The 252,913-nt window shown below is 41.1% G+C and overlaps 4 protein-coding genes and 1 long non-coding RNA gene across 9 annotated transcripts; 3 read left to right on the top strand and 2 right to left on the bottom strand.

The window, feature by feature from the left end:
- Positions 1–22,357: 22,357 nt before the first annotated feature.
- On the top strand, positions 22,358–39,956 carry SQLE (squalene epoxidase). Of its 2 annotated transcripts, none has more exons than XM_056332861.1 (12): positions 22,358–22,575; positions 23,035–23,444; positions 25,550–25,802; positions 26,080–26,260; positions 28,766–28,862; positions 32,089–32,202; positions 33,774–33,945; positions 34,229–34,324; positions 34,900–35,042; positions 36,115–36,211; positions 36,743–36,830; positions 38,120–39,956. In XM_056332861.1, exons 2-12 carry the CDS (start codon positions 23,157–23,159, stop codon positions 38,310–38,312), a joined length of 1,722 nt encoding a protein of 573 aa, XP_056188836.1. In that variant the 5' UTR covers positions 22,358–22,575; positions 23,035–23,156; the 3' UTR covers positions 38,313–39,956. The 2 variants fall into 2 exon arrangements, with proteins under 2 accessions (XP_056188836.1, XP_056188837.1); XM_056332862.1 differs by having other exon boundaries at positions 22,358–22,870.
- Positions 39,957–51,909: 11,953 nt separating this feature from the next.
- On the bottom strand, positions 51,910–80,603 carry WASHC5 (WASH complex subunit 5). Its single transcript, XM_056330408.1, has 29 exons — positions 80,462–80,603; positions 79,255–79,552; positions 76,898–77,043; positions 75,727–75,811; positions 75,362–75,462; positions 74,232–74,424; positions 72,126–72,278; positions 69,479–69,592; positions 68,184–68,355; positions 66,856–66,983; positions 65,856–65,985; positions 64,738–64,850; positions 63,921–64,087; positions 63,214–63,289; positions 62,434–62,544; positions 62,180–62,320; positions 60,740–60,820; positions 59,984–60,085; positions 58,947–59,126; positions 58,122–58,246; positions 57,494–57,656; positions 56,646–56,748; positions 56,455–56,534; positions 55,405–55,508; positions 54,804–54,933; positions 54,587–54,683; positions 54,009–54,162; positions 53,636–53,723; positions 51,910–52,337 (listed from the first exon to the last, which is right to left on the bottom strand). Exons 2-29 carry the CDS (start codon positions 79,438–79,440, stop codon positions 52,281–52,283), a joined length of 3,480 nt encoding a protein of 1,159 aa, XP_056186383.1. The 5' UTR covers positions 79,441–79,552; positions 80,462–80,603; the 3' UTR covers positions 51,910–52,280.
- Positions 80,604–80,605: 2 nt separating this feature from the next.
- NSMCE2 (NSE2 (MMS21) homolog, SMC5-SMC6 complex SUMO ligase) lies at positions 80,606–216,710 on the top strand. 4 transcript variants are annotated; one of them, XM_056330411.1, is made up of 9 exons: positions 80,643–80,741; positions 81,275–81,524; positions 83,736–83,883; positions 94,227–94,277; positions 110,949–111,055; positions 144,341–144,494; positions 212,569–212,669; positions 212,991–213,097; positions 216,327–216,710. In XM_056330411.1, the coding sequence occupies exons 3-9, from the start codon at positions 83,751–83,753 to the stop codon at positions 216,484–216,486; spliced, it is 813 nt and encodes a 270-aa protein (XP_056186386.1). In that variant the 5' UTR covers positions 80,643–80,741; positions 81,275–81,524; positions 83,736–83,750; the 3' UTR covers positions 216,487–216,710. The 4 variants fall into 4 exon arrangements, with proteins under 4 accessions (XP_056186384.1, XP_056186388.1, XP_056186386.1 ...); XM_056330409.1 differs by lacking the exon at positions 81,275–81,524 and having other exon boundaries at positions 80,606–80,741; XM_056330412.1 differs by lacking the exons at positions 80,643–80,741; positions 81,275–81,524 and adding an exon at positions 81,567–81,781.
- A 9,921-nt stretch (positions 216,711–226,631) lies between these two features.
- On the top strand, positions 226,632–232,394 carry TRIB1 (tribbles pseudokinase 1). The gene is made up of 3 exons (XM_056332841.1): positions 226,632–227,064; positions 227,822–228,114; positions 230,142–232,394. The coding sequence occupies exons 1-3, from the start codon at positions 226,762–226,764 to the stop codon at positions 230,608–230,610; spliced, it is 1,065 nt and encodes a 354-aa protein (XP_056188816.1). The 5' UTR covers positions 226,632–226,761; the 3' UTR covers positions 230,611–232,394.
- A 1,330-nt stretch (positions 232,395–233,724) lies between these two features.
- LOC130146329 (uncharacterized) lies at positions 233,725–236,434 on the bottom strand. Its single transcript, XR_008820864.1, has 2 exons — positions 235,135–236,434; positions 233,725–234,186 (listed from the first exon to the last, which is right to left on the bottom strand). It is a non-coding gene; the product is annotated as an uncharacterized LOC130146329 (long non-coding RNA).
- Positions 236,435–252,913: the final 16,479 nt, after the last annotated feature.

The raw sequence follows: 252,913 nt of genomic DNA, 5'->3' as shown, positions 1-252,913 counted from the left end.
GCATGGAGCTATCAGCCACTGCTGATGTTGCAAGGGAAAGGGAGGGGAGGAGGAGGAAAGCACCCCAGTGTCAGGGAAGAAATAGCCGCCTTCACCTTGGATCCAAACAGCAGGTTGCAGGAGAGACCTTCATCCTGCCTTCGAATTAAGTCTCTGATTTAGCCTACCCTACCTACTGAAGCCGCCCCCGTTTATGTTTCCTCTGCAGCAGTAATGCAGACTGGCCAGTCTGGCTGACCAATTGGCAAGCCTGCAGCTGAGAGGCTCATTGTAGCTCACGGTGATATGCTGTACTTTCATATCAAGAGGTGAAATAACAAACTCGGTTCATGCAGGGGGCAGAGCTTTGGACTCATCTCTGCTTGAGAGGCTTGGTTATTTATTAATTATATTTAAAGTTTTATAACAGCTTAAATGGAATGTGAGCCAGAGGCAACACTTCCAGTGAAGCCTCCCTTGTGCAATGCTTGTGTAATTCTCTTGGTTTACTGTTGGTTTGTGCAGCTATGAAAGGCTCCAGTCTGTTCCCTTCTCTAATGCTTCTGCTGGTCCTGGTGCTTTCTTCATCCCTTGATGTGGGAGTGTCCCAGCAGACAGACCCCCAAAAGCACTACTTTGTTGTGAAATCCCAGTGCACGGGAGTAAGACCGATGCAAAATCTTGCCCAATCACTTTCTAAGAAAAATCTGTGCGATTCCTGCCTTTTGATACCCACTCATCGAGGCTGGAGAAAATGCTTTGCAAGCCACTTCCCTTCTCCTTGAAATCACACTCACCGTAACAAGGGGAGTGTGGCTGGCTGACTGCAGGATCCAGGTTTCTGATTCAGAGCCTGCCAAGATTAGAGTATTCAAGGGTGGTGTAAGTGAATGAGTTCAGGTTAGCTAGGAATTTACGTACACCAGCTCGTTGAGTTGGGAATGGATTTCATAACCGCATGTATGATTTGCCACAGCCTTTCAGCTGGTACAAAGCAACCATTTACTTGGTAGCAGGCACTTCTGAAGCAGAAATTCCCTGGTGTGAGTGGATTGGATTTCAAAATGCTGCATGGAGTGGGAACAAGGGAAATTTGTTTTGCCTCAGCCTATCTGAGGCATGGATAATTAAGGACTGGACTCTGCCATAAGGCTGCTTGTAAAGATACCTTGTGTTCATCACCTCTGTGAGTCTACTCCAGGTTTCCTCTGGCAAGGTGGAAGGCATCCTGGCAGCCTGACAGTTCCGGGGCAGCTGCTGGCATCTATAGCCACCTCCTGGCTTGTTCCTGCATCCCAAAGGTTTCTGCACTAGCTCCTGCAAGGCACAATGAGAAGATTGGTTGTCAATCTTTTGTACCACCAATGCCTTTTTAAACAAACCTCACCTGTGTAATTTGAGAGCAACTTCTCTTTTTGACCAGATCTTTTGAGATCTTTGTTGCTTTTGTGTTCTTTTTATCTGCATTCCCTCCTTCTTTCATGTGAGCTGAGGGTTACTTCCAGTCACTTAGTGTATATTAGGTAATGAAAACATTGCAGTTTTGCAAAGCAGATTAGTATAATTATGCTCATTTCACAGCAGAGAGTACTGAGAAGTCAGATGAAGATTCAAGGTCTCTCAGCAGCATTATTGGTATGGGCTCTTGTCTGACCATTCTTGCCTACACAGTTTGATACTTGCTGGTGTTTCTTGAGATGCTGACCTGGAGGAAGTAGTGGCTGGGAGATAAGGTGTGCTGCACCCTGTTAGGAAGTGTATGAGGAGTCCCTAGAAATCATTTCACCCTCTGTCCTTCCCTACTGCTGAATTTAGCTTTGCCAGAGTACAAGCAGGGAAAGGCAGGCCTTTACCTGACATAAATTCAATGTATTGTATATGAGCTGTGGGTTGTACTTTGATTAAATGAATTTGCATCAACTGTATTAGCTATATCCTAATGTATTTTAAAAGATGTTAATCAATTAAGAAGTGCTTAGAAAATGATATGCAAACTAAATAAAATAAGGCATAGGAAAGCATGCTTAAGGGAGTGGTTCTTGAGAGGTTTCTTCAGCTTGCTGTCTGTGGATAAGATGCCATCCTGCTTCAGCAAGGCCTTATCAAGATAAGCCAGTAAGTTTCTGCTTTGATTTTAGCAATAAAAGATATTATCTGTGCTTCTTGATTTCTTTTAAATTAACATGCAGCTTTCTGTAGTAATGTTACAGGTTTCATAAACAAACCCAGCAAAGGTAACAAATGTTAATTGGGCCTACTAACCTCAATTTAATGATAATCAACATCTTTTGTTTTTTTCCTTCCTGTGTTGCTGACTGTGCTGTTTCTTCCCTATCCCCCTGCTCAGTGCATTAACCCTTCAGTTGCACCATGGATTTAATTTTTCTTAGGAAAAAATCATTTTCCTGTCCCATTACGCATCCCTTCATTCTCTGGCTTCTGATGCTATCCAAATGAATAATACTAGAACACCTTGTCCTAGAGGTCTCTTTAAGACTTACAGAAAAGAAGTGGATGAACACAACGGCTGTGGTGACAATAAGGAAATTTAAAAGATGGCTGTGATCTGAAGTCTCAGACCAGTTTCAGTCTCTTCCTTCCAGCTCTCCTCTGCAGTTACCCTGCTAGTAATATCACTGAAAGTCTACTTCCAAACCAAGATTCAAGCCTGCACATCATCCTCATACCCTCTGATATATCTGTTGCCCTTGACACTACTACTGAATGCTTGTCCTTTGATACCTTGTCACATTGGACATCGTAACTTTTCTTTGCTCTTTTTCTCTCAGTCTAGACTTTCTCTCAAGCATCTCTCCCCAGAGCTTTTCCTCCCACCTGAAAGTGTAGCCCCCTCAAAACTTCCTGGTGTCTTTTCCCCCCCACTCTCATTTCTCTGTCCTTGGGTGACCTCTTCTGCTGATGGGGCTGTAATTATTACCTCTATGCCAACTACCTTTAAAATACTTATCTACTGCTGATCTCTGCACATCAGTTTCATATCTCACTGCCTCCCTAGTGCTACATCCTGACAGACAGCTTGCTACCCTGCCCACTGAGATCCTAAAAAGGAATTCATTAAAAAAACCCAACAACACAGCTTTCCCTAGCTCTCTGGCCAGCAGCCAGTGTGTGTGTCAATTTTAATGTCTTTGATATTTAAATTTAGCTCTCTCTTACGGCTGATACCATTTGGCAGAAGATGTACCTACAATATTATTCCCAAAGCTATTCACCAGGCATCTCTTTGCTACACTCAAACCTTCCCAGGAATTCAGTTCTGTGAATTAAAAAATATAGGGATGAGCAAACTATCAGTGCTATCCTAATTGGCTAAAGGGATGATTTTCTTGGTTTTCACTCTCTTCTTTCTGCTCTTTATATGTTTGTATGCTGTATCAAATCTTTCCTTCTAGCCAAGGACTGTCTTCAATTGTTCATAATGTGTCTTTGTGATGTTCTTTCATAGAATCACAAGGAAGAAAAAAAGTATTTCAGTAACACAACAGTATGACTATACAGCTGCAATGCTGAAATGTGGTATCAGAGGCAGATGGATTATCTGCCTGAGGATGCTGTACTTCTAGGTCTCAGACTCGACGCTAGTTGTGCAAGGTAGTGCAGATTAGACTAAAGCTTTTCACATGTTGAATGTCTTCATTTAAGAAGAGAAAAAAACCTGTTACCTGACAGCTAGGCTCAGTAAGATTCTTTCAGTTGTTTTTGGGAGGCGGGGTGGGGTGTAGGAAACTTCAAGACTTCAGAGTTGCGCAAGTATTACCTTCATGTATTTCTTAGCTTATGAATTCTTCTTCATTGAGGTTCCTAATTTCTTTTTTGAGAAATTGAGGGTCTGAGAAATTATTACTCTTGGTTTATTAGGACTCAATTCTATAAATGTTTAAGCATTACAGAATGCTAAAGTTACACAACCAGGATTCAAGTGATTCTATGTAATTTTAGGTGGTTTTGACCAAAATATAGGTGCTATTCGTTGGAATAAATAAATGATATTTTAAAACAGAGAAAATTAGTGACAGTTACTTAGATGTTGCCAAAATTTGAAGATGTTTATCATGCCTTGTTAACAACATCTATGCCATTACAGCACCTAGATACTTTGAATTTAGACAGAAACCCCACTGAGTTTCAGGGGACACATTTTTTGCCCCTCCTATTTCACCTGCAGGATTTGATATAATGTATATGCTGACATGCAATACCATACGGTCATGGCTGAAAGAGTCTGCCTTTTTTCCGTAATATCTTAGAACTGAGGCATTCACCTAGACCTAGTTTTTATTCCAGGACACTGGAAGGGGCTGCATAAGGGCTATAATCACCCAGCTATTCAGGGAAAAATTCTAAACTCTGTTTTCCATAAAATGCTTAAATACTAATAAGAGTTGGGCACAACACTCACTTCTTGAATGCTCTAATGACCATATTGTCTTATCATACCCATTTGCTTTCCTTGTCCTGCTGAATATTCAGGTATGCCACACAAAGCAGAACTTGCACAGGGGACCAGAATATCCTGCAGCAGATGAGTATAGTGACAGCAAAGAGGAGGGAGCTCTGGATTTAAACCTTCTCCAGAATAATGGCACCTGGACTTTGATGTCCCACATCCTGGGTGCCTTACCCGGGCAGCTAGATAATTACCCTGAGCACTTAGGTAAATGGTCAGTTCCTGGTTATCCTTTGAAAGGGCTGATGACCTTCATTCTGTCTCGAAGGAGTTTTTCCCAAGAGGAGAATTTACACCTCAGTGTGTGCAGAATCAGAACCCCAAGTGCAAATGGTTAGAAAGCAGGAGGTAGAGTAAAGCTTTTATTGATAAAGTCTTGTAACTAGATAATTCATCTTTTACGAATGACTGTAAAAAAGGGCTCCCTTTTTTCTTGCTTCCTAGTCCTTTTTTGTTCATGAAAACCTTATTATTAAGCTGCAGAGAACACCTGCTCCTTTGAGCTCCTTAGAACTATCCAGCAAAAACTTTCACAGGGGATACTTAAAAACGCAAGTTACGTTAATTTTATGTAGTAAATTTGGCAGATATAAAAATTCATTGATTCCTCCAGCAACAGCTCAAGAATAGTATTTAGCTGTGAAGTTACCTATGACTTGTTCTGTCTTGCTTCTTCTTCTTACACAGTTTTTGTTCATAATATAATCCAAAGCCTGTTCAGTTTAGTGGGAACTGTGTTGTTGCTTCTGTTGCTCAACTGGAGAGTATTTCTCATGGTGCTTTAAAAGCTTTGCAGAAATACAAGCTGGAACGTTTCAGTCTGAGAGGACTGCTTGACATAAATTAATTATTGAACATATATTAATATTCATAAGGGACCCAATTATCTGGGAAAGTCATAGTGATCTTATTTGCTGATTAGCAAAGAAAACACTGACATGATATTTTTCCGGAGTTCACCTTGTTGACTAAAATTTGTGTCAATGAGCAAGTACAAGGTTAAGATGGAATAAGAGGATAATCACAGTGGTGAGATAATAACTGCTGAGGTAAAAGTGATACAAATGGAACGAAGTGATTTTTCAGCAGGTAAGAATCAGAGAGTCATATGATAATTTAGTTTGGAAGGACCTCTGGAGGTAGGTTGGTCCAACTCCCCCGTCAAAGCTGGACCAAACTCAAAGTTATATTCCTCAGGGCCTGCAGGGGGCACTGCAGTGTTAACAAACCATGAAACGGGAACTGCTTGAGCAAAGGAAGGTATAATTAGGTGTGAGGGGCATAGTTAAGGGTGGTTCTTTGGAGTTTCATCCAGGGAAAAATGTTTTTTGAAGTTATCAAAAACCTGTTTGGCCAGGAAGTGTTAAAAGTGGGCAAGATAAAAGGCTGAAACCTTATCTGAGTGCTTTAATCCTGATTGTAAGGGAAGGTCTCCCAGTTTTTGCTAAAATAAACCTCAGACTTCCTAGAAAACCAACAGTGATTCAGGACAGCCATGAATGTACTAAGTAGCAGCTGGGCCTTATCTAATAATTTAACTGAATACTCAGCATCCCCAAAAACTCTGCATCACCTACTGAAGGACCACTGCAGCAGTGGCTCGCAGGAGACACCTGCCTCAGGTCTCCAGTGATGAGAAGAGAGCTTCACAGCACAGATGTGTAGGGAGAGTGCCCGAGCTCTACCAGTGTCTTCCTGAGACCTGATGTGTGATGAGCAGCAGCCCTGCATGCACAAACATCACCGCTTAACGAAGTGCAGCACTTCCTGCTCACATGCACACCTCTTGGTGCGTACTTACGCTGCTCTCCATCGCGTATATTACAGTCAGAGATGTTAGTTTATTCCCACTCCTGGGAAGGGTCACCACCCTGAGGTTTTTATCAAGGATGCATTCAACCTTGTTATAGCTCTGCCCACCACTGCTGTTTATCTGACTCGCGTTGAGTGAGAATCAAAGGCAGGTGAGGTTTTTGTGGGAGCTGACCTTTTCCAGCAGAGCTCTGCCATCTTCAGACAATTTTCAAATTGCCTCTATACAGCAAGAAAAGGCTGACTGACTTGGTTGTTATGATGCAAAAAAGGTACTCTATATGTTCCAGGAACTTTAAAAGTTGGATTTTGATTTCTACTATTTCCACACTAATGCTGCCATTTTTGCAACTGAGACTAGGATCATTTGACAGCTGGAAAAAAAAAAAAAAAAGATAAGGATTTTTATGGAACAACTTGGATTTTTTCTTTGTATCGTCTACAATTTTTTGAAAGCCCCAAAATTAAAAGGTCATGAAACTTACTAACTTATTTGAGATTTTATGAATGCCTTAGATTTGCTTCTTATTTTTCTCCCCATTGTTTGGCCTCTGTTTTGAACTACCCATGCCAGCACAGTGTTACTGACTGTGCATGTTTCATTATTCAGGTCTGATGTATTGGTGATGAAATTTTTGGGATCTGCCAGATATTCTATTGTCTCATGAAGTGCCGTAATACTTGCTTCAATTTTGCAATGAAGGATTAAAAAGACTGCCAGTCAGAAAAGCATGTAAAATGCTTATTAAAAGGTTTTCTCTTCCCAGCGGTAGCTTTTGGATTTACTTAAGAAGCAGAAACTGATTTTTTTGTCCTTTCTGAAATGTTTACCAAAACATACAATGAGAATTTTTGTAATGTGACCTCATCAACACGAATTTTATTAAGACTACTGTGGGTACAAAGGGAAGATTCTGAATAATATTAATTTATGATTATAAAATTACAAAATTAATCTCAAATAGTGTCTTTTCCATGCTGTTTTGAATTTAAAGCATCAGCAGTTCCAGACTACCTTCCTGAGAAGATCAGCTTGAACAGCCCCCCAGTCCAGATCTGTTTTCAATTGAGCAGGAATGTGCATAGCCAGAGCTAAGGAAGATAAATTCAGAAAGGTTTTAGTGGCTGAAAAAAAAAGAAAAAAAAGTATGGGGTATGGCCTGTAAGCTATGAACATTAACAACAGAAAGCCAGAGGAAATATTTATGCGTGTACCTTGAGAGGAAGTCTTTCTGGATCCAAGTCCTGGAGTCACACACACATATTTCTATGGGCAATGAAACTTCCTACCAATGTTTGCTGCTTCTGCCTAAACAGAAACAGAATTTATGCACATTTTTTGCAAATAAACAAGATTATATTAAGAACATATCTAATTTGCATCAGCCATTTTTACTCAAGTAGGAAAAAAAATCCTTGCAAGGCCTTGCAGTTTGATGATCCATTTGAACAAAAAGTGCAACACTAGCCAACAACATCCCAAATGCAAAACTCTTCAGTAGACCTTTAAATGCTTTGGAGAATTGACTTTTACTTAGCATTTTGCTCTGTGACGGTCACAAAGCACACTAAAACACCAAATTACATTTCTGGTTTCTCTCAAATACTGAAGAACAATGTGTGTGATTATGCACAGTAATACAAGACTGAAAGGAGAATTGCTCAAACCGATCTTCAAAGCAGGCAAATCTGGACAAAGCAGACAGGCAAAGAAAATGAAAAGGTTTGGGAAAGAAATCAATAAGAATCAGCAGGAAGTCTGAAAATGGACTAGAACTCTCAGACACATTTGGTACTGCTACAGCAAAGGTAGGACTTTATGTAATGGGAACTTCTACAGAGCTAATTGGAAATGCAAAAGAAAATTTTAGGAAAACAAATTTCTGAATTCTTGACATTTACAAATACTTGACACTTGTGCAGCTGCTGATTCACCTTTAGGTCTCTAACACATACACAGTGACATATTAAATCTGGTTGGCTGTAATTTTTCTGTGTCTGGCTGTCTGCCAAACCTTTAAGGCAGAGCTAACGCCACAGTATTTTAAATCTAAAATCCAAAAGCAAACTAACCCTAAACACAACTTCCCTTACCACGGCAGCCTTAAAACCATGGTGGTTCAAAAGCTGCTTCACTTGCCATTTACTTATCCCACAGCAGGGTGAGGCACATATGTGGGGTGGGCTGAATCTGCCATCAATTTTAATCTGACATCACATTGTGTTCAAGCATTAAGTATAGTTCTATATATAGTATAATATATATAATATATATATATTAAGTATATAGCTGCCACAGAAGAGGAAACTTCAGCCAAGAAATGTCATTGGACAATACAAACTTGAAATGTTCAGTCTGATCTGTGAGGAAAAACATACTGAAAACATGAGCCAGAGAAGCAGCAGTTTGTGGGTGAGATCAGTTCCGTAAAAGGTATTGATTAATATTTAAATATTTAGCCCATCACCTTTATTTGGGAACAAGATGTAAAGGAGCTAAGAAATACCCTTATTAATGTAGCTGACACTTTCTTTATAGCACAGTGACTTGAATGTGGCCAAAACCATTTTGACCTCAGCTAATGACTTCTTTCACAGCAGAACTGCCCACTGATTCAGACACTCCCCGCACAGTCTGCTTGTCATGACAACCCCTTGCATGGTTTTTAATGTGAAATCAGGACTTCTCCAGGACCTTGTCTTTGGCTCTGGCTCCAAATAACAAGAATGCCTGCTGGTGTCCCACACAGGAGAAGTTAATGGGCAGACCTCACTTGACTTGACTCTAATGACCATGTTTTGTCTTTCCTACTCTCTCAGTAAAGTCCCAGCACTGTTTTCTCAGACCAGATCTCCCAAGAATATTTGCATTGCTACAGCCCATTAGGTAATTATAGACCAGGATTCCTCAAATGCCAGAACATGGTCTGTGTTCAGGCTGTGAGTAAATCAGCTTAGCAAAGCCTGGCAAGACTGAGCAACAACCAAGACCACAGGGAAAGCTTAGTCAGCAGCACAGTAGGGACTCTGCATAGGAAGATGGGCTGCTTGGGCGGCAGGGAGCATCCTGCATCCGTTTCCCCGAGGGGCATGCTCCATGATCCCTACTTCTCCACTCTTACTATCGCTGGGTCTCCTGTCAGAGCACCCTGAGCCCCTCTCTCAGTCCTTCGTGATGCCTGTGTTTGGCCCTTTGGTAAACAGCCAAGGATGAGGCTCATGTCACTGATACCTACTTTCAGTAGAAGCACTTCAGCTTTGGCACAGAAGCTGCTGTCCAGCAACACATCACTTGCTTTCACTCCTGAAACATTCCAGCCAACAAGACCAGAGGCGGTGTGGATAACAAAATACTGAAAAAAAGTAAATAATAAATCAGTTGGAAAGGACCTACAACGATCACCTAGTCCCAATGAGTCTGAGTATCAGCTTAACTTTGGCAGGCTTGAGCAGTGGGCCCATGCAAACCTCATGAAGTTCAGCAAGGCCAAGTGCAAGGTCCTGCACCCAGGCTGGGGCAACCCCCAACATCAACACAGACTGGAGGACGAAAGGATTGAGAGAAGCCCTGCAGAGAAGGACTTAGGGACACTGGTAGATTAAAATTTGAACGTGAGTTGGCAATGTGCACTTGTAGTCCAGAAAGCCAATCACATCCTGGACTGCATCAAAAAAAGCATGGCCAGCAGATTGAGGGAGGTGATTGTCTCCCTCTACTCCACCCTGGTGAGACCCCACCTGGAGTACTGCAACTAGCTCTGCAGTCATCAGCACAGCAAAGACATGGACCTGTTGAAGTGGGTCCAGAGGAGGGACACAAAAATGGTCGGAGGGATGGAACTCCTCTGCTATGAGGACAGGCTGAGAGAGTTAGGGTTGTTCAGCCTGGAGAAGGCTCTGGGAGGCCTTGCTGCAGTCTTGAAGTGGGCTTATAAGAAAGATGGAGAAAGGCTTTTTACTAGAGCTTTAGTGACAGGACAAGGGGCAATGGTTTTATACTAAGAGAGGGTAAATTTAGATTAGACATAAGGAAGACATTTTTTTATAATGAGGATGGTGAGACACTGGAACAGAGAAGTTGTGGATGCACCATCAAAGTCAGGATGGATGGGGCTTTGATCAACCTGATCCAGTGAAAGATGTCCCTGCCTATGGCAGGGATTTGGGTGGAAGGGACCTTTAAAGGTCATCTAGTCCAATGCCCCTGCCTATGGACTAGATCTTTAGAGGTCACTTCCAACCCAAATCATTCTATGACTCTATGATTCTTCACATCCAAGCCCAACCTGTAAGAACAGAGAGTAGATGGAAAAGGGATGTTAGTAAAAGGCAACTGCTGTAGACAATAATGAAAGAGGTCCCCTTTTTCTAGGCTCTTCTTTGTCCCTCCGATGCATTTGCTTCAGACTTGCCTTGGTTTTCCTCATCTTCCTGCAGTTACTGTACGTTTGGGAGCTCTCTTTACAGGCTCAGCTCAGCTACTTGCTCAGGGAGGAAGCAGTCCCTCCCTTTTCCCAGTCATTCCACTGGTAGAGTCATACTCAGATTCATTTTTTTATGTCATCTATCGAGAAGTAACAAACTCATTTTTCCTTCTGAGAGGCAAAGCTGCATTTTGCTTTAAGGTTGCCAGCTAGAATTTTCAAATACAGTGTTTTAACACTCACCTGCTACTCTGCTTGTACCATCAAATATGACAATTACAGATGTCTCTGCTACAGTCAAGTACTTAGGTTTTGTATTTTGGATTTTTCCTAATATTTCACTTAATTAGTAACCCTTAGTTATTTATAGTAACATCTATAAAATGTGAGCATTTTATAGATGCTCACAGGGTATCTCAGGAGCATGAGGAGAACCCATTCCTTCATTAACTCTACTTCCCTCTCATACTGGTAAACAGCCTGTTTTGAAACCATGAAAGAATACAAATTCATAGAATTAAGTTCCAGGAGGGGACATGGTCATTTAAACTGTCACACGTAATACAAACCATCTTGTGTCGACCACTTACCTCTGCATTTAACCCAATTACTTATGTTGAATAAAAGCACAGCTTGTGGTAGGCTAAAATATGTACAATGTGACACCTGATTTACAGACATAAAGTGATGGCTTTACCATCTCTCCTGAGAGTTGGTGCCAGGCATTAATCACACTCCGCATTGAACATTTGGGCCTTTATTCCTCATTTCAATGACTCTGGATCAGTTGGCAGCCACTGCTTTTGAGTCACTGCTGCTTGATTAATGAACCCATTGGCGCACGGGATATTTCTTACTCAAAGGTGTTTCTCTGCTATAACCCAGTTACTTCTCGCATGTGTACTTGACAAACTCAATACAATGAATTTCTTAAATATCCTAGTGAAATGCATTTTCTCCAGTCTAAAAAGTCAGGTGTGGTGCTCTTTTGCCATTTTTTTCAGTTTTTAAGGTTGATTTTTGCTCTTCGGAACACAAATTCCCCCAGGCCATTCTGGTGTTATTGTCAGCAATGCCATATACCACAGTAAAATCATCTCACTTTTCCTACTTATCCTGCTCATTTATACATCCAAAGATTATGACTTTAATACCTCTTGCTACAGCACTGCCATGGATATGCATGTTTAGTGATTTTCACAGTTGCTTCTTTCCATGACACAGTCCCTCATCAGATATTGACTGAAGTGTTAAGAATGCTCCAAAGACCCGTGGCTCTAAAAATACATAAAGCACATAAGTACTCATTAGTTTTTAAAAAAAAATCTGCACCAAGCAGTTAAAACTAAGAAGCAGGAAAAGCTAAAGACACAGAGAAGTCCCAATAAACAGAAACCAGTGATTAAATTGGAAATAAGTAAAATTTCTCTACTGAAATCACCTCCCGTCGAGCTTTGTCCCATTTATATTGCAAAGCAGCAGATAAAGGCAGCAGCGTGGCTGTGAATCGGACTCTTGGGAGACAAAATATGGGACTTGTGGCATGTGATTTAGCAGAAGTCCACAAGAGGGGGGTACTAGCCACCGGCAAAGCCTGCTCGGGGAATGTCAACGGGATCTAACTGGGCTGGGCTGCAGACGGTTCTGCAGCGAGGCTTAACTCGACCTGGCAGCGCTTCTGGGGGCTCTTTGGAGATGGAGACGGGAGATCCAGCCCCACTGTGGCTGCTGCTTAGACAGCCCTACCTCAGCTGTTTTTAGGATTCTAAAGTAGCTGAAAAATACTTGCTATATAAAAATAGTTGATAATTACAAGTATTGAAGTAAACGTGGATTGAAAATATCCTGTTGGTCACTTCAGCTTTTGAGACAATTGGAAACTAAATCTGACCCTAAAGAGAAATACAGCAGCACCTAACAGTCAAATTTGTTCCCATTGCCTTTATTAAGAAAGGAAAAAATAAGATATCCCATTTTTACAGGGAACATTACTGAGTCAAAACTACAGATCTCACTTAAGCCGGCACTGTTCATCTATGACTGCACCATACAGAGCGGTACTTAAATCCGTATTTAACCCCTTTTCTAACCTTTTAGCTTTAGATATTTTGTGGGTTTTTTTCCAAACCCAAGAGTTTGAAACAAGAAAGTCTAAAGCTTGAGTCTTGTGAAATCTATTTCACACGTTGATTTTCAGCGCAGACCCCTTCTCTTTTTCTCAATGCTGAACGCTTAGTAAAGAAGTACTTCTGTAATCAGGACACTGACAGCTGTGTATCTGCAGAATAAAAAGCTCAACCTTTGGGTCAACCTTGGGATCATTCTTGAACAATCCAGCGTGTACCAATTTCTCCAGCACTGATGAAAGATGAAAGCAACCGGTGTTCTTGAAAATCATACCAGTTTTAACTAGGAAAAACAAACTGGAGGTTGTACCTTTAGGGAAACATGTGCAATTTCAGGTGAATTCAGTGTGTTTGTTTCTTGATGTTTATATTTCCCCTGTGTACTCATTACAGAATCAGAATTATAGAATGGTTTGGGCTGGAAGGGACCTTAAAGATAACGTCGTTCCAAACCCCCAGCCACAAGCAGGGAACCTTCCACTAGACCAGGTTGCTCAGAGCCCCATCCAGCCTGGCCTTGAACACTGCCAGGGACGGGACATCCACAGCCTCTCTGGGCAACCTGGTCCAGTGCCTCGCCACCCTCACAGTAAAGAATTTCTTCCTAATATCCCATCTAAATCTACCCTCTTTCAGCTTAAAGCCATTCCCCCTTGTCCTATCGCTACACACCCTTGTGAAAAGTCCCTCCTCCAACTTTCCCCCCTTTAGGTCCTGGGAGGCTGCTACAAGGTGTCCCTGGTGCCTTCTGTCCTCCAGGCTGAATAACCCCAACTTTCTCAGCCTGTCTTCATAGGAGAGGTGCTCCAGCCCCCTGATCATCTTTGCAGCCCTCCTGTGGACTTGTTCCAACACGTCCATGGCCTTCTTATGTTGGGGACCCCACAGCTGGATGCAATACTGCAGGTGGGATCTCACGAGAGCGGAGCAGAGGGGCAGAATCACCTCCCTTGACCTGCTGGCCACGCTGGTTTTGCTGCAGCCCAGGCTATGGTTGGCTTTCTGGGCTGCAAGTGCGCATTGCTGGGCCATGCTGAGCTTCTCACTCACCAGCACCCGCAAGTCTTTCTCCGCAGGGCTGCTCTCAATCCCTTCTCCGCCCAACCTGTATTTGTGCTTGTGATTACCTTGATCCCCAAGCACTCCTTTCTCCTTTTGAGAGGTAGATAATTGTTGGTTACCTCTGTTGTTGTCCTGGAGAATAAGCCAACTGGCAGCTGTTGTAACTTGGACCTATTACAAGAGATTGCAGTGGGAAAGGCAGTAACTATAGCCTAAACCCCTGCTGAAGGATGGGCTCTTGTCCCAGTAGAGGTGACTATCAGCTCATTACATGCAAGAAGAGAGTCTTGTAGGCGGCCATAAATTCTGTTAAAGTGCTTCCCACAGGTTTTCATGCAGGAATATTCATCCACACTTTGACAGTGGGGCTCTAGAGCATCTAGAGAGTGACCACACTCTACCATGAGTAGAGCACCCTTGGAAACACTGCTTATCCCATGAGTCCTTGCTGCGTACCATGTTTTTCTCCTCACTCTCAGTGAATGAGTCAGGGAAGGGAGGTTACCCAACTAGACTGTGAGTCCTCTTGGCCTTCCACCAGTCCCCAGTACCTGTGTTTGTGGCTGGCTGTAGTGGGCAACTAGGATATGGACAGCAGCTCTACAAAGCCTGACCTCCTCAGTGGCTACATGGAGGATGTCCATCACCTGCCCCACATATCATTTCTGAGGGACCCAACATCTCTCTGGAGGAAGAAACAGGCCAGGAAGGAGTATCAGTGAGCCTGATTCTGCTCATCAGCCTTGACTAAGCTGAAAGAGTCTGGCGCTCTTGAAAACCAGCCTGGTCTTATATGTAGAACAAATGTGGGAGCCAGGGACCTGCCCTAAGCTAAGGGAGATAGAATCCATGGGACATGGACCTGGCATTGACAAAGACATGTGGAAGAAGCTAGAGGAGAGGTAGAGCTACAGCAGGACATTCAGCAGTCACCATTTAGAGATGGTGAGGCAGACCAAGAAGGGTGGAAATAGCCAGCAGTGTCAGCAGCAGTTTCAGCAGCTGTCCATTTATAATTGTAGCAGTGAAGCAGGCTTGAGGCATGGTTGTGGGTACCCGAATAGTCCCATCATAGAGGGACTACTTAGTGAGCTTCCTCTGAGGTACAGGTAACACCCTTCTTGTGGAGGAGCAGTAAGGTAGAAGGCAGTGCAACCTTTTGTCTAGGGGTTCCTACGTCTCTCATCCAAGACCAAGTTTGACGTAGCACAGCTGAGTGAATTTCAGTCACTTTTAGTGAGAAAATTGTTAAGATGTGAAAAAATACATGAACTAAAGCCTCACCAGACAAGAAAAATAAAAAAAAAACCAGAAGGGAAGCTGTTGAAATTGTAACAGTCAGCAGCATAAGGATTAGAGGAGAATTCTGATATGAAAGGTATAAAATTCTGGAAAACAAAACAGGACATCAGACAACAGCAACCCAGAAACACTGAGGATGTCTCTGCTCCACAAAGCAATGGAGGTCAGCCTCTTGCCACGTGACTGATGTTCTGAAAAGCAAAGAGCCACAGGGCATTTTACCTAGGGCAGTGATCATATGCTTAGCTCAGTAGCTCATTAGTTCTAGCTCTGGATTTGTTCCGTATTCTGGCCAGCAAATTTTTTCATTTTGCTCTTCAATTGTATTTATCCTGCCTGAAGAGCTTTTGCTTAGACAGTAAAAGATACCTGAACAAAGTGGCCTCTGATACCCTCATCTAGTCAGAGTGAATCACTATAAAGATTGGTATCCTCAAGGAAGTGAAATAAGAGATGAGAAGTGCCATTAAATTAAGCTTGGACTTCAGAGGAAAATATTCAGTTCTCTGATCCGAAACAGTATTTTTTCTAGGAGTACTTTTTCCAGCTTTTAAAGATTGGGAAGCAATGCCACTTCCTAATAAAAATTAGAGTAGATGCAGAAAAGACTGAAAAGAAACAGGAAAGATGGCAGGGAAAACATACAGAACTCAGTAGAAGAACTTGTCTGCACCTTGAGAAGTTGAATTTTCTGAAATTTTTATCACATGTTCTTACAGTCTGAAGAGGCAATCTTTGGGTTACAAAGCAAGCAAGTAACCAACCAAAAAACCTGCTAAATTGAATTTGCCAGCTATGTGGATTCTCTCCAAGTTTTGTAGGTCAGGCATCTTCCTGTAATGTGACCCTCCAGAGCCTGTAATCACAGGCTGTCTCCATTTTTACTGACATTTCCAACCCATAATTTTCAGTCATAAACTTTACCCATCCCTGACATTCATAGATGTCAAATTATTTATATGTAAAACACTTTTATTGGCAAACAATATTATTTGTTATGAAGTCATGTGGAATTTAATATGTGGCAATTAACCCTCTTGGGAAGCAAGTTTGTTCAGCAGCAGGAAAAGTTCATGCACAGCAAAGCAGATGTGAATTAATTCCTGTCTCGTAAGATTTTGTTGTTGTATTTGCTAAGCTCTCTCTGCTGTTCCCTCCTGGTTGTCTGGCTTGCCCTTTCTATCTCCCCTCGTGAGCTCACCTGTTCTGAAATGCTAGTGCATGGATGGATTATTGTTGATGTGCAATTTTGAACTCCACCTCACAGGAATGCACAAATATGAGCTGCTTTCCTGTTTATAGAGCTGGTGCACCTCTTGCTTCAGCATTGCTCCATACTGAACTTGAAGACTTGATCATCATCTGGGTGAATGTGCACTTCAGCTATGTAGAAACAAACCGTTCACTGAGCAAACAACGGAGGGAACTGGCCTCTGGGATCCATGACAGGTCTGCCATAAAGAGAAGGAACTGTTTGGGTTGCATGTGAAGATAGACACTACAGAGGCTGTATTTCTGTTCAATGAGACAATACAGAGGCTGCATTCCTGATCAATGCTGCGTAATTGCACAAAAGGAAAGACTTTTTTAATGCATGCCACTGCAACATTGATACACCTCTCTACCCTACCTCTGCCTTCTGATTCTTCAGTCTTTTCTTCCCTTCTCAGTATCTGTAGCCTGTCTGCAATCAGGACTGTGTATGCCTGTAGCGCTTTGTGAAAACATTTTGCTGTCTTCAGCAAGACATGACTAGGAAATGTCTACAGAACGGATCTTCAAAATCAGAGAAAAACACAAAACTCTGTCATTTCTGGTGTAAGGACTGTAACTTTTAAAATAAGTTAGCCTTTCCCTTTCCTTGCTTCCGTCTCAGTCAGCTGACTGGTGATTATGGATATCATTGACCAAACATTCACCCACTCTATATAGTAAAAAAAGAGGTAAACATATTGATAATACATTAAAAAATCACAATGTGCAATCTCAGAGAAAAATTATAGAAAAAAGCGCACAGTAATTCCAACCTTACAGGGAAAACAGAACCAAGAACGGGGCAAGTGCTTATAGATGAAGCTGTTGGGGCTGACACAGGGCACGTGGCCACTGGCTATACCACAGCCTGTATGTTGCCTGTATTCCTCAAGCCCAAATAACTTTAAATCACAGCCTGGACTCCCCAGGCATTAAAGCTTTACCCCCTAAAGAGGTGCCCTCTTAAACATTCTGTGCTATCAGACTGCAAATATCATAATAGCTGCTGGCTTTAATTCCCTAATTATGCATTAATAAGAGACAAATTATTTTACGGTCTTCCTGCTGGGATAGAGAGGAAATATTGCCAAACATCCCTTTGAACACGGTATAAATACAGTATGTCATCAGGATTAACTTTCAAGATGTGCTGTGTAATACTTTAGTGGAATTCCAATTCATGCATTACATATATATTTGATAATGTTTCTGCTGTTGCTCAGACATTAAGTTGTTTTTTTTTTGACATTTATTAAAAACATACTGAAAACGTGCAGAGTTCTTCATTGTGATCAGTTTTGAAAATATCCAACTGCACTGAACTACGTTGTTAGAAAAATTAATTAAACCACCCAACTTCTCAATACAATAATATTCCCATACAGAATCACAGAATCATTTAAGGTTGGAAAAGATCTTTAAGATCATCAAGTCCAACTGTTAACCCAGGACTGCCAAGTCCATCACTAAACCATGTCCCTAAGCACCACATCTATGCATTTTTTAAACACCTCCAGGAATGGTGATTCCACCACCTCCTTGGGCAGCCTGTTCCATTGCTTGACCACCCTTGCAGTGAAGAATTTTTTCCCAATATCCAGTCTAAACGTCCCCTGGTGCAACTTGAGGCCGTCTCCTCTTGTCCTGTCGCTTGTTCCCTGGGAGAAGAGACCGACCCCCACCTGCCTACAGCCCCCTGTCAGGGAGCTGCAGAGAGCGACAAGGTCCCCCCTCAGCCTCCTTTTCTCCAGGCTGAACACCCCCAGCTCCCTCAGCCGCTCCCCATCAGACTTGTGCCCCAGCCCCGTCCCCAGCCCCGTTGCCCGTCTCTGGACACGCTCCAGCCCCTCCGTGTCCCCCCTGCAGTGAGGGGCCCAACACTGAACACAGGGTTCAAGGTGCCGCCTCACCAGTGCCGAGTACAGGGGGACGGTCACTGGCCTGGTCCTGCTGGTCACGCTGTTTTGGATACGGGCCAGGATGCTGTTGGCCTTCTGGGCCACCTGGGCACACAGCTGGCTCATGTTCAGCCTCACCACCGCTCTTTGGGCTCGGCCATCCAGCCAGCTTTTTCCCCAGCACAGAGCACACCCGTCTGAGCCATGAGCAGCCAGTTTCTCCAGGAGAATGCTGTGGGAGACGGTGTCAAAGGCGTTACTAAGGTCCAGGCAGGCACCATCCACAGCTTTTCCCTCATCCACTAGGCAGGTCATTTTGTCGTAGGAGGAGATCAGGTTCATCCAGCAGGACCTGCCTTTCATACCTATGCTGGCTGGGCCTGATCCCCCGATTGTCTTGCATGTGCTGCATGAGTGTGCTCAGGATGCTCTGCTCCATAACCTTCCCTGGCACTGAGGTCAGGCTGACAGGCCTGTTGTTTTTCAGAAGGGAAGTAGTTCCACATGAAGGATATACATGCAGTTTCACATGGTAACAGCTTTGTATTCCTCCACACACCCACCGATACACACGCAACAATTACAGCTTTTTATGCAAGTGGCCTCTTGCTTCAAAGCTCTAACTCTTAATAATTGCAGTTTCATATAATCATCGTTCTCATTTTTTGAGGAGCCCTACCACCTTCCTCTTGTAAACATTTACCAGGCTCTGCTTCTTCTCATAATTATTGAAACATAAGGATAGATATTTTTCTTTCATATTTTTGTCCATACACCAGACTTTCTACATCCACTTACCAGTGCAGGTTGATGACCATTAATTGGATGTGCAGCGAGACCAGGCTCTACACCACGTGTAGCATGTCTGTGGACAGCAAGGGTCAGTCCATGCAGCACATGCTGGTCAATTATGTGACATATAAGCAATAGTTCTGATACTTCAGATATTGGTCCTGATGCGTGCGCTGCCAGGGTAGTTGTAACCAGAACTAGAGGCATGCCTTGCATTTTATTAGTCTGCATCTTAAGATGGCATACACATGATGACTGCTTCTGCACAACCAGCAAAGTCCTCATCAAGTGATTTATTTTTTATACCCTGGAGTTCAGCCAACCATTTCTGGTTATTCCACCATCACTCTGCTGCCCTGCTGACTGCTGGCTGTCCAAGTCCGAAAACAGCATTTCGCTAAGTGCTGCTGCTTCTGGAGAAGGGCTGAGAGAAAAGTCTGCTCAGCTCCAACCTCTTCTTGGATGCCTTTATCCTGGTTGTGAAGTTGTTATGGAATTTTAGAAATTCTTGTTTGAGCCTGTTCATATTTGCCACTGTGATATTTAAATTGTTAAAAGATGTTTCATAGTAATCATCTTGACAGTGCTTCACAAGTGAAGCAGGAAGTTTCTTAACGTAGAAACAAAATTCTTAACAAAATTCAAGAATGCACATAAATACAAACCCGAAAAAAATTGGTTATTTTGTGAAGTAGGACAATAAGGCCATAACAAAAAATCAGTAGCTCTACCAATCTTGAGAAATATCTTCTTATTTACAGTAATGTAAGCCACAAAATATAGCTCTTACAGTGAACAAAGAAATGCTAGTGTGTCAAACTCTTCACCATAGCCAGGACGTGAGAGTGAATGAGAGGCAGTGGGAAGCCACCCGCTATTGATCTCTTGGCTGCCAGTATGGAAATGTTTTGATAACATCTGAGCCTCAAACAGATGCATCTGTGAGTGTTGCATTCAGAACCAGAATTCTGCAATTCTCTAACCACTCCAAATTTAAGTATCAAGAAAAATGAGTCACGAATTACATAATCCTGAAATACATTTTACATGAGTGATTCATGAACATTGGATGATTTCTTCGGGTGGAAGAACAAGCCTGCAGTTTTGTTGGTCACCTCATAAAATCTAATTACAGCCTGTAGCCAAAGGGACACCCACACTCCTTCGTGTGACAGCTCTGTATTACTGCCCTCTCCTCTGGCTGAGGTGCAGGGGCTACGGGGTGACCTGGACAAGCAAGAAAGCTGATGTTCTGTGGTGGGTTACATTTACATATTGTCACCGAGTCTACACAAGTAACCTTACAGCTGCATAAAGAACAATCCACAGGGGATGAAGAGGGCTTTGGGCCAGTTTGCAGTAAAACGGAAGATAAAATTCTACTCTAATCTTAAAATCCTCATACTATTATCTTCATTAACATAAATCTCCTTCAGTCTGCTTTCTCAAACACCATTCTTCTGTTAGTCACTTCAGGTTGTTTTGGACCTTGACACAGTTCTGACTGTGCACTTGCATTACACTGGTATTATTTTCAGTAGCTGTTGGTTCACGTATGCCAACTGACGTTTCTTAGTCTTTAGAAGGTCTGTGTTGGTTCCAGTAACTTAAAGGCTATGGTTCTTCTTGTGTTTGGTCTCTAGCACAACTGCCCAGAAGAGTTACACATGCTTTAATTTGGTCTTACAATGCACTGAGTGATTCTGTGGAGATCAGTCCATAAAAAAGGGCATTTTTAGTAAACACAAGGAACATTAGTAAATGGAACATAGGAAATCAAGTGCAGATGTATTTAAGAGCTTCGCTGTCAGGTGGTTTAAATATAAAACTTGCTGACAGGTGTAATAACCCTCATTTAAACTGTGGAAAAGGAGCTCCTTCTTGTGAACACGTTTTTACAGGTAGATTCCTATGATTACGGATGCCTCTGCTGCACTCATTTCGTTGTTGAGGGGATAATCATTATTGTTGATGAGACCTGTGTCTTCACCATATAGAAAAACCTGTGCTTGATCTTTCAGCTCACAGGATCTTTCGTTTCTGCCTGAACTGATTGACCTGATGAATGAACCAAAGCCCCTTTTCTTACTAGTTCCTGTTTTTGCCTGTATTCGAGTCTACCAAATTGTTTGCAGTCTTTTTACTGCATGAGAAACTACTAAACATTTTCTCTCCTCTTCAAAAGGCGCTATTTTACCACTGCATGGATCTTGTCTCCTTTCACTCCATTTGCATGTGACAGGTTTTGCTCATTCTTTTACTAGGTTTTTTTACTGCCTGGAGTGGGGTCCTGACATGTTTCATGGCTTCACTATTTTTAAGGATTGTTATACTGCCATAGAGAGACATGTTCAATGTTGTGCTGTGCAAGTACGTAGCCCAGGAAAGGTCCCTCTCACAGAGAAAAGGGAGGACCACTGGTGTGTGCCCCTGAGAAGCTCAATGTGAAAGATAAAGCTTATTTTTGTTCTGTCCAGCCACACAAATAACCCCAGGAGCAAATCTCCAAATTCCCCTTCCCGCTCACAAAGCTGGGGCACAGGGGGTCTTTCTTATCTTTCACCTTACCCCCACTTCTCCCACGGATTTTGCATTTCTGGGCCCGGTTTGCGGCTGAGGGGCTGCCAGCCAGCCCCTGCCCCTCCGCAGCCGCACCCTGACACCTTTTCTCTTAGAAAACGTTTCAAAATCTCTTCAGGCTGCAGGACGGTGCGGTCCCTCAGGACTGAGCAGCGCGGGAACCAACGCTGCCGCCCCCGCGTCCTTTGAGCTGTTCCGCCCTTAGTTCCCCGTCCCCCGCTGCCGGCCAGGTGCCGAACCGAGCGCGGGAGACGGCGGTGCCCGCCGCTGCCACCCCGCCGGGTGCCGGCCGTCCCCCGCCCGCGCCTCGCCACGCGCATGCGTAGGCCCCGCTCGGCAGCCGCGCGGGAACGGGGGAGCGGCGGGGCCGGGTCCGCCGCGGCGGCAGCAGCAGCACAGCAGCGGCAGCGGCAGCACAGCAGCAGCCCCTCATCCCGTAACCATGGCAACCCCGGCGCTCCCGCCCCGCCCATCCACGCGTCGTCACATCGCCCTAGGAGCCCGGCGGACGCTAGCCCCTCCTACCTCCCGCTCGGATTGGTTGTCTGGCCATAGCGCCATCTCGGCATAGCACCGCCGATTGGCCAGAAGCCGCTGAGGCACGGGGCGCGCGGTACCTACAAGGAGGCGGAGGCAGTTTCTCATTAGCATAGTCCCGCCTGCCCGGCGGCCGGCCCGCCCGCCCGCCTCCGTGCGGTCGGGGTGTGCTCGCCGGGAGGCACCGGGCACGGGTATACCTGGCAGCCAGGCGGGAAACCGGGCTGAGGGGTTAGAGGGAGAAGAAGAGGAGGAGACAGCGGCGGCAGCAGCAGCATTAGCAGCAGCGTCGCGTCCTCCCTTCCTCCGTGAGGCGGCTGCGAGGGGCCCTGACACGACAGGTAGCGCATCAGCCGCACCCCCCCCGGGGCGTGAGCCTTGAGCCGCCCGCCCGGGTGCGTCACGGGCGGCTGGGGCGGCCCCCTCGCAGCGCCGCCGCCTCACTCCCCCGGCGTGGAGGCTCGGCCGCATCCATCCGTCCCGGCAGCCGAGACGGGGCTGGGCACGGCGGAGGAGTGAGCTCGGGAGGCGGTGGGGAAGGAGACTCCCGCCCGCGGCGGGGACGGGCGCCGGCTCCGCAGCCGTCGCGTGTGGTGGGAGTCGTCGCGCGTCTCCGTAAGGCGCTGTGCGGAGCTGGTGATTTTTAAGACGTTTTATATTGATTTTATTTTTTGGGGGGTGGTTTTGGAACTGCTCTCTGGGCTCCTGTGGCAGCCCAGCGAGGTGGGGCTCAGTCCTCTACGGGGTTCTGTGGAGCATCTTGTTTTTTCATCGGGATCTCCCTCCCTCCCATCGCACAGGAAGGCTTTGCATTCCTATACGGACATTTCTCACACCCCGCACAAAACCGCATTTTGGGCAGCGCTTGTCGACGGGACAGTTTTGGAGGAAGCAGCCGGGACCAGTGACCAGTCCCCTCACGATGTGGACCTTTCTGGGTATCGCCTCCTTCATCTACGTGTATAAAAAGTGCGGAGACCTGATGACTTACGCCAATAAGGAGGTGCTGCTCTCTGCGTTAGTGTTCTTCTCCCTCGGCTTGCTGCTGTCCTACAGGTACCACTTCAGGGGGCCCAAGCAGCAGCAGCAGCAGCGCAAAGCCCACCTGGGGATGCTCTCTGATGTTCTCTCAGCTTTACCGCTTGTTGGCTTCTTCTGGGCCAAACCCACCCCAGGATCTCAACAAGTTGAACAGCCGAAATCCAGAAAGGTAGGTTCAATTCAGACGTGGCACATAGGGTGCAGTGTCCTGCTGTGCCCTCAGGCCACTGACCCTCTGTCCAGCTTCGGGAAAGCAGCTAAGAAGGGGTTGGAGAGAATTTGTTTTTAGATGCTGGATGTCTGATTTGTCATTGTGTTAGTTTTGGATGGCAAAAGAAACAGTGAAACTTACTTAAGTGATAGATCAGGTGTTTTGTAGAGCCAAATCAAATATAAGTGAAGAAACATTTTCGGTGAAGGATTATTATACTAGCAGGAAAATACCTTCAGTTGCCAGCCTGTTGTAGAGGTGAAGGACTGGAGCATCTCTCCTATGAGGAAAGGCTGAGAGAGCTGTGACTGTTCAGCCTGGAGAGGAGAAGGCTCAGGAGGGTCTCATCAATGTATATAAATACCTGAAGGGAAGTGCAAAGAGGACGGATTCAGGTTCTCAGTAATGTCCAGTGACATGACAAGAGGCAGTGGGCACAGTCTGAAACACAGGAGGTTTGCTCTGAACATCAGGAAACATTTTTTTTTACTGAGGGTGGCTGAGCACTGAAATACGTTGCCCAGAGAGGTGGTAGGGCCTCCATCCTTGCAGGTATTCAAAACCCAGCTGGACATGGTCCAGGCCAATCTGCTGTGGCCCTGCTTGAACAGGGGGCTTTGGACCAGGTGACCTCCAAAGGTCCTTCCCAGCCTCTGCCGTTCTGTGGCTCTGTGATCAGCTTCCTAATACTTGTGGAGAAAACACATTTGTCTAGACAACGGCAGGTACAGTTATTTGGAAATTATTGCTAAACTATTGCTTGTACAATAGCTACAGGACCAGAGCTCAGATAGTCTGTTCTGCTGAGCTCAGTGTGAGACTTGCTGTGAGAGAGGAGAGCTGTAGTTCGTGGCTAGAGCTGAGCTGGCATCCTGCCATCTAAGACTACAAATAGAAATGCATATTCAGTACATCTGTGGGCTGGTACTGTCTGGCTACTTTCTTGTGTAGTTCTGAGCATTTTCAGCTGAGCGCTGACCCCTTGTGCAAAAGAACTTCAAACTTTTTGGCTGCAGGTCAAAGGCTCTGGATTTTTATTTTGTTTTTCCTGGTAAAGTCTGCCTTTACCCCCATTTCTTGTAATATCTGAATTCAGATAGTTTTGCACTCCCTTGCTGTGTTGTAGATACAAGCATGACACAATGCCACTAGAAATTCTGGTGCCAGTGTTGTTCTGGGCATTTGTTTCACTGATGTAATCGTGTTTTTACCCCCGTCAGCACTGAGGCATTTGTGAAAGAGTAAATTGGACTCTATTCTACCAGCTAGAGAAATGACTTCAAGGTTTGCACTGGAATTGGCCTTACAACGTTTTTTTCAGGTGTATGTGATTAGATGCTGTTGGGAAGGTACTGTAACACAACTAGTCTTCAGGTACCAGTTTATATGTTAACTGATACGTAATCTGATGTATGTCAATTCTTAACAGTTTTAAATGTAGGCGAATGGTAATTTTACCTATACTTTTGACTGTCTGATGAGTTTTAATTTCAGGACACTTCTTTAAAACGTTTCCCAGGTAGCAGCTTCTGTTGACACTTTTTCATGCTGAGTATTATCATAAGATGCTATTTTGGTAGGTAGGTTCCCTTACAGTAAAATTAAAGAGAAATACATTTTCCAGTGAATCTGATAACTTTTTCATTGCAAACTGCTAAAGCCTTCGGGTAGTAGTGGCTCACTGGCATGAAGGCATTGTTTTGTTACTTTCTAGACCAAGAATATGGGACAGCCTCGGCTTACTGCATTTTATAGGAACTTTACTTTCAGTCTCTCTGAGACTATGTTAGTGGTTTGTCTTTGATCAGCAGGGCAAAAAAAAGCAAGTATCTTGTTTTTATTTTGGGGGGATGTTGGTTTTTCTTTGTTCTTTGTGGTTTTCTTGCATTGTAGAGTACGACTGATTCAATTTTGGACAAAACTAAACGGGAAAACACTCTCCAGCTACTGATACGCGCTCAGTCCCCTGGGTCAAAGTAGAACTAGTCCAAAGTCAGTGCTCTGACAGGGTTATGGTACAGATACATCAGCACATGTAACTTTGTTTGCTTTGTTTTCTAAAGGGTAAAAGAGAAGTAAACTTCTCAGATGTATATCTGACAGAGACAACTCCAAATACAATATTATCACACCAATACGATCCAGAAATTATCATTGTGGGATCAGGTGTCCTTGGTTCTTCTTTGGCCACGGTGCTCTCAAGGGATGGAAGAAAGGTGACTGTAATAGAGAGGGATCTGAAAGAACCTGACAGGATAGTTGGAGAATTGTTGCAGCCTGGAGGTTTTAAAGCCCTTAGAGACTTGGGTCTTGAAGGTGAGTGCATTTCAAATTGTCAATAAATCTATAACACGACAGTTAGTACGCTCAGTTATGTTTTTATACAATGCATGCCTACAGGGAAAACGAAGAAAGACATTGTCTGCGCTTAATATTTGAACGAAAACTGCTTGTGTATGTCTAGTCTGCCATTTTGAAAATATCCTTCAACATGTGTGTTTTGATTAAGAAAACTGGACTCTGTGTAAAAGAATACTTAACTAAGCTTTCTTAAAGACTTTTAAAAACTCATCTATTGGCTTATATTTTGCAGATACAGTAGAAGGTATTGATTCACAAATAGTAAATGGTTACATAATTCATGACCTAGAGAGCAAGTCGGAGGTTGAAATTCCTTATCCAACATCTGAAGATGGCCACGTGGCCAGTGGAAGATCTTTTCATCATGGCCAGTTCATCATGGGTCTCCGAAGGGCAGCTATGGCAGAGCCCAAGTGAGTCACCTTGTGAGCAATGCAGCTGGGATCCAGAGGCTCAGAAGCACTGTTCCCAGCATCTGTGAGATCCCTTAACTATTTCACTCTTTCCCAACACAAGAGGGCTGCAATAAACAAGACTGAGAGAAAGTAACAGCTGTAGTTACACGTTCTGTTTTCTATTAATGACTTGCATGTACATCAAATGTTACCCTTTGGGAAAATTAATCTTTAAACTTTGGGAATATAGGCTTCAAATATTAGGCAAGGTACTGGTTCATCCATGTGAGAGAACAGTTCAGGGGTTAAGGGGTGATTCTCTTCTGCTGATTCTTGGGTTTTGTACTTTACCAGAAGAAGAGACCTCTTCTCAGTGAGCAATGTGTAGAACTTCTTTGGTCAAGAAACAAGTGACAGATCTGGTATCATTTCTTAGAATTGTAGAATGGTTTGGGTTGGAAGGGACCTTTAAAAGTCATCTAGTCAAAGCCTCCTGTGATGAGCAGGGATGTGTATTTCTTCCACTGATGTTATATGTGATGCCAGAAATCAGGCTGCTTTTACATTTGCATATTCTGCTTTTTCTGATGACAAGAAGTCAAGCCAAATAACTAGAAGGGAGCACTGAATGGAAGTACCTCTTTCCAGTTACTAACATCTGTTTTTCAGAATCTTGGAAGATGCCTTCTCTTCTGATGAAATAAATATTAGTGTTTCGTATTTTCTCTTTAACTGATTTCTTTCTTTTATACAAGATATGAGATAAAAACTTTTATTGAAACAAAATAGATTCTAGGTGCTGTTTTCTGTGAGGTGTTTTTTGTGTTGTCTTTTTTTCCCCCCCCTAAATAATGCTTACAAAGGAAACGTGATGCTATCATCTTTTTACCTTACGTGTCTTTATTCTGAAATTTCTTTCTCCTATCATATCTGTTATATCATATGAATTACTAAAAGTAGCACTGAAAGATAGCAGCTTTGTACTACAGTTAAAATTAATAGCCACTGTGTTTACTAGCTATAAAAGCTAAAGCAGTCTTGTTGAGGTTTCAAGCTCGGTGAAACTTGGGCACCTGTTTGCTCAACTTTCAGGGAAAACTCCAGCAGCTGTACACAGTCTTTGAAGCAGAAACTTACAAAAGCTAATGTTCATGTGACTTGAGTTCAGTTCTTTCCCTTTGTATCCACACAGTTTCATTTTGTGTGTGCTTGCTTTCCATTTTAATTTTAGCATTGAAAACATGTTAAATTAAGGTGCGGGAGAGGTCAAGAACTCTTTAACAGTACCATGAGGCTTTGTTTTTTATCTCAGAGCTCGTGAAAATATAGGGGATAATTACTACTGGTTAAGATATCCTCTTTATAACTACTAGGCAATATGAACTTATTTCAGAAAAGTAATTTTGCAGAGAAAACAGGTAGGGTATCACTAGTTAATTATTCTTACGGTGGGTGAAACCAGAAAAAGAAATGAGCACTTATGTAGCTGAAATGACAGCTATAAAAGAAGTTTAAAGCTCTGGATCCTATTCGAACTCTGGTTCACCTGCTGTTAACCTGACATGCTGCTGCACTCCCTTGCTGTTGAAGTTTCCGTCCATGTGTTCACACATAAAAACCATAGATACTTTGATACAGCCAACCTGCCTATTGCCTGGCAAATTAAGCCAGTCACAATCTGCTCTGAAATTTCTGTGCTCACTGACATGTAGAAAAGACATGAAATCGATTGCTCATGTTCCCTCTGAGAACCTAAAATACCAAGCTGTTGTACTCTCAAATGGACTCATTTCTCCCAAGCTGTGGAATTCCATCTGGATACAGAAGTATGTGTGAGGGAGAGAGAGTGTCCATTTCAAGCTGCTAAGTCTGAAATGCTGGGATGAGGTCTAACAGCTCAGATCCAATAAAGGATATAAGATTACAGGGATTTAATTTGTGAACCCCCAAAAAGAAAAAGTGTGTCCTGAGGTCAAAAGCTGAATATCTGTGTCCTAATCAGGTTAGATTATTTTGGACTATTCGGAGAGTTGGGTACCTCACTTTTATCTAGTGTACATGTTGAAGTGCTGCTTCAGATCTTGCTCCTGAGTTCTGCTTGGAGTTAGGTCTCAACTGCACTGTCAGCATTTGCCACCATTTAGCAGGGATGACTCGGTCAGCCGCTTATTTCTGACCATGTCAAACTGCTCTTTGCATCTCTCATGTGGCCGTGGAGCACCTGAAGCATAACTGGGGATTCTGCAAAGTGGTAGGGTGTTTAGGATAAGCACTACAGTTTTAGAATATTCTCAGGTATCACACCAAATGGCAGTGCTGAACTGAAATTCGTGATGAGCACTTTTTGATGTTTAATGTGGCTTCTGAAAGTGGTCCAGAGCACATCTTTGTAAAATCTAAACAAACAGTGTCAGCAGAGACAAAATTAGTGAAAATCTGGTTTTCCTTCTGTGTCAAGTGCCTTGAAATGTTGGTATCATTAATCATCTTCCATTCTGTTCTAACCCCTCAATTTTATTTCAGTGCAAAATTCATAGAGGGGACCGTGTTACAATTGCTTGAGGAAGATGACTGTGTTGTGGGTGTTCAGTACAAGGACAAAGAAACTGGAGACACTAAGGTAGGACAGTTTTCTGTTACAATCTTTGCTAACTATTGAGAAAATCAAGGGTTGGTTCATACATATATATATATATATACATATAAATAATCTTTTTAAATGTCTGTTCCAGTTCACTGGTACAGAAATAGTGCAGTTACCAAGAAAGTGAAAGCTTTAATGAAAGGAGACTGCATTCTAGTGGATACAGTCCTAGCATATGGGGATTCTTATTGTAACTTCTGGTTCAGCTTCTGCTTTCAGTGTTTCTGGAGAATGGAGTTCATTGCTTATTTTAATGTTCATATGTCTGGAGTGTAAAATCTTTTGAGAGTTACTGATGGAAAAAAACAATGTATTTTGTGCTTTGCCTGCATGTAATGGTCTACATTTCCACGTATACTTCCACCATTAACTGAGGTGTCTGAACATAAGAAAATAGGTGCCTATTTATAGAGGTAGCTCTGTCCAGTCATTTCTTGGATCACAGAAAGACAGTTCTGGCCTGTTCTAAATGTGTGACCGATTTGATTCGTGTTCCTGGCCTCAGCTAGTGACAAACTGCTGGCTAAATGCTATGGAACTGTGTGAACTTACAGTAAAAAGTTTGGGGAAGACCAGTCTCAGTAGAACCAATTTGCTGAAGTTCTGGATGTACTGCCTATTCTCTAGAAAAGCCAAATTTGTAATCTCCTTTGTTACTTTAAATTTTTTTTGCTGCCTAAAGTTATGTAGCCAGTGTGCTCAGATGTGCTCTGATGGGGAAGATGGGAATCTTCCGCCTATGCTCTGCTGCCTTCCATAAAAGACTGAGGAAGTTCCCAAGTGGTTAGAAGATCCTTTTCTGAGCATTACTAACAAAATCTCTCATCTTTAGGTCATTTAGAAATGGGAATGGCGGTATAAAACCATAAGTAAGAGAGCCTTTTAAAAAGTACGTGCCCAAGAAGTAGGAGAACTAGCTGGTTGTAGCTCTTCAGGCAAATGGCACTTCAGCCCACGTGATGGCAAAGTGCTGTTAAGTAGGAAGCTCTAGGAGAGCTGAGTGGAAACAACATCCTTGATCCTTCTTCAGGTAGCTGGAAGAAGAGGGAGTTCCAAGTCCTGTTTCTTGGTCTGCCTCATGTATCATGTAAAATGAATAAAACTATATCAGGAAATCCACTCTAGTAGAACAAGCCATTGAATCACACGTGGGTGATGGAAAGACAGGGAATTTGGAGAGGAGGAAGTCTGGGGGTGAGGGATGTGATCTGTGGTCTTTTTTTTTTCCCCCTGAATGTAATTTGCTTTACCGTCCAGCAATGTAGACGGCTGGTTGTTTTGTTTGGAGGGTGGAGGGGGATAGTACTTACTCTGCTTTGAGATTTGTTTTTAGGCTTTACACATTTATGGATGTTGTTGTTGTAATTTTAAGTGTGACTGACTTGACCAGCAGTAGTGTGACAAGTGTTTTAGCCTGCATCTTTCCTAAGAGCGTGGATGTTGTTCTTAAGGCTTTGAGTTTCCTATCTGTATAAAGGTGATAAACAACTTCATGTTTTGCTCTGAATGCTGAAGTTCTGTAGCTGGAAAGAGCTGTTTCATTTGCTAGCTTAGGTCTCCTTTGATTTTAGAAATCTAGCGTAAGAAATTTCCAGTAAAAATTTCTTCTGAACTGTGTTTTGCTATCTGTGACTTTTAGCTGCTGGGAAGCTACTTAGGGGGGAAAAAAACCCAAACCAAAACCAAAGCAAAGCCTGTTTACATTTCTTAGCCTGCTTTGATAAAGAAAGGAGGCTGATCAATGTTGTGTCTCTGTTTTTCTGTTCTCTCCATCCCTGTTGTCCACCACGTTACCGTTGAGATTTTTATTGTCTTAAATGAGGTTCAAATTACCCAGTATGCTAAAAGTCAATGTAGAAAATTTATCAAAACCAAGCAACTGAATAGAGTAACGGTCTTAGTATGTTGACTGTGGAAAAATTGTAGCATGAATGCTCGGATCATTAGACACAAGGGAACCCATATGGGCAGGTGGCTTTGCTCTAATTGCAGGAGTAATTAGAGTTTGCAATCATCTGAGACCATAATCTGTAGGAAAGAGTTTTCATGAGCTCACTTCCACAAGCTCAGACACCATGAACGTGTATTATGTTACTCAGCTCTACTGTCATCTGATTTTTCCTGATTTCCCATCACATGGCAAAGGATGTCAGGATTGTGTGAGACAAGTGACCGAGTCCATTCCTGTGCAGGAGAGAACTGCTCATGGAGGAACCCATTCACATACTGGCTCCCCAGACGCTTCCATCCAGTAGTATTACATTTTTCAGGAGTACTGATGAAACACAGCCTGCTTTTTTTGCCTTGTTAGTACATCCTGAAAGCTTAAAAGAAAAACTTTTTTTTTTTCGCTTGTGCCAAGTGTATGAGATTATTGGAAGGCCAAGGACTAATGCTCAATATAAATCTATAGTCATGTGCAGTGAAATCACTGAATGTTCTGAGATATATTGAGAAAGCTATAGGTAGAAGGTAACATCTCCCTCAAAATGCTTTTTAGTATAATAATGTTGTCATATTGCCATAACAGTGAAATGCTTAAAAGTATATTTTAGTAACTGGAGTAATTTGCTTATGTTAGAGAACAATATAAGTGTTAAAAATTAGAAATTTATGCATACATTCAGGCTGAACCTGATCAGTTTACTCAGATCTTGTTTTGTATTTTGTCTATATGCATTATGTGTTCTTATACTTCCTAAGTATACTAGGAGCTGCTCAGAGTTCACTGCTTGGTCTTTTAAAGCAGACCTTGTATGCTTACTGCATTTCAGTTTGTTAGACTTCAGTTTGGTTTTGTTTAGTTGCTTATGCATGTTTCTTTAATATAAAATTTCTTCTTTGCTTGCTTTTTTTTTTTTTTTCCCTGAAGAGCATTACAGGCTGAAGGGAGCAATTGCTTCACTTTTTTGGGGTTTTTTATATACAAGTTTCTACATGGTCCCTATAACTATGTTATCTGAATGCATGTCTGTAAAAGCTGGAGTATACTGTTAGATCAATTTTTAGAGGAAATGAAGTGTGAATGAGGAAGGCAAAAACCACTGTATATCTTATAAATATGGTCCGTGATCATCTTATATGTTTATTGTTTTGTGGAACATCTAATGTACAATTGAAAGTGAGAGCCTGGGAGAAGTTTTCCACTGTTCTGAAGCAAAATTGAAAATGTCATGTCTTTATTTTTTTCTTCACGCTGCAGGAACTTCATGCACCCCTAACTGTTGTGGCTGATGGACTTTTCTCCAAGTTTAGAAAAAACTTGGTCTCCAGCAAAGTTACAGTTTCATCCCATTTTGTTGGTTGCATTTTGAAGGTAACTTTTCTGTATAACGCTATGTAAGACAGTGTGCTGCTGCTTCTTAATGTGGGTCTGAATTTCACTGAATATGTTGTTCATTATCTTTCCAACAGTATCAATTAGGACTATGCTTTTAGATATTTATCCAGCCGTTCTGTCAGTTTCTGTGTCCCTTTGAGGAGTGTTTGGGTATTTTGGTCAGTGTTTTACTGATTCATACTCCATCCCAGCTCTAGGATAGCTGAACTTTCTACGTCAGACTTAACATACTCAGTACAGTTAACAGGTCAGGTTTTCAACTCTTAGAACACTTTTTAGTAACTGTGAGCCAGTTTGGGGTGGGTTTCTTTCCTCTTTTTTTTAAAGTGGATATTGTTAAAAGTTAAGATTTCTGGTTTTAAGAGTGGAGTATAGTGTTAATTTTAAGCACATAGTTCAACAAGGGAGGGTTTAAAAAAAATGGATTAGCATTCAACATAGCTAATTTAAACTGAGCACTGGACTCACCACACCAGTTCATAGAAAATACTTTTAAGAAAAAAAAGTTTCAGCATCTCATATAAGGTAGTGCTACGTGCGCTATTAGTGCTGTATCTTACATAGCTCTAATCTCTGCATTAAAAGTAGGCACCATTGTAAAGCTGGTATCCAATTTGTAAAATTACTACTGTGGGTATAGGTGCTTTGACTGGTTTGTGTTAAGATACTGGTAGCTAAGATGGTGACATGGATTTTTTCCACAATACTTACGGTGCAGGGAGTAGAAGTCTTGATTTTTAGATCATCCTAGCAGCTGTGCTGTGTTACATGCTCTGGAAGAATACTCAAACTGTGCTGCTGCCTGAAGGTGGGGTACCTTGTAACCAGGTACATGTATACCTTCAAGACCTATAAACTTCAAGAGAGAAGGTAGGAATCAAGGTTGGTAGCTGGGTGGTTGGAGAACCCATGTAGAAATCCTGGCTGGGTCTTGTCCCTTGTGGCTGCTGCGTTAACTATTGCATTAACAGCAAAAATAATTGAGGGAAAAGGAACCAAAACTAGAGAACTTTCCCTGGGCTGGGAACACTGACTTGGAGGAGCTTCAGCACTTTTTGTCTCTCTAACTCCTCCTGTTTCTGTGCTTTTGGAAACTTGTTTAACACCTAGTTAGATAGGACCCTATGATTCTTCCTCAGTTGGTGTCTCCATGTAGTTGTATACAGATTAGTGTATTTCTTTCCCTCCCACCACTTTCTTTATGATAAGAAAACAAAATTATCTTATCAAAAACTATTACATTGATTACATTACAGGTTTTCAATAGCATGTATTAAATATTTGTGAGTTATTCACATGAAATGTATTACTTATTCTACTAAATATAAAAATGTATTGCCAGAAGAATTGTAACTACACTGAAATTCAGAACTTGCTTTTTGAAAACACTTCTCTTGTTCATTTAAAGAGAAAAAGAATAGAAACTTAGTGTGATATGGGATTTTATTTCAAAGTATTTCAGAAAATTATTATTTTTTTTTAATCTGAACTTTAATATCCTTTCATTGATTAGTCTCAATCTTTCTCCCCCTTCTTTTCTTTTGAAGGATGCGTCACAGTTTAAAGCTAATTATGCTGAACTTGTTTTAGCTAAAACTAGCCCAGTGCTAATCTATCGGATTTCTTCAACTGAGACTCGGGTCCTTGTTGATATTCGAGGGGAAATGCCAAAAAATTTAAAAGAATATATGATTGAGACCATTCATCCACAACTACCTGGTAAGTCTAGAAAGATTTCCATCCGTAATCATCTCAATTAAATGTGCTAAAAAAGGCACATTTCATTGAATCCATTGAACTATGTGGGCTTTTTCCATGTGCACAGTTACTCTTTCAGTAATGATTCACCCTTCAGTTCTACATCACATAGCAGTTCGTTCAGCTCACATCTGTGAGGTTAGCAATTCAGAAGGATTACATCTCTAAGAAGAGGTTAAAATGGGTTGTATGCAAATTATTCTAGACTCCAAGTAGTGTAACTGAAATATTTTGGTTATTGCAGACCACTTAAAGGAACCATTCTTAATAGCGGTTCAGAATGATCGTTTAAGGACTATGCCAGCCAGCTTCTTGCCTCCTTCAGCTGTAAACAAAAAAGGTGTGTATTATGAAATTAAAAGGAGGGGAAAAGGCATTATAAACTTCTCCTAGGGCTTAGGCCTTTGTTGTTCAATACAACTGTCTCATAATTCTTCTATGAAAAATAATATTTTGAAAATGTGTACCTTGGGCATAGTTTAATGGGAATGTTTATATTAACACCACACTTGATATCAGTGCCTGCTTTTTTAAGTTTAAATCACTCGGTTGCTCAAGCTTATACAAGTGTGGTCTTTTTAAGGAAAACTTGATTTAAAAAAGGAAAGAAATTACCTTAAAAAGTGTTTGTATTTGTGTTCTTTGACACACACATGTTCATACCTATAGGGAAAAAATATTTTGACCTTGATCATCTTAAAGCCTTTTTAAGCTTGTTAATTTAAAAACACCCACACCCCCCACCACCCTTTTTCCTTTTTTTTTTTTTTTTTTTTTAAAAAATTTTGTAGTTGTTACTCATTTTCTGGTGGGAATGAATTCTTAGTAAGTTTTGTTTTTAAAAAATAGAGGGTTTGAATTCTAAGATTATGTAGTGGTCATGCAGTATCCCATTAATTTTTGTCTTCTACCTAGGTGTTCTTCTTTTAGGAGATGCATATAATATAAGACACCCTCTAACTGGTGGAGGAATGAGTGTCATTTTAAATGATGTTAAAATATGGAGAGGTTTACTCCAGGATATTCCAGACCTTTATGAAGATTCTGACATTCTCAAGGTAAAGCTTTATTTTGGGCTTATTTTAGGCAGCTTTTGCGGCAACGTAGTGACACGCTTTTCAGTTTTATGCAACCCAGAGACATGTAAGTTATTAGTGAGGCACAGGGGTTTTCAAAGCTTTGGGTAGATAAATCATGCATTAGGCATTCACCAGTAAGCGAGGCTGCCATGTGTGCTATAGCAAAAGGCATATTCAAAACTCTGCTTGCTGACCTGTTGTGTTTTGCTTGAGAAGACTGGAGTGCTGTGTCTAGACAGCCTGCTTTGCTAGCATAACCTGATAGTCCCATATTAGTGGTGTATTTGTAATGTAAATTGATCTTAAATGCGGTGGGGTTTGACCATTACACATGTGTGAGCGCTACTCAGAGAATAACAGCTGGCCTGTTGACTGCTGCGTTAACCTCACAGTAGTAAGTCAGAACATGTCCTTCTTTCCCAGGAATTGGCATCATCAGTGTTGATGCATTATTTTTTTCAGTGAGATTTAGATCCAAAATTTTGATGAGTAGATAATAAAATTTCTTACTTATTTGTTTACTTCTTTTAAGTGAGTTAGGCATGTTGTCTTGGATAAATTATAGCCAGAGTAATTATAGACTGTAAGTAGATGACTCAAAAAGTGTATTTGAAAATTGAGAAGCACTTAGAGGGACCCTGAATGTCAGGAGAATACAGGACATACCTGACCAAATGCAGATGCTTAGATCTCAGCTAGTCACCTCAGACTTTCAGTTATTTCCTACTTAGTCAACAGAGAGAACTAGGTGTTATCCTTCAAATTTCTGACCTACCCCAGCCACCTACTATAGGATGAGATGAAGCGCACCCTGGAACTACTTTTGTTGTTTGGGTTTTTTTCCTGTATTTATTGTAAGAGGAGGCTTGATAACTGGTTCAACAAGTTTCCAAAATTCCTTAATGACTTAGCTTGGAACTGATCTAGCATATCACTAAATTCGCTCTACATTTTCATGAGTATGACTCTTACCATCTCTTTGGGAATCTTGTGATTGTTCTTGTGTATTTACTTACAGGAGTACTTTTTTTTTTTTTTTCCCCTTTTTCAGGCAAAAAGAACGTTTTACTGGTCAAGAAAAAAATCTCACTCTTTTGTAGTGAATATTCTTGCCCAGGCACTTTATGAACTCTTTGCTGCCACAGATGGTAAATGTATTTTAAAGATAACTCTGACTAATTACAACTTAGTAAATAAATACGTCTGGGGGGGGGATGGGGACGGGGACAGACGTGTATGTGTATGAGCATATGTCCATGTGTTTGTGTGTGTGTGTATGTATATTGATATATATTAAAAATACAGCAATCAAAGGATTTTAATGAGTTAGCTTGCGTTCTCTGCCTAGTTGTTTAGTTCTAGTGTTATGTAAACTGAGCTTTAGTGATGTGAAGACAAGTCTGGAGTTTGTTTTAAAAAAAAAAACAAAACTATTGGGGAAAAAAAACAACACAAAGAACAAAACAGAAGACACTTGTTCTTGTGCCAGCTAATTCAAGAATATGTAGGTATTCTATAAGACTATGCTTTATTTAAATAAAACTAGCTCAGAATCCAGCTGAATTTAACAGAACGACAGCTACCAAAGTCCTGGAGTTAATATCACTGTTGTGTATTATTGGAAAAGTTTTTTATATGTGTTGAATATATTTGTTGAGTCATTTTAATTAATTTTGTAGATTCCTTGCATCAGCTAAAGAAAGCCTGTTTCCATTACTTCAGACTTGGTGGAGAATGTGTCTCGGGTCCTGTTGGATTGCTATCTGTGTAAGTTCACCATGCTGGTAATAGTTAATGTGAACGGGGTCGAGCACTGTGAGCCTCTGTCAAGATCTGCTTTGCTCCCAATCGGTCAGCTCTGCACAGGGAGAATGGTCCATATGAACCTATACTTTTAGGGTTATACTAAAATTCGGAGCTCTTTTAGAAGCTATGCCTTTAAATGCTGGCTTTTTTTTTTTTTTCCTTTTTTTTTTTTTTTTTCTTTCTTTGTAAAAAATGCCACTAAAATCTAGAGAGAAGTTAATGCAGGTGTCATGGCAGTTTGAATGAGGTAGAGGGGTCCAGACTAGCAGAGGAGCTGGTGGAGGCCTTTCATGCCTGACAAGCTGAGAGTGAGAGTAGCGAAGGATGAGGTCTCCCCAAAAAGAACACAAGGAACAGGGTTACTGGTAACTATCAGGGTGTTTTGAGTGACACCACAGAAACTAGTGAATGCACAATAAATCACACTACTTTGAACAGAGTCATAGCATCAGAGAATATCTTGAGTTGGAAGGGACCCGTAAGGATCATCAGGTCCAACTCCATTAAAGGCAAACAAACCTACCTTTTCTTAAACCTCAGTACTTTTTTCTAAAAACATTTGGTTTTGTCTTAGCTCAGATGTATGAATACTGACAGGGTACTGAGTACAGCTGCATGCCAAGCTAGGGTTGTATGTGCATCTTCTTAAAAAAAAAAAAAAAGAAAAAAGAGTATACTGAAGTTGCAGTTCCTACTCACCTTATGCAGACAAAGAAGGGTTAGATCGAACTAAATGTTGCTGAGTTTACTGATCGGAGTACAGCATTTTGTGGAATGCAAAACACAGTTGAAAAAATCTACCTGTATAGCTGATATTCTTGACAAAGAGGTAAAGAAGGAAAACTGGTATTTCCTACATAGTTAAGAGCCTGTGTGTGAACACCTGTGATCAATGCAGTACTGACATGTGAGAATGTGTGCATTTATATTTCTCCCGTTTTGGAGTAAGAGCTGAAACTGATAGAGCCTGTTGAGAATAATCCCCTGGGAGTTGATAAAGGCAGACACAGACTACTGGAAATTAAGAGAAAGCAGCCGTATATGCTGGCTGTGCTGTAGAAGGGAACGCAGACTGTATAGTAGCTTGAAGACACCAAAGTTTGTTTATTTAGTTGAGACAGCAAGACTAGAGCTGCCTAAATCAGAAGGGGGTGTGTGTAGTCTCGAGTGGGGATCTCTAATGATAAAATAAAAAATTGTTATTCTGATTCTGTTTATTTACGTGTTTTATCTATTTATTTTTAATACAGGTTATCTCCTAAACCAATGGTACTGATTGGCCACTTCTTTGCTGTGGCGTTATACGCTGTTTATTTTTGCTTTAAGTCAGAGTCCTGGATCACCATTCCTCGAGCATTTGTCAGTAGTGGGGTTATTCTTTACCGGAGTTGCTCTATAATATTTCCACTTATTTACTCTGAAATGAAGTATTTAGTCTATTAAAATCCAGGGGGAAGTGACTGGAGGAAGAAAACATGAAAATCACAATGCCTTCAAAATCTTTGGATATGTACTATTTAATATTGTATTATCTTTTCTTCTCTTCAAAATGTGTTTTCCTTGATAAGGATTTAACTTTGGTTTTGTGGTTATATACATATATATTATATGTAAATACTCTTTTCTTTGCAATTAAAGTTCAAAAAGGAGTTAGCTGTTTACAAGGACCATAAATAAGTGTTGACATGTGGTAGATAATTGCCAGTTTTGTCAGAATTTCATCCTTGCTTTATCCATTGCCGAGTGCACCACTAATATTAATAAACTGAAAAGTGAAAACTGTAAACCATAAGCTGCTATATCCTTCATGCTTTTTTCTGTTCGGTAGTTCCATAGACTGTTTCTTGATTACTGTGAAGTATTGTAACGTTCTTGATTTGGGTTGTTTCATTAGGATTTGCCTGTTCTTTTTCAGTTGCAGCTAAGACACTAGTTTACTGACACTTAAAAGGACACTGTAAAGGGTTTCCGATATTGAAGCGTCACTTTAGTCACTGTTGCAAGTGCCATGTTGCTCTTCTGAGATAACAAATAATAATCAAGCCATAGTTAAGTTGGCTACTGCATTGCACTTGGGTACTGAAAGCACATGGTTTTGAAATTTTCTTCCTATCTCACTTCCTTTTAAACCCTTAGGGTTTGTTTTTTTTTTCTTTTGCTTGGTGTGTGTGCAGCTGAAGTTTAACACTGCCACGAACTGAAGCACAGCAACAAAACGGAATCCACTGAAAAAAAATCAGTCCAGGCTATTTCCAGTAGACAGTAATCTTTGATATCACTGCTAAAAACTCATGAGAAGTACCGCAAGAGTGTCCTTTTAATACTTGGAGCATGGTTTGGTTTTGTTCCTATAGAAATTACTGCATGCTACTAAAGAGTTCACATCTCTTGCTGTTGGTCACTATTCCTTCTCGATATCTCTTTATCAGTATGCTTTCCTTTGTTCTTGTGTATTTTAATTTTTCTTTACCTTTCTTATGATTTCTTTATGTTGTCGCTGCATGGCTCTACTATTTTGGATTGCCTGAAAAGGAAATCCCGCATCAGTGCAACCAACAGTTCAGAGAGCAGTAAGAAATTATGTTTTTCTGTGCTGGTGAAACTTTGACTATATCTTGAAAATGACAGATTGCGTAAGTTGTATATAACCATACATTTTATGTTGGACTGTGGGGAAAAAAAAATCTGTGGAGAGGCTTTTTTAATATTTTGTTTGATGGATATTTCAAATGAGCTGTTCTTTTCCAGAAGCAAAAGTATGTATATTTTTCTAACCATTATCACTTTTGATACCCTCTTGAAATTACACGCATCATGAATATCTCTATGTTTAAACTTTAGGGTAGAGTACTAATATTTTCAAATATCATTATATATGGTGACTAAATGATGCCCCTTTAAGGGTACACAAAGTTTGCAGAATTTATACAAGTGTTTTCAAAATTTGTCACAATTTTGAAAATATTGATTAATTTTACATTTTCTATTTTTTTATATTATTTGCAGTCAGTCTCTTTAAAATCAAAGATAAAAAGTCCTGAGCCAAATACACATGTTCAGCTTAAATAAAAAGTTACCATATCTGTAGATATATTTTTTTTTTCTGTTGATGTGTATCTCTGGTTAGTGAGTTTTGTTAGGTCCTGATTTATCTGGAAATACCAGTGTGCTTAAATTTACATACATGTTTAAGCACTTCTTTTCTTTTCTTGAAGTCAGTGCCTGGTTAAGTGTCTTGATGATTGGGACAATGATCGCTTGTTTGAAATTACCGTGGGGGAGAGAAAAATGTTGCATGTATGTGTAAGGAAGAGTAGCCTGAACATGTGACTCGTGAAATGGTTACGTGCCTTGTCCTCAGGACACGATGAAGGACTTTGAAGTATCGAACAACCCGGGACCATCTGGACACAGGGCAGCACAGGGTGTGGGCTTCTAACTGAAGTTCCTGATGAGCTGGTCTCCGGTAGGGTTTGACAGCCTTGGCTGGGCTCCTGTCCCAGCCGGGCAGTGGCACGCAGCAGTGCTTTGCCCTCACGATGAAAAGTCCTGGGGCAGAATTTCAAGCCACGTCCTGTAGTCTCTGGCTGCAGTGGCTTTCTCGGGGACGCAGAGGGAGGCTGAAGGGTGGGAGAGAAGTCGTGAAAGAAGCAGTACTTGAGCCAAATGAGAGTAAGAAAGGTAAAGCTGGCAGTGAGCGGGCAATGTCCATAGGTAAAATGGCCAAAAATGGAATCCGGCTGTCTGAGCTAATGCTAGCCATCGTACGCAGCAGACAAGTCTTTAAGAATCCTGGGTTTCGTTTTCTACACCTATATGCAGCAAAGTGAAGTGATATGCCAGGAAAGATGCGTCACAGGTGTGACTCAGAATTGGAGAGGAACACAATGCACACGTATTTGTTGCAACTTGTGAGTTGTCTATGTGCAAACTGGAAAGAGGTTAGTTCTAAGGATTTGTAGGCTGCAAAATTTAATACCATCCCGTGCCCTTAGCAGGGCACCTAGGGAAGAGTGGGCACATGAGATGTGCGTTGTGCACGTGTGGTTATCCCTGTGTTCCAGGACTGGTGCAGCTGCAGCTAACGCAGCAGAAGGAGCAAGAGAAGCAGGTGTGTAGTGGTGAGGTTGTAGCTGGTGACATGGTTCAGGAGTATGAAAACTTGCTAGTGGTGAGAAGGAAAGAGGGAACAGTAGCTGCCTTCTGTGCTGGTAAGTGGTCTAGAGGCTTGTTCATAGGTGGGGAGTTAATTCATGCATGCAAATATCACATTTGAAGCTTGCTTGAGAAATTTGTGTCGTGTAGGCAAAGTGTTCTTGGTCTTCTGGTTTTGGGGGTTTGCCTTGTTTTGAACAAACCCTTTACTGGAAAATATATGGGGCAATGAGAAGGGTTTTTATTACAGCTTTAAAATGCCTGCTAGCGCAGGCATGCAATATTGGATTTTTGATGAGTGGTACCCATTCGGGCTGTGCCTGTGTCCTGTGCCTCTAGCTCCACTGCTCCACTACAAGCAAGTGAAAGGCAGAGTAGCAGCGGTAGTTTTCCTCCCACCTTCACTCTAATCACCTGGAACAAAGAGAAAGCACTTGAGCAGTCCTGGAATCAGCTGCCTGTATTTTGTAATGTATTATTTGATTGTGCTTCTGAGACAACAGCAGTAGTGTAGCGTGATGTTACAGATCTCCAGCATAATTACAGTGCTCCTCTGGGGAAGCGTCTGAATGGAGGCTTAAGTAGTCTGTTCTGCAGCTGAAGAGGAGCACATCCTTTTCCGCAGGTGTAAACGGTTAGTTGGTGATGTCTGAATAGCACTTGGAAGACTTTACGCTTAAAACCTCGCTGATGTCTGGAGTACGCTCAGGGAAAAACGACGACCGGTAACAAGGAAGATGTGCTATTCCTCATCTGTATTGCCCAAGCTTTGTTTCAGTTGAACAATGATTTGGTTCCGAAGAGCCACACGAGTTTGGTTGTAATCAAGCTGTTCCAAAGTACATGCAACAGCAGCGCTGTTACCAGGGTTTCCAAATGTCTGTGGAAATCTGAAAAAAGGGGATGATTAAAATATATTGCTCCCTCCTTCATAATGCCAGTTTCTGTGTTGTCTTTTTGCCTCGTGCCCGTGTTGTACGCCTGGTCTCTGCTTCCTCCCACTCGGTCTTCTGGTCCTTGCTCCATGTTTGCAGCCAGAAGTGTGCAGCAATCCAGGACGTGGTTGCTGCGCTGCAGAAAGGTTAGGTAAGGTAAGGCAGGTGGAGCATGTTGCCCATAGTGGTTTCCCATGTGGAAGCTGTGACCTGTGCTCCTTCAAAGGCCGGTCTCATCTCCAAAAACCTGCTTGTTGGTATTTACTGTCATGCCGTTGATACACGCCGGTGGTTTTGTGTCGGTAGGGCAGTAATTTATGGTGGGCTCATGGGGCTTTTGCGTATTGTTCTCTGGAACCAGCTAGTGTGTTCTGGACAAAAGCAAAATCCGTTCAATTCAGAATAAATAGAGGCAGCTGATAAATTATGCGTCCTGAAATTCTGGCTTGCTCAGCATGACAGTACTACATGGAAAATAGCGTCAGCAGTTCCTGAGCTCCTGGAGTCCCTGTGGAGCTCCAAAGAGCTGGGCAACCTCCTGTGCTGTGCATAGTGAACAGCAGCACGGCGGAGTTTGCTGAGATACAGTTATTTGGGGTACTGAAAATAAAAGTTGACAGGGAATTTTAAATAGTAACTGAAATCCAATGTTAATATAAGCAAAGCAGCATAAATAAGAAAAATCATTGTGATAGCAGAACCCAACGGTGAGTGTCCTGGAAGCACCGTGACTGGTCCTCTCCAAGCTTCCACGCAGTTTGCAGTCAAAGAGCATGTTGGGAATTGTCAGCGAAGGGCTACAGCAAGAAACCCGCCACAATTCTGCAGGAAACGAGCCTTTGCACCGGCTGAGGTGTGGCAGAGCAGGAGCTAGTCGTGCCTCGGGCGGAGGCGAGAGGAGCTGCGCGGTGGAGCGCTGAGCCTTTGCCAGTGGTGTTTTCTGAAGGCAGAGCTAGTGAGGAGCCATGGAAGAAGGGGCTTCTGGTGCCACAGCCAGGTTTTAGAGCTGGTCTTCAAGCAGGGGTTACCAGGCCAGCCAAACAGAAACAGCAGAACCGTAGGTCCAATACTGGAATACTGGCACAGGCAATAGGTACTTGTGTAGCGACCAGTTCTGGGGATGCACCCAGACAATTTAGTGGGGTGCGTTGCATTTCTCATACGGGATTTTAAGCGGTTCCACCTATGCTATTGCAGTGGCTATTTTTTTTTTCCATGGGAACATTTGGGGTTTCTTTAGCTCCGCACCCTGTTTACCCGTAGGTCACTCGTACACGATTACTTTGCAGGTTTCTGTGATGCAGCTAGCTTCCTTCGGAGGAGATGCACATTTTTCAGGCAACGGGCATCCTAACGCTGTCTTCCCAGGTATGGCTGTTTGACAGCCCTAACGTAGAGGCTGATATCTATATGGTCCTGAAAATTTGTATTGTCCAGTAAAAGTATACAGAAGTGTATGTACAGATATCAACTTCTCCTAACTGCTGTCTCCGTACTTACAGCAGTACCGTAGGTATGGGTTTGACGTTATGGGTTCTTCTAGGCTACAAGACTGGATTCTCTAATGGCAGGAGAGGAAGGGTGGGCTTGGAGAGGGGTGCAGGACCATGGTCCCAGCTGTGGGTTGTGGGCACGGAGGCTTCATCTCTACTGGGGGGCACAGCAGGACCACAGCTGGCTGTCCCTCTTCACTGATAACGCTCTGTCCATAATGCTCTTGGCACAGGCCACCTTGTGACCTCCCAGGCACCTCCTGGGTGTCATTTGGAGGGGAAGGGGATTAGCATGGAGTAGGGATCGTTGCCAGCCCTGTGTGGATCAGGTTGTCGTGTTTGAGGTGTGAGCCGTGCTTGTGCCAGGTGGTTCCTGCACCACAGGGTGGGTCCTGACATGTTTTATGAAGTTGTGGAGTGAATGCTGAGATCCTGGACCCAGGTATCTGCATGGGGCTTCCTGGGCACAGGGCTGAGCCCAGCAACAACTGCTTCGTATACTTTTTGTGTGGAAAGTACAGCATAAACGTGTCCCTCACCTATATTTCAGCATAAATAAAACCCTACTATTTAGGTTTTATGTTATGAAGCGTTACCACCTTCCCTACAACCAGATATATTTGCTGCCTCAGTTTTCCATCCTAGGACAGCGGTCATTTTATCAAGTGCTTTGTCCTTGTGTCTTCCGGAGGAAACTTGTGGAAGAGGACACTGGTAGCAAGGAATGGGTTGCTATTTTGAGAATGTGGTGGATGTGCTTTGACCTTGGCTAATTTTTGCTTTGCTTTTGGAAATGTGGGTTGAGATGGTGGATTGAAATGCATTTTGTTGACAATGATCACATTCTGACGCACATCCTGTTGCAGGCACATAAACCCCATAAGCATTTCAGATACACCATCAAGTGGAGGAAACCTTCTCAGGTGTCCCTGCCTTCATCTTCTCTTGAGTCCTTATTACCACCTGGAGTGGTCACAGGCGATTCTGTTAACCTTGAGCCTTATACTGCTTTTTCTAGGCGAGTTTCCTCTTCCAACTGAGAATCAACAGGAGGTGGGAGAAGCTTCTGCCACAGGCTGCCGTGGGACACCGGGGGTCACTTGTGCTCCCTGCAACCTTGCCCCATGCCAGAGAGCTTTGCTGACTAATGATTGCTGCCTACACTGCAGTTTTCTTCACAGTCTCTATCTCTCCTGCCATCACCAGGCAGGAATCAGATCGAGTACCCGTGTTTTCTACTCCAGTTGCCTTTATCTCTGCCAACTGTGAGTTGCACAGCAACACTGCTGTGGCTCGGGTTTCGCCATACAGTAACTTGGTAACCACAGGTAATTACATGGTGGTAGAAGCTGGATGCTGACTTACCATGGTTTCCTTTGTACCCAGAGTGCCCTTGCTAATTGCTATAGAGCATACGTGGAGCCGCTCTGTCTCTCAATAATGTATTTGGTGTCTGCATTTTTATCTTGCCAGAGCTAATTTCTCCTGCTGATGACATCTGGAAACAGATAGTGCATATAGATGTTATTGGGGCATTAAATGCTTGGGGGCATTTAAATCGGAGGTCTCTTGTTTTCATGTGCCTGATCGCATCACCATGACCCAGCGTCGTTCTGCTTGCTCCATATAGTGCCTACACAGGTACCTATCACATACCATCTTTATAATCAGATAAATTAAAGCGTGTAACAGTAAGGCCTTTCTCCTCTCAGATGTCTGCACTGCCAGTCATCCACTGCCCGATGCTGCCAAGATGATTCTTTTGATACTCTGGTACAATATTCTGGGGAGCTGCACACATTAAAAATATCCTTCAAACCTGCTTTTAAGGACCGACATGCCTGTAGAAAGGATCATCTTGATTTTATTTGGTTATATTTGGGCAAGTAAATGAAAGCGCTTATTTTCAAAATAAGGAGGAACACAGCATTCAAAGGTTTAAAAGACACAAGCATGCAGAAATGAGATTGTATCCGTGTTAGCCTGGTGTATAAGAGCAGTTTCAAAAGCCCTGTGTGATTCAGCCAGTAAGATGCTTGAGGCTTCACAATCTTGTCCTTGTACAGCCATTGCAGCGCTGGGGAGCATGGCCGGGAGGGAGTCCTGCACCAGGGCACGGTTCTTTTTTAATGCTAGAAAAGTCCTGATGGAAATTCTTGTCCTGGGTGGAGGTGCAAGTGATAGATGGCTCCACTCCCCGGGAAGGCGTTACAAATGCCCTCTTAAGGTGCAGGCTGAGTAAATGCGAGCACCCCCTGGGTGTATCTGGGTGCGAGTCTTGTAGTCAAGCTTGTCTCAAGCCAGCTAATGAGCTTTCCTGGGTCTGGTTAACCAATTACGCAATGGATAATGGTGCTGGGAGGCAGCACTGTCAGCAGCTGCCAAACTTGAGTAAGTGCAATAGATTGGGTCTTTTGTTTCGCACTAGAACGTGAAGCGAGAATTCTGTTTCCAATGTACTACTACTAACTTAATTCCCACTGATGCTAGTGGGAACCAAACAGGTTGCGGTGGAACTGGCTGCAGGGTGAGCTACAGCCGTGGCAGCTCTGGTTTGTGGGCAGTGGTGGGATGTGACCCCCTATCGGGAGGCAGAATCCCGCTGCTGCTGCCGGGTGGGAACAGGGTTCGCAGTGGCGATTGCAGCAGCTTCAGCGACACAACATGGCCAGCTTGTTCTCGAGCCCCAGCCTCAGCAAGGTTTCTTGCGAGACAAGGACTTAGCTTTTTAATTCATGTCTGATACTTAATTCTTGCACGACAAAAATTTTATAGCTGGAGGATTTTAAGATGGAGAGTGTTGTGTGATGTTACTTCATTTGTATATAACTGGATTTTCATTGCCTTATTTATTGTTACTTTTTAAAAAATACAAAATGTGAAAGCTGGAAGCCTTGCTTTCTGTGGATTTCTAGTTATTTTGGTTATGGAAGGATGAGAAAGTGTCATACCTCTATCATTATTCTGAATATAATTTTTTCCTGGTTTTACCTGAAGAGCCACAGGAGTTAAAGTTAAGCATCTTAATTAAAAATGGCATAAATTGCATTTTGACTCCTGTGGCATGCTACGTACTGGTTGGTTTGTTCCTGCTTGAAGTGAAAGGGAATGCCTGCACTGGTGGGCTCTACCCAAATAAAGCGTGAGAGGGTAATTTCCAGGGAGGAATGCTGGTTCACTCTGGCATCGTGGCTATATCCCAAAGCAGATTAGTTCAGAGTCAGGTTTTCATAAAGCATTATTGAGAATTTTAGTGTCGTATCATGTTTTAAAGAAGAAATGCAGGGATGCATTCCCTGCTGAGGAATACTGTGATGAAATAGAGCACAGGAAAGATGCCTGCCGATGTTCACAAGCTACTTCAACTGCAGAAACTAATTACAAATATTCCAGAGCTTTTTTCTAGTCTGCCTGGGAACCCTCATTTTCCTTAATAGTATCATTATTGATTTTTCTGCTTGCTGAGTCACAGCAGTAATTTACACTGCTATGGAACAGCCCCTCGTAATCTGCTTTCACAACAGGGCTCAGCGTGACTCAGAGGAGCTAAAATTTGAAGTGTAGTCATAAATAATTGCATTAATAACAAAAGCCCTAATGCATTAGCTTAATGTGTAAACTGTGTGGTTTAACTTATCGTAACCATTTTCAGGAAGCTGTACTTCTGTGGTGGGGACAGGATATTTGTATTTGCTTTGGGGAAAGTTTAAAGTTTTCTAAAGTAAAAGCTTAAAAATAAATTCAAATAGGGAAAAAATAGTTTGACACCCGTTTGTGTTCTTCCTCTGTTGCTCTTTGCTTTCCTACCTGTTAAAGTAAGAGTACGTGTTCCTAGCATGGGTGGGAGGTTAATACTGGGTGATGCCCGCTCCCCTCCTCCCCTGTTTCCCCCTACCTCTTTTTTTTTCCCTGCGATCTTACCATTGCGTTCCCCCTTCCTGCTGCTGTATATCTCCCTTTGCTTGTCTGGTCTCACAGGTGAATTATTAAGAGAAGTCCGTGTTACGGCGTTAACTAAAATAGTTTTATTAATGATGGGATGATGATCAAATGGTAATTAACTGATGACAGAATGAAAATCACATGTAATCAAGTGGTGATTATACGGTAATTGAATGGTAGTTAAAGAGTGATTTGACAATGGCTTAAACGATGATTTAGATGGTGGTTAGGCAGTAATCTCTTTACTATTGCCTACTATTTACTACACTTGTAATAAAAGCTGGCTGTATAAATGTTGCTAGTATACAATATACCTGTAGACCTAATGTAAAATGTCCTTACCTTGTTATAGATATCAGATACAGGGTAAGGGGTCCCTCAGCCTCGAGGAGTAACCTGGAGAGGGGTCCCCGCTCAAGGGGGAGATCATTGCTGTGCTTGGTGGGTTTGAGGCGGGGGGGCTACAGCTTTTTATAGCATAAAGTGATCAGCTCCAAGCCAAACTCTCTTTGCCATAGGTGCAGGAGTGCAGCTGTAGCAGTTTGCACTACATCTGGTCTCTGCTGGGGCTGATACCCTGAGCCCCTGGTAACGTGTGGCCTGGACTCCTTAGCTGCTGAGAAGATGGAGCCCAGCGCGGTTCTTGAGGTTTACACCATGGGGCTGACCTCAGCTAGGCCTTCTCCTCGGTGGTGCCCACCTGGAGGGCGATGTGGGGGCCGGACAGGCTGTGGCAGGGAAGCCCACCTGTGTCTTGGCCGGCAGGTGCAGGAGCGGTCTGGAAACTAGGACCACGCGTGGCAATCAGTTAGCTGAGGGGAATGTGCTCGAGCTTGTCTAGACAACAATTAACATGATGGGGCATGTTTACAGAGCACAGGGGAGTGGGGGACGGATGGCGCCAAGGTTGGCGCCAAGGAAAGGCAACACCTTGCGGTTAATTGCTGGTAGTTAACCACCAATCAGGGATTGCCTAGTATGCAATGCTTAGCTTCAAGAACCAATTAGTTTAAAACGTGCAGCTTCTGAAAGTGTATAAAAACGCGTGCTTCTGTACAATAAATTGGCATTTGCTTGCATCAAGCTGCGTCCCGTCTCTTCATTTGCCGCAGGCAGGGACATGCCAAAGCCCTTGCATGGGCAGGGAGGCGGGCGCTGGGCAAGCCTCTGCCTGCTGGGGAGGGAAGGGCTGCACTCCTGAACGGAGCTGGTTGCTGGCACGTTAAAACCCTTCCCCCTGCAAGCCAAGTTACTGGGACACAGGTTCTGCTTTCGCAAAGAGTGAACTGGGGTCAGGTGAAACACACCTGCAGCGGCGCTGAACCCCACAGATCGGTACTTGATCTTTTGGCAGAGGAGGACCAGGTTGGGGAACGTATTTAAACATTGTGGATATACAGAAGTCTGTGGGAGTTGGTGGGATGTACCCCTGGGTGCAAGGAGAGCTGGCAGGTGTCAGCGTGAGGCTGCTGTCAATGCCCTGTGAGCAGTGGTGGTGATCCTGGGGCCTGGATGGCAGCCAACCGCTCCTGTCTTCAGGAACAGCAAGGAGGAGCAGGGAAGCTGCAGGACGGCCAGCCTCACCGTGATCCCTGGTGAGGGGATGGAGCAAGTAGGCCTAGAAACCATTGCCAAACATACAAAGGGCAAGAAGGTGACTTGGAGCAGACAGCATTGATTTACAAAGGGAAAAACCAACTTAACCAGCTGGCTAAACGGCTGTGCTCAGCAGCACAGCGTCCGGCTGGAGGCCCGTCACTAGTGGTGCACCCCATGGGCAAGCACTGTTTAATGTCTTCATTAATGACCTGGGCAGTGGACCCTGAGCCTGTTTGCAGGTGATACAAAACCACGAGGAGTGGCTAGACGCAGCGGAGGGAGACTTGGACAGGCAGGAGAAAAGGGCTGACAGAAAGTTCATGAACAGCAAAGGGAAGCGTGAAGTCCAGCACCTGGGGAGGGATGACCCCAGGCACAGGGACAACTGCTAGAGAACAACCTGGCAGAAAAAGCCCTGGGCTCTTGGGGAACATCAGTCCACTCCTGCAGTGGTGGCCACCAGCCTCCTGGGCTGCACCAGGCAAGCGTTGCCAGCGGGCTGTGGGAGGTGATGCTGCCCTCTGCTCAGCCCCGGTGAGACATGTCTGGGTGCTGTGTCCGGTCCTGGGCTCCTCAGTACAAGAGAGACAGGGATGTACTGAAGGGCCATGATGAGGACTGAGAGTTCAGAGCATGTGCCAGGCAAGGAGAGGCTGAGACAGCTGGGACTGGTCAGCCTGGAGAAGGTTCAGGGGGGTCTTATTCATGTAGATAAATATGCAGTGGATGGAGGGAGTAATGAAGATGGAGCCCAGTGACAGGACAAGAGGCCACAGGCACAAACTGAGACACAGGAAACTCCATTTAACTCTAAGAAAAAACTTTTTTTCACTGTTCATGTGGTCAAACAACTGAGCAGGTCACCCAGAGAAGCTGTGGCATCTCCATCCTGGGGATACTGAAAACCCAACTGGCCGTGGCCCCCAGCACCAGCTGCCCCGCTCTGAGCAGGAGGGTGTGCTGGACAGTCCTGACAGTGAGCTTCTGAACTAATTACAAACCAGCGGAGACGAGAAGGGAGCAGCCCAGTGCTGTGAAGAGTAGGCAGGGATCAGGTGAACAGGAACCATCAGAGAGTTCAGTCCTCTTCCTTTTTCTAGCAGCTTTTCTCCCGAGGCTTTCAATCTCTCACCTTAAAGCGCTGAGAAATAGGAGGAGTGTTGGCTGTGCCAGTCTGCTCATATTATTCTAGAATTTAATTTACAAATTTGACCTGATCGATCAGCTGTGGCGTCATTGTGCTCCTCACTTCCCCAACACCCCGGGCAACACAAGCATCAGCACATCAAACTCACAGGTGTAAATCCAGGTATTTCTGGGTTAAGGGCTTCCATAAATCCTGGCCGCACACCTTGGTTTCCTGTGTATTGTCCAGCTGTCCACTTGCTACTAACCTGGGCAGTTAATGGATAACGTACCACCCGGCAGGCAGCGTGTAACTCGGGAGTGGTGGTGGGGGTCTCTTCTAATAGCAAGAGCATGGCTCTTAATTCCGCATACTGGCTTCTACCCCACCTTGCTGAGCAGGCTTCGCTCGGCAGGACCACAGGCAGCACCTGTCAGCCACCGCCTCGTCCCCTGACGTACTTTGCTGTGGGGAGGTGGCTGGGTACGTGTGTGTGGGTAGGGCAGGGGGTTGCAGCCTTCCTTCACCTTTTAGCCCAAAACTCTGATGTGCAAGGTCATCTCCAGAAACGAGGATGCCCAGCTCAAAAGGTTTGCAAGGCTGCCTAGGTCCCAGCACAGCCGCAGGGCAGGCAGTGTGCTGGGCTTGTGCGAAAGCTCTTTTTTCATCTTTCCCCATACAAACCGGTCCCTCTTTCTTGCTGTATTCAACCTTAAAAACCTGTGCTTAGTGTAGGGACAAACCGGCAGCAGTACCCCAGTAATCGTACACAGCATTGCACATGAACCTTGATTTTGGGGCTCAGCTGTATGAAGTTTTGTTTGTTTCCATAATCCTGCAGGCTCCTTGCCAGATGATGCCTAAAAACTGGACTTCATTTGCTTGATCCCAAAACTGTGGGTACCCTGTTAGTTGTAAGACTACAAAGTTTTCTTGATCCAAGTCACCTCCCCTCCCAAATTAATTAATATTCATCTATTTATTCTCGTAGTAATAGGCTCGATTTCTGTGAACTAGGGCTGCTTCTGTACCGGTAACCAGTGGGGCCCTGACCTGTTATTTATTATGCTGGCTCCAGGGTGGTACAAATGGAAGCCATGGACAGCCATCTCCCTGGCCAGACCCCTTCATCAGCTGTAGTGGAGTGGGACTGCACCTCCCCTGTTCTTGCTGCCAGGGAAAAAGGTTGGGGTCCTTAGGGGCGGGTGAAGAAGATGTATCTTCACTGCAGAGAGGGGTAACACAGATGGGACCAGCGTTCCTGAGGCTTTGCACTTCCCTTTGTCCCTCCTCCTTTGTTCTTCCTTTCTTAAACAAGGAGTCAATTTGCTGCCTAGCCCCTCCAGCCTGCCTTAGCTGCGCTATAAATGCCTCTTTCGGAGTAAACCTTCCTTCTGCTGCTGCATTTGCTTCCTCTTTTCCAGTCTGATAATCACCAAGCTGATTATACCACCAGTGACACAATAACATCCCCTACTGACTTTCCCACAGCAGCCCCTAGGAAGAAAATTATGCCAGGTGTAAAAGGTTCCGTACCAGGACTGAGAGTTGTACGAATAAACACCTTGCCCCCACCATTAATCATGTTACAGTTGCACTGGAAGAAATATTTTGCCTTTGAATACCATGACAGAACTTTTCAACTGTGGCTATTTAATTATTTTTCTGTCCTCTACAGAGGAAAATTAACTTTGTGTAGTACAGAGGCAGACATCAAACCTTCTTTCACCGTACATATATCCTCACAAAGTGTTCTTTTAACAGGAAAATTGACACTTTGGAATCATCAGTCCTGGCAAACTATCCAACACCTTTATTTCCAGTTTCTTCGTTCATCTGCGATACAAAAGTCAAACTTCCACAAATAGTTCTTCAGAACAAAAACCTACATGATTTATACATAAACAATTACATACAGCATTTATAATGTGCAGTACAAAATGTACAGTGTTCGGATGAGATACAGATTGCGTATCATGCCAAGATTTCAACAAGTGTTAATTATGTAGACTAGCGCTGATGGTTACGTTTCATAGCGGCAGTTGTAGGTACTGCCTTAAAGCACAGAAAAGATACAGTTCTGAAAAGCTGTACTCGTCTCATCCCCAGTCCCCCACTCCTCCTCTCAGGTTTGGGGGAAAGACTTGGTCCTTCTCCATATTCATAGAACAGTTCTGAATTCATCAAAAATGAAGCTAGGCACGTGTGCTTCAACAACCTGAAGTAAACAGGAAGGCGCGGTTAGGGATTTTCATTGTTCATTCGCATGCTCTATTCATCCATCAACAAGCACGTCTGACCTACGAATCAAGCACACGGCGCTGATGTCCTGAGCCACCCCGCCTTCAGGATGTGCTCCCGGACGTGCTCTCGCTTGGTGCGCCAAGCAAGGAAGGAACACCATGCCAGGCAGCTCAGGCAAGCCCGGGGCTGGGAGGAATCGCTGGGCCCACAGGTACTGTGTGAGACTGGAGGAACGCTGAGGCCCTCTCTGCTGTCTCTCCACACAGCGCCGGGCTGACCTGGAAGCTGGCACAGGGACCAGGTGTATCAGCTGCAAGACTGACACCTGGACTTGCTACTACATCGCACTGTGGGCCGCGAAAAAGAAACTAGAAGAATCTCGCTCTCTCTCTCTGTTGTGAGTATTAGCTGGGAAATGACTTATTCAAGAATTATTGAGGTACAGCCTATAGCAAGTGGGATTATGACTTATTAATAATACCACATATGAATAATATATCATCTTCAAATGCAGGTAGTGGCATTTAACCCTAAAATAAAGTCTCTCTCCATGCCCAGACTTTCAGAATTTCCCTTGCATAGGAAATAAAGCAGCTGCCTGGGAAGCCATGCTTTGGCAGAAAGGGAAGGATGTCAAGGACTGGAGATGGTGTTTCACTAAAATTTAGGCTTGCTAATCAACTTTTTGCCTTGCATTTAGAACACTGCTAAGTTTATTGTTACTTAATTCTGCAACATCTCAGAACTTCTATTTTATTTCTTCCCTTCCCAAAGCCCCCCAGCAACATAGACATTCTTTGAAGATTAAATGGAACAGATTCTTCTTGAATCTGCCCAAAGTTGAAATCCTTTCTGTATTTCATATTCCTCTCTGTATTTTCTGGAAAATATTTTTTTCCGTAAGGATATTATGACTAATATAGGAATAATTACACAAACTACACAAATAACACGATTTGTAGTTTGTACAGGGTAAAAATTCCTTATGACCTCTTAACAGTGTTCATTCATTCCTATCAGGTAACAGATTTTTCATCTGTATTTCTTTTTCGCAGTCTTCAACAGAACATCTGAAGAGGGTTAATACTGCTTTTTGGACAAGGTTAACGAGTCCATTATTTGGGATATTTGTTTACAGATGCTGCCATGTTCCAGAGCAGGTACGTGTGATCAGACTGCTAGTACATAACCACAGCATAAACCAAGATTTAGCTCATCTACACAGGACTCCTGCTCAGTACTACATACAGGAGACATGGAATTCTTTCTTACCTTTCTTGGTAACTTCGTGTAGCGAATGTAATCTTCCAGGAACATGAGGGCACCCACGACATCAGCAGGCATTTCTGGTATCTTTTGGCTAAAATTAAACCACCATGAAGATCATACTCTTACTAGCCCATCAGTTATTTAGATAAAATTACATGAAAACGCCTGCCTTCAAATGACACAGTTTCCACTAGATACCATGTGGTTCCATTAAAGAAAGAAACAGTATTTTAATTTTATATTCAGTCAAATATATTTTTGTTATTATTATGTCAAAATATACTCTACTAGAAACACATACTGAAACAGCAGTGATACTTCTACTGAAGCCCTCTTCACAGAGGTGGTACTCAGGGAAAAAGCAAAACGTGGATACCTGGTGCACTGTTCCATCATTGAACGAATAAACTGACCAATCAGAGCCAGAAACTGTTCTGTGTATCTTGAGTGAAACTGCTTCAACAGGGTAAGGAGTCCCAGAACTAACGGAAGCCAGTCAATTTGATCAGCTGGCCGCTTGCACACCACTCCTGCACAGCAAAAAACCCACAAAACAACACGTTTATAAAACAGAACATATTCTTCATAGCAGAGGCAAATTTATATAATATACTCTCATGAGTTTTTTTGTGGTGCCTCCCCTTCCGCTCGCCCACACATAAAAATTAAAAACTAGAAAAAGAACTGCCTTTCTTCCATAGCAAATGGTTTAATGATATTAACTAAGGCATAGGATAGAACAAGAAAGTCAGGAGTTCGGATTCTCTTTCCTACCGTGTTGTATTTGGCTTCAGTAGTACAACGAACCTGCCGGGCCATGATGGACTAAAGTCAGAAACTGAGTATCTTCTATGCAAATCATTAGACTGTTTTCTCTACAGATAATTTCACATAGGTTTTAATTAGATTTACACACTAATATATATAGATATATAACAACAACTTATACAATACCTAAATTTCTGTTGTACTGAAGTTTCGGAAACTGGGAAATGAGAAATAGGAAGTTGACAGTGGGAAAATATGGCAGGCGTTTTGTCGTTATGTAGATCTGTGTGAAAAAAAGAAAAAAAGGAACACAGTTCTTCCACATACTGATTTTTTTTTCTCAGTTAATAATCGATACGTTAGAAAAAGCAAACTGTACCAGGCACTGGAATGTAAACCTGACCTTATTTAATGGATTGTGAATGCCAGCTGCTTCCAGATAAGCTGTGATTTCATATAAAAGTGTGTTGTCTTCTTTGGGATAAGGTAGTGATGGGTTCTGATAATGTGCTTCAATGTCAGCTAGTATTGCTCTAAAAGGAAAATAAATTGATTATATTAAATAAATATTTAAATCATCCCCAAGTAAACCTTACACGATACTACATGTCACATTACAGGTTTTGTTTCTTTGGATTTTTTACATTAAATAGTTACAAGCAAGAGTAAACCACCTTTTTTTGAATATCTTTTTACAAACAACATGTCTGCTTCAAAATCAGCACCACACATTTTCACTGTTCTTTCTTCTCATCCAAATATAAGCTCAAATCCAAGTATACCCACATGCAATTAGAAGCTGCGCTGTCCACTAGGATGTTCATACAAATTACTTGCCAAGTTATTTATATTTAAGGTTTTTGTTTGGATTCAAATACTCATCAATAAAAACCTGAATACAATCAGACTCCATATTTTACCGTAATTTAGATTTTAAGGATTGATGAGTCAATAACAATTACATCAGTGATACATGCAGCTCTTCAGCACATTTTGCTTCTTACTTATTGAGATTTTCCAAAGCAGCAGCCAAATGCTTGGAGTCAAACCTGCAGGAAAAATTTAATTCATTGGTCATCTGTCGTCTTAAAATCTGCATCTGACCAACCTGTTGAAACAAACGGACAAAAAAATGGACGGGGTGTTATACTGAATGCAAAGAAGGAAAAGTCAAACTAAGGAAAAGCTTCATGAGTATCAGTTTACAGTGAAATAGATTGCACAAAGTCCTCACTTCACCTAACAGCCTTTGTAGGGCTGCTCAAAGCAGGGACGTACATAGTGGTTTGGAGCTACTTCCTCATTTTGGTTAGGAGGGCACTGATTCAGACTGCCTGCAGCCAGAACTGACGGACTCAAACTGTGCAGTGCAGTCAAAAGAGAGGAGTAGTTTCTGGTAGCAAATACAGGCAGTGTGAAAAGGGCACTGAATAGGTAACAGGTATAAAATCCCAGTTGCTTGCTTGTTTTTCACCGGTAAGTGGAAATGCTTCTAACTCTTTTGCCCACCTCTCCCTAGACCTTAGGGTCAGCAATGCTGGGCATAAAAACCATCAGAGGGGGCTTGTTGCAGCCACCCTCCTCCTTCCTTCCCCGACCTTTCCTCTTCACAGCACTCTGAAAACCACTGGTCACAAATTACCATTACAGAGACAAGATAAAGAGACATGTTAATGGGACAGCCTGTTTAAGCTTTCAGCACGGCTACTGCTCCGGCCTTCAGCCTTAGGTACACTACGTTCCCAAGGCGCTGTGGGGAGTCTCAGAGCTCCTGATACTGAGCAACAACTCGGTCTTCCCAGATCAGATCTCCAGTGCCAGATTCCATTTTTGGCAAACTATTACATATGAATCTTGGTGCTAAGTACTTTGTGGAGTGTGAGCTGTCCATACAGACAAAGCTCTGGAGCTCTTGCAAATCCATGCCTGCTTCACTTGTGACGTTACAGAATTCCAGGTCAACATAATACAACATCGTAAAATAAGCAGATTCAAGTACATAACCAAAGAGCCTAGGAGTGAATTCTGTGTATCGCTAAGTCACATAAACCTACCTTCATTATGGAGTCTAAATATGCTGTCCAGATCTTCTGAGTTTTTGCAATTGCTGCAGAATAAACCTTATTTGAATTTGCTGAGAAAACAAAAAGGGTGAGGCATTAAAACCCAGAAAAAGTAAGAAGAGAAATAAATGCAAGTGTACAAAGACAACGGCTTTCTTCCATCTTAACCAGTAAGCACTTACTTATAATTCCTTTGAGAGGACTGACAGCATTCATAAGTGCTTTTAAAGTATCCTGTACCGTCCTGTCACGCAATATATTTTTCTGAAACATACTGAGGAAATTCTAAATAAAAGAAAGAAATAAGTAAGTAAAATCCTCATATATGTAGTCCGTGCTTAATCTTGGTGGTAACAAGAGCCACATTTTTTAACAGCAGTGAAAGAATATTTCTACAGATGAAGAGTTGAAGGATCCTCTAAATTAGACTTCGTGCTTTTCTGAGTTATGTTAATCAGCGTAAGGACAATTAGCAGATTCCCCTCATCAATATGTAATACCCACTGTAGACAACTATTAGTTTGATTTTTGAGGAAGAACTGTCTTCATCAATACTTATTTTCCTTAAATCTTTAACCAGGCTAGGACTGGATTCTTCTCAGAAAACAAAAAAATGTGGTTTCACTTGGAGGTATTAGGGAAAAAGTAATTTCATAGAACTGATACCTTATTTATATCGTGGTAGACCCAAACAATCTAATTTGTTCATGTCTAGACAGAAAAATAGAAGTTGACCTGGGATCAACTTTTAAGCATACACAATGCTTACCTTCAAGAGGCATTCTTTGCAAACCACTGTTTAATCTAACACATAATTTGGTGTTACACAGCACCATTTATTCAAGAGTACCAACTTTCATAATTATATCCATAACTGAAATTCTTACTTTTGGGTTTGAACACACATTTTTCAAATGCTTTTGATTTCAATTTACCATTTCAAACATTAACAGTTTTTTTTTTAATTTCTCTAGAAGTTATTAAACAATAAAAGCATTATGATCTCGGGAAACTGAAATTCAAAAATTACCTGCAGCTCCTTCACAATCATGAAACACAGCAGCCTGTCTAAACCATTGAGACCAAAGGTACCTAAAGTATCTTGGATCTCTGAGAAGAGACGACTATTGGTTACTTCCTGATGAGTTTTGACATCATACCAGGTGTTCATTTGGTCAATGTAACATGTGATTCTGAGGAAAAATTAAATAAACAACCACTTCAGAATAAGCTGCAGACAGTTCCTGTGATAACGTGAGCAATGAGTTACCTTAATGATGCAGAAATTAGAAAGACTCTCTGAGTATCTCAGGTGTTTAGTCACTTCTCTCTCCTCAAGGGTTCTGTCACCCTTCGCTTTTATCTCTCTTCTATGTGTGTAACATACAGTGTTCCTTCTTAGACTAAACCCACAGCTTTTCTAGACTAACATTAAATTGTACAGGATGGACTGGGTAAATCTGGTTTTAAAGAGGGTGACATGACAGCGGAGGGAAAACTATTTGTTGTATATGTTGGGAACTGGAACAATCCAATGCATGGTGCTGTAATACAAGCTTGTTTTATTACATACAACAGTATGTAATACCACATTTTACATGTATATATGTAATACATGTACAGTACAGTACTTACTTACAGTAACTTACTATACTTACTTTGGGTCTGTGATCCTCAGGATTTCTCTACAAAGCCGACCGATAAATGTTACAGATTCATCCACAGGTGTGAATTTTGGTATAGGAATATGAGTAGATTGGTATATGCTTTGCCAGTCTTGAACCTGAAAAATAAGTTTTAGAGTAATCTGCAGTGTTACAACTGCATGTTTTTAATTCACTATAGAAATTTTATTCCTTTTGTTTAAGGTAAAACTAGTACACTGTAAAACAATATTGTAAATACACACAGCAGAACACTATAGAAAAACAAAATAAAGCAAAGGGAAGAATGAATCTTAAAACAAATACAAGCAGAATGTAAGTGTGGAGGTTGAGAGAACTACCAGTACTCCTGGTGAGAAATCCATCTACTCCTTTCTGCAGTAAGACTAGCCACCATTTTGTTAACTAAACTTCAGATCTTTTCACTCCACCACTTCTGAAATATCAACAAACTCTAAGTACTGCAGTCTTGCTAAGCCTGCATTCTCGTGGCTAACAACAGATACAGAGAGGACTCCTGTGATTCAGTAATTATTTTCTGTTTTCTTTGAGAAAGAGAAAGGATATTCTTCACTGGCAAGAGATACTAAAATACTGTTTTGGGGGTATTTTGCTCTTATGTACAACTAATACAGTGGTGATACTGAAATAATTCAGAAAAAGTTGGGGGCAGTTGTTTTATACAGTAGTTGTCGCATTTAGTTGAAGTCACAACAGTATGGACTGTGTGCAACAGGGTTCACATGCTACATCAGTCACAAGCTTTAACATCCAATAATCAAGACTTTTATCAACTTTTTACTTGCTTTTGACTAGCACCTTTGTTCTTAAGAAGTTATTGCACTCCTGTTCCACATTGTAGTTAATAATACGAGACACTTCCTCTTGCCAAATTTTTAAACCATATATGTTGACATAATCCTGGATATATTCGAAGGATCGATGGAACCCATCCATTGTAGCTGCCATTTCTTTCAGTTTGGGCATCAGCTCGCTTGGCTACAGATGAGAAAAAAAAAAAAAAAAAAAAGATAAACCCAAAACTTTGAACATGTCGAATACAAAAAAACAAATGTAAAGGGCTTCTAAATGCCTTTACACAGCAACCTCTAGAGCAAGGGTCCTCAAACTTTTTAACCAGGGGGCCGGTGCGCAGATGCAGGGGCAGGCAGTCATCTGCAGCTGCTTGGTTTCCCCCCCAGCCCCCAGCGGGGGTGTGCGTGCGTGGGGGTCTGTAAATACCGGGGGCTGGATTGAGGACCTTGGGGGGCCATATCCGGCCCACGGGCCGTAGTTTGAGGACCCCTGTTCTAGAGGATTTCACTATGCTCCAGGTAGAACTGAAAAGCGACGAGAAAGTTACCAAAGGTTGTATGCTATCTGAAATAATTACCACTAAATATTTTTTCCTCCTGCTTTTAAAGTTTCTTTTAGGCTTCATTGGTACTATTGATTGATCTGGGAGATTCAAGAATTTGGGCAGGATCAAAACAATAAGTCATACTCCTTAGTCTATCATTGCTTTTCTGTGTTTACCCGGCTTATACGTATCATGTGTGTGCTGTCATCAATCTTCACAGACAAAGAACTGTGAACTCAGAATTGACAGGACACTTGGCAATAGAATAAAAATATGGTTTTGAATTCTATATACTCTTAGCAGTTTATAAACTCATTTTAACATCAAATAAGGCATTCCAAATAACCTTTAAGAAGCTCAAAAAGTGTAGTGTTTTACAAGAAGGAAATCTGCACAGAAAAGTATGAACTATTTTCTGGAAGGTAATATAATAAAAAGAGGTCCCAGCAAATCCAAAATACATAAAAAATTAAAATAAAATCAAGTTGTTACACACCTTGGCTCTAGGATTAAAGATGAGCCCCCTGTGAAGAGCTAGGGCAACCCGTTTTACCAGCTCCTTCCTTATTCCATCCTCTAGTAGCTGTTTTGGGTCCACCTAAGTAGAAGAAAGATTGTGTTTTTTTCAAGTCAGAAAGGTAGAAAAAAAAATATGAAAGATTTATTTTGTACCAAGACAGATATCAAGTACTTATGATAAACTGGAAACCACTGCTAACAGATGTACTTTCTCAAAAGTGCTTGTCCAAAGAACAAATACCGAAATATTTCTACTAGATAATACGTTATTTAAGATGAATGGCAAAGGTTTGTAGTTCCCATATTCAACATTTGTTCATGATCCATTAAGAATGTTGTACAATTATAAGCAGCCAGTAGGCATTAAGAAGTGTGTATTTCTTCAATACTTGCTCCTGGCGCTGAAAGAGGTATTTTAATGTAGAAATAGCAGTCTTTGCCAATGGAAGAAACAACTCTTCAGAAAAGCTTATCAGCAGTGAAGAGCCCCAAAGATCATTAATTAAGGTTGATTAATCTATTTACAATGAGAACTGTGGGTTCTTCACAACCTTAAATAATTCAGTTCTTACCTGGATGCCAAGTTAGGAACCACTGTTTGAAAATTATATGTAAACTTATTTTTTGTTGTCTTTATCTTTCCTCAAGGTCTTGCTTAATGTGCTGAAATATCTGTGCTAAAGTGCAAATTGCTACCAATTTAGTTTTTCCTACTGAAAAAATAGAACATTACCTTGATGATACCAACTAAAGTAGTTTTCATCATGAGGATACCTTCAGTGAAGATTGAAATTGCGTGAGTTAGCTTGGCAACCTTTAATAGAAAGAGAAAATACAATTTATTGAAGTGATTCAACAGATTCAAATAATTAGTCTAAAAAGATATACATATTTCCCAATGGTAGCTTCCTATTTTAGATTCATTTGCACTGATATACTTCCAATTTTACAGCTTGTTCTAGGCTTACTTATAGTAAAATAATTGTCTTTTTTTAAATTAGATAAATATGGGTGTGTTACCAGGAGGAAAGAACAGGTACGTGTCAGAGCCTTCACAGAGATTATGGGAGGAAAGACCTAGCCAGCTGTATCATGCGTGTACAAAACATCACGGACAAAACTAAGCTGATACCTTTGAGCAGGCTAGGAACATAGCCTGAAGTAGTTATTCCATAATAAAGCCTGTTGTCAACGAGTCCACTTCAGTATTTCCACTGGTTTAATACACTAGCACATTCTCTTAAGTTTTAAATTATTAGTTGAGTATCCTTATGCTCAGAATTCAGACAAGCCAGTCTTTTGCCTTCAAGACATTTATGATACACATTTGAGACAACAGTTTAGACTTACAATTGTACGCAAATCAAACATGAAAAACTTTTGTGTAAGATGTTTCCCTTTTACCTCCCCCAAATAAAAGGAATATTACTGAATGCTGCCTCCGTATCTGTTTCTTACTCCACACAAAATAAACTGACTCCATCAAGTTTAATGGGGGAGTCTAAACCTGCTGGAAAAAGCTGGCATCTTAACTGATGATTGGAGATATGCTGTCTGAGGGAAAGAGTGACTGGTCTGGTTACGTTTTTGTTCCTCATCTTCCTCTACTAAAAATAAAACCAAGTAAGTTTAATGTTTGCTCACTCTTCCAGATTGATAACAGTGCAGGAAAAAAACCCTAGAAAGAAAGCCAATGAGCAATAGCAGCTTCATCTAATCAAATCAGTGTCTCTCCATCCTGTCTTCACATTCGAGGGCAGCAAAAAGCTTACCCTGATGGCTTATTCAGTCTTCAAATTTCTCTTGGAACAAACATTTCAAATGTGGAGGGCTTCATTTCAGACTTGGGTTTTTAGGGTTCCCCCGCCTCAAAAAAAAAAACCCCAAAATCTTTATGTTCATTTATAAACATATTTAGTTTTTCTCTCTCCCTTTTTTTTTTTTTTTAATGAGATCAAAAGTTTACACTTTTACAAATAGGAGAGTGAAAGTTATTCATCTGTCCTCAGGAAAGCTAAGGTATACTCACAATAACACTAGTCAATTTCAATTCTTACTCAATTCTTACTTCACTGTTAAAGTATAACTCCATGGAACTGTACCGATTTAAACTCAGGTTGAAGTTGGCCACCTATAAGGTATGGGTTTTCAGAATACCCTGTTTTAACTGCACCTCGTATCGTGGTCCAAGCTGAGCATAATCCCGTAGCTTGTCCTTATCAAGGCGAGTAGGCACTTCAATAATATCATGAGTCTGAAGCTTTATAATTTTTAAGAGAGATGTAAACATGCTTTCTGGAATTATCTGTAGAACCTTTGTAAATGAGAGAATAAAGAAATGCAGTCAGCATATTCTCATTAAAATGAAATAATTCTTCAGAAAAAATCGTAAGAGAACAAGACAATTACGCCTCTTCAAATGCCTACCTTTCTTACATAGGAAACCAACTCGCCAGAATAATACTGTGATACACTGAGAAGATCAGGACTGTTTGCTTGATTGATGCGGAGAAGTGGCAAGTCAAGAGCAGAAGCAAGCTGGAAATAAAATTAATATTTTAACTTCAGATGTCTGTTTTTCTATTACAAATTACGTGCTTGAATTCTCTTGCTCAGACTCTTGACATACAACTCAAAGCACTAGATTCTTCCCTGAAGACCAGTATTAGAACATCAGATTTGCCAATAGAAAAAAAAAATTGTTAAAAGACAAAAAAGTCCAACAGTCTATAAGGCTACATTCCCCTTACTAATTTTTTTTTAAATCTTAACAGTTGCATGAGATATTTTTCCGTTGTAATTCTACATTCTCCCTCATACTATTTCCTGTTCTTACTTCTATGGAAAGTATTTTCATCTGATGCCAGATCTTCATCGTGACACACAAAGGGCATAGCCAACATAACTTTTGTAATTCCTTCAGTCTCCTCTGATACACGTGCAGAGGACCCCATCTATGCACCAATGTCTTCAGCAAATAACTGTAATGAGTAGAGGCTGGGTTATGAGACTTACTTGCCTAACAGCAGCAATATAACTGGTTGCATTAAAAAAACATGCATAATTTGGTTTTATATTCTTTAAAGCTAAAATTTTGGTAAAGTTTTGACTCTGGTGACTTCACAGCCTTTGACCTGTTAAGCCTATTTAACAAACGCTTTGGTTGACCTGCAGTGTTCAAGTACATCCACTGTTGTTTATACTTACCTTTAAGAAAGTGGCTCTGAGTTTTGTTACCATAGATGGACTGACTCTTATGCTTTCCTGCATAATAGATGTAAAGCTGGGGTAGGAGACAAACAAAAAAAATTAGCTTCTTCCCCTGAAACTCTTTACTTTCAACTGTTAAATCATATGTCATCAGCACCAGTGTAATCTAGAAATGACACAGGAGATCACTAGAGAACTTCACTGAAGGAGGATTCTGGTCTGAATGCATATTGATTAGAAAAAATCTGTATGATAAAGGGGTAGGCAAGGCAAAAGAGGGCATCGGGGAGCATTAACAGCCAAAGTAGTGAAGTAGCAGCTCAGAAAAAACACTCATCAGAAGAGGAGTTCTCTAACGTTTGTCTTTCCTTGTTTGTTTTTGGCTGAAATAGGAACTCCAGTACTTTGAAGAACACTTAACTAGACTAAAGGCTTGACATAAAAGCTTAAAATTGTTACAGGTAGAACAGGATAGACAGTAAAAAGTTACAGTATCACTTAACCTGCAGCTACCAACATGACAAGGATGGCTGTTAATTCTTATTCAAGTTGATGAGAGTTAAATACAGTCAACAACTTACAGAACAAGGCCTCAAAACTCTTTTTAAATTGGAAAGTTTATAGCATTAATAATATTTATGCATGCTATTTCCCACAAGTTTTGAAAATAACAACTGACTTGGAAGAAGTTCCTGCTAAGATACCTGTCAATTAATTGCCAAGCATAAGAAAGATCACCAACTATCTGCATGGAGATCAAGACCTCTTCTTTGATGTTGATAGTTCGGATCATCTGATGGAGGAATTTGCGGGTGTCAGCCAAAAACTGGCAAACTTGCAGGTTAGTTTCCAGCTGGTGAAACTCTTGGACCTGTATTTAAGAAACAAAAAAACCAAACCAACCCCATGAAACAACACCCCCATTTTTTTTTTTTTTCTGTTCATCTTTAAGGACAGCAATACAAATAGAATCAGTAAACTGACACATTTCTTCAGGATGCTACTACAGTAAGACAGTTAACAAATCCTGGCCTATTTCAGAGTGTGTTAAATAATAAATTTCACAAAGTTACTTGAGGAGGTGTACTGTGAAACACCACACCACACTGAATTCTCTTTCATACCCTGGGAGTAGAAGAAATACGTACAAAACAAACATGGTTATTTTTATTTTACCTTTCAAATTGCTCTCTCCAGCTTCAAATGAATTTATTTTCAGAATGTCTAATAAAATGAGTGATTTACCAACTAATGTTTAATACTGAATTAATTTCTTTGAAACATCCTACTAACCCTCAGCTTCAGGTGGCATGGTTTTTCATGCTCTATCCCTTATTTCACAATCATGATGTCTATAAGCAAGTCATGCTTATATGTAAAACTGCAAAGATCTAAAGACTTACAACAAGTGTTAAAATGCAGATCTGCTTTGTAACTCATCTATTGGAAGTCAGTGCATGTGTATTAAATGATATATTTCAAAAGGATGAGCTCATTTATCTCAAAATTTCTTTGCCATACCTCCTCCAATGCCTGTATTAGCTGCACAGTTTTTCTGCCAGCTGCAGTGGAATCATCGTAGTTTAGAGACATTATTTGCTTGGAGATTTCTCTGAACCAAGCCTGAAGATTTTCTGTGTAAGAACATGAAAAATTTAGTCAAATCTTTGCATGTATCATAAGCAACAAAAACACAGGGAACTTGCTAGTCAAAACAAACAAACAAGCTATACACATAGGAGATGATTTAAAAAATTTTCATTTTTCTCTTACATTTCTAGTCTTCCAACATGTAGACCTGAGAAGTGGCAAATGCTCAGGTAAGTTTCACATACAATATTAAAAAACCCCAACTAACAGCACAAATGGGCATTATAAAATCTATACTAAGATGATAAAGCCCTTCAAATCATAAATTTGTGTTTTATGAACTGGTTTATGATGTGAATTGCCTTCTCAGTTGCAATTTCTATGTTTTAGCTACAAGTTTGTTGACATCTAAAAGATAAAAGGAAATACTTCAGTAAGGTAATTCCGCTTTTAAATGGAAGCGAGCGAGAAAATTTCCTGTATTCTAAATTTTGTTGCTTTGGATTGATCACAAACACTGCCCTTACATTGACAGTTTTTGCAGTATTCCTGAGAGTGATTTACAACTCTTATTCTTACACCAGTTCAAGGGGGAGAATACCCCTCAGTGCAGACAAGTAGTAAAAGAAGTTTTGAAAAAATGCTGATACAACAGAAATCCAGACTACAACTTGGGAAAGAATGAGGGGAGGTTAAACCATCCCCATATTTAATGGGCATGATCTTTGCACTCCTGTGTACATAAAACACAGTGATGTGAACTGCGTTGTACATAGAAAAGCGAATGGACATTTCATAGTCTTAGCTGGCATATCTAAATAAAGTGATAAAAAATATTTTTTAAAATATGGTTGTCTAAATATGGCTTACATATGGAATATATGCAACATTTGTAAACAGGACAGCATGTAAGAGACCTCTGTGGCAGCTGAGGGACATGAAAATTTTTATTATTACCAGTATTAGCCTAATGTATTTTCTTTTGGTATTAGCTTAGAAATAAAAAGCAAAATTACTTTTTTCCCCCCAGATCAGTTTTTAATAATTACCATTTTTCTCCACTCTAGTAAGAGGTTTAACTCCTGAGAAGACATCAGCAAGCTCAGTCATCCTTTCAGATCCTTCTTTTTTATAGTTTTCCCATTTTGTTTGTTTTTCTGACAGCATCTGCTTGAACATCTATTGAAAAACGAAGCATTTGGTTTACAAAACTGGCAAGAAGACATAATACAATGGATTAAATAAAATACTGAAAGCAGATGGAACTGACTTACAGCGATTGCTATATAACTTCAAGATCTTGCCAAAATATTAAATACAAAATTAAAAACATTAAGAAATACAGCGCCAGTGTGATAGACATACAGTGATAGAAATTAACTGAATTTAAAAAAAAAACAGTATGATGCAGATACTGTTGATTTTTAGTCACTTATAAAAATATCCAGTAACTTTTTTAGCTTATAGTTGCTAGAAGACCCTGGGCTAATGTTGACTTATACTTCACACAGTCATCTCAGCCTATACAAAGAAACCCAATTTAAAAAAAGCATGTACGTGAAGTTAAGCATAATTAGAAATATTCTACTAGGTTAGTACCAGAGCTTTAATGGGCAATCTTTTAGAAACGGCAGAACGCACATAGGTATAAGAGTTTTCTTAGGAGCTTATACTCAAGATACATAGGCTTTTGTCTCTGTTTAAAAGAAAGCCTGAAAAAGAGAAGTATGGCAGGCTAAAAAGTTACACAGCTTCCTCAACAGATTTTATTATGCTTGTTACCAGGATGTTCATGCAAAATTCTGAGTAAATATAAACACATTGTGTTAAGAATTAAATTAAATTTTAAAAGGCCAATTATCGAGAAGGCTGCAAAAGTCACCTCCAAGCAACAGTATTTTGTAATCTTTGACAGAAAACTCATAAATAACAAATCAAAATAATCATTCTTTATGTAAGTGGACTGTGTGGTAAACATACTACTACTAAAGTCTTCAGCTCTGTTCTGCCATTCAGGGGAAAACACTGAAGAAAGCAGCAGCATATTACCTCTTTCAAAATGAATTCAAATTGAGCTGTATCCAGAAGGAGCTGGAAAAGGATCCTGGGTTTGTACCTTGAGTCTGCTAGAATTTGATCCTTTATCTGGCGGAGACGTTTGTTATTTGGATCACAAGCTGAAAACGGAAAGACAACATTTCTCCACTGTTACAGAATTTGACCAAGCTTTTCAATCCTTTTAAATAGACTTTTTCTTTTTTTTAATAGCTTGAAAGCAAAAACATTTTGCTCTGATAAGTCCCCCCTTGCTCTCCATTTATATGGGTCTCCAAACCCTTCTAAAACCCTTCCTCGCAATATAAAAATTAAGGTTTCTGTGGTGCTTCAGCCTTCTTCAAACTCTTTTGTGAGCTTCTGCAAACTAAATGTGAATTTAGTCCACCTGACTGAGAAGCCCAAAGACTGAAGTTTGTAAAACCGTTACAGAAAATGCATGGAGGTGTAACAGAAGCTTTCTCACTATCAAGAAGCCTCAAAGGCAGAACAAGCATTCAACCTAAGAGAATGTCTAAATAGGTAAATTTACAGACCCAAACTCATGTCAGAGACATCATTCAACAGTGCTGGTTAAATTTCAGTTCAAGAGAACAAAACACTTGGGCTTAAATTGTTGATTACTAAGATATTAAGAAGTTGGCTACTGCTTTCCTTTTGGCACTAGGTAAAATGTAGAGGAATGAAGCTGGGTTAATTAACATTGATAACACAGCTGTGGGCTGGCTTCAGGGGCGGTGGGTTGGCGGGTTGGCTCATGTAGACAAGGTGCAGGTGTGGCTGGTTCTGTTAAGTGGCTGGGCAGCTGAGGAAGAGAGAGGAGGAAGAAGCAGAGAGAGAGAGAGAGAGAGCAAGCAAGTGAGCTTGCGCTCTGGATGAGGAGAGACAAGGAGAAGGCAGCAGAGGGATTGGCATGAAGAGTATATTGGTATGTGATGGTAAAAGACCTTGTTGCAGCTGATAGTTTGGAGAGTGCAGCAACAGTAAAACTTTCAGAATGATACTTTAAGTGCTAAGGCAGAAAAATGTAAAGTACCCAGACTTTTTCTGCAGAGCATTATTCAACAGGATCATGACTTCTCCTACTATTTTTTATACCTGTGTCTAGCTTGTGAAAGTTAAGGAAAAGCACATGTGCTGTTTCAGCCAAAGACTTCAGGAGACTGTTAGCAAAGTGACAGCTCAACAATCTATTGAAAACAGGAGATGAAACTCTGCTGACTTCAACAGCAGCCCACAGTGAACTTCCCTTGGGTCCTAACATGAAGCACCAGTACAGCAGGATTGACACTCTGTAAAAGAAATCTAGCATGAAATCTTACCTGTGTCAGCAGTATGAAGCATCAGCCAGCGGATTGCTACATTGCAGTCTCGTAGGCAATTCAGCAGCTTGGGAATATTGTCCAGCACCAACTCCTCCCTTAGACAGCCCTCTTTGAGAAACTGCTGCACCTGAGTGTGCACTCGCTCAGTGACTGCAGCATACCTGCTTGCCTTAGAATATACAAAGCTCGCATCAATATAATCCTTGCCTCAAATGGAATACATCATTACAATGTGACTGTGGCTTCCTGAGAACTTAAAGGGCACACAGATCAAAGAAGTGCTATAAAAATTATCATTATTATTATTAGGCAATATCATACACTACAACTGCATGACAAAGGATGAAGGCTAAATTTTAAAATGTTTTTAAATTTTAAAACAATTTCAAAAATGCAGACTTGTAAACTTCCTATATTCACCTATGTACTCTCTAGAAATTATTCTTTAAAATGGTACTAATATGTTATTGCCTAATGAGAGAGAACAACAGAAATCTATTCCAGAATGGAAATACTTCTTATGAATCAGATGTCAGTTCTACCTAGCAAACTTCTTCCCTAAAGACTAAGGAAAAGATTTCTGCTCATATTCCCCAAGTTTACTAGACAATACATAGTACAGGTCTCCTAATCAGACCCTTCTGTGTGTCCTTTCCTGAGCACAAGGGTCAGATTCTAAGGAGGCATTCAGAGATCATCAGTCAACGGATTTGTTGATTGGGCAAACAATCAACAACCTGATATTACTCACTGTTTTTCAGGCATGGAAAAAAATTATTTCACATAAAATGAACTAACTGCATTGCCTCATACAACATTCTGGTATCAGTCTTTTAAATCAGATACTGTTTCCAGATTATTGTTTATATAATTTGGGAGGCTTCATTTAAAACTGAGTGCCACACTGTCGGCATAAACGCGTAACTTCTAAAATTGTTATCTATGAAAGACAAACACTACAGTCAGCCTAAGACATGCCAGTACCGCACAACATGATGAAGAGTGCTAGCATTTACCCAGTAAAGTCACAACTCTGAAACCTTTAGGGGAAACAAACACCACAAAAGGAAGTGAAACAAGCAGTGCTGCGAAAACCAGATTCTGAAACTTGGAAGTATCATTAACTCAAAGTTGTGTACAAAGTTATGTACTCAAAAGTATTGTACTTGAATAGAATGCAAATAATTGTATGCAGGAGAAAACAGACCCTTGTATTACTCATGTCATAGAATACACTTGAGATGCCCACACAGCTGAATCTTGCTAAAAATACTTAACTCTGGCTTATGTACCTGCTCTTTGACATTTGAAAGATCCAGTGTGTAGTTCAGGGCAGTTTTAGCAGCTTTGTAGGGTTCCCATGCTTCTGCTAGATTTACAGTGATACCCATGTAAATGCTAATAACCTAGGATTGGAAACAGAAAACAAGAAGTTGCATTTATATTTCTCTTAAGAAAAAGACATACTTAGCAATAGGAGTACAAAGTGATATGCTTTCTATGTAGATGAGATATATAGGGTATAAATATGAGGTAACAAAACTTTTTTGGTAGCTGTACTTCTTACTCCACCATCTTTGGAAATCAAGGTGTAAGACGACTTTGAAATAAAAGCCACACAGTTAATCAGAGGCTTAGTTCTGAAAACCAGCTGACAGTTCTTTCAGTCACTATGTCCTTGGCCTCTATTTTTTTTCCTCATGAATGCAAGACTTCTTTTTCATTTCCATGATGCTATGCAGAACATGGACAAAAAAGCAACTTGGGAAATGACTGGGGGAGGCGGGGCGGGGGAAGGAGGAAATTATTTTAATAAATCCTACTCCCAAGAATGCCCAAAGGACCAAACTAAAATGTCATCCATCTTCTGTGGTGAACACAGAAGAAAATTATGATTCCAAGCTGCGATTTTTAAGGACCAAAGAGAAACTGACTTCAGACTCTTAGCCAAGTTTACGTGTGATTAAAAATACAGAATTGCGGTTGACTTACTGGTGTTTTTAAGACACTTTATTAAAAATGGAAGCCTTGGGTTACTGACAGTTGAAGGATATACAGAGCTGTGGTATTATGAGCTTCATCACTATTAACCCAATATTCCTCCATCAAGGAGTGATCACATCTAAAAGAACACTGTCAGCCTTTGAGCTCTTCTGTCAGTCTCAAAAAGGAAGCCAGTAAAGGCGAATGGGACACCGGTCTGCTGATATTAGGATCCCCCTCATATTGTTGAAGTGAAGCTCATTATGTCAGTTCCTCAAAGGCTATGCTTCAACTGCTAACAATCATTTGAAACCAGCCTAAGGGTCAAGTATTCTGTATAATGCAGCTAACTCATCCATACCTGATCACAAGAAGACAGGTATTGTCTTAAAATATCAGTTTGTATTACAAAGTCAAATGAATAAAAATGCTAGCATAAATAATAAAAAAAAAATCACAATGCCAAGTTCTCATTTCTAAAATAAGCTTGCAGTTTTTCAGAAACTGAAGGGTTCTAGTATCTATTAAAATAGCCAGCTGTTACAGTCTCTTCCCTCCCTTCTTCACTGTTCCACTTATGGTACAGAAGAATACAATTTGAAACCAAGAGAGATACATGAATTAATTTATAGTTTCTTTGTTAAGTTTGTTTCCCTTTGGTATAGCCTAGCTGGGAACTGTATTGTTACATGACAGCCTATTTCTGTAGCATTTTTTTTGAATACTACGACTTCTGGAAGGAAATCCTAAATCTCAATACTGAGACATGTAGTAATTCCATTTTGATCACTGCATCTGAAAAGGTCTGTAGAATTGCACAGTGATAGGTTTTGCTTCTAAGTTACTTGGACAATGGCATAGAATGAATCCTTAAACAAGTTTCCAAACAACGGGGGGGGATTTGCTGGAGAGCAAGACTGTCATCCAGAGCATTCCCGACCAGCTGTTAGAATTCACCAGCAGAAATCACATGAAGTTCAAGAATGATAAATACAAGTCCTTTATGCGGAACAAAACCAAACCCTTGGAATAGCACAATCTCACTGCCTGTGTAACAATTCTCCAGAAAGGGACCTAAGTGTCCCAGTGGACAAACTGAACAGGAACCAGACATGCAGCCTTATAACAACAAAGAGTAACCATCCAGTGGGCTACGCCAGCCAGATTGTCACCAGCAGACTGAGGAAAGTGATTACTTCCATCTAGTCAGCCCTCATGAGGTCTTATGAGTAATGTGTCCAGATTTAGGCTTCTCAGTAGGAGACAGACACAGACAAACTGGAATGAATCTAATAGTCACTAAGACACTTATGGGGACTCACTATGGAAGCAGAGGCTCTGACAGCTGGGTTTACTTAAGCTGGAAGAAAGATGACTAAGGGATCTGACTGTGGTCTTCTGCTACCTAAAAGGAAGTTATGAATAAGACAGAGCCAACCCATCTCAGAGGTGCACAGGGAAAAGACAAGAGGCAACAGTCACAAGCTACAAGGAAAATTCTGGTTGTATAGAAGAAAGAAATTCTTCACCATCAGAATGATTAAGCACAGACACCGGTGTCCACAGAGACTGTAGATTCTTCATTTTAAATACTTTAAAAAGTAACTGGACAAGGCCTGAGCAGCCTGATTGAACTTTGAAGTTGGCCCTGCTTTGAGGAGAAGGCTGGACTAGAAGATGCCTGTAATACCTTCCAGCCTACATTCTCCTATGAGTCACTTTACCATGACGGTATTAGAGTGTAGTTGATTTAAACATTTAAGATGATAATTGATACTTTCAAAGGATAGTCTTCCATGCTTATCCAGAAGGTTTGCTTCACTCTGAACAAATAAAAATTTCCACAGAGAAGAATCTATTCTAGTTTTAAGACATAATGCATACTGTAAAAATAAGCTAAATTGTTCCTGTAACATTAAATCCAGGGAACAGTTTTAAAACAGAATTAATTTTTACCCAATTGTCTGGAAAGTATTTATCCACTATCTCTCTCATTTTTGCTTGCTGAGTGTGAAGAATAGAAGGGTCAAAATACAGTATCACATAGAGCATAGCAGCCTGAGTAGCCAGGGCAGTGCTGCGGTGTTCTGGTAATGGATATGCTGAAACCTAGAAAAAGGGAAAAACCAAAACTGAACATAATATAATGCAACATAACCCACCTGAAAATATTACAGAAAGTACAGAATATAGAAACCAGGAGGCAAGGAGTATATTTAGATAAGCTGGACATGCTTACACATGCAGCATATTTACCAGACACACTTCCTGGAATATAAAGTTGACCATGTAGATGTCTGCTAAAACTTTAACAGGCTATAGTAAGATTTCACTCTGCTGTAAATAGTCAAAGGAAGAATGAACCAAAGAGCTTCAGATGAGCTCAAAGGAGAAGAGCTAAATAAGTATTTTATAAGGACTAGGTATATTTAGTTCATCTCCGATAGAAACAAGGATTAATTTAATCAAAGTAAAAGGGAATTAGGATGCAGATAATTATTCACCAATTCCATGTACCAGAAAGATCAAAAAAATTTAAATTATCAACTGAATTTTCATTTTAAAAATACATGATAATGTATTAAAAGACCTCCATACTAACAAAAACACTGGCATCAAAATCATACATTGGTATCATACAATCTCAACATTGCTAAAGGAAAACAGTTCTCTGTTTTTATTTAGTAACATCCTATTTTTCTTTAATTTTGATTGGTTATTTTATTAGGTTAAATTTTCAGACTAGTATGAAAATTCAGGTTTCTGCCCGCTACCATGACGAATAAGCTGCAATTATCAAAGGAGATAACACCTCAGATATGACATGATTTAGTAAAACAAGCTGTATTCAGTTTGGGTTGAGCTAAAAATTTCTACCCTACTTTTCGTACTACATTTGGAGAAAGTACATTGGTTACAATCATGCTTTGTATAGAAACATTAATGCTTTTCATTATCAAATGATTACTACAAAATAGAGACTAAATTTGCAATATTATTTTAATGCAAAGGCAATAAACCAATGTATAAAAGAGGACAAGTAATTTTGATACAAAGTATCAGCTGATTTTAGTAAGATTTCTAGATTAAGTATTTCACAAGAGCAGTCTCACAAACACTTCCATTTCCTATGAGAGACAAATTATGTCATAAAATGGGTTCCCTTCATAACTTACTAAGTTATCTTTTGTCAGTGTCTAGAATTTTACACAGCTTAAAAAAATTCCTACAGTAAAGTACCTGAGAAGGCTTATTTTCCCTCTTGAAAGTCATTATGTCTGTCCATAATATGAAAGTGTTTTTTGTAAGGTCCCTAGTCTTTAAAGTACTACTCCTGCCTAAAGAATTTAAGCCTTTATTTCATATTATCATTCATTAAATGTGGAATTCTGGTTTCCTGCATCTATAAATTGTTTCAGTTAGCCAGGACTTACTGAAAGAGCGCCAGTAATTACAGAAATGATTGCTTGTCCATGCTAAAGATGGAAACCTGCTCAAAAGCAAATGCTTTGTTAAAGATCTCTCAAAGCAGTCATATTAGAAGAGACTGTAAATATAGTAGCCATAACTCATACTTTGCTTCCATTTTTCTTTTCCTTTATTAACACAATTCTCATAGTTAATAGCTGTGATATTAGTGTTCCTTTTCAAACACATTGTCTACCAAGCGATGATAAAACTCTTCGCTGTAACTAAAAGAATGGGAAACTCCGAAGAAATTAAGTTATTACAAGTGGCCAATCATTAATGATTTAAAGACATCAAACAATTTTTTTTTTTTAATGCAAGGTTGGCCAAACACTGGAGCAGGTTGCCCAGAGAGGTTCTGCAGTCTGCACCTCTGGAGATACTCAAAACTCAGCTGGACTCAGTCCTGGGCAATCTGCTCCAGCTGCCTCTGCCTGAGCCAGAGGGTTGGGCTGTGGGTAGGTGTCTCAAGAAGTCCTTTCCAACCTCTGATTTTGTGATTTATTTTTTTCTGGACTGCATGGTTGAATAACTAAGCTGTGAAACCATTTCACATTCACATTTAGGTCCCCCTTTTATCTCACAGTAACTTACCTGGTTATAAATGTCATCAGACCGTAAACGGCCAATAACCATGCTAATGAATGTTTCACTTATGGGTACCCTGCTGAAGTAACTCTCAGGGTAGTTTGGAGGTCTTTTAGCTCCAGGTTGGCTCGAGTATCCAGTGCTTCGAAGCAATTTACAGATATCATCTAAATTGGAATCAGCAGAGGACCGGGCTGCACTGTTTTACAAAAGACAGGAAAACACACCATTGAACTGTATGACCTAACCATTTCCTCTTCTCCTTGCCCTTGTAACCATGCCTTTCTTCCAGGAAAATGATCAGATACTAATGTCTGGAAGATTTTTTTGTTGTTTACTCCATGAATATAATGTTCACCATATTACAGGAGGACATGGATAAGTGTCCATACTGGAATCCCAGATAAGCACACAAAGCACAAACAGAAAAATGAACTTCACTCAGGAAGAGAAACAGAAAAAAATGACTATATTCAGAGCGGGAGTTTTGTTCTGGGTTGTTGGTTTTTTTCCTCTCCATTCTGAATTCCTTTTGTTGATCCACTTCTGCATTCCAGAGTTAAGGAATCCTCTCTCGTTATACACTGAGAGGCATAAACATAGCCAAAGCAGCACAGGAACCAGATACCCTCCTTTTTTATATGTGTGAAAGGATTTGCACTGATACCCTTTAAGACTCCAACTGTCATACAATGATGCTGTTAACCTACCCTGGAAAACTCACTATTGATTTGACTAATCAAGCAGTGTAACTACTAGAGGTCTAACTTGCAACGTATTTGCCATCTAGATACTCAGGACCTTGCTTGCACATTGGGAAACCTGTGACAGTCTCATAGCTGGCTTTGCACGATTAAAGCTTTAGCTGAAAGCTTGCCAGCGGACTTCAAATTTCTGTTGTGACAGCATGAGAAATCTATTGCTTCAGTTTTTCAGCTAGACCTGCAAACACAGCTAAAGCAAGGAGTTCTACTGATATTGAGAGCTCTGCTGAAATGCGTCTATCCGTATATAGTCAGTTGATCAAAAAGGTGTCAATATTGTCTTTTACCTTAATTCAATAACCTAGTTAACTGAATAAACTGCCTGTTACATCCTTTCAGCCTTGAGTGCTTCTGCATATCAATATACATTACCTATATCTGTAGTAGGAAACCAACATTCTTTCTCTGACTTCTCCTTCAATCTTTTGGTCAATGACCAATAGCATGACTCCATATAAATAGAGTGCTTCACACTGTTTGGAAAGAAAGAATGAAGGAAGGAAATGACATAAACACAACTTTGTAGTAACATTTAAAGACAAATGTGTTGGCAAACTAATCCAATATCAACTGTATAGTCAATACAATATGAAACGTGCCAGGCTGTAGAATCCTGGTCTTTGTCCTCCTGCAAGCGAGTCATAGCATTTCCATGCATTTGGTAAACTTAAATCTTTGTCTAGTTTGGCACTAAACTAGTTGGTTCATTTTCTGTTACAAAACTTTTCAATACTTACTAGAAGCTGTTTTCCATCTTCATTAAGGAGGACCGTTTCTAACGTTTGCTGAATGTAAATTCCTTCATTGAGGTCATCTAAGTATCTAGGAATCATAACAAAGAGTTGGTCACTGACTATTTTGCTCTCTAATCATCTGTCCTCAGAACTCAATTCGTCAATTTTCTCTGAAAGTCAACAGAAACATTAGAACACTTCCCTAGTACAAGTAGCATGGAGCTTTTCAGACAAAGAAGAGATGCTCTACTATGAAACCCGAGGCTGGAAATCCTAGCTAAAGCCAACCAGCTGGCAAAAGCCTTCTTCCATATCTTGATGGCCTTTGCAAAAGCAACTAGAAGATACTTTGTAACTTACAGCTAACACGCTCTTAATCTTCTTATGGATGGATAACAGCCTGAGAGTACCGAGAAGGCTTCCACTCCAGAATTTAGTAAAACTGTCATATTTTCAAATTACCTCAAAAACATCTACTGGAAGTACCATAAATTGATGTCTACTGCAATTTGGAAGGCAGAGCTAGAAACAGTGTTTATCTTGATTAACAGACAATTTCTTCCTATTAAAGTATTTTCCGGTAACACTGCTTCTTAATAAGTAATGTTAAACGTATTTTTTTTCATTAATCTGTTCATATAAGATCAATAACAAAACCAATTCTTATGCTCAAGATTCTCTGGAACTTTTTCTTAAGAGTATTTTATGAACCTTTTAATTGTTTTTTACAGGTAAGAGTAGCAAACTTGAGAATATGGCAACTCCACTGAAAAATCAAGTTCAGGAAAACAATGCCCATCAAAGTTAAAGAAAAAAAACCCTACCTGATATTCTGTTTTGCAAGACCACAAAAAACTTTGTTTAATAACATGGAGCCTCCTTTTATTAAAAAAAAATAATCTTTGAGACAATCTCCAAGATGAAGAAGGAAAACTGGCTCTAGCTTGCAATTGAGGAAATGAAATTGAGAGGTTAAATGTTTTCAAGTCACATACTAAGCTGGTAAGCAACAGTAGGCGTAAAAGTGTTCACTCCAGCAATCCAAGTTTCCAAGTGCACATGAATATGCTTCAATAGCAAGTGTATTGGGCCTCTAAGAAAAAAGCTTCTCATTGTTAAGACTAAACAGTAACCCACTCTTTAAGAAAATCCACATGTATTTAAGATACCATACCTGTTTAAATCTACAATATATTTGTGTACACTCTGAAAAGCTAGATAAAATCTCGTCAAAATTTCAATGTTGTTTTCACGAAATTCTTCATCTAAATCCAGTAACTCAGGTTTGGCTTCCAGTTTGCCTTCACATGTCTCAGGCCCCTAAGAAAAGAATTTCATCTTTAGAGACAGTATTTGACTTTGATGTCTAGGACATCAGTAGGACACAGAACATGTACAACCCCCACCATGCGCACAACACCAGAATTAACATTTCTTACTAAAACAAGGATCTGTAGTTTTCCAGTCTACTTTATGATGAACACTCATTACCTAAAGATGAGTTTTAGACTTTGTTAGAATCTGCAATGATTTTAAATATGATTTATCCTATGTAACCAATGGAAAATATTAGTTAATGCTTTCAGTAAAGCCCCAATGCACCTGAAGCCACTGTGTGCTTTTTGTAGTGCTGTCTCCCTGCTGGAATTTTTTCCTTTACACATTTGATCTGATTGATTTCTGAGACAGAAATCATAACATTAAGGCCTCAGAAAGCTTAGTACTATCTCATACATTTAAACTACTTGAAAGTATTAGACCTGGTTTTGTTTAGACTCTGGATCTAGCTCAGCACTAGTCCCCCAAATTAATGCAGAAACTATGTCATTTCCCTCAACCATAAGGGAAAAAAGGTTGGGATGAAGAGCTCAAATTCCTTTAAAGCAAAGTTAAACATTTCTAACCATTTTCCACTGTCAACATTTCTCATAACTCATAATTTAGTCTTACCATCACCATCTAAATGAAAAAGCCGTTAATGTTTAATTGAAAACACTGTTAGCGTCATTCCACAGATCACTTATGACAGCATGAGATCATGGCTTAAATAGATTTAGTTAAGATAAAAATAGCTTAAAGTTAAAATAAAATATTAAGCTAGTTTTGTGTGGTTTTGAAAATGCTCTTCTGCTTCTCTTTGTACAAAATACCTACATAAAACAAAGGATGAAAGCAGGCTGCTTCATCCATCACCAAAGTGCCTGTGAAGTTTAAATGCATAAAGAGCCTGAATTTTCAAAAGCTCAAATCTCTTCTCATTCAGTAAGAATCATAAATACAGAAATGCTGCATTCGCAGTGAAAATAACTGTAAATTCACTAATCTCTGCTTTATAAGTATGTCTTTTATGGGTTTTGGGGTGATTACTCTGGAAAGCAGCAACACTGTGATGCTTAACATTCCAAAATCTTACAGTTTTAAGGATAATTGTATTTCTCACCAATTATACCTATTTGCTTGCTTTTAAATTTTAAGTTTTCAAGTAATCTGTGTAGAAAAGGACTTCTAACAAGCACTTAGATCTCAATGTATCTGGGAAATCATTTGTGCTTAGGGTTTTCAGTGTCCAAGGCTCACAGCTGCTGCTTGAAATTTACAACTCTTACTACACCCCCCACTCCCCGTCCCCTGCTTTACTATTAACACTTCTTGTATTGTACAATCCAGATAAAGTCAGATTAGGTAGTCTCTGTAGTTCCTTCTTAATCATGCTAAAGAATGAGAGAGGGAAATAGGTACTGCAAGAAGCTTAATTTTGTAAGGGAAATAAGGGCACTATTCTTTAATTGTTTATTCAGCACATGACAAGCCCAGTGAATGAACAATGACAGTACTGTCAAACAGGAAAGCAGAAAGCAGTTTTCATGGCTGCAAAGAATAAGCTACAGATAACCAAAGGAAGATGGGCATACTGCCCACAGTACTGCTCCAATGGAAAACAACCAGCTGCACAGGCTCAGAACTTGCTGGTGAAAGTATAATTTAATGTTCCTGCAGGAAATTATAGTAGTAGTAATAATAATAAACAACGGCCCACAGAATCCAATACTCAAGTTTTATATAATCAGTATCCATCAAAGTTCACAGGCCAGATGACTCATCAAACATTTTGAAAGATGTAGCCCAGATCGCTCTTGAACGCACTTAGAACTGCCACCCCCTTCTTGCCCTGATACCCTCAGCGCAGGTACTGTTTATACTTCTGCCTAGGGGTTGAAGCACAGGATGTTCCCTACACTGTTTCTGCTCAGGCTCACTGAAATGAGTAAGGTGAGGCTGAGTATGATCATCAGTAGCATATAAAACACGAGACAGCCCAGAAGCAGAACGTTAGCATGCAAGTGTATCTCAATTGCTAGCTTAGTTTGGTGAATTTCTGGTAAACACTAAACAAGTAAGAAGTCATGGAAGTCAATTCTGATGAATGGTAGTAATAAGCACAATACTCAGGAATAGCTGTTTCATAACCTGAAGCATCCTCATGCAGCACAGCAAGCCTTTAAGGAGAAGTTTAACAACAGAACTATTTACCTTAAAATAACTGAAATCAAATATAATATCCCCGTACTTCTGTTGATCAGCCTTGTCCTTTAGCCTGAAAACACCAGGAATAAATTCAGAAAGTCTCAAAAGTTCTGCAATGATGGCATTTCCACAGGACACAATCCGAAGAATTGCCTGACCACAGAGATTGTTTTCAGCTAGAAAATCCACCATTGTGGAGCTGGATGTGACAGAGCAGCAGACCTGCCGTCAGATTCTGATCATCAGTCTTTAGGTTATTTGAAGAAGAAACTCTGATGAGAAAACTAGCTGTGCCATTAATAACCTGTAAAAACAAAACCACACACATTGAGTGCTACATATTCACATTTTTGATAGTGTAACCTATGTGTGTCTTTAAGCACGTTCTCACATGTTTCAGTTTATGAAATCTAAATTATGTACAGCTTTGTAAAATTAAAAAATGCACTGAATTAATCTCCAGCACATACACTGGGTTTAACTCGGTCACCTGTGTGACCAGGCAAGGAAAGCATGACCTTTTGCACCAGAAAAATTCAGAACTACTGAAGAATGGAATTATCACAAATACGGAAGCAATTGAACCCATACAAAGACATGGCAGCAAAGAAAGCAAAAACATGTTACAAGATGTGTTTATAATAGCGTCTTTAAAAATACAAAGTGATTGTAACAGGTTTTAGCTACAAGGAAAATCTTTGTGGCAAGGGGAAATGATAGAGCTCTGTTCCTTTCTTTATTGCTGAAGGGTTTGCTTTTGTGCTGTGGCTTGTGGCTGCATTTCCTGGTCATAGTTGCATTTATGGACGCGTTTCCTGCAAGGTTCGGAGGGCAGCACCGCGAAAAATAAGCTCTGACGTTTAGAAACCACTTATGGAAAGTTATGAGCTGGCTCGACTTTTCACCAAATCCCCTTCCAAACCACTGAGGTAAATTCAGGAGGAAAGCTGCCCCCTGACGGGGCCGGGAGCCCGGCCCGGCCGCCAGGCGAGGTGCGGGGCGACAGGCTGTCCCCCGCAGGGCCCAGCGGGCACCCGCAGCGGGCTCTGAACCGCGTCCCACCCCCGCCAGCCACCGGGCCGTGCGGACGCTGCCGCCCCACTCCCCGCCAGCGCCCGCCCTCCCTCCCGCTTCCAGCGCCGCCTCGGGGCGCCCGCCGCCCCGCTCCCCCCGGCCAGCGGCCTCTCCGCCACCCCCGCTCGGCCGCGCTCACCTCTGCCCCGCCACGGAGCGCGGTGGGGGCGGCGAGGGGGTGGTCGGCTCCCGCCAAGCGCCGGCGGGCGGGGCGGGCGGCCGCAGCGAGCCGCGGCGGCAGGCGAGGCGCAGGCGGCGGGAGGCCGGGAGGGAGGCCGAGCCCTCCCGTCACGTGACAGCGGCGTCACGTGGCGCGGCGCCGGCTGATGAGGCCGTTCCGCCCGCCCCGCGCCCAGCCCGCTCCTGCTGCCGAGGCCGCCGGCGTGGGGCCGCCTCCGGGCCGCGGTGGCTGGCACTAGGTGAGCGGTTGTCCCCTTCCCTGCCGGCGGGGTGAGGGCAGCGCTCTCCCGGCCGAGGGAGCGGAGGGAGGGGTGCGAGGCCGTTGCCCTCCGTGCGTGGCTGAGCGGGGGCGCGGTGGGGGGTAAGGTGGGGGGCTGGGAGAGCGGCACTTTGCAGCGTGGGGGGCTCTGCCCCCAAGCTTTGGAGCAGGGAAGGGGCATCTCCCCGTCATAGGTGGTCACCGAGTGTATCTAGAGGGTGGGCACTAATCCTGGCACTCAGTGGGCGCTTGTCACCTGTGGGTCTTGTGTTACAAGTTACAAAGGACCTGAAAAAAGTTACTTGTCTCATAGTTTGGGGTGTTGAAGCATAGAGAAATCGCGTCAGTTGCTCAAATCTTTAAAACGAGCGGCAGAATACAAACTGATTTGCATTTGCTGGTTAGCAAACCTGCCTGGACTACTCGATCACTTGGATTGTAAGAAAAACCCCTGTCTTGGCAGTCACGCTTGCTCTTCTTTTCAACTCTGATTTTGCTGGTTGTATTTTCCAGACGTGAGGGGGGTGGGAGTTGCAAAAATGTGAAGTCCTTCATTGATGCACCCATTGGAGACCTTCCTCACAAGAAATCGCACCTTAAAACCACTGCTGTAAAACCAGTTCCAGTGAGGAACGTTGCTTTTCCTCTTAAGGCAGAATGGACAGCTGCTAGATGAAGTTGAAGAATTCAGTTGGAAAATACAAGAGTGAAATCTTTGCTTGGGATCATAAACAGTTTCTAAAGAAAAAATAATCTTTTGGTGGTTTTGTTTTTTTTTTTAAATATTTATCCCAAAGTACTTAAATTACTTTTCAAAAGACAGATTGAGATTAAACTACCAACATGATAGTATGATTTACTATTGTAAACAGTAACTTCTGTTCCTGTATAGTTTGCTCACTGCTTCCATAAACGTCAAGAGAACGAAGAAGCCTTTTTAACTTTTCTCTATTTTTTTCAGATTCCTGCCTTTCACAGTGTGTATCTGTGAAATTTCCAAAAGAACAGCAGGCTTTCTCAGTGAGTGAGATTTGCCGTGTTCAAGAAGGGAATTAGGTTCTCCGTGTAAACTCTGATACATTAAATGGGCCCAGAAAGATAGAGCTGCTAAAATAATTTTATGTGGATATTTAATAGGGTACATCTGGATCAAAGAGGTTCTATACAAACAGTCTTGCTAAGATGGCAAACAGGTGCTTTAAAAAAAAAAGTTAAATAGTGTAACAGGTGACAGCATTTGTTACTAAATCTTCAAGAGCATCCTTTTCCTTTCAGGGAGTTTTGTAAGGAGCTTTTTCCTTGTCTTCTGTTGTCAGTCTGACAGCCTCTAAAGATCTTTCAAGATAGAAACACTTCTTTTGGCAGGGAGAGCACGAGCTGACATAACTGGACTGTTTTTGAAGGCCACTGCCGCCTCTGTGGCAAGACACACCTTTAGAAGGGGATAGAGAGGAAGGCAGTTTGTATGTAATTCAGAAGTTCAAATTGCAGTGAACTTGAGCTGTTGTTAAAATGTTGGAATGGTGTCATAAAAGTTGGTCTTGAGAGGCCAAGCACATTTTTTGGATGGAAAAAAAAAAAAGATAACAAAATAAAACATTAGAACAGAAGAGAGTGTGACAGCAGACATTCAGGTCTTATAGCCTGCACAATATTCATGAGGAATGTGGCAATGATCAGGTTTGGGTGCACACAAGATGTAGTTCTGGAATCCCAGGAAAAGTAGTAGAGGAAGATACAGCCTTAGGTATGCAAAGCTTTATCCTTTCTATTTAGATATTTTCCAAACTTCTGTGGGATTATAGCTTGTCAGAGGCTGTTGTTGATAGAAGTCATCTCCTTGTTATTTTCTGTATGATTCAGATAAAACTGGTATACCCCACATTTGGTTGGGGATTCCATTCTCTACCTCCCCCAAAATGATCTCGGTATAGTCCTTGAATATACCAGTTATTCTTTACATGGACTAATGCACTATTTCTGTTTATCCAAGACTGTTGTTAGGATTTTTTGTGTGTGAACAACTGTGTATCTAAAGCAGAGTGGAATTCTTCTTATCTTCTGCAACTTGAAGTTAAAAATTCTGCATGAAGTTCGTGTTTGTTATAATAGCTACACGTTGTCCGAGTGAATTGTGGTAAAGCATGAAGAAGGAAGAGCAGAAGTTTGAATTTCTGAGAAGGAACCAGCTGATGTGAACAGTGTGGATAGGCACAGCATAAGCAAACTCACTTGAAGGTTGTATTAATGACAAAGGAGAAGCAGTTAATCCCTGCAAGGCTGTAGGTTGTGGGTCTGTAGCGGAAAGGAAGATGGTGGTAAAGAACAATGTGATGCCTGTGCCACTCTTGTTCTACTAATGGAGCATTGGTACTAAAAGTCTGTAGCATCTTTGGGGGAAGTAGGCAGCATTTGTAAGGTGGGCTTTTGTTTAAAAGTGGTTCTAGATGTTATACTGTTAAGGACATTCGTAGAAGAGTGGCCCTTTGTTAGATTAGATTATTTTTTTTCCCAAGGGCCCGCTGTTGAGACAGGGTTGTTGCTGGTGAGGCTGAATTGGATGCGAGAAGTCACATTTCTTTCTAGCCTAATTGGTAATACGCCTAGAAAACACAGACAAGTTTTTGCGCATGTGGACTTCTTTAGATCTCAAATAGAGCAGTAATTTTCAAGCGAACATAATCATTGAATTTGAACCTCATTGTGGTTTAGCAATAAGAATAAGCAGATGAAAGCTGCAAGTTGCTTTTTGTGCTGCAGTTTTGCTTAATATTGAGTAAGAGGTGAATTGAAAACCTCTGGTGAATTGCAGTTCAACTGAAATGACTGACATCCTGGGAGCTAAGATTTCATCTTTGCTTTCTGGTGTTTCAGTGGTTCTGTTGACTAGTGGTTAGCTAGCTATACTTCTGTTTTCTCTCCCAAATTCTTTGTGTGTAAACTGCATTCAGAATGTTCTGTCTGTTACTTCTAGAGCAACGATTTCAAGATGCCAGGTGGTGCAAGAATCTCATTGAACTTTATGGATTCCTCTCTTTCATCTTTGAAAAACTGCCAGTCTTACATAAATACTGGAATGGACATTGCTACTCATGTTGCCCTTGACCTTGTGGAAAATTTCAGTAAGTATATTCTCTCTTCTATTACATCTTGAATTTGACAGATGAGTCCTAGGCCTACCTATTTTGACTTAGTTACTGGCAATATCTATCTTCATTGTAGGAACTGTAGCTCTTCTGGCTAGACCAAGGTGTTTTTACTCCAGTCACTTCATTGTCTTAAATGATAAATTCAGTGAAAATGTGAATACCAGGTGAACATTGTCCTGGCTTTTGTAACACTCAAGACTAATTGCATTCCAGTGGTTGTTACCCTACAGCTTTGTGAAAACTTTTAAGGTTGCTGAGTGAGATGGAGAAGGCCTCTTAAGTGGGTGAATAAAATGATTTTTCATTCTAATACTGCTTCTTTGTGTGTGCTTTATTTGATGGTTAGGGCAAGATATATTGAAATAATGCTAATGATTTTGAGTACAAAGCTTGAGCTGCCTGTTAGGGGATGCAGTTTTTTTAAATGCTGCCTCTTCTCTGCTGAAAATCAGGCCCTTCTGCGGTCCTTCAGTTTGGACGTTTGCAAAACGGTTTACCTTAAATCTGTAATTGCTTCTAACAGTTTTGTCATTGTTATTTCACAAACAGGTGCACTGCAAAGCTGCTTTTCAAAGACAAACATGAGGCATCCCATTTCTGTGATCTTAGATCTGTGATAATTTTTTCACTAGGAAAAAAGAAAAACTTCAAAGCTCCAAAACCCTGGTAGTTTTCATGAGTGGAGAATGAGAATCCTCTGAAACAAGTTTTACTGTTCATTATAAATATTGTACTCAACTAAGCCAAGGGCTTATGTACAATCAAGATTAATGCTTTTCTCTGTCTATTGTGATGATTTTCTGTCCTTTGACCCTTTTTCCATACTGCCATCAGACACAATTGACATGTCATTTCTAGCAGGGCAGAGGAAATGGAAAGCTTGTCTGAACGGTCAACTGGGGATTCTGTTTGAGGTAAAGTGGTATAACCAGTTCTGTTTCCTCTGCTTTTGCACTCATCATCTCTCCTACTTTGCTATAAGTAATACATGGAAATACACTGAATGTACTGAATTCTTTCAGTCCCAAGATTGCAGAATGATCCACAGAAATTAGTTATTTGTACAATAGTTGAAAGCTTTGATTAATTTCACCTTTCAGTAGAAGCCCCTGCTGCATTCCCATTTGGAGAGGTGAAAGGCAACTTAAGCTCCACTGTGCAGGTCTGCATCTGGGAGTCTGTGCAACTCCTAGTAAATGTTGTTATCCTACTTGCTTACCTGCTTCTGACACATTAATCTTTAATTGCAACCTTGAAGTTTTTTTGTCCATTCCCTTCAGTAACCGAAGGACCATATTTAGCATTCTGTTCTGAGAGGAGGAGGGTATTCTTCATGGGATACCCATGGTCGTTGTTACAGTCAAGTTATGTCATGTGGCTGGGAAAGAGCTCCTAGACCATAACACTCATTTTAGTTTAGCAGGGGCAGCTTTCCTGTAGAGTCGTAGAATTATCAAGGACAGCCTTTTAACATAGTCCATCTCATTGCTCTATGGAAAAGGTATTCCAGACTTGTATTTGTAGTTTATACCTTTTGCATCTGATACTACAGTGTTACCTTTTTACTTATAATAGTTGTCGTCTTTGCTCCTACATTTTTCCTTGCAGAGGTATGTACATCTGTACATGGAACAAACAAATGAGTGAAGTTCCTCACTTTTACAGGGTTTTGTTTTCACTCCCCTGACTACTACACTTCAGGTTCTAATGTTCCTTACACAATGCCATTGGGAAAGATACAGGGTTTCTGTGGCATGACATACTTCTGGTAAACAAATACTTTTGGTGTTTTAGAATTAGCATTATCTGATCTGCCATACTTGATTGTTCAGCTCTTGCCTCCAATTCATACGCGGCAATTTCTATTTCTAGAATTGTTACTCATCTGTCCTACTTTGCCTTCATGTTCCGAAGCAAAATATCAATTTAATTTTGAGCCACTGTTAGATAATGTGTTTCTGCATTCTTGTTCCTGTCCCATTTGCAATTTGTTTAAATTTCCTTTACAAAACTTAACTGTCCAGCTTCTGGTAGGTTTCATTGCCAGGCTTCGTAGAAGAAAGAATTCTATTGTGGCTGTTATTTTACAAGCACTCTTTCTGTGAAGGTGTTTGTTCCTTTGGGCTTTCTTTTTGGACAGTGCTGGTTTTGGGAAGTAGTACCAAAAATTTTCATAGTAAGTGCACAAGAAAAGTTACGTTTACATCTGAAGATAAGTAACGGAAATCACAGGCAAAGTTAGGGCAGTAAGCAATGTCTGTTTCTTCTCTTAATTGCTGTTCTCCACAAGCCCAATCCTGAAAACATTTACTGATAATCATGTTTATCAAATAGTACAGAGCAGTGGTTGCTGGACTGGGTACTGTTTAATGCAGTATCATGGAGGGACTTCCTGTAAACATATCTGATAGTAAGTTAGACCAAAAGATCTATTGGGATCACTTTTCCCTACTTTCTTAGGCATGCCAGTGTGTTTTTGTTGGTGGTTTTTGTGTTTGGTTGTTTGGTTTTTTTTAACAATTAAACAGCGATTTGTGAAAGAACTTGTGTGTGATTTTTATCACTTCAGAGCTCTAGTAAAGCAGAGAAATACGAATTCATACATTTAAGGTTTTTTTGACACGTGTAAAGGGTTGTTACGGTAAGCCAATTGTGTGGGTGTTTCTTGGTTCAGTGAAAATCACTGCCTGCATAATTAGTCCTTTAGGGCTAGAACACGCTTTTCGCTTTCAGATGTGGAGAACGATATGAGGAACGCTTCTAAAGGATGTAAAAAGAAAACGGTTTGGTGTTTTCAGCGCTTTTTGTATTCACGTCAGTTACGGAACAGCCGCAGGATTGTTCGGGTGAAGTGAAAATCAAAGCTCACTAGGGGGCAGAAGAAGATAGGAAGCAAGCAGGGCTGCCACTTCAGTTACAAAAAGCATTGACGTTCTGGAAACTGGCCTCTTTACCTGTCGATCTGGCCATGATCCCTGAGTAGCCTAAAGTCCTCCCCAGGTACACCATACGGAGAACAAAGAACTCTTACGCCGGTTATATAGAAGCTATAAGATCCTGTCAGAATGATTTTGAATTTAAGCTTTGTAAACAGATGGTGGTAGTGGTATGTGGAAGAGGGAATAAAATTACTTGGCTGGTTGTGAAACCAGAGGGCTGCCGATAGGAAGATGTGCCAGACTTGTGGGCAGGTATTGGCTCAGGATATTCCATGATCTACAGGAACCTCATAACCTATAGTTACTTTTCTTCAGGTATCTCAGATGCTTTGCAAACACTGGCTAAGCCCCTCAACTCTCTGGGAGGTAAATAATAGTTACAGGGATTACGTACTTCACTACCACTGGAATGAAACTCTTTTAAGTAATAATAGTTGCCATATAGAAGTATGGTAACTGCTCATAATCCAAAACAGAAAAATAAAATTTCTTCCAACTGACTGAAACAACTGAGAAAACTTCATTAGAGAAGATGGATAGAGGTTTTTGAGTTCAATGGCAGGAACAACAGATTAAATTGCTTACTCATGAATAAATACAACAATAGATCTTTCATGCCTTTATTTTGATATTATGCTTGAAAGTTTCAGACTAAGTCAAACACTGGGTTTATATTTCAACTGTAATTTCATATGGAGAATGCCGCCTATTGAATGGAGACTATCCTTTCTCTCCACAGCTTAACTCCTTTTAGGAAGCTACCATCTACCTACTGGCTTGCTTCAGTCCTGCCTAAGTAGAATTTATCTGTTTCTGGGTAAAGGCAGCATGGCTGCAAGCCAGTGCACATACTGATTCTATCATTGATTACTGTGCCTACTGTTCATTGCTGTACTGCTGTAGTTAAATTTATTCTGTTTTAAGAGCCCTGTGTGCATCTATTCATTATATTCGGGAAAATGAACACTTGTTTTTCATAGTTAACTTACATGAGGCCATTGCTTTCTGGCAATAATGGCAGAGCCTTTTAGTTTGAATACTGTTGTCAGGTTTGGGGGATGGTTTTTTTTTTTCTCCTACACATTAATTGTGCTCAGAACTTCCCATTAACTTGGTATTTTTCCCTATAGCTTTTGACTTTCTATTCTGGAAAGATAAAGTAATCTCACTGGACACAGCTATTCTGAGGAGTATAAACAACTGTTAGAGAAATTGACAGGGAAAGAAGGGTTCAATTAAATAATTAAACATTGTAGGTCTGCAATAAATAGTGTTCAGAGAAATCTAGAAAAGTGGGGGAATGAGTTTTGGGAATATAAATTGCGATTCAGATGACTTTGAAGATCTAAAGATTTATAGCTTCTCATCACATGGTCCTGCATTGTGAAATGTAGGACAGAATGTACCAGTTAATTTAATTCCCCATGACCTTGAATGAGTTCATTTTACTACTTTCTGCAAAATAATAATACTAATAAAAACAATGCTTCCCTATTTCAAATGAATAATGAAAAGAGTTAATACCCAATATTTCTAGGCAGACTCCCATTCATCTTTACTTACGCATACAGTTCTCATGATATCTGTTTGCAGTCCTCAACAGTAAATTTAAAATTATTCCTGTCCATTTAAGCTTTATTTAATGCTGTGAGATATTTTGGGAATCCTAGTGAGAGATAATATGGAGGTATAGATTTTTTTATATGAAATTGTAAATAACAACAGACCTCACATGAAGAAGTCAAAAGGAAAATATTTCACAGTAGAATTATAACATTCTGAAATGTCTGTGAGGCCTTTAATGATATAAAGACTCAGAATCTGTTGCCAGCTTTGTACTACCTCCCCTTTCTTTTGTGCTTTCTAGCATCTTGTTCACTGCTGCTGCACTCTGGAGATAAATCTTAAGTTAGCTCTAACCACAGTGATTCCCAAGTCTCTTTCCTCTAAGGAATCCACTGTTCACAGTGTGCCGTGAGGATGAGATACTGTAAGGTTCATTGCAAAAATTGCACTTAACCGAGTCTTAATTTCAACAGTGATTCTATTGCTTAGTCTACTAATACATTTATGTCCATTTTGTTCTAGTCCTGTATAGATTTATGAAAATAAATTACTAGTGTTAAATACTCAGGTCAGGCAATGCTCAGATATGACTTCTAGCAAAATAAGGCAGTTTCTGTTAACAACTGTTAATTTAGGTGAAGAATAATTTTAATGCATCTGATCCTGAAAAGCTTTTATTTTTCAGGTAACTTTGTTGATGTCCATGAAATTAAATTGTCATTTAAGACCTCCCTGTCTATTGACAATCTACAGATTTACAGCACTGAGCATCTTTATGGCGTTGTGTTGTGAGCATGTGCTGGCAAAGAGCCAAAATTTTAAAAGATCCTGTAAGGGATTAAGAATCAGTATCTAATGGCAAAAACTAGTTTCAACACACTGAATGTCAAAGGGAAATGGCCAATTTAAAAGCTCATTTTACTTAATGAGTTAAAAAGAAAGGTAAGTTTTATGTCCAGCTCAGTTTTTCTGCTGATTATCTTTAGATACTGACATTGTCTAGAGGTCGTACTTTTTTGTTCTTTCAAGAATACTACTGTGGTATAGAAACATCTTAAAATGTTACTATATAAAAAACACGTAAGCAGAAAAACAGGCTGCGCACAGTTGGTTTCAGTATTCCTCCCTGTGCTCAAAACAGTCTTGGATGTTCTGTGGCCCAGCCTAGCACAACACTGAGGGAAATGACACATTGAAATTCTTGAGCCATCCACCAACTTTCAGAGTGGTCTGTATTTTTTAAAGCTTAAGGACATGCTTCTATCCTTTGCTGAATTTGAGTCCTAATTGATAGGTGAATTTGATGGTGACGCTGTTTGCAATCAGTTATAAAGCAAGTAAATCGTCTAAATTCTACTATAATTTGCATCTTACTGAATTTAGCCTCAATCTGTTTTTAAGCTTTAGTAGTGTGATTGAAAAAAGAATTCACTAAGTCAGTACTTGTTTGTCAATGTCTCTCAGTTGCGATGCTCTTTGTATTGAACTTTAAGCCCCATATTGCCACCTCTGCACACTAAGAAACGGCTGTTCGCACTACTAATTTAACTTCCCTTAGTTGCTGAGCTGTTTTTACTTAAACTACTTAAAGTAGTTCTGTATTCTTAAAGTGTTCTGCTGGACATCCATGTGAAATACTTGAAGGGTATTCCGGTTTGGAATTAGTGTAACCTGCTATGTGTGTTGACTGATGTGCTGATAATGATATGCTGGCCCAGTATAGGTTTGCCATATCCAAGACAGGCATCCTTTGCCCCAGCTCTGCTCAGAGTTTTCAGATGTGACTTCTCTCTGCTTGCTAAGAATGGCAGTTTTATCTGACTGCTCAGGAAAAAGCAGCAGAACTTTTTCAAGAACATGCGACTGTGAAGTATGGAGAGCTGTAGATACCAGAAAGAAGAATTAACTCATGGTCATCTCCAGGCTTCCAGCCCAGCAGATTGCTTTTTAGAGGGGTCATTGCTTTTGTTTGGGCTAGACCCAAAGCTAGGTGGGACTGGGGGGAATATCCAGTACAAATGGGAAATAATTGGAAGGGCTGGAAAGTATGCTAACTACAGACAAGATGATAAGAATTTCTTAGCATAAAACTTCTGAAAAAAATTTTAAAGCATTAGGAGATAGGGTATTGTCTAATTAGCTGCACAGGTTTTCTAGTAGAGAGCAAGATGCTTTCTGGATGTCTGGGGCTTTTTTCAAACCACACATCACATTCCCACTGTGAAATGTAGATGCCCTGGCATGTAGAATAGCTGGGTGGGAAGCAGTTACTGCACCTGAACTCTATAATCTTATTTAGGGGGGAAAAATGAGCTGCTTTTCTTTTTCTTGAAAAACTAGCCCTAAAATGTCATGGTCAGCTGTTAGCCATGGCTGCTTGTCATCTGTATTACATAGCAGTGATCTTCCCATAGCAGTATCAGGGTCTGTGTGAGAGTTCCTCCTCTATCTCTCCACGCTTTGAAGGATTTTTTTGCTTACCAGTAGGTACAGGGCAGGCCATGGGTCCTACAGAATGTTAGTGATACAATTCCTTGGCATGTGCCCCAGGTTTACTTAGCCCTTTACAGCTCTGGCTTTTCCTGCTTGTCTGCTCGTTTCCCATTGCATAACCTGCTCTCTCTGCCAGCAGAGCTTACCTCAATTCCGGCTGCTTATCCCATTTGTCTGTTCCCCTTGCCCCAGAGCTGTGTCTGCACTTCCCTTCATGTGTGCTGCACTGCATCTCACACGTGCAGTGTCTTCCCTTTACTGACCGTTTTCTGTTCTCCAGATTGCTTGGGATTCACTTGCATCATGATGCCTGTTAAATGCTAGCTAAACAGTAGTTAGTAAGGTAGGATTTTTTTTCAATGTGTATTTAGCTCTTTGAGATTACCTACATCACTTTGATTTCCCTCACTGCTCTCTTAAGGTAGTGTTAAACAGGAATCACTCTAAATGTTGCTGACCCTTGTTGACATAGGAAGGAGCATAACGAGTATAGACATGTCAGTTAGCTTAGTTTTAAGAAGTTATTGGCAGCTTTTTAATAGACAGTTGGTTCATGAGTTTCTGTGGAATATCCACTATTCCTACATGGAGTGGCATTCTAAATGCATCACAGCAACCTATGACCAACAGTCAGACTTGAACATCTGAAGTCTGTTCATCACTGAGAGCAGGGGACCTTTCCATGGAAGTTTCTCTGTCATTGACCTAAAACTTCTCCTAGTTGGAATGGTGCAAACTCCAGTATAGGGATGGACTCTCTAGCTGTGTTTGAATATGAAATGGTTTGGTTAATTTTTTTCCTTTGTAAGTTTTTTTTCTTGTTACTTTTTATTGAAAATTCAAAATGGCAGTACCATAATGTAACACGAATCTTAACATTGGCAAAGTTCTTGTGCATGAAATGACCATGATGTGACTGTTTTGGGATCCAGAGGTAAACCTGCTGACATCTGTGCTTCTAAAATTCTCAAGCTCTGTTCAAAGTTTCCATAGTGTTTGAAATTATTGTGCTTCATAAAATTAACCAAGATGTAAGGTATTTGACCTGAGAACAGGAGATAATATATAGGCTAGAACGGCACTTCACAACCTGCTTGAGTAAGAGGTAGCGTGAAGGTCTGCTGACTGAGGAAATGAGCAGGACTAAGGTTTGACTTGCTATCCTGTTCTTGTCCAGGGAAGATAAACTGTGTCAAGATGTTTTCTTGCACGTCCTACCTTCCTCCACAATCCAATTGTGGTTTTGTTAGGTCGCTCTCTACCTCATAGTGGCCTCATAAAGAACAAAGCTGTGATCTGTGTTGTAGGGACCCTGCATGAGGAATTAAGACTTTGTTTTCCTGTTGCAAGCCCACAAATCTGTGAAGGTGCTCATGGGAAGCAAACAGTGAACAGTTTTATATAGCAGGAATAGCATTAGAATTGTGCAATCCATTACTTCTTCATGGACACGAGGGAACAATCTTACCTGGATTTGAAAATCCCTAAGAGTGTGCCTTAGTCCCTCAGAATTTACCTAGTCTTTAGGTTAGAGTAAATTCCAAGCAGGGGCTGCAGGATTACTTTTCTTTTTTCTTGTTGAAGAGTATGTGTAGAATGTCAAAGTCCATCTTGGAGATAAACGGCTTTTCACTGACACTTGGTGTACAAAAATATTTTCTAGCTATGAGAGAAGTTACTTTAGAAAATGAAGAGAGACCAGTGATCCGTGAAGTTCAGTAACCCTTCTGTGTTAGCCTCTACCAGATGCTTCCTGTGAAGCTGCAAGAATTCCCTGATGATACCAAGCTGTCACAAAGGAAGTTTCTTTCTAACCCCAGGCATTTATCTGCTAGAAGCTGTTTGTTAACTGGTCTGCTTTGTTGCTACACCAGTGTCTGTGGTACTAATTGGTGCCATGCACAAACTCAGTGAAGGCACCAAAATTACATCTTTCTTCTTGGGAAGATTCTTTTCCTGTTGTTTAAAGTAAATGTATGTTTTGGGGTATGTGAGAGAAAATGTTTCAGATTTTTCTTTCTCAAAAGTACTGATTTTGCTTTCCTTCAAATCCCTTGCATACAATTCATCCTTTTAGGAAAGATGTTCTTTTTTTATCTGAACTTACGCTTGTCCTCTATTACATTGGATTACTTTATAGGTATTTAACCTTTCAACTAACAGTGAGGAGGATATGTATGGTTTTTTGAAGTAGGTAGGTAAGTAAATGGTGTCACACTTCAAGTATTTCTTCTTCAAGTAGTTTTATTTTTTGAAACAAAAAGGACCAGTTGAGTTCTTGTGGAATGCTTTTCTGAAGACAAAAAAACTACATTTTGTGCATTATGCTCTTCAGTCAACACCCAAATTTTGAGAAGAGGGCTGGATTGATTTTTTGTCCTACCTCTGTGCTTCAGTAATTACAGTGTAAAAATTACTTGTAACATTTAGAGTTAGCACTGATGACCCCATTGCTGGAATACGCTGGTTGGTTCTGAAGGCTGTTCTTCAAAGAAGCTGTCTGGAAAAGGAGAATTTGGAAATGTGCCTTGTTTCAAAATCTGGAAAAAATATGACTTGTAATGAAGGATTTGTGTTCTTTTATATTTATCCAAAACCCACCCTGGCCATAGTCTGTAATCTCACAAAGTGGGAAGAAACAAATATGTGGGGTGGTTATTATTTCCTAGCTGGAATTTTGTGCAGCAAGGGGAAGGGAGCTATATTAAGCAGCATGCTTTTGTTCTGCTGGCTTTTTTTTTCCTTGTGGGTACTCAGCAAGCTAAGTGCATTGAAGTGTCTTTGTTCTCAGCTGTCGCAGTTCTCGAAGGGAAGAGAAACCCATGGGCTGGCAGCACAGGCTTTCCTGCAGTGTGTGCCCGCGCTGCCGGGGCACTACAGCAACTCACTCCTAGAACAGCTTTAGAGGTGTTGGTGCGGATTCACCATACTCTTGCATTTAGTAACACTAAAGTATAAATGGAGGATAAGAATAATAGTGGAGAAAGAGAATGCGTGTTATCAGATCACAGATTTTCAAGGCTGTTTGGGACCAGCATGATCTGCTAGTTCGACTTCCTGCATAATACAGATCATTGCATTTCATACAGTTATTTTTGTGTGAAGCTGGTATGTTGTGGTTGATCTAGAGAGTATCATTCAGAGTGAAATCCAGTCTTGATTTCAAGCTAGCTTGCTGAATAACTGTCTTTAGTGCATTCTCATGGAAATGTACGGACAGCTTGCAGCTGAACAGAAGGTCATACTCCGGACTGTCTTGGTTTTTGTCAGAACTCTTGTGAGTACTCAGATGAAAACTGCACAATTTTTATTTCTCAGGTTTCGGTATGTGGTATTCATGTGATGTCTTAATTTCAAAGACATACATAGGTACGTGTGCATATTTATACTGTTTTCTTATGTATTTTCCTAAGCAGCAGGTAATTTTCTCCCCCAAAGGTCATTATGAGTTAGGGAGGCTTACAGTCACCTGGTGGGTTACCTCATGTACCCATAGTCACTATAAATTTCTCTGTGCCCTAGACCTCATAAATTCTCAGCAGTCTTCAAAATAGATCATAAGTGCGATTTAAATGCTATGTAGACCTTTTTGCAGACCCTCTGCACACTAGTGATGTTAACCTTGAGAGAATGAGTGAGCTTACAGCTGTAAGTTATAAGCTTGAAATTGCTGGGTGAGGTTCTTTGGCCTCTACCATGCATGAGATCAGAATAGATGATCCTAATGGTCTGTTCCAGCTTCAAAATACTATGAAGTACTGCAGAGGTCTTGTGTGGGCTCTTTAGCACAAAGATAAATCAACCTCTTTGAACAAAAGCCAGAGAGGAATATTTTATCTGAGTAATTTACTGTATGAAAATATTCTCTGTAGTATATTAATCTGTCATTTTCTTATCGTCGTATTTCTGCCACAGAAATCTGGCAATATAAGAAAATACTGCTAACTCCTGTTTAAACGTAGAGGCATACAATATATATAGAAAGTAGTGTGGGCTTTGAAGAACCCACTGTGAAGGCTTTAATTTTTATCAAATTAAGTAGATCAGTATTTAGCTTTCAGTGATCTAATTGTGTGCCTGAATAACTAGGGAGGGAGGAGGAACCCACAAAAGTAAAAAAAATTGGCAGCATTCAGAAAGATTAAGAATATAAAGCAATTGTATTTCTTTTCTTAATTCTTTCTGTTAGGGGAAGATTTATCTCGGTTAAAAGTAAGCATTGTGCTGACATGTTCTCAGTGTTTGGTCAAAACATGAAAGAAGCCTTTATGCAGACATTATCATTCTGAAAACTTCATCCTGATCCCCTACCAATAGATGCAGGGCACTCATATATTTTTTTCTTTTTTCCTGTCTTTTTCTATCTCTTCTTTGTTCTTCTCTTCAAGAATTCAAGAACTTGCAACTGTGTTTTTATTTCTCTTTTTTTTTTTTGATACTCAATTAACTTCCTGTCAGTGCACATAGAATGAATTCTAAGAGGTTTTTAGTACTTTCAGATAAAAATAATTTAAAGAAGAAAATTTACAATGCATCTGACCCAAATCCAGGTTTTATATGTTTCCATTTACACCAGTATTATATAGCACACTGACGCTCTAGTGAAGAATGAAGATTTTAATATGCACTGATTAAATTCCAAGAATTTAAGTAGGAATATTTGCTTTATCGGTCAGAATCACATGTAAGACTTCTGTGTTCCTTATGATTACTGACACCTATGAAAAATGTCATCCTTTGGAGTACAGGCAGAGGTTGGGTGTCGGAATTGTACATCTAGACTATTTTTTATTATAATTTTAATAGATTTTTTTTTCCCTTCTCATTTTCTTTCCCATTTTCTCTCAAAAAGAACAAGGAACTCATAATAGCATTATATGAAAGAGAGAAAAGAACTGAGATGCTCCAAGTCTGATTTTGCTGAGGCCTTAAGGCTAGGAATAACTGTGCTTTCAAACTGGCATTGCACCATGTGGCCTTGGGCAAGTCGTTGAAGTTCACTAGACATCAGTTTCCCTTCTATAAAAAGAGATGTCAGGAACATCTAAAGATCTCAAAACTCCTGTGCGGATACTCAACTTCTGTTGTTCCTTGCATCTTCTATGCTTGTGGAAATTACATTGCAAGAGTTTAGAAATAATGTGAGTTGTCCGTAGTGGCAGTAAGTGACTGGAAAAGGTAGGAGATAGGTAGTCAGGAGAAATATGTGTGCAGGGGAAATAAAAGGCAGCAGAAAAAAACAGCCTAGCAAAGATATCATCTTTATCTTTTGTGAATTAACAAATAAGAAATATCTCATCTCTAAGAACTATTATAGGTGGTATGAAATGATTCAAACTACTAAAATATATACAAGGCACTAAGTGAAGATTTGCACTTAAATGAAATTTATGAGTGGATCCTGCAGCCACGTCTACAGGAGGGTGGTCTGATGTTTAGTAATGGGTCAATATATAATACTATGTGAAGAGAGAAAATATTACACTGATTCAAAAAATGTGCTTCTAAAACTGTTTAGGGAAAGAAAATTTACAGTGAAACTCACAGTCCAGTGAAAGGTCAACTGAAGTGACAGAGAATCTATCCCATCTCTGAATAAAAAGTTCAACCTTGTGTTTTCTTTATTCCAGTTTTCAGACACTGGGTCTTATGTTTCTGTCTGATAATCAAAGAGCCCAATATGTTCAGAAATCTTCAGGATGGTAGTGGTAGATCATGAGGAAGTGACCTTTAGCATCTCCTACTTAAACTTTGCAAGTTGAGTTGCTTTAGCGAGTCTTGATGTAAGTTACACTTTCCAGGCATTGAGTGATTTATGTTGCTTTTTCTTTGAAATACTGAAAGATCTTACTGAAAGAAAATGCAGTTAGCAAGATTTAGTCTCATGCTTGTTGGTCTAGAAAGAGCTTTTGCTCAAATTATGCACTATGGGCCATATAAAGATAGAGATACATCTGAAAAATTGTCAGCATACAATCAGCCTCTTTTTTTAATAAAAAAACCCAAACAATCCCTGTACCCCTCTCTGAACACGGAGCAAGAGTCTGGCATTCATCACGAGCATTATACAGCACAACCTTCTGTGTAGGACGTACATGTACTAGCCAGATAACCTGCCATCGCTCGTATTGCTGCCTCAGTCACCCTTTCAGGCATTGTTCGCAATTAGGTTAGTTACCAAATGGTGCACTACATAGCAGTTACTATTAATGACTGGTGAGTTTATGTATTTTTTGTTATTGTTGCTTCAGTGTGGGGTTTTTTTTTGTGTGTGTGTTAATGGACCTTTATGCCAATAAAAGAAAGTCAACAGCCATGAGTCTGTTAGAGCTGCAATTATATAAAAGGATGGGAGAAAGTTAAGAGACTGTGATCACTGGGAAAATATCACTTGCTTATAGAGAAAGAATCAAAAAGCAGGTTAGCAAGTGCTCAGAAAAAAAGAGCAGGAATGGGGGAACTGGTTGAGGAGGAAGAGAAGGGGAGAGAAGCAAGTGGTAAAGAATCATATGTAATGAAGGAGGAGAGGTAAGAAATACGAAAGCCACAGCAAAAAGATTAAGCAGGACAGTACACTGATTATGCTCTGGATCACAAAAGATATTTAAATGCCTTCCTAATGATGTTTCCCATGTAAGCAACTTCCATAGTTTCCATAAAGGTGTTAGCTTTTGCAAATGGGAAGAGTAGTCTGGCATATAAATCAAAGGAGGACTGGTTCATGTGGCTGAAAGTGAGAAGAGAGATGAGGTCTTTCTGATTAGTCTTACACTAGAATTACTCAGGATGTATGTGTGTGTGAACCTGCTTTTTTGACATTATCAACAAATGCTATAGAGTGCTCTGAAATAAGCATGTGCATTAGCACTCGATAGAAGGTGACAATCTCAAACAGCTTTATAATGAACATATAATGAACTTTCTTATTAAAAAAGACTTAACAAAAGGAGCCAGCTGGCTTAAGGAGAAGGTGGCAGATGAAAAGAGCACAATTCCAAGAAGTGTTCACACATTAAGGAAGTATTTTAACAGGCTTTCCCCAGACTGCAAGTGGGAATGGAATTATACATTGCATGTAAATGTCAAGTGACAATAATATCTTCTGAGTTAAATCAACCTTGCAAACTCTTTCCTATTTTTCTTAAGCAGATGAATAAAGTTTAACTTGTGATTTCCTTACTAATCATCTTAGTAAGCAGTGGGTGAGTAGACTTTTTACTGTACGGACAGATTAATGTGACATTTTCACAAGACTTTTTTTTTTTTTTTAAAGTTTATTACTTGTGGGTGTGGATCTAATTCACAGATGTTTTTTGAGTAAATTAGGTATGCCATAACTCATTCAAATTCTGTATTTCTTCAGTATTTTTAGATTAATCTTTTAACCATGCCTTGTTGGAGGTGTGTAGTCTGTCCTGGTATGTCAAGGTAATCTCAAGGTAATCAAGAGTTCTCCTCCACTGAACATACTTTAGTGCACAGATTTGGCCCAGTCACTTTTATAGAAAACCAGATTTTAGATGGAACAAAATTCAAAGGCATATCATTATAAAGGGTAGAAAATTCTCTCAACTAATATATCTCAACTACACAAATCTCAAGCATAGTCATATGGTTCTGAATTTATTTTAATAAAACAATGTCCAAGAGCTATGTGATCGTTTACCAGTTCTGTTTAAGTACTGAACAGAGGGAGCCTTCTACTTCTTCCTATCTAGTTACAGAACATTTCCACACTAGGTTTCAATTGACATTCCTGTTTTCTCAAAACTGCCCCTTTAAATGCCACGAGGCCCCCACAAAGCTACTTCTTTTCTACTGTGGACAAAGATAACAGTGTTATCTAAAAAACAGTCTGAGAGACCATCATCTGTGGTGTACTGTAAGCCATCAAACAAATTCCTGTTTCCCCTCAAAATCATAAATATTTGTGCACATGTGAGAGATCCAGGCTATACAGAATTGCATTGCCCTTTTTTGCACAGCAATGTGCATTTTCCACATGGCAACAAAGTAGCAGCTCCTCATAGTAGGAGTAATTTTTGTATGAAGTTTGCGGGAAATGAAATTCCAGCAATGGAAAGATTTAGCTCCGTCACTTACCAGTATGCAAGCAACAGAATGAATGCCACATACCAGCAATTCATGCCAAAAAGGGGAGATCTGCCAATTCACAGAAGAGGTTTTATGCAAAGGAGGCCTGCTGGAGGCAGAATGAATTGCTGGTTTTCATTATGCTTGCAGTTTGTGTGCAGTCTTTGCCTTTGCCTTGTCTGTGTAAGAAGATTAGGTTGTGGGTTGGTTTTTTTGGGTTAGTTGGGGTTTTTTGTTTTGGGTTTTTTTTGTCATATTGAGAAATTATGGGCTCTGAAAGTCCTAGCTTTAGTATTGCTGCATGGTTAGCACTTCAAGTACTATATCAATACGTGATTCATGCTGAATTGGATGCTTTGTGTGGGGAACATCACTTGACCTTTGCTTGCATGGGAGATTGGTTTTCTAGACTCCTGTAGTTTAACCTTGCTTGTGTTCTGTCTGTTAGCTCTCTTCAACAGAAACTGGAAAATTTCCAAAGCATATGGAAATATCTTCATTTTTAACAATTAACTTTCAAGGTGATACTCATATCTATTCTACTAACATTCCCATTTCTGATAATCTAACAAATCAGTGTTTCTGATTTTAAACCCCCAAACTTTCCATTGTTAGCTGTGTATTACGAATCTGATTTATCTTTTGTTTATTCCTTTATGCATGTGTACCAGTGTCAGCTCTGTTGTAAGACATGTCACTGCTCTGTTCACAGTGGTGTAGAATTGGGAGTTGCCTGCCAGCCAGATTTGTCTAAAAGGCTGAATATACAACTGGATTGTTTTCCCACCCTGAGATGCTTGCTGCTTCAGTTGCAGTACAGCCAGTGCCCCGGCTAGTTAGCTGAAGTCTAGCCTTGCTCTGTCTGGGACTACTGATCAGCTTCTCTAAATTCTGAACTCAGTAGTGCCAAAGGTTGTAGAAGGAGAAATATAAAAACTTGAAATGGGAGACTGTGGGTTAAAAAAAAAAAAACAACCCAACAAAAAACCAACGAAGTTATGTTTGGAAGTTTCTAATCAAAATATTTGACGATTAAAACCCAGAATTTTTTGGCATATTTCCTCCCCCAGCTGTTTAATTTTAGGTCAATAATGTTAAAATTTGTGATCTGGAAGAGTATTCATTTGTGTCTTCACGAATCTGTTGGTGTTGGTTGTGGAAACTTAGTTTAGATTCTGTGCGGTTTTTTTGTGTGGGAACACTGAACAGAGCTGAAATAAGTTGTGTTGGACTGTCTTGAAGTGAAGGATTATCTTGGTTTTACCTTCCTGTTTGATACTTGTTCTACTGCTTTAACTTGTATTAGAGCTCATAGAATCATTTAGGTTGGAAAAGATCTTTAAGATCATCAAGTCCAGCCATTAACTCAGGACTGCCAAGTCCACCACTAAACCATGTCCCTAAGCGCCACATCTACATGTTTTTTAAACACCTCCAGGGATGGTGACTCCATGGGCAGCCTGTTCCAATGCTTGACCACCCTTGCAGTGAAGAATTTTTTCCCAATATCCAGTCTAAACGTCCCCTGGTGCAACTTGAGGCCGTTTCCTCTTGTCCTGTCGCTTGTTCCCTGGGAGAAGAGACCGACCCCCACCTGGCTACAGCCCCCTGTCAGGGAGCTGCAGAGAGCGACAAGGTCCCCCCTCAGCCTCCTTTTCTCCAGGCTGAACACCCCCAGCTCCCTCAGCCGCTCCCCATCAGACCTGTGCCCCAGCCCCTTCCCCAGCCCCGTTGCCCGTCTCTGGACACGCTCCAGCCCCTCCGTGTCCCCCCTGCAGTGAGGGGCCCAGAACCGAACACAGGGTTCGAGGTGCCGCCTCACCAGTGCCGAGTACAGGGGGATGAGTACAGGGGGACGGTCACTGGCCTGGTCCTGCTGGTCACAGTTTTGGATACAAGCTGGGATGCTATTGGCCGCCTTGGCCACCTGGGCACACAGCTGGCTCATGCCCAGCCGGCTGTCAACCAGCACCCCCAGGTCCTTTTCCCCCAGGCAGCTTCCCAGCTGCTCTGCCCCAGCCTGTAGCACTGCCTGGGGTTTGGTGTGACCCAAGTGTGGGACCCAGCACTGAGCCTTGTTGAGCCTCATGCAATTGGCCTTGGCCCATCGATCCATCCTGTCCAGATCCCTCTGCAGAGCCTTCCTGCACTCAAGCAGATCAACACTCCCATCCAACTTGGTGTCGACTTGCAAACTTTCTGAGGGTGTACTCAGTCCCCTTGCCCAGATCATCGATACAGATGTTGAACCGAACTGGCCCTGTTGTGTGCCTCACACTGCAGTCTGCCAATGGGGCTTTGTTTGCATTAAGAAGAACAGCTTGCTCAAGTTTTAGTTGGACCAGTTTGTTGAGCAGCTCAGGCAGAAGCACTAATACTGACACCTGTGAAGTACGAAGGGAGTCTGCAGTGAGGGAGAGAGTGAGACTGTCTCCATACTGAAACTGCACACTCATTCACTTAGCGAGGCGATTCTCCCATGCTTCTGTCCTGCCTCATGGCCCTGTTTTCTGTGGCCCAGGCCACTGATGATGCACCCACCATGTGCCTCCTATTTCTTGTGGTGCCACATGCAGCATCTCTAGTCTGCGCAATTAGGTTTTGAGTTGGATATATCTGCACCAGACTCGGGTATTATGGTAGCTTGAGCCCAGAACCAAGATAGTTGCATTTACTAAAACATTATAGCTGATTAAGTAAGCTCTGATGACAGCTTGTTAGCCAGGTGTCTGTGTTAGGCTGTCTCCAGTTCTGGACAGCGAAGTAATGTTTCTGAGAATTTTGATGGTCTTGTGCAAAAAGAGTTTATTTGCCTATCTTTACCATTGGGTTTTGTTGGGTTTTTTTTCAATGAAATGTCTTCCCAATCCATTTTCTGCTTCCCTCAAACAGGAAAATCTAAGTAACCACTGCATTTAGTTCAATGAAGGGGCACTTTGAATGAGCTTCTCTGAGATGAGAAATATAATAGGTTCATTAACACAAGCAAAGGGTTTTTTTGGGCAAACCTCATGGTATTGTTTACTGCTGGATAATAACAATCATGCCTTTTATTAGAGAAAGAATTGAACTTCACACTAAAATATTTATTTCCCACCTGTCAATGCAATTTAAAATAAGATAAGAATTAGTTATTGACAAGAGAAAGCATTAACATAGTTGACTTGTAAACAAAAAAGGGGTGGATTATCTCTGTAGAATTCATAATATGCAAGTAGAGATCTTGTGTAATAGAGCAGAAATTGTGCTGCTTTAGAAAAAATCTGACAAGTTGGAAATGAACTTGTTGGATTCATAAAAAAATCATAAAAATATGATTTTGATGGGATTCCTTTCCAGTGGAAATCATAGATAAAGCAGCCTATGAACCTTTTATGGAAATTGTAAATGCTAATTAACAGTCTTGAAATAAAATACTTCATGTGAAACAGCAGTTTTAGAAAGTGTTCTGAGGGATAAAAGAGTAGCAATTACAAGACCTTAACAAATATTTCACTGTTCCTTGTGAGGGAAAATATGTCAGGAAAATTTTTGCCTGAGTTCTAATGTTATCATATCAAGTTCTGAGAGGAGAAAATAGGTAGGAGGACAGCAGCAGACCCCTTGCTTTTAAATATTCCCAGACCTCCCATCTCTTGTTCTGAGGAAGGCAAGGTCAGCAGCAGCTTGGGGCTCTGAACCATGCTCTATTGTGTGGTGTAGACATGCCCACGCCTCCACAGGCAAGAAACTTGTTAGTCATAGGAAAATCCTTTCCCATTAAAATTATTCGTGAATGTTGTTTTCAGCCTTAATTTCACCGTATGTTGAAATCCACTGAGAAAAGAGGGAGATATATATATATATATATATAATATATATATATATTATATATATATATATGCATGCTTTTAGGAGAATAGAGGTGGGGGTTTTTTTGCAAGAGATTGGTCAGATTTCTCTGTGAAGATAGCATATGCCTTGTACTTAGAAAACAGGTGTGGTTCCTCTAACTTTTTCTTGGCAAACAAGCTGGCTGAGGTAGTTATTTCCCCCCAACTCCACCCTGCTACAGTTTGCCACCCCCTCAATTGTACTGGTACAACTGTGTGTATATCTGTACTTCAGATTCAATTGCTGGAATACCATGGTTTTGGGGTTGTTTGGTTTGGTTTTGGAGGATGGAATGCTATTTTTAGCTTGGATTGTTTCAAATTTATAATATGACCCTGTGAAAAGTCGTATTATCCTAGCTGAGGGGCAGCAGAGAGTCTGGGGAAATGACCTGTGAAACTCCTTTTGCTACCAAAGAAAAGGTACACGAACCTCAGCCTTGGTGTTTTCTTGCTGCTTGTCTGTCAACATAACTTGTGGTTTTGTTCTTCTTGGGCTCGTGGATATAGATAGTGTTAAGGAATGCTGTTTTACTCATTTGCTGAACAGAGCATGGTAGTTCTACATCGATACTACCGTAATGCCAGGAAACTGATACAGAATTATGACAGAGGAGAGCTTGAGCTGCTTCTTAAAACTGTTGCATCTTGTAAATGCTTTATCCATCTTTCATGCTTCTGCTTACTAGTTACAGTGTCTTTGTTAACTTTAAATTGGTCTTTCTGCAAAATTAAGTAGGTGTTAATTGGTGAAATAAAGATTAACCTCACTGCAACCTTGGAATTTAGTAAGGAGAAAAAAGGTGCTGGTCATGTGCTGGTCTCTCATCTGAAAGGAGGGAAGCAGCCCGCAAATTGTACAGGCCTTAATATTTAGTCAAGCAAACATCCATTTTTATTTGGGGAACTGCGTACATACTACCTGTCTTCATGTCTTGGTGTTGTATATGTGGCATCAAATACAGAGGTTACAGTAGCAAAAAATATGTAGATATGATATAAAAAAAAATTTCCCTTTGTGTTCCATAAGCAAACTCTCTTTACTTGTATAAGAGATTAGTTGATGTCTTTTTATTGTGTGCCTCAGCCTAAATTAAAAAATCTCTATTAGTGTTGAATAATATTTTACTTTGGATTTTGTACAGCAAAGCACGTCAGCACATGTTGGAGTGTTTTGCTAAATCAAACTGTCTGTGAGAACCCTGTTTATTTCATTAGGTGTTACTACAGTGTCAATAGGTGTTTGGAGGTATTATCCTCCTTTAGTTTGCGGTCTATGGATACTGTGGCAGAAATATCTGGTAAGATAGATCTTTGTTACTCCTCTCAAGTCTAAGCTGGGATCGTTATGACTTTTTAGCCTTCCCCTGGTGGTCTTGAAGGAAAAAAAAAAAAAAAAAACCAACTGTAAGGAAGTTGCTTTTAGAAGCGCTGTTGGCCTAGTTCTGCTGGCAAGGGAGTTTAAGGGAGTTTCAGGTTGAGCAAAAGTTTCATGATTATTATAGAATAATATAGTAAGTTATTTTCAAAAGTGGTTAGTAATACTGGGTGCTTCAGCTTCTCTGTGCCCACTCTGAGATGACTGTTTTCAGAAAGTGCGCAACACCCACTCACTGGAAATGCTGGCCCCTTGAGATGTTTCAAACTGGGCATTCAGCAACTGAGATGTTTCAAACTGGGCATTCAGACCCTGCACGGTCTGTTTCTGTTGAAATTCTGATTCTTTCTACAATATCATGCACTTGCATTTCACTTTCGTGGGCTTGGCAGGAGCTTCCCAGGTCACTGAGTCTTATCTCTTCCCATTTCAGACTGTCATAGCCTACAGGGAAATGGCTGGTAACACAAGATGAGGGGTTTTTTTGCCAGGAGTAGTCTGTAATCTAACAGACACTCTTGGCTCACCCTACTTAAAAAAAAAAAAATGAAGCAGGGAGAAATGGAGATTTTTTTTTTCAGTTACTTGCTGAATAAAACAAATGTTTAAATCCAGACTGAAAAGCACTGCCCTTTCCAAAATAAAACCTCAGAAGACTTCACTCAGGTACAGCAAAATGCTTGACCTGAATCCAAGTGTTGTAGTTTGATTTGCAATTTCTTAACAGAAGCTGAATAGAAAATAAGGTGAAACTTCAGAAATCATTCACAAGCAATAGTTCTCGTGCAACTGAGGGCACAGCTTATGGTGTTCTTCTGTGCTGGTCTTTGCTTTATGAGTTTTATTAGTCCTGTCTCCAACACTCCTCTCACTTTTATTCCTTCTGTTTAGATTTTTTTCTTTGGTAGAATATAGGAAACTCAGCTTCAGCTTCCTTCATCGCTTGAGAGGACTTGAACATTAATTTACTTTCAACCATCTTCCAGAAGAATGGTTTAGAGAAGAGGTTGTTGGATATTGAGGAGTATCAGAATCACAGAATGATTGAGATTGGAAGGGATCTCTGGAGGTCAACTTGTCCAACCCCCCTGCTCAGGCAGGGTCACCGAGAGTAGATTTCTGTTTCTCTCATGGATATAATGTCATTTGGTAAGATATACCCACTTTTCACTGGAGTGCTAGCATCTAGGTGAAGGTGTTGGCCTGTAAAGTCACTCATGCTCAGTCTCTAACTGTGTATATGAAAACTTTCTATGCAAGCAGAATGGCTTTGTTACAGGACAGTGAGGGTAATCCAGCTTGAAATGGCTGGAAACAGCCCAGTTAAGGCATTTCCTGAGAAGCTGGACGTTTCTTTAGGACTAGCCTCAGCAGTAAGTAGCTTCTGACTATTGCATGGAGGGAAATTTTGCAATTACTGCCCTGAGTTCCCCTTTACTCCACCAATTGCCATTCCCAGCATGGTTGATGGCCCTCTAATGAGCTATAGTTTTTCTTCTCTTATGAGTTGCAAAGGTTAGTTCCCCATCCAAAGGGCTCGATGGAGATTTTGGGGTATTTTACTTTTAACCATTTTTCTGGTTTTAATATGAGGACACCTGCATTCAGGAGATGAAACTGGTTTTCTCCATTCTTCTGCTGGTCCTTTGTATTGCTACTAATTTCTTTTAGTTCAGAATTTTCTGTACTGGCTTTCTGCTTTTTTTGCAGCCTAATAGATAAAATATGCTACAGGTCAGCGAGATGATATTTTGAAAGAATTCTCCTTCGGTGAGAGTTTTCTGAGGAGCTGTCCACGTACCTGCTGGAGAAAAAGTGAAGATGAACCCTCAGTGCTGCAGAGGCAGCCAGTCTCCTGTTTTAGTTCCTCTTGGTCTGTATAGTCTGGGGTATCATGGCAGGGTCCAGCTATATCTAGACAGAGGAGGAAAATAAGACAGTGTCTCCTAAATATGTCTGTATCCTCTCACAACTGAACATCTAGACAGTAGAGGGACGTCTTGTTACTGTCTTCTCCAAGTGTTTTGTGAATCTATTCTTTAAAAGTGTGTGTCAATTGATAGTTTTTTTCAAGATTTATTGTCCAACTTGAAATACCAACAGTTTTGAGTAGACCAGAACTGGGGGCACAGAGGAGTGTGTCTTAGCTAGCACTTTTGGTTTTGTAAATTAAGTACTTGCTAAAAACAACAACAAAAATGCTTAGCTGTATCCTGAATTGAGAATGTATGTTCTTCTCCACAAGATGGAACTAAATCAAGGAGTCGGGGAGCCTGTGTTCCTCTGCTGTCAGCAGTAACTTGAAACCTGCTGGCAAAGTGTGTATTTTATCTGCTGCTGGTGCATATGAAGACAACTGCCTACTACTGCTGTTGCTATTGGCTCAAGTGACAGATGTTTGTGTTACGTGTGTTTTAAAAGTCTGAAATCTACTGTCAAAATTTGTGGGCAATGGTATACCATTCCTCTTCTGCCTTAAATGATGGAAGAGCCTGATAGAAGCAACAGTGCATAGCCTTGAAATTCAAAGCAACTCAACATATACTGCAAGAGGTAGAACTGACAATTCCTCTTCTGCCTTAAATGATGGAAGAGCCTGATAGAAGCAACAGTGCATAGCCTTGAAATTCAAAGCAACTCAACATATACTGCAAGAGGTAGAACTGACAATATCCCGTTTTCTTTAAATTGAAAGTTTGACTTCTGTTAGCCAATATTATAAAGATATAAAAGTATATATATCTCTATGTTAATACGTGTTGTCTGTGCTTAAGCATTCATTTTAAGTACTGTTATATTTGTAGGCTTAGAGCCTTCCTGTGATTTCATGGGATTCCAGAATGTTCTGTGTTTGAGACAGTCCTCAGTGGAAGTGAATGCTTTTTTTTAATTGCTGCATATTGGCTGCAGAACAGCCTAAATAAGCAAGTACTGATGTTGTAACTTTTGCACAGAAAAAGAGGTAGTTGTGTAAAATCTTTAGATATTTTGCTAACTTGTGGATGTATACGGGGAACTAAAGTAGATGTGAACTCAGATGTTAGAAGGAAATGCAAGTTTTAGATAAGTGGGTGGCATTTTAGATGAGTGTTAATATAGGAAGTATTAAACCAGTGCTGACTTTATCCTGTTATTGCAACTTCTGTTTTAATGCTGTGGGGTTTGTGATACGTAACCCAGTCCCGATTGATTACAGTTTGAATCAGCAGTAAGGACCACGTGCATGATCAGTTTGGTTTCTTAATAGAAATGAGAAATTGAACTCCTGCTAGTGTCTTTATGTGACTTTGTTCTGTAAATATTTAGGGAGACTTCAGAATAGTATCCACATTTCCATTACAAAAAGAGATCATAAAGTCACGCAAGCTGGAATTCACAGTCATGAAGTATGCATATTCAGCCAGCTAATTTTAACGATGCACATGGGGCTTTGAAAATGAAAATTATGGCCTTGAACTGGGCTTTCTGTGAGTAAAAGATGTAATATTGCAAAATGTATAATCTCTGGGTGGTGAGGGTAAGGACTTGTGGAGAAATGCTTACTAAACTCAACATATTTAGTTTAGATAACAAGGAGACTTAACTACAGTATGCAACTTCAATGGTATTTTGTGGCAATAGCTAAAAGCATATGCAGAGAGTTTGGAATGCATTCCTTAGATATGAATTAGGAACAAGATTAGGATAATTTTTGATTAGATAACAGAAAGGCACTGATCCAGCACTTGCAAAGCGTTTGATTTTGGTGTTGAGCTAGGTTGTTAGCCTGCAGAGTGCAAGGTTTGAGTACTTTGGAGAGTTAGCTGGCTTTGTAGCAGGAGTCTGGCTGGAGGGTGTTCAGCAGATAATGTGGTCACAGCCTGCTGGAAGAGAGAAAGTGCCCTGAGTCTCTTTACCATGAATCCCCACTGCCTTCCTCGCAACTGAAATAAGAGTAGCAGCAGGGCTTGCAGAGTGGATAATGGACAGTGCCTTTTGCATCTTTCAAAAGTTGGATATGATTATTAAATTTTGGTTCTTTGTGATATAATGCTGTTAAATTAATGGGTTGGTGGGATTTGGGAGAGTGAGTTGTGGGATGGTGGTGAGGAGAGAAAAGTCTTTTCTAATTTCTTGTTCCCTAGTAAGATGAGGTCAACTGGTGTGTTCTGATTAGTCTGTGGCGGAGTCTGGTGTAAGGAAACATTGAAGGTGCTGGGATCCCTGCCTTGGTGAGCTGTAAAACTTTACATCCCCATATAGTCACCCACAGCTTCTCATCATGTGCACCAAAGCTCTGCTCTGCATCTGCCCCTTACCAGGGAAGGGCAGAAGTGTTCTCCGCTCATCAGGGGAAGGGAGAGGTTTTTTTGTGGGATGGCAAGATGGCAAATCAAATAGCCTGTAATGTAAGTTTTCTTATAAATCTTGTGTAAGAGATGGGGAGATGAATGGCTGGGAACAACATGGGAGATTTCCTCTTAGCTTTCAGTACCTTGGACTATGGATGGAATTGCAGATAGAAGATGGACTCTAGTATCTGTCAAACAGCAGAAATGGGGGATGGACAACAACTGACCTGCATATAGTCCTTCAGATCTGTCTTTATGTCCATAGTGCCTTCAGGGGCAAGCTAAAATCATGTGTTAGTGACGCATTCAGCAGATTCCCAGTATATATAACATACTTCATGTACATGAAAAAACAGCAACAAGGAAAATGGTGAACATCACTGAGATTTAAGACATGCTGGTGGATGGGTGGAACGGTCAATACGTGAAGAATGTACGGCAGGATGTAGTTACAGATACATGTCCCTCTTGCCTGAGCTGTGTTCTACCTCTTTGATCTTCTGATCTTCTATTTTAGTATTTTAGTGCATCTCTCAAGTTGCAACATTATTATTCTTTACCTAAAGCTTTTTAACTTTTACGAAAGATGGTGTTAATAGAGCTGTCTTGGTGTTTAACAATGCACTTCTTTTCCCCTAAAAAAAAAAAAAAAAAAAAAAAAAAGATTTAGGCCACTGTAGTTTCTTTATGTCATGGATATGATTCATTTTGGCCAGGGGAGGAGAATGACAGTTACTTGCTACACAAACCTTTCCTGTGATTCATGGAGTGCCATTTGTGTCAGCCTTGAAGGAGACACTTCATATGCTTCCTAGCAGGAAGGAAAAAGAGCATGATCATAGTTACCAGATAGGATATGGAAATAGGGTGGGAGGGAAGGGAAAGGGGAGAGGGAAATGCTGATTATTCAGAAGAAAGTTGCAGGAATGCCAAGATTCTGTCTGCATTATCCATTCATCTACTTAATGAAAAATGGATACATACCAAGCCTGTATATAATTAAGGGAAACATCATGACTGTAATTGCCATGTTCACAAAATAGTATGGCTTATTATGTAACTTTTTTGTGTAAATATATCTTAGTGCTTTTCCCTCTGTCTCCTGGATCTGTCACTGTTTCATATGGTATGAAGCTCCTATCTCAGAGTGATGTGTTTCAGCAGCAGTTTCAGATTCTGCTCTCAAGCTAAGATGGCCATATAAAATGCTTTATGTTAGTTTTCTGCCGAGAAAGATTTTTTGTGCTCTTAACGTACTAGTACAGTTAGCAATTTAGGAAGGGCACTAGCTTGCCAGATCAGAAGACATTTTCCTTTCTTCAAAATAAAAGTAATTTCAAAAGCTGTACCACAATTTTCTTCCTAAAAATAACAGCACCAGCACAGATTAGCTACTTAAACTGCTTGTAAAGAATACTCCATCAAATAACAACCCCTAATGCTGCACAGCAGACGGGGCTCTTCCACCGCTTCCAGCTGTTTTCTTTATACTGGGAAAGTGCAGGGTAGGAAAAAATGGGAGTAGGAAAAGTGGAAACTTATGTTTCCTAATTTATTAATTTCCTAAATGGGTTAGGAGCTGGTAGCTGGCTGTCCTCCCACAGCTGGCAGTATTTGGTATGGTATATGCACCTGTGTCAGGAGATGCAGCCATGGCTGTTATGCCTGTAGCATCTACAAAGGGTCCTTCTCCAGCTAAGCAGATGCATGACAACGTTAGGACAGGAAAACAGCAGTGTAGTAAGAGATGAAAGGAGTGAAATTAGGGGGAATGCAGAAGAGAGTAAAAAGGGGTGTGAATTTCCAAGCACATGTCCTGTATCCATTGATTTTCACTGGTAATTGAAGTTTTACTGCTTGTTTCACTAATGCTATTCGGTTTTCCATTATTTCCTGGGTTATAAAATGCTAGCTCTGTTTTCATTTTTTGGTAGCTATGTTTATTGGGGTTAAGGGGTCTAATTATAGCTGTGAACCATTTGTACTGAGAGGGCATTTAAGTTTTTTCTGACTATTTCTGAGGCAATGTGATGAGTCATGAAATACAACTTTTGCAGAAAATACCCTGATTGTCTAATGACTAGGTGTTGGTAGACGAAATTACACACACTCTCCCGTTCACATGAAACAAGGGAAGTGTCTTCCTGAGTAAGCTGTTTGTTCAAGTTACCCAAGAAATGTCAAGGTTTACAGTTGCAAAATTGGAAAAAAGTCTTCTATTTGAGGAACTTGAAAACACCTGCTGTGCCTTACAGAGGCTTTAGATATTCTAACATTAATACTTGTCTTTATACTTGTAAAGAAGAAATGCAAACTGAAAATAATACAACTGATCACCTGTGTACAAAAATATTTTGTTTTTCAGATGATGCAGAGGATGTTAAGAGCATTGAAAATGTCATGTTAGAGTATGCTGCAATGGACAGAGAACTTAATCATTATGTGGAAGCAATTGAAGAAACAGTAAATCAGGTAAACAGCCACTTCTATTGAAGTTATGAAAACATATCCTTATTTAAAGATTACCTTTTAATAGATACAAATGTTATATTAAAACAGTACATAGTTGGAAAGATAGGCCTTTGATGGGTATAAAATACTGCAGTTGCCAGTACAACTATTGTTTTTCTTTCCTGGCTGGCATGCAGCGTCTTACTCCAATTCCTCCCCACTAAACCCTTGTGCCGGTTGGAATATGGGATGAATACTGCTTTGGGAATGACTGAGGACTGTGTGGTTAAGATACCGTAGTCCCAGATGATACCTGCTTGGCGTTTTGCGGAAGATGGAAGACGCATAATGAATGAGGCAGGAATAAACGAATGGTTGTGGCAGCGGGGAACTGATGGAGCGGGGTTCCCAGTGCCTTCCTGCCACATGAATTTGCTCGTGCTTCATAAGGGGCGAGCTTGTTAATTGTTTGGCCCATTAAGTGGGGTCTCGTTCGTTGCCTGACCGCGCATCTTTGCGAGAGGCCGGGGCGGGGGTCCCAGCTGGGCGCCGGCTGCCGCTGCGGTAGCACGGGCAGGTGTCGGGCTGTCGGGGTGAACCGCCCACAGCACGGGCTGCGTAAGCCCCTTTGCGCTAGCCAGCCGGGCGCGGCGGCTGAGCGCCAGCTTGCAGAGGGCTTCTCCCTCTCTGCTTGTCGCCGGCCTGCGACACAATCCCTTGTCGGTCCCTGCGGCCCCCCGAGGCGGGGCGGGGGGGGAACGGCCGGCACCGGGCGGGGCCGGGCGCGGCGGCGGCGCTGGCCGCCAGGGGGCGCCGCGGTTGCGTTCCCCGCCGCCCGCCCGCGCCTGCCCGGGCCGCTCCGCCATTATCTCGTATTTCCTCACGGTTATCGGCCCGTCAGCCCGCTGTGATTCTCTGTCCCTGGCTCTTGGACTCTGCGTAATCCCCTCAGCTCGGTGACCTCGTTACCCCGATTCCAGCGCTGCGGGCTGTCCCTGGCCGCTCTCAGGACAGGTCCCTCGTCCTGTCTGACCATCCCAAGCCAGGTGTTGGGAGCGGGGGCTCCACGGCTGAGGCGGGCACTGAAACAGCCCATTTCGGGGCACCCTGTACCCGACCACTTCATTTTTGGGCCACATCATGCTTGCAGAACTCAGCTTCTGAAGTAACCTATTTTAGTGTCTGCAAATAGACTTTTTGGTGTCAGTTTTGTACAGATTTCTCTAGAAGAGGCAAGAGCACATCCCTGATTTCCCTTCAAGTTGTGAAATCTGTGTTTCAAAGCATGAAGGTAGTGGAGCTTTTCCTTTAAACATGTCTAGCTGTTATCTTGCTGTTGTTTTTTGCTATTTTTAAAACAAAAGCAGGAGAGCAAAGCGATGCATTTTCCACCAATTCTATTTGGAGAAACGCCCGCATGGTTTTTATTTTGTAGAAATGTTTTCCTTTAATGAATTTTTAAAGTCATCTTGAGTGAGATGCTTAACTGAAAAAATCTTCGTTCAAATAATTAAATATTACATGTTTAAAATGAGTTTAAAACTATGTCTACGTCAGCAAATGTTGGACAGCATTAAATACAGTCACTGTTCCCCGTGCGGTCTTTAAATATACATTTCAACTCAGATGTCACCATAATTGCAGACCTTCTAGTTTATATTTGTCAGAAACTGGAAGGATCAGAAGTTTTTCCTTTATTTGGAATAGTCATGATTTTTAAAGCTTTCCTAGTAAAACATAACATAGCCCTCACAGGCATCTCTCCTCATTAGAGATTAATGATGTATATCCAGACTTGAGTGAAACATAGTAGGTTTATATTTTGATGGTAAGCTATTAACTGATTGATCTGTTATTGTTATAATAGCAATTTCAAGTAATTTTCAACAATGTAATTTCTTTCGTTATTCCTGTGTATCAGCAAAACGCTTTCTTCATCCTTAGGAATATAAAGAGTAAGCCTACGCCTTTACCAGCAAAGCACTCAAATCCTGTTTACTTCAGATGCATTCACTCCTGATCTTTGAAGCTCAGGATTCAATGCTTGGCTGAAGTGAAAATATTTTGTGGGTTTAGGTAGGGCGATGATAAATTCATGATTTTTAGGATTGGATTCAGCAACATCTGTTGTGTGCATATCTATGCTTATGTGCAAAAAATAGAAAGTCCTGGAAGGGTTGGTTTTCATTTTTTCCCCTTTTTTTCCTCTAGTGTAGCTCTTTTATGTTGTGTCAGAAACTCCTTCTTGCTTTGCTAAAACAAGCTCCTTCCCTGTTTCATTCCTAAGATTTTAAAAACGCAGCTCCAAGACATTTAACACATTAAGAGTCTACATGGATTATGAAGTCAGTAATGGCTGATCTGTTAGCCTCTAGCCACACTTCTATCTCTGTTTCCTACCTCGCTCTAGGGAATTTTCTGTACTTTGCACTGCCAGCATCCTGAGCAAACCTTTCTGAGAAAGAAACGTATATAAGCCTCTGCAGTGGATCAGAGATACCGTCTGTTCTCTAAAAAATTACAGCTAATGCTTTGTTTTGGAGGATAGCTACGTGCCATGCTTCTAGAATTGCACAGCATATCTCCAGTTACCTGTCAGAGACAGCTTAAACTCAGCTTCTGGGAAACAGATACTGTTACTGGATTTAGGACTGCATCTGGAGGTAGCTATTAGAAAGGCTCAGGTTTAAAATATCCTCCACTGGCTTGCTCCCCGGTTCCATCTGAATTCCTTACCTAAGGGCTTTCTCTGGGGAATTGCACCAGGTCATTTGTTTTCACAAGCAAACTGTTTTTCATACACAGTGTTAAAAGTATTTGTCTCAAGCTGCAAAACACATTTTAGCTGATTATTTTGTGAGTTTGTATGTTGTCATCTTCTGGGCTGTGGTTTCTTCATACAGCAGTGAATCTGAATGTGTTATATTCTGTTTCACCTTCTAACCACCTGCATGTAGTGAAATGTCCAACTGGAAGTTAGCAAGATAAGGAGACAGCAGCAGTTAAAATTCCTGATTAATTATTTCATTATGTGTACCTTTAAATGACATTGACAAAAAGTTGATATTGTACAATAAAAGTATGTGATGTAAATAATAAGGAACTAGCATGAGATATAGTCACATGTTTTTAAAAGCCATGTTTTTTGTTGATTTAAGCTGCAGTAGGTGGAATGCAGAAGGTGAAACATAACCAGCATCCTCTTCTGCTTGAATCAGCAGCCTGTTGAGCAAGAAATGAGCAATTCAATCACAGTGTTTCCAACAATAGGCTGTGGGAAATCCTTTGTCTGTGGAAACTCCCTGTGCTGCTGGATTTTCTTGTACCTGTGTAATGACTGGACTCCTGCTGCTGCTTCTTTTTTCATTTTTAATGGGTATTCTTAAAATAAATTAGCCAATATTCGGGTTCTTTCCATGCAAAGTCTGGACAGCACTCTTATTTTAAGTATAACAAAAAACTAACAGAGCTGAAGTACCTCTTCCAGACTTCTTTATACTCTTGAAGTGGATCCAAGTGATTGGGACCCAGGCTGAGTTAGCCAGTTCAGCTATCCCTACTCTAGGAGGGCTCTCAAGTGGCCAGAGTACCACCATATTGTGCCTGCTCTCACTCCCACTCTGCTCTCTAGATTAGCAGGGGTGTTGGTGGTGGACTCTGCTATCTCAGCTTTTCAAGCATGTGGCTTGTTTGGGACGGTAAAAGCTGGGGTAAATTTTCTGAAGTCCCCACACTTCTTTAAATAAAATGAATCACAATGTATTGCAGATCGATCTAGAGAACAAGAAAGACATAACTGACTTCCTAACGCTGCATTATTCCCACTTCTCTTTTCTTCTCCTGCAGGGAAAGAGAACCTGGGCTGTTTTGTTTCTTTTGCAGATGAGGGCGAATGTGGTAGTGGCATCTCTGACAAAGATTGCTTAGTACTTCCTCTTATAAGTTACTGCTCTGCCAAACATCAATTTATCTTGCTTGAATTGTGCCTACCTTTTGCTAAGCCTGAGCACTGTGAAGGAGGATAAAATCTGAACCTGAGTGAGGTGGAAAAAAACCATAGGAGATGTGTTTCGGAAAAAATTTAAGAACCATGTTAAGGAAGGACACTGAGAGTGGGAAGAGACAGACAGAAAGGTAAAGGACATGGGCCTGGGAAGTCATGAGGTCATATAGACAGGTAGGGAAGAGACTGTTTGAACGAGTGCTAGGAAGGAGATGGTGTTGAGCTGGAAGAAAAATATAGAAATATTGGAAGTTGCGTTTGTGCTTGGATTTTATCCCAGCTTCTGCTCCAGCTTCCCCATGTTGCTCTGGGTGAGTCATTTCTATTATCATGTCAGTGGCTGCTGACATCTTTGTTTTCTTATTGTTCTGCATGGAAACTGATTTGAGCAATTATAACTGTAAATCAGATCAAAGATAATTACAGTTTGAACACAGGAAGTGAAATTAAACATGTTCTTTTTTTTGTTTTTATCTCTAAAACTACATACAACTGATGTAGGTGTGTGTCTTGATAGGCTTGAAGTCTGGATATGTCGGTCATTCATGCCTATGTGGCTTCACACCTTGTCAAGTGTTCATTCTTCCTTTGGCAAAGGTGAGGAGTGCACCATGTTCCTTATACAAGGGCTGTTTTGTCTCTACAGAATGTACAGGAACTATCGTTACTTTTGTTTTGTATTTTCGATAATAGTTCGCCTTAGACTAGTAAGTTCATTGGGCATGGGATAGGAGGAGGTGTTTGTTCACTTTGTCATTAATTTAGAGCAGCTTACTTAGTATTGGGATCTGTTATCTTCATGGCCAAATGTGTAGGTTTTAATCCCACAGAGGAGTAATTCCCTTCAGTGATGTAGGTCATAGTCATTCCAAGTGCGCAGCCTGTGAGTGATCTAAGGAGGGTCTGTGGAAAAGGGAAGAATCCTAGTTAAAACAAGAACGTCCATGGGCTAGGTTTGACTTGCAAACTATTTAGAAGAATTCTGGTTTCTTCACTTAAAACTCATAATATAGTGCTGTAGTGTCATGGACAGTCTTCCTTGGCCTCAGAAAATGAAAAGGACTTAAAGATAACATCTTTGTTACCTGGGCTTGGCCAGCATAGGTGTGTTGGCCACGGTTCCTATTGGAGAAGGTTCTGCCAATATATCCAAGTCATTTTTGACAAAGCAAACCGAACCAGAAAAACATTTTCTGTAGTGGTAGCTCCACCTGTAGTGTGGGTTTTGGAGGACTAGCAAGGTCAACCAGGGGGTGTGGTTCCATCCAGTTCCCATCCTCCTTGGCACAGCTGTGGCAACAGAACTAACGTGATGCCCAAGTCCACTCTGTGCGGCAGGCACTGACAGTGTCATCGATGACCGCTGCTGCCTCTTAAGAGACAGGGCTGTGCTTCAAAATCAGATTGTCACTTGGTTTTCTGTTGAGCTGATAACAGCAAGACTATGAATCCTATGGGACTCATGTGTTTTAGTTGATTCAGAACTCACTGCCAGTGACTGGCACTGTGATAGCCATTACAGTGTTGTCAGTGAAATAATTTTTGACATGGAAATTGCTAGTTTCATGGAACAAAAAGCCTTGTTTAGTGCTGATGCTTTCCTAATGAGCACTTTGCTCTTTTTCTTCTTGCAGCACTGTCATGACAGCATGTTTTGGGGCAAAATCCACTGATGATATCCATATCTGCAACTGTGACCTTTACTGTTCCAGCTGAGTTCAGAGCATTTTCTCTGATACGTGCAGTGCATCAGTGTTTCTTGGTTCTGAAATCCTGTATGTTAGCCCTGAAAATTCTGATACCTTCTTTTCATCAAAAAAAGTCCTCTGCTATACAGAAATGGCTCAGGAAGATGTTTATGAAGTCTGCTACCATGAAAATGGGTTTAGTGAAATTATATGTATTTTCTTGGGCTGGTGGGAAACATAAAAGAGCTCTTTCAGTCTTTCACTGCATTTATTCTGACTCTATAGTTGTAGAAGCTAGTTAATCTATCTTGAAGTTCACTTACAGTTTACTGAAGTGAACCAGCAGCAGCAAGTCAGTCCCCTGGTGAAAGACATTGTACCTGTGCAGTGTCTTCCCTCCCATCAAATAGTAAATAGGTTTCTGGAGAGCTTGCTTCACCTTGAAAGTTTTTGTTAACAATGGATGTCTCCTTGGGCATTATTTTGGTATCTTCACTGCCAACTTTATTTCTTGTTTACTTGCTATATATTAATGAAGACACTTCAGACTAGTAATTCATCTTACAGAATAAGCAAAATACGGACATTGGATGAAATCTTTATCCTGACTTGGGCAGGATTAGTAGAGGAAAATAATATGTGACCCTGTAGTTATGCCTCTGTGTGTATGTAATGCCAAAGGGCTTATTAGAACTTTTACAGGCAAAGTTAAGTCTGGCATTTACTAGCTATGGAGTTCTTTAACATATTACAGTTTCTTCAGTGCAATTTCTTTGATATAATTCATAATCAATAGTGTAATGCTTGTTCTGTCCTGCCATCTCCAAACAGTAATTCAAACAATATTGCACTGGGGTAGACATGTACTCAGTTTCCTGCAGAAACTGGGACAAGGATACATTTCTAATACTTACTTTATAATGTTTACTTTACTTTTTTGTGTCTGTCTCTGTATATGTTGGGCTAAGCATTTGATGGAAACTGCTTTTTTACTTTCCCAGAATTAGTAAGCTATGTGTATAGTTCACTACAATAATATGTTAGAGTCCACATTTGATGAGCTGCATTAAAAATATTTTTTTAGTGAGCAGTATATAAAGAAGTAGGAGTAGTGTTTTATTTTATGTGGGTTATATAGCACATCCTCAGTAATCTGTCTGTGTGTCTTCTAGCAAGCATAAAAATGTGTTGTGCTTTTTGAAGACTAAACCCTGGAAACCTTTGCACACGAACATAGGTTTATTTGACTTCACTGTGGTTACTTACATTTGTCAAGCTAAACATTTTCCTAAATATTTGCAGTGTAAACACTGGAGTTGCTGAAATGGCCATTGGCTTGTGTGGGTAGGAGTGGGGCAGCAGGGGCCACAGCTGGTTAGCAGAGCTTTGGGTGAAAAGAAATGTTCTGGACCTAGGACCATCACATGGAACTGGGAGCTCTGTAGACAGGGTGACAGCAGGGATAGTATTTAGAACAAATATGCCAAAGAAATCCTCAGAACCCCATTGTAATTTCAAAACTGTGTTTGTTATGTTGGACAGCAGTGCTGCCCAGTAGGTAGCAAACTAGCCTGGGATTAAGGAGGACTGGATACTGTTTTCGGGTCTACTGGCAGCCAGCGTGGTTGACCTTGACAAATTGTTTCACTCTGTGCCTTGGGCTGTGGTCCCGTGTTCATTAATACCACTTCTGTGCAGTACCAAATCACCTGGTAGCACATTCTCGTCAAATAAGCCAGATCACATGATACCATGTTGATGCTGGCTGTATGCCGGTTGCAGAAGGACAGACGCTACCTGATGGAGCATAACTGTGCAAAATTAGAATTGGCAGAGTGGTTTGCACTTAATCAGTGCGTCATGCAGCTGTGGTGGTTTTGATGTCGTACTAGACATACTGAAACTGAATTTACTATCTAGTTCAACCACGATCTCAGTCATGTGGGTAGCATCCCGTATCTCTGTCCATAAAGAGATTTTTTCCTACCTGAAGATTTCAAAGCAATTTTAATTCAGTTGTGTAGTGATTTTATTTTGATATTAAGGATTGTAATAGGCAGTCTTAACTGTTTCTGCAATTCCAGAAGGTCACAACAGAGAGTAACTGAAAGTCTCTGTGGTTTGGATCCCTGCTTTTCTAGGTAGCGTCTCCATTTTAGAGTCAGCATGAATTAACTCTGTCTGGCTTAGCCTAGCCTAGAGAAGGAAGATAAAATTATGAAATGTAAGGAAATTAGTAGGTGTTGAGGTAGATAGCCAGTGCAAATTAAAAGGCCATCTTAATCTCAAATCATGGTGGTTGTTATTTTTGGTGTTTGGTGGGTTTTGGTTTTTTTTTTGTTTTTGTTTTGTTTTTTTTTAATGAAACTTATTACTGGAAACACTGGAGTTGTAGTTTCAGTTGATCAGTAGTGAAAATAGTCTTTCAAATTAACCATCTCATCAGCTCCTGCTGACAGTCCGAGGATTTAAATGAGGGGGCTGTGGTAGGGGGTGAATGCTGAAAGCTGAATGATTCTCAGCAGCAGGGGTTTTTGACTTGAAATTAATTTATCCTGTTAATTGAACACACCCAAGTTGATCAGTGTCTTCGGGGAGGCAGTTTTGGAATGCCTTCCATAAAATGTCTCTCTCCAAATGTTCAGTGTTGTTTTAATTACTGTAATTGTTCCAAGAAATTGTGTGTGTATGTTGGCTATTTTAATAGTCTTCCCTCAAAACTTTAAATGTTAGGTCACTCGTTTACTCTTTCTGCTAGTATGTTTTTTAACTGACCTTATCAATAAAAACATTCAGCTACACAGATTTTCCCTCTGCAGAATTCTTAGCAGCTTTATAATGAATCGCATATAAAATGTTGCTTACAGCATTAATTAGATTACATTTTTTTGTGGCTGCTACTACCATGAATTTGTGTTTTTTAAAGCATTTTAGTTAAGAAGGAGTTGGTAGAAGTCAATACTCTCATTCCTAGCTTCCTCATAAATTGCATTATTTTGGACTTTTTTTCATTGAGCTGTCCAATACTGGGCGTAAGCAGGAGTGTGCTTGCCACATGTTCCATGTAGTTTAGAGTGTACCAAATCCTTGCAACTTCATAGTATGAATTGTTTTGAATATTTTAACTTTTACAGGACTGCATGTTTAGGGCCTTTGTTAAAATGGAAAGAACGGAAGGTTTGTGGAGCATATCTTTTTTTCATTTCTTGATATTTGGAGTTAAATGCAGCTTTTTGACCTTTATTTCGTTAAATAATATAATGGTTTTCTCATGTTTTCTTAACACATGCACTCAACCTGTTCTGCAAATGTTGAATTGTCTGTCTTTCTCACCTTTCACATTGTTCCTGTTGATAGGAGGTAGTGCTTTGATTTAAAAGAAGCAGCATGACTTCTTTGTGTTCGTGATTTGCGGCAGTATATAGCTATGCCTGTTTTTTAATGCCTACTAAAATAATAATAAAAAAATCTGCTTAATAGTATGTATACATTTTATTATCTTTCCAACTTGAGGTAAAGGTTTCAAAAAATACCTAAATCCTGCCAGAAATCAATACCAGATGTCACGGTATCTCCCAAATGTGGCCCCATTGTTGATAACCTACTGTGAGTAACAAACACTGTGCTTGATAATAAGGGTTAGCAAGTTGGGCTAATTTCTGGGCTCTCATCTTATTTAACTGAGCTAAGTGCATAGCCTGAGTAAGCTGATTTAACCAGCTCAGGTATTTTTTTTTATCCTTAGACTTGTGTGTTGACACTGACAGTGCATGAAAAGTATTTTAAAATACTGAAGAAAACCCTGTGTACACCAGATAAACTCAAAACTTCCTTGTTAAATGTAAAGTTCCCATGTTAAAATATACTCACACATACTACACCTGATAAATTCCACAAAACCAGAGAAATTAAAAGCTCAGTAATGTTGCTGATGATAACTCTTCTGACTCTTGAAGTGTTGGTGCCTTACTGCATTGCCACTGCTCCTGTGTAACAATTCACAGTGTTTATTCAACTAGGTACTCATCCTCTGTTCCAAGCTGTTGTTATGCTACTTTTTCCCCAGCAGTCTGTTGTGTGGGGACAGGATAGGATAGTAAGGGCTTGGGTGCAATGTTGAGTTTAAAAGGCTTGCTGAGAAGATGACAACTCTAGTAGGCAAAACTTAGGGACTGTGGTTTTGTAGTGTTTGATAACTGTAATGATGAAGTGTGGGCTGTAGATGAAATGTTTCTCCATGGATTTTTTTTTTTCTTAGTTGGAGGCTATCAAGGGATAGAGGTAAAGGCTGGACTGCACTTAAAGCAGTTTGGTCTAGTTCAGTAGAACAGTCTATTGAAACAGGGAGTTTCTGGGCTTGCCTGTTAACAACCCCTTACTCCACAGAGTGCAGAATAGCCCCACCTCATCCCGCTGTTCTCTGTTAAATTCCACTAACTACTGGAGCCCTGACCCTCATTAGCACCTCTTCTCCCCAGAGTCAGGTTGATTATGTTCAGTTTGGTGGGTAGCTCCTCTGCCTCCTCCCTTGCTTCCCCTATTGCAACCTACGTAGGCTTCAGAGTCCCTTTCTTGTATTTTTTTGACCAAAACCAGAGTTGGCTGTAGTTAGTTGGTGGCATGCACTGGGAAACGACTTACAGAAGCATTGACTTTTCTCCCACCCACAGCAGTGCATTGTATCGCTTGGCAGACAAAATCTGAACAGAACAGTGAAGATCCTGTTGAACAATGGCTTAAGAGAATCTGGCCCATTAGTCAGATTTGCACAGAGCTGCCCTATCAGTTATAATGACCTATGTCTGTACTAATGCTCCATGAGCTAATTAGACCTTAGTATAGCTAGTCATCCTCCCTAATCTACCAGTTAGGTTTGCATATGCCTGGCCTCCTCCATCAGTCAGGCTTACAAACATGTATCAGACAAATCCCTTCAAGCAGGTTTATATGCAAAGCATAGATAACTATAGCTGTAACATGTATTACAGCTCAAAGTGAGTTTACACTCAGCCATTTCAAAACCCCACAAAACTCAACCCCAAACTCCTTATATTAGTCCCCCCTTTGCAGTACTTATTTGTCTGTTAAATTTTTAATAGGACAGTGTTTTATGGTAAGGAGAAAATCCAGCTAAACCGAAAAGCACCCACAGAGGATCACAGATGTGGCTTTACTTCTGGTCAAGGAGAAACTGTCAGATAATTCAGATAAGAGGTGACTATAATAGCAGTGTGTACAAGCATGGAGGGAACAGAAGTGCTTGTTCACAATGTGTCACATAAAAACAAAGAGCCATTTAATGGAATTGTCCAGCAGCAGGTTTTAAACCAACAAAAGGAGGTAACTTTTTATACAGTGAATAATTACATTGTGGAATTAATTGCCACAGGATGTTATGGAGACCAGAAGCATTAACGAGTTCAAGAGGCTACTAGACAAATTCATGGAAGAAAAACTCATTGACAGCTATTAGATGTAAAGATTCAAATACAATCACTGTCTTGGGAAATCTCTAAACTGCAAGTTGCTAGAAGTAGGGAAAGTATATGGTAGGAAACAGGGGAAGGTCTTTCTATTCAGCTCCTTTGTTATACTACTGATCCAGCTTTTTGCGTCTGCCACTGTCAGGGACAAGAGAGTGCACTGGATGGATCAGTTGGTCTGATACAGTACTCACATCTTTAGCAGAAAACAAACTACATAGAAAATACAGAGTCTACAACCAGTACTGCATCCTGAAATTTATGTTGACTGGCTATGTAGCTTTAGATGAATAACATTTATACTGTGATTCAAACCTATTTTGGAACATAGTTCTATCTAAAATTACCTTTCGCCTCCATAATTTTAATATTTGGAAAGTCTTCAGGGTATCTAATAATTTATCTTTGTATTCTTACTCATATATTTGATGATTTAAAAAAAATAAGTAAATGAACAGCTCCTGCTCTGGGCATTATTACATAATTGAAAAATTCTTAATCTCAAAGCTAACTTCAAATCTATATAATATAAAACCACACAAACCATTTAATAATTAGGTACTAGCCGATAAAATCCAGCTTGAAGTTAGCACAGCTACACCCACTTGGACCAAAGGGAGGAATCTTCAGCTAGATCCTTGTCTTGTAGCCAGTTTTCACCCTTAATACCCAAGAAAAACTTAATTACTTGTTCTAAACAACACGTCTTGCTTGTAATATTGACGGAAGGAGGTAGACTATAGCTCTGGGTGAGTATCTGCTGGGACCCCTTATAAATTTGATGAAATTCCATCTTAAGTACCTGCTCTGATTTCAGCCACATCAAATGGGATGAAATGTTTTCCTGCATTGTTAGGTACCATATGATCTAGGTTTTTTATTTATTTTAATAGATCAGAATCTGAAAGTTTTAATATCAGTCCTTGTGATTCCTGGGTGGGTGAACACAAAAATGCCTTTTCTATCCCCGTCAGCAGGGTTATAAACTAGAAGGGTGGTACAACTGGGATCATACATATGGTCAACTAAGTTGTGACTATAGGTTTCTTATTACAGGAGATACTGAATAAGAGACAACAAAGCATGTCTTATTTTTTAAAAAAGAACACATTAAGTTGATAGCACTGTCAGAAAATAATTGTGATTTTATATGCACTTTCATTACTTGAGGAAAGCTTGGCTCCACCATTTTTGTAACTCTTCAAGTAGTTTTTGCCTCTCTTAGCCTCCTGTGTATCAGATTAAAAAAACCCCAGCTGCTTCAACTTCTATCAGTTGTGAGCCCATGGCCCCTCCCCAGACTCCAGTTTCTCCACATACCTCTTGAACTGGGGGGTATGAGACTGGATGCAATTTTTAATCTATTGCCTAATGAATACTTCATAAGAGGGGAAAGTTAATTCCTTTGTCCTGGTGGCCACGCTGCCCCTAATGTAGCCTTATTAGCAGTGAGAATGTTTCCTCACATTTCACTTGGTGTTGTCTGTCCTTTTCAGCAGAGCTGCTGCAAAGCCAGGCGGTTCCTAGCATGCACTGATGTGTGAGGTTACCCTGCCCCTAGAAAAGCTGCAGAACTTTTGTTGTTGAACTTAGCATTTCCAGTCCTGAATTTCCTCAAGGTCCTTCTTGATTAAAGCTCTACTGCTTGATGTGTCAAAAGCCACTAGGTTAGTATGGTCTAGAAGATTGCTGAGGGTGCATTTGGTTTCATCATCCAGGTTGTTGGTGAGGTTCTTGAACATTTTCAGCCCTACTGTTCACCACTATAATACTCTGCTTGGTACTTGCTACCAATTGGATATCAAACTAATGTTTACTGTGAGTGCTACCCTTGGAGCCCAGCTGTTCTGGTAATTTTCAAACTACCTTCCAGACCATTTAATTACATCCACCACTCTCCCCACATCTGCTTTTCAGGTCAGTTCATCACATAAGGCAATCAGTTGGATCAAGCATGGACTGCCCTTTGTAAGTCCACGTTGATTGTTGCTGATTACCTTTTTGTTCTCTGCATGTTTGGAGGTGGATTCCAAAAGGATGTGGTTTGCAATCTTTCCAGGGGCTGAGGTGAGGCTAACCAGCCTGTAGTTGCCCGAGTTCTTTCTCTCGTGCCCTTTTTAAAGACAGGCATAGTGCTAGCCTTTTTCCAGTTTTCAGGGGCCTCCCACAATGATCATGCTTTTTTTGGAGATGACAGGCAGGACTCTTGGAGTCACATCAGCCAACTCTTTCAGCACTTTCAGATTAATCTTGTCTGTCCTCATAGATTTGATGAGGAGCATGATGATGAGCAGCATGGAGCTGCTCTCACTCATTCCTGACTTGTCGTCCCTGACCTGTTCCTTCCCAAACCATCCTGGTACACCTGGAAATCTAGGAGTAATCTTTGCCTGTGAGGACTGAGGCACAAATGTATTGAGTACTTCAGCCTTTTCCATTTGCACAGCCGCTACTAGGTTGTCTCCCTCATTCAGTAACATCCCCACATTTCCTCTGAACTTACACAATTCTCTCTCGTCGTTCTTTCTATCCCTTACTTGTTTCAATTCTAACTGTGGTTTGGGTTTCCCAATTTTGTTCCTAACTAGTGCTAAAGCCAAAGCCAAAGTAGTGCTTTTGTGCTCATTTTTTTCTTGCTATTTCTTGTTTGTTGTATGCTGTCTTTTTGCATTACAGTTCACTAAGAAGCTCCTTGCTTAGTCAAAGTGACTCCTACTGAAATTTCCAGTCTTCTTGTACAACAGGATTATTTGTTCCCGAGCTCTCAGTAAGTTTTCTACAAAAAATTTACTAGCTATCCTAGGCACCTTTCGTGTCAGCTTCCCAGGCGATTCTGCTGAGCCATATCCTGAATAACCCGAAGTCCACCTGCATAAAATCATGAGTCCTAATTCTTCTGCTTATCTTCCCAATCTTCTTCTGCATCCTGAATGCAATCACCTTGTGGTCACTGCTCCCAAGCTATTATCTGACCACATTTGCCACTACTCCTTCCTTGTTCATGCACAGAGGTCACACAGAGTATTACCTTTGTTTGGTCTCTCTAGCATTTACATTAGAAAGTTATCACCAACGCAGTCTAGAAATATCCTCGATTGCTTGTGCAATGCCATGTTGCCCACGTGGTGGAAATCTCTAATAAAGACGAAGGCTGGTAGTCATGTTGCTTTAAGTAGTTGTTTGTAGACAGTCTTATCCACTTCATCCCCTTGGGCAGGTGGTATGTAACAGGCTCCCACTGCTCTATGGCCAATGTTGCTTTTGCCTTTGCTTTTCACTAGAAGATTCCTGTCAGTTACATCTCTGGATTCACACTGGACCTCTGCATAGACAAGGAGGTGCTTTGTAATGAAGTGCAACTGCCCTTCTTGTTGTTTGTTCATTGCTTGTTCTCCTTGAAGAGCCTCCATGACACTGTTCCCGTCATGGATGCTATCACATTTAATCTTCGTGATCCTGATCACATCAGAACTCTCTGACTGTGCGTAGACTTCCCGTTCTTCTTGTTTGTTGGCCAAGCTCTGTGCATTAGTATCCAGACGCCTGAGGTAAGCCTCTGCATGCCCTCCCTCCAAGTCGAAATGTGTAACTTGTGGCCTTTTCTCACACATACTTTCTCCTCCCTTCCCTTCTCTTACCACTGGGCCAAGTACCCATTCCTCAGTGAATGTGGTTTAAAGCCATCCTCACCAGAACAGTGAGTCTCTTCACAGAGATGTTTTTGGCAGGTGGCTTCCGTGTCTTCGTAGCTGCCCATCTTTATTGAATGTGGCATTGCAATCAAAGAGACCAAAGTCTTGCTGGTGACAGCAGCTGTACAGCCAGGCATCAGTCTGCTGGTTACATCTGCTAGCCAGGCCACTCCATTGACTGGAAGGACTAGAAAAGAGCATTGCTGGCATTTCTGTCTTCTCATGTTTGCTCCGAGTTCTCTGTTCCATTTGAGCTACTCGGGGTTTCACTTGACTGTGTTACTTCTGTCCCACAAAGGTTAGGGGCAAGAGGTAGAATTTGGAAGGCTGGGTGAGTGCTGGCAATTTCTCTGTAACATCAGTGAGCTGGTTCTGGGCAAGCAACAGACTCACCTGGATAATAGGGGTGGATTATTCTGTTTCAAACAGGGGAGCATCATCAGGGACTAATACCGATGTTTTCTTTAGTACTGGTGCTAATCCAAAGACTTGAGATATGCACTCAGAATTTTCTCAAACACCCACTACTGTTCCTGAAAATCGTAGCTTGGCACAGCTGGAGGAGGAAAAAGAGTTTTATTCTTGTTACCTGAAGTCACAAGCTAGCAGCTTCTACCCTCTGCAAGTTTGTACCCTCTTGCTGGTCTTTTGGTTGTAGCTGTTCTTCTTAGAATTATAGAATATGGAAAAGACCTTTAAGATCATTGGGTCCAACTGTAAACCTTACCTTGCTAAGCCCACCACTAAGCCATGTCCCTAGGTGCCACATCTACATGTCTTTTAAATACCTCCAGGGATGATGACTCAACCACTTCCCTGGGCAGCCTATTCCAATGCTTGACCATACTTTTGGTAAATAGATTTTTCCTACTATCTAACCTAAACCTTCCCTGGAGCAACTTGAGGCCATTTCTTCTTGTCCTATTACTTGCTACTTGGGAACCACCTTGCTACAACCTCCTTTCAGGTAGTTGTAGAGAGCAATAAGGTTCCTCAGCCTCCTTTCTCCAGGCTAAACAAACCCAGTTCCTTCAGCTGTGTCTCATGAGGCTGGTTCGCTAGACCCTTCTCTGAACATGCTCTACTTCCCTCATGAAGTGAGGGGCCCAAACCCAAAGATAGTATTGGAGGTGTGGCCTCACCAGTGCCAAGTACAGGGGGATGATTGCTGCCCTTGTCCTGCTGGCCACACTGATTCTAATACAAGCCAGGATGCTGTTGTCCCCCTTGCCCACCGGGGCACACAGCTGGCTCATGCCCAGCCGGCTGTCGACCAACACCCCCAGGTCCTTTTCCCCCAGGCAGCTTCCCAGCCGCTCTGCCCCAGCCTGTAGCGCTGTGTGGGGCTGGTGTGACCCAAGTGTGGGACCTGGCACTTCTCCTTGTTGAACTTCACACAATTGGCCTTGGCTCATTGATCCAGCCTGTCCAGGTCCCTCTGTTGGAGCCTTCCTGTCCTCCAGCTGATCAACACTCCCCCCGGGCTTGGTGTCATCTGCAAACTTTCTGAGGGTGCACTCAGTTCCCTTGCCCAGATTGTTGATAAAGATACTAAAGAGGACTGGCCCTAGTACTGAGCCCCAGGGAACGTCACTTGTGACCAGCTGCCAGCTGGATGTAACTCCATTCACTACCGCTCTTTGGGCTTCAGCATAGAGCATACCCGTCCAAACTATGAGTTTCTCCAGGAGAATGCTGTGGGAGATGGTGTCAAAGGCTTTACTAAGGTCCAGGTAGACAAAATCCACAGCCTTTCCTTCACTCACTAGGCGGGTCATCTTATCATAGGAGGAGATCAGGTTCGTCAAGCAGGACTTGCCTTTCATAACCCCATGCTGGCTGGGCCTGATCATACCTGCACATACCGTGTGATGGTGCTCAAGATGCTCTGCTCGATAACCTTCCCTGGCACCGAGGTCAGGCTGACAGGCCTGTAGTTCCCTGCGTCCTCCTTCCTGCCCTTCTTGCAGATGGACATCACATTGGCTGACCTCCAGTCAACTGGGACCTCCCATTGGAAGTGGTTTGGCGTGCACCTCTGCCAGCTCCCTTAGTACCCGTGGGTGGATCCTATATGGCCTCATGGTTTTGTGTGTGTCTTAAGTGGTGTGGCAGGTCACTAACCATTTCCCTTGAATTATGGGTCTTCATTCTGCTCCTTGTCCCTGTCATCCAGCTCAGGGGACTGAGTACTCTGAAGGTAACTGGTCTTGCTATTAAAGACTGAGGCAAAGACGGGATTAAGTACCTCAGCCTTTTCCTCATCCTTTGTAGCTGTATTTCCCCCCGCATCCAAAAAAGGGTGGAGATTCTCCTTAGCTCTCCTTTTGTTTCTAATATAGTTATAGAAATGGTTTTTATTGTCTTTTATGGCAAAACCAATTGGAGTTCTAGGTGGGCTTTGGCCACCTAGTTTTCACCCTGCATAACCTCGTGAGATCCTTGTAGTCCTCCTGAGTTGCCTGCCCCTTCTTCCAAAGGCCGTAAACGCTCTCTCTTTCCCTGAGTTCTGGCCAAAGTTCTCTCTTTAGCCAGGCCAATCTTCTTCCCTACTGACTCATCTTTCAGCACATGGGGATGACCTGCTCCTGTGTCTTTAAAGTTTCCTTCTTTAAGAATGTCCAGCCCTGCTGGACTCCTTGGCCCTTCAGGACTGTGTCCCCAGGGACTCTGTCAACCGGTCTCTTAAATAGGCCAAAGCCTGCCGTCTGGAAGTCCAAGGTGGCAGTTCTGCTGACACCCCCACCCCCCCCACCCCACTTCTCCAAGAATCAAAAACTCTTTATCATTTTGAGATCACTGTGCCCAAGACTGCCTGTAGCCATCACATCACCCACAAATCCTTCTCTGTTCACAAACAACAGGTCCAATGGGAGCCTTCCCCAGCTGGCTCCATCAGCAGCTGTGTCAGGAAGGTAGCTTCCATGCACTCTAGGATCCTGCTGGACTATTTCCTCTCTGTTGTATTGTATTTCCAGCAGACATCTGGTAATTCTTACCCCCATGGGGCTCAAGATTTTGTCTTGGAGAAATTTCTTCAAAGATCTTACTGATCTCCTGTGCAGAACCCCTGATGTGGTGAAGCTTGCTGACCTCTCTTAGCAGCTCCTCACTGAGCATAGCAGTGACTTGATCAGAATGCACGTCCCCAGCTCCATGCCCCAGCACTGGGCATCTAAGTATCCAAGCCCTGGATGGCAGAATGTATCCTCAGCACTTCCATGGAGGCTGAGAATGCCAAAGTACCAGGAAGGCTGCACTGGTGACCTGTGCTGCGTTATCTCCATTTGGGAGCAGCTTCTGTTGGATTTCTTTACGCTCCCTGCAATCCAGCTGCCGTATTAACCGCCTTGCTTCTGGTTGTGTGTCCTGATGGCAGGGCTTCATGTTGCTGGTGTTCCCTGAGGAACACCATCTCATCTCTAGATGAGTAGGAAGCTGATGCAAGTTAACTCCACCCCTAGTGAGACTCCCACCTGGCAGGGAGGTCCTCATGCTGCCAGTTAGTTGGTTCTCTGCCCAGTTTGCTTGCCTTGTGATCACATCACGCATTGCTTCCCCTTGCACTGCTGTTCAAAACAAGGGCTGGAAAGTGGATGTGAGTTAGACATGCTGCTTTAGGATAAGGAATAGCAGTCCTAGTTTCAGGATAGGCAAATTAGAGTGATTTATACAGGATTTGGTTTTATGTGCTTTCCACGACAACCATTCAGTAAAGTAAATATATGTTGTTATTTTTTTCTGTGAAGTATTTTTAGTAAGTCTTCAGTGCCTGTTTTATTGAATGACTAATGCATTTTGGTACATCTGAATTACATCTATACTGAGTCATTTCATTTTGTAATGACATATTTAAATGTTTAAATCTCTACAGAAATTAAACCTTGTAAAAGACTTTAACCTTTTGTTCTGGTGGTTGGTTTGTGCCTCTGTTATATCACCACAAGCCTCTGCTATGGGGAAAAACTCCTGTAAGCTGAAGACTCAAAGAATGCTGCATCGCAAAGACATTTCTGGAAACCACAAATGAGCCAGTGTGTTTATGCACAGCCAAAATTTTGGTTTTTCAAATCAGATCTTCTGCTTGCTGTGTAATGTTGTTGCATTTAACATTTCACAATACTGTTGTTGGACTCCTAATTTTTCCTAAGCCACTGTTCACCAACATTTCTAAATTTTCCCCCCATCTCTTCTCAGACTATAGTTACTTCACATTTTGAAACTAAGGCTTTGTTTATGGGGAAGGTTTTGCTAGTGACAGAACTAAAATAGTTATATTGGTGTTACTTACATTCTTACTTGTGGTTTTTTTTTGGTGGGGCTTTCTTTTATTTTGTTTTATTTTGTTAAACTCATGTAGGATACGTAAGATGAAATGAAATAAAAGCATCTGCAAGTTTTATACCAGGATAACTGTAAAATAAGTGTAAACATTTATTGCTTGTTTAGACCAGTCCAACAGCCTTCCTTAAATTACTTTGTCATGTGTACTACTTCTTGAACTATTTTTTCCCTAGTCTGCTACCTACCTTTTATCAGCTCACGATACCCTTATAGACCTCGAACAAATGCCTGTTGTACCAGGCTGTCCTTATTTTGAAATACCTTGCAAGCTTTCACTTGTGCTTCATTATCCTGGATTTGTAATCTGTGTTTCTCCCAATGTGTGGTTTATATTGCGTCTTTGCTTGTGTGCCAGGTTCGTCATTTACTTTGTGAGCTTTTTAGTGCAGAGAGCTGTTCATCACATCATGTGCTTTCTGAAGCCCATACCATATTTTTAGAATCCAAAGAATGATCATCAGTCATCGTGAAAGACCAATATCCCTTTACTCTGCTATCTATGAATACTGTTGGAGGCTTCTCGTGCCTTCTTCAAGCAAGGAATCTAAACTAGGAACCACAAAAAAATCTTGGGTTAGTACTTGCACAAATGGGTTGTATTGTGACAAAGGGTTTGAAAAAGACACACGCACACCCCCAACAAACAAACAAACAAACAAACAAACACCTAGCTTTCACCATTGAGCGATAGAGCTCATACTATATATGAGAAGAACGGGAGATATTTGTAGTGGTAATTCTGAAATGAATGTGCCTTTCTGTTCTGTGAATATTTGTATGTTAAATACAGGGAAGGGGATTTTCAAAAGCACCTACATGATGTAAGAACCTTGCAGAAACAAAATGAAAGACAATCCATAGCTGAATGGTTAGGCAATAACCTGGGATGTGGGAGAGTCAAGTTCAAGTACTTGCTCCAATTATCTTTTAATTAGTTATACAAAGTGGAACAACTTCAAACGGGAGAGATCGAGATGCCTTACCCCTGAATACCCAATAGCCTATGGGCTAGGGCAACTAATATGGGATGAGCAGAGATCTGAGAACAGGTCACTCACCTTACTGATGACTATTTTAACCGCTGAGATATTAAATCTGATAGTATGTGGATTTCTCTCATCATTGCTTATGAGGAAGGATTTGCCTGGCTTAAGCAACTGACTCAAGGAAAGGGTTTGTGGTGGAGGCACCCATTGCCATTAGAGGAACAGTGCTCCCTGTCTGTTAGACAATCCTTGCTTAGATAGCTGGTTTTTCTGATTCCTGTTTTTTGATATTGGGTTTCTCCATCCATTTTATAAAAAGCCTTGACTGGCTAATTCAGTCAGGGGATTGCATTAGGTAATAGGATCTTTGAAGTGCTACAGTTTGCATCTTTGCTACAACTTGGTAGTCTTCTTGTGCATCCAGTTCTTTGCTACAAAGTAGGGACTTACAGTGGTGCTGACAGACAAAACAGAAGGTGCAAAGGACTTTTAACAAGGCTGTCACATTGAATAGCAGATATAAAGACATTACCTATTGTTAAAATACATTTACTGTTACAGGAGGAAACCATGCTAATATACTAATTACATCATCTTGAGAGACTCAGAATTATCTCTACAGGATTTCATGAATCCATGTCCATTTGATTTGTCCTAATTCAGAGCCTTGTCATCCTCATCTGCAATCTCTTGCCCAGATGGAGCATGGAAATTGACACAAGCATTCCTAATATGCAAACCAAGATCTGCAGTTCCACTTCAAAGCAACAGCTTCTGAAGTGGGAATTTTAATTATTCCATTTTGAATTAGTGACTCTGCAAAAGAGGTTTTTTCTTCTGCCAGTGATTTGGGTGTTCTTTTTTTTTCAGTTCTGTTACCCAGCTTTGCAGTAGGCATGTCTCATTCTGTCATGCGAACAGTGAAATGGCTGACCAGCTATCGATCCATGTGTTTACTGATTGTAATCCATAACGTCTTTAGAAAGTTTTTTGTCCTGTTCTTGGGTTCTTTTCTGTCTAGTATTTTATATAACAAGATGAGATTCCTCATCACTCAGAATAGGAGTCTGTCATGAACTTGAGAAACAAGGACAGATATCAACTGTCCTATATTTTGTAGACATGAGCTGTGTCTGCTGTCAAAACTTAAGTCCCTTGGACAAGAGAATATGCTGGTGAAGGCTGGTGGAGAAGAGAAACTCAGGAAGCAAGAAATATTATCATGTGAATATATATTGCATGGCAGAAGACAAAAACAAAGGGGAACAATCATGATAGGGATTGATAACAGTCAATCTACAGAACTGGCCAAAGTAGCAAGTGATTGGCTGAGAAACAGCTGAAATTTCATCTGATTTTGAATAACTACAGAGTAGTGTCAAGTCAAATTTAAATACTTTGCTGTGACGTACTCAGAAGATCCGTGCTGAAGCGTGAGATGCAGTTACGAGGTTTAGTTACTTACGGTGAGTTTCAGTGTTCCACTTTGGAAGGTGTATTTTCACTTTATAATGAGGTGACTTAAGGAGGTCAGCGACAGTAGAGGAAGGTGTGCCGCAGCAGCACTCTCAGGACAAAATATTCCTAGGTACCAGTGGGTGCACTTCTGAAAGCATGTACTACCATAACCCATAAGAGGTCAGCATAACTTGCTGTTCCTCAGTCTGCTGACCCGTGCGTGGAGGGTCGGCAGTCACTCCCTCTGTCTGCTCCCTCCATCCTTTCCAAGTGACTCAGGAGCTGGTGTTTGGTGAGACTGTAATATATAAAGGAATAATGGAGGCATCCCATAATTAGGGCTAGTAATAAGAGAGGAATCAGTCTAGCACATGATATACAGTGAATGAGTCAGAGAAATGATGGAAAAGCGAGTTTGATAGAGTTATAAGAAGGAATGTGCAGTACTGAAAAATTGCGATGAATGATGAGATGAGCTTCGAAAGAAGCTAAAAAAGGGAAAGCAAAGTAATATGAGAAAGAGGAAGGACAAGTTCAAAACCAGTACTAAATATAAGAGCTAGGTCTGTGAATTCAGAAAGATGTAGGGAGAAGTTTAAGTGGCAGGGGAGGTGTGATCAAGAGAGTTGGCTGGCATAGGGTTTATGCTAGAAGCCTGAAAGAATTTGGGGAGACAGATTTCATAGCATTGCGGAAACTGAGGAACAAGAAAAAAAAAAAGTATCTATTGAGTCTGAAAATAACAGAAAGGAGATACTTGCATGCATAGAGTTATAAGTTTAGAAGATGATGAATTCTTTTTTGTGCTTTTAAATCTTAGTGGTAAGTGACAGTTTGTAGTCATGGATGACATCAAATTTCTGGGATTGTCAGCCTGCATAATGGGAATGGTTTTTATAGTCAAAAAAGTACTGAGGTTTTTTTCAGCAACCTTAAAGTGGCCAAACTCATACTGGTTTGCCTTCCTGGGTGAGTAAGTTCTTATGGAGAAAAACAAAATTTCTACTCCATAACCGTTTTTTGTCAGCTGAGGCAATATTAAGAAAAGTGTATTTAAATTTGAGGCTAAGCTTTTTATTTTGCTTTTACAAATGGTATTTCAGCAGTATATGTGAAGAGTATTCTATTTAGGAATCCTGTTTCGTGCTCCTTTTTTTCATGTCTGCCATGCAGACAAACTCTCAGGTAGGACCATCTCCTTCAGTGTTATAAATGCAGTTGAAGACTCAGTTTTTCCTGTTTCTTCTCACCCTGCTGTCACATTTTGCAGGCATGAGCAAACTAATACTGCTGTCGCACACTAGTCTCGGTTACAGAAATTGTTATTTTAACTGTGAACTATTTAAAAACCTTTTTAAATTAAAGTTTGATTTTAATTACTTCCAACAGCATGTAAAAATCAAGGGCTTATGTATAATGGGGGAGTCTATATGGGCTGGAGAGTTGGAATATGATTTCATTTTTAGTCATAATTTTAAACCTGGATTGGTAATTTACATTCAGATTTTATAAAAAGGCTTTACATATAAATTGCAAGAGAGTTGCAAAACAAATGTCTCTGAATTTTTAAAAACTCTTCTTGTGTGCTTTCTATTATACAGTCATCTATCAGATTGCATCCGGTATCCACCTTACAGTTAGGTATCACTATTACTAGTATTGTGTTTAATTACAGCTTATTATATTGTTCACAGTTTTCCGGGTTTCCTTTAATGTGGAAAGTATGAAGCAAGCTGGTTTTGAGTTAAGATGTGGAAGTTAATGTAATGACCCATAATAAGAAAGCTGTTCAGGTTCCATCAAATTTCTCGGGACCCAGTTTTGCGAGGCTCTGTATAAAAAGGGATGCTCTGGAATCAGGAGGCTGGGCTCAGTCACACAGGACAGACAACTGTCATAGCCAGAAACAGTCAGTTGTGAAGAGGTTTGTGGGCATCGTAATAAAGAAAGATAGCTTTAAACGAGCATTTTGAAGAAGGATTTAAAGATATATTCACAAATGTTTATGAGTTTTCCCACAGCAGGAGGACCAAGAGACAGACAGTGCAAATGCCATTTGTTTCGAAAATCAAACAGGTAGAGTGGCAGGAACTGGCATCGTCGGTTACCTGCTGGCAAGAACCAGCTTCTTGATGCTGTGATAGGTAACAGAAAAGGTGTGGATAGACTCCAAGGATTTTGGAAAGTTGGTGGAAAGGATGTGTTGGGTGGTAATGTAGACAGGATTAATCTAGCCTGTTACACATGGAGTCTTTGTAAAAACTGGTGGCTATAGAGGAACATATAAGTAGCTAATCTAGCATACTAGGAGCAAAGGCCTTTTGAATGCTTTTTTTGTGATACAGTTCTGTTTCTGAGGCTTTGCTGAAACTGCATTAATAACAAAGATGGGACCTATAGGCAAAGAAGAGGAAAAGAATCGCAGTTGAAAATATCCTTCTCTGTCAGACAATATACTGCCTGCAGGGAGCCTATAAAATCTAGGGAATTGAGATACCCTGGTACACCTATACAGCAAAAAGGGTATGTTAGCATTCCAGAGTGTCCCATGCAGCAGGAAAGAATTACTTGTGCAAGTACTAGGAAAGCACGTAGTGTTTGCCAAGACAAGGGAAGAGGTGCAAGCTGTCAGCCAGAACTGGTAAATCAAGAAGGATAAGAATGGAAGGAAGGAAGACCTGGCATTTAGTGGCTAATAACTCTATTGAGGGCTGTCCCAATAGGAAGCTGGATAAGAAAACATCACTAATAGTGATTGAAGACTGTGATACGTGGAGAGGCTCAAGGGAGAGACTTGTCTCTAAGGCATTTGCAGGAAAGTGCAAAATAAAAGGCAGTTCTGCCACAGGACGCAGACTGGGACTGCCATACAGGTGAGGTCTTTGGTACCTACTGCGGTGTAAGGAAGGCAGGTGCTCCCAGTTTATAAGAAAATTCTGGGCCCACACTGCAGTTGCACTTTTTTTTTTTTTTTTTTTTTTTCTGCTTGGTGTAGCTTGGCACCATCACTGAATTCACTGTTCTGTGTTAAAGGTGGAGCTGACCCTGATGGAAGTATTTCCATCTTGATCCATATATTAATACAGATATATTAACTTGATGAGCCTAGGCTCAAAGTGTCAGCCAGAATATATGTTTTTCAACTAATGTCAATTCAAATAAAGCATGAGTCTATACTTAAGGAATCTTATTGCTCTTTCTCAAAAGTGTAAAGGTTGCCTTTAGTCTTAATGAAAAATGACGATATGACTCACATTGCTGTTTTGGAGAATATGAAGAAGAAATGCTGTCAGTGCTGAAGAACTTTTTAAGGACAAGAATTTCATCAGATGAATAAAAAAAAAAACCACAGAGGAGTAAAAATTGAAGAAGTCTGCTTAATTTTTGCTGGAGGGTATATCCAAGGAATATGGAAAACATCCCTCTGGAAAAACAGCTGATTTTAACAATACATGCTGTATGCAGGTCTTGAAAGAATAAGTCACACTTTGTGTTTAAACTGGGATCAGCTTCACAGCTGGCATAAGTCAACAGCGTTTTGTAGGAGCTGCTGGAGATAACACTGAATTGTACTTGTTTTAGGATTTAGCCCTTTATTTTCCACACTATGGAAAACATGAGATTTAGCGATCTCAGTCAACCAAGCAGAGCCATACAAGAGTAAACAGGTTGTTAATCTGAAATCACCTTAGGGCCTTCTGCTCCCACTGAAATCAATGTATAAATTTCCATCAGTTTGAGTGGAATATTAAAGAAAAAAAAAAAAGCAAGCTCTAATATCCATGTTAATGTATTTTCTAAATATGTGAATTAATCAGCAGCTTGGTAAACTGGTTCAACAGCCTGATGCATTTGCTGAATCAACCTTGCTAAAACAGATGCACCATCTGCCTCACAGTTTCTAACATGCTGTTAAAACAAAGCAACATTTTTATAAGAATAGTTATTTTTGCTCTTATAAGCCTTAATCTGTGCTCAGGCAAAACTACTCAGAACAAAATGCAGTATATCTCTAGTGTACCAAAATTAGCTTGCATAAAATCTGTTTGTGGCAGAACTTTAAAATACATAAAGAAAGGATTAGTAAATTTATGTACTTGCTCCTCTACTGTGTCTTAAACCGTATTTTTTAGGTGTTTTCATAAATGTCTCCCAAATACTGTATGATTTTTTGCTTTGTTGTATTCATACTTCATATATTGAAAAACTACAGAGAAACAAGATGAAGAGACTTCTGTTTTGTTGAGATCATTAAGAAAATGCAGTCCAGCCCTCATGGCAAACCACAGGCAGTTGGGCTTTCAGAAATGCTGAAGGGATTAAGGTGCTAAATATCCATTAACTGTCTTCACTTTGGTTTGTTGGGAAAACATCATCTCTAATGCTCATATTTATTGCTGTCTGTATGAGCCAGTTTTACACTATTGGAAGCAAGTAGTTTCAATACTGGTATTTCAATAAGATCTTCCTTCATTGCTTCTTTTTACCCCTTTGCACTTTGCAAGGCAGTGTGCAAAGGGTCTTGGAGAGAAACAAGAAGATTTTCACACTCTTGTCTCTACCATAGTGGGCAACTGGGGAAAATACAAAAATTTATTTTTTTTTCTGTTAAAACACGTGCAGAGTAAAGCATTTTGCTTAAGGTGGCACTTCTAACAGATAGAAACACCAAGAAATGCTTTCAAGCTGTAAACTTTGCATTTGCACCCAGGTGATTTGTTTCCTCACCTGGTGCTAATTTACTTTAATCTCACTCTGTATATACAGTTCCTTTCTAAACAGGAGAAAGAAAGCAAACAGGGTGGGCCAAACTCAAATTTCTAGCCTTACCAAACTGACTCACACATGCTGTGACTTGCCGGGGAGGGGGAGGTTGTTTGGATATACCCCCAGGATACATGGAAGCAGTGTGTGCCCCTCTGTGCTTACTTTCTTGATAAAGGTAAAACATCTTCAGCTGTGTTGGAAGTAGGGAAAAGAAACTGGAAGGTGGTAGCAATTTCATTATGGGGGACGCCTTAGCTACAGCCACCGTATTGACGTGCTGCTTTTGAACCATGGCAACCCTGCCTCACCTTTAGACTGTTACTCTGGCAAGGTTTTGCGATATTTTAAAACGTGCTGACAGTCATTTTCTGTTGTGCTGGCCGGGTTTAATAGGCAGTATGTGTCATAAGTATGGGTCAGCCCTTATAAATATGCCTCTCTTGGCATTTCACAATTGTCTGCGAAGGTGTTGCTCAACCAGAGTCCCAGCCCTGCAGCCATGATGTATAGAGGTGTTGAATCTCCTGAATCAGACATGGGCCCTTAGGCAGTTCTGACTGCAGCAGAACTGTGTTCAAACTAGCGCAGCTCCTACTGCCGAATGATGATATCCTTTTTGACTGCCCTTGCAGATGTTTCCAAGAGCTGGGTTTTATTTGTGCATCAACAAATGATCTGATATTTGCTAAGGTTTTGAATCCAGCCATTGAAGAATAATAAATGACTGTTTAGGTTGAGTTGAAATTTTGCAGCCTGATTCAGTTACAGTGGTGACTCACTTAGAGTTGGTTCTCACATGATTCACAAAGCGTATTGGGTGACTCAACCCACAAATTTACTTAGCTCCCATGTTATTTTCCCTCTCAGTGAAAAAAATTAGTTATAATAAATAATCACAGCAAACTTTGACTTACCCTGAGGTAAAATAAATGTGTGTGTTGAAAGGCTGCGTATTTGTAATAATAAATTATTTAGTGAGGTAAGGATGAAATAATAGGACGTAGGAATTGTTAAAGAAAGGTGACATGCATTTTTGGCTGATGTTGCTGCATAGCAGATGTAAATAAAGGAAGAAAAGTTATTTTTATCTGATGGACATGCTCAGAGAGGCTGTTTTGACGGTGTCTGTACTTACTGTTATAGCCAGCCAATTCTTGGTATTTGTTCTCTGAAACAGGTAGTTTTAGATATGTCTGTTGTCTGGGTCAGATATTTTAAAGTCAAGCCAATTCAGAAAGCATGAGATACCTAGGTTCTGAAAACTGGGTCTTTGTAGGATGTCTTAGGCTAGTCACCCCAAGTCCTGAAGTAACTGAAGTTGTCTGAAAAATCTTGACTGAGTTCCTTTACAACATCAAATTCACAGAGGTGAGAAATTGTCCCAACAGGAGCTATAACATACTAAGTTTTTCTTCAAAAGATGCAGCTGCTCTCAGTGTTCCATAAGCATACACACAGGCACATGGCTGTAGTGTAAATGCAATCTAAAACTCGTGAGTTTGGAGTTAGCTGGAGACATCAGTGTATCCTTTTTCAGAGTGTCCCAAAATGATAGAAGTATCTAGGTAACTACATACCTCTGAGCTTCTCAGCACTAAGTGACTAATCACTCTCCCTTTCATAAATGAAACAACAAAGAATCTGGAAAATGAAGAAGTTCTGCCACGTCAGCTGACTTGGTCATTAAAAAGGTCATTAGCAAGCAGGAATGTTTCTTTACCTCACAAATACCAAATGTCAATAATATCTGTAAATTAAACTTTGTAAGTCTGTATTTTGTAGAGATTAAATTACAGGGAACAGATAGTGTGTGGTTTGAAAGATTAAGGTGAGAATTCTGAATTCGTCGGAAAGATCATTCTTTTGCAGATTGCATCATTGGTTTGAGGAAACCTCAGCATAGTTCAGGTATGGCAAGAAATTTCTGAGAAATAAAATGGATGGTACTGGCAAAGTCCCAAAAACCAAGGGGCATAAACAATAGCTGAAAAAAGGTACCTAGGAACAGTGACAGGATTAAAAATATGCAGCTAAAGGAATTCTGTACTAGAGAGTGAAGAAAGAAAAGGCTGAAAGATTAACTGTGGAGTGTCACATGCTGAACCACTGCAATGCAAAGTCCAGTGGAGCATTTTTGCAGTGTGCAGAATGCCACGCTTCTATCACAGTTTGCCAAGCAGCCACAAGATGTTTCGGGCCTCCTTGTAGAGAGTGAACGAAATGCTCATGTTACTTTGAACTTTCCCTCAGCTAAAGAAGGTAAAAGGATGGCTTTGTGCTCAAAGCACAGAACCAGGATTTAGTTATTCTTGGTTCTGCCACAGTCTCCTTGTGCAGCCTTAGGGCAAGTTATTCATCTCTTCATGCCACAGTCTCCCCGTTTGTAAAATACAGTTGGTGGTACATATGTCACAGTGGTTGGTTGAGGCTAAATTCTTTAATGTTTGTAAAGTGTTTTGGGACATAATACTGGGAAGGACAAATCACTAAATGCTGCAATGTTCCATGCAGAATTATGCTAATTGGTGGGGTTTTGGACACTGGTCCCTTACTGTATGTAACTAATGCTGCAAGCTGGTCCAATTTTACTCTATTGTACTTTTAACCTCACTGGTTCTGGGACCGGTCTGGAACAGAATAATTCATTTCTCATTGGGTGGTTATGGTAATTGATGAAATAAAAATTCCCCAGACTGCTCCTTGGAATACCTTGTGTTTACCGTTGTCTGAAGCTGTGCAAGCTAGCCTTTCAAAAAGTCTGATATTCGGAGGCATAGTCTAACACCTTATGCATGGAATAGACACACTACCAGTGAAAGAATCTGAAAAAGCAAGGCTCATCCTTACAGGTAGATATTGGCAGAAGTCAAAGACCTGGCTCACTTCATAAGCATTTCCCATCAAACGCAGTAACCTCTTTGTACATACTAGCTGTGACCAGGTGGTATGGTGTGTTGCCATGAGCAAATGAATCTTTGGATAGGTAAACCACAGCTATGTTTTTCTAAACAATTACTTTTTCAGTGTTTCTAAATGTGTTTTCCTATCAGCACTGCTGGTAGATCATGTATGGAGTATCATTAATTATCATGTATAACATGTCTGTTCTCCCTCTTACTGCTGAGCCCCATGCAAATACCCATGTGGTTCTTTGCTGCTATGGGACTGTCACAGCAGCTGTTTTTTCTGTTGCTGTAAACAAGCTGTTGTGACTGATACTTCTTTTCACCATATGTCCTGAACACTCCCAGTTCATGGTTACATGTCATTTCCAGGATGCTTTGCAGGGTGTGTATGCCTCCACCCCATTTCAAAATCATTGTAACTCTCAATGGATTGACTAATGACTGCAAGGTGTTACTTAGCATGCTGGTTTTGGCTGACAGTGCTACTAAATGAACAGTTGTTTGCTTAAGGTGTCTGTCATGGTTCCCACCTGAAGTAACTTTCACAGAGAAATTGAACATGCCGATGGCTTCAGTTTTGCTGGTAAGCATTTATCTGACATGCTGCTGAGACCAACAAGGTGTATGACCCCAACTTGTCCTGAATATTGATAATTTTGCCCTGTTCCTTAGCCATGCCCTATGTATGTATTGTCCTTATACATTTTGTTACGCTGATCTCATCATCATTACTTCCATCATGAATGTGTAGAATAGGAGTGGGTGGTGAGAACTAAAGAAAACTCTAATGTACCTGTAAGGGTGTTGTGCTGATGCAGTGTATAAGATGTTGCAATTCTGTCCCACTGTGAGGAACTGGGACTGATGTCACAGTTTCTTTCATTTGTTTTCATTTATGTTGTTGAGTTTATGTTCTCAACTCTTTTCTTGGGATAGGATATGCAGCACCAAAGAGAAATTGCTTGAGCACAGCAAACGTATTTATTTGTTATTATAGTGGGTGGACAGGCCTTATTATTCACCTGTGATGCGTTGACCTTCCAGAAGGTCTACCTGGCATTTCAGTAATAGCGTACGTGATGGTACAGTATTGAGTGTGGTCAGGAATGATGTGTCTACTCATCATTTTAATGCAATCGTCTGGAGGTAAACAGAAACTGAATTCAAATTATAAAGATGTTAAAGTACAGGAAAGAGCATTCTTTGAGCAACTCTGTCATCTGACTCTTTAAGTTTCCATTGTAGATGATTGTGTGAGCCTATGTCATATGTGCTGCATTGCTGGACTATCCTCACAACGTAATGTATTGCTACTGGAAATACAGCTGGCGTGAAAGCCTTTTTTTTTTATTGATAACTGGTGGAATTGTTCATGTTGCCTTTAGCAAATAGCATGCTATCTCTTACTTTGTTGGATATATGGCAGCAAGCTGTGGGATTATAGTTACGTAGCCAAGGAGGGGTTTGTGTAATTGTTCTCTTGAGGTTAGTACAGATGTCTACATGCAAATTTTAGTAGCTCCACAGTAGCAGGGACAAAACTTATTCATGTGCATATAATGCAGCTTCTCAAACATCTGCCTTTTTGCTAACATAACAGTGTAGGTTACAGTTCCTGCTCTTTTTCTGCTCATATGGGTAAAGTCCTTTAATTCTGGAAGTTGGGGCTGAGAGAATGACTGTTTGAACTAACACTGACTGTGCCCTTCTCTTCACCTCTCGCACTGAGGGTGAATTTCTGTGCTCAAATCTTCCATGAGTCAAGAGAAAGCTTAAAAAGAGCCTGATGTAACTATATCAGTGTTGAACATAGTCCTTGTGGAGAGGAAAAGATTATTGACATTGTTTTTGCTGCAGATGGATGTCTGTGATGAACATCCACATCATTTATTTTACTCTTTGTGTGAGTATCAGCAAGTTAGAAGCACTTTGGTGGTTTTTTTAGTATACACGACTGGATCTATTCTGTGGTATCTATCCTTAGTGCTCTTGTTCATGATGAAGGCAGGTCTTAGTGACAGGTTGTTATTTGGACTATGCTTGTGAGTGTGGTCCTGTATTTGTACATTTGTTTCTGTTAACAAGAGAATGTCTGTAAAAACAGCCTGAGTTTTTGCAGAAAGGAGTATGTTTGCACTACATGTTGTCTAAATCAAATAATTATTTTATAATATGTTGTGTTTTAGATGTATTTTGATTTAGTAATTGCTTTCTTGTGCTTGCATGCACTTGATGGCCGAGTTCCTTCTTCAGCTGAATGGTGAAGAACGGTTGTTTTGGTTGTGATAGGCCTTCTTTTGCAGCAGTTTGCTGTGATGCTGACACAGGCAAATCATTTTAGTGCTATGATTGCCCTCCATTGCCCTGGGAGCAGAATGTTCTGTTTTACTTTGCTCCTTTTGATAAGTTTCATATGATATGGACTGCACTCTGCTGCTTGGGTTTATGCAGCAGCCTGTGCATCTGTGGTGACATGCTGTTGGTCTTTCATAGTCACGGTGCGCCTTTGGTTCCAAGGTATTCCTGAGTCTTTCCCGTCCACAGTTAGATGTTGTAGTAGGTGATCTTTTATCTCCAGGTGCCTTTAAAAACTGCATGCTATCGCCTGGCAGTGCCTGTTTTTTTCTTATTTTTCTTTTTGCCACAACTTGCATCTGCCGAAAGTAAGTGTGCCAAACTGGCTTTACTTTTGGAAGAAATAATAGTTCTATGGATTGCTTTGCTTTGATTAAAAACAAAGTGAAGTTTTCTTGGCTATGTAGCATTTTATATACCTGCAAAGCTCATTTTTATGTGAACATTTATTATTTTTTTGGCTCCTGAAATAAAACATATTCCATAGGATTTCCAGGGTCTCTGTAAACTCTGGAACCTGTAAACAATTTGATGAAGTGATTTTTTTTTCTCAGTAGGCTCTTTTCCTGTCTTTCCCAATGAATAGTACTGTGGTCTGGTGAGGGGCGGAATTTAATGTGTCTGGTAGGGGGAGAGCAGCTCAGCAGAAATGGTGCTTACCTCTTTTTTTTTTTTTTTTCAGACTGGCATGTTTTGCCATATGTTTGAGATAGAAATAGCCTTTGTCTGGTTCAGAAAATGCTTAGCATTAAGGATTTGACAGATGTCCACCTTCTTTCAGAGTTTGTGCTGTTGCTCATCATAGCACAGTTCCCACCACCTGTAAACTAGTTCTTATGAAGATCTGTCAAAGGTACAGTTCCCTAGAATTTAATGTTGGCTAGAGAAGCAGAAGGGAAAACTCTATAAATTATTGGGTTATGGGGGTTCCCAAAGTGCTTTTTGCATTCTTGGAATATCTTAATATGCCTATGTGATGACTTCCCTTTTGTTTCTAGTCATTTATTCTTCAGATCATTCCAGATGAAGTTACTGTAAGCAAGTGCTTTTGAAGAAACTGTTTTTGCCTGTCTATATGGCATAATGCTGCTTGTCCAGACAGCACAAATAAATTGGTTTCCTTTTACATTAGCTGTCTGTACTGCTTTTGCTGGTATTATCACACTAATCACGCATGTAGATTATAAGCTTCTGTAAAGCTCATTCAAAGATGGTGAGAGAGTGGAACATAACTTTAAAAAGTTATTTCTGTTTTTCAGTCATCTTCCCACTTTTTGGACAGAGTCGTATTCTTTGGTTTCATTCACATTCAGTGTTATACTGGTTCTTGTTAACATGTTGACCTTTATGACTCATGGAAGTAAATTTGATCAGTTTTCCCTGTTACTGTGAGAAATACACAGTATACAGCAACTGAGTTAAATGGTACTAAGAAGTTAATCTCTGCATTTCATAGTTACTGTTGTTGAAATAAATAGTTGCGTGGAGGTTATGGTTTCAGAGCAGGAAACCTAACTATAGTCAAAAGAAACTCGAGATTACGTTCATGAATTTCTGCTTGACATATTTGCTTTGTATTAAAATGTGTCATAATAAATAACATTCTATTTCTTGTTCCTTACAGATAAAACGAGAAAAACCGGAAAATATGCCAGATTTAAAATATTTAGTAAAAGAAAAATTTACTGCACTGGAAAGCAAGAACAGTGACTCAGATTTGCAAAGGAATGAAAAATATTTGTATTTTCAGGATCAACTTAAAGAGATGAGAAAACAATGTAAGTATTATTTTTTAAAAAATAGATTCTTTGAATGCCAAGTGTTAAGATGTGACTAACTGCTCTAAGATATAGAACTGCCAGCTATGGCTCAAACTGAGGTGAGTGTTTTTGTTCAAATTGATATCTGTATAGAAAAAAGCTAATGTAATTACCTTGGTAATTTTATTTAGACTCCCACAGTTCCTGCTGTGTTTGAATACAAATACCATGAAACTCGCTTCACATCTTTTTTTCCTAAGGTGGGCTTTTTCATTTGGAGATTTTTTTCTTTTTTTTTACTTAATTGATAGGATCTTCTAAAAGGATTAGGTAAGCTGTTTTCGTTTGTCACTTAAACAAATTGCTCCTGTTTCACAACTTAGGATATGTTGCAACTCTAAGAAGACCTTTGCTTTAATCGTAGAACTATATTGTTGGAAAACGCTTACTCTGTCTGTTCTCAGGTTTACAGCTTCTATGCACGCACCATGTAACACTGCAACTTATTAAAATCTGTTTTTCTTAATTCACGTGATTTATCAAGTGTTAGAAGTTTATTTGTGCTTAAATTACCAGAAAACTTAGAGAGTGAACAGTTCTAGTATTTATGCAACAGAACAAAATTGTATGCTTTTATTGCCCTGCACCTATAGCAGCCATTAAAATCACTCTGATTACTGTTGCTGGGAAAGTTCGTGGGCTCTAACACTATTTGTGGTGTTCTTCCTCAGTCTTGATTACGTTTTGAAATGATATTATTCTGCTTGCTGTCCCTTGACCCCTGTACCTATTTCCTCCCACCCTACATTTTGATTTCAACATAAACTGGTATCTCAGGAACTTCAGGAGTCATAGATTAATGATTTATACCCTCTGAAAATGATATTCTGGATGTTATCCTGTAGATTTCCTTGAGTTTTGTTTTTATGGAGCTCTGTCCAAAACCCACGGAAACTAGCAGAAAGAATTTTCCCGCTGACTTCACTGGACTTTGGATTACTTCCCTATAGAGATTTATGAAGTGTGAGGACATGCTTGACAAGGCAAATTTCAGATCTGATATCTCAAGGCTCCCTAGGATTAGAGCTTGAGGGCTTAATATATGTTTCCCATCTTTATGGTTTTTAAGATTTTGGATTTGAGTATTAACACTGATCTCTGAGTTTAATAGAGGTCTTGGCACTATTTTAAGAATGAACATACCAGGCTGCAGACCACAAAACTGTAATTTTCACTCCCTACATAACCATAAAATTATTACTGCCCCACCATTATGTTGTAATTCCTAATTTCCAGGTGTTAGTAACTGAGAAGATAAAATCTTGATAACTGACTTTGGATTTACTTTCCACCCTGTAATTGCCTGAGGAAGGGGTGTATGCCCTAGTAATATATTCAGCTCAGGCTATGGGATTGAGTTCTAGATGGCAGACCTGCTGAAAAAAAAAAACAAAACCAAGTAAAATAAGCACAGTTATAGTTTTTCTTTAAAAAAAAAATAAAAAAAACCTAGGACATCATTCTGCCACTACTGCCTGAAATCCAGATTTGTCTTTTTAGCCACTTGGACTTCTCTTTTGGTTGCACACAGTGGTCAGATTGTGCCCAAACCAAAATACATGATGATGTTGTATGAACTGCTATGTTCAGTACAGGGACTATTGATCAGCTGGCTCAGCTTGGATTTTGTAGAATTAATCCTGTTTTTGATGAGGTAAATCCATCACGTTTTTCCCTATTGAAGCATTTAATGCAGTTTAAAAGGTTGAATGGAAAATTGTTTGTTAGCTTTCACAAACAGTCTTGGATGAAATATAATGAACGTGTATTCAAATACACAGTCTGGTGCTGCGCACCTTCTTTTGAAATGGATAACTAAATGCCACCTCAAGCTACAGCTAGAAAACTGAAAGTTTTCAAAGCAAGCACAATTCTGCTGCCTTAAACTTGCATCAGTGTTGTGTTTTCTGCCTGAATAATCTGTTGTTCCAGCAGAAAGTCACTTTCCAACTTTACTTTCCTCTTTAAAAGGCTCTTTTACCAGGAAGGCTCACAGAAATTCTTAATAATAGGTGAATGAAGATCAGTGGAGTCCGTTTATGTTCACATATGTAAATTTGCTTCTGTATGATACAGTGACCTGGAACTAGTAAGACTGTCCAGTTTCTCTATTTATTGTAGTTATATGATCTTCTTGCCATTACCCTTATCCTCCCTCTATCCTTTTGTGTGTTTTTGTCACTCATACCTAGCCTTAAAAAAGACCCATGGAATTGATTATCATCAATTTATCCACAAGCTTAAAAATGACAGACACACACATTCTTATAGGATCAGGGCCTCTGGTCGTAACATCTTTGTGAGAGGCTAAACTGACAGTGTACTCCATCTGGTATGAAAAGCCTCTTCTCATTGTTGGGTTCTACGTAGTAAATTACAGTGCTGAGATGTATAATTGAGCACTGTCAATATTATCTGAAACACCACATATGCCATATAGAAAGTAGTGTTGCTGTAGAGAAAGAGTGGGCTCAAAGGCAGGAATTTCTGGGTTGCATTACCACCTGAGCTGAAGATTCATAAAATCTGAAAAAGACATCTACTTGTTTTGATAAACAAGGATGATTTACCCTATAGCACACCATATGTATATTTTTTTTTCTTTTGTAAGAAGAACATTAGGGTCACCCTGTTAAATATTCAATAGCCATGCTTAAGGCAAGACATCTCTGTGTTCTTAAGCTTCTCCTGTATGAGTTGTGAAGCATGAGTCCTACGATACTGCCCCCAGAACACAGCAGATTATATAACATTGCAATTTTGGGACACAGTTTAAAACTACTTGATGTCAGTTACATGTATCAATAACTTCATCAACCGTTACCTAGTTAGTTTTTTGGTTTGAACTATTAGTCTTGCCAGGTTTGGGCACAACCTGGTGCATAACTCCTGACCGGTTTCAAGCACACATATACAGTGAGTTCCAATTTTTAGCTCTTTCCTGGGATTTGGTTTTATTCCTAAATCAGATAAAATATAAAAATTCCAGCCAAGTTTTCTCAGAGGGGCTTTCCTGGAGTTCTCTTTTGTGCCAGCCTTTTCTATCTCAAAGGAGCAGATGAGATACGTGCTACAATTATTTGCCTTCCATGATGAGTTACCATTATTACATATCTTTTATGCAGAGTTTGACATTTGTGTTCTAGAAAAGCTGAAAAAGAAAATGTTATATTCTCACATTGTCTTGCTACTTAGAAATTCACTAGGATTTGAAGGAGAAAAACTTTCTCGACACACTTTTTAGGAGTGGTGCAGAGTGTGAAGTAGTTAAATATAACCTTATTTTAACAGAAAATTAAGAAAGCTAATACATTTTCTCTCTTGATATTTGCTGCCACAGTGATGAAAGGGAGCTGCATGGTTGTTCCCTGACACCTAATAGGTGACATGCAATACAGCAGGTATCTCTAATACTCAGGGTGGAGAATGGTGCTGTATCACCTTCAGATTGTCCTCTTCTCTAGGCAATTCCGCAGGAAGGAGACCTCCATAGCTTTGAACTTTAGCAGTAGGTAAGGTGCAGAAATGAAACTGGGAAAGTGCATCTCTGTGGCAGTAAGGATGATATCATACCTTAGAGCAGTTTCTGTTCTCATTTTTCAGACAGTTTGCAGGCATTTTCCCTCAATCTGTGAGCCTTTATTATGCAGATACTTTAGCTGGAATTTGTGCAAAATGATGCAAAATCTCCACCTCTGATGATATGTGTCAAAACACTGTCAGACAGGTTTTATGTGAACAGCAAGTGATTTTTCTGAAGTCTGTTTTCAGAACTATCTTACATTCCTGAATTCCCACTTCTTATTTTTAATGAAAAATGTTTTCATTTTTCTACTTAAACCTGCTTAGAATGTAAGCATGTCATGGTTTAACCCCAGCTGGCAACTAAGCCCCACACAGGTGTTCACTCACTCCCCTCACAGTGGGATGGGGGAGAGAATCAGAAAGGTAAAAGTGAGAAAACTCATGGGTTGAGATAAAGACAGTTTAATAGGTAAAGCAAAAAGCCATGTGCACAAGCAAAGCAAAGCAAAGCAAGGAATTAATTCACCACTTCCCACAGGCAGGCAGGTGTTCAGCCATCCCCAGGGAAGCAGGGCTCCATCATGCATAATGGTTACTTGGGAAGACAAAAGCCATCACTCTGAATGCCCTCCCTGCCTCCTTCTTCCCCCATCTTTATATGCTGAGCTTGATGGTCTGTGGTATAGAATATCCTTTTGGTCAGTTGGGGTCAGCTGTCCTGGCTGTGTCCCCTCCCAGCTTCTTGTGCCCCCCCAGCTACCCACTGGTAGGGTGGGGTGGGGTGAGAAGCAGAAAGGCCCTTGGCGCTGTGTAAGCGCTGCTCAGCAATAACCAGAACATCCCTGTGTTATCATCAATACTGTTTCCAGCACAGATCTGGCACATAAAAAATTTCCAGCACATAGTAGCCCTGTACTAGCTACTATGGAGAACATCACCTCTATCCCAGCCAAACCCAGCACATTTTCACCCCTTATTCCATACCATTTATATCATGCTCAGGTCCCACAATATGCAATATGTCATTAACCACCCCCCCATTCCCATCCTTTGGTATAATGAGCAAATATTGTTCCCTTAGCCTATGGACCACCCGTATGAAATGTCTTTAAAATTTCCAGAAATTACCACAAAATGTCCACTGAGTTCATTTAGTCCATGACTTTGGGCTCCATCTGTTGTGGTGGTTGCTCAGGACAAGGAGAGGTGGTGTGTGGCATGGAATTATTGGGCACCAAAGCCAGCTCAAGGTCAGGTTACTGCTGCACTTGTGTTACTTCTTGTGTGGCTTGCCCTACACTGATTCAGGTGGTTCCTGCTATAGGAATTCCTATGACATGCAAATCAAGGTTGTGGGTTACAACAATTTAAAGGTATTTCCATTACAGTCTCCACTTCTGGTCCCTTTGGACCACATCGTATGGTTTAACACTGCAATTAATTCCTACCTTTGCCCCTGCTCTGGCTTGAATTTACCCACAGACTGCAGTTCATAGGGGTTGTACGTGCTCCGAGTGGAGACTTATCTATGAGCCACAGTCTCTCCAGGGCTGCACCTGCTGCGGCATCAACTTACCCACAGCCACAGTCACTTCGAGGTGCACCTGTTCCAACGTGGCCTTATCCACGGGCCACAATGCCTTCAGAGATAGACCTGCTCCAGCGTGGCCTTACCCACAGCAACATCCTGTCAGAAGTACACCTGCTCCAAAACGGCCTTACTTGTGGCTGCAGACCCTTCCGGGGTGTACCTGCTCTTTCATGGGTTTATCCATGGCCACATGTTTTGAGGTTACCTAGCATGACCTCATGCACAGCCACTGATGCTTCAAGGTGTACCTGCTGCAGTACCTTCTCCAGTGTGGACTTACCCTTTGGCCACAGTCCCTTCAGAGGCATAACTGCTGCGGCACAGACATAACCACGGCTACAGAAGCTTTAAGACTGCTTTGGTGTGGACTTATCCATGGCCACAGATGCTTCAGGGTGTCTTGCTCCTACAAGGACTCAGCCACAGTCACAGTCCCTTTGACTCGAGTTCACACTGGAGTTCCAGCCTGTCCAGTACAGCAGCACTGCAGCAGCAGCAGCGATGCCCCGGCCGTCTGCCAGCCCCAGTGTGTTGCCATTGCTGTTATCAGAATGTTCCCAGGCACGGCACAATGAGATGATAGGCAGGACAGCAGTACAGCAAGCAACAAAAGCAAAAAGCAGCCACTAACGAGCACTAGACTGTACTATACAGTAAGGCAAGCAAGCCCCATGGCAAGCACAGGAGCCTGTCAATTACTAGCTAAACAGCAATAGCTATAAATTTGATCTAGCACATTCCAGTAATATCTGTTGTTATCCTGAACCCTTCAAGCCCCGCGTTGGGCACCATAAAAGACTGTCATGGTTTAACCCCAGCCAGCAACTAAGCACTACACAGCCACTTGCTCACTTCCCCTGTGGTGGGACTGGGGTGAGAATCAGAAGGGTAAAAGTGAGGAAACTCATGGGTTGAGATAAACCAGCACAAAGCACTATATAAGAAGTGTTGATTAATTTTTTTTAATTATTATTATTTTTTAACCTGAAATCTAACCCAGATTTTTATTCTTGTAATTCTTGTAACCCAAAATGGCTACATTATCTTTTCTAAGTAATTGAGCACTTGGAGGGATATTCACTAAATCTGGTAATACCAGATTTAGTGAATGAAATAATGGAAATAATAGAATAGGAAGTTCTAAACAATTGCATGTGTGGATTGTAAGGAAAATTTTTTGTGACCGTAACCCTACATGACTGATGCTGTCCTTATGCATAAGGGTCCTGAATCTTCAGAGTGCTTAGTGATCTCCTTTTCATTAAGTGAAATGCTTAAACAAGTTGCTTAAATTAAATTGCATGAGTAGATCCTTTGAAATGAGTGAGATTGCTGTCATGTTTAACTTCCTTGTTGGAGTGTAATCACAGTACAGAACCTTGCAGGACTGAGCCCATAGGAACTAAGTCATGATTACTGCAGGAATTGTAATTTTGCATTTTGTATCTTGTGTAAATTTAAAATTCCACCTTATGTTTAAAGTTGTATTACCAAGTCTTTTTATTTTATGCCAGTGTGTATATATATATATATCAAAGGCATCTTTGGCACGGAGTATGAGAATTTTGCCTTCACAAAATGAAAGTAAGATCTGTCTTTAATCTCTATGTATCAGTTTAAATTTCTGATACTCTGTGAAAAAGAGCTAATCAGAAAGTGTAATCTCAACTCCTGTGACCCTAACTGCCGCTGCTCTATTTGCTGAAAGTTATTTAGTTTCACATTCAGTGCACAAAGGATGACAGGTTTCATAGCCCTTTTATAGCAGCTGATAACATGCACTTTGGAATTCTTGATAACTGCAGTCTGTACGAACACCCAACAGATGCACACTTTGGTAGTCATTTTATAGAAAGTGCTGAGATTTGAGTGAATGACAATATTGCTGGTTATGCCAAAAAATTTAAGAGGTAAATCTAGCGGATGTAGGAAAGATAGGGTTTTTTTGATGGTGAACAAATAATTTGGAGATGCAATACTAGTTTAGGCAACTTTTCGTCATAGGAAACCAGTCATTGTAATGTATTTTGGAAAGTAGCAGCAGCAGTGCAGTTGTAAAGCTCTTCTTTGCCCTCTCTCCACTGAAGAAAAAAAATCTCCAAGGTTTTGAAAGGATAAAAGTATGTATCATGATTTAATATTTTGCTGGGACACATTTATAGTCATTATAAATAAGCAAATGTTTTGAAAGGAGAAGATTTTAAATTTAATATTTAATATTCAAGTACATGCCATTATACCCTTTTGATACATGTATTTTAAGCCATGCATATGCTGAGAAATAATGATGCAAAAAGCTATTATTTTAGATGCAGTATGGGGTAGAGAAAAATGACACTGTGAAAGGAATTATCTTTAAATTCATAAAACAGTCTATCTGGAGATTCTAGGAAAGACTGAAGTCTTTGCTTTTAGTAGGATAAGAAAACAGGCTGCAACAAGACACTGTGTAGTAAAATGCTTGATAAGTTTCATCCAATTAGTCCTCACAACATCACACTGAAGTAGGCAAGTTAATTTTATTCCTCACCATATAACAGAGGTGAAACTTGAGTAAGAGGCTGAAGTTAACCTCTGTGGAGTCACATAACTGATTTGCAGATCTGGATTTCTCTTCAGTTGTACCCAACTTCTTAGCTGATCTGTTTTCATCTTTATACTTACCTGTGTTGGCAGAGGATCAGCTGAAAAATTACATTAATGTGATTTTCATTGTATTTTTAATTTAGAATACTAATTTTAAGTCCCGTTACCAACTAATTAGGGGGAAACAAATTCAGCACAAAAATTGAAAATTTGTAACTGGAAGTGGGATTGGTGTTATGATAGTTCAGTGGTGTGTGTGGGATATGCACTTTTCGTTTATGTGAATTTCCTTATAGACAGCTCTTTGACTAGTAAAGAAATGAAAGATGATAATAGCATTTAGGAAAGTCACTTGAAGTGGAGGAGACCGAGACCTCGGTTTAGTTCTTTGCTTTGTTACAGCCTTCTTGTATTAGATCAAGTCATTTAGGTTCAAAACAGATCACTGGGAGTTAGGTGCCTAAAATCTTTGTGGGTCTATGTTTGTGGACTGTGCAAGGAGACACTAATGAAAGTGGATAGGCTCACATCCGTGCTGCTCTGGGCTGGTACCCTATGGAGCAAAGTAGCTGTGTCCAGTTTGGAGTGCAAAACACTCAATTGCCTTGCTTCTCTTGTGGCATTAAAACATCATTACTATTTTTTTGTGATGTTTTCAGTTCAAAGAGCTGGAAATAATAACATAACTGTGTTTTAGTCTGCCAGAGTAATGTTTTCATGGCATAATGCTGAGGGAGCAAATTGCAGCCCCTGAGGAGTGACATAAATATGTTTAAAGGCATTTGTATGAATGAGATCTGACTTTTGGGTAGGGTTAAACAACTGCCCTGAGAGAGAAACTTGGCATGGTTTTGTACTTTTGGGACTGTCCTGACTGTATATTTTCTGGAAGGAACTGGTTGGCTTGCTCAGCAGTGAGCTAGTCCACTTGTAGTTTGAAGGATTAGGAGTTCAGGGCCTGGGAATGAAAAAGAATGAGTTAAAGTGATGGTGATTGTGCCTGACGTACAAACCCTCTGTTTCACAGAATTATTGGAAAGAGAAACAAGGTAGAGAAACAAACTAGAAAAGGGGATACTCAAATATGATGGCAATGGGAGCTATACAGTAGTGCAAAATTGCCATCACAACTAGTGTCCTTGCTAGTTTGCAAAGAAGGACTGACTTTAGAATGAATGAAAACATCAGAATTTTTCTTTTGTAATCTGGGACAATTTTTCTGGGTCAAAAATTAGCTATGTTGATAGGATAGCAGGCAGAGGCTTGCATTAACAATAGCAGCCAAAGGATCTTGTGAGGGTTTCTTTGAGGAAATGATTGCCTTTCTAATATGATTGATCAAAATACAAAGTTTCTTGCTTTGTCATTTAGAACTCTGACACGGAATTCGTAGTTAAACTGAAAGAGTAATCAACCCACCCCCTCAAACAGCCCTTCTCCACTGTGAGTAACCTGCAGTATAGGTGACTGGGGTTTCGGTCTCAGCGATTTAAAATCAGAACTTGACATATTCTTGGCCTATTAGGGGATTAACCTGTAGCTCTGGAATCAGTCTCCCTCACTCTGTGCAGTGTGTATTGAACTATACACAAAAATGAAAAACACCTGCGGAAGGAAATACTGAGAGACACTGACCCTTTAGCCCTATGGTGAAGGCACTCAGCTGAGGGAGTTATCTAAATCAGAAAGAGCATCAGATGTAGGTCTCTCCTGTTATAAATATCTGCCCTTCCAATCAGTGAATACTTGAGGGTAAACTCGTCTTATCTCTTTCTGTGTCTGTCATCTGATGTATAAATATATTTTTAAAAGATCTACATTTTATTCCTGTGCAGAAGTCTTTGCAACCTATAATTCTTGCTTTTATATCAGCCTGGCTTTCAGATCAGCACTGAGTAGATCAAATCTAGAAAGGAAATGGGGTGTTGCATAGAAATAATTTTTTATTATTATTATACACTTAGGGGTAATACTCTGGGTAATTTATTTTTACTGTCATGGGATAATTCTCTCTTAAGTGAGCACACTGATGGCTACCAGCATGGCATTTTTACTGTTTGTAAGAACATATAGGTCAGGAAGCGAGCTTCTGGATGCTGATTCCATTCCCTTGATGTTGCTTTCAATCACGTTATCTAATAAAATGCCATCTTAAAATATATTCATTTCCCCCCCTTTGCTTCTGTTGAAAGAGTGATGAAAAACCTTAGAACCTTGCTCAGACAGTGAGAAATTTTCAGGCAAACCCGGTCTGTGACCAAGTTTTTGCTCATTTGGTTTTGTGCCAGCAATACACCCTATCTTTTCTAGATATTCTCCCTCAATGGCATTTAGTTCAATTCAGTCAGTTCCTGTATTTCTTGACTCTACGCTAATCCTGTTGTGCAATGTGGAAACTTATAAAATCTCGTGTCTTGTGACCATATTTGAGCTCATCAGGAATGTTTTATATGTTTCAGATGAGTGAGAAGCATAGAGAGAGATGCTAAATCTTGCCTGTATCTGAAATTCTGAAAACCTAAACAGACGGACTATACCCTATGGAAAATTTGGGGTTTTTTGGTATTAAAACATAAGCAATTTCACTAAGAGTTTTCCCTCACTTCTTTGATGTTGTAATAAAGCATACTATTTTGCTTGTAAAAATCTGAGCAGTAAAAATGCAAGGACTGCCTCTGCGAGCTCAGTACAATCTTAATTGCCATTATGTCTTTTGCATGCTATTCAGACAAATTCAAAAGGTAGAGGGTGGAGGAATTGCATTCTTGTGCCATGAGCTTACAGCTTAAACTTCAAGTGCGATCACAGGGAAACAGGTGAAGAACAGTCCAAGGAGAAGGTGGCAAATAAAGAGGAAAGGGAGAGCATCTCAGTGTTTTTTAATTGAGATGTTTTCATTTTGAAGTTAGGATGTTAAGGAGGAAAATAAAGCTCAGTGGAGCTTTAAACTTAGGGAGCTTTGTTTTATTGACTCATTTTCTGTTACTTGAGTATCTTACTTATGGAGGGACAGTAGTTTTTTTTACCCTTCCTATATTTTTACTTTCATCATTTATATGTGGGACTTTGTGCCACCAGTATGCACAGGGATCAAAGGAAATACTACTTCAAGTAGAGCTGTACTGCAAGTAGTGCATTTGGACTGACTGCCAGCAAGAAAGCATTTGAAGAAGAACAGGGAAGTAGATCTGAGATAATGCTGACTAAATAATAATCCATTATTGCTTATCATACTTCGTGGTAACTTCAGAGTACTCCAGTTCAGAGAAAGGAAAACACTTGGTGTTTTCATGGTGCCTGAAACTATCTGTCATATAGCTCTTTGGTGTGTCCTTCAGTAGAGCTGCAGGCTGAGCTAGGTCTTGCTTTGGTAAGCGTCAATGTAGCTTCTGAAATCAATGTAATTTCCCTAATCTATACTTGCAACATACAGTAATGTGCAAAGTAATAATGTACAGCAAGATTAATAAACATCCTCTAATTCCTTATCAGAAGTTCACGTGCATTGGCTGCTTACTGAAATTTTTTAAATCCATATTGTTTCATTTCCCTCTTGAAAGCCGCAGGCAGCAGTGACCTCACAGTAAAGCATGATTTCTTTCCAACTTGAATTTTATGCCATTAAATGTACTGGAGATCTTCTTTACACTACCCCAAACCTGTTAAATAAGTTGGGCTGAAATGGAGGAAGAAAGCTGGAGAAGCACTGAAGGACTGAAACACCCATCTTTTAGGTTTGTGGACCTCAGACCTGATGCCAGAAGCCAGAGTTAAGTGCTTTGGCTCCCACAAGGAAGGTTATGGCACATCTGCATGAACAACTTTGTTCAGTGGCAAGTCTGTTCTGTCAGTATAGTGTGCTTTACATTGGTACGTCAATCACAGTATTGCGTAAGATGACTAAAAGTGTGCCAACTAGAAAGTAACGTGAAGGGAATGAATCGGGTCTTTTACTGTGAGGCTGAGCAGGCATGCTGCTATTATGTAGCTGGAGAGGAAATGGACCATGGCTCTGATCTGTGGATTTGGGAATTTTAGGCACTCAGACAATTACTGATGTTATCAGGGAGCTGAAGTGGTAATTGTGTGTACTGTCTCTCAGGGGTAACCTAAGATATGTTGCTTTTGGTCACCGTTAATACAAGGTCAAAGAAGTCAAACACCTTTATTGGCATTTACACTTACTCTAAAACAGGCTTGGAGCATTCAGATGTTCTGCCAGAACTGAGGAGTAGTTTTAAGTTGTCATCTTTCAGCTGTTACTAGCTCTCATTTGAGAGACAGCATCTGACTTTACAGGTAGGGATAGGTTTATCACGTCTTATCATCTGAAATATGGATGTAGATTTGTTGTGTTACCAGACTTGCACTGAATGATTTCAGGATTAAAGGCTGGTTGCTTAAGAGGTGTTCCAGCAGGCACCAGAAGTACTTCATGAGGGAGAGAAGCAGTTAGTGGAGTGATGGTGAGAGTGCTTATGTTTTACATCATAGCATTCTCTCTACAGCAGTTGCCCAGGAAGTGATGCAAATAAACTCATAAATAAGCACCTATGAAAAATTCATTATGGGGGAGATGCCACTTCTGGCTCCTCGCTGGATCCTCCAGATGCACCTGACCAGATTACTAGAGGCTGGACAAGAATACCAGGAAAACATCTGCTTTCCCTGCCTCGTGCCCTCTGTAGGTATTTGCTATTATTCATCATCAGAGTGAGACTGCTGGATGGGATGGACCTTACCTCTGACATTGTACAGTTGGTCGTAGGTTTTTAAACAGCGCCTCAGCTGTAGGCTAGTCCGTAGAGGGCACTCTTCAGCCCTTCAGTTGGAGCAGAATCTGCGGGCTAGGAAGGATGTGGAGAGGGTGCATGACTGTGTACTCCAGTAGTTAACTCACTCAGCAAGGAATGGGAAACTGGGTTCTCTACATCTCCATCACCACCTTCTCTTCTTCCACTTGGATGGAGCTGTGCCTACTTTCAAGAGCCAAAGAGGTCACAGGACAAACATATTCCTTGTTACTCAGGCTGGGGCAACTCTGGGCAAGCATAGAAGTCAGAAGGTCAGATCCTTGGAGAACCTGGGAGGGACTTACCAGAGTTAGATGCCTTAGGGGTTAGGAGGCCACTGAACAGGATTTTTTGTTATTTTGACTTTAGTGTCTCTAGTTTGTTTCAGTTCTTTGGATATGGCCCAGACGTAAGTATTGTCCCTCACTCCCTGTTTGAAAGTTTATGGGTCAATCCAAGACTTAATGAAATCAAAAGAAGTCTTTCCAGGAAGGCAGCTCATCAGGATCTATCTATAAACTTCCAGTATAAACTAAGTGGCTAGTTTGTAATCAGATAGGAAAAAGACTGAAGGAAGACTGAAGGAAAAGCTGAAGAGTTTTCTTTGAGGGGAAAAAATGTAAAAGCTTCCTGATTGCTTTATCAGCCTCTAGAGTAAAAATAGTAATTACCACAATTTAACACTAATGAATAAATTGCTGTATTAAAATGTGAACAAAAAAGTTTAACAGGCAATCATATGTAGTCATTTGGCAGCTCTGTTATTAGAGTGGGCAAAGCAAGCCATTCACCTAACTTTTGCTGCAGCAGCCATTGCTTTGGGCTTTTTGGTGTTTTTCTTTTTTCCCTACAACCCAGATTAAATTCTCCCTTCCTGTTCTCCAACAGTTTTGTTATGCCATGTCAGGTGTCTACGTTAATTGGGCTCATATTCCACAATTCCACAAATAACTGCTCACCTAAGAAAACACGGCTGTGTAGATAGCTCCATTGCAATTGCACGTGCTATGGATTTTGTCACATCAGAGTTATGTCATGGAAAGATATTTTCCAGTTCTGTCGCGTTGTCTTTACTACTTCTCTCATTTTACCCAACTGCTCCCCAGCCTGAATCAGCATCCTTCCTTTTCTGCAGCTGCTTTCCCTTTTCACATGATGCCACAACCCCCTTCCTCCCTTCAGTGCTCCTTTTTGGCTTTCCTCCCTGCCAGCTCCTCCTCAGAAATGTCACAGAACATTTACCCATGACCAATGTACTCCATTTCACTAGCGGGGCCTTCATGTCAGTCTTGTTTTGTCCTGGAAAAAATACGCGTAACTTCATTATCATGATAAACTGTTTGGTTCATTTACGCTTGCTGTTGACTGCAGTTACTGATACGTCAGCGTGCTTCCAGCTCAGTTGTGTACACAGCACAAGCCATAATTTAGAGGAAAGTGGTGGCTATTGACCTCTAACAGTACAGTTGGTGGTGTGCTAGCTATGGCTTTACATTTTTGTTAGAGTTGGAAAAACTAGTAGCTGAGTGAGTCATGAAACCCAATGTAGCAAAATTCAGTTGTAAATGAAAGAGGAACATTTCCATATTCTTAATTTGCCTTAATTCCTGTGCCTAATGGCTGTGTATATACCATAAACATTGTGAAGGAGCAACCATGGAAACACTTGTTTTCTTGCATTGCTAAATTTACTCTGGGTTGAATATTAACACAGTGCCTGGCATTACTTTAAAAGCAAAAATAGCTAAAGCGTGACTCACTATGAGTCATTTACTGCTAGTCCTGCTATACTGCCTAGAGCTTGACATTGAACAAGTTGGCAGCCTGCATTGCTACATTTTTTTCTAGGAACTTTGAACACATTTCATTCTTGTGAATTCTCTTGTGCAACAATATTAAACACAGCAATGTGTTTATTTTGCTTCCAAAGTCGAATGAATCAGAAAATGGTGAAACAAAGAGTATTTTTCTTGGAGATTCTGGAAGAGCTGGATTCTGAGAATTATTTTTTAGTTGCAATAACAAAATGATTGCATGGATGTTAAAAGTTAATTACATTTTAGCCAGATTATGTAAGATATATTTTAAACATTGTAAAACTTTTTTAATTTATTTATTTGCATTTTCGGCAAAGGCATACATAGAATCAGACAGCTAAGCCTGTAGGTTGGGAATGTTTTCCCTTTGGTTGGCAAAGGTTTCGTGATGGGAAGGCAGTCAGCTCTTGAGGGGCAGACAAAACGAGACAAGTGTAGTGCTATTGGCCTCAGTATTTAAAAGGCACACCCTAAATATGGTGCTTGGTATCTGACAGCGAGGAGCTTGTTGGCTGACTGTGGGAATGCCTATAAAAGATCAGCTGATTTCAGTCAGATGGGAAGGGGTAATGAGAGAGGGCTGAAACCAAAAGCAACTTGCTGAGGTAACCATGTGATGATACCCTGAAATACATTGTTGGGGCCCAATGGCGCTCCTCGGTATGCTAAAATTTTGGTTCCACCGAAATGTCATTTCTAACTAAAAGCTACTTCTTAGAATAATAGATAACAAAATTCTTTAATGTTTTCCACAATTTTTTCTACTTAAAAAAAAATCATGATAATTGAAGAAAGATCTTAAGCTATTAGCATACAACCTTCTGCATGTGTTTAAAGGAGGTATCATAAATCAAGTTAAATTACTAACAGTGTAAGTTCAAAACATCTGCATAAGTGAGATCCCACATACCTGGTTTAAAAGCTCACTGTATATCTCTTCCTTTAGCTACAGATGATGGACTATGTTCATCTGTACATTTAGTAATATGTGCTGTTGCAGGATCTTTGTAAGCTAAAGCATTTTCTCTATGTAATCTGTTAGAACACCAGCTTAAAAAAATTCTCTTGAAGTGGTTTGACTATAAAAAAACTCATTATGATGACTCAAGAGAAAAATAAGAATGATTAATTAAGCTTAACAGTGGCATCCTATGCATTGCCCTGATGTGCACTATTCTACCTTATTTCAACATGGATATGTGAATAAAACTACAGATATAACTGCACTGAAGAGACTTCTGTTTAAAACTTGAAATTGTTCAGTAAACATAACTCAAATAAGGTTAGTTTTGTTTTCCTGACTAACAATCATACTAATGATAAAATGTTATTTTCCTAAACCTAGAATAAAAAAGTGATTGTGTTGTATCAAATAGTGTAAAGTGGGACAGGGTTTTGTGTTGTCTCTTTGACAGTGACCCCCAAATCACTGTTATTAAAATGGTTTCAGTAGTTACTCATGGTATATGCTCTTTAGCAATGTCTTCATAGCTACTGAATAGGCTGTACCTCAGCCACACCTCCAGACATGTTATGCAGAATATAGACATGAGAATTTATGTTAGGAGTAAGACTGCACCTTTTAAAAGACAGCTCTGTGTAGGAGGTTTTTCTGCTCTGAGGATCATCAGAAAGATCGGAGCTGCCTAAGGCATGATATCTCTTGGGCATCTCTATACATGTCGTGTAAGTAATGCCTCTGTTAAGCTAGAGCAAATTATTCCCCTCACATATGCGTGTGTTTCTGTGTACACATTCACACGTATTGACACTGAGAGTATGGGTAGGGCAGGGATGTGGAGTCTTTCTCTTTAGGGCGTATCAGAAGACCATGTGCAGAGCTCTAGATTAAGCACACAGGAGCATGACGGTCTAGCACTGTACAAAGTATTAACTGTTTTCCATAAATACATAAGAAATACTCTGCTGAACCGAAACCAACATCCTGTTACATGTGCATCCTAAAATGACATGATGGAAACTCTCAGTTCTCAAATAACTTTCTGTTCCAGTTATGAATCCAAGATGATTTTTTTTTTAATATTTTCATCTGATAGAACAAACAGAACACATGCACAGTGCTGAAAGAATTCATGTCCGCTTAACCACTACAGGCTGTGAGGATATCCATCTTGTTGCATTCCTCTCATGGGTCTTGAAGTGTGTTTGAGGTACAGTATAGGAACCAGTATGTCTCTGAGTTTTCAATAGAAAAGTGATAGGAATTTTGGACTAATCATGTTCTATGGATATATTCAGCATCAGCAATTGCTTTCAGCTGCAGAATGGTGCTTTTTTTCCCCTCCCTTCAAACTGATTTTATCAGGTACATCTATCCTGAGGAACTCTTTTGCATATATAATGGATGGAATGCTTGGGATGTAATTCCTTATTCCCCATGAGTCATGAATAATATAATTATTACTAAGCAAATTTGCCATTAAATGTAGTAGTTGCATAGCATGAACTACAGATGGGCAGAAGAAGCTGTTCTTTGTCTGTTGCACTATTTTTTTATCTGGCTGTGCCCTTATAGAACCAACCTTACTAAGTTTGTCCTGTGAGCTTTTAATCTTAAAAATAGCCCTTTTTGCTGCAGTTTGTCTGAGATTGATTCATAAAGATAGTCATAAAAGATCCAGTAGCATCACTGAACTGACTGTTAATCACTGTCACCTATTGAGAAGAAGAGACTGAATCTTAAATTGCTTATTTTTAAACAGCTGCCAAATTATTTTTTTTATTATTATTTTTATTTTTTCCAAAAACCATTAGTCTAGCAGATTTTATTGCTTCTGTTTTTTGGTTTTTCCACACTTAAAATCTACGGCAAGCCTTTTAGACTTATGGTGGCAGGTGTATTTGTGAAATATTAGTAGATGAATTTGCCCCAAAATTAACTACAGACCAAAAACTGCAAACAAATGTTTGCAATTGGAAAGATCTTCCAAATCATGAGAATCCTTAGTCTTGGGGAAGTCAAGTCACCAAAGACAACGGGAGTGAAGAGACATGCTTTTCACTAAGCAAGTTAGAAACTCCTACTTTAAAGGCATGACTAGCATGTGTATTTCAGATCAGCTGTGCCAGCTGAGAAACTTAAGATACAGAAAGTTAACTTTTTGCATCAACACTGCACGTTACAAAGTTAATTTCTTAAATCCACATTTGGGAATCTAAATCTGGAGCCATATTTTTAGTTTGTATATAAACTTGGAGGATCTCTTTAGCTCCCTGATTGAGAACTTTGATTATTGTCTGTATTATGTTGCCCTCTGTATATCGGGGAAAGTCTGCAGCTCAGGGTGAGTCTCTACAGACATGTGCAGACATATTGAGTTCCTCTGCCTGCGTTGTCTTTACATCTAGCCAGTTCAGCGCCATGCAAATGTGGCTATACAGATTCTGAATCAGCACTAGTCTCCATCAGTTCACCCAAGGGAATGGGCAAAGGAGATCTGTTTACACCTACCTATGTAGATGTGCCTTCAGATTCTCCAAAATTCCGGGGAAAGAAGATTGTAATTAGAACAATGTGCTCATACTTCTGCTTTTACAGATGTCTCTACATGTGGGTTAATTTGCTTTTACTGCTTGTTCCTCCTGAGCAGAGGTCAAGCCTCTGCTTGAGACATCAGCATGATTATATTACACTGGATATCTAGCACAGCATCATTATTGTATTTTTTTAAGCAGGCAAAAATAGGTAGCAAGAACTGAGAAGTGAACCTATTGACATACCTTCTCTTTAAAGAGAAACAAAAAAAAAAGAAAACATTCTATGTGTAGGATCTATGAAGCTTATTCCAAAATTGCTTGAATAGAATTGTTTAAAGAAAAAGATAGTGCTTGCAGTTCAGGTATTGTTTTAGGCCTTAGTAAAATACTACAGAATGTGAATCAGTTGATGGTTATCTGTGACGGGCAGGTAAACAGAAGATTTATTTCCCAATGGGTTTTTCATATGATAGTGACAAACTCCATTGCACAACAATGGTCACATTCCAAAGCTGCAACCAGGTTCTGGAGGGCTTAATTTCACAACTGCTTACTGTGTCCTATTGCATTACAGTGACCTTTCAATGAAGAAGGGAGATTGCTGGTTTGTTTTTTTGGTTTGTTTTTTTTTTTTTAACTTAAAAATTGAATGAGGATATAGTGCAGTGCCCTACTTCTACACAGCAAGTTTTGTCCTTGACATTTATAAACTATGTCCTCTAGTAAAATATTCAGAAGCTTTTGTGTTTTCTAGCTTTTTATTAATCTTACAATGTGTACATCAACTTAAGGTTTGCATTTATGTTGGCAATGTGGTTAACTGTAAAAAAATATTTCTGATATTGAGAGAGTGACATTGAAAGTATGTTTTCCTGGTGTATATATAGCTTATATATCATCCTTCTGTCATATCAACACCACAAAATTATTTATTGTTTAGTTTATATGTGGGGTTTTTTTTAAGGTGAACTCATGAAGCCCTGATTTCTAAAAATTATTTGGATGAAAAAATAGCTACAAAGCAAAACCAAAATCATGTTAACATGATATAAGAAGGATATAAAAAGTCATCTAAATATTATTTAGTTCTTGGCTGCTACAATTTATTTTGTGCTTATGATATTCCCTACATAGTGACTTATTTTGGAGTTTGAACTTTAAAAATATGAAGCATTCTGCTACAAGTACGCTCTTACTTCACAGTGTGAGTTATGTAATTTTCAAAATAACTTCAGAGAAAAATTACTCTGAAGCTGAAAAATGAAGACAGTATCCAACAACCTAAGAGAGCAAGCTGAAAAGGCCAGACCTGCAATGAAAAATATTTTACTGTTGGTCTTGGGGACAAAAAGTAGAGAGAAGCCCAGCAGGCACTAGGCATAACCAGGAAAGAGCAGCTGGTGAGATAGTTTTTTACAACAGCTGTGTCTTAGATTATCCATGTCTGTGGTGTGTGAACATCAGATTTAGACCTGAGCAGGCATTAAGGGTATAGCATATAAATTCTGAAATTTGAGTAAATGGCTATTCAAGATAAGTGAATAGGAACTATTAAGCTTATTCTCAGCTATAGACTTGCCCATCATCCCCATTGCATATGTTGGGTGTGTGCTTGGGTGCAGACTGAGGTCTGACTCTGGGAGATGCTCTCAGTGAGGAAAGCTTGAGGCTGCCAGCCTGACCCCAAGCTGTCAATCATGTGGTCTGATCTGATCAGGTGCAAGTAGATTTGAGCACTTGACAACCACAACTCACCAGCAGATCATATAACCTCTGCTGTTTGTAATCGTAATTTGGATGCTTTGAGCCTGAGCTGTAGCTGTGCTGGCAGCATGGTACCAGCTGTGACACCTAGAATACTTTCAAACAGCTGTTGACATTACAGTGTAGACAGAAATTCAGTGAGAATTGAATTAAATGTATAACGCTAGCTTCAAAATGGTCTGTTGTGTTAGTATCAATAGATGTCTTCAGAAGAGTCTGTGGCTTTAATGAGGTTCCTAACAGAGAGAAAAGGTCACTTCCATAGCAAAAGTCTCCTGCCAATTCTTACACCAGAAGGAAGCTTTCTGTGGTGCCAGTGAGTCTGAAAGCAATGTAAGCAATTAGCAAGAAGAGTCTGAAAATTCCATCGAAAGAAGCAGGACTGCTCGGGAGTGGAGACGCTTGGGGTTTTTCAGCCTGATTAGCTCCGCTGACATAGAGGTGATGTATGCTAATTACAGCTCCTTAACCTCCTTAGAAGCAGTTGCATAAAAGCACAGAACATGTCCATGTTGTAATGTAAGGCACTGCAGCATTCCCTGGCTTCTCTACATTGGTATTCTCAGACCATCTGTACAATCCATTGACCTGCCTGGATGATGCATAGAAAGGTGTGTCTGTGAGCCAGACTCTCAGTGGTTGCGGGTACAGGAATGGGAAAGTTTCTCATTAGGATGTGTGGCTGAGTAATATAACCCCTGATACTATCTCTTTGGATCAGTCAACCTTGGAGAATGGATCATGAAAACTGCGGTGCATTATTTATCCAGTACTCTGTAGTGCAGGTCTGATCTAAGTCTGAGAATAGAAAAGAGGTTTTTTATGTACAATGTCATTTCAGTTTTACCAAGTGGTATTTTCTACTCCGGTGTGGTTTTTATATTGTCTTCATTATAACAAGAAATAATGGCATTTGATCTATAATAGGCAACAATGAATTCTGATTGTTCAGTATTGCTTGAAGGGGGAAGGAGAGATCAACATGAGGTCTAAATTAACTCTTTGTAAATACAAAATTCTCTTCATAGATAATGACTGTCACAGTTTTTCCAGGAATTATAATGAAAGGATGTTTTTCAGCTATTTTTCAACACATTTTTTCCAGGTGGTTCATGGAACAGATTGTTTCAGACTTAAAATAGAAAAGCAGTCTTTAGGCAAAAAAATTATTTTAAGATACTTTCTTTAAAATAAGCAACCAAAGACTTGAACAAAAGATCTACCTTGAAATAATGCTTTTGATTCTGTCCTTTTTCTAGGCAGTTCTCTTTAAGTTGATGTAGTGTTGTAACACCAATGTGTAATTCCCTTGTAGAAATTAATTTATAAACAATAATTAAATAATAAGGGATGTTTCATATATGAAGCACTAGAGTTTAATCTGGAAAAATTTGCATATTGCATGGACTAAGGCTTAGGAGACACTACAGGAAATACGTGCCACAGCAAGCACTTCACACCATCATAAAATTTGCCTAGATTTTATACAGGTCATCTGCATTGAGACAAATGTCATCCCTACTCTACGGTGAACTTTTCCCAAAAGTTCCATACACATTTGGTTTAATGTTTGGTTTCAACATTATTTCAGGTGAAAATTAATATCTAAGTGACATCTGCTGACTGAAAGCATGGCAAAGAGAAGTTAGGGCACTTTTTTTTTACCTTTTTTTTTTTTTTTTATTGAGAAATTGCATCTTCGAACTGGTCAGGCGTTGCACGCAGGGATCCTTTTGCAACCATTGACAATGTCGTTTCCCCAGATCCTGTTGTAACCATTGACATTGACAGTCTTTTTGCTTCTCAGTTAGCTTTTCTTCAAGGGCTGAACTCAAAAGCTATTTGACTGCTCTTTGTCCAAAATCTAGCAAAAGGACAGTATTCTGCTGAGGTTTGAGAGTAAATATACAAATGGCTGGCTGTTCCTGGGTGAGAAGTATGAATTTTATGTTCAGAAATAAGTATTTTAAGAACACAACAAAGGAAATATTGACGTACTTGAAGCACTGTTGGAAATGCGTGTAATAAGGTTGAACATACTAGCAACTAATTTAAAGTCTGTGCAGAAACACTGAAGAGAATGTATGAACTAAGCCTGTACCCTTGGTCACTGCGGGACTTGACCCAGCACCATTATTCTTAAAACTTGTGTTTAATGGTCTATTATAGTTATCAGCGTGATTAATTTAAACAGGAATTTTCCCCTTTTACTAATGTTTTTAAGATACCGTGTATATGTTCCATGCAGTGTGTACATTTTCTTCTATAACTGTGCCTGCTACCTACTGCTGTTGAGCATGGTGCCAGCCGTGGGGGTTCCACTGGTTTGAGCCCTATCACACTCCTTCCTTGCAGTGCCTGTATCTCAGATCTCTGCTTTACAACCCTGTGGCCTTTCCTTTCCTGTTCAGTGGCTGATGGATGTGTTTGTCAGTTTTGCTCTCACAGTGACAGTACCATCTAGCCAGATCTGAACTTGAGCAGATCTTCCTAGAAGGTCCTTTCCATGAGAAACCAGAGCCCTCTCTAGATGTTCAATCTGGTTTGTCCTCACTGAGGATCTAGATGTCTACTGCCCTCGTGGTGTGTCACAGGGTACGTGGAGGGTCATACGGATCAGCGTTGAGTTACGTTGAGAGATCTCTAAAGACAGGTCCCATAACCTTGCTCTTAAACCCCATCAGCTGTTGAAGAAAGAATAACAGGAGGTGCGCTCCGGGTGATTTCTGCTAATTCAGCTGATAATCCAGCAAGAGTTTTTAACTCTTCTGTATGAAGCCTACAGTAAAAGCTGTTTATTATGCAGTCTAGCTTGTGTAGTAGTAAATAAATCAAACTGCTTTGACAATGTATTGTGACTGCACCAGTTTGGGAAAAAAACCCACTTTAAAAGTTAGGAAAATAAAACAGAGAGGAAAAAAAAAGGCTTTGCTGCTATTTTTATTAACCTTGTGGTCTTGATTTTCTTCTGTGAACTAATTTTCCTGGAAATAGATTTTGTATTAAATTTCTTGCTCACCACCACTTCTGATTTTTTTTTTAACTTGTTTAGATTAAGCCATATTGTGATGAGTATTAGCTGTTCAGAGATTGGTTAGGCTGCCCAGCATGAGGCATACGTACTAGCATAGTTCCTTTTATTTCTCAAGGCCTTAGATGTCCTTGCCTGTGCTTCGCTGCAACTTAAGTTTTCCTTAATTTCCATTATTTTCAAGAGTAGTCTTATTTTTGTACTTTCAGTTTTACTCAGTTATTTTTCATCCTTGATCAGTACTTTTGTTTAGGGATGCTACAAACACAGATGAACAGCTGTGACAGCTGTGAATTTCCCCCAGGTTTTGTTTTAAATACAGCAAATCTGCTGCTGTCAGTACCTATTGGAAAGCTGTGGTTATCTGTTTCTTGCTACAGGGTAATGGTTGCAGTCGTATTTTCAGCCACTGAGGGTATCCACCCATAACGTGAGCAAGTAGTCTGACTTTCTTTTTAGGAACTGGCTTATCCGTACAGAATTTTGCAATACTGAGGCCTCAAGTTCAGTGAGCTGTTTTTCCTGTCCTAGTAGAAACTGAAAATTACTTACATTTCCAGAAAGAAGGGATCATGTAATTGTGTGAAAGACTGTATTTACAGAAAATGTCATGAAACATAGAAGGTATTATTTTTGCATCTTTATAGTCAGTAGATATGTTGCAATGCTATAATAACTGTTTTTGCCAAACCTGAATTTCATGACTATTATTTTGTCCCTGTTCACATAATGGAGTCATTTATCAGAATGAATTGAAAATGAAATCCTACGTTCTTCAGAACTGAAGGGCATAAATCTAGATACATGGAGTAAGTTCTGCATCTACAGATTTATAAGGTTTGAAGGTGAATTGTGCATGACCGTGTTGCATCTACAGATTTATAAGGTTTGAAGGTGTATTGTGTATGACCATGTTATTTCAACTGTTTGAAACGGCAATTGCTAGAGTAGGTGAAAGCAGCAGTTCTTGAAAGCAAGTCATGTATTCTGGTTTCCAGTCCTGAGAGAGATAGACATACTGCTTTGGAAGAAAGGACAGAAACCCAAGCAGGGATCATCATGTCTAAGGAAAAAAAAAAAATTTTTTACTTCCTCATTTAGAGACGTTCATGTATAACCCTGAAGAAATAAGTTTTCAGTTCTTTTAAATCACTCTCTTGGTGTTCTCACTTCCAATAAAGATGTCTTCATTTCTCTGCAAATAATCTCAGTCCATTCTAAGAAGTCCAAAGCAACCGTTCAACACCAACAAGTTGAGGTTATAACCTTTCAACTAAGATAGTGTAACTGGAAATAGCAGTTTCCAGTCCATTGTAAATGAGAAGTAAAACCAGTTAGCTTAAACCACCATGAAGGTGACTTCTAAAGAATGTTCTGACTGTGTGAGCAAAATTGAAATGAACAGAATATACCTTTCTGACCATTTAGCCCTTTCTGTCTGTTATCTTGCTACGTCCTTGACACCTGCCTTTGTTGCTGGTCTCAGTCTTCCACTTCTCCTTGAGCATCTGTATCATTTCTCTCATGACACTTTACTAAGCATAGAAGAAGCTCCAAGACAAAGCCCTGTCCTCCTCCAAGTGTCTCTTCAAAACTGTGTAAAGAGAACTTTAATTATGGGTGGGCAGATGGCGTGTTGTGATTGTTCTTCCTCATTGGCTGCAAATCCTGCGCATCCTATTATTTGCTACTCTGTCTTTGCTACCACCCCCAGACCAACCCACTTGTTTGTCTCCTCCACCTGGTTTGTCTTGCCTTCTAGGCTGCATGCTTTGGAGCAGAGATTCTCATTTTACCTAGTATAATGCTGCTCTACCAGACTGGCATTGAGGTGTTACTGCAGTATAGATATTATATAATTGTAATACTTCTGCAGAGGTGGAACAAGTGTTTTATATAAAAAAAGCCTCTATCTCTTCCAAGATGCACCAAATGCAAATACTTTGTGGGCTTAACTATGAGCAAAAGCTTATGTCATATACATTTAAATAGAGCTACTTTGGCAGACTCCCTGTGACAACAGCCAGCATTCTATGAATGTAATTTAATCAATGAACTGTATTTAAACCACTGAAATTTATTCAGTCTAAACAAATCCAGACTCTTTCATGGCAAACGTTTAATCCTTCAAGATTGCATAACTGGGGGATTTAGGGATTAGTTAGCTTTGAAAATAGGTCAGGGAAAACATCTACATTTGGTTAAAAGCTAATCAGGCAAGGAAATAAGTAAAATAGTATAAAAGCTTTAGAAAAAGCTTTTTTCAAAATGAGTTTTATGTAGTGATAGAAAAAAATGTTGTTTTTTTTTTTTTTATAACAGATGCAGAACCTTGTCCCTCTCTTCATTTACACTGCTAGAATTCAAGGGAAACTCCACTATACAAGTGATGCAAGTGTGTGCAGTTAGGAGTTGTGTATTTTCTTTCTCTTGTGTCCAATGCTTTGGAATAACTTAATGCATTTTTATAAAACCTTCAAAATTACTATTAGGCAAAGTGATTCACAAGCATGGACACTACAGAAAGTTGCAGTGAAAATAGGGTTGTCATCCTAGAAGTGAGGTTATAAAAGAAATGCTTAGGAGTCACTGCAGTGGGGCTGTTGACCTAAATGTAGTAATCTCCCCAACCACTGAAGTCTGAATTCCTTCTTTCAACTACTATTCAACTTTTCTTCCTCAGTTCACCTCTTTTGCTCTCTGAAACAGGCTGTCTGCTTTCTAGGGCTGTTTGGCATCATGGATTGACTTGTATTCTCAGAGATATACAGTCTTATCATTTGGTTTCATAAGGGGTTTGTTCTGTGAAGTTGTTGGAGAAATAAGTTCCAAAATGCAGTATAAGCTGGTGATCACAGTTTAATCAAGGTCTTTGTGATGTACAGAGAAAGAGGTGCTGTCTCTGAGATGTGCTGTGTAAGTCTGTGTAACTTTGTGCTTTTGAGTGTTGTAAGAAGCAAAAAGCACAGAAATATCTTCAAAATTACAGCACAGCTCACAATGCAAAATGCGCTTCCATGAACAAGGGATTGCAAACTAAATTTTTTCACCTTGTGAAATTTCTGTGTAAGACACTGAATATTTTGCAGTTTAATTTCAGCAAATCAAAAATCCGTAACACAAGCACAAGATCTGCACAGTCTTCTAGTCAAATGAACATTTGAAGAATACTTTTTTTAAAAAAAAAAATTTTTGGGGTTACAATAAGTATCTCCATCTCCAGCATACCTTGACTTACCAATATGAATGTTCTCAACCACTATATAGAATTGCTGTAAAATTAGCTGATACTGTAATTCCTATGAATATAAATATTGCAACTTTATCCTTTCTCTAATAAAACATACAGTTTACCTGAGTAAGAACTGTGGGAATTTAGGCTACTGACAGGGTGTATTTCTGTTTATTTGTTCAAGGCTTTTTAACTTTCTAAAATTTCATCATTTTAAGGTGACATGAATGTAACTAACCAGTATGTCTCTTTCTTTAAACAGTTATCCTTGGAAAAGATGTAGCATTTTATTTTCTACCTGAAAAAGCCTTTTAGTAAGTGACAGTTTATGTTGCAGGCATGTGATACTGAGATGGCACCTTCGTTACAGAAACATTTAAAAGCATGCTAAAGTTTAGTTTAAATTGAGCATTCAAACTTAGGTAAATTAATAATGAAGCTTATTACTGAGCTAGGAAAATGAGAAAGGAGGAAAAAAATACTTAGCAATGCATGAATCGTTGGCTTGTGATCCAAAACGCAGCATTGGAGTCCCTTGCAGCGTTATGAAAATCTCTGCTGTAGTTCTGTAGAACTGATTTCCTCTTTGTTCTTTGCTGTTTTCAAATCTTATTTTGTAAGCTATTATTTTCTATGCTGTGCCTTCTTGAATACCTGATTCCTCTCTTAACCATCAGATCAGATGCTTTATTATGCATCTGTTTTCTTGTTTAACACAATGCATTAGATTGTGATTCAGCTGAGAAGCAGGAAGATAAATGGCACAGGGGTTTGATTCCCAGTTCTAGGCTCAGGTCTAAATTGCCCCTATGCCGTGAGGCTGTTGGGGGGGCATAGGAACAGCAAAAATCACTGGACTGCATAGATGGCCCATGCCACATGAGTCTCCTCTGTGAGCCATGGAAGTGCCTCAGAGAGGAATGGTGGTGTTTTGAGCTTTAATAGCTGAGCAGCAAAGTTTAAAAAACATTTTGGAGACTGCACGGATCTAAGCTTGATAGAAACCTGTGCAACTTTTTTTCTTTAGAGCTTGTTTTAGAACTGGCATTTCTTTGGGTGATAAATTCCATCTAATTTCTCTTGTCTTTGTGCTTGACAGATACATTGAAAATAGCTGAAAATAGGATTTTTATTTCCTGAACTCATTAAAACAGAAAATTTCCTATGTATTGAAAAGTGTGAAAATGCTTTCTGGGGAAAAATGCACAAGTTGTTGCTCTGAAATGATATGGAATATCCCAGTGTTGACTTCAACTGTGGTGTTCTTGTTTGTGTAACTGGCAGGAATGGCACTTCCAGATTCAGGAACGCTAAGAGTGCTCTAACACAACCTCTCCTTGCAAGACCTGCCTCCTGCTTCTCTGGCCTGCCATGTTCCAAGTCTTGAGCACCTACAATCCGTTGTTGGGACAGTCAGAGAACTATGAGGGCAGTAGAGCCTCTCCTGTACCACATGGCTTTGAATCAGGTTTTTGGGCTTCCTTGCCTCTTACTACTGCAAATTCTGGCAAGAGTAGGATCTTGTGGGCTTTGCAATGGCCTTTTTTTCTGGAGTCTGTGGCAGGAAATTTTGGACATCTAATACAATGGGACTGGTTTGTGTTTGGACATGCTCCTTTTCCCTCAGGAACTCATCAGAAAATCCAAAACAGGAAAAAAGGTGTATAAATCCACAATGTTTTCTTGGAACATGTGAATTTGGTCGTTTTTGTGTTTTTCATTGTAGAATTTGTGGCTGGCTTTAGTTGATAATCAGTTGCTCATGAATTTTAAGACAGAAGCATATTTGGAGCCACATCTGGTTTGTGGAACGTTCTGCAGCATCCTGTGTAAGCTGGCAGGAGTTCCATGAAATTGCAGGGTATCAGAGAAGCAGAGAACTGTCATTGAATACAAATGTCTAGAAGACATTTCATTTCTGCTGCTGGGGATTTCATTTCAACATCTGTACTCAAATGCTGAATTTAGAAAATTCCACTGAGAGGCTGAGATAGCCTATTCTTCAGTATCCATCTTTGTCTTTATTTTCTGGAGTTCACCAGTTAAAACCAGTATTTTCTCAAGACCTTTCAAATTTAGATTCATTCCAAGCATTGGATTTAGTCCTGAGTCCCCTGGTATAATGATATACATAAAAATGTAGATAATGTAAAATATTTAATTGTTTAGGAAATTTTTTGTAGAAGCCAGCTGTTGAGTCTATGACACGATACAGACTAGTCTTCCTTACAGGGGCATTCAATCAGAGCAGCAGGTTTTGTTTCATTATGTGGTGGTATATGCTTTTGATGTTGACTTTCATATTCCATAGTTTATAACCCGAATTTTGGTTTTAGCTTTCAGTTACAATTTTGGTTTTAGCTTTCAGTTACTGTAGGGTTCACTGCATCATCTCATGGGAACTAACATAAAAGAATAATATACTAAGGGAAGAAAAAGTGAAGACAGGCAGGCCTTCTTGATACTTTACAGCCTAAAGACAAATAAATTAACACAAATGTGTTTGATTGATACACAAAAGAAAATGTTTTATGCTAAAATCAACAACCTGAACTGCAGTCCCCAAGCCAAGGTATGGCTATAACTGTTTCTCTGTTAACTTGAGCTGATACTTGTCTTTTATTATCCTCTGACAAACATGGGAACACAGGCACAATGACAGATCAGTCATAACTAAATGCTGTTCAAAACATAACAGTCATTTTACAGTCAACTTTTTATATTTGTTGCGTCACAAAGATTTATTGAAGAGATAAAAGTGGTTATGGAAAACACTGTCCAGTAACTATGGCAACAGTTATTTGATCTCACAATAATTAGCTTAGCATTTGGTTGCACAATACTTTCACAATACCTCCTTGGTTAGTTCATTAAACAAAATTAGCTTTTGTTTGAACTTTCATCATTTGTTGTTTTAAGATTAGTCTAAGTTCAAAAGGATTGAAAAATGTATTTTCAAGCTGCTATTGTACCTGAATAATTGATGCTATAAGTGAATGTATTAATATTGTTATGCAGTAACACTAACGTATTACTTCTAGATGTACTTTATTGGTTTAACTGAAAATTAATATATAGATATGGGTGTACACGCAGCATCAGCGTGGAAGATTTTTGAGTGCCTTCATGAACATCAATATGTACACATACATATCATGTGGAATTAAAGGGAAATTATGAAGGTTGCAAAGGCAACCTTACAAACTTATGTGCCTGAATTAAAATTATTATTTTATCCCCTCCTCCTTCCCCCACACATAAGCAGTCGGATGGCCTTTAAGTTACACAGTCACAGTTTACTTTTTCCTCTCAATTCTGATTTAGTATTTTTTATTTTCTACCGTGCTGGCTATATGGTCAGTGCCTTTTTCTTACTGCTGTTCCAGCTATTGCTTAAAGACCATGAGTTATTAAATAGCAAGACTTGATTCTGTTAAGGTGTAAACATAGAGAACAAAAGGGCCATTCATTGTTTACTGCAGACTAATGAAACCCTGTTCTTAATGCAGAGTTAGTATTTCTGCTGTGCTTTTTTTTATGATACTCATTACTACGGTATCTGCAAGCAATAATGAATTTGTTTTTACATTACCCATATGAGAGGATTATTATTATTCCCATTTGACAGATGGGAAACTGAAATTCAGAGAGATTAACATAAATGTTTTTGGTAGCTTTTGAGAAGCCTAAGGCTTAGTTTATCAGAGTTGTTACATGGCACACAGTTCCCACTGACTTCAGCATTTTTGCAAAGCCAACTGCAGCTTTACATCAGATTTCATAGGTCATCTCAAATCACTCCTTTGCTAAAATTGGAAAGTCCCTTCCTAGCTTCCCTTTACCTTTCCCTACCAATCTTCTATTTGTTCTGTACCACACACACACACACTGCTCCTCCGACACACCCCCAATTGTCCTCTTAACTCCCCAAGACTTGTGTCTTACCCTGTTTTGATCAGAAAGCCACTTCCCCCAGTTAGTCCCCTTACTTTAGGCATGGGAATGATCATCTTCCTTTCTTCTTTCTGGTTCGTGCCCAGTCTAGATGAAATCTCAAGATTTCTGAGCCCAGAAGCTCAGAAGACGATGTGCAGATTTCAACTTCTCAGAAAGTGAGTGTGGGGCAAAATGGTGAGATTCTTATAGGAAAAGGCAAAAACAAAATTTCCAACACAGACATGAGCTTAACTTCAGGTCTCTGCTTCACGACAAAGGGACTTTGGAGCTGTCCAAAGAACAAATTGTCGGAATCACGGAGGTAAAACTGCATAATTTTACTTAGCTTTGTGATTTTGGTGCTCTGGGTGCACTTTTTTGACTGAAATTCAGTCAGGTTTAGTCTAAGTGGGTACTGTTTAGCAAAATTACAAGCCCTATATTGCTGTATTACTAACACTACTCTTTCTAATAAAACTGCTGAACGTGATGTGTTTGTTTTAAGTTTGAGAACAAAGTATCATTGATTTCACTTATTCGATACTAGCTTGGTCAGATGGCTTTACATTGGGATATGAAAGAACAGTGTAGCTCTCTCTTTTTCTTTAGTAATTAATCTTCGATTAAATTGCTGCTATGTTATTGCACTATATACCTCAGAGTGTTCTAGCTTCTTCTTCACACATGCAACAGAAAAGTGGCAGAAAAATCTGAGTATCCACAGGAAAGCCAAAGTCTTGGGGCTGATACAGAATATGGTTATCATCTGTGATGGTGTGTTGTAGGGTTGGTCCCCTTGTAGCACTTGCAAGAGTCTAGCAGCAAATTTTGGAAAGATTACAGGTCAGAGTTTATCTGTATTGTAATAGTAAAGAATGTTATATTTAGTCCCATCTCAATTTGCTCATCTGTGCAATTATTCCATCCAGATATTAGCACTGACAATATTGGCAGGTCAGCAGAAATACTGGGGGATTCTGTGTGATGCCCTCATATCTTAACAGAATATATTCTAAGTGGCAGAAATTACGTTCTTCTTGGGCATCAGGTCTGGCGAGACCAGAAAGAAAGCAAATTTCATCTGTAACAAATGGCTTGTTGATCTGACAGTACTGTAAACAGGCTTACTGTGTAGCAATTCATAGCTTCTGATTTTGTGGGCTGAATTGCTATCACGGGTTTTGTTTGTGCTGGATGAAAAAGATAATGAGATTAACAAAATTTACTAGAAAAGTGGTTGTCCACTTTTCTAACCAAAGCCAAAATGAAAAGACAGCACACATAGGTTTAAGGCAAATTCAGAGTGATGACTGATAGCTGTAAGAACAGAGATCTTTTCCCATTTTTGGAAGCAGAACAAGAGAAGGTAGTCAAATTTTTTGACAAGCAGAAGTCTAGACCCATCCCCAAAGACAACGTGATGACTTGGCAAATCCAGTAGATTGTATGGACTAAATAATGAAGAAAGTATTAGGGGAAATCCAGGACACTTGGAATCTCATAAGCAGTTTCCTGTTAGTGGGAGGGCTGGTCTATAGATCCTGGTCCTACTTATTTCAGTGTGATTTGTCTCTTGCTAATGCAGTAGTTCCCAATTTCAAATGCTGACTTCACACAATGAAAGTGTTGGTTCTTAGAAGACAAGCCTAAGTCCTATGAAGATTAATTTGCTTCTCTTAAACCCTACAGTCTCACAGACTACAGACAGAAAACTGTTGACCTAAAGCTCATTAATGACTGGAGCCTTACCTTGCAAATCCTTCAAGGCAGAAGTGGTAATTTTTCAAATATTTTTAAATTGCATGGATGCACAAAGTACCTCAATAGTTAGTGGCTTTTCAGGACCTGTATTATAAATGGTACTAAACCACAGAGGGAACATTCAGAATTTTAAAATTCACAAGTGCTTTACACAGCATAACCAGAGAAATAGAAAAAAAAAAAGACCATTATATTTAAGATTAAATATCCAAATTAGTAGTTTGAGATTTTTAAAGGAAAGTTACATTCCGTACTTACTAATTGCCTGAGGTCTGGTTGTCAGCTTCCCAGCGTACAGACACCTATTGTTCAAAATATTTGCTTTTGCAATAGCTTTAGCGACACTCTAGCTTAACACTCAAATTGAGCTCATTCTTAAAAAATGCCTTTGCTCATGATAGTATTGTCCCAAAACCTTTTGGATAAAGGTTTCATAACTATATATATGCATAGGAATTAAGGGTATTTAGGTCTCTTGGGGAGTGTTTGGGTTTGAATCTTAAATGCTGCAATTCTGGCAAACAAATGGTATGAGGGGAGAGATGACTGCTGGAATTGCTTGAGAAGGAATGGATTGGAAAGTGTAAAGGGAGTGTGGTTAAAGCTGCAGAAGTGGGAACACTTTCTTTGCATAAATTAGAACAGTCTGATTTGCTGTAACTATGTCCATACAGAGACTTACATTTACATGAGAGTCTAATTTCATAAGAGAAGCAAACATGGATTTACCTATACATCAGTGAACTCTGCATTTGGTACATGCTGATTTATCCTCTTAGCAATCTCAGAAGAAAATATCTGGGGGAAGCACATTGTAGTTTGATCATTTTGGTTGGGTTTTCTACTCTGGATATGGAAGTAACTAATGTGAAACCTATTGAACAACAGATTTTGGTTCAAAAACTTATACGCAAGGTCAGATTTTTTGAAACGTGTGCCCTGTCTGGTTCCTCTTTTTTTTTTTTTTTGAAGTGCATTTCAGAAATATTTTCCTTTTGGATTGGCTCCTTCAGAGTTGCAGAATGAAAGAGTCAGTGTGGTCAGCAGTACGGGAGGGACAATAAAGGCATAAAAGATTTTGTTGATGTTTTAATGACTGTTATATTTGTTCTCAACGATCATTTTTCAAGTTGGTATAAATCTGGGCATCTGGAAGATTTGAACTTCCTCTTCCTAACTTTTAAGGAAGTTTGCACTTACGTTGTCTTCTCTTTCTAAGGAAAAAAATATATAGCCCAAAGTTCACCAGAATGTGGACTTCCAGTAATTATTGTTTCTGTAGTCCCCAACCAAGTATTTGATTTAATGAAGTCTTTTTATCTAAGAGATGTTTTACCCCTTAATGACTGTGGAAATTGTGAATGTAAGATACAGCTCAGGATGTGTTCTGAACATGTGATTCTCAGAGTTTCTTCCAGGTATTATGCAGGTAGTCTAGCTGGAGGAAGCTGGAGTTTTTTGGTGTTCATACCTGTTTAAAAATTAAACCCAAGCACCAAAACCTACTGACTTATCATTTACATTAATGTATGTCATGAACAAATAAAACCCCTAATAATCAAAATAAACCTCAGGTAATCAGCAGTTATATAAATGGGATTTTGCTTTCGTTTCCTTAGCCTCCAATTTCATTGGAACTTTGAAAATAATTAAAAATCTTAAGTGTGGTCTCTAATGTACATAGTTCTTATGGACTAATTAACAGTGACAGGTCTATGCTCCAAGCATCTTACAGTAGAAATACTTTATGGAATGTGATTGCAAGTGAAAATGCACATTGTTTGTTAATTCTGGAATATTCTTTTTGGTGCATTTATATAGGATTAGCTATGGATTCGGTATCCACAGTGTTGTGTGCATTTTCAGTCTTTTCTTACAGCACTGTGAATAAGCCCCTTCTTTGCAGCAAAACTGCTTAATTGCATTTTCTATTTTCTGTAAGCTGAATCTTTCTTCTATTGAGTTTCCTTTGGGAGAATGGAAGGAAAAATTTCAGGGAAAACACCTTGCACAGTTTGGGTGCTACCTGAATAAAATTAAACCTGGAAAGTAACAAATAATAAACTTGCTTGTTGTCATCCAGCTACACAGAGTGATCAGAAAATATTTCAGCGCATAAAACATACTTGTGAGAAATGTTACCGGTCTGTAATTCAACTTGATCTTAGTGTAGACGGTGGTTGGCAGGATAATAGACAGTTCAACATCAAATAGTCTGTGTTCTCTACATTTACTAGGCTTGTGAGTCTGGTAGTTGTTAACACAACAGAAATCAGAGTGTAAGCATATTCCTGATGTAAGCAGCAAAACTGAATGTCCATCTGTGGTGTAATCAAGGAAATATTTTTATTGCACTATAAAACATGGAGTTTGATAGGTGATACGTGGCACTAAACCTACATAGCTCACTGTGCCACTTGCACACTTGTTGATACCCTTATGTAATTCCCTGCCTTGATCTGTTCAGTCTCCTTTTGCCTTTGTGCTTGGTGCCCCATGAAAGGGAGTGCAGACTTGTAGGGCTAAACTGAAGTGAGATACGCGTTGAGTTCTGGAAGAATGTGCTGAACATCAAAGAACAGTTCAGCAGCAGCACATGTTGCTTACTCTTGATTTCATCATTGCTTTTTCCTAAGCCTGCTTTTTTCAGTGGTGGAATCATGTTTATTCAAGCTATTGCCAGCTGAAAATGGCTTCACATGATGCCAAGTGCATCTGTGAAATATCCTTTTGACAACTGACCTGTCTGTTCCTAGAATCACATCTCTTAAGCAGAAAGTGGTAGAACACTCAAACGGTCCAAAGCGGCTTCTCCCTTACTAACAGCTGCAGAAGAGGAAATGTGAAGGGCTCAGACTGCAAAAAGGCCATTCTGATAGGCGAAGTAGAAGGATTATTATTCTGTTATTAAAAATGTAGATATGCAGCAACATGGAAACTGCTGCAATCTTTATCTACCAAGAGAAAAACTACACAGAGATGCTGGGATCCTACTACACAGTTGATGAATGCTTCAGGTATTACCCAAGAGGAAAAAAGCTCAAAAGCCTGACAGTTAATTTCCTGCAGATGAATTACCAGCACTGTTAAACTGAAAGTTTTGCTTTTGACTTCAGTAACACCAAGGTTTCATCCATTTGGAAAAAAAGCATAGCGAACAGTTTGCATTTGCCTGTCAGTGGCATTTGGAAAGGTTCTGGACCCAGTTTGGCTTTCCACTGTGTTTTGTACTAGGTGTGTTGGTTGTGCGTTAATTTCTTCACTCAGACCTAGACTGCCTCAGCATCACATTTTTGCTGAATGTCTAAGAGAATGTTTGATTGTGGTTTTATTGCTTTGGTGAATGAGGGACATTGCTGATACGTTGGAGGCTATTCTTCTTGCTGTTCACTGCACTTCTGAGAAAGGGCTTAACAGGTACTGGCAGACAACTGTATGTCATCATCAACTCTTTTGAAATGCAGCAGCCCTTAAGGCCATATTCTGCCTCCCAGGTAGTTTAATACGATGTCTTGTAGAGCACCACTTCAGAATTTAGCAAGGAGACTCATCAGTATGCTGGTGAAATACAGATGTGTCTCTCTCTACTCAGAAGAACTTGAAAGTTCAGCATCTCTCGTGAAGTAATGCTTGGATGATATTGCCAGCTGGCTGTGTTAAAGCCTGAAAAAACTCAAGTGCTGCTGCTGAGTAAAGGTCATTGATATAAGGAGGTTTATTCTACCTTTGTCTCCCTGTTTATCCAGGCTATGTGTTCACAAGTAACAAAGCCAAGCTAAAGATCTCACAAGTCTCTTAGGACCATGCCCTTTTCACAGAAAATCTTCTGTGTTGCATTGTTAGGATGTATTTTTTCTCAATACCCAGTTTGTGCTTTCTGTGGTTTATTTTGCTTGTATTTGTTATCAGAATAGCAGCATATACTGTATGCATCATGCTCACAGATGGGCTTTTCTGTTGATTCACCAACACAGCTGCTCACCAGTTTGCATGCACCTTTACATGTATGACTTGTTATTGGATTCTCTATACTAACTGTTACCAGAGTAACAGATTAATTGCAAAGTTGTACCGTTTCTTTTTAACGAAGCAGGTTCTGGCAGATTATTTGTTTCTTTTGAGCTCTTTGTACTGGTATCTGTTACCCTCACGTTAGTTTATCTAATACATGAAACCTTCGTTAGCTTCATCTGTGGAGGCAGTCTGTTGTGGTGCCTTCTTAAATCATCAGCTTGATCACAACTTTGGTGTATTGAGACAGTTATCATGAAATAAATTCAATTGACAATTTAATCATGAAATGTGAAGCGTTAAGTCCTGAAAAGCGCTAAAATAAGGGACTTTGGCACTGACACAATCTTGCTGTATTAATGTGTTTCTTTGAAAAATTACTTGGGTGCTCTTTAATTTACAGTCCTGCAGCCACACACACACACACACACATTTTATTTTCTAGCAGGACATACAATTTCCAAACTCTCCAAACTCCAAAGTATGGTTTTTCAAAACCTTTTGCTGTGATTGAACTCAAGACCCATTCTACACTGTTTATTATAATAGATCGTAAATAAGTTGAGCAAATGACAATTGCTCTTACCAATGTGAGAGAGAATACTGACAAAACTTTTCATACCTAATGAAATAACTCGATGTAGCAAAAATATATCTCTTAGCTTCACATCTGTGTGACATGCTAGAATGCAACTGCACTGTAGATTCATAGTGAGGCAATATGAAATAGGTGCTAAAAATAAGCAAAATGTGACTCAATTTAATTATACCTTGAACCTCAGATCCTATGGTGAAGTGTTACCCAACTGGATTTGATCAGTATTTTCCAAATAATTGTCATGTGTAGGACTTTATTTTTCTCTTAAAGTATCTATCAGTAATTATTTACTATAAATAGACACTGCAAGCAAGCTGTTGGAACACTTAATGTGATTTTGATTACATGCCTGCTGGAAAGGAGAGTTTAAATAGGAACAGCAGGAAATGGCAATAAATCAAATGCGTGAAACTTAATGACAACAATATTTTGGCAGATAATCTTTGATTCTGTTTCAAATGTAGAAATGTTTCCTCTTTCTATTAATTTTTGAAAGGAAGGGTAGGTTGCTATACCCATGCTGATTTATCTTTCTTTTCCCCATACTAGTAGAGCCACTGAAGTTTTTGCTTTTCTGGAATCTTCCTAGTGTAGCAACTTCTGTCAGAGAAACTGTGACTCTGAGACACTGGGACTGTTTGTTTGAAAGATGAGTACAGCTTTGGGACTGAGATGTATTTTTTTATGTCTCTCTTTCTCCTGTCTATTTCTGCAATATCCCACACAGCCAGTACTGTCTCTAAATCCATCTATACTGTGGATACTTATGGGGACTATATAAGCTGTTTTCGGAATTACTGCTGTTTTGCAGTAATACCTATTTTGTGAATGGATACTGGAGACCCAGAAAAACAAGACTGACTTCCACAAAAATATTTTTGGGGTTTTAACTCTCTGAGGTTTCAGTGGAAGTTAGGTGTGTCGTTCTCTTTGTGGGTCTGGGTTGAAGTGATTTGTACAGCAGCTTTCAGAAAGTATATCAGAACAGAGTATTGAATCCACTTCTGTCACAGACTGATACTTTTTCTTCCAGATCTTCCTTTCTCAACCATATCTTTCCTATTTTCCCTGTCAGTCTCTCTCTGTTACACACCTTAAAGCAGAACATATACCTGGAGAGTACTTGCTGCATGGTATCTTGAGCCACAGGGAGCCCTAGCAAAATGCCTGCTTGTGAAAAGTAAAGCTGTGCAAATTAAACTTATCCCTAAGACATAATTTTCAGAATTAGAATGCCAGTACCCATAAAGCTTTCAGAAAGCCTTTAAAGTATTTCTGTTCAGGTGGTGAACAAGTTAACATTGTTGAATTTTCTAAGCATGAGGATAATTTCAATAGAGTACTATTGAACTATGGTATTAGTCTGGTCTCCTGACCCATGGCACAAAATCTGAAATTGTTGTGGATAATAAAGTCTTTATCAGATTTGGAAAAATTAAGTCCCTTTCTATGGCATACGAGAAGCCTTTTATTTCAAAAAGCAATTAAATATGGACCAGCAGAGGATAAAATAAAAGAACAGGAATAAGTAGCACATTTTGTCATGAAGGAGAGTCAATCTGAGGTGCATTAGGGGTCCATTCAGAAAAAAAATATTGTAATACAATAACTTACGTTATTGAGTAAATTTAAAATAAAAAATTAACTTAGACCAGACCAGAAAAACTGTGTGAACTGTAGTAAGCATTACCTTGGATTAATTCAAGCTAGCACAGATAAGTTTAGGGACAGTGCCTAAGAAAAAGAGAACTTCAAGTCTGCATGTGTGTGATTAGATTCACAACCTTCTGTCTGCCCGAAGGACAGCTGGGAAGTGTCAGCCCGGGTCCCACGGCTTGGCACAAGCACAAGGAGTGGAATGAGGTGTTTCTGCTTGACAGCCAGCAATCTTCTCTTCCAAAGGACCTGATACAGAAAAGCAAGGCATTTCAGAAGGAGAAATTAAGTACTTTTCTGTAAGAGATTTTCTTATTTAAGTCAGTATAAAATACACTTCAAAACACAAACTCAGCTCATGAGGTCAAGTAGATGTTACAGTCAGATGACTTTGTTGTTCTGTACTTGTGTATTCTAAAATAATTTTGTGGAGGAGAGCTTTGACTTTCCCAAGAACTAATGCCAGCACACACTATTTTCCTTGTATAAAGCCTTCTTGATCACAGGCTTTTCCTCCCAAGCTCTTTAAAAGCAGAAGTAATTTCATCTTAAACCTCTCCAGCTAGATGCTGTCTTGTTTTGTTACTAACAAATCAACAAGAAGGGCCCAAAACAATGTGTGCTTTCTTTGCTGAGTGCCCAAAACCAGCCCATCACAGTACAGCAAGAGGAAAAGGATCATATTAAAAATGAACAGAGAAAGCTGAGAGATTGTATACAAATTATGTATCCTCACCGTGAATGCTGTATTCATCTGCAGGGATCTTATCTTCAAAGAGAAGGCAGTTAAGGTAAAGTTCAGAGAGAGGCAGGAAAAACTATTAGAGGCACAAAAAAAAACTTTCTTGTATGAAGAAATCTAGACTGGAAATGAAATGACAGAAGAGAGGCCCAAAAAGTGATGATTCATGCCAAGAAAACAAATTAGAGAGTACAATTTACTCCTTATTTCAGATAGAGATACGCTTTACGCTATTCAAGTAGGTTCTGTTTAAACCTGCAGAGCGAAGCACTCTTCATTTTAAATGCAGAAGCTTAGAGTAATTAAATCTTTTTTTAAAAATAATTAAAGTATGTATTTTGAATACCTCCTCAAATAAAACCAAAAAAACCCTTTGTAAGCAGCTTCCAGAAGCTGGTGTAGTTACATTAGGAAGCAAATGATATTCTGAAAATCCAGAAGCCAAACCTTTACAGAAATTCAAAGACCAGTTAGAGAGAAGTCATGTGAGAAGGGTTTTTTTTTAAGGGCGTAATGATTTTAGTCCTAAGTCTATGATGCTAAATAGCCAGCTATTCAGACTGAAAGACTTAATCATAAATATGTGAAAAGGAGCGTCTTACAAATATTTCTAGTAAATACTTAAAAATGAACACATAAATGATTCTGGGTTGAGTTTGAAAAATAGCTACATTTTTATCAGTAGATCTCATTCAGAAAGAATTACCGGAGGACAGCGATGCAAGGGAATTACTCAAAACTAGTTAACATCAGAACTACTGAGATAAATAAAAGTATTCTTCTGTAATGGATAGAGAAAAGAGTATTTTCATCTGCACATCAATAAAGATGACCAATAGTCCTGGCACAGTTAGCAAGGTGTGTGTGCACGCATTCGTGTATGCAGGGCTGAAGTTAGTATCAGGGTAATGATCACCCCAAGTTCAGTGATGACTTCTGCATTGCTCACAGAAAGGGAGGTAGCAAGTGTGTGGCTGGAGCGTGGTTGCAAAAGTGTTCGATGTCCTCTCAGTACACAGAGTAACAGGCTCCGATGTCATGCTGAGTCACAAGTTTTACAGGAAATCAGCAAGGAAATAAGTGAACCTTTTAACTGACATTTGTAGGTGTTTGCTGCAATAAGAGCCGTTGGAGGGTTACAAAGAGAAAAAACCAGCACTGTACTTTTGAAAAACTGGATGTAACAAATTAAACCCAAGGGAAAATAATTCAATATCTTGATTTCTACTGTGAAATCTGCAAATAGTGCATACATTTGTGCTGTAGAAGTACTGCGAGCAATGTCAGTAGCACTGTGTACTGCACTTCACGTGCGTATTTGTATTTCCACTTTGTGGAAGCTAAGGCCACCTACCTGTGTTTTGCAGTCTGCATAGCTATTAGGCAAATCTTGAGTATTGTTTAGAGGATTTTCTCAAGTGATTGCTTTCTTGTTCCTATTGCGTCTATTTTCAAGTTCCTCCCCACCCACCAATCTGTTCCCAGAGCTGTACTGTTCATATTTATGTATGCACACACAATTTTCACAGGAATAAATTCTATTCATCTCAATTAAGATGTGGATCCCATCAGACTGGGTGCTGCACATACGCATAATAAGAAATAATCCCTCCTCTGAAGAGATTATAGTCTAGATGCACGAGAGACAGTGAGAAATTCAGTACTATTCCTCATTTCTGAAAAGCAAAATCCCAGAGATTAAATGTGATAATGTGTAGATCAGAGTTCTGAGCTATTGCTTTGCAATAAGACTGACTCCTGCTTTGGGATGTTTCTTGAGAGAATTATTGACGGCCTCTACTAATATTTTTTTTGTTTGTTTTGGTATTGGGGTTTTTTTTTTTCCTTCATTATTATTACTTTGTAATGATTGGTGGAGAAGAGGGCAATGAAAAGGGGATTTGTTTGGTTTTGTAAGTAGTTAGTATTACACACTTTGAGTCCTATTTGGAAGTAATATTCTGAAAACAAGGTAGACAAAGGTGAATGGAAGGTCCAAATCTAAATTAACTAAGCAAAAGTACCCTGTAAGAAACTGTAAGGCAGAACACTACGGGTCACAGTTTATATTAAAATAGAGAAGCAAAGCATAATCATGCTATTTACTCATTTTCAGCAGAAGTTTCATTAAGCGTACTTTATTTCGTAAGTACTTGGAAGTAAGGTTTCACAGCCTGAGTCTTTTGTAATATAAACTCTCTTTGATATGCATAAGTATCCAGCGGTCCCTTTTTCTAGCAGCAGTTTTGTCATTTACAGTACAGAAAGTATTAGCATTACAGAACATATTTTAATGCAAAAAGATCATTTTTTATAGGTGTGTAATGGATGGCATCTGTAAAATCTTTCCTGGGTGGCAACAGGGCAAGTTACTGCTCTTCTATTCTGTCTTGCACCTTTATCCATCACTATTGCCTCTATGAGATTCCATGCACTGATGGGCTTTTCAGGAGAACTAGCAATAAACCCCATTACTTGGTTATTTTCTTTCACTGCTACTGTTAGTGGGTTTTTTTCTTTTCATTGTACATACAACTTCATTAAGTATATTTGATTACATTTGGGAGTTACTTTAAAAGGCGGGAAACTGGACGAAAATGAGCAAAATTATTTCCTTGGCAGCAGATGCACTGAGAGCACATAACAGATGATGAGTGACCCTGCAGAAGTCCATTGCTTTTAGTATCCTCCTTTACCTGATGTTGAATTTCCTCACTCTAATCTAGTCTTCGTCAGCATCTATACTGCAAATAGCTTCTTTGATATTCATGTATTAACAATAACAATAGTCATTATCATGGCTACCATTTTGTCAAGACTGGTGGGTGTGCTGATGACTTTACAGGCCCGTGCACTGCAAGTCCAAGATAATGGCCTTTTACTTAATTACTACTGCACATATACCTTGTTTTTAATCACTAGTCTTGATGTGTTTTACCAACAAAAGCATCTCAAATGAGGAAATTCAGACACTGAAAGGGAAAGTGGTTTTCTGAAGGTCACCCTTCAGAAATCAGTGCAGCGTCAGGAATACAGGGGAATGGTGTGGAAAAGCCTAGGAAGAAATGGATCTTTCTATATTTCTGGTTTTGATGCCTCTAGTGAATGAGACATTGAACCACACACTGAGTCACGATGATAGAATGAAATGTTAAAGACTGATCTATTTATTGCTCTGCAGCTATCTTGTGCTGTCAATAACACAGACCTCATGTATTTGGGTTTTTTTAAGTATGAAACTATATAATTAAAGGACTGTTTTGTAATGCATGTGACAGCTTATCTTCAGGGAAGAGTGGTGTTTTTGAAATACTTTAAAAAAATGGATGTGTAACTCTTGATGTGCTCCACTGTGATCCTTCAGAAGATGCAAGTAAACCAATTCAAAATTTGTAGAACAAATATTAAAAAATCATTTAGCTTCAAGTTCAAAGGTCAAATGCACTTAATTTTTAAAAGCAAAACCATAAATTATGTCTATTAGAGATTCTTTAGCTTTCTTTTTATAACTTCTTGGAGAATTTGTGGAGGAGTACTAGTCTCCCAAATTTAGATTCGGCAAATAAATAAATGAGTTTCTTTTTTTTATCATGTTGAAATAGTCTAATGTTGTGCTTTATTTTTACAAAAAAACTCACTGCAGGAAAGAGAAAAAATATGCACTACAGGAAGAACAACCCAAATAGTTTTTTTCTGAAAATATAAATAAGAAATGTAAAATAAGGTTAAAATAAGTGGAATAAGCTAAAATAAGGCAGAAAATGAGGCTAAAAGTTAAATTACTGACTTACTAAGAAAAAATACAAGCTTACATAGAAGCTTTTAATATGAAAAAGCCAAACCAAAACAAAACCTGGGAGGATAGTTGTGAAACAACTGATGCATGAAGTTATGTCTAAGGCATTTAGGACATCAAAACTATTAAAGAGATCTTAAGCTATTCTGGTAGGAGATGATAGCTTTGTCAAAGTTAGATAGCTCTTCCCATTCATGTATTCAAAATGATTGTGAAATATTTGGACGGTAATGGGAACAGAGGACTGGAGGACTCTCATGTAGTGAATACAGTGCAGCTATTATTAAGATGTATTTGATGAGTTACATCACTGAATTTTAGATGAGTAGTCATTAAAAGTACAGGAAGAAAAAGTTAATTGAGTTTATAGTTCTCTTTGTAGCATCAGAATAGATTTCTCTTGCTGCCTGAGAGTTTTATGATATGTAGAAACCCTGTTAACAAAGAAATGAGGTACTTTAGACAGTTATCCTGTTGACAGATGTTCTTGCTATGATATCTCCTACTTTCTTCCTTGGATTCCAAGACTTACAAAAATGTAACACAATGTAAAGATAGGCAGTATAATGAATCATAATGTTGCAAGACATATATACAGAAAGGAGTTTATGTTGGCTGCTTGGGGTGGATAATGTCTTTCTACGTGAACATAAGAGGCACTTAGGACTCGAAGAAGTTGTATATGAATAATTCTTTAATTGCAATTTAAAGTGAAGGACAAGACACAAGTGGCGTCAAGGAGTATTCTAGCAAGATGTTTCAGAAGAATATTGCACAATGCCAGCACTTCAGTATGGAAGTATTTAATCACACTTGCTGTTATGAAATATTTTATTGTTCAAGTCAAAACTATAGATATGAAGAAATATGAATGGAATTATATTTGGATGTGGCTAATCATCTTAGGAGATTTTTAGTTTGATAATATGTTGAATAAAGACATTTATTTACTTAGACATCAAGTCAAAAGGGTAAATTCTAAATACATAGAGAAACCACAAATATATTTACATAGCTCAACATTTTTAATTTCTATGCCTTTTTGATTTTGCTTTCAGTGAAATTCTCAGCTATATGTTATAGAAAAAGTGTTATTTTCCGTTTAGGAATATTTTTTATTAAAGAGTACATGAGCAGCTCATAGAACTAGATTTGTCACAGTTTTCATCTTTTTTTCTGATGAGAAAAGAAGCGATCAATTCTGTAATTATATGTCTGGTAGTTTGTATTTTATATTTACTAGTGTTCCTCCTCTTTTTCAATACCCATTATTTTTCATACCAATGCTAAATATACCTGTCTGTATAAGGTGGCTGTAGTGAGTTTATTGCCTCCTGACACCAGTTGCATGTGCAGAGTGCAACCTGTTGAGGTCTTGTCTTTGTGGTTCATATGGTCATCAGAAACCAAAACAAAAACATATCCTTATGTCATAACGTTATACCTTGTAATGGGTATATCTTGTGCAATTCCTTCAGCGGGGATTTCCCTTTCTTTCCTGTAAACTGAAATCTTTCATGTAAGCAGTGTTTAGACATACTTTTCTGTAAAACTGATCTTATCAGAATTATACAGAGCTTCCCACTTTTTACGGGGGTTAAGGAGTGCTTACCACAAATGGTACTAGTATTTCAACTGGAAAAAGGAGATACTTCCAAAAAGAGTTGTTTGAATTTTGGTTTGGTTTTTGGTTTGGTTCTTTTTTTTTTTTTAATCTTAATATTTGAATTTTTTTAAATGAAACAAAAGCTATTGTGTTTCCATGAAGACACTATACTGAGTAGCATATGTGGAGTTAGACAACTCCCTCTTAGGGATGTAAGGAATCCCTTGTTAGTTTATTATCCATTATTGCAACAGCTTATAAACAGGCTTGAGTATTTTGTAAGTTTTATTGATGCTGGAAAATGATTCATTGAAATGTCACAGAAATAGCCTTATAAAACTTCAGAAATATGTCTCATTGTTATGCCTTACTCTTCCCTTCTTTTCCACCTACCAACCTTCTGCTAGCCCACTACCCCACTTCATATGTATTGTCATGCCAGAAAATGACAAAACTCTTACAAGACTTGCAAGATGAAAATTTTAGCACTTAAACTTAGGAAATACAAGAGCTAGCCTTGTTTTTCAATTGGGTCTTTTTTTGCTTTTATTGTTTGGGGGTTTTGGTTGGGGTTTTTTGTGTGTGTGTTGGTTTTAATCTCATGTCAGATATATTAACATTAGAATTGATTGAGCAAAAAACTCCGAATTTTATTCTGACTCAGAATGAAAACGAGCAAATTTGATTTATTTTCACGGGGGTGGGGGGATGAACTGAAATGCCAGAAATGTTTGAATAATTGTATTCCATTATAAGCAATAATGTAGAATGGTGCAGATGGCACCCAAACCTGCTGGGGAGGGGATCAAGAACTGTCAAAGAAATGCCCTTTCACTGTGTTACTACAGGCCATTTAGTTCACATGGAACCATACAGAAAAGATGAAAAGATAAAATTGTATTGAGCTGCATGTTATCAGCTGATTTGGAACATTGGGGTGGGTATGTGGTATCCCCTGCCACTAAGGCAAAGGAATACCAGCAGGAGCAGCAGCTTATAGTTCTGTTTTCTGACCAGCCACTAGTAAGAGATTTTCCCAGTGCTGAGGTTATGGAATTTCAAGTTTACTTTCAGACTCAAGGGAAAAACGTTGTATTTGTAGAAACCCTTACTGCAGCCTTGGATAATGTCTCCCTGCTGCCCTTTCCAGATTTTCCTGATATTCTTCAGCCCATCCCCTGCTTGTGCCTGTCACTCCCTCCTCTTCTTCTGCAACGCAGCTGCTACTATATTTTTCATCTTACCATCCTAATTCTTGCCCAATTCATCCGCATTGTGCATTCCTGCCACTTACCTTACTTGTTACCCAAATCTGCCTCCCTTCCCCTTCCTTCTTCTGTTCCTAGTTATCTGTTTTCATTAGTAGTCTGCAGACTCAGATTCAGCTACAGAAGAGTTTCAGAATTTTTAGTCTCTCCATGTAAAGCAGTTTGTCGCTCTCCTTAATCATTCTGGTTACCCCTTTCCATACCTTTTGTAACTCCACTCTGCCCTTGAGTTGCAAAAAGCCAGAACTGCACATAGTACTCTAAACATGTGTGCACCAGTGTTTCGTGTACCGGCAGGAGGGCACTCCATGCCATGTTCTTAATGCCATTCCTGGTGATGCCCAGCAGCTTCTTGGCGTCCTTGACTTGTCCTGCACATTGAGCTGCTTTGGGATTGGCAGCGGCAACTCCAAGATCTCTTCCATGATTTGTAACTACAAGGTTTGGGTTCAACACTGTGCAGATATGGTTTAGTTTATTTTCCCTAGATTAATCAATCACCTTACGTTTGACGACATTTAAGATTTTCTGTCACCTTTTTGACCACTTCTGTAAAGTCTTAGTGTAGTTCCTCATTATCAAAGCAGCACTTGACAACCTGAAAGAGTTTAATAGCATCCTCACACTTGGAGATTTTACCACCTTCTCATTTATCTGGGTCATTAGCAAAAACGTTGAATAAAATTCATTCCAGCAGGGATCCCTAGAAGGGATCACTGATCCTACTGCTGACTCTTCTCCAACTTTCAGTATGTAAAAGCATCTTCCTTTAGTCCTGCAGAAACAGAATTTCTTTAATGATCTCTGAAGTGGAACCTTCTACACCTTAGCTCCAGCATGTGAGGAAATCCTTGAAAACTTCAACTTCCAAAGTAATAATATAGTAAGATATGCTCATTATTTTTTTTGCCTCAAGCTTTTAACATCCCAGTTTTGTGGGGATGTCAAGCGTCCAATCCATGGCATGATGGTGTGTCTTTCATTGATAAATATCTGATACTGGAGATTCTTGGAAGTCATCATTTACAACACAGTTTTGCTAATCTTCGCAATTCTTCCTGTGTGTCTTGGTCTAATTTAATCTCAGAACACACTTGTTTGCTGGATTTGGTATCAAAACATACTTCTCAGCCAGAGTCGGGCAGCTGGCTTGGAAAATTTCTGTTTGAACCCTTACAGTGTAACAGGATTATATCTGCTGAAAATTGCCATAATTCTGCCCATAATTTCTGTTAGTAAATTCACATTATGAGTCTGCTGGGAAGTGATGTGAAGGATTAAAGGTATGAAATTTTGAAAACATAAATTAGGAAGAAAGGTAGCTGATTTACAGTGATCACGTGAGGTTTAATTAATTCAGATGAAGCATCATTCATGAAAGTTATTGTGGTCTAAGGGAGGTCCAGGAATCCTTAAAAAATCATATATTACTTGAATAGTTTTAGAAGGGCAGAGAGTTTAGATGGGCAGAGAGTTTTAGAGGGTCTTTGTATTTGCTGGAATGATAGAAAAGTGGCCTTTCACAATCTAAGCAGGACAAATTAACTCACTTTTATTCCTGCACTTAAAATCTTTCTTTATGTATCTACCAGGTAAAATACATAGTGAATCTTCCCTCCTCCCATTCTCTCACATTGTCCACCCCAGAGCATAATTCTCTCATATAATTTATGGTGGTAACTGGGCAAAGGAGCCGATCGGGATGCTGTATGGAAACTGAGACTGTCTTTAACTCCTGTTTGGCTTTTTCTGGCCTCCACACATGGCAAAGAAAGATTGTTCTATGGCCTTGCAGAGCTCCACTGGCAACGATTGGCAGGATGCAGAGAGCAGATCCTCTGAGAAAAGTTCATTTTTGTGTTGTGAACAAAAATATTTAAAAGCTAGGAAGAAGTTCAAACATTTTTAACTGTGCTTTTGGAAATATGCCAGGAATACTTAACTTTGCCGTTTTCCCTTTAACTTTAGGAATGACTTTAAGCCCTCTGAGATCAGTAGTTTCTGTTAATGTGCTCTTGCCCTGCAAAAATACTTAGGTAACTGTAACTGTTTGCTTTTAAAGATTTTGTTTTATTCTCAGTAACAGAAGCCTGCAGAAGGGAGCTGTGCAAATAATTGCATTCATATGTGGATAAAGAATTACTTTTGTTGGAAATTTTCTGTAAAGACAGGAAAGTAATGTATGGGTAGATAGTTCTGAGCTTGTACATAACTAGTGTTCTAATCTGAAGGCCAGTTTTAACATAAGGTTTAATTCAGTGCAAAAGTAACTAGCAAAACCATTTCTTAGAATAGATGTCGATTCACTGTTGTGGCATTTACTGGCATAAACTGACCCAGTGTTTAGACAAGTGAATAGGTGTCCTGATTTCTTGGAAACACTGAGGTCCAAGTGAAAGAAATTATACATAATGAGCACCTCAAGAATCAGGAAATTTTTGTTCAGGTGCCTAAAAATCAGTTTGCAAATAATGTGTTAGACAAATTTCAAGGTGTTGGTCTTTCTTCCATAGGTTTTCTATTTATACAGATGCTTTTCTTTTTCTTACAGATTTTCTATTTATATGCTTTTCTTTATCTTCTGACTTTAATGAGTTTATGTTCTATAATTGCTTGTTGAATAGTATCTCTCATCTTTGATTTCCCTTTTCCTATTAGTTTTGTCATCAGCTGAGAGAAAAAGTTGAAAAAGGCAGATGCTGGCTTTTTGGGAGCAAGTATGTGTATGCTGTGATCACAAAAGGGGCAGAAGCAGGTTGTTAAACTGGGTAGTGCAAATACTGGTAACAGAATTTTTAGCCCAGCTCAGGCTAATATGCCCATGGAAAAACAGCTGTCAAAGTCAACACTAATGTAGATGTGACTAGGGGCAAGTAGTGGAAGAAGTACAGGGATCTGAGAGGAAAATGTGAGGGATGATCTCTCTCTCTAGTGGTGTAAAACCAGTATTCACACACTAGACTCCCAGTTCTAAGGAGTGTAACATTTGCATCTGTGACTTTCTTAGAAGTAAGGGGCCATCACTGGAAAGGCACCCCTGTCTTCTTGTCATCACCAGGCTCCAGAATAACCCCTTGGTATCACTGTCACTGTGGCCCTCTTCAAGATGAGACAGACAAGGTGGTTTCTGTAATTTGCGTTTGCTGTTGAACTCCCAAGAACCTAGATATTTTTTACTTTCTTATTCCTTATTTCATAGGCTATTGTGCACATCTGTCTGAACAGTAGATTCTGGCCTAAAAATTGTATTTCAGCCCTTTCTATGTTGACCTCACAGTTCAGTGATCTCTGATCAGACAGAGGTATGTGAAAGGGAAAGAATCGTGGAATGGTTTAGGTTGGAATGAACCTTAAAAATCATCCCATTCCAACCCCCCTGCCATGGGCAGGGACACCTTCCACCAGACCAGGTTGCTCAGAGCCCCATCCAGCCTGGCCTTGAACACTGCCAGGGTTGGGGCATCCACAACTTCTCTGGGCAACCTCTACCAGTGTCTCCCCACCCTCACAGTAAAGGCTTTCTTCCTAACATTTAATCTAAATCTATCCTTTCAGCTTAAAGCCATTCCCTCTTGTCCTGTCATTACATGCCCTTGTAAAAAGTCCCTCTCCAGCTTGCTTGTAAGCCTTCTTTAGGTCCTAGGAGGCTGCTATAAGGTGTCCCTGGAGCCTTCTGTCCTCCAGGCTGAATAACCCCAGCTCTCTCAGCATGTCCTCATAGGAGAGGTGCTCCAGCCCCCTGAAGATCTTTGCAGCCCTCCTCTGGACTTGTTCCAATAGATCCATGGCCTTCTTATGTTGGGGACCCCATAGCTGGTCGCAGTGCTCCAGGTGGGGTCTCACCAGACCGGAGCAGAGGGGCAGAATCACCTCCCTTGACCTGCTGGCCACACTGGTTTTGCTGCAGCCCAGGCTATGGTTGGCTTTCTGGGCTGCAAGTGCGCATTGCTTGGCCATGCTGAGCTTCTCATTCACCAACACCCACAAGTCTTTCTCTTCAGGTTTACTGTCAATCCGTTGTCTGCCCAGCTCCTATGGGTTGAAATACCAAATACAGGACCAAAAGAAAAAAGGGAGGTTAGAAAAGACAGATGTATGAACTGCAGATAGTAGCTGAAGCTATGTGAGTGGTTGAGGTCATTCACTAATAAAAGTGTAGTGACAAAATAAAGGATGTGAATTGTGTCTATGACACAGAAATGTTAAATTAGCAGAATTCTGTAAATACAGTGTATGAAAGGTTTAGGGTTTTTTTTTCAGGCTACCTCTAAAGGGTCTATCATTTGTGCATACTAGTGAAGCAGCCTAAAAGGAGACAGTGATTAAAGTTTTACATTAAATGGCTTATATATTTTGAATATATGGAAAACAGATAACCTGGAAAAGGGTAACATCTTCTTTAATAAGTATGTTCCAGTATTTGTTGTTGCAGAAGGGAAAAAAACTAATTGAATGAATTGGTCAACACAGTAAAAAATGTTCACTATAGCTCAGCTGTTGGGCATTTCCCACAACTACTTTCTAAGCAAGTATAGTTTTGAATGGGAAGGGGGTTTTTGTTATTATTTTCCCCCTCATTCTGTTTTTTCATTGTAATGAGCACTGGAAATCTGCACTTCAAATGAGATTGCTATAGAATACACAATTCTCTGCTAAAAGAGAGATATGAGGTAGACTCCATGAAGTCAATTAAGGATTTAGATCCTGAAAGAGTCAGACTAAAAAGAAAAAGTAGTTGGGGAGACACTTGTATATTTAAATACATGTTTCTTAACAGCATCAGAAGACCAAGTCATGTAGCAGAATGCCTAATGCTGAGTTAGGTGCCTACATGTTCTGTACGAGGAAACAGATCTTTAAGGACATGATTTACAACACTTAATAAGTTTCAGCAGCAGAATACTTACTTAGAACACCTAGGTGATCTGGACATGGCGATGAAGCAGTGTCTGTCCTTTAGACACAGGTACCTTGTTCAGGGATGCAGCTAGGATGTTGTGCTGTGTACTCTTCCCATGAGAGACACTTCCACGTCTCCAGTGAGCAATCCAAAAGCCTGAACTGAGACGCTGCATATCTTTATTTGGGTGTAGACCCCTGTCTTCCTCTTCTCTTCAAGGAGAGCAGGGGTGGCAGGAGGAGACCAAACAAAAAGTAGAGGTTTTCCTTTTTAGTGGTTGGGGCATACATCTAGGTGTTGGCACTGGTACTGCTCTCAAAATACTGAGGACTGCATTTTACATCAGGCAGCATGTGCGCAGATACTAGAAATAACCCATGGAACTAAGGGAGAAGCTCAAAACTTTCTCCCTCCCAGCTGAATGCCCTAAGGCTCCTGGAGCTGCAAAATCACGCTCTGGATTCTTGGCTCTTGTTTTCAACCTGTTGCTCCACCTGCATAGGGGTCCAGCTTCAGCAGAAGATGTCAGAGTGGGCCCCTACTTTTTCCTTAGTAGGGCTGCAAGCTACCCAAGAATAACTGAACTTTTTCCTATTGTCTTAGTTATTGAAAGAAAGGTAAAGAATGGTGCTATTTCTTTCTCTCCTTGACATTTTGAAAGAAACAATATTGTCTCCTGTTGTTTTGAAAGAAAGAACTTGGAAATCCAGAAAATCCTTAGAACACTTAAGTCTCTGGTGGTAGACGGCTTTTGCAGAATAAAGCACCAGACTCCCACATATGAGAGGTCTGAAGTGCTGTCATCAGCACATGCTGTGTGACATCTTTAGCAGTTTCAAGGTCAGTGGTAGTTGCAGATCCCTTTGCTAGTTATCTGACTTCCCTGAAGTGCTATGTAAGACTCTTCAGCACTTAACTTGGTGCCAACACAGTGGAGGAATCACTCGTAAAAGAATCACTTGTAATTTTACATAGTAGGTACCCAAGCAAGGCATTATTAGAAAGTTATATAAAACATCAAGACTGACAAAGATGAGCCATAATCTGGGTTGGTTTGTGTGTCCCGGTAGTAACAGCATCTGAGGCAGAGCTAACTTTGGCCACAGGATTTAAGTAGTTATCTCAGTCTATACTGATGATTACTATACATCTTCAGTTAGCGATTTGGCCTATTGTAACATGGAACCTTCCTGAACGTCCTATACCAAAATGTCTTTACCAGCTCCCCCAGCCCATGTGTGCCTGCTGAAGAAGGGACCCACATTGTCATCTATGTCCCCCAGATAAATTGACACCCTCAGAAAACTAGCAAAACCTTGTAAACTGTGCTGCATGGCAGACTGGTGTGCCATCGCCACAGATAGTAATTATAGGCATGCTTGAAGCAAGACTTTCATAAAACTGAATGAAAAGTATGATTCATTTCACGGAAAGACCCACCCACCCATTCAGCCATTGACATGTCTGTCGTCTTCTTTTGGTTCTTCTTTTTTTAAGTTTCAAAGGGAAATAAAATGTCTGCAATAGAAGAGCTGCCTAAACATATTCCTCTTGTGTATTTAAATAAATTTGTAAAGTAATCTTTTGCTTATAAGGCTTCCTAATTTCACAAATGTTAATAACTCTCCACATTTCCACCCATCTATTTGTGTACTGATCACAAGTATTGCTCAACAGATTAAATGTGATGTTGGCCTCTGATAAGGAAGTTTTCATCATTTCATATCATATTTGAGTGTAAGCTGCTAATACTAAGTTCTTAATCTCAAAAAAAATTTACATATAGCATTAGAGCTGTGCAATATCTCAATTTCTTTTGGAAAGAAATGTGTGATGTTGTACTGCTAACCAAGATTTCAGTTAGAAACTTGTTTTTACAGTATTATAATGCTCAACCCACTTCAAATGTTCAAGCACCCAATAACTAGATCTTTACGATGTTGTATATTAGAAAAGATGCCTGAGGCTACCTGTGCCAGACAAGTTTGCAGAATTAAAGCAAGAGTGTAGTGGGGTGGTGTTAACACTTCTGGTTTATACCAGTTTTAGTATGTTAGCACTGCCTGTTTTCTGTACCTTTTTCAGGGTGTTAGATCATTGTGAGCAGGATTCTAATTACGTTCTGCCAAAGAAAATTTGCCCTGCATCTTCAAAAGCATTTTTGTATTATTTGATATTTGTAATTGTATTTGATTTTTCATGCATGGATATGCTTTGTCAAATTGTTACTTAAATTCTAAATTTTCTGTGATCAACAGACTAGACAAAATTCTTCTCAGGATGTTAGCCATCACAGCAGCATATGTAAAGGGGGATTTCCATCCATCAGGGAGTTTAAGAACGACAAGATGACTGTTATACACAATTAACAAGACTGCTGGTACTGCCTTTGTGGAGCGTATTTCATGGTCAGGATCATAATATAGAGTCAAATTCTCTAGTTAAAAAAACAAACCAAAACAAACCCACTGTATTTGTGGGGTTTTTTTTATTGGAAGAGAAGAAGGTATTTTGTAAAGTCCTTAGATATTCACTCTTGTCAAAAATGAAAAGAGATGGAGTATAATGTACATTGTAAGATCTGTTGCTGGGTCAGTCTGCAGACAGCAGAATGCATAACTTCCATGGCAGCATATAATTCTGTATATTGTCAATCCTGATATCTCAAATGCAGCCTCAGTTTACCAAATCCAGCTGATCAAAACACCCAGTTAGTCAAAGACGTATTCTTGTCTCTGGAGTGAACTTTAGTCTTGTGGAGACCTGATTAATGTGCTTTGGAGACCTGTAATGAGGGAGAGCTTAATTATTCAGATTCATCAGCTTGCAAAGGTTTTGGATGATCCTGCATAAGCCTGCTCAATCAGCATTCCAGAACATGTGCAACCTGCGTGTTTAGCAGTGGTCGAGGTTTGTTTTAAGCATACACTTTAAAATTAACCCCAAGTTTTTCAGTAATGTATTTCATTAACTGAAGAGATCCCCTCTTCTAAGAAGACAACTGATTTTTAATGCTTGCCTGAGAAGTTTCACTTTGTATACTGAACAAATTATTTTTAATTATGTGTATAGTGCCATAAAAGCACTCCCCCTTTACTATATAAAGAAGCATTCCCTTGTGATCCAAGATCTGTGAGACAAGACAGTGAGAAAGCCATACAAGAAAAGGAGGGTGTGGAGTGAAACAAGAGACAGATAAGATGGAAAAAAAGAACCAGACAGATAGGTCTCTTGCAGGAGCAGGCTCCGTGAATGCTTTACCCATGCAGACCTTCAGACTCCTGCCACACCTGGATGTGAACTGTGTGACTTGGAGGCACCCGCTGCCCCTCTGCTTCAGCAGTGCTGCTGACCTTGATTGTCACCTTCGATTATTTTCCCCTCAGCATCCCTTTGCTTTCTCTTGTGCCAGCCCTTACACAAGAAACACTCTCCAGAAGGAAAGGAGCCCTTTAAAATAAATTCGCCTTCCCTCAAACACCCCCCACCCCTTTTAATGACTTCCATTGTAGAAACACTAGTAAACTCTGAACAAGTGCTAAACTAAAGCTAATGATATCTTTTTACTTATTAAAAGAAACTGAAAACGCTCTGTAAGCAGAAACTGTATGCCCAGCTAATCTGCAGAAACAAATGCGCTGTTGTACTCCATCTCTCTCGCTCCACCATCTGTTTGCTTCACATACCTGTTGTTTTGTCTTTAGTGAAGCAGTTCTTGGCTTTTTTAGAGAAAGTTGTATTTAAACTTATGCAGCTTTGCAGCTGGACACATAGACTCGTAGCAGTGAAAATGATGAAGGAGAAAAGTGGAAGGTGCTTTTGACAGAAAAGTGAGATACTGTTCTGAGCCCGAGAGAAACATACCCCAAAGTAGGCAGCAGATTTGGAAATAACACTAAAGACATACAAGCAGACTGAAAGTTGGAAAGAGTAAAGAAAGCAATTTTTCTACTTTTGACAGAAATCTGGGAATAACGAAGCCAGCAGCTTCTCTTTTATGAAATCTCCAGCCGTCGGCATGAGCCAGAATTTCCATTTCTATCCACCAAGTGGCTTTCTGTCTGAGAAACACTGGGCAAAATTCTCATCGGCTTTTATCAGTGAGATTCCCAGTGTACAACAAAGTGAATTCAGAAGTCACCTGTGATCACAGACAGTGTGTCAGGGTCAGAGAGCTGAGGAAATGACCTGCTCCTCCTTTTGAAGAGCTCTTCCGATATATCAACCTGCATAGTCTTTTACAAGAAGGTAGGCTAAAGCTTTTGATGGCAAAAATATGAATAGAAATACTAACCCATTGTTCTGTCTTTGACAAAATAATGCCACATTTAGGATTTAGCAAAGTGTGTTGGACTAAAAGAAGCTGCTACAGACACCTACTCTAGCTTTGGCTTGTTTTGCACCTTCGTTATAATTTTCTCTATGCTGTTCTTGAGACGGCTGCAGTAGTTCTCCAGCAAAGACTTGTCAGGGAAGATTCTTAGAGACCTATGGATGCTGCCAAAGCCAGGGAAGATATGAGAAACTAGATGTTACAGAAAGAACTTGTGGACTACTGAAAACAGTGCATCTTAGGTGTTCCACAGGAACAGCAAGAGAGGTACTGAAGCAACCACATATACATGCAAAGTAAATAGTTTGCTCTGCTACTGCATTAGCAAGGAAACCACTTCAAACAACTCTCTCTACCTAGGGAAAAATGTAGTAATAATAAGCAATAGCATAAGTCTCCACTCCTTGCCCCAGAGGTTGTCTACTAATCCTCAGGAGCCTTTGCGCTCTGCAGGCTTCCTTTTTCTATCCTCATTTGTCACTGGAAAAATATTTGTATGGGTCAGAGGCATAGTGCAAGTCAAAAAACAAAACTATTTGAGAAAAAATGAACAGTTCTCCAATGAATCCCTTTATATATGAGAAGTAAACAGCAAACGATTTGTGTTCTCCAAGGAAAACAGAAGCTTGTTAAGGAAGCTAGAGATCTCTACTGCTTGTGAGTCGCTGGTAGCCCATTGTGCTGATGCTTCTGAAAGGAACTGAAAGCACTTGCGAGGGTTTTCTTTCATTTCAAAAGCATTCTCTGGTTTGAGATCTCCCCATAGCTAATTAAAACAGAACACAGAATGACATTAGTTATGCACCAGAGTGGGAGTCAGAAGATGTAAGTTCAGTTCCCAGCCCTGCCACCAACTTCCTGGGTGACCTTGGGTAAGCCTCTTGATGTAGATTTTCAAAAGACCTCTGGGCCAAATTTTCATATTGAAGTTTGATTTTCAAAGGAGCTCAATATCTAGTGATTCCCATGATGTTGATTACGGCCAGAATTTCAAGCGAGCTTAGCAATACATATGCTGAGCTCATTTGAAAATCAGGCTCTTAATCTTTTTCTGCCTCAGTTTCCTAACTCTGACAGTGCTGGTAAGATATGTTCCTTGTCTGTCCTGATTGTTAGACTGTAGCTCTGCAGTGCCAGAAATTGTCTTTTCATGAATGTGTATAGTGTCTTGTACAATCTTGTTTGATCTCTATTACAGTTTTTAGGCATTACTGTAATGGTTGTTACACCAGTGATGTGTTTTAGAAAAAAAGAAACTGTAATCAGAAGAAAGCTGAATTAGTGTGTTGTTTCTCAGATTTGGGTGAAGATCTATACTAATTTCTTTAGTTTTCTTGGGAGAATGTCATCTGCAGAACATCAAAAGCTGTATTTAAAATCAACATATATGTGTTAACTATATTCTGCCATCCAGTATGGACAGTTAATCTATCAGAGAAGCAGGTTAGATCGGTTTGGCATGATTTGGTCTGGCAAGAAACATATTGACTGCCTCTTACTACCTTGTTATCCTTTAGCTGCTTACAGTCAAATTGTTTAATAATTCACTGGATGATATTTTCAGATGCTGAGTGGTCTGGAGTTCCATACACCTTCCTGCCCCCCGTGGTAAATAATGTGGTGCCATTTGTAGTTCCTACAGCACCAGCTCTGTTTGCACTTTTCCCACACTGCTTGCATGCTCTTGCAACATCTCGGAGCAACATAACATTCTCTGTTGGCAAAGGTATAGAGTGCTTCTTTGCTTCATAAATGCTGTTTGCTTCCCGGGACCCACTACAACCCATTCCTGAAATTCCAGATCAGCATTGTCAGTGATAATCGAGCTCCTGGTTTCAAGCTCTGGGCTGTACAAGCCAGAGGCTAAATGTAGTAACCCAGGAATGCATGATTGCAAAGACTGTCACTTCCCAAGGAACTCTGCTTACTGCTAAATGACTGCCCTTTCCACATACCTGTGGGTGTCACTAACACGGTGATTCTTCCCTGTTAGGTTTGTCATATATGGGTGGACAGCACCTCAAGCAGCTGAAAGTTTTGAAGCGATCATTTCCTATGTTTACAAAATAGACAAACAACTTGCTGCTGTTTTCCAGATTCCCCTGTATTCACTTGGACAGAATTATCTGTTGTTATTTATTATTATTATGCCCTCTGAAAGGTCCTTTTGATATTTTATACATTTTCCTTTATATGAAATGGAATGCTGTACCATGATCAGCTTTGCAATGAAAAAAACTAACAGGACACCTGTAGGAAGTGTATGGTTGCAGTAGTTTTTCAGCTAAGGCTGAGCGTGTTTTGTCATGGGGAGAGCTTAACTGTGTCATTTGCTGTGATTAGCATTTTCTATTCCATTTTTTTAAGGATAGAGTCCCTTTATGGTCTTCACTAAAAGTGCTTTTCACCTTCTTGATCTAAAAATTTCCTAAACTGTGTTACATCTTCTAGTGTTAGTGTGCATGCCATATCAAGGTAGTAGTTGGTCCCTAAGAGCTGCAACTGCCAGTGCTGGTATCTGCAAATAAAAGCTTGGAATCAGGGAAATATTATAGAATGGTTTGAGTTCAAGGGAGCCTTAGAAATCATCTCATCCAACCCCCCTGCCATGGGCAGGGACATCTGCACTAGACCAGGTTGCTCAAAGCCCCGACCAGCCTGGCCTTGAACACTGTCAGGGGTGGAGCATCCTCAACTTCACTGTTGCAGTGTCTCACCACCCTCATAGTAAAGAATGTCTTCCTCACACCCAATCTAAATCTACCTTCTTTCAGTTTAAAACCATCCCCCCCTTGTCCTATCACTGCAGACGCTGGTAAAAAGTCTCTCTCTGTCTTTCTTATGATCCCACCTTATATATTGATTCTGTCCCTAAAGGTTTTCTACTCCTTCCAGTCACTGAACCCAATTTTCACATCTTTTTACTAACTATAGCCAAATGTGTAGAAAAGAAGGACTCTTAATTACCTGTACAAACCGGAGAGTCTCAGTGACACTGACCTAAATTCTGGATTGCAGGGCTGTGCTTGATTTCAACAAAAACAAGCTGTACCTTACCTTCATTGTTTTGAAATGGTGATTCCTTGGTGTAGCTCTGTTATAGTTAGTTTTCTTTTCCTTCCTTAATTAGTGCAGTTCGATTGCTTCACTTTTATTAAGCTATTTATTTTGAGATATAAAATCTTGATCTTTCTCAGCATACATGTAGGAATTGTATGTGTTTCTGCAAGCGCTGACGTGCCAGCCAAAGAGTGCAAAGGAAGTTAATAGTGCTTTAAGAGGACAACTATGTTACTCCATTCTGGTAATGATTATATGATTGAAATAGCGAGCATAACGTTAACTGCTTTGCTAGAAAGGTGAAGACTGTGTACAATGTCATGTGATTTAGCTATGTGCTCGTTACCCTTATTATGAAGCGCAAGTGACACTGCAACTGCTGTCCCATCAATGCAACATTACCTTCCCTTGTTCTGCTTGTCCTGCTTAGCTGTTCTTGTTCCTGCTGCTGTGTGCACCTGTGCTGAGGGTGTTCAAGTCCTTTCTCTGGCCCACTTCACTACCCGATTAAACCTGATCTGGAGAGGAAAGTGTAGACATAGAGAGACCTTGAGGGTTTAAAAGACTTTGCCTCATGCTTGGCCTTCGTTAAGCTCCTCACAGTCTTGCCAGCACATTTGCCATAAAGCACAGTCATTTCCAGATTGTCTATTATCTGCACCGTGTAAAAATGTCAAGGTGAAGTCTGAAATGTGTGTATTGCCATATAAATGACACCTATAGAATGGTAATGGTTTTCTGATGCATGCAGCATTAATGAAGATGCACTCTGCCAGCTACACTCCTGGTGAATGAGAATCTGCAGAAAGAGATTTAAAATAAATACCGAACATATTTAAAATTAACTACTAATTACCATCAGAAGTACTAGGCTGCTGCAGTTATAATCTATGAGTATTTATAGCTCAGGGCTTTAGCGATAGATTTTTTCTATTGACTGCTATTCAAGAAGCCTAATCTTACATCACAGGACAGGTTGAGAAAAATAACTCTTCAGCTGTTCCTAACTGATGATAGTGTTATGTTTAGCTGCATAAGCCCACTGTGACATTGTTTTGGAGGATGCTGTATAAATTGGGATTAGCAACATTTTTTATTTCATGTAGGGAGCAGTTTACCAAGGATTATTACGGTGAAGATCTGTTCAGTGGGCACAGCGTAGTTTATGCAGATTGTCTTAGTATACGTACATGCAGTATGTCGCTCTGCCTTAACCTAAATGAAAACCTTGCAGCTTTACAATAGAGCAATGGCAAATCTGTAAGTTCCTCTTAAAAAAAACCCACACAACTGTGAATTTTATTTCTTTATAAATTTTTTGATGTGATATTAAATGTTGATTTTTTTTCTTATGTAGTTTAGCAAAGAAGCATTATTTTATAAATATGACTTACCAGAAAATGATCTTCAGTACAAGTGTTAGTTTTCTCAAAATAAACAACCAGATATTGTGCAATAACTAGAAGATACTGATTTGTGTATTGTATTTTTTTGCTTTTAGCATAGAACTGATGCATTCACTAAGAATGTATTTGGAAACTATTCATAGCCTTAGTTACTCGGGGGAAAGCAGTGTGGTCTAATGGGAAAGACAGCAGTCTAGCACGGAAAATGTGCTGGTGGCTCTGGATGTGTTCCTGCCCTCTGCCTCAGTTTTCCACCAGCAAAATGGTCATGGTAGTAAAACTGACCTTTTTGATAGTGCTTTGTGTTCAAGAGAAGAAGGAATTGGGTATTATTACTTCCACAAATGATTCATTGCTTTAGGAAAATTCCTGTTCTGAGGAGATTTTTGGGGCCGTGGGCTGGTGACCAAAGGCAGGAGCAGAGCAGGAGATGCAGCCCTGAGCAGGTGCCCAGAGCAGTGACTGCGGAAGGGACAAGGTCCGAGATGGTGCTGGAGTAATGAACATGACATGCAGACAGCTGAGTCTTCTTGCCCATCCCAGAGGCCATTTCAGCAGAGGCACTTCAGGCAGTGCAAAACTGCAGAATTCTGAATAACTGGAGTGGTAAAATTTATATGTAAAATACAGAAGAAATTATTTTCTGTTGCAAAAGCTTGGGAAATGAACAAAATTCTGTCTTTAGACATCTTAATAATGTAACACATAATAATATGTGGATGTATATAGTGCTTCACTGCACACTGAATTGTAATCACTTGATGTTATATATTTCTAAATTAAGTAAATTCATTTTTTAAGTAATTAAGAGTTTTAGAAAGCGCTCTGAAGGATTGAAATGCATCACTAAGAACAGAATTGCAAATGTTGCTCTCTTCATTAATTTTAATTTTGGAATAAAGTATCTTGCCTAAAAGTTTTGTTCAAGCATTTCAACAGTGGGCTTTAGGGAGTGGAGAAAAGGCTATTTTGTCCCCACCATTTCAGTTTCACTTTTTCTTTTGTGTACTCATGTCTTTATTCAAAAGTGGTATAGTACATCTGTCTTTTCCTGATAAAAAGAGACAGATCTGTCTCTCCAGCTTCCTTCGGGTGAAGGAGGCAGCAGAGCCGGGTTCCTGTACTACAAACTTGCCGATTCCCAAAGGTGACAGATGGCCCTTTCCTGGGCTCTCCCACAGTTTCAGACAGCTGCTGAGTTGGTGCCATCCTCGCCAATCACAAAATCAACAGGTTAATGTTCAGGTATTATAGCTTCCTGCCCTCTCACCGTATACCTCTGAAATATTCCTGCCTGTGCCCCAACACATGACAGAGTACGTGTGTCTGTCTGTATTCACCACTGTCCTGACACCAGGGCTGGGGGAGTTAGTTTGGTGGCTTTTAAAATGTGTTTTTCAACAGAGCTATTTATGATAGAAATACAGTGAGGTCTTTGTCAAAAAGTTTTGTGAGGAGAGAATGAAGAAGCAGATTGGAACAATAATTGGAACGATAATCTTCTAAGGGTGTGATCATTTGAGCTAGCTGGGGGCTTTTCTGCTCGCTGGTTCCATAGCAGCCTGCTGGATGGACTGCTAGGATGCTATGGTACCTGGTCTGCTTGCCTGATCCTGCTCTTTTTCTTTTCTGTCCCTCTGTTACCCTGGAGCAGTTCTGTCCAGGAGTGGTTTTTAGCAGAAGCTTGTTTCCACCTGAAGATATGTCACCAGTTGAGCTTTTCAGAAGTGAATGACTACAAGAGTGCACAAATGACATACTGAAATGGGCAAAGTGACCTCCAACCATGTAGGTTACAAGATACATGACATTAATTTTTGTTCAGAGATGACATAGACGTAGTTTCTGCTTGTGAGAGAGTATGTAGAAGATACTTGTCATGGATTGTTATGAGAAAACTTGAATTAAATTTACAGAACAGACCATCCAAAGACGCTAAAGACTTACTCATAAATGGATGTAGTGCCAAACTGCTCTCAATACCCACATCTTTCCTCTCACTACTTCTGTCCTGCATTAACAGTGCCTTTCTCAAGTCCACTGTGGAAGTGGATTAGGCTAAACAGTCAAAAGACACTCCAGAGCAGAATAAGAGCATCCACACAGTGAGTTTAATGCCAAGTAGCTAATACATTCTACATTCACACCCTCACTTATTTTGCAACAGCTTCCCTGTGTAGGCAAGGCCTACATGTTCATGTCATTTGATGGTTAGCATTGCATCAGTGACATTCCAGACTCTGACCACAATGTTAGTAATGGAAAGTGGTTCATCTTGTAATGAAATGGTAGGCTGGTAGGCTTTTTTTTTTTTTTTTTTTTTTTCTGGTTGCATCTTTTGCAACTTTTTCTTTCATGTGTCTGGAGTGAATTTCTTCGTTTTGTAAATGTGTGTGATACTTTTCTAATTTCTGATATGAACTGATGCTCTCTAACCATGGAAGTTGCCTTCATACAGTATACTGTATGAAGCAGTGATTGTTCAGCCTTTTTTCTTCTGAAGAGCAGGAGAAAACCCAAGTAATAAAAACGTTATTTGCATATATTTGCAATTTAATGGCTTGTGCCTGATATGTTTTTTTCCTTATAAGATACTTTTTTTGTCTTGCTCTGCTCGTACTGTGGCAACTCTAACACTTTTTCTCTATTGTCACATGCCTGGCACACTTTCATGTAGACCTGGAGTTTCCTGATCATTTAAGTAGCCTGTTTATGAGTTAGGTTTATTTTCAGCCAGCCTTTGGTGTTTAACTTGCTTATTAAGTTTACTTGCCATTGTGATGGTAGTTAAGATGGAAGAATACGATCTTAGATTTTCTAGAAATAGTGGCTCCTCTGAGCTGACTGATGAGCCTTCATGACATCTTTTTAGGTAATCTTCATCTCCCCCAGGAGCTTCTTCAGGCTGAGTCCAGACTGCAGTGATGAGGAAACTGCTGTTTGAAATATCATCCACGGACTTTGAAGTGTGGATTTCTCATGTTTGTTTGCAATCACAGAGGGAGCAAGAAAGTTGCCTCTGTGTGTTTGCCTACCACGCTGTTTGAGTTGAGCAGTTTATAATCAAAGATACCCTTTCTGTTCACATTTCTAGGAATACAGCTCCCACTACACAACAGTCTGACTTTCCCAAAATCTAGAAGTAAAGATTATGTCTTCTCACTTCAAGTAGTATATGAGTTGAGGGTTTCACAGGGCACCTCTGGAGTGTGGTTTTTTTCTAAGTGGGATTTGTAGTCACATTTTATTTATTAATACATTAAACAACAAATTGTACCTAGCTTCAAGTGTCTTTCTGTCTCCTTCACTTACGTTTCTGTAATGAGTGTCCCATAAAATTTCCATCAAATCTTAATCTCTCTTCATTTTAAGGTCATTCTGGAAAACTGGCATCGAACAGCTCTACGCTGTAATGAAAGGATAAAATGGGAACAGTATTTCCATTTGGAATAGTGTATTTTAAAAGGCCTGTAGCCTAGTGGGAGAAAATATTGTAAAATATGCAAGTGCTGGGAATTTAATGGCATTAAAGGAGTTTTTAGAGGGTTGCTGCTTTGTACAGAATACTGTCCTTTCCTTCCCTATGCTTACTATGTAAAGGACCTAACAATTTGCTATTTGTTCATTGAATTTCTTTCACACTCCAGGAAAATCAGAATGGCTTATATTGACAGGTTTGTAATTTTATTTTGGATTGACCAAATGCAAGTCTATATACTTCTTACAAAAGTATGTGTAAAACATATAATTACACATTTATGTGTAATACACATAAAAAGTATGTGTAAAGCACATGCAAGGGGCTTGCCAGTAAATTACCAGCAAATTGCTTGGCCTGGGCAGGAGCAAGTAAATTTGCAACTGCAATCTGGAGCAGCATGTTAGAGGCCACCTTCCTTAGATCAACTTGTGTATTGCAACACCAGCAAGTAATCAAATTGTAATGTACTTTAATGCAAAGCCTAGTTTGGCTTGGTTGGCAAATTAAACTATCGCATGCCTCTGGCAAAAGCAAAAAGCCTTTGAACTGTTTGACTGCAGCTGTAGCTTGCACACCTTATTTTCCCTCTTAAAAATCAAATTAAACTGTAACCTGCAGCCTCTGCGGTAAGTTTCAAGGAAAATTAAACTGTTGCTAACCTTTCTAGCAAAGATAACTGTCTCTAATCAAGCCGAAGAGTCGAGGCCCAAATTCCCCTCTCCAAGTTTAGACAAATTCATTGGAGGAAAACTCCAGGGCTCATTAAGTACAAAGATATTACCTCTGACTCAGGAAGTCCTTGGCCACAAATTGCTAGAGACTGGGCAAGTTTTCCAGGAAGGTATTACTCTTTGCTTCCCCTCTTCTTTCACTCCTCCTACAGCATTTACTCTGGATCCGTCCTGGGGGCAGGATGCTGGACAGTTGTTCTGGTCTGTTTCTCCGGATCTGAAGTCTAACCCAAATTCAGAGCACTGATGGGCATGCTGACCCACTCTTAAGCATTGCCCATGGTGGTCTTAGCAGTGTGTTTCATGGAAAACAGCGTCTGGGCTTATTCCGTTCTTTAGACTTGTCCTTGGGGCTTCTGCACGCCATGCTAGCAGTGCCCCAGACTCCTTCTGACTCTTAGAATACAACTCTTGGATGTGACGGTGTCCTTCACCACCCCCACCTTTCGTTATTTTCTGTCCTGCTGGCAGGAACACTTGGCATTTGACTTGCCCTCATAACATTCATGTTTTTCTTGGAGCTCTCACAGATAGGATTTTTCCCAGCCTGGATGAGTTGCTGTTATTTCTATAGAGTCAGCAGTACAATAGACCCTCTTGGGAGCCAAGACCTTGTCTGTCTAGTGGCTCAGGCTTACAAAGACTCAGTCCTGCATGCTTAACATTACCCTTTGATTTCTGGGATTAGCGTCTGACTGATGGCAGGTGAGAAGGCAGAACAGCCCAGCATAAAAGGAAAGAAATCAATTAAGTTTACATGGCAACATGTACTCACTCAGGGCCACGTTAGAGAAACCGTTGGGTAGAGGACGTTGTTGGCGCTGGAAGCAGCAAGCAGACAGGAGTGACAATGACAACGGAGAGAATCTTTCCTCTAATGTTTTTTTTAGTATGTATACTATCAGTGCTTAATATAGCAGTTACTGTCTCTGCACTATGGTTTTCTTATTTTTAAAAGTTGGCTTAAAAGTTCTCAGTCTCAGCAGAGTAGGTGAAAACTGAGCTAAGGCATATTAGTCACATTTTTATCAAGAGATGAAAGTGATAGAGATATAAAGTACTACCAGCTTTTAATTAAAATTAAATAAGTAAAAAACAGTTGGCAGTTGCAAATTTCATTATGATGTGTTACCAAAAATAGATACCATTATGAGAATACAGTTTTATTACAACAGTGGGCACTAATCAGCTGTAAACATCATTGCTGAGATAGCCAGATAGAAAATGTGTTACTAATACTCATAACAGGTTTCAGTTGGCTGGAATGGAAAACGAGAAACTGTTAAAGCTCTTAAAATGTAATCTCTTAGACTACCAAAATAGGTGTACGTACTTCTATTACTTAAGGCAACATCCAAATTTCAGGAACAATAACTTAGTGTTTTCTGCACCTGGTTTTCATTTGCAAGGAAAACTCTATTTTCTAAAAACCTAACCCGACTTAGCTGAAATATGCATGATCCGGAGTTTTTATTTCTTCTTTCTATAGAACAGTCAGACTTGCAATTTAGATCCTCCAAACATTTATACATTTCATTTGGTAAAAGATCTCTTTGACCTTAATAAAAAGTATTCCAGTGTGAGTTTACAGGTATAGTTCTACGGTTTAGAGCATCTTACTGACCGGTGTGGGATGTATGTATGTCTTGTGTAATCTCTGAAAAATTTACTGTATGTGAAAAAGGTTATTTTCTTCTCTCCTCTTGTAATCTACAACATCGAGCTATAACAACAAATCTGTGGGTGGTTTATTTGATTTATGCTAATTTGCACTTGACATGTTTGAGGTATCACTTGCATCATCCCAGTCTTGCATATTTATTATTAAAAATATTAGCTGCTTATTAAAAGGAAATATTTTAAATAATTATTCATTTGTTAGTGATAACCTCTTGAAACCAGGGCCCCACTCTGGCAGCTCGTATACAAAATCATTGCAAATGAAGTGCAACCTGAAGCGTTCAAGATAAGCTTGCAACAAGAAGGTGATTTGAATCCAGAAAGACCGATATATACCACCTACAAGGAGTGGGTCTCAGCTTGTGGAATTTCAGCCATTAAACATGAGGCATCTAAAACACCTCCAGAGCCAGTATGAGAAAGAAGTAAGCCCAGCCTGTGATTTAGATCACATAATTTAGAGACCTGAGGCCTTCAGGGGAGACTCAAGCACCAGTACCCAAACTTGAGCGCCTATTTTCAAACTTGGATGCTTCAACATAGTCTCCTGAATTATTCTGTCAGTACCAAAGTAAGCACACACAGAAGTCATGAGTGAAGTGGTGACTCCTAACAAAGTCAGAAGGTGCTGCGTGAGGTGAACACTTTTCCAGAAGAGGCCACTTCCGTGCCTAACTTGGACTGCTGAGCATTCAAAGTAAAATCACAGGCACAAGCCCCAAATTTTAGAACTTTACCGACCTTCCTAGGCCTCTGCATATCACTACAAAAATAATCCTCCTTTGTAAACAATCACCTGCCCTAGATCTTGCTAGTACTGCTGCGTTTTACTCCCATTGACTGGTGTCATGTGCTGGTACACTGGAACTACATGCCAAGTTCATGTGTTGAAATGAAGTAAAACAGGAAAATGTGAGTTTCCAGATGTTTTCAGCAGGAAAGATTAGAGCTGCAGTTTGTCAAAAATTGCATATATATGAATTTAAGCATGAATCTCTTGTTCTTTGTTGGCATTACTCATAGGAAAAACATCAGTACGGTATTTAAATAAAGCAGCCCATGCCAAAGCTGGCACCTACCAAAACTGCAATATTGTTTTTTCTGTCTCAGTGGGATTTTGCCCATTGCTTTGTATTTCAAAAGCTTCATTAACCCCCCACCACCACCACCACTTTTTTCACAAAAAAAGTTGTGATTTCTTCAAAATACTATGGGTTTATGACAGAATAAACCCTCTATATAAGCAGTCTAAGAATAACATGTGACATGTTTTCTTTTCTGAAAACTGGTAACTGATGCAAGTCTTTTTCTGATGTCTATACCATTGCAGTTTTGATATTTACAGTTAAATTGCACCCACTTTTTTCTTCTGATTTGCAAGTGTTTACTTTTGTTAGGGGGTCAGTATCTGGTAAAGGTATGTTAATATTCTTGGAGATAAAAGCCTTAAGATTATTGACAGTGGACATTTGAGCTCCTTTTCCCCCTGCATCCACACCCTGCTGATTGAATGAGGCCTTAGTAACAGAAACAGAAATACCATTGATGCTTGCCTAAATATTTGCAGGAGTACCTGGGTCAGAAACATTCCTGAATACTTGGAAAACTCTTGGTATATTGGAATGGAGAGAAGGGCAAGCTTTGTTAAGGAGGAAGGAAAAATATGCAAATAAAACTGGCATAATGAGAGGTGCTGTGCTGGAGTGATGGCTGCAATACCGATGCCAAGAGTACCTCAACCAGAGATGTGCTGGCTTACATAGCAGTGTGCTCGGTCTAGACCGGGTGTGAGAGATTGTGGTTGCTCCAAGAGTGATTGCTGTTATCATCCAGAAGGTGATGGTGTTATACAGGCATGCAGGACTGACCGTAAGTTAGGAAACACTGGTCCTTAACAGACGTGGAAGACTGAATACCAGGGATGCAAAGATGGGTTGATACTGTGCAATAGCACCAAAGAGAACCGAGGCTGAGACTTTGTAGAAGGCAAATCATGAAGTAACTTTAAACCCTCTGTGTTCACTTGTGTTTCTCACTGCCCCCATGGCAGTCAAAGCCAATGCAGGCCACTGAAGGCTTTTGTCCTCTCTGAACCCTGTGTTGCTACATTGCAAACTAGGTTGTGTAGCTGGAGAGAAAAATGTTCTGTTCAGCTTGGGACACCTTGAGGAGCACACCGTAGGGCACTGCTGCAAAGACATTGCAGAACTACCCCAAAGGAATGGAAAATTATGGCAGGTGTTAAATTTACTATTATTGCCGGATAAGATTTAAAGATAAATCTATTCAACTGAAAGCCTAGACTCACAGTAACAAAGTTAGGGAAAGATAAAACATAAACATTTATTGAGGTTATACTTAGCAATATATATCTGCCTTAGCTGCTCCTGTGTCTCTGCTTTTGACTCTTGCCAATTAGTTTCTGCATGGAACCCTGGGCTGGTGTGGCCATGAGTATGCAGAGTTGCTTATAACTTACCTCTTCTTCTGGTAAAGGCGGGGACCTCCATCTTCTCTAGCTCCAGGTGGATTTCTTGTTTGTCTGGCTCTCATTCCCTGACACTGGGCCATCAGGTGTTTTCTGGGAGATTTCAGTATTTCATTCTACCCCTCCTTCTTAAGGTTACTTCAGTAACGTTTCTATTGCCCATCTCAAACAACACTTTCTTGGCTTTTGTTTTTCACTATTTATATATACAGCAGCATCACTTCACAAATCATGTGTTATGATAAATAGTACAATTTCCTTTTAAAGTATATACTGTGTATACAGGCTATAGAGCAAGCCCATTTATGACATTCAAACACAAACTGATCCTGAGGGTAGAACTGCCAAATCTGCAAAAGCTCCACCTCATCCTTTGTTAGAATCTGGGGACTCCTCTGCATGTTACTGTTTTTTGGTGAACTTGAACAGAGAATACCAAAGGCTTTGCATATATTCAGGCCAGCTTGCTTTCCTTCCCAGCCCTCCTTTCTAGCATTGGCTATAAATAGACACACACACACACACGAAGTATTTACCATTTAAATATTCGTATTTTTTAACAGAGACTGTAGCACAGTATTTTTTGCAGTATCTTGCTCAGGGAGTTGTACAGAAATATGTTGTGGCATCTTAGATATCACTGTGAGATAATGCTTGGCTAATGCTGGGTTCTATTTGCTTATTTTAAGTATGGCGATCTATATTAAATATTAAATTAAAATTATCTTGTTTCCCATTATAGTTCGTCATCAATCAGGTGATGATAATGAGGCCATTGAACAAATTGATGAAGATATAGTTGTGACTCAGAGTCAGATGAACTTTATTTGTCCCATTACACAGGTATGCTATCACAGCTACTGTAATCGATTGGGAAATAGTTATTTCGTATTCTTCATTGGGTTGTCTCTTACAAATCTGCAATACTTGTTAAAAATCAGGCAGTGTAAATTACAAACGTTATCAGAGAAGAGCAACAGTGCTTGGGAAGATACCCCATGCAAGTAGGAATGCATGGTAAACATGCAGGACCTGACCCTGTAATTTGGGTAGAATGCCTCGTATGAATGGCAAACACACTTCCCGCTGTTTTACATAAAATCTTGCAAGAAGCATTTCCATGAGCATTATCAGTTCCTTTAAATCAAGCCTTATTGATTACAGATGGAAATGAAGAGGCCAGTTCGAAACAAAGTCTGTGGACATACTTATGAAGAAGACGCCATTCTGAAAATTATCCAGACTCGAAAGCAGCAAAAGAAAAAAGTCCGGTAAGCTAACAAGAATGTGTGGAAAAGCTATTTGCTTTGCTGTCTAAGTGGAATTTTACTCCACTTGTTCTAGGAAATGTATTTGGATTGGCAAGGACGCAGGAAGTAATACCTCAGTGTCTGCCCAAGTCACAGTCTCCTCATTAGTACCGTGCACATGAAGGAGCTTTTCTTCTTAATGAAAACAATGTGTAAGGAAATATTCAGGAAGCGTGTGGGGAAGTTACAGCTACTTGTGCTACCTGCACAACAGAAGTAAAGAGATTTCATGTAGCCATGAACAACAAAGAGAAACTTCAGCTTCCTAAAATTTAGTTGCTCATTTTATTCCCTCTGCCTATTTAGCAAGTCTTGAAGTTAATGAAAAAAATAAACATCTCCTCTGTGCACCCTCTTTTGCAGTTATATTCCAGGACAACTGAGAAATATTAAAACACCTAAATGAGTGTTAAAGTGAGAAATATTAAACCACAACTTTTTAGGTACTACAGAGTTTAAGAATGATCAGACAGAGCTTTAAGAATGTTCAGACAAGATTGTGCAGTTCCTACTACAATGCAGTTAAATATTTCTTACTTTAGATCATCAAAGCAGCCCGCCACTTTCCACACAGAACATGTTTTTCTGAATGAAAAGATGTAACAGTTGAATTTTTAAACATTAAATTCTCCCTAGTAAGTTTCAAATTTAGGATGGTTTTGATTAATATATATACATGTAAGAAAAGGGGCTCAAACACTTTTTAGAGCAAGTTTAGGGGACATACCATTTCATCGTTAATTTCACATTTGTTTTTACACCATGTATGCTTTGGGGTTGGTGACCTCATGGAAACTTACCAGTTGTGGACTTTTTAATAAATGTGCAGTTTGCACATGCTCAGGAAGGTGTGTCAGAGACTAGCAACCTGATTTCCCCAAAGATAATGCCACAGGCGGCTTACTTCCTCCGTCCGTTGCTCTTGCATTTCTGTTAGACTCTACATACTCTGCCACAGGGGATACAAAGGTGGAGCAGAACATTTTATTCCATGCTCCTTCTTGGCTACAGGAAAGCACTGCTATAAAATCAAGTATCAGTTGGGATGTCCAGCCGCTACCTTAGTGTCAAGACAGCTTGAAGAACAAGCTGGAAGTACCTTGCCTGTGTTATGAGGTCTAGGGAGAGCAAGTGGAGTGGTTGCAATATCCTAGGAATAACAACAAAACCAGCAACACTGATGGACAGAAACTTGGCTGGAAAAATGAATGGGAGTTGGGAAATAGCTCGCAGTTGGAGACAAGAAAGTGAGTGTTCTGGAGGATAGGGACAGGCTAGGCAGCATGTGCTCAACAGCCCAAAACCACAACAAGAATACCTTCTGTGATACAGAACTGAATTTAGGATGTTGATATCTAAATATTTCTCTGTGCTGTTAAATCCATCAGGAAAATGTCATGGTAATAGAGATTGCTGTGGTGGATCAAAAGCTTAAGCACTGCTGAAAAGCTAATAGAATCACATAATTGAATTTTATTTTACCTTTTAAGAAATTAAAGACTTGGAGAAATTCTGGAGTGAAAAAAAATCATGTGAGCTGTACAACACCCAGCTTTAAAAGCTACCTCATACCCAGACTGAAGCTCTTTGTGCAGTCTGAATACCGGCAGTTCTTAATTTTGAGCTTTTAGCTTGCAACCTTACCATTTCTGCAGCATTTATTCCAGTATGCTAGAGAAGAACACACAGAGCAATAACTCAGTTGTACTGTAATTAAATTAAGAAAGACTACTTGTTTTTTTCTCTCCTGTCTCACTGACTTGGTGTAATTTTAACCTTTCTCATGAAAATGCAGTCAGTTTTGAAAAACCGTAGTCTGCTGTGGTGGGAAGGCAGGCCAACTGATGCAGCAAGTTCCCCATTTGAGCACCCCGTTCTCATGGTGGTGCTGCTCCACTGTGCTCCTGGCAGCAATATTCAACTGGAAGCAGGTGTCTTGATAGAGCAGAGTTGCTGTTAGGGGTATCTCCTCCATCCTGACTCTGAAATCAAAGCTGTTGCTTGCTCTGGAGCTACGGAAGTGGCTGTTTCATCCCGAGTACTTCCCAGTTTGAATCCACAGGATCCCTTTGGTGCGCTTGGCAGCGCAGTAGCTGGATGTGAGCTCCGCCGCTGATGTACGCGCAGCCACCGGTTTTGTGCTGATAGACTTGTCATGGGCTCCTTTAGGCAACTCCTACGTGTCTCAGCTTGCTTACGGTTTTCCACTGCCTGGAAGGACATACTAATGCGTTATGCTTACAGGAAATATGGGAAGCTTTCTGAGCACTTGTTATTCATTAATCTGGTAAGCTATTGCTCTAATAAGGTGATAAATGGGAAAACTTAGGCACAGAGCAATTAAGTGATTTATCCATGACAAACAAAGTAAGCTGTGGACAAATCTGGAGCAAAAGCTATGAGTACTGAGTGTAAATAAGTTCAGTGCCTCAGACAAAAGTTATTCCTAATAGAGTGAAAAAAATCAGGAAAAGTATTATTTCTGACTACAGGTAGCATCTGTGCAGGTTTGGGCCGCTGCCAAAGGAAAATGACCTTTGGTCCCTGAATATCTTTCACCCTGCTGACACTATCTGGCTGTTTCAAGTAGTTATAAGACATTTTGTATTTGATTATAATTTAGAGGCTGTATAATTTGACCCCATCTCTCTGTGCTTTCTCAGTTCGTAAAAGGACAGGTAAATTTTTGCACCGGCTAGATAGACCACTGATTCACCAGTCAGCCTTTGCAAGTCTTATTCTATCTGTTTCCCTAGAAATCAATTTCCCTATTTATCTGTCAGTTACGATTATACTTCTCCACTGCAGATTAATAAGGTAAGAGGTAGTTACCTGCAGTTTGTCGAGGACTGTAAAGAGAGAAATCAGCACAGAAAGGTGTCCATGCAATTCCAGTGTCATTACTGATGCAGGCAGCTTGTGTATGTGAAGCAAGTTAGTGATATTCAGGTGAGAGGTTCCATATCTTGCTGTGTTCCTTCCTTCTTTCCTTCAGCTGTTGATTTCCCCCAGTTTAGATAAATGGATTTATTTTCCCCCCACAGAGAGCTGGTGAAGAGAGGTAATGAGGAACTGACAGGGAGAGTGAATCCCAGATAAATACAATAAACTAGCAGATGTTATGTAAAAGCCAATATCTGACAAATACAATTCTTCCGATTTAATGGAGTCTCTCTTTTCTTTTTAACAGATGCCCTAAAATTGGCTGTAGCCATGCTGATGTAAAAGGATCAGATCTTGTGCCAGATGAAGCACTTAAAAGAGCGATTGACAGTCAGAATAAACAAAGCTGGTCAACACTGGAGAAGTCAGCTGGATATGATGCTGCCACAAAGGAAATTTGTTGTTAGTGGGCTTGTGAGATAAGCTGCTGATTGTAAGTAGGTTGTGTAACTGATTGTTATTTAAAGTGTTTCATTTATAGGCAAAGTTGAAGGTCTCAGCTGTAACTGAAAGCGTTTTTTAAACTGCCAAATATGAGAAATTCCATTTTAACTTGGTTGGTCTTTTTTTAACCTTCCTGAAGTTCTAAAAGCTTGCATTTGATAAATAAAACATGTTTTGCAGCATTTAACCTTCCTTGTCAGTGTGCTAATTTTTTCAGCATATTAGAGATGCAGATTCTGCAGGCATGTAGTAGTGACTGCTTTGGTCAGTATTGCCGATATTTCTGTTACTGCCTCTGTAACTACTGGGAACACCTGGAGTAGGGCACTCTGACCAGGGATTTACCCTGCTTGGGGTTTTAATACAATAATACAATAATACACGGTTTAAAAAACCCCGTGTTTTAATACAAGCCTCAGGAAACCTTAACAGATTAATTTGCAGGAAGTGCTGCACATCTAGACTTTGCGCGTGGACACACAAAATTACCATGCAGCTTTGAGGATCGTGGCCTTGTTCTTATAATTTTTCAACACTCTGCCCTAACTTAGGCTTTTCTTTTGAGATTCAGAAGCTTTTATTTCACACTTTTTGCGTTTGAAGGTCCCAGTAGGCTTTACCTTAACACTGTAAGTTAGGAGACTAAAATAATTTACAAACATTTAAAAATATATTTGAAAAATTTCTAATAACTAGTTTCTAGATAATACAAATATATTGTAACCATATACCATATTGAAAAGCAGTTAATCTCATTTTATGTAAGCTTCAGATACCTATGCATTTGGGCACAGAGCCAAAAAAAGGACTTAATTTTGTGACACTCCATATTTCTTACCTAAATTAATCTGCACACATCTAGAAGATAAGGCAATACATATATGAATTAGAAATAGCCGTTCGTAAAAGGAGCTGCCTTGGTGGTCAGATGGCAATTATCTCTTGGCATATATGAAGCAGAAAATAGAGGTTTCTTTGAACTTTGGGATCCTTAGCGAGCTAGACGGAATTTTCCTAAGTAATTTTTCTGAATTTACAATTTGACATTTAGTATAAAATGTAGCTAGAATACCTAAATGCTAAGCTTTTCACTCTGGGTTAGTGTTTGCTAACAGCTTTCCTTTTTCGTAGAACGTTATTAACCCCAGTTGCACTTCGGAATGCAAACCACTTCAAACTGAAATTGTTATTTTGTAGTTGAAGGATATCAGTCTGCAAGCTGATTTCATAGCTAAAAAAGGGAACTGCATCGTTATTATTGGCACTGTGCTTTTGTGTTCAAAACACTTCATGGGAATTACCTGGGTAATTTTCATAATGTGGTCAAACCCCAAAGGTCTATCTTTTTAAAACTCAGCAGTGACCGTGAGTGCTTCTGTCTGTGGAAGCCCAGCTGAAACAGCCGAGAGACTGGGGGCGGTTGAACAGTATACACTTGTTTGTATTTTTATGTGTAAAAATCAGATCCCTTTTAAGACATCTCAGGTCTCAAACCTACATTCTTTAAGATGGGTCACCGATTTTCAGTTGAATACCACAAGGGAGGATGTTAACTACAGCATTTCTCAAAAAAAAAAAGAAAAAAAAAAGGGGGGGTTGGGGGGAATGACCTAAATTGTTCATAGTTTTTGTTTCATCTTTAAGTTTGTAGTTAAATTTACTCCAGCACCATTTACAAGCAGAACACTCAGAAACAGAAACTTCAGTTGGTTGAACAGTCTCTGCAGTTTCTGACAGGGGTGCATTAACGTTGTCCTAAATTAGTCCCTGGTGGTAAAAAGTCTCCCAAGTTTTCCGATGCAAAGATCTACATACATTTTCCATGGCTGTAGGGTTGCACCTCAAACTTAGTTCGTGTAGGTGTCCGGATGCTTGAGTGTGCCTTCCAATAGCACATAACATTGTAAATGCTAAATTACACTCTGATTAATTCGTACCGACAAACCAGTGGCAGTAGGTTTGGTTTGCTACCTGTGGTGTTTGTACCAGTATAGCCTAAGATAGCTGATAAGGAACCCTCATGTTCCGATGAGTAGTGCTGTAAGGGAGATTGTTGTCTTGGTTACACCTTGGTTTTGTTTGTTAAAGTGACCCATAGCAGTGCTGGTGGCCCTAGTAGAAGCTGCACTCAGCCTGTCCTCTGGGTTAGCTAATCCCCTGGTCATAATGTGAGCTGCCTGCTTAAGCCGATCCAGCTGGGAGAAAAAACAAACCTGAAGCAACACTTTAAATCAGGGGTCCTCAAACTACGGCCTGCGGGCTGGATACGGCCCCCAGGGTCCTCAATCCGGCCCCCGGCATTTACAGGCCCCCCCCCGCGCCGGGGGTTTGGGGGGGAAACCAAGCAGCCGCAGATGGCTGCCTGCCACTGCATCCGCTCGCCGGCCCCCTGGTTAAAAAGTTTGAGGACCCCTGCTTTAAATGAAGAGAACCCATAGTCAAGCACTCACTTGTTGCCACTGTAAGTGGAAAGGTATTTTTGAACCTTCATATTCCTGCCTCAGAATACATGATCTTCCTTCTCTCCTTTGCTACCCTCAGCCAGGCAGCATCGGTGACTCAGAGAGCCCGAAATTCTGAAATCCTTCCCAGTCTCCAGCTGAAAGAAATGGACTGATTTTTGGCATCACTTACCTGCTTAGCTTTAATAACAATCACATATGAGGTGAAGAGGCATGTATATTTAAATAGAGGTAGGCTTCTTTCTTTTATCGTCAGCGTTACCTCTTTTCAACTATGGCCACAGCCATATTATCCAGAAAAAGACAAATACTCATGCACTTATGTCAGGATTGCTGATGAGAGTACTTGAGTCCCATCAAAATCAGTGATGCACTGCACAGATTCACCTGCTAGAGAAAACTACCTGTATTAACTGAAATCAATGACAGTGTCTCCAAAATGTTTGGCATTTCTGAATTTAAACTATATGATAACATTGCAGGAATCCTAGTATGAAAAGTGGTGGGGTTTTGGTTTTTTTCTAACCTGGAATTTGAGCCATCATGTTCATTTTTCATGGCTGGTTCTCTCTTGTTGGTTCTTACAAGTAATTTTCCTTCTGAAAAGGAGAGGTCACAGGCTTGGTCATCAGCATGAATTGCAGCTGGCACTTTACTAGGTGGAAGGACAGACTAGCCTTGGCAGCTGGGGAAGGTTCTGTGCCTGTCAGCTGACCTGATGGGAGTTATAAACTGCTACTGATTCATTGGGGTGGCTGTAGTTACCGGCAGCTCCTTGGTCTTTCATTTGCAGTCTGGGATTTGTTATGCAGTTGTGAGCTCTCTGTTCCCATGTCCCCCGTGAACTTGGCTCTGGACAGAGGTAGCTGGAAAGAGTTAAAGAATAACAGTAAGTGTCCGTGATGCATAAGCTGATCTGTATGATTCACAAAGTGGAAACTCAACAGCAGTTAAACCTTCAAACTTAATCTGTTTTGGCTATAAGATATCATATGTAAACAGGCATATGTTAACAGTTCACAGGGTAATTTGTGTCTCATTGTTTGACGTCAGAAATTTTGCAACAAGATTTAAGGAAAGAAAGAGCCGAAGAGGTTTTTTTTCTTTTCTTTTCCTTAAGGTGTGCTTCACAAATGCAGCAAACCTCGGCGTAGCTGATCAGGGTCTGTCCCTGAAACCTGCTGGGAATCTGTCTCTGCCAGAGAACTGAAGTTCCACATAGTATTTTGAGGGATTAAGAAATGTCTAATCAAACATTAAAATAAAGAAAAGGCAAGAGAGATCCATATGCGGCAGCTTTCAGTGGTACCCTGAGGCACAAGCCATTAACACAGCTCTCACTTGAACAGATTCTCCCCATAATGCAGAATTCTCGATTTTACAACTAGAGACTCTGAAATTTTCAAATCAGTGGAGCCATGACTTGTAAAGATAAAAACTAATCAGGCAGGCATCTCATGGAAGATTTAGAACACTTGTGCTAAAAGGAGTGCACATTCCTCTGAATCAAGGACATATTCATCATTACTGCTCTGGAGCTGTGATCTTATTCATTCTAGAAGAATCAAAAAGACAAGGCTAAGTCAGTGCTCCCTTGAGAAATACCCGAAGCAAGAGCAGGGGCTGCAGGAAGTGATACCAGTGACTCAACAGCCAAGGCCAACACACTGCCTTATTTTAGACCATGTCCTTTTTGCCATACTCATGTTTCCTCATGAGTGGCTGATGACAAAGGTCTTACCTACCTGTGGTTACAAGTACCTCATGACGTTTTTCTCAAGAATAGCTCTAGTATTTTGGCCAAAACTAGCTTAGAATTCACTGTGCCACTTGATTAACTCCCAGTGCTGTTTCAAATGAATGTTAATCTCTACCTTCCCTAAAAATCTCCACGTATGGACCCTGAGGTACTGTGTGGTCCATTAACTGAACATTTTCATAGTGGATAGTGCTGTGTTATACAGTGAAGAAGTTGCACCTAGGAAAGGGGGTTCCTGGAGTGGAAAATGTTAAAATATCCCAACGACAGGTCTTCCTTTCTCTTGCTACAGCCAAAGCCTTAGGCTGATGGCTCCTCGCTACAAATACAGACTAGTACTGACTGCAAATTCCGGGTCTTTCATAAATAATGATTTATTATGTGGTCCTAAAGTACTTACTGTTAATACATGTTATTTCAGACACACAAGGTGGTCACAGCAATGCTCGGAGGAGAATCCTACGTGTAGGTGCCAGCAGATTCTAGGCTGCCAGCCAGTAACTATAAGAAGTAAAATCATCAGACTGATTGTTAAGCAAGTCAAATTCTGGGATGGGTGTACATCGTACAGTAGATACCCATGTGTGTGCTTAGCCTGTTGATGCATGAGTAATCTCAGTGACTTAACAGGACTGCAGCAAGGTACAGAAAACACAGTGCGTTTCATCATTTCAAAATGCTGCAGAAAATGCTGTGGTGGACTGAGAGGAGAGCCTGCCTCACTTGCTTATTCCGATGCCAGTCAAACCTGAAGACAGAGCTTGAAAGCATGCAGATGAATTGAATTGCATGGGAAGCTTACCAAAGGAAGTGTTTGCTTGTAAGCTCAGTATGAATAGGATCTTCTCTGACCGCAAGGGAAATGGAGAGACGCTCATTCACTGTCCGCTTGTGCAATCCACTTCTGAAGTAGAAACAGGATTTGAGGTTTAAAACCTGAACCCCTACACGTCTTTCAAGCAACAGAAAAAGCCTTCATGCTCTTTAGTCTGCAAAGGAACAAAGTCAGGAGGTGCTGCTCATAAGACTCCTTGGATTTGATAACAACTGGCTTATCAAAAGGGAATTATTTAGAGTTCCTAGCAATAGCATCCCTCAGAGCAGCTTCTGTGCGGATGTGAGGGGCCATTACATTGCACTTCTTTTGATGTCACTACATGCTTGTCATGTGTTTAGTAACAGTGGATCTGCTGCTGAGTTCACACTGTCTAAGGACAGTTGTGGGTTTATCACAGATGCCATTCCTGCTATAAAAACCCATAACTTTTAAGCGCCACACAACTACTCTTTGAGCCCTTGTCTGTGCAGGGTGATTCTGTATACTAGTAGATTATGGCCAACCTGCTGGTTTAAAATTGCTGGCTTTCAATCTAGCAGTAGTTTAAGTTTGACCACGTGGCTTGAGAGAACTTGCAAAATAAAGATATTGATTTTTCATCATTTGCCTGATAATTTAATGTTAGCTGAAGTATTTGTGTTATGCCTCTCTCGTCCGATAACTAAAATAATGACTTTTTAATTTCTTCCTATAGCAAGCAGCCACTTTATTTATAAGTGGCCTAATCTAATAGAGATTTACTCTCTGTATCCCATGAGACATATTATCAAAGTTACCAGATGTGTCCAAAGCACTTGGGAAGTGGGGAGATGGTTACACAATTCTCATTGCCTCTGGCTGTTCCAGTTAAAAAGATAAAGGGTCAGAGAACTGGAGCAGCGGAGATAATTTTGTGAGCATCTAAGGAAAAGCAGCTGATCAGGTGAGTGTAGGCACTGGCTGAGGGCGAGACAGGTAGATGCATGAATACCACGTAGCAAAAATCCCCTTAAATAAAATAACGTGCCAGGAAAAGGGAATGTCGATGACTGACCACCACACATTCTGGATTCTTAAATCTTCATCTAGCAGATGCAATAGTGCTGCTTGTCTGTTTTAAAAAAAAAAAAAAGAAAAAAAATATATATGAAGAGCGACATTCAGCTTGTCACAGCTCAGGCAGATCTGTGCTGGGCAAGACCCTTCCCTCTGGTGGGATGCGCCAGATGTGTGATACACATCCCACAGCGTCTTGTTTCTGCTTCAGTCCTCACCTAGCAGCTGGGACCTCTGGAAGAGAGGGAACACCAAGCAGTCCTGCTTGCTATGACCATCCTTTTCCAAGGCAGGATCTACTCTTTGCAATGATTTTGTCATGTCCTTTGACTGGGAGCATCTCAGACTTGCTTAGCATTTGGAAGGTGCCTGTTGCACACTGTGGTTCTTTGCCAGGCACAAAGACTCCTGATCTGTACTCCCAAAGGCCATCCCTGCCCCACCTCACTGGTACCGGGCCCCTGTCAGAGCATCCAGGGCTGGGTGTTTGGTTCCTTGGAGTCTTGCTGGCTGACAGCGGTTCATTTTTCTGCCGCTGGGGTTGCAAGACTCACCCACAGAGTCAGTGTGTTATCCTGAAGTTAGGTCTGTAAGAGTAATTCTGCACTGGTCTGTGCTCCACGATTTACAGTGCCGTCCACCAGAGATGCGCAACACTGCCTTGTCCGTTTGGAAGGGCTGTAAAGCCATTCACTCAAATTCAGCACAGGCACAGCTGAGGATTGCCGTTGTAGTGTTCATCTCATGTATGCTAAGCAGGTAGCCCCCCAAAAAACTTGGGGGGGGAGGGGGAGATGAAATGATGGAAGCTTGTGCAGGGAATAGAAGCAAGACCCCCAATGGCTTTAGATTTCAGAAGGAGACTAATGCAGGAGATCTGCCTGGATGCTTAAAAACCTCTAGTGTGACTTACACTGAACAAAAGACTGCTATGGCAAAAGTGGTAGCCCCATATTCTGCAAAAATCTTCTAATACTGAAATGCTGCAGCAGTTCTGTTCTTCACAAACCTCTCCCTGGAGTTTCCCCTGTTCTCTGCACAGGTTCATAACCAAACCAGGCTTGCATGCAAGCACTGCTGGAGATGGGTAAGGAAGACAAGTTTCAACCCTTTGAGTGCCATACAGGTCATCAGACACCATCCTTGGCATCCCTCATGGATTTTTTTGCATTTTGGGGATCAGCCAAAATTAGAAAAAACAGAAAAGCCAAGGTGGGAATTGCTTCTCTGCTCTGCATGTTGAAATGAATTCAGTGGGGATGGAGAGTTTAGATGTGGACCTTTTCTTATGACCTGTACCCAAAACATAAGACTGAGACTAGGGCAGTAAGCATTATTAATTTGGTTAATAATTGCTACTACATATTCATTCATGACATTAATGCTTTGAGTACCTAAAAGCATGCCAGGCATTTTAAAGAAGCAGTGATGGTTTCCTGCTGTCATTTCCTGCTCCCATTTTGCAAAGACCCGACACCTGGGAGATTTAAGCTTGCGTTCATCCCAGCCACATGCAGACAACTGAAGTTTGGTCTATACAGTCAGCTGGGAGAGGGCACTCACCTGTATTCTGGGATGAATTGCCCAGGGGTTATCTTTTCCTGGCCGCTGGGGACTGCACGTCCAGTTTCTGTGCTCCAGTTAGCAGGGATGCCCACACAGAGCGTGAAATCTGGGGAAGCCCTGTGAGGAGAGGCTGCCCAGGCACCAGGAACCTGTGGCAGGACCATGGGGTGCAATGCTGTGTGTACTTCCATGCTCTGCTCTCTTCTCACACCCCAGATAGATTTTTGGGGGGATAGGATGATGAAGAGGGGCTTTTTTTGCCCTTCTGAAGGACCAGTGGGTGCCATCTACCATTTGGTAGCCTGAGCCAAGCACCTGTGCTGGTCCTGGTGGCATACAGCCAGCATGAGGTGACCAGCTGTGGACTCCAAGAGGCTTTAAATGGGCAGGAGGCTGGGAAGGTGAAGGATGCGGCTTCCAACAAAGAGTGCAAACGGATCCTCGATATGGCACTTCTCCTCAACAGGGACAGTGAGCTGGCACAGAAGCTGAGGGAGGGAGATCTTTGAGAGGGTGAGGACTAAAGGCACATACTCACCCCAGGTGCTCCACTTGGTTTTCACACCAACATCTTCACTCTGCATCTCACTACTCAGTGTAGCGAGAGCGCTATGGGGGATGCTGTTATACACTAATAATACAGTACATTTATGGAGGTTCATTGTTGTTTTGATGTGTCTACACCCTTCCCCTGTCCCCAAAATCACTGACGCACACCCACCTCGTGCTATCTTGGATGTAGGAAGCAGCCCACACATGCAGCATCCTACCAGCTAAATTCACCCGGCAGCGGCATCCCAATCATAAAACTTCCAGGAAAGGAAAAGTAAAACAAAGGTCTGATGGATACCCGCATGTCTTTTACCTATGAGAGGAATGAAATAAAATAGTGTTGCTTTGAGACTTGTGGTGAATCACTCAGAAACAATCTGCAGACATTAACGGAACTGTATTTCTGGGAAGAAAAAAAAAAGAAGAAAAGGAAAATGCAGGCCCTGGGATATCCCTTTATGGCATATGCATTTTATGTTTAAATGCATTAATGGGACTGCTATGCTATGAGTCATCCTGCACAACAGTTTCATGTGTTTCTTAAAATACACTAGAAGTAGCTGAAGGCATGCATGGGTTTGCCGTGCAGTTATCTACCAGGAATCTGAGCAAATACCTGCACATGTGGCATCACAGGCTTCGGAGCTGGGGGCGGGGGGGGGCAACCTGGGCCCTCTCTGCTGCTTAAACAGACCAGGGTTGGGGAAACCAAAATGGAATAGGAACTGATCCTACAGAATAAAAAAAATGCAGGCTCCCTGTGTTATTAGGGAAGCCTCAGCACTGAATTGCAGGAAATTTGCATATATGTAAATGAAAAGCTGGAGAGTTTCCTTCTGAAGCACTCGTCAAAACTACAGCTATCTGCATTTTTTCCAGGGATCATTTGCTGCCTGGTTTTCTCTCATTTTTCTTCCATTTACTAACAGCCCCGGCTGGAAATCTATTTACTATTCCTCTAAACCCACACTTTGGAGCCCTCCGGAACTCAGCTGGCTCAGCTCCTCGCAGGCTGCTGCTGCTGCTGGCTGCGGCTTGCGCCCGATGCTATCCCCGATGCTTTCGGGGAGCAGGTACTTGTTGACATGGGAAACACCCAGCGCCAAGTATTTCTGCTGGTGCACGTTAAGCCTGTGGTGGTGAGCAAACGGTGGTCAACGCCCAGCAGCTGCCTGACACGAACCTGGTGCAAACCTTGGGAAGGATGGTTCTGTAGGGAAAAGCAAGAGGTGGGGCTGGGGAGAAGCCAAAGGAGAAGCTCCCGAGGATGGAGACAGTCTCGCTTTCCCCCTAGAATAAGCCTGGCTTAACTTTTCAGACATCGCAGGAGGCGATGCCGTCTCGCCAGCAGCCTTTGCGATTCCTGGCACCGTTTCCCAGCCGCACACGCCGGTTGTGAATCCACCCGCTGCTGCCATTTCCAGGGCTGCCCTGTGCAGAAGAAACCGCTCATCCTTTGGTGCCTGGTGACCTTCTTATTCCCGAGTTTTTGCTAGAAAACGCTGCCAGCCTTTGTGCTTACCCAGGGGACACTAGAGGCGTGAGGGTTTTGCGGGCAGGGGGAACCCTAAAAGCCAAGGCGGGGGGGGGGGGGGGGGGGGGGCGGGGGACTCCTCAAAGCGAGGGGTGACCCCCGAGCGCTGCCATCCTCAGGAGGCTGGGTTGGGCATGAGATGGCTTTGCTCCACACCGGCTGGGGGACCACGGGAGGGGGTCCACGTCCCGCTGGAGCCGGGGACGCGGAAAGCCGCGGGAGGAGCGGAGCAGGCGTGTCCAAACCTTCCTCCTCCTATTTCCCCGTGCGTCAGGGCTGGGAGGAGGAGAATTGCCCTTTTTTTTTTTTTTTTTTTTTTTTTTCCCCGACTTTTTTTTTTTTTTTTTTTTTTTTTAAAAAGCCTCCAACTACTTTAGCGCGGAGTCGGCAGCAGATGGTGGACACGACCCGAGGTTTCGGCGGGGAGAACGAAGGGATGCGCCAAGCGCGCAGCGCCCGCCTCTAGCTCCGCGCCCGCTCCCGCTCCCCTCCATGAGCCGCCCCGCGTCCCTCCTGCCGGCCGCCCGCTGCCGCAGCGCTCCGGCCAAGCGGCTCCAGCCTCTCCACGACGGCCCCTCCGAAGAAGCTCCGGCCGCCAAGTGCCCTCGCCTGGCAGACTGCGGACCCCCGGACTGCCTCAGCGCACCCGGGTCTCCTTGTTCCCCCGCTTCTCCCGCCGGCGGAGGGGCGGCGGGTCCCAGCCTGATCGCCTCCTACCTGCTGCTGCCGCTGGCCGAGCGGGAGCAGGTGTCCCGGGCGCTGAGCGTCAGCTCCGGACGGGAGCTGCGCTGCAAGGTGAGCGCGGAGCTCCGCGGGCGCGGATGGGGAGCGGGGCGGGGGATCCCTCCCTGCTTGTGGACCCGCACCACCCGGGGGGGAAGCCTGGGCAAACGGGCTGCTCCCCGCTCAGCCGCCGGTGGGGTTTTACACGCGCTGGGAGTAAGCCGCAACTCCGGCTTAGCCTCGGAGTACCTTCCCCAAAAGGCTTTGGGGATGCCTCTCCCCCCTTTCTCCCCTCTTTCAATATCAAGTGAACAGGAAGGGTCTTGGATGGTGATTTGTTTTATTCCTCTCCCCCTCCCCCCTTCTCCCCTGCTTCAATATCAAGTGAACAGGAAGGGTCTCGGATGGTGATTTGTTTTATTCCTCTCCCCCCCTTCTCCCCTCTTTCAATATCAAGTGAACAGGAAGGGTCTCGGATGGTGATTTGTTCTATTCCTCTCCCCCCTTTCTCCCCTCTTTCAATATCAAGTGAAGAGGAAGGGTCTCGGATGGTGGTTTGTTCTATTCCTCTCCCCCCTTTCTCCCCTCTTTCAATATCAAGTGAACAGGAAGGGTCTCAGATGGTGGTTTGTTTTATTCCTCTCCCCCCTTTCTCCCCGCTTTCACTATCAAACGGACAGGAAGGGTCTCGGTAAGCGCTGTGCACTGCGCTCTTGCCGAGCCCTGGCTCCCCTCCAGCTCCCTCGTCATTGTTTGGGGAGAGTTGCTACGCGAGCGGCTGCTTTCAACACCCTCGAAAATGAATTTTGCTTTGATTTCCTCTTTACAGGTGTTCCCCCTCAAACACTACCAGGACAAGATTCGGCCTTACATTCAGCTGCCGTCACACAGAAACATCACTGGGGTCGTTGAAGTCATCCTCGGGGACACCAAGGCCTATGTGTTCTTTGAAAAGGACTTTGGGGACATGCACTCCTACGTGAGGAGCTGCAAGAGGCTGAGGGAAGAGGAGGCTGCCCGGCTGTTCAAGCAGATCGTCTCTGCTGTAGCTCACTGCCACCAGTCGGCCATCGTACTTGGTGACCTCAAGCTCAGGAAATTTGTCTTCTCGAATGAAGAGAGGTAAGTGGTTGTCACCGGCCAGCCCTAGGGTGAGTGGCGAGGGAGGAGTGCCACATCTAGAGATGCAAACAGCGTCCCAGGGAGCGGGAGCTGGCACGGCGTGCCAGCTGGGCAGCACCTGTGACCGATCCGAGTAGCTCCCTGTCACATGTGTGTAGTAGGTCACGGCTCTTACTGGTACACACGTACTCTTAGTTAGATCTCGACTGATGAAAGGGAGGAAACTCGCTGGGAGCTTCCTCTCATTCAGCAGAAGTTCAGTGAAACCCGCTGTTAGACAAAGGGATGATAGTTCAGCTCCTCGCTAGTGCCAGAAGATGTCATGTGTGCCACTCATTCAGTGGAAAATGAATAAAAGCAGAGAGAAGGAGAGGAGGGAGGCTGAGGCGTTGTGCTGGGGAGGGGAAGTGGCCGGGTTGGGGGACCGGGACGTGCGAGCAGGGGCAGCGATCCCCAGGAGGGGTCTCCTTGCTGAAATCCCCTGCTGATCAGGGCTGTGCTGCCAACCAAACACCGGCTGTGTCCTTCGAGGCTTTGATCCCTCCTCTGCGACCGGTGGCGGTGCTTTCTGTGCCCCCTGTGCCCGTGGATGTACAGGGAAGGTGGGACGTGGTTAAATATTGCTTTGGGAAGCCTACATCAAAGAAAAGCGCTTCAGTAAAACTTAGCCTAAAGCCTAGGTTTATAGAGAGGAGATCCAGAATCCAGTAGTTAAATTTAGATTAGGGAAATAATTCACTATTTCCCTGGATTGTTTGTTGCCCTTGTAGTGCTGCACCGCACATGGCAGAGCCAGAAATACATTTTAAATCAGCATAACTGACGCCGACTAGCTGCTTATCCTGTAGAAAGCTAAAAAAAATAAAATAAGTAAAATCCATAATGGAGTTGTGCTTAATCTGATGAAACTGGAGATATTACTGAAGCAGAAGAAAACATGATTTTTTTATTTTTTTTAACTGGGCTAACGTTTCTTCAGGATATTGTTTATAAATGTGATAAGAAAATTAACCAGCACTGCCCCTCTTAAACAGAAACAACCATATGTTGACATACAAATAAAGTAATTCCTTTGAAGGAAACTATTGCAGCTTTTCCCGCCCATAAGAAGATGAAACATTTGTTGAAATGTTACATTGCACACAGTCTCGCTCATTTGGAAATAATGCGTTGCACAGGCGAGTGTCATGTGCATCACATTTGGCAAGAAGAGGGTTAAGCAATGGCAGGCGGACTCGGGCTCTCCAGCACAGGTGCAGTTTCAGGGCTCCTGCAGCCAATCCTGGGCCCACGGTTGGCGTTGAGTCATATTTTCCGTTTGCAGAACCATTGGGTATTTGGCGAGGTCACGCTGAGGACAGGCTGCAGCCAACGCATCTACACCCCAGCAGGCTGCCAGGCAGTGCAGAGCCCTTCCAGGGCCAGCCGGTGCCTTCCTTGCTGATGCAATGCTCCCCTTTCCCCCCAAAACGGGATGTCGGGGTGGACCACCTCCACTGGGAAGGTGGCAGGTGTGGTGGTGCCCTCTGGAAAGGCCAAAAAAGGAAAAAAAAAAATTACAAAATAAAATACAAAACTCAGGAGAGCAGGTGATAACCGCAAGCGTGGAAGGGAGCTGGACTTGGCAAAATCACGCAGCTGGAGGCTGTTTGCTCAAAGCCTTGAGACGCAAATAGCGGTGCGTGTGATGTGTTGTAGCTGATGAAGCCCCTGCAGTAGCAGTGCAACCTGCGTAGATCGAAGGTGACTTGCTGGTGTTCCTCGAGAGCCCTCTCTGGTGTTAAAATCCCCAGCAAATAAAATCAGTAGGCATAGCCGAGCACCTACCCAACGCACGTAGCTGAGCCACTATTACACGGATCCAGGAGTCCAGGCAAAGTCTGCTGCAAACTAAAGAGCATTTCCTCTCCTTTTCTTTATGCCGATGTGAGAAGGGGAGGGGGGTTTGCCATGGTCGGGGGCTCGCTGGGCTCGCTTGTGCCTGGGTTGGTATTTCTAACCCTGGCTTCCTTTCCTGCCCTCCCTAGGACTCAGCTGCGGCTGGAGAGCCTGGAAGATACACACATCATCAAAGGCGAAGACGATGCGCTCTCAGACAAGCACGGCTGCCCGGCGTATGTCAGCCCTGAGATCCTAAACACGACTGGAACTTACTCTGGAAAATCGGCTGACGTGTGGAGTTTGGGAGTGATGCTTTATACCTTGCTGGTGGGACGCTATCCCTTCCATGACTCGGATCCTAGCACCCTGTTTTCCAAAATCCGGCGTGGACAGTTCTGCATTCCTGACCACGTCTCCCCCAAAGCCCGATGCCTCATCCGCAGCCTCCTGCGGCGGGAGCCCTCTGAAAGACTCACTGCTCCGGAGATCTTGCTCCACCCTTGGTTCGAGGCGGTCTTGGAGCCTGGATATACAGACCAGGAGACGGGAACTTCGGATCAGATTGTTCCAGAATACCACGGAGACAGTGATGATATTAGTTCCTTCTTCTGTTAACCCCGAAATCTCAAAAACCTCGGCGGTTCTCACCTCCGGCATCTTCGTAGGGTTTCATTTTTCCACGTTTGCAAACTCAACAGCATCTTAAAGTGCCAGTATGGTCAGAAAAGTGACCTTCTTTAAAGTAAACACCAACTCATAGATCTATTCTCCCTGAGCGTACTCAGAGTTTCATCCTCTTGCTCTGCTGGCAGGTCCATCCCGCCAGCCCTGGAGGACCTGTGCAGCTTTGCGAGAGCCGCCTGGCTTTTCTCCCACCTTGCGCATCCTCCACTGGTGTAACCGGTTGCGTCTTGGCTGCAGAGTCTTACGGCTGGCGAGGTGTGAAGAGGCAGCCCCTTCTGCTTTCCCGTGGTGGCTACAGGGGTGCGGAGCCCCGGCCGCCATGCGGAGTGGGTGGGGAGCACCACGCACGCTTCTAACTGAGCAAATCTGACAGAAATGGCAAAAAGGGGAATCAACTCAGCGCGCCGCACCGGCCGGCTTGCAAAGTAGCTTTCTGACTGTAAGCACACTTTAATGAGGGAAGGAGGTCTTCACCTGCCACGGCCAGCTGCCTGCTCGCTGCTGCTCCTCCAGCTGGTCTTACTTTCAGAGGCACGAAGCTCTTAGATCCACCCATAAGACAAATCACTGCTGTGGCTCTTTCTGAAGCAGAAATCGGTGGATCTCCCAGCTGGATCCCCTCCGATTCCATTCGCTGACCAGGAAAGCATTTTAAATAGACTCAAGCCTCGCGTTACCATGGTGTAGCCTATATAACTTTATGCCCTCAGCGAGCTTGTCAAGTAGCAGGTCTCGTTAGCTCCGAGTGCCAAAACATATCCGTTTACCAAACCGTAACACTATCAGCTGGAGCGCCTTCCCTTGGAAAATGATAAGGGGTATCTTGTACAGTACATGTAAACACAGTTGTGTTTTCCTACAGGCTCAACTCTTAAAAACATCATATCCTTTCTCCTCTTCCCCCCTCCATTCCCTAAAAAATTAGTCTTAAGAGTAAAATCTCCATACGCCCTTAGTTGATCATTCAGGTATGTTGTTTGCCTCCAGCTACATTTTTTTCCCCTTATTTTTTTTTTTCCTTTTGCATGATTATTCATAGACTTTCCAATGTGCGTGGATAATGGATATATCGAAATCATTAGCTTCCTGGGTTGGGGGGTAAGTAAAGCTTAGTCCTGCCTAAAATTTCTGCTTCGTTTCACATTTGTGTCCAGTGGCTTATACAAAGAGATGTCCATTCGCTTCAGGCGAGAACACGGCTTCTGAAACAGCCGTGAGGTGGGCAACATGTGTCCCCGACATGACACAGTTCGAGTGAAGTCAATTTAAGGGTTAACCCCCAGCAAGCTGCAGTCCCACCACGCTTTGCGAGAATACCATGTATACCTCATGGACTGTGTACTTTGTACATACCTTACTGTTCGGGGTTGTTTGTTGGTTTTTTTTTTTTTTGTTGTACTTTGTCCTAATAAGAGGTGTCGAAGAGCAATTTAATGTGAATTATTGTTGGCAATACTAACTTGACAGAATCATGAGCATTAAGAGCAGGGCGCTACAGCTCTCCGTTGCACTAAACCTCTCATGATTGCTTGACATTTGTATCTGTGATACAGTTTAACCCTTCTATGAAAAACAGTACCTTTGTATATATTGGTAGAAAACTCTGCCAGAAAAGCTAAAAACACTATGTCCAACTTGTAAATATGTATATGTATGTGGAAACCTGGATGATAAAGTCTGACTTGTAGAAAGTTTTAATAAACTTCGTTTCATAATGTTTGTCCCCATTTCTTGAAGCGGCTCAAGGAGAATGCGGCTGGAGTATATTTGGTTTAATCCGAAAAAATGGGGTTTGGCCTCAAAGAGAATCAGCTCGTTGATGGTCCCTGTGCGTGCTCCATCATGCCCAAGGCGTGGGGGTCTGAGCCCTGACTCCCCCAGCTCTGCCTGGGGTTGAGTCCCCATGGAGATGAGGGGGGACGGGCTGGCTCCTGCTTCTTGCAGGCTGGAAAGGGCCTGAGATGTCCCCAGAGCCATGTGAAATGGGGTATCCTATTCATCTCATAAACAAGGGGGGAGAGGAGTTACAGCTCTGGCTCTGAACTTTAGAAGCCCTATTGCCTTTCAGCACGTGCATTCATTTCCATCTGCGCCCCGTGAGCAGAGCATGCTATGGCACCGCAAGGCTGTCATCCTGCACCTGTGTGCGTGGCAATGTGATGCTCAAGCCAGTGGAAAGTCAGATCTCAGGCGTTTAAAAGTGAGCAGCCAGAAAAGCCCGAAGCAGAGGCAGGAGTCAAGAGCATTGGCTTAAACGGGGAGCTGAAGCCAGTGGGCAGGGGTTGACCCCGCTGCCCGGAGGCAGCGCAGAGGCCGCCCAGTGCTCCCATTGAAAACGAAGGGAAAGATTATTAGGGCTGCTTTTCTTTGTGGTGAGGAGAGAGGAGTATAAATAGCAGCAGTATCAAGGTTAGAGAATGTGCTTTCCTGAAAGAGATCAAGCCACCCTTGCAATCCACCCGGAGCGGTGAGATCATCGCTCACAAGTAGAGAGGAGGAGGAAGAGAGTCTTGATTTTTATTTATACTTTGCCTCATGTTTAACTTTGTCCTTTTGCTTGAAATCTGTTCACTGGAGCAACTGCTGCCAGGCAGCTATTCGAGCAGGAGCAACTTTAAAACAGGATTTTGCTTTTAGAAGGCGAGTGGAAAGAGAAAAGGAGGGAGTAGGGACCTGGTCAGTGATGAAGCAAAGTGCACTGACTTTAATTAGGCACCTTGACTCCCACTCTGAGAAACCAGCAATCTGTGCAGTAAGCATATTTTCTTAGCACTTGCTGAGTGAATGTCAGACACCGAAATATCTCAAGTTACTTTACTGATGTTATTCTTGCAAGACCTGTAAAAATACATGCGCCACATAGCCTGCCTGATTAAATTACCCCCTGCCCTACCGTGCTTTCAGGCTTGGACAGAAGCCCTGATGCATCCTTTTAAAACAACTGCAGGAGGTACGTGTTTTGATGGAACCTTGAAAACTTTCAAAACACCTTTTTTTTTTTTTTTTTTTTACCCTTGCAGTTAAGTCACCCTTAGTAGGTGAATGTGTAGGTCATCCCATGACTTTATTTCACATGAGCTACTCTGCAGAGCAATTAAAATAAACGTCAAATTGTAGTAACATCTGCAAACAGCCTCTGTGTTGCTTTAGGGATTATAATGCAACATCCGTTTGTACAGCAGAATAAATTGCTATTGCTTCGTTACCCCATCGTTTGTATTATTGTATACAAAGTTTCAGAGCATGTTGAAAGAACCAGCATATTAAGTGATTAAACTTTGATGGTGGGTGTGAGAACTTTGATTTATGCAATGCATAATTTCTTTTACATAAATTCTTTTCGAGAGAGTCATAATTTGTCTATTTTTAAATGGTCCTTTTAGAATAGGACTGTACGAATCTTTTATGTATTTCTCAGACCTGGTCACCATTTTCATCTTGAAGTCGCAAGATATAGCTGGCCTCTCTGAAAAGTGCTGGGAGCCTTCAGTCCTCGTCCGTTTGCTGCTGAAAACACCAGAAAATTTGAGGTTTTTCACATCATCCTGAGCTCCATCCTAAAATGGCATCAAACCGCCTCCTAGTCAGGATAGATCTTACATCCTATATATATATATATTATTTTTTTTTATTACCTCTTGATACTTTGGCTACATTTTAGGCATCAGTTCAGTAATTCTCTTTTAAAGTAGCACAGCAGAATTTATAAAACAGCTTCCACTTAAAATGCCAGGTAAAACAGCCAGCTCAGCAAGCTCAAGTTTAAGGTCAACATCTCTTTGCCAAGCAGGTGATACTGCTGAGGTTATTTGCAGTTAATTAAGAAGGACTGGTAGAGGTTCAGTTCTACCTATGCTAAAAAGTGCCCCGATTTTAGAACACCTTCCAGTCAGTCAAAGGCACTTCTGCATCAATGTATTATTTATGAAAGAACGGGGGGTGGGGTGGGGTGTGGGAAGAACAATTTTTTATACAGATGTAAAAGATGAAGATTTATTGCACTTGGCTGGGTGGCAAAGCTGGTGCAATGCTCTTCTCTATCTCTGCTTTAATGCACGGGGGGTAGGCCTGAGAGAGAACTTGAAAAACACATTTTTTTCTATTAGGGCTGAGTGCATTCTGTCAAGCAAATCTCTTCAGATTATCTCTTTATACAACAGCAGATTTCCCCTCCCCCCCCCTCTCCTTTTTTTCATGCTATTGCATTCTGTCAGGGGAAAAAAAACCCCAATGTTTAGCATTATGGCACTGCACAGATTTAGCAGCACAAAGGAAGAAATATCCTATGCAAATGCTTCTTACAAATGTAATGTTTTCCTAGCGAGCGCTGAGAAGAATAGCTTGCCGTGTAACCACGGTCTGAATTAAACCCTTGCAAGAAGTGGCTTTGTTAAATGCAACATCTCTCTGAACTATTGTTGGTAAAAGTACTGTGAAATTTGCAACAGTTCTTACCGTGATTCCTCCATAACTTGCAAAATCCTGTTCTCCAAGTGAAATCCAGAGTTCAGATTTCAGCCAGGATCAAATTTTGTTGCAGCAAAATGACAAATCCTTCAGGATATGAGTTCACAGTAGGAATAGGTTTTTGGTTGTTGTTTTTTTTTTATGAAGCCAGCTATTTAGAAAATGCCTTAAAGAAAACTCATTAGTTTTCATTGCCCTGTATGTATTTATTTACAGTATTTAACCAGCTAAACAAGCTAATGTGCAGCACTTTATTTCCTAATTTGGCTTTGAAGCCGGAGCAGCCGAAGTATCAATTACATTCTGTCAAATGCAAACATTAACATAACTGTATGAAGCAATCATGTTTCTAACAACAGCAAGCACTGCCCAGAGGACCAAAATAAATAAAATTCATAGAGCAAGAGGTAACGCTTTTCTTTACAGCAGGATTAGGGCTGGCGAGTGCCCGTGCACTTCCCTCTCCAGGGACAAACGTTTGTCTCGCAGGGCTGCGGAGGCAGCTCCAGCGCTGAAATGCAGGTGATTAATAAGGCACTTGCTCACCAAGGGCACGGTCTCATCACGGCGGGCGTGGATTTCTGCATGCAACTCCCACTGTTATTAATGGTTAATTAATGTGTAATTTGCAGAAAGAGATGAAACTGGGACCTCGGCGGTGTGTTGTGAGCGCACACATGGGCTTATCGTTCGAAGAAATATCAGGGTGACACGAAGGGTGGATGACAGAAAATAAGTGCGGCATGAATCAGCTGCCCTGTGTTTATCACACAGTGCTGTTGTGGGAAAACATTCACCTCCACTGACTACCGTCTCCTGCCAACAACAAAAGTTGAGTTTGATAAATTATTAGTGGAGATGTTCTCAGTGGCTTTGCTTAGATTTTACTCCTCTTGCGCAAATTGCAGATTAGGAAAGGATTAAGTAACAACAGTGTGGCTAAAGTATTACACATCACGCTGGCGATTAGCCAAAGAATGTAGCATGCAAAAGCTGACATTGCCTAAGAAATCAAATATAGCTCTGGTCACCACAGAAAATGACTCTTCCCCACCACCTAAAGTAGTTGCTCAGTGTCTCCTGTGTCACCCAGCATCTTGCACCAGCAAATTGTTCATTACAGGGCGTTTTGGTGGGGTTTTTTTCCTTTTAAATTTTTATTTTTTCTTTTCTTAGCTTCCAGGTAGTGACAAAGCCATAAACATTCAGATGAATCAGAGAAACCATAAATGTAATTGAGTGTAAAGCCATTGTTGGGCCTTGTGATAACATCCCCGTCAAGTCCCGACTTGTCAGATTCATAGTCTCGCTGAGGTTCAAATACTGCGAGTTTTCTTTGCCATGCTAGCAACCGGGGGCAAAGTATCAACATAATTTGCGGCAAGAGGCTGCGCAAGACTCTCATGCCCGATGACAATGGCTTTGCAGATGGGCAGTGGGACGCCTGGTGTGAGTAAGTGTTTCCCCTGGTGAGTAAAGGTGGCAGAATAAGGCTCAGAAATCTCAGCCAGCAGCCTTTACTGCAAAGCAGGGGGGCAACAGCCCTCAAACCCCAGGTGAAAGGGTAAAACCCACCCCGGCGCTTGTGTGAAATTGTCAGCTGACAAGCACGGTGGTGAACCTTGCTCCTCCCCACCCTCATACCTGTGCCCAAGCTGCCTGGATCTGGGAGAAAGCAGGATGCTGTCAGGCCAACAGGTCCACTCAGCCGCAGCAGAAGCACCAGCAGATGCCTACAGATGTGCATGGGAGCAGGGCAGATGCCAGTCGGGCTACTCCTGTGGTGTCCCAACACTGCAGCACAGGGACACAGTACTTAAAGGGGCCCACAGGAAAGATGGGGAAGGACTCTTTACCAGGGAGTGTCATGGTAAGGTGACAGGTTTCAGCTTTAAACTGAAAGAGGGTAGATCTGGAGTAGATATCAGGAAGAAAGTTTTTACTCTCAGAGTGGTGAGGCACAGGACCAGGTTGCCCAGAGAGGCTGTGGATGCCCCATCCCTGGCAGTGCTCAAGGCCAGGCTGGATGGGGCTCTGAGCAACCTGGTCTGGTGGAAGGTGTCCCTGAGGGGGGTTGGAATGAGATGATTTATAAGGTCCCTTCCAACACAAACTGTTCTATGATTTTATGACACTGTGGCCCACTGATGCCCACCTTTAACCATCGTGTTAACCATTCTCCAAGGATCTTCTCATCAATCAGGTGCTTGGCTGCCTTTGACCCTATGTGTAGTTTGAGGGTCTCAAAGTCCCATGGCAGTGAATTCCAAAGCATAGCTTGGTGCTGCTCCATTAAATTACCTTGCTTGAAAAGGGGATATGCTCCAAAACACAATGTGACTGGAACCGCTGAAGAGGACTGATTAGCCCAGTTTTGGAGTGACTTTGTGCTGCCCTTGCTCCTCGTGGGGACCAGAGGAGATGTAGAGCAGCCAGGCTCTGTGCAGGGCAGTAGCCGTCGGAGGTAGCCGTGGCACCCAGGGCAATGGCGACTCAAGCCCAGCGGGCAGAAAGGCTTAATCAGCGAACTCATGAGATTTTTTTTATCACGGGTCTTGTGATGCTTAATATGTCAGTGCCCTGTCTGCTGAAGTTAATGATCTCCAGGCAATTCCAAGCTTTCATGTGAGGAAGAACAAGCAAGTGTCCAGTCCTCACTGTTGCAAAAAGGGATTTTAAAGGTTGTGTCCTGTGAACTCTTTGGACTGTTCCCCACTCGTCACTGGTGTCCCGACCAGATGCTCCATGCTGCAAAGACATGCTTGACTGGCGGCCTCATTACAGCAGGCAGAGCTTTGTCCTTTTATCTAAGCAGCTGGCAAAACAATAAATTAAAAAGTAAGGCAAAGTCAGCAAATAGTTTTCTTTCCCCATGTACAAGGTTAGAGGAACTACTCCCCCTCCTCCAGAATTATTTCCTGACTTGGTAACATTTTTCTCAATCTCCTCTTCTTTTTCTCTTGCTTGTGGTAAAAAGCAGGATTTGTGGTTCGGCCGGAGGGGGAGCACCTTTTTGTGCCATGCTGTGGCCCAGGCACTTGTGTGTGTCCCAACTGCAGCGAAAGCCCCGAGAAATCTCTCTCCACCATGGGGCAAGAGCGGTTTTGCAGGGAGAGTGTTTCTGGCACATCAGGATGGGACCTGGACTCCAGCCATGAGGAATCCCCCTGCCTGCAGGCTTGTTGGGCAAGTCATGCTTGCTGGAGAAAGCACCACCATTAATAGCTATGGCCAGGAGAAGGTCCATCCTGGGACGTCTTGCTGTGCTGGAGGGAAGATGCTGGGGTCACATCTAGCTTCAGTCCCCAGTGCTGGGTATGGCTCGGTGTTGCTGGCAGGGCTTTGGCTGCTGGATGCAGGCAGGGCTGCTCCCGCTGAGCGCTGGGGAGCTGAGCTGGTGACCCGGGGCTGGCCCGTGATACACATCCTGCTCACGCATGTGGGCATGAGTCAGAGCCCGAGAGGAAGAGGCCTCACCCAGCGGCAGGCAGAGCGGCGCAGGGAGCTCAGGCTGTGTGCTGATGGAGGACATTGCTTATTACTGCTGACAGCCTCCCTTGGCAAGGTCCCTGCACCTGCGGCGTGGGGAAGGGGGTTTGGAGCTAATGAGGTCTCCCACCACTTTGTCAGAGATTCAAGGCAAATGCTACGGGATGGATTTGTGGAGGCAGCTCAGAGCCTACCTTTTGGCATCTGCATACCTTAGAGATGAAGGAGTTGGCTGGGGCATCCCAGCACTTGCAGCCCAGGCTGCTGCCTGTCTTCTGCAGTGAGAAGGCACAGCAAGGCTGAGCAGATCCACATCCATCCCCTTCTACTTGCTCTCATGACATCTGGAGTACCTTGACCAGCTCTGGGGCCCCCAACATGAGAAGGACAGGGACCTGTTGGAGCAAGTCCAGAGGAGGGCTGCAAAGATCTTCAGGGGGCTGGAGCCCCTTTCCTGAGGACAGGCTGGGAGAGTTGGGGTTGTTCAGCCTGGAGGATAGAAGGCACCAGGGAGACCTCATAGCAGCCTTCCAGGACCTAAAGGGGGCCTTACAGGAAAGATGGGGAGGGACTCTTTATCAGGGAGTGTAGTGATAAGATAAGGGGTATCGATTTTAAACTGAAAGAGGGAAGACTTAGAGTAGATATTAGGAAGAAAGCCTTTACTGTGAGGGTGGTGAGACACTGGTAGAGGTTGCCCAGAGAAGCTGTGGATGCCCCATCCCTGGCAGTGTTCAAGGCCAGGCTGGATGGGGCTCTGAGCAACCTGGTCTGGTGGAAGGTGTCCCTGCCCATGGCAGGGGGGTTGGAATGAGATGATTTTTAAAGTCCCTTCCAACCGAAATCGTTCTATGATTCTATGCTGGGCAGAGGCCTCTGGAAAAGCAATGCATTCTTTGCCTCTTTTCTTCCTTCCCATTGGCTTGACCTTGGTCTTGCTATCTTCAGCTCCTGTCAGCTGCTCTTTACCCAGGTGCTAATCTCACTTAGGCATTGGGACAGCTGAGCGATAGTATAGCTGCCCCCCGCCCCTCGACGCCTTGCCAGGAAACAGGTGTCCAGATCTTTTGACCCCTGCAAATGATTGCATTTAATATTTCTGGAAATTTTCCACTATGGTCTTAGAGTGATTCTTCCAGAAATTGGGTTCGTCTTTGCTAGGAAGCTGTTGCGTGTCTGAACGAAAGGTCAGGATGAATCATTTTGGAAATCACTCCAGCTGCGATGGACTCCCAGCACCGGGTGAGTAGAAGTGTGTTCATGGTTTGGCACTTAAATCCCTGAAGATCCACAGCCCTTCTCGGAGTCAATGGGATGACTTGCATAGAGTAACAAATGCCGGGTATGACTGTAGGCAGTTCAAAAGCCAGCGGTAGATGGATCATGGTCTCACAGCTGTGGCTTTAAAAGGGTTATTGATTCATTTGGAAACAACTAGCAGGAGTGACTTTGTAACAAACAGGATCATTTAGTCTCTCAGCACATGCCAAACATAGACAAAGTACAGTTCAGCACTGAGGTTCTTCCAGTGACCATCACATAAACATCCAACAGGGTAAAGCACCAGATTGCTGGATAATGCACTTGCCTTAGGTATGTTTGCAACTGCCAAAGGATGCGTGCAGCCCTCAAAAGCAAAGGGAGAAGTTCTTCAGTTAAAGACCTAATAACTAGGAGTTGACTTAGGAAGCAATCAACCAAAACAAAAGAAGTATGTGGATAAGGATGCAGCCATGATGCAGGCTGCTGCTGCAGTTCAAAGTAAGGGGAAATAAATCACTCTATGTGTGTATAGAAGATGCATGCTGTGAAAACATGCAAGAAAAAGCTTCTCATCTCATACCTGCTTGCTATGCTGGGCAGCCTAAGGGAGCTGGAGCCTTCCTTTATGGGCCAGCTGAAGATGCTCCCAGTGACAAGGACACACAGCATGATATCAATGGAGCCATCTCATGTCCCAGTTGTGCTTCTTCTGCTAGCAAAGTGTCAAAACCCACAGTTACAGAGTTACAGAGGCAAAGACAACCAAGGATGAGAATGACCAGCACGTCGCTGAGTTGTCTGCTGTGAGCCCTTGTGGGTCTTACCCCATTGCTGCAACTTAGAAAGGCTTCACTCAAACCAGATGCCTCTGAGCAAGCAGAGAGCTGCAATTAAACCCTGGCAGCACCACCGTGTCTTCTGCAGGGATGAGCCAGTTTCCATGCATGGGGTATCTGGTCCCACAGATCCCACATGCAGAAAATCCCCAGCTGGATCATAAGGGTATGTCCAGAAGTTTTGCTCTGACATGAACTCTAATGCAAGTATATTCAGAATATACTCAGAAGTTTTGCTCTGGCGTAAATTATAGTGCAACCACTGTAATCTGGAGCAAAGTCAGGCTTGGCCTGCCCAGCAGTCCACTGTATTGCCATCCTGCTTGCTGCATGCTGGGTCAAACCTAGAGATCCTAACTCAGTGCTCACCCAGCGAAGCCTGAGGAGCAACCCAGGGAGAAATTCTCCAGTGCATGCAACATTCCTGTGTAAATCAATGGGAACTGTAGAGTCTGGCCTGAAGTCAAGATTTCAGGATTTGACCCAATTTAACCTTGGCATAAATAGTTGCCCAACTCCAACTTTTTTTTTTTTTTTTTTTTTTTTTTTGTGAGGCTCAACAATTAACTTTCAAAACAGCATTTAAAAAAAAAAAAAAAAAGCGGCTGGGGTTCAGAAGTGCTGTGCTAGCCAGCAGTGTTTTGTTAAAGTTACTTCCACTATTATGGTATTTGTTGGTGTCAGCACTTTGTGCAAAGTAAAGCGCTGCTCTGGGCTCTCCATCCAGGGCAGAGCTGCATAAGCCTGGGGCAGAAGTTGTGACTCGTCCCATATTTGACACAAAATCGCGGTAGTTCCTTTTACCAAATTCAGCTGTTGGGGCTTTTTTTTTTTTTTTTTTTTTCTGTTACTCACTGGAGTGATATTCAGCCACGTGCAAAATGCGAGGACTGCTCATTGCTCAGATTTGTTGAGCCCCAGTGTTGAAGGTTTATTGGGGAGGCTTTGGCGGGGACTGAGGGGTGGGATAATAAGAAGGGAAGAAGCAGGACATGTTTACGCCCTTGCAGAGGGGTGCGCTTTACTTTGGGGACTCACAACCTCTCTGTCCCTTCTTGTTTCTGGGCAGGGAAAAGGTACTGCTTCCCAGGCTGTTTTCAGGAATCTCTTTCAAAGAGCTGATGCAGATATAAAGCTCCTTTTTTTTTGTTTATTTTTTGCTCACCTTCCACCCACAACAAAAGGCATCATTTCAGCCTTAAAGATTTTATTGTTTTAATTACTCCACTGCATCTTGGAATTTACTATGCCACTACTTGTTAATATACTTAATAGAGCGCAGGGGATGCCAACACCATTGGAGCCTGCTGACATTTTTTTTCACCTCAGATCCTGACTTGCAACCCTGCACTGGGCAGGCAGCTGCCAGGGATGGGTGACCGGCTGCAGTGGCAGCTGCTGCCATGGGAAGGACAAGCCCAGCACTTAGAAGTCACTCGCAGCCCTGTTGTGCCCGTTAGGCAAAACCAAATGTCTTTTCAGGGAAAACTGGTTCTATTTCCCCTGGGGCAAATACATGCATCATTTATTTCAGGTTTAGAATAAAATTGGTGTGATGACCAGTCACAGGGTGTTAAATTGGAGCGGGTTTTAATCCATGTTTAAGTGCTTTGCTTAGTTTTGGTTCAAAACTCCCTTCCCTTCACTGCAGATAAATCTGCGTATTTCTGTACTGCTTCAGAACAGTTTCTGAGATTTAGACATAGGGTCTGAGGCTCTTTTTGCCCCCAAAAACCTCTTCAAAGCTTGGCTCCAGATTTTTAACACTTCCAGCTATGGGACATCCCTCTGGGCTTTTCAGCTGCAGCTTCGCTTGCAAAGGACTGTGAAAATAAGAGAAAAAATATGTTTTTTGGAAGTAAAACCAGCCCACAGAAGTTTAAGAGGCATGAGGACACGCAGTCTCAGCACTGTGAGAAATTTTGGCTCTGGAAACGTACCGTGTGTGTGTTTGTGTGTGTGTGTGTTAGCAGGAGCGATGCTGCAGGAGCCCACCCGTGCTTTGGCAGGGGGAGGAAGAGTGTGGATGTGGAGGAGAGGTTGGGGACTGGAACAACTGAGGGTAGGAATTTTGCAGGTGATGCTGGATTGCACGGGATGCTGGTCGTGTTTTATAATTGTGTGGGTAATGCCAGGCCACTGGCTGCTTTGTTCCCGCTGTCCCTGGCCTCGGTAAGAGGCTGCAGCTCAGCCTCCAGGCTGGGGAGGGGAGAAAAGGGAGTGGTGGGGCACGTGTTCAGATGACTCCAAGGTTGCACCCAGCCTACTGAAAGCCAAGAAGTGCCCTTCGACTCACTCGCTGGGCTTGCAAGTGTGAGCAGAGGATGGGAGGGTTTTAGTAATAGTGAAAATCTCAGATTTGTGTAGGAACTTTTTACTTTTAGCCTTTTACTTTCCCTCCGCTGCCCTGCCTGTGACTCAATGTTGTTGCCGCACGGCTGTGTAACTCCAGACACACCATCATCCTCCAGATATTATGACTGTCAGGCAAATGGATTGCTCACTCCATCCCATGCTTGGCTGAAAGGATTACAATATAGATTAGGATCAGGATTGCCTTCCTAATATTCTCAGCCTCAAAACAGGTGTAAGGGGAAAACACGTGAGGGAAATTATTTACCAGTGGAGGATGTCTCCAGGAGGAATTGTTGGATAAATACTAACTGGAGATTGGGATCAGGCAGCTGCTGAGTTGGGCTTTTCCCACTCGGAGGTAGTCTGAGAGCAGTGTTACGGGCTGCAGGCCCGTGCAAAGCAAAAATGCCGTTGCATGCATGCGTGATGGTAATTGCGTGTGCACTCACACTCTGCATCCTCAGAGACTGGTAAAATGGCAATAAAATAATGGAAAAAAGAACTGAACACACTCCTTTGCCAGCAAAACGAACAACATATCATACCCACCATTGGAGGTGAGTTAAAGAGTGGAGTGAAAAGCATGACTACAGAGGAAGAGCCCAGGGATTCATGCATATATACAGCCTTTTGTTCATGTAATCCTGCATATGTTGAGGTTGCTGGAGAGCTGCAAATGCAAAGAGCGAGCCACAGGTTCAAAGTCAATACATATTACCGAGAGCCTGGCATCTTTGTTACGGAGTATTAACTCAAGCCTGCATGTGTGGTATATCAATTTAGATTCTTTCCTGTAAATACATCTGTGCTGGAAAGCTCAGATTGGATTCAGCATGTATTTCTCGCCTGCTTTTTTCAGCTGGATAGACTTAAGCAAACTGAGATCATGTGACCTGCCAAAACCACCCAGTGAGTCATTGGCTCAGCCCAGATTAGATCTCAGGAGCTTTCTAGCTTTGATCTAGCCACAAGACCACATGGCCTCTTTTCTATAGTCTTTGATGAAAGGCTACATAAATACACATAAGGGAGTTTACTAAATTTTTTTGGAGGTTCTGAAAAAAGTTTTGCCCCTACGGCAAGCAAATTGCGATGGGCTATAAACGGGTGCCATGCACGTATCTCCTGGAGTAAAAAAAGTAACAGGCAGAAAAATGTATGTCCAAAGACCCGAAAGAAAAACTGTGCAAATGACAACAGTATGGTCTGGATGATAGTACTGGTGGTGCTGTACCTGCCATATGGGTCTTTCTACAAGAGCTGGTTACCTTATAAAGAGATGTTGTTGCGTCACCCTTCAGAAAGTATAAACACATTAAGCAATGTTATTCTCTAAAACATCAACACATGAGCTACTTACAATGGACTAAAAAGTCATTGTTGCTTTGAGGATGTATTTGTCCCAAGTGATTCATAACAATCCGTGGCACTGAGGCTATGAAGACTTCTGAAGGATGCCTCCACTTCCAGGCAAGTATCCACGGAAACAAGCCCACAAGTTTGCTTTGTTTGCCTTCTTTTACCTAGGATAACCTTTTAAGCTGCTTTGTAGGCAGCCAGGCTTCCCGGCTGAAGCAGATGTCTATCACCCCTTTGGATACTAGGCTTCGCTTTCTATACCTGCTGCGCTGCCCGCCCAGCGCCGCAGTTCCCCCTGGAGGAAGGGCAGCAGTGCCCTTTGGCAGGGCCAGATGAAGACGAGGACATCTCGATGGCAGTAGCTCCTATACTACAGTACTAATGCGGTTCCAGAGGCAGCTGCCAAGAATTGCTTGCCCATGCCTGCCTGCGCCAGGAGATGTGTGGAATGACGAAACTGAAGCTAGCGGAGTGCAGGGGTCGTGTTGCCGCGACCCAGGGATTTGGAGCAGGATCCGAGAGCAGCTCACATACCCTCGTGCTCTCAGGATGGGCAGCTCCGTTAGGCAAAGTCCATCCTTTGGGAAGGGAAAGCTCGATCATGACCACCAATGCCAGAAGACTGTTTAGGCCTGTATATCTCCCCCCTCCCTCCCCCCCCCCCAACCCCCACACCCCCCTTTCCTTTATTGTCCCTGCTCTGGCCTCCCTGTCCCTCCAAATTCAGCTCTGACATGTAGGGTGACATCCTGTAATATTTTGGATCCTGCATAACCCCCATGGCCACCTGGAACTTAGTTCTCAGTTTTCAGAGACACCCGCGTCATTAGGGTAAACCAGTGTGTGTGTGTGTCTGTGTCAACACATAACAAAACACATTGTACGCACCCTGAGCTCAGGAACTAATACGTGCTCTGGCAGGAAGACAGCTGTACCAGCGAGAGCACAGGGTCATAAGCAAAGGCAATATTGTCTCCTGTGGGACTAATAAAGACAAAAGACAAAGCAACTGTTTACTGTACTGTTGAGGGGGCTGCCTGGGACACTGTACTGGGGAATGCAGCAGCTACTGTTACATGGTTGCTAAGCACAGGTAAATGTTCAACCTGAAAAGCGTACAGCAGCTCAACCCCAAACCGTACATAGGTGTTCTGGGCACTGGGGCAAGTGCACAGCTGAGGCATGTCAGAAAAGCTTGTCCTCCTCTCGTACTGGTATTAGCTTGCCCTACCTTCTTGATTTGAGTCAATTGAACAGCATCCGGACTGACTCATGCTTTCTATTCAGATCGGATGCAGACGTGCAGGGTCAGACTCCTTCTGATGCCCTGGGAAACCCAGGACCTCTGTGCTTCTGCACGAGGACTGGGCTCTGCACAGCTGCCAAGTTTTAAAAGCCTGCATGGCATTTGTGCCCAGTACCAGCAGGAAATGTCTGCCTTCTGGTACTGCAAGTAGTGAATGTGATTTATGGAGTGAAGTTCTACTTAATAAAACTGGAAATGAGATACTGATGGGTGGCTGTGAAAAGACCACCTCACTGCACAAGAGAACAGGGCATTCAGTCCTCCAGTCACCTCTTCACAGCTCAGAGGAAGAAACCCCACCAGGATTTTAATGCACTGTTAGTTGCGTTACTTCATCCAGCCAACAGCACTTCCCCAGAGTTTAAAAAATTAGGGGTTTATTTCTTAAACTTCAGACAGCTCTGGCTAATGCAAAAGAGAGCCTCCTTCTGATGGAAATGGAAGGACTAATCACTCAATCTAAAAATTAGAAGCTGTTTTCGTACCACAGATCACAATCAAATTAGATTTATCTCATGCAAGTGGATTAGAGCATTAATTATCAGCCTGCGTATGCAGTGTGCACGCACATCTATGAATGTAAACACCCATATGATTCTATATTCAGAAATACACACAAGGTTGAACCCAAAACTCAAGTGAAGGTTATTGCTGCCTTGTGTGGGGAGGAGGATCTCCACATCTGTAGTGCTGGACAATCTCCACTTCATCAATGGCTTTTGATGCTTCAGACATCTGGGCTTGTTCATAAAGATGGTATCTTGGAGGTGGAGGATTTGGCAAAGCTTGTGGTGGTGGTGGAACAACAGTTAAGCCATAAATGGGTGTATGTCCTGGTACGACTGGAGGAGATTGTAACAAAGATTGGGTTTCTGCCAATGAAGCACTAGTAGCCATGGGGCAAGTTAAGCCCTTGTGACCTTATGGTCAAATTTCTAGCTGTAGCCTCTTCAGGAGAAAATCCAAGTGTTGCTGGTGCCCTTGCTGAAGTCAGCAGACCTGAAGAACATGTATCATTGTCAGAAGCCCAAGCACACACTGACAAACTTCGTCACTTCTTGGAGACACAGGCTGGTACATCACATTACTTCACTGTGACTGATGGAACTGAGATCTCTGCAGAGCAGCAGAGAGCACCATCCTGGAGACAAAGATCACTGACTTTTTTTTAGTAATGACATGACTGAAGGCCTGTTCACCATATCCAAGGTGGGTTAAACACACTCTCTCACTTCGGTGTCATTATAACACATTGCCAAGTCTGTTCTTTGGTGTTCCCACTTCATACAAATTATTGCTAACGCGACCATTTTTTTTGTGGTCCCCTTGTGTCTCAGTTTTCAAGGTTGTGCTGTGTTTATATGTGTGTGTGTGTGTGTGTCTGCGCATATTAAAAGCAGTTGCTGGCACAGTTGACTGGGAACGTAAATGTAAAATGTGAAGTGTTAATGAAAACTGGAAATTATCCAAGACTATTCTACTGGATGTTCAAAAATCCATGATATCATGGGGATGGAAAACAGATATGTGGGGTAAGAAACAGCCTGTTTAAAAAGGGATGTAGAAAGAGCAATGTACCATGAAGAAATGATGTATAAAGCAGGCAAACCCCCGCAGGAAATAGAATGACGGTGATTATAAGTTGCAAGTTAAAACAATGTAAGTGATTGATAAAAGGAAACCAGAGGATTAATAGGCTACCACAGCCAGCAAAGTGAAAAAACTGCAGAAAACATTTAAAAAATCGTCAGGAACATTGTTACCCTCTCTCAAACCCATTCCCATGGCAGTATAGATCAATTGCTAAATGCAGATGGTAAAATCATAACAGTGGTGAAAAAAAAAAGAAAAAAAAGGCAGAAATGTTCAATAGCTATTTCTGCTCTGAGTTTGGGAAGGAGCGGGATATTCATCCCATATGATGTTGTGGATGGAGTACAGCATTTACCATCTGGAACAACGGAGGATGTGAGGCAGCAGCTGCTAAAATTAAACATTTTTCACATCATCTGGCCTGGATATCTTTGTGTCTTAGAGCAGCCAGCTAAAACGCTCAGTGAAGTTATATATTTACAAATCTGGGGAAATTCCAAAGACATGGGAGACTTCCAGGGTAGCTCTTGGACTTAATAGGCATAAAAGGGACACTCTGGGAAGCAATAGGCTAGGTAGTGGGACAGCATCCCTCGACACAACCACCAAAAGTTAATTCAGGCCTCTGACAACAAGGCATTAGAGGCTAAAAATAAAACCCATGCTAATCAGCAGGGTCTTGTGGAAGGTAAGTCTTGTCAAAGAAACCTGTTGTCTTTTCCTTCAGACAAGATTAGGGATCTGGTTGACACAGTATTCTTGGCTTGCTCCACCACCTGACAGGTTGATTAACGAGCTCGAATTATATGGGATGAATAGGGCACACACTACCTGGATTAAAAGTTGGCTGAGTGACAGATTTAAAAAAGTAATTATTAATGGGTAACTAATGGGGAAGCAATGGGCTAGGGATGGTTGAGGGGGTAAAGTCAACCGCAAGGACCTCAGTGTTTCTGTAGCTTCAGTCTGGGTAACCAAACATCTCCATCCTCCAGTAAAGGGTTAGGGAGACTAAAGTTGCACATTTGTCTTGGCAAGATCTTGTCTGTTTGCACAGCACTATGATACATCTGAGGAATTACCTCCATTGTCCAGGTAGAAAAGCAAGGAGGTAACAGAGATGGGCTGCTATTTTAGGAAGCTGTAAGAAACAGTGGATGCCGAGAAACCACCTACTTTCTTAAGGGGCGGTTTGGGCAGGCAGCATCAAATTTCTGGCCTGACCAACCCACCAAGGCCATCAAGCAAATCAGTAGCAGAGTTGGGAAGAGAGCTCAGCAGTTGCTGGCTCTGGGCCTGGCCCAAGATGACTCACTTATCTTACACATGTTGCATCTTTTCCATGCAAGGAGCAGGCATTGACATCAGCAGAGCCCAAAAGATCTTCTCCCGCTGGCCAACACTGACTGTTTGCTCTCTTCCCAGCACACGCATCAACTTCCACCATCAAATAACTGGAGCAGCACTTCATTTAAAACATCACCACCCCACCACTCCACCCCACCCCCACCCTGGCCCTTCTCCATTACTAAATGTTTGATAGAAGATTAAAGAAACAAGTTCTTGTACGCTGATGTGCTCATCAAGTATTAGTTCCTAATTTATCACTTCACTTGCTTTGTTGTCTCCCCTGACAACTTGACTATTCACAGGAAATGTCAGCTTGCAGGGTACCCCACAGGCTGACGTGACTCTTAAACACGGTTGTAGGAAGAAGCCAGGTAAGGTACACTTTAGTATGTGCATTCATTTTTTGTTTCCACAGCTGGAAGAGAGAAGAGCTTGTGTCTCAAAGTTTGCCAGTATCCCGTCAGCAGCAGCTGGTACCTGGTTTAATGCTGGAGGCTGGCAGCGAGGCTGCAAGTGGAGCCGTGTTCTGTCCTGGGAAGGCTGGAGAATGGGAAACCCCCTGGGGATGCGGCGCTTACAGCAGAGCTGCCCTGCACCCTCCCTCCAAGTGCTGCTCCCTGCCAGGCTTGTGCGTGGCAGGGAGAGAAGCAATAGCTGCTCTGAAGGTAAGGGCGAAATAGTCTGTAAAAACCCAGAAGTTGGAAATGAGGTAAAATAACTGGCTTGCAAATATTTTATTATCTGTTGGAAACCAGCAAGATTCATTTTACTTCCTCTGCAGTGCCTCTGCTTGACATAGGAGAGCTGCCAGCTATGACATCTACCCCTAGGATCGACAACCCAGAGAGCAGGAATAACCGACAGCTGGACCCGTTTGGGCCTTTCATGAAAAAAAACCACCCAAACAACAACTCCCCTCTATGATTAATAAGCAAAACACAGGGTAGAAAGCATCATACTGGGGGTGCTCTGAGGGGTGCTCCTGCCCCTGCCCCCTGAATAAGTCGTTTCCCACCCCTGAGGAAGGCAGGTCCCTTTGAGGCCAGGGCAGTTACCGATGGCATTGGGGACAGTGGCAGGAGCAGTGGCAGTTAAGACGTGGCTAGAAATCCCCTCTGGGTGCAGGGGTCCCCAAGGGCAGGGGAGCTGAAACAGCATTTGCCTGCGTGGCAGCTGGGGTGCTGAGCTCAGAGGGCAACCAGCAAGCCCTGCCTGGCTGCAGCCCTGTAACAATATGTCCTGGCATTTGTTTTTATCAGTAACGGCACTCTCCATGCTGTAATTACAGCCAATCACACAGGAAAATCAGCAGGAACTCTAACCCCTCCAGCGGTACAAGTGCAACAAAACCCAGGTATGCAGCTGGCACACCCTGCTGCCACCTCCTGAAGTCCCCACACAGGACTGAACCCCCCTCCATCTCATCAGCGTAGCAATGACTATCTTTTTCTGGAGACCCTGACATGCACCTGACCAGATCCTGTCAGTGAAGGCTGAGAGCACAGTCTTGGTAATAACCACAAGAGCCGTGGCAAGGCTGGGAGAGCCTCCTGGGGGGAGCCTCAGGGCTCGGGCCCAGCTGCAGCATGGTGAGACTCTTCCCCTGGTCATCGGAGACACTTCTGTGGAGGTGGGATGGCTGGGCAAGGAGGCCTTGCTGGTAGTCTGTTGGGGACCAGGGTGCTGGCTGAGGTGTCCTAATACCCCTGTTTGTTCACTCACCGTACCCTTGGGTGAGGAAAGCCTTATTGTTCCCAGTATCTCAAAATCACCTGCAATGCCAGCCAGTCTGACATGAGACGCAGACAAAAGCAGCGATGCACAGTGGAAAAAAAATTACTGGGACTCATTTCTAAAGGGTGGAGGTGGAGACCCCCAGTCCTTATCTGCTTACATCAGGATGAAGCTGCAGAAGTTGCCCTGGACATCACCAATGTGCGCTGCCTCTCCTGATGGGGACGTGCAGAGGCTGCCATCCTTCCACGGCTCTTACACCCCTGGGGCACCCTGGAAAGAACATCTGCCTCCCGGGTGGATTGGGGTAGTTTCAGAGCCTGCCTGCCCCTGGATATCTACTAAGAAGGCGTGGCAGCATTCACCTGTTTTCCCAGAAACTACTTGATTTCTTCCTTTTCCAGGGGATGGGCTGATAGCTCTTGGTTGAATTAAGCCCCTCTTCACCTCCTCGGGGCTCGGCTTTGTCACTGTCGGATGAGCGCTCACATACTGCCCTTCACAAACTGACAGCCACTCCTCCTCCCTCCTCTCAGGTACGAGTTTCAGTGGGAATCGCCTTTTCCTGGAAGCACTGCGCTATAGCCCCTGGCACGTTACTGTAGCTGAAATGAAATTTAAACAAAATCAATGTGTGTCTGAGGGCTGGCTGCTTATTGAGATAATTCACTGGGGGAGTGGGTAGGGGGTCCTGACTCCAATATTTTTCCTCTAGGCAGAGCTCAACACAAATTTCAAGACTCATGGGAGAGTCCTGGAGCGGCGGCATTTCCCTGTCTCCATCTGGTGCACAGACACCCCAGTACGCTGCATGCTAAGACATCTCCTGACATATTTGTAAATAATACTAATTACTCTGAGCTCCTTCAGAAGCACTGGAATTAGAAGGAATAATGAGAAAACTCCAAAGCTCTTGTTCTGAGGTGTTGCAAGTCTGGGTTAATCAGACGGTGTTACTGAGCACAGAAAACTCAGCAGCTGCAGTGGTGCTGCAAAGCCCCAAAGATGAAATGCAGCCGCGCTGGTGGGGCAGAACTGGCAGCCCTCACCAGGGCTCAGACCTCCCTAAAACTCCTCAGCAGTAGGGGAGGACATCAAAAGGCTCAGTTCTGAGCTCAGCTGAGGAGTTAAGATGTAAAGGCTTTTTCCCATGAAGCAGAGGCTGCTGGGGAGGCTGTGGGATATGCTGCCCTGGGGCCAACAGCAGCCCCACCGGCTGCAGCCATAGGGCTTGTGTGGATGTGGGCTCCACAGCTGATATATGAGATCAGGCATTTGTGAGGAGCAGTACACCCATGAAATCCATTAATTGATACTGAGGATGTAATCAGTGCCCTGTGAAGCTGTGAGTAGGCCAGCAACAGCTTAAGGCTGTGATGCTGAATGCAGGAGGCTCCGTTTCTGCTGCGACCAGGATGTGTAATTTTTGGTGCTGCTTTTTTTGTTTATCACTGAGAGAAAAAGACCCCAACAATTATTTTCATAGGGCATGAAAAAGGGCAAAGACCCTCCCTATTTTTGTATAAAATATATATTTTGCAATATTAAAAGAAATCTAATGCTTATGGCAAAATATCATTCTCATTCATTCATGGGTCAGGCACAATTCAACCTCACTTATGGCCAAGCGGCAACATTAATTTAGGTTTGTGCAGCTGCAAACTTGTCACTCACTGCCTCAGACACATGCATTAACTATGGGCTCTCCCCAATAGTGACACATGCCTCCACGCTGTGGTCAGTCTGGTGGTGCTGCCCATAGCACAGAAATAGCTGGGAGAGCTCCACAGGCAAGTTTTGCAGCCTGCACCGAGATCAGGCTGAAGGCAGGTGGTCTCACACTGACCCAGTCACTCTAACATGGACATATTCAGACCGCAGTGGCCTGGAGCTGCACCAGGAGATCGGTGTGGGACAAAAGCACATCTACACCATGAACCAGGTTTGGCATGGGGCTGCCTGAAGTAGCTGAGACCCAGCTGGAGCACCCCTGGAGCACAGCAAGGGTCTGGCTAGCTCCAGGTTGGAGAAGCCAGGCTGTATTTACACAGTGCTGCCTACGAGCTCCCAAGCCCTGGCTCTTGGCAGCTATAGCCTCATTTGTCTAGACTACATCTGGACTCGAGCTGGCTCCTGGCCAGCTCGAATGAATCTCTCAGCACCGTGCTTCCCACTCGTCCAACCCTGGGATTAGCATGGGCAGAGAAAACTCCTATCTATCTGCAACAGCCCATGTAGTCAGTCCTGTAGATGTTGATAATATATCCTGGATTTGCCAGAACCCTTATCTCCCAAAACCTTTGAAGTAGACACATCTTGTTTTGTGTTTGCAGCTTGTGCAAGAGTCCCTGTCCTTGACAGGCATTCCTTGGCAATACTACAACGTAAATACTAACAATATGCACTATAAATATATATTTTCTAGCAGCTGAGCCAAAACTGAATGAAGTCCATAGAGAGGCATAGACAGCCTTCACTGGTT

The sequence above is a fragment of the Falco biarmicus genome, chromosome 3 (assembly GCF_023638135.1).
Source record: "Falco biarmicus isolate bFalBia1 chromosome 3, bFalBia1.pri, whole genome shotgun sequence".
In the NCBI taxonomy this organism is placed as follows: Eukaryota; Metazoa; Chordata; class Aves; order Falconiformes; family Falconidae; genus Falco; species Falco biarmicus.
The sequence above is the reverse complement of the archived record's forward strand: the minus strand, read 5'-3'. Positions and strand labels throughout refer to the sequence as shown.

Bases quoted from the DNA above. Each gene is read 5' to 3' on its own strand.
- SQLE (XM_056332861.1), top strand. From the start codon at position 23,157: ATGTGGACCTTTCTGGGTATCGCCTCCTTCATCTACGTGTATAAAAAG. The intron at 28,863-32,088 runs GTAGGACAGTTT...TTCACGCTGCAG, and splicing joins AAGAAACTGGAGACACTAAG to GAACTTCATGCACCCCTAAC. The intron at 36,212-36,742 runs GTAAATGTATTT...TTAATTTTGTAG, and splicing joins ACTCTTTGCTGCCACAGATG to ATTCCTTGCATCAGCTAAAG.
- WASHC5 (XM_056330408.1), bottom strand. From the start codon at position 79,440: ATGGTGGATTTTCTAGCTGAAAACAATCTCTGTGGTCAGGCAATTCTT. The intron at 74,425-75,361 runs GTAATGTATATT...TTTGTAAAACAG, and splicing joins GTTTCCTACTACAGATATAG to TGCAGCCCGGTCCTCTGCTG. The intron at 54,934-55,404 runs GTAAGAAGCAAA...TTTTCCTTTTAG, and splicing joins GCTTTGGAAAATCTCAATAA to AGCAATACTAGCTGACATTG.
- NSMCE2 (XM_056330409.1), top strand. From the start codon at position 83,751: ATGCCAGGTGGTGCAAGAATCTCATTGAACTTTATGGATTCCTCTCTT. The intron at 83,884-94,226 runs GTAAGTATATTC...TTTATTTCTCAG, and splicing joins TGACCTTGTGGAAAATTTCA to GTTTCGGTATGTGGTATTCA. The intron at 94,278-110,948 runs GTACGTGTGCAT...TTTGTTTTTCAG, and splicing joins AATTTCAAAGACATACATAG to ATGATGCAGAGGATGTTAAG.
- TRIB1 (XM_056332841.1), top strand. From the start codon at position 226,762: ATGAGCCGCCCCGCGTCCCTCCTGCCGGCCGCCCGCTGCCGCAGCGCT. The intron at 227,065-227,821 runs GTGAGCGCGGAG...TCCTCTTTACAG, and splicing joins GACGGGAGCTGCGCTGCAAG to GTGTTCCCCCTCAAACACTA. The intron at 228,115-230,141 runs GTAAGTGGTTGT...TGCCCTCCCTAG, and splicing joins GTCTTCTCGAATGAAGAGAG to GACTCAGCTGCGGCTGGAGA.